Source organism: Pezoporus occidentalis, unplaced genomic scaffold (assembly GCF_034315485.1).
Source record: "Pezoporus occidentalis ecotype Australia unplaced genomic scaffold, CSIRO_AGI_Poc_V1 ctg172, whole genome shotgun sequence".
In the NCBI taxonomy this organism is placed as follows: domain Eukaryota; kingdom Metazoa; phylum Chordata; class Aves; order Psittaciformes; family Psittacidae; genus Pezoporus; species Pezoporus occidentalis.
Window position 1 is genome coordinate 726,996 of NW_026913554.1, and position 262,461 is coordinate 989,456.

Sequence of the window (262,461 nt, forward strand, 5' to 3'; positions counted from 1 at the left end):
TTTGTCCACTGCTTCCCCTCTCTGCAGTTATGAAACTGCAGAGGGAGAGACAGAAACATGTTCTTGGTCGATTCAATAATAACACACGATCAACTGTGTTCCTGACTCCAGAAGTTCCAGCCTCTTGACTCATTTGGTTGAAGTTGGCCTATAAAGCATGGAGTGCAGCTAGTTCCTTCCAACAGAGAAAAGTAATGACATGGGTGCATACTTTTGGTCCAATGCAGTACTAGCAGTTTATTTTCACTGATGGATTTACAGGAGTTGAAGTCTCATTTCTTCTCTCCTACTCATAGTACTGGAATGCAAAATGAGAGGCTGCCACTGGTAGAAGTCTGTTTATATGTTTTCAGCACTGGAAACCAGGCTTCATTTTCCCAGTCCTGCTAGCACCAGACAATGGAGATGCAGGGAATGGAAACGAAATCTGATGCTCAGGAATGGAGGAATGGCAAGCTCACCCTCAGAGATCTGAAGACCCAGCATCTTTTGTGACAAAAATTTTGTTTGCCCTTACAGGACACACAAGGCAAAGACTAGGCCAGGGAATATGTTCCAGGTCTCATGTGGTCATAAATAGCAGTAAGCCAACACATGTTGATTGAAAATGGATCTACTGCTGCTGATAACTCACCATTATGGGCAACAAACCCGTCCCTGCAAAACACCTTTGTGAGGTGTGAGAGGCAAATCCTTGGTCTTGTGTAGACCTTTGGTTTGCAGGACAATGATCCACTTGTACCACTGAGGAAATGATCATGAGATGAAAATGCACATGAGATTTATCTAAGAGACTTCTCACAGATCCATGGAGCAGCAAATTCACAGCTGGAGGCCTGGAAGTGATCTTTCATCAGGACAGCACAATGTTGCACAGGGCTGTTAGAGAGGATGCTGCAAGAGACATGGAACAAAAATGAGACTGAGAGAAAATGCTGAGGTATCTCCAGTAGGTGAGAAAGAAACAACATCTGATTTTGGAGGGTGGAGCCCAGAGGAAGTGAAAGAACCCAGCCTCCAAAGGACAGCTGTTAGAAAACAATATGAGCACCCAGAAAACCGTAAAACCCTGCAGATTACACATCTAAGTAAGTTTGCCACTGTGGAACCAAAATCATAACCAAACATGGACATGATGCCCTGACAGTGAAAGTGGTACCCACCATCATGAGAATGGCAGAGCTGAGAGTTTCATGGAAAGATGATCATCTCCAAGGAGTTTGTAAGAACAGAAAGCTGGATTTAAGAAGGGAATTAAACCAAGTTCTTAGATTACCGACCTATTGACAATGATCTTGAGAGAGGTTTCTCACTGGAGAAGTGTTAGACACTAACTAGTTTCCTTCACTGCCATAAAAGGGAAAGGGCCAGGCAGTCACTGGACCAAATCATAATGCTTTCCCTCATGCAGAATGCTGAGTTTTGCCCAAGACTGACCCAAAATTAAGGTTCTGACTTGGGCTGGCACCAGTAAAGCAGCAAAGGGCTGGGTACTCACACTCAGTGACACCATCACTTGGCAGAATGGGTGCAAAGTGACTAAATCCAGTTAAGCCAAGATGGACCATATGGTTTTCTGACTGAGCAACTTGAGTGAGCAGTACAGGTAAACGATCGCTGATCTGAGCAGCTGGAGGGAAGTAGAGAGTGAGATACTAACATTAGCCCTGCTTTTCACATGTACTGTAACAGCCTTTACAAGGTGCAGGGCAGTAAAAAGTAGACCCTCTTGAGTTCAGTGCCATACAGGTGACAACAAAATCTGCCCAGGAAGAAAGCTACTGAAATCTGACGCAGGAACTCCGGGGATTTTGGAACACCAGGCAATTAGCACTGTTGTTTTTAAAACACAATGAAACTCACTTGGTGCCATTGAATATAGAGCCATCTTCCCAAATCCATCCAGAGCCTGTGCTGTTCCTCAGTCCAATCCAGAAACATTCTGGTTGAATACTCTTGAACAGCTCCTAGAAATGGTGATGAATTACAAAGTGACTAAGGAAAGGCAGCCTGAAAATGGAGGTAAAGATACGTAAATAGAACAGAAAGCAAGATACATCCTCTTGCCTGACTGTTCCATAAATGGCTGACAATACCGCTTCTCCACACCTTCTAATCAGGAAGATCAGCCCTGCAAATCATGACTGGAATAAAAACTGTGTACACTCACAAGGAAGTAAAGGTGCTTTCAAGGGTCCTAGACAGATTCTTCAAAGGCCATTTCTCAGGGCAACATATGTGAGCCAACTGCACCCCAGTTTCCTGAAGTATCCTACACTTTATGTAGGAACATATGCTATTAGTATTGGTGCTTTACCATACAGCTAGCTAGCAAGCTAATACAGAGTATTAACAATTAAAGGTAAAATCAGGTCAGGGCAGGATGTGCAGGCACTGACAGATCTGTCTAAAAACCCCAGGACCAATGCCCTTTACATTTTACACAAACATTCCTCCTACGTGTTTTCAATATTCATTTCCTTTTGCCTAACCTTTAATTCCCGCTTACTGTTTAAAGGTGAAGCCTGCAACCGAAACTCAGCCCTGAAGTAAATCCCCTCCTTAAAAATAAAAAGGAATAAAGACAAAAGAGAGAACTTTGTCCACATTTGCAAAGGAACTAAACAACAGCAACCTTTCAGTGTATGACGGATCCATTCTTCCATCTTTATCTCCTGCTGCCATGAACAAAGCCTCACAGCAGACATCTTCACACAGAAGCATTAACAAAGTGGTAAACTTGGTAAAGTGGTGGGAATAGGAGTAGCTTGAGGAATGCTTGAGTGTTGCTGGTGGTTTGGAGGTGACTGCTTCACTGACGAAGGGAGGTTGAACTAGCTAGGAGAGTCTTGCTAACATAGGAAGTCTGAGAAGGGACAATGGGTAACACTCTAGTAGCAGAGACAGCAGTAAGAAAGCAGCTGGAGCAGGGGAGGCTTACTTCATGGAGAGAAATGGGTAATGTGGGGAAGACAGGTATTTCCCAAGGAATCAGGATTTGCCTAAGCAAGCGTGAGAGGTTGGTACATATTTCCAGTTGAGCAGAAACATGGCTTTGTAAGCTCCCACAGAACATCATACAATGCAACTTCTGTCCAGGGGCTGGAAACTGTCCACGTTCAGTGGACCTGAGCTAATAAGTCCTGGCTTGCACAAAAACAATCAGGTACTTCTGCTCTACTTAGGCAGATGTGCCTCACATCCCTAGTGATCAGATTTACCCATTTCGTCTGTGGTGATACATGCCACTGCCCTCTGTGAGCACCTACTAGAAAATGAGCAGTGTAACAGACGGTTTCTGATTTCACCAGCATAAGAATGCTTTTGGCAGAGAGGGGAAGTAAGCACTGAAAACAGACTGAGAAAGAAATATCTATGCATGAACACAGACAGTGGCAAAGGTCACTAAGCAGGAGGAGCTGGAGTGGCTGCAGGGAAGAAAGGCATCATTATTGCAGAGGGAGGATCTCTGGAGAGTGTGGCCGTACTGGTTTGTAGGCAACGAGTACAGTGATTGCACAGTCTTTTCCTGTAATCATTCATAACACCCATGTTGGGGGTAGAAGGGAGGTGGAGAGGGACAGTGGAGAAGGCTGTCTGCTAATATCCTTCATAGGATGATTTTGAGTAGCTGACAGTGACCATCACCTCTCCCTTCATTTTGCTGCTTTGTCTGCTGGGAACATCTAAGGTATACATTGAAACTGAAAGTACACTGTAACATCACAGTTGTAAATCCTTCCTCTCCTTTAAAGACAAAATATTGCCAGACTGACAGTACTGCTTGGATGTCAGTCGCTGAGGTATCTGCAAGGAAACTGAAGGTCCTCAGAGAATAAGAAAGCCATTACCATTTCCCAAGTATCACTGATCACTAGGAGATGAGCTCCCTGTGCCTCGCAGGACTGCCGGCTGGAATGCCAGTCCTTCTTCTGCTTGGAGAAGGAGTAGCAGCTCCCTCTGTAGGCGACCCACTGCTCAGGGCAGCGTGGCTGACAGTTACCTGTAAAGGAATCCAAGTACCAGCTTTTCTCTACCATTAACCAACAGAAAGACACTTTTCAGCAAGGATCTGCTGAAAAGCAGCTCTTCTGGATATCTGCAATGCAGAAAACACAAGTGAGGAAAAGAATCTAAAAATAACAGTGTGTGAACACTGAACTTCAGATCCTCTGTGCAATTTCCAGGTATTTGTACAAGAGTCACATGCACTCTGATGCTGGTGCAACACTGTCTGCTTCCCCCTGCCCCAGCCCCACTGGGTTTCCTCCGAACTGCTCAAGGTACCTAAGAACCAAAATTGGCTATCTGAAAGCAGGCAGCACTCTGGGTGTGGAAAAAGTAAGGGGAAAAAATTACATCATCCTGTGGGTAAAGTGTGATCATCACACTTAGGTTGAACAAATTTTAAGCAACAAACAGTAGGTTCTTCCACATAGTCTGCACCTTCTGCATGCATGCAGAATTGTTACAGACCTTGTATCATTAACCTGTAGTATACCACTGTAATTGCTGCAGACAAGTCTACAGAAACCTTTCAGTATCTTTCATTGTTCTTTGCAACAGGTTCTGAAATGGGTTGCCTGGGGTCTGCACAAGGAGTACATTCTTCACAATATTCTGGATAGGCAGTTGCTACTTAAGGCTGGTAGAAACCTAGAATAGCTTCTGGTTTAACCCCATATATGGAATTCAGGATCTGAGCTCCTGTGTTTAGATGAATCTGTGGTCTTTGCTGATGGTTGCTCATCCTCAGCACCCCTTTGTGCACTTACTCATCTTCCATATCAAAGCAGTCGCTAGGGAGATGCTCAGTATCCCAAAGCCTATAGCCAAGCTTGGCACAACTTCTGGCCACAGACAGGGAGCTGTAAAAGAGATAAGAAACCATAGTAAACAGGAGCAACATGAAAACTGACAGTGGCTTTACACAGTTTGCTTGTGTCCTGGGCATTTCCATAAGGAACTGAATTACTTAAGAGACTGCTGTCTACACTCTGCACATCGCTGCCATCACTATGCCATCGCTGCCATTGCTGCTCCCTCCTTGGGAGCTCCCCACACCCCTGCCCACCACACCAGGGCCCACTTTCAGCTGGGCTAGAAGCCATCATTCCTTGCCTAAGCTTCCCGGGAGGTTTATGTGCCTGCAGGTCAGCCACATCTCAGCCCCCGCCTGTTTTATTAATCTTAGTATGAGAGCTACAGACAACAGCACTTTCTAAAAAGCAGCAGATGTGCAACTAATGGTTACTGATGTTGAGGAACCCAGGATTTCTCTGTGCTTCTCCCTTAAGCTTATCTACCACATCCTGCTCTTGTTGTGCTCCAGAGTCTTCTACCCAAGTACAGCAACAAAGTCCCTGATGAAGCTTATGAAATCTGAGGTGCTTCTCTCTCAGTCATGTCACAAGACCCAAAGAAACGTATCTGCCCTCCTAAAAAAGGCCAGGAGTCTAAGGAATAAGATGGACAAAGAGGAAGGCTATCTTTAACCAAAGACACTACCACAGCAAGTACATCTAAAACTTGGTGGAAGAAGGGCTGTGAGCAGCATGCCATAGCAATAGGATATGAAATACACAGGGAAGACAGACGGGGGTGTTCTCTCCTCAAGCCAAATTACAGTCAAATTAAGTTAAATAACTAACTGCATCAAGAAATAACAGTAACAGCATCCCCACAGACCAGGCGAATACTACAGGGTTGGAATTATATTATGGGCTGCCAGATAAGGATGGTGACAGCACTCATGAACCAGAAAAAAAAAGCACAACCAAAAACCAACAGAGCAACTGTGAGGGAAGCCCAATGATAACAGATGTCAATTGATCTCACTAAATTATGCAAATTCCATGTCAGGGCATGATGCTGAGACTGAATGCTTAGACACTGTCAATAGGCAACTCACAGAGCGGCGAGCCAAGAACCACAGAAAGCAAAGCAGCTCGTGACTGCCCTGAGCTGTGCTCAGGCCACACTGCTCACCACGGCTCCATCCAGCAGCTTCTCTGCCACAATGAACACAAATGCACCGAGATTCAACAGAGCCAAAATCCAGAAACAATAACAAAAAGGCACTGTGGTATAATGATTTCAGAATGGAAAACTACAGGAAAACGAGGAAGTCTGTCAGAGATTAATCAAAAGGAATGGCTAAAAGAATAACACAGTTGTGAGCAGTAAAAGTGAAGACTTTTATTAGGACCTCTCGGTGGAGGCTAGAAACAAATGCACATCACGTATCAAGAATATTGTGGGAAGGACAAAGCCAGCGCTAAAACAGAAGGGGAAGGGACTTCACTTGAAAACAAGAATGAACCCTTTAAACACTGGAAGTTTGTCCAAATACAGAAACTAGACCAGGTCAATAAATTAATACTAATTCACCTAGTTTGACCTTAGAGTAGTTTGCAAGTTCACCACTTTTAAGACCAGTTTCTGCTTTACAGTAATATGATATTAGAACGGTTTGCAGGCTCACCTAGTTTTAACTGGTTTTAAGACCAGTTTCTGGATTATAGCAATACATTTAGACCTGCAGGTTTGGCTAAAAGAAGTTTCCAAGGTAACACAGGAGAGCATGAAGGAGCTTCACTGTGTCATTCTTCTGGTAGAAAGATCTTTTCTAAGGTAAAGGTTTTGGCACACTTCCTGAAGCTTGCAGGATCTTCCAGCTGTCCCACTTGTAATTAAAAAATAGCAACTTTACTTTTTTTTTACAGAACAAAACCCCATCTCTTTTCAGTTACAAAATACAACTTTTCAGCTACAACCTACTCCTCAGCTTCATGCAAGCAGACAATTGGAGAACTGAAGGACTTGAACTCTGTTCCTCTTGTAAAGTCACCTTTGTGTCTCTGATGACCTGGGTTTTGCCATCAGATTGAGCCTTCAGAGAATGCAGATAGGCAGAGGTTAAGAGGCAGGGTGGAGCTGTTTCTCTGCAGATTACAACTGAAAACAAAGCAAAAGAGGATAAATATCCTTTGAGACATAATTCTTTGTTCTGAGATCACATTTATGAGGATTTGCACTTCTGTTTTCCTTCCTCTCTTGCCTCTCAAAGAAGCTATTTCCTTCATCCTCCAGACAGCTGGTCCTGATTTTAGGGAAAACTACTTCCAGGGATGACGGTCAGTGAAAAGGTTAATATTTAAATGTTAGCACTGGGCACTGAAGCTAGTGCCTCCTGGCAATGAACAGAGCAGTTCACCCTCTATTGTTTCAAACCAATTGCAGAAAAAAAGGAAATGACTGGACTCAGCATCAAAACAAAATCCTCGGGCACCTCCACATCCAGAGCAATGGAAGAGTTCACTTCAGTTGTTAAAAGTGAAAAAAATATGCCACCAGAAAATTTAGGGAGGAAAAAAGTGAAGTGGGAAAATCATATTGAAGTATTTGAGGAGAACTTAAGCCTCACTTGAACTTTAGTGATCAACCCAGGAAAGTGGAATTAAAAAGTCCATAAATCGAGATTTTTACCCCTTATGGAAGGGAGACCCTGCACTTTCCCTTCTTTAAAACAGGTTCAGGGAATTGTGCTCATCCCCAGGACTACATGTGAAGCTCTTGTAGAAGAGGATCAGAGAAGTATCTGAGATAAATTCGAAACACAAGAGAGAAAACTGGATAGAGCGTCCAGAAATATTTCCATGTAGTTGTCTGAGGAACTGTAGAAAAGACTCCCCAATGGAAGGGAGAGGGAACCTTTTACCTAATGTAAATATCCAGTGTTACAACCTTCTAGGATACAGAGCACCATGCTAGGTCTCCCAGTGCTCTGGAGAAGTGACTGTGACAGGCTGCAAGCAACATGACCCAATATTTTTAGGTTTGGGAATCCAATTTCAGTTCAAAATCTAAAAACTGTTAGCATTTTGTAATTCAAGTCTTCTAGGACAGTCTGAAGAACATCTGTGAACTGCCCCAAATAGCTCGCTCCCTTCAGCTCCTGCCTACGTCAGTAGGGGAGTAGCATGACTACCTAGGGCGAGGGAGGAAAATTTGAGAAACAAGGATCCTGTCCTTGGCTAAGGCACAGACCTGGTTATTGCTGTCACTACAAGGGTGCCGCACAGGCCAACATTGTCTTAAGTGACTGCTAGACTGACATTTTGGTAGTGTGGCATATCTAAAGTTCTCTGTAAGCCAAACAGAAAAAAACAGAACAACTCTTCATTTTCGAGGAGTCCACAAATGCCAAAAAGAGTCGGTTTGACCAGAGGACTGATATATACACGTGGATATACTTGCGATACTGCATCACAGGAATGACTTGGTAGCAAACGTGTGCATTTGAAAACAGAGATGAAATACCTGAGAGCATATCTCTCAAAAATAATGGAGGCAGGGACAGAGTAGAAAAAAAGATCTTCTAAAGAAAGGTATTTAAACTGTGCTCCCTAGGGACTCCTCACATGAAGAAGAGAGCTGGGAAATAATCAGATACTATGTACAGAGAGTGTGTTAAAAAGATCAGCTTCCTTATTTTATGCCCTAAGACTTCAGCTCAGAAAGATGATGGTACATGAGGAAATTTGGAGAGGAGGAATATTAAGAAGAAAACTGTAAAACATCTCAAGATGGCATTGGGTAATCTCCACCTCCAACAGGGTGGGAGTGAACACAAATGTCAGGGAATGAAGGGATGCCCCTGTGTCTTCTGATGCAACAGAAAACACTATTTCTGATGCATGCAAAAACAAGACTGCCTTCTTAGCAAACGAAGTGTGATTACCAGATAGGAACCTTGGGGATTTCTGTGCTGGTTTTGTTTCCATAGTGCAGCAAGTGACCAGGCAGCACTAACAACTACAGATATATGTAGTCATTCTGATCAGGGCATAGAATCTAGTATCCCACAGTGACAGCCCCCTTGGTAATAACAGCTTGGAAAAAAAGCTGAGGTAAAACATTAGTGTTGCAGCTAATGCAACACAACTTGTCTAAAGCACACAGGTGTTTAGAGGAAAAGAAATCAGCTCATGGGAAGGAGACACAAGGAATGATTACCAATGCAAAATCTCACTCTTCTAAGGCAGTATTTCTCAACTAAGCAGGCAGAGAAATTTCTGAGTGTGACATTTGCAAGGCCTGAGCTAGGGGAATGGAGTGGAAATAAGAAAACAGAAAATTGAAGGAAAGCACTAAGAAAATCTTCCTGATAGTAAAACACCCTGCAGGACTGGCTCAAGACAAGCGCTGGAAATTTGCTCACTGGGAGGTATGTAAAACCGGAACAGAGAAAACAGAGGAAAAAATGTATCACAGAATAATCCTGCAGAGCCCCACGGGAGAGAGTCTGGATGATCTCATATGCCTCTTCTGTCTCTGATCTCTGATTAGCATATGCCTCTAATTTATCTGTACTCACATCTCGCCTGCCCTTCAAAGAACTATTGCTGACAATCAGACAACTTCAAAACTGCAAATGTTTTTTAGAGAAAAGGATGCCTAGGTTGAACGTCCTGGAGTAGCCACCGAAAGGGGACTGACAGAGAAAGGGAGGGAAAACAATGCAGGGGCTCTGATCCACTAGCTTTTGTTACATTAAAATACTCATGGCAGTTTTAGAACCAAAGAAACAGCACCATAAGCAGGCACTCAATATCGGTGGCCAGCTCAGAGTGTAGATCTTGCTTTTGATCAATATAAAGTCTTTTGTTGACCTTCCTTACCTCTTTTTTCCCGTGCAGCACTGGTCCTAGGCAGAGGAGTCTGAGAGAATCTGACAGACGTATAAATTATTTCCTCATTCTCTTCGGCTGCAGAAGTTTCTGATCTGCTTCCCTCCATGCCAAAGCAAAGACTGTGTATGACAAGATGTTTCGATTGACAAGATGTTGAGTGACAAGGCTCAACACCCGTAAAACAGGAAACCTGAGGCTACATTCAGAAGACACGAAACGTGAATATGCAACCTCTGTTTTTAGCTGCTCAAAGTAACCCAGTCTACAACAGAATGGAGAGCAGTGGAAGTGTAACAACTTCAATTTCCTAACCTGATCAGGGATGTCTTATGACCAGTCATTAGTGGGAAGAGGTGATTAACCACAAAGTTCATGGGTATTTTAATTGTCGACAGTCCAAGAAGCTGTGATGACACTGCTGCAGTGACTGTGAAAATGTGTTGTGCTCTGCAGAGCTCCTTCTCAGGACAGAAGCAGGCTGATAGCAAGATCACAAGATTAAAAAGGTAAATAGCAAGAGTACAAGGTGAAAAATTACATAAGCAATGGCTACAGCAAACTGGCAGCCCAACTGCTGTCCAAAAGGAAGTAAAGTTGGACAGCATGAGTTTTAGAAGGAAGCCTTGTGAGCTTTGGACACTTCTACTGGGAACTCTGTCTACACCCAGCACCCAGTGTGAATGTGCTCATGGCATAGGCAGGCACTGAGAGGTGGCATACCTCCAGATCCTCTGATTCAACATCTCAACAGCATCAGTACAAAAGAGACATGGACATACCGGAGTCTAGCAATGGGTGACAAAGATGGTAACAGGACTGGAACGTCAATCTTATGAGGAAAGGCTGAGAGAACTGGGACTGTCTAGTCTGGACATGTGTTGGGGAGGATCTTGTTAACGTATATAAATACCTGAAGGGAGAGTACACGAAGAGATAGACTCTTCCCAGTGGTACCCAGTGACAGGACAAAAGGCAATGGGCACAAACTGAAACACAGAAGGGTCCCTCTGAACATCAGGAAACACTTTTTTACTGCGAGGGTGACTGGACACTGGCACAGGCTGGCTAGAAAGACCATGGTGCCTCCCTTCATGGACAGTTGTCTGGACATGGCCCTGGGCAACTGGCTATAGATGGCCCAGCTTCAGCAGGGCATTGGACCAGGTGACCTTGAGAGGAACCTTCCAAACTCATTCATCCTATGACTCTGTGGCCAGCAATAACAGGAAGGGCTAGCCTTCTTCTGAAGGAGCTGTTGTGGTTCAAACCCAGCTGGCAACTAAGTACCATGAAGCTGCTCATTCACTTTCCCCCTCCCACAGTGGGGTGGGAGGAGAATTGGGGAAAAGGTAAAACCCAGGGGTTGAGATAAGAACAGTTTAATAATACAATATAATACTACTACTAATACTAAATACTAATAATGAAAAGGGAAGTAAGAGAGAGAGAAAACTAAAAAGAAAAATAACCAGGAGTGATGTACAATACAGTTCCTCACCACCAGCTGAACAATGCCCAACCAGACCCAAGCAGTGATTGGTCCCTTCCAATTTCTATACTGGGCATGAGGTGCTGTGGTATGGAATACCCCTTTGGCTAGTTTGGGTCAGGTGTCCTGTCTGCTTCCTCCTGGCTTCCTGTCCTCCTCCTCACTGACAGAGCATGAGACTGAAAAGTGCTTGATCAGAGTAAATGCTACTGAGCAACAGCTAAAACATGGGTATGTTATCAGCATTAATCTCAGACTAAAGCCAAACCACAGCACTGCACCAGCTACTGGGAGGAAAATCAACTCTATCCCAGACAAAACCAGGACAGTAGCAAAGACTGACCATTGGTGAGTACCATTCAAGGTGTGCCAGGGGAAGATTTAGATTGGATATTAGGAAAAGTTTCTCCCCTGAAAGGGCTGTCAAACACTGGAACAGGCTGCCCAGGGAAGTGGCTGAGTCGCCATCCCTGGAGGTATTTAAGTGATGTATCTATCCCCTCAAACAAGTGCCTTCTCTAGCATGTTGACAAGTCCACTGAACCCAGCGTTTCTTTCTTGATGAAAAGATGCAAAAGCCTCAGAGCTCTGGCGAAGAACATCTGTCACGTGGAGACGAAACAAGGAGGCCCGAGGCCACAGAGCAGTTTTACGAGCAGTGGTGTCCCTTGCTTGGCGGTGCCTAGCGGGGAACAGCCATGTTCTGCTGCTGCCTTCGACACGGAAAGAGCCGGCAGTGGCTGGCTGCCGCTGGGAAGCCCTTCGCCTTTTCACGGGTCTGCCCGAGGCAGCGCGGCAGCTCGGCGGGACGCTCCGCAGCGCTGCGGGCCCGGTGACGCCCAGGCTGTCGCTCCGCAGGCCGCAGCCACGCCTCCCGGCCAGGAGCGGGCCGCGCGGCGCTTCCCCGCCATTGGGCGAGCAGCTCCCGCCTCCAGCCGCGCTCTGCAGGGGCGGCCGGGCGGGGTGCGCCGAAGGCGTGGCTGAACATCCCTCTGCGGACCTTCATCGGTCATTGGAAGAGAAGCGAGGGGAGGCGGGATCTCCGCGCCTTTTCTCACCGCCCATTGGATGGAAAGAGGAGGTGGGCCCCAGCACCGCCCCGTCATAGGCTGGAGCGGGCTTTAGGGGTCGCCCCTTTCCACCTCCTCTCTTCACTCGCTGAAGAACAGCCAGTGAGCGCGGCGATCCCGCGGCACTCGGGCTCCTATTGGCGGAAAGCGGCAGTTCCGCCAAGCCCTTCCTGCTTCCGGTTGGTGGGGTGGGTGAGGGGAGCCGGCGGGGGCCACAGGGGAGGTCGGTGCAGCCCGGCGCGGTCCGCGCCTGCGTTGCTCTGGCGGTCCCGTCACCGCCGACGGCGCAGCATGGGATGCTCTTGAGCGGCGGATCGCTCTTCCCTAGGGCCGGCCTTGCCACTGCCCGTGCCCGTGACTGTGCGAGGCGGGGGGAGGCCGGGCGGCTCCGGGGCCGGGCCGGCAGCAGGTGGGTGCGGCGGCGCGGGGTTGGCGGGTTGGGCTCCGGCGGCAGACGGGAGGGGGAGGGCTGGGGGTGGCACCGAGGCTGTTGGAGCCGCCGCGGGCCTGAAAGCGCGCCCTGACCAGGATGAGCGGCTCCGTCCCAGCGGCGGGCACGGCTCAGGCAGCGGTAACCGGCCAGGGGGGCAGCGTCGCATCCATCCCTTTTTACTTCAGGCTGAGTGCGAGGGAAGAGTTTGTCAGCGCTGTGACCGGCGCAGCCGCGGCTAGCGCCAAGGGCAGGGTTCTGCTTTTAGGCTTACAGGACGAATCACGAGTTCCTGTATCACAGGCTTCCTCATTTCAGCGTAACTGACCTTGTCGTCTGTGACCTCCGTGGCGGTCGGAGAGCTGGCTGGGTAGCAGTAGGCTTGCAGGAGCTGGGGGCTCACTGTTAGGTGCTGCAGACAGGCGCTGCCTGTTCATTTGCAGGTCTTGTCAACCCTCAGCATCTGGAGCTTTATTGAAGTCTGCAGCGGGAGAAGCTGAGGGAAATCTGTTGCATCACCGTGGTTGCTGGTGCAATCACTGAACGTTTCATATGTGATTTTTAGTGTGAGCTGGAGACCAAATTTCTAGATTGCATTAGTGTCTTCATTACTGCCTCTTCAGTTGCATGTTCCGTGGGACGTCTCAGTGTCCTCCTTCCCTTCTTCAGCTGTATAAACAGAAGAAAACTGTACTGTGAAGGTGCAGCTTACAGTTATTAAACACTTTCAGATTCTCAGCTAAAGTAGTAGTAAAAAGATATCATAATTATTCCTAAGTGCTGATTAGTTTTCACTCTCCTGCATAACTTGCTGACAGAAAAGCACACACATACCCACATTAGAGAAATGGAGTTTACAGCGTGGTTAAGAAGTATTTGTAGCCACAGGTAGAAGCGATTTGAAGAGGAGTCTTGGGTGACATGGTCTAGTGTGAGGTGTCCCTGCCCATGGCAGGGGGGTTGGAACTGGATGATCTTACGGTCCTTTCCAACCCTAACTATTCTATGATTCTAATTATGATTATTAAGATTAAGGCACTTGAACAAACAGATCCTGACTAATTGCAGTGGCTTTTCCCTCCAAGCTCTTCACAAAGAGCTGCAAAGAGGCTTGATTAGAGGCCTGGTTAATCATTTTCTGCCGACTGGTTCCTCAGTGCAGTGCAGTAACCAACAATGCCTTGTGCCTGAAACTTACTCCACTGTTCAGCCTGCTGGGCTTAACAGCAAAACTTGTGGTCCTGAGGCAAAATTCAGCAGAGAATCCCAAAATCAGCCCAGTGAACGGCTTGGCTACACAAGTCATTGAGATTTAGTTTCTGGGACCTGTTTCTAGATTCACTCCTTTTTGCAGTGAGGACTGTGGGAGTGGCCAGTCACTGACTCTGTGACCCTGAAGTTAGTTTGCAGGGGCTAAACCAGTTAATCCTCTGTGTTCTCTGTGATGTGCATGTGCAGGATGTCATCACCTTGCCATACCTCTGCTGTGCTGGTAGTTTTTATGGCCCTTGCTGTTGTGGGGGCTGAACAGTCAAAAGAGAGGAGTTGTGATGTGATCGGTGATGAAAGCAGCGAGTCGCAAATGGAAAGAGCCCTGCTGAAGAAACTGGAGCCCCTAAGCCCAATGAGGTACAGTACAACACCCTGCAGGCCCTGGAGCTGTGCAGTGCCTCCCTGAGGCCAATGGGAGGGGAGGACTTGGGGCCAGACTGCAGAAGGGGCTTCCCTGTTTCTAAGGGTGGTGACTGGCTTCCAGGTCTCAAGTGTCTACTGCTCTGGGCCTTGTTCCTTGTAATCCTGTGAGCTGTCTGTTCTGTCCTCTCCCTGCTCAGGTTTAACGTGACTGTGGAGAAAGGCAAAACGGAAAACTACGTCTACCATTTCAGAGTGTGCAGGGAGGTCAACAGCAGCTTGCATGATTTTGGTGGCCTGGTGCAAACAGATAGGCAGAACGGGAAGACCACAGTGATAGGAAGAATCAATGAAACCCAGGTCTTCAATGGAAGTAAGAGTCCACTCAATACTTGTCTTACTCAGTATCTGCCTTTTGTCTCCTGACTGGATTTGCAGCCTGTATTGTTTCTCTTTTGGCAGGTGACTGGATCATGCTGATTTATAAAGGAGGTGATTCATATGGCAGGCACTGCAGTGGTGAGAAGAGAAGAGCTGTGATAATGATTTCTTGCAAGCGGGGAGTTACAGCAGTAAGTGACACATGAGGTGGGAGAGGAGCAGGAGGCTGCCAGACAGATGGTTGATAAGCAGAAGGGCTTTGAGGAGGCAGCAAGGTTTTCTTCTGTCCTCCAGTGTCTGTTGCATAGCTGCACTAACAGTGATGAAAGTGTCTTCTGGTGAAGTTCACATTTTCACATGACTTCACTTTTCCCAAATTGCAGAGCTCATTCAGCATTATTTCAGAAGAGCGGGAAAAGGAGCAGGAGTGTTTCTACCTCTTTGAGATGGACAGCAGTGTGGCTTGTCCAGCTCAAGATTCCCACCTCAGCGTTGGCTCCATTTTACTGATCACGTGAGTCATTGGAAGAGCTGCTTGTGTCTGGGCCATAATCCCCAGTGCCATTTAGAAACACAGCAAATACTGCACTAAACTGGGTAATTGTAGTGTACCTGTCCACAGCCAACACTGGATGTTACTGTTCTTCTGAACAAAAGATCTTGCTCAAGGCATGATAGTGTCCTCAACATAAGAAGGACATGGAGCTATTGGAATAAGCCCAGAGGAGGCCACCAGGATGATCAGGGGCTGGAGCACCTCCCATACAAAAGCAGGCTGAGAAAGCTGGGGCTGTTCAGCCTGGAGGAGAGAAGACTGTGTGGAGACCTCATAGCAGCCTTCCAGTATCTGAAGGCGGGTGGGGGGGGGGGGGCCCGTAAGGATGCTGGAGAGGGACTCTTCATCAGGGACTGTAGTGATAGGGATGATGGATTTAAACTGAAACAGTGGAAGTTCAGGTCAGATATAAGAAAGAAATTCTTTACTATGAGGGTGGTGAGGCACTGGCACAGGTTGCCCAGAGAAGTGATGAATGCTCCATCCCTGGCAGTGTTCAAGGCCAGGCTGGACAGAGCCTTGGGTGACATGGTCTAGTGTGAGGTGTCCCTGCCCATGGGGGGTTGAAACTCAATGCTCTTAAGGTCCTTTCCAACCCTAACCATTCTGTGATGCTGCAGAGCTGCTTTGTTCCCTATCAACATTCTCCTTCATATTCGACAGACGAGCACGGAAGACATGATTTCCTAAAATCGTACAACAGCTTTTTGCCAGAGTTGGGAATGCAGACCAGCTTGACTCATTTTCTCTGCTTATTAGAGGCACTACTTCATGTAATGCTGCTGAAAGATTTATACCAGCATATCAGTAATTTGGGGGCTTTTTCTGCTCTGCTCTGGTCTCTGTTTACAGCTCTGTTACTGAGTGGTGCTCAGCTACTTGCTTAAATACCAATTTGAAGGTGGCTCAGAAGAGGTTGTCTTACAGAATTTCCTCAGCTTTGACTTTTAATTATACCTTCCAGGTTTGCTTCACTGATTGCAGTCTACATCATTGGTGGGTTCCTGTACCAGCGCCTTGTAGTGGGAGCAAAGGGCATGGAGCAGTTTCCTCACTTTGCCTTCTGGCAAGATCTGGGCAATTTGGTAGCGGTGAGTGAAAATCCCCATATATTTCCAGCAGGGCTCATATATCAGGACAGGAGAAAATGGCATCTGCCTTGTCGTTTTGGCCTGTGTTCTCAGGTAGACATACCACCAGGGTAGTATACCTTCAAGCAGAAGAATATGTTTTATTTTTCTGAAGTACTTTATTTCTTAATTATTGCCAAGACTGATTCCCTGCCAGTATCCTGCAATTACCACATAACTGGAAAACATGCTCAGTTGAGGTTAACACTTTCCAGCTAGGGACTTTGAAATGTTACGTCCAACTACCTGAAACACTTCCTTGGGCACTGTAGGCAGTGCCATTCATCAGCCTGACATTGCTGCATGCTGTTCATCAGTATGCCTAGAGCTTTCAGGACCAAGTAGGATGCTTGTAATGTGTGCTTCTCTTGTCAAGACAGATTTTGAGGACCTGTCCCATACAGCATAAGGCAACAGAGAAATGGCAGCAGCTGCTTTGCTTTGGGTGCTGAGTCAATTGCCTGCAGTCTGATTCTGGTACAATATCCTGTGTTGCAGGATGGCTGTGACTTTGTCTGCAGATCCAAGCCTCGAAATGCACCAGCCACATACCGAGGGGTGGGTGACGACCAGCTGGGGGAGGAGTCGGAGGAGAGGGATGACCACTTGCTACCAATGTGATCAGCTTTCAACATTGAGTTCTTTTCTCCCCATCTCCCCAGTTTAGCTGGGCATCTCCCAGCCAGTTCTCCTTCTCTTGCCCTGATTTTCTTTACACTCTTTACTTTCGCTGTCTCTGGTGCGCCAAGTCCCATGGATGCCTCTGGGTGTGAACAGAACCGGTCCCTGGTGGCATGTCTTGTGAATATAACACTGGTTTAGGTTTTTAAAAATGCAGCAGAGCTGAGGGGAGAAAGTGCTGAGACGAGACTTGAGAGAAGATGGCAAGAAAGCAATATGAGTGTTCAGCATGGGAGAGAAATCACCAAGAGATAAAAAGAACCATGGATGGGTGCAGAAAGGGGAAGGAGGCCATGGGTTAAAACAGCTGAAACTGTAGGAGGGATCTTTTGTGTCTTCCCTCTCACCCCTAAGGTTTACAGGATCCGTAAGACACTGGAATTCCTTTTCTTTGAATGCATTTTCAGTTTTTCTAGCTTTGCACTGCTTCTGCCAGTGTAACCTGCAGCGTGCTCTATGCCAGACTCTGTGGGGGTGGAGGAGGCATTGGCACCTCTGCAGTATTTTCTTTTCTTAATGGCAGTATGTAGAAGAGTACACACCAGTTTCTTTCAACAGATATAAAGGGATGCATGCCATCCTCTCAGACAATTGAGAAGGGGCAATGCTAAAAAAAAAGAGTTAAATACAGTCTCATGAATTTCTAGTTCAGTCACAATATTGTCTTGGCTTTCTCAAATCACTGAGAAGCAAAAGGAAATAAATGTGCTGCTAAGTAAAGGGAACATTTGCTGAAACTCACATGAAGGCACAATGAAACAGGTAGCTGCCACTCAAGTTCTAAGCTTCCTGAGGTGACTGCCCACACAGTTCAGTCACCCTTCAGCATTATGATTACATGCTCTCCAGAAGTTCCTTGTTTGGCAGAGGGTTTTCCCAGGAAGCTACCAGAATATAAAAAAATGAACCATAGAAGCCAAGGATAAGAGTGCTTGTGTAATAAAAAACTGTGTAAGGGACTCCTGCACTGCCAGGGTCAGCTTTCATAAATCATTGTCCCTCAAGCATGGTACAGATAGTACTTGGATACTGCTGCTGGCTGGGAGTGAGAGAGACCTCTTCTTGGGGCCCTGCTAAAAAGCAGGTACAGCCAAGTTGCAAGACTTCAGGAACTTGGTACCTTGATTCTTAATTGCTTTTTTTTATTTCAGGGGCTATACTCTTAAGTGATCCCATTCTGCCCTATTCTAGACTGGCAAGAACTGCCCTCAGTCTTGAGGGCAGAGACTGTGAATAAGCAAGCCACTACTGTTAACAGCAGAATACAGACAAGATTTATATATTTGTAATACTGGCAAAGCAGTCTGAATGGTGACATGGAGGGGGGAAAGGGGGGCCTTGCTTTCTTACTGGGTTTGGAGTGGGCAAACAGCTCCTGCTTTCTTTGACTTTTGTTACAGTCTCAATCTTCCTTATAACATGGGAAAAATAGGAAGTCACTAAGTCTGTTATTACTGGTTTTCATGGTGGTGTTTAAGGTAATTTTTTTTTGTACAAAACACAACTTTCAAAAATAAAATTAAAAAAAAAAAACAAACAAAAGACCCCAAAACTGGTGAAGTGTTGTGCTGCTGTAACAAGAGCTTTCTGTGGTACCAGAGCATCTTTCTTACCCAAAGGTGAAGGGTCCTTAGTGGGTGGTGCCTTGTGCCTGAACTACTCTTTCCCAGAACAGGCCTCTTCTTGTTAGTACATGTTTTTTTGCTGCTACCTCGTAGGGCTTAAGAGGGAGTGGTATACACTGCTTTAGAAGCTCAGGTAGTAAGGGATGGGAAAAGGTTCCTATGCTCTGTATCTTTCTGCAACAATAAAAGAGAAATTAACTTTTAGCAGCCACACCTGCAAAGCCTGAACAAGCTTTTTTTTTTTTTGTTAAGAACATTGAATATGAAGTGAAACCTCATTTGACTGAAATAAGATCCAGTCCTCAGAAGCAGTAGTACTGCAGGCAGGTTAGCTGCCTGCCTACCCTGCCAAGGGTCAAACTGAACTGGATTTTTATCATAGCCAGCCTACTAAGGATAAAATACTTCAAGGACAGCCTTCCTCAGCTGATTCGTGTTGAGAGATTCTAACCTCCCTTTTCCCTACCACCAAATTGTATCAGACCAAATAGCATTACCAGTGTGCAGCTTCTTTTGGGCCCATTCTCATTCTAGAAGCCTCAGAAGTTTTCTTTCACAGGAACAAAGGCATTATTAGAGTGAAATTCAACAGTACACTTAAGACTAGAAAGCTGCTGCCACATTTTATCCATCTTCTAAGCCATTTCCCTCCTCTTTTCTAATATGGGTCAATAGCGAGCCAGTTCCAAACCATCTCTAGTGTTTTCCTACCTATGCTATTAGGCATCCATTGTAACTACAGCTTTCCTGCAGCCATGGGTGCTTTCCACACAGTGTCTGTTTCACTCAATTATTCATGTGAAACTCCTGAAATCAGAAAAGCTGAGACACATGGTTTATAAAATCATGTTGCTTGCAGGTATTTAGCTCTAAGGGGCACTTAGCTCTTTCATGCTTTGTGTAATTTCTTTTGAGTTTTTGCCTATTTTGTTTGAAGAAGAGGTGCTTTTGGAAGAGAACTCTGCCCAGATTCTCACCTTTGGCAATCTGGTTACAAAACTAAAGAATACCACATTTGGTCCTTAAAAATAAATCCCAAACCTGGAGGGGCTAAAAGAGAGAGACTCAGCCTATAACATAATTCTACCCCCTAGAAGGCAGAAGTAGCATTAAAGGATTAGCATTCAGTTGTTGGAGGGTTGGTTGTTGGTTTTAACTGAGAAAGAGAAGTATTTGTTTTATAACACCAGCAACAACAACAAAACAGCCTGAGGCAGGTGATACAATCCTGCCAGCTTAAACTTTGTCCCAGAAACTCTCCTGAGGGTAATGAAGACAGACATAAAAATAATACAAACTGGTAAAAGAACACAAAAAGCCCAAAACAAAACAAAAACCCAGCCCATTGTATGAAGAGCCTTGGCGCTTCTGGAGACTGCTTTGGACCTGCAAATTACGCCCTAGCACAACGGGAAGATGAACCTAGTGCCTAATTTAAGACAATCCCCCTTCCCTTCAGTTTTCTAATCACCTTGTTCGTAAATACTCAGGATAAATCCTCCTTTGGTTCAGAGAGGAGCATCTGGAGTGAATAGCTGCTACAACACTTCATCTTCATTCTGCATCACTACATGAGACAGTAAAGCTTTGGCAGCTCCTATTGCCACAGGCCTTCAGGTTTGGTATGCATGCTGGAATGGCTATTAAACCCGGTTCATGAGCAGCCTCATGATTTTTTTAACAGTGGAAGAGAAGCAGCCCCTTTTATTCAAATTCTTGTTTGTCCACCTCTTGTCACTTGGACTTTACTAATTCCCCTTCCTAAATGCCCCAAGCACAGCTGCTCCCAAAGCCCATGTGCGGCCAGCTCTTCCTATGCCTCAAGTTCTGGCACAGTGAGATTCAAAACTAAAATACAGCAGACCTGCTGTAACAGAAAGGGGTGAGCACAGTTCCCTTTGAGAAGTCTGCTAAGACAGAAGTCCCCTTCATGTCTTTATGTGTTATAGAAGAGAGGCATATTAAAAATCAGGAAGAACGAGTGATGTTTCAAGGCCCCAGGAGGGAGTATTCCTCCCCATTGTAGCACCATTAAAAAGACCAAGATATGGGCTTGTTAACTGTCCACAGCAGTTAGTCAGTTAAATTCCTTCTCATTCTTGAATGCAAGACCACAGGGGGCTGTCCCATTCTTCCCTGCCTCAGCAGGATGCTTCAAAGCTGGCAGCTGCCCTGGGGTCAGAGCAAGAGTGAGACCTAAGCTTCAGAGCTGTTAAGTCTCCTTGAGGACGTTGATCTTGGCACATATCTTGAGAGCTGGTCCCAGCTTTATGTTCATGGCACTCATGAGGTGTTCCTCCTTCAGAAGCAACAGGGCCTGGCCATCTATTTCCTGTGACCGAAACTCCTCAGCAATCTCCTGGCACCCTGTGAAACCAAAAGAAAACAGCACTGAGACAAAATGTTCCCTGGGCACTCCCCTCATCCCCACTCTTGGGCCTCAGGCAGGTACAGAAAGCAAACTAGGAATATAACCAATCCCCCTCCTCACTCTAGTCCACAGTTTGCCTGAAGACACAGGCTACTTGAGAAGTACATCTATATGACCCACTCCCATTCAGAAACCTGTAGAGAAGTACAATAACAGCACTAGGCACCACTGACACCACTTTCTTTCCAGAAAGAGACCCAACAAATATCCCCATGCTACTGAATCACAGGAGTGCAGGAGGGGATCTTAACTTCACCTTGCAGTGATGCAATGAACTCGTATACTTCTTCCACACTCCAACGACTGGGATTGCTGGACAGGAAGACCGGGTTGATGCCATGTAGATCTGGGGTAGGTGGGGCCATGCTAGAGTTTGGCAGGTCCCTCTCTCCATGACTGGCCCTTACTGACAGTGGCCCTGGAGATGTAGGGGACAAAGCTTCATCATAGCTGGAGTTATCAGAGCCTCGACTTGAGTCTTCCTGGCCCTACAAGCCCAAAGGAAAGAAAGAAAACAAAAGGTGTTTTGTAGGAAATTCAAAATTACTATGTGCAAAACAAGACATTGGGAACAGCAAAAGTTGTCCCAGCCGTCTGGGTCACTGTCTCAGGTTGCTGGTCAGGGCAGCTGACATACGAGCTCAGTGATGCCAGAAATGGGAGACTTGACTCGCCTCCCTTCTCCCCATCCTTCCCCAGTCGATTCCTCTTCCTCACATGAGCACTGAAGCTCATTCGATTTTCTCTAATCTGATTAAAATCATTCATGTGGAAGAATGGTTAATCGAACGGGAAAAAGAAGACTGTTTCCTACCAAAGCTGATCTCATTCACTGATACCTCCAAGACACACACGGGAGTGAACACAGAGTGAACAGAACAAGTACAAATGTGAATCCACTTTCTTTAGTTGGTGAGTGATTAGAACAGCTCACTATGCCCCATGTAATAACTGTATTAATGTGTACCTGGAACAACTTTTACGTCTACATAACTGTGAGAAAGCAGTGCATCCAGCAGTGACAGCTTTACACTGAGACCTGCACTGACTATGTGCTTACCCTGTGGCGCTTGCCCTGGATCTTTGTTCGCGCGATGTCAGAGCTGCTGCGCCGCGGGCCCCGTCGGCGCACACGGGCATAGTTGGCTTCCTGGAATTCCTTCATCTTCTTCCTTTGCAGCCGAAACTGATGGCTGCAGCTGACATTATACCTCGAGTAAGTAGAAGCAGAGCAGCAGTTAGGGAACAGCAACGATATAAACCTACTGCTTCTCCTTGCTCTAGATGGGGATAAATCTCCTCTTTACCATCAAGTTCTGTTCCTCCTCCTAAGACTTACCCTTGGAAGGAACCAGTCCAGACTTCTGACTCAAGCAATATTTGGACAGCAGAGTCTTGGTCTAACATCTGAAGGGTCAATTAAGTCATTCCCCTAAGGGAAAAAAGACCCATAAAAAGCACTCTGCTATCAATAGGAGGCAGCAATGACTACTCTAACTTCTCCCCAGCTTCTTCTTTCCCAATGCTCCCTTACGTTTTTGTCTAGTACTAATGCAGCAGACAGCTACCAATATGCATTTGTTTACTCAGTCAAATCTGTAATTTGACTGAAGAGTGTTTTTTCAGATTTCCAGAACTTCCCTCATTCCCACTTCATTTTCTGAGCAAGTCAGAAACCCTGCTTACACTCAACACCACATCCACCTCTCCAGACCTAGAAGCATTCACAAATCACTGAGTCCTAAAGGATCTCGGTGGCCAGTGCATCCCATGGAGGGAGGACAGGATGTACTGACATGTTGTACGCTACCTGGAGAAAGGACACACACCCAATTCCGAAGAATGGATAGTCAGAGAAAAGGAAGATAATGTCTTACCTTTTAGCACAGGTCATGGAACAAAACCTTTTGGAGCCACGGAACTGGGTTGCTGGGGCATACTTCCCACAGTATTCACACTTGAGCAAGTTTGCCTTCTTATCAAGCTCTGGTGAGACAGAGATACACACCAGTTGATGGTAATACAGTATCAGAGTGCAGAAACTTCCAGTAACAGTACCTAGGCCTCCTGATCCTGAGACTTACCTACAGAAGCACTGTCCCCTCCTGGAGAATTGCTGGACAGGTTTTCACTATGGCCAGAAGAAGCCTCTCCCTGCAGTGGTTTCTCAGATTCTTTCAGCAGCTGAGAACAACCCACCTGGACAAGAAGAGAAAGAGCTGGGCCCATCAGTAAAGGACTCTCTGTGCCCACCACCCTCCACAGGGTATATGCTGCTCACACATTATTACAGCTCAGAAGAATCCCTCTGTCCACTAGGGGAACAGAGATTCTAAACAAAGTGATTACTCCTTCCTGACTTACCAGGCTGGCTGTTCATTCAAAGATCACCAGGTACTATTTGTCTGGAACATCCTATAATCCCAGGTAACCGCATTTCCCCTTCACTTGCTGCTTGTTTAAAGTACAGTGCATCTTTCCCTTACTAAAAGTCCAAAGAACCACCTTCTTGCAATTCGTACATGATTGCTTTGGGGACTACTGGAGAAAGCAGTTCCCATCACACTTGTTTTACTTCTTCCAACCTGTCCCCTTTAATGCTACCACTTAATGCCTTGCTTTGACCATGACACCTCCCTCCTTTCCCTTCCTCTTCACTGTCTCTCAAGGCTAAAAATGCTTGAGTTGGAACGTGCGGAAAGAAGCTCCTGTCCAAAGACTGAAGCCCACCACTCTCCTTCCTCCACAGCAGAGAATCCTTACCGGAAAGGGCTCTGCTCCTTCTTGGATGACAAAGCCTTCAATGATGTGTGTAAGGATCTGGGGCTTCACAATGGCTTGTGGGGGTTTGGAGTCTCCCACCTGACGTGACACCGTTGCCAGGTTTGGGGTGGGAGCAGAGGTGGGGGTGGCTGATGCTCCTTCACTTGAAGTGGTATTTGGGGTTGCAGTGGCAGCAGAATCGGATTTATCTGTAAAATTAAGTCACAAGAGTCTGTTACTTTTGCACTACTTCAGGTGGAATACAGGATTAGATCATTAATACTCGCAAGCAGAGCTTTCATTTGTACCTCACCTCCAAGGCTGCCCTTCTCCTCCACATTTTTGGGGCTGTCCATCACAGGAGAGGACCTGGCAGGCAGGAGTGCAGTGACACTGGGCGACTCCTTCTCCTCCTCCGACTCTGCCTTGCGCTTTACAGCTAAGGTCTGAGATTTACCCTGCGTGAATAAAGAGGAACACATAAGCAGAGAGAGGAGATCTAAAGCAAAGAACAAGACAACCCAAAGGCAAAAGGAAGATCCATCCTGCTCCACTTTATTTCATTTTCAGCATGACTCCTTCTCATAGAGATGCCTCTAGCTCCCTCACAGTACACACCTCTAGTTAGGAGCATTTGCCTAGCAAGGAGTAAAACTTCAGAAGACTCACTACCAAAACACTGTGTGAACCTCAAAGGATTATTCCAGAAAGAAAGAAATGGGATGGCAGTCACCCAGCAGTTTCCCAACAGGCTTGTGGCTAAATCAGATCAGTTTCAAAGGAGAGTCAAAAGAGTAGGGGGCACATGTTGGATGAGAGTAGAATTTTTCAAAGAGAGACAAATTCTGTGACACCTTCCTTAAGAAACGGCCCGTTTAGAAACAGTCTCAGCAACTGGCTAAGGATGGCTGAGCTGTACAAGTACTGCTGTCCCAGGGAGTTAGACAGGCCCTAGCTGCACAATTCAAAGCAGCATGGATGAGGCCTGTGGTACATCAACAATCTTTGTTTTCCTCTGCACAGTTACTAGGGAATCCTCTGAGGTCTAGAGTTGGTGGCTGGTACCACACACCATGGGGTCTCTGACCTGGAGGTATCCACACACCTAGTGAGAAGGGAGTTCAGTCACAGACCACTCAGCTTTCATCTCTCTCCTGAGAGAGACAAAAGAAGCCAGTTATTGTTTGTAGTGGGTTTTACTTAGCAAGGTTTTGGCAGCAAGGGGCTCTTAGGGGTAGCTTCTGTGAGAAGAAACGAGAAGCTTCCCCCATGCCTGACACACCCAGTTCCAGCTGCCTCCAAGACGGACCCACTGCTGGCCAAAGCTGAGCCCATCAGTGATGGTGGTAGCACCTCTGAGATAACGTGTTTAAGAAAGGGTAAAAAACTGTGTTCAACAGCAGCTGGGATAGAGGAGTGAGAATACATGAGAGAAACAGCTGTGCAGACAGCAAGGTCAGCGCAGGAGGGAGAAGGTGCTCCACGCTCTAGAGCAGATTCCCCTACAGCCCATGATGCTGACCACGGTGAGACAGCCTGTGCCCCAGCAGCCCATGGAGTTCCATGGAGCAGCAGATCCACCTGCGACCCGCAGAGGACCTGACACTGGAGCAGAGGGATGCCCAAAAGAGGCTGTGACCCCATGGGAAGCCCACACTGGAGCAGGCTCCTGCAAGGACCTGTGGCCCTGTGGAGAGAGGAGCCCTCGCTGGAGCAGGTTTACTGCAGGACTTGTGGTCCCCTGTGGGATCCACACTGGAACAGTCTGTGCCTGAAGGGCTGCACCTCATGGAAAGAATCCATGCTGGAGCAGTCTGTTCCTGAAGGACTGCACTCATGAAAGGACACACGCTGCAACAGCCTGTTCCTGAAGGACTACACCCCACAGAAGGGACCCACGCTGAAGCAATTTGTGAAGACCAAACTGAAGCAACTGTATGAAGGACCAATGCTGGAGAAGTTCATAAAGGATTATCCCATGGGAGGGATCTCATGCTGCAGCAAGGGAAAAGCATGAGGAAGAGTGAGCAGCAGAGATAAAATGTTTTGTACTGACCACAAGCCCCATTCTCCATCCTGCACTGCTCAGGGGGAGGAAGTAAGAAGGGTTGGGAGCAAAGTTGAGCCTATGAAGAAGGGGGAGAGATGTTTAATTTACTCTTACTTCTCATTATTCTACTCTGATTCATTTGCAATAAATTAAATTGATTTGCCTAAATCAAGTTTGTTTTCCCCATGATGCTAATTGGCAAGTGAACTCCCCGCCCTTATCCCAATCTACAAGCTTTTCATCCTATTTTTCTCTGCCTGTCCTGTTGCAAAAGAGTGATGGAGCAGCTTGGCAGTCACCCAGCAGCCAGCCATGGTCAACCCATCACATTGAGAAGCATGATCTTTAGCATGCAATGTGGACACATACCACAGTTGGGTCAGGGGCTGAGTCTCATCTATTTACTTCATGCATGCCTTCGAATGATAACATGGAAGATAAATGGCTGTAGTCAGTAACCCCAACGGCTGGATTGGAATTAAGTGTTTTCGAGGGGAAAAGGTCTCCATGTCCCTTTACCCAAACATCTTAGCCATCCCACTGACCTGGGCTGCGATTGGTGTCCTAGGAATGAACAAAGAGAATCCATATGCTATTCTCCTTCTCAATGGTATCACTTACTGGCAACTGGACAGACTGCATGTAGAATGCTGCTGGCATCTGAGCCACAACTGGAGAGGAGGCTGGGCTCTTCACCATATGGGCTGTGCCTTGAACTTGTGCCAAATTCACCCCTGTGGTGAGAGGGGGAGCTTCCTGTGAGGATGGTGGAGCTGAAGATGACGAAGGGGAAGCAGCAAGGGCTTGGGAAACAGGCTGGACCACGGCTGGCATTCCCCGGGACGCTGGCACTGCTGCAGCAATCTGAGCCAAACCCAGTGCTTGGGCTTGGCCTGAGCCCTGCTGCCGAGTACCCACCACCTGCACTGGGATGTGTGGTGGAGGTTGCTGCACTGCTGACATTTTGGCAGGCCCAAGCTGAGGTGGCTTGATGGGGGTGACCAGAGATTTGGACTGAATTGGAACAGGTGACTTGGTGGCTGGCTGGCAAGGACTGTCCTGCTGGAGCTGCACAGACTGTGGCTGGGACTGCAACATAGGTTGCACCACAAGGGTCTGAGCCTGCTGCTGGTTTTGAGGAGGAGCCTGCTGCTGTGGAGGTTGAGCTTGCTGCTGCTGCTGGGCCAGAGATGGTGCTTGTTGCTGTTGCTGCTGTTGGGCCAGCTGAAGATGGGTGGCTGTGTGGAGGAGCTGGGACTGACGGTGCTGGAACTGCTGCTGGTGATGAATGGCAATCTGCTGCTGGATCACCACCTGCTTCTGCAGGTGGATTTGCTGCTGCTGTTGGATCAACGAGTGTGGCTGTATCTGTGTGTATGTGGCTGCACAAACAGAGTGGAGGAAGAAAAGGAGAGCACACAAGTTATCAGTAGTGCAGCTGGGAACTACAGCAACAGAAGTAAAAACAAACCCACAAAAGGCAGGCAGCCACTTCATGGCTTGTCATTAAACTCCAAAATGACTGACAGCTAATTGGCAAAGGACATGAAGGACAAAATCAACTTCTTTTGGTAATGCAGAGGGATAATCCCCAGAGACAAGCCTTCAGGAGTCCAGGGGCTAGGAGTCGTGTAGGACAAGGTGTCACTGCTGTGCTGTCAAATGGCACTCCTGAAAAAGCCCACAAGAAGGAAGAAGTCTGCACTTACCCGAGCTGATGAGTGTCTGGCTGGGTGCTGGTGTAGCGGTCCTGGTCAGGTTCATGCCCACTGTTTGCTGTCCACCACTGTCTGTTTCTCCCTTCTTTGTGGCTGCATTCTCTGCCTCTGTCTGGCTTCCCTGGCTAACTGTCACAGCCTGGGCAGCTGCCACTGGTAATGGCTGAACCACCCCTGTGCCTTTCCTTTGGCAACTGCCAGCAGTGCCTGCTGAGGAGGTCTGGCTCAAGCCCGTTGAGGTCTGGCTCCCACCACTTGCCACCACACCCCCAGAGATACCGTTGCTGCCTGCTGCCCCCTGGCTCAAGTTGAGGGACTGGCTTGAGCTGCCAGAGGAGGCCTGAGCCACTGCCAAGGTCTGGCCCGTGCTGGTGGCCTGTGGTAAGCCCGAAGCCTGGGAGCTTCCTGGCAGAGCTGCCTTCTGAGCAGAGCCTTGGAGCTGGGCATTGGTAGCTGAGGTCTGTTGGCTCCTCACAGCCAAGTTCTGCACCTAGAAACACATATACAAAACAGAATCTGTTTGCTTTACATATGTTACCTGCTGGAAGCTTGGTGGAGAATACGACACCCTCTACTGGGATGTGGGCTAAGCTGGTGTTTCAAATCTCATGCGGGGATCTGACTAACACTGCAGAGCAAAGCTCAGGCATGGGCCTCCCAGGAAGCACATTATACGCAACTTCCTCCTGCCCCATCTCTGATGGAAGTTAAAGATCTCGTGGCACTTTCTGAACAGCACATGAGGACACTGCCATTTTCCAAGGCATGAGACAGCCTTCAGACCTGCGTGTCATGCCTTTGCATAGGCAGGACCCAGTTTAGCCCAGCTCCAGAAGTGCTGAGATGATACCCTTTTAATGACTAGTCACTCCTTTTCAAATTTTGTGCCACCTGCCGTCTCCTCCTGTGCAGGGCTTTCCACTCAGCAGGCCCACAGATCTACTCATGCCCTGAAGCCCTTCTGATTTCACCGGTTCCTCTGCATTCTGGTGCTGCCATCATCTGTATTTACTCCTCCTGCAGCATTATCTTCAATTTTGATCATGGCTGACTTCCATTCCAAAAAAGTGCTCCAGGCAAGAAAAATATGAAGTAATGGTAATTCCTAAGAATGACTGGGACAGGACAAGAAAAATGGGAAGCCATGGCAGCTCCCTTACCTAGGGAATGACTTGCACATGAATGCAGGCGCTAAGACCTTGTGGCCTGTTTGGTCTTTCGCATCTTTACAACAACAAATAACTGTGAAAGAATACTACCACTGGCAAAGACTCTTCATTGCAGAATAACTGAAAGCTAGACATAGAACTCAACAATTCTTTTCACAGAAGGACAAATGAGAAACTGTGAAGCCTATAGCTCACCCTAGAAATTAATCCAATCTCTGGAGGCAAAAAGCAAACGTGGAAAAAGAAAAGGTGGTAAGAGAACAGAACCTCTTGTCTGGACAAGGAACACAGCCTGGGGATAAAGTAGAGCTAATCTGCCATACAGGGATGGCTGGAGACAAAGACCAGAGTGTGGAGTGATGGAGAGCAGGGGAAGGGAAGAACTCTGGGAGCGGGTGTCACTGACCTGGTCTGTGTCTGCATGGACCCCAGGAGACTGTGTGGGTGGTACCTCCTGCTGCACAGCGGCCACAGCCCCGTTGGGCATCAAGATGAGTTGGGAAGCAAGAGGCACATTGCGGCCCAAGGTTCGGTTTACCTGCAACAGGTTCCCCAGCTGTGGCTGTTGAGGGAAGGTCAGGTGATGTGGAATGAAAGGAACGGATGAGGAGAGAGAAAAAGACAGCGAACCACAAGCAAAGGATTACAAAACAACACTGGGCTGCAATGTCACACACTGCAAAACCCCCAACCCTTGCTGTGCTGTAACACTGAACATAACCCTCAGAAGCATGAAACTGGGAACTGCTTCCTTGGGAAAACAACCCCTTGTCTATCAAATGTGGGGTCAGTCCAACTCTCACAGACTGCCCAAGGCTGGCTAAAAGAATGGGGTGTAATTGAATTTTCAGGTATGTATCTGGGACTGGTTGAGAAACAGTGATTAAAAAAAAACATACATCCAAAACCAGAGTTGATTTAAAAGAAAGGGATTACAATCTGTAGCTAAAGTTAACTGAGACAAAGAAAAAATATTTAAAGTAAGTAACCAAACCCTAGACTGACTATATTGTCCAGCCTAGTGTTTTCTGTTTTATCAGCACTTCAAAATGATTAAAAGGATGACATATTTGGTCAGGTTGATTTATGTTTCTAGACTTACCTGAATTCTGATTTATGGCCCTGAGCTCAGCAGTACTAGAAGAGAGTAATTTACCATTTATCTTTTCCAGCATTGAACCAGAAGAGTAGTTTTGAACTCTATTCAAGGGACATGTATTTCACATTTACACTCTAGCGAGAAGTGCCATGGGATCTTTAACGTCTATGCAGAGCAGCGTCAAACATGGTTCTTAATCTCACCTGAGCCATAGAATACAAGTGTCATCTACCCTCAAAAACTGAGCCCAGAGTCAAACTCGTGGTTTCAGGGATAAGAGCTTCCCTATCTGAATTTAAAATATAGTGCATCATCCTTAAAGATAGTTAGTCCAAAGGTGTCTGTAATCCCCAGCAGTGAAAAACTGAAGTGGTTAGGAAGTTGGGTTCATGGTCAGGACATATTTTGGGTACATATCTCTTACCCGAAGATACATCTGGGCCTGTGACTGGTTGAGGGGTGGTGAGGTGGTGTTCCCAAGGAGCACAGATTGTGTCAGGGTTGTGGCGCTGGGGGAACTCACACTCTGTGACCGACTGATTAGCTGAGCAGCTGATGTGGTGGCTAGGTTGATCTTAAAAGAGAGAAAAGCCCCAAATTATATATGAAGAGGTGGAGGCAAAGAAGTACAAATTCACTTTTACAGCCAGAACAGACATTTTAAAGTTTTCTTCCTGTAATCCACAAGGAAGCAAGAAGGAAAAAGTTCTTGTCTTAGAGACTAAGCAATACAAACTAGCCAAAGCCCTGGATGCTAACCTCATTTGTATGCTGAGCCTGAGAATCATTGTTAGCATGCAAACGCAATAAGAGAACCAAAAGAAATATATCATTTTCTCCAGCCTCTCAAATAAAGGAAAAAAAACACAAAATAATCTCTACCCTACCAACTCATCTACTCTCTAAATAAATCCCAGTTTCTCAATACAACAGAACCAAACTTCCTCTCATTTCTCATTCAGCAAACTACTGCTTAGCCCAGAAAAAGAGGATTCACTTTCAAGATGCTCATGACTTCTTAGAAGTCCTGATCCTTTTCTAATATGTGATAATCCATTCCCAAAGTCTCAGCAGAGACAGTGTCCGCCTTTCCAGCTAAGAAGCTTCTCCCACTCACAAACTTTCTCCAGTTTCCTCAACCTTCACCAATGACAGCACCCCAACTCCTCAAAGTTGCCTGCATCTTGTGGATTCCCAGCATTCTTAGCTTAGCTGTGTTTCCCTGGCTGACTGCCTTCCTAAAAGGCAAAGAGGAAAAAGAACAAGGCAGGGGGTGGGACGGAACAATTACTTACAGAGGCTTGTGTGGTGGTGGTCTGTTGTGGGGTGCTGGTGTTGGGGGAGCTGGCCTGTCTACTGGCTGCAATTGTAGCCTGCAAGAGAGATTGACAAGAGACATGAGTACCTGGAACAAACTTTTCAACCCAGCCCAAATAACTGGCTTTGTCCAAACACCTAGTCACATCATCATCTTCTCCCATTCCTGAGGAGAACAATCTAACCACTACAACTCTCTGCCATGCCCTACAAATAAGGTGCAGCAACTCAGCAAGGTACCTCTTCCCCAACCAGTTCAGTCCTGTACACTACCCAAAGCAGTGGACAACTGATCCTTACAGTGCATGTCCTTCCACCCATGGAACACACTCTGCTGTGGCCCCAGCTTGCCATGCTACACACTGCAACACTCACCCTGATGCTACAATTAACTGTTAACACCCAGACATTCCCCTTAATATTAGCCATTTGCTGGGCTGGTTCTGCAGTTTATCACAGTGCTGCAACACACTCCAAGTAACAAATTTCAGCTTACAGCACATATTATTTGTGGAGAAATGTAACTATTGTTAATTTGGCAAGGGGGGGGGGTGCTGGTTACCCCTCTATGATCCCACAGGAATTCCACTGTACAGTTTAGTCAGGTTCATAACTAAGATTTGTGTCAAACTGGTGAGAGGATTTTATTCCCTCTATTCTAGAAAACTGTAGGTAGGGATTTTGAGAACAACTAAATCCTGGACTACCAGCTAAGGAGCACTTCTACTGAGATACTGTTACAGAGACAGAATTGTATTCACATCATATATAATCCATCTTCAACTGATGATAAAGTCTGTTAGGTGAGCAAAGTTGCTAAAGAAGAAATGAAAATCGGTCAACAATCATGCATCATATCTTGATTTGTATAAACATATCTTAAAGAAACATTGTCTTGGCTGGACAAGATCTACCCCAGATCACTCTTACAAGTAACTGGTAAAGAAAACATGGGCTAGTAAGTTTCAAGACAGAAAATTCAGAGGATACTGTCTGAAATTTCATGCACACAAGAGCATGTTTATTCTCAGAGAAGTAACAATCCACTGTTAACTTTAATATGATTTTTAAACACCACTACATCCATTTCTGATTTAACTACCCATCTTTTTATTTAAAGATGGTGCAGGGGCTAGTCACAGGCCTCTGGAGTACAAGTTTCCTGATGGGGATGCCAATTTTTACCTTCCCCTGCTCTAAATCTGTAATCCAAATGAATATTTACATCAGGCTTCCAGTTTACTAGCTGTTTGCATTAGCTTTTAAAAATGTGTTTAGGGACCCATTGTCTCATCGTGGATCAGGATGACTCCAGTGCACAAGTTACTGTATGAAGAGAGAATATCTAGATCTTCCCCAGAAAACAATCCAATTCCTCTCCTTTTGACCCCTGGCAACTCACCTGCTGGACAGCAGCCAGGCTGTGAAGCTGGGCACTGTTAAGCTGCTGCTGGAGCATAAACTGATGAAAGTACTGGGCTGCATTGGGCTGTCTCTGGAGTGCCTGCAGGGCCTGGGGAAAGAGGAAAACCCAATTGTCAAAAATAGCATGCCCTTGGAATGTGATTAGAAAGAGCAATGACGAAATAAATAACAAGCATGAGACCATCCCTAGACGCCATGAAAAAGCAAAGTCACTAGATTAGCACATGAAAATACATAGTATAGCTACAAATTTTGTAACAGACTGAATCACAGCTGTATTCCAGGACTGCGGGAAGCACACTTGCAAGACTTTAATAAACTCCAAGGAATTTGGAAGTGTGCATGCTCAAGCAGAGTGACAAGTGTTCCAGTATAGTACGTATATAAACTACATAGAGAAACTGTGGTGATAAATTGAATGACTTGCTCCAAACCAGCAGGGTAAAAATCACTATTGGATCTAGGTAGTGATTAAATCTAAGAGGCTGGACACTGGAATAATATCCTATAAAACATGACACTAGTATCAGGGCACAGGATCTAAACATTCAACCTAGCACAGGAATCTCTAAATCTGAAAACATGACAGTCCTTCAAGCATACTCCCACCTTGACTCATGACAACTCAAAGGAAAATGCAAGGGCTCACCACCACCCTCCACTGACGCACATGCCAGCCCAGAACATGACCACACCTCACCTGTACTGCCTGTCGCTCATAGAGAGACATCTGCGATATTTGAGGACGGGCGCTTCCTCCAGAACTGGAGCTCCCGCTGGTGGAGCTGGAGTTCTGCTCACTTTCAGTCTCCATAGTGACAGAATCCCAGGAGCTTGGGACGAGACAGACTCCAGATCTACATCGAAAGAATTAGAAACTAATTCAGGCTGGAGAAGGAACCAAACCATATTTCACTGAATTACACAGCTTTTTAACTGGAATATCCCAGTACCGGGCTCCTTGCATAGCTTTGCTACATCACAGGGCATGGGAGATGCCAGAGTTCTGAAATCACACAGAAATTATACTCAGTTTAAATCTTTTATTACTGCAGTCAGAAATGGAACACACATATTCTCATATTTTTATTGCCACACTACAGTTGGAAGCTGCAGCATTCTGAACTCTTAAAAAGGCATCAAAGTGAAGGAGCAGCTGCAGCTCATTTAGACAATCATTTGGCTGCAGACCTGATTGCCTCTCCTTCAAGAGGCCAGTTAACTGAGGCCAACTGCTTCCAGTCTCCCACTGCACTTCAGCAACTTCTGATCCTCTCTTCCTCCAGCCCCAAAGAGGCATAATTATCCCAGAACTCTACTGCCCTACTGCAGATATACTGACTCAGTCCCTCCTTCTTCCAGTTTAGCCCCCAGCCCTGGACCACTTCTTTATTTCTCTGATCACACAGACTTTCCAGCTACCTGTTGTTCTTGACAGATCATAACTTGCGTTATTAGACTGGAAGCTGGTATCTGTGATGGCAAGCTGCTTTCAGGAGAAATGGAGTCAGAAGCAGAGTGGATGAAGGGTTTACTGGCAACGCTTGTGAGGGGAAAGCTGCTAAAGATATCATGCAGAGCCAGAGACCTTCCAGTAGCAGCAAAATGCACTGCAGTGAACCGTAGGACTGAAAAGGGACTGGAGAAGGCTTTCATCAGCCAAGAGGAAGAAAAGCAAGACTGAAGAGAGCACTTAGTAAGTGACACCTTGGGATGATCAGGGAGTTTTTCTGCAACAAGAAACATAGACTCTACAGAGAGTAACAGTAGAAGGAGAGTCAGAAAAGTGCAACAGTGGCTATTCAACAGAATTCCACTGAAAAAAAAAGTGACTTTTTAGAAGGATATAATTCCATGTAAGATTATAAAAAAAAAAAGGAAAAAAAGGCTTCTGATAGTCTCAATATCACCGACAGCCTATTTGTTTCCAAAAACCAGCTGTCTCCCCGTGACATATCTGAGAGACCTCTAAATGACACCCTCTAAAGGAGCTTCAAGAACCCACATCACAAGCACAGGCTCTGTATCTAAGACCTTTTCAAGTCCAGAGATTCTGAAATTCACAGCCTTCCCCAGGCACAACTTTTTCCAGGTGCCTAAGCAAACAGATCAGTACAGCAGAAAAGGAGGAACAACAGTAGACTCGACCAGACAAGTTTTTAAATTCTGGAATGGTGTTAAGGGCAGCAGATGACTTTAAAGTAGGGCAGTTCTACAGTTCCCTGATTTTGCCAGCTTTCCTCTGCAGAGTAAATGCTTTCCAAACCTGCTCCTCAAAATCTGGAACATTCTATCGTTGACAAGCAGATACCTGCTGCTCCAGTCCTGTTTTCCCCATGCATCTTTACCTATGCCCTCAAGTCCAGCAGGCATCTCCCTGCTAATCCAACACTGGCTTCCTGCACTGCTTCAGCAGCAGCCATGGATAATTCTGCAGTCATCATCTCAACTGAGACACATGCCCTCCTAACTGACCACTGCTGTCTTCAGGCACAAGCTGTTACAGCTGGACACAAAGCTCTGGAGAAGACAATTGCCACAGAGATCTTCCTCAGGGGGCAGCACCACAAAAAGTAAATGAAGCCTGAAAATATAAAGGAGGGAAAGAATACAGACTTTCTGAAAGAAAGAAACTGTGATAGATAAATGAAGTACTTCAAATGGGGTTAAAATGCAAGTCACATAGAAGTTATACACACTGCAGCAAGTGATCTCGTAGCTCAGTTACCATTAGGAAACAATTTCTGTTCCCTTGGCCATGCTCAACCTCCCTGTGCAGGTCCCTCCCAGCATTTACCTCATTGCTGGCGCTCACTAGATCAACTTGTTAACTTCGCAAAAAACCTACTCTAAACATCACTTCCTGACAGATCAGTTGAATTAGTTTACTTGTGATGCTACAAGTGCCAGTGAGAGATAAGAGAAGGTATCTAAGAAGGTTCAGCTTAGCTGTAACACATACCCCCACCCTCAACAGTTGCATCTGACTGCGAAACCTAGGTTCTGACTCAGTGCTCTGCTCCAATCTGTATTTCCTCAGTAAACAGCACCATTGAGTGTTAAGATTAACAGCAAATTTGAGAGTTCCACGTTGATTTACATTTTAAAATCAGGTCCAAGCACAAAGAAAATCCTACTGAAACACCTTCTGGGATGAGAGGCATCAAAAAAATTTGGTTTCTGTGTAGGCAGAGCAGCTCCATGTAAGTGCAATTCGATCCAAACACAGGCTATTCCCACACAAAATAGCAAGGATTAAACCCTCCCCCCTCCTCCAAGTGCATCTTCCAGCACCCTCTCCTTACAAAATAATAGTGATCAGCGCTATCAGATCAGTTGACTGAGCTAGCTGCTCCTCGAGCTGGATAACCTACTAAAAATGATTAAACCGTGGGTTTTCCAAACTATCTGAGTTAAACAACTCACCTTGAAAACGTAATGAGCAGTTCCCAAGGGGAAAAAAAAAAAAAAAAAGGAAGAAAAAACCGAACAAACCCAACAATACAAAAACCCCACATAATAACAACGTGACCATTACTGGAAATTAACCTTTGAACAAACGCTAGAACTGCACCCCTATTAGGCAGACAAGGAAGGATACAAAAGCCTATTAAGACCATGGCAGGAATAACATGGGAATCGGCAGGGAAGACCACAGGAGAAAGAATGGGAAGGAGAAGGGAGAAAACTAGCTCCGGGAGCCATACAAGCATGAGAACATGGGCCAGTCCAGAGCCTAACCCTCAGTGCTGGCCCCAGCACACACCACACACACCACGGGCTGTCCATCTACAAGTTCTTCACCTCTCTCAAGTGCAAGAGCAGAAGAGCCAGGCCAAGCATCTACTCCAGTCACTGAACACTACTGTAGGAGGTAGAAAAGTTTTACTCGCTCACCCCATCTATTCCCCCGGCATAACTGCTGCCTGAAGAACATCTACTAACCTTATAACTGGTTTTGTTACTTTATCCTTAAGAATATAAGTTAGGGAACAGCAAGATTTGCACATGCTTGTCCCACAGATTTTGGGGGAATAAAATTAGCAACCAGGAGACCATAGTCCACTTCTCGCTCTCTTACTGTTTTCTACAACACAGTCTCCAAACTACCCAAGTAAAGGCGTGAAACTGCCGGGTCACGCCAACTCTGCTCTGGGATGCTCTGGAAGCAAGCGGCAGTCGCTGCGACTTCCGAGCACCGCAGGACCTGCTCCTCACCCGGTGTACGCGCCCTGCCACCGCCTTTCTAAGCCGAGCGCCCCAAGCACCCGGGAGCAGGGTGAGGAGGGACGGGACACAGACACGGGGGTCAGCGCGACGGCAGCATCCCAGGCCGCCGGCAACTCCGGCACCAAAGTTAAGCCGACAGCGAGTGTGCAGGCGTCCTGCCCGCCACACGTATGTGCCGTGCACGCAGCCCGGCGCGGCGGGAGGGGGGAAACCGCCGCAGGATGCCCGCCGCGGGGAGCCAAAGAAAGGCGCGTGTTTGACGCCCGGCCACCGTCAGGGGGAGCGGCGGCTGCCCAGGAGGCGAGAGCGGGGCTACGGAGGGGAGCTGCTCCCGGCCGCCGCTCCCGGGGCCGGCCCGCGTTAGACAATGGCTGCTCCACCGCCGCTGTCAACTTCCAGCCCGCCCCGGCCCCCAGGGGAACTCTCCCCGCCGCGCCCCGAGCCCGGCCTCACCTGCAGCAGCAGCAGCAGCAGCCACCACCGCCACGGCACTGCCCTGCCCCACTCCGCTCCGCAGCGCTCCCGCACCACGGGCACCGCCCCCCGCCCCAGGGACCCGCGCTACCGGAGCCGCGGGGCCGCCGCCGGACACGCCCCCCGCGCGCGGGCAGCAGGCCGGGCCCCGGCGGGGCGGGGCGGGGCGGTGCCCGGGGGGCCCCGTTGTTGGGGAGGGCGGGGCCGGGGGCGTTACCTCGCGGCGGTCCCGGGGAGGGGCTGTTGCTGAAGGACCTGGGTTCAAGTCCCGCCGGGGCCTGGGTAGGGGCCGGGGCCTTGCCTGGGACCGAGGCCCGTCCCGCTCCCCCGCCTGGCGCTGCCGGGGATCGGGGTCGGTAGCTCGGCTGCGGCCTCCTGCCGCGCGTGCAGGGCAACGGGAGCAAGGCATGAGGATGGAATTAGAGAACCAACTCGGTTGGAAAAGAGCTTTAAGATCATCAAGTCCAGCTATTCCCCAGCACTGCCAAGGCCACCACTAAACCATACCTCTGAGGGCCTCGTGTACACGATTTGTGAACACTTCCCAGCGATGGTGACTCCCCCACTGCCCTGGGCAGCCTGTCCCAATACCTGACCACCCCTCGATGAAGAAAAGTTTCCTGATAATCATGCTAATCCTGAGATGTGATAATCCTCACAGACTGGCTGTACAGCCGGTGCAGAGCAGCTGCCCTCTGTGCTGGGACATCCTCTGCCACGAGGACTTCTGGTTAGCCTCATTAAACGTTAGTAGTTTCATGTAGGCTGTAAAATGCTTTCTGGGTACCTGGGACAAGCTTTGCTGGACACAGTGGTAGTAACGGTGCCTGGGAGGTTTTCTGTCCATGTCACGTAGAGCACATGCAGAGGTGCACATTGGAAACCTGTGTAAACAGGGTGAAGAAACCGCAGTGCTGGAGCTTGTTGACTTTTGGAAGAGAAGCTGCACTGTGCAGGCACCTGGGTCTTGCTTCCCTTGATTACTCTCAAAAACAAGTTTCACCAAGCACTCTTACCCCAAGCCGGGCAACTGACAGAAAAACTGATTTTTTTTTTTTTGAGTTTTTATTGTTATTTTTTAACAACAGTGTTGTTAAAACACTATTGTCAGCACAACCGTTTCTAAGAAAACAATAAATACCCCACTGGGTCGGAACAGTGGCTCAGCTTGATGAGGGCTGGTGAGTTTCCTTTAAGGATGACAGCTCAAGTGCCAAGGATGAGTGGGAAGGAGCAAAAGGCAAGCAGAAACAAAATCATGCTCCATCTATGTGTACAAGGTGCAGAAGCTCAAGCATTGCTGAGGCTATGAGCATCATAACTGCTACTGCAAATGACATGTTTGAGCTTCATGTGGCAATAACATTGCATCTGGCTCAGTAATTAAAGTGCTGGACTATCCACTCACAGAAGATCCAGTCCCATTGACTTAGAATCACAGGATAACATTTGCTTGCTGCTGTCTGAACTACTGTAGAGGATTTGGACTGTTACTGGCTCTAAATGCTGGGGATTCTTTTTTAATTCAGGTGGAAAACTGGCTGATTTTCATGCCAAAAAAAAAAAAAAAAAAAGCTATAGAAGATATTTAAGGCTATTCAAAATAAAAGGCCAGATAGTGACTAAAGGAACAATTACAAAGCAGGGAGCCCAGCCAGTGTAATCCCTGTGAATCAACCACTTCTAAAACCCTCAACGACTGGACCAACGACTAAGCCATTTGTCCCTGTTGTAAAACCCAATGAAGGCAATTCAAGGGAGGAAACTCTGGAATCTATGCAAATGAGAGGAACTACTGCAGTAAAGAGGCTTTAAGACTTACTGGGGGGTGCTGGGGGGGGGGGGGGGCGGAGGGTGTGGAGAGATGTTGGAATCGATAGAGAGAATTTGAGGATTTACAAGACTACACTGGTGTGTTTGGGTGAGAATCACAGGCAGAAAGATGGAGGGATCAAGGTGGATCAGAGGCAAACAAGCGTGGAGAAATGGAGATGTGAAACAAAGTAAGAAGCTCCCACTCAACTCCGTGGGCCCAGGAAGGAAGGAAGGAAGCAAGGCTCTGGATTTTTCAGTCCACCAGATATGGATGCCTTTAATACTTTTCAGGCAGAGCAAGTGCATCTGGCCAGTACCTACAGTCCATTCCTCTTGTCCTACTCCCATATCCAAGCATGGCAGTAAGGATGGAGGTATGATCACAACCTATTTTCTTTGGTAGAGACTGTTTTTTCATTAGTTTGTCTATGAGCTTTCTGAACCTGCTGATATTATTGGCTCCCATAACTCCTGTAGCAGTAGGTTCTTATAGTGTAAAGTACCTTTTTTATGTGTTTTAAAACATGCCCCCAGTCTGCCATGGAAAGATTTCCATTCACTTTATGCATCACCTTCATTATTTTTGTAAATATCAATCCCTCACCAAATTCCATTCATTCTGCTCACCAAATGGTGGAATCCCGGCCTTTTAGTGTTTCCTGATGAAGCACTTTTTCATCCCATAATTGTTGTCACTTGAGGCTCCTGCTATAATTTGTGAGTCTGGCTTATAGGGTCTGGTTGGAATCCTGTCAAGGGCTATGCCTAAATATAAGCCAGGAATCATTGCATAGGTAGTACTGCTTACTCGCATTTTAGGTGCATATTTCAGCAAGAAGCAGCTCATTTTCATTCCAATTATATTTCTTCCTTTCCAACCCATTTCAACAAAGGGTTTTGCTGGAGAAACGGCATCTTGAGAGCAACCCACGGAGCGATGGTGACACTCAGTGGCCCTGCAGGAAAAGTGCACGTTCTGGATTTATGGTTTTTCTAATTCAGCTGGAAGACTCTGGTACCAATGAACCTCATACACGCGTGAGTAAACAGCACGGCTTAGCACAGCTGCATACTGTGCCATACAGATTCATATAGTACAAGCATATAAAAACATCTAGCCTAACGTGTCTGCATTTGCCTTTTTTCTACACCATGGAGGTGTAAGGGGAGCAGAAATCTGATTCAGACAGACTTGCAAGCCTGGGATGTCTTCCTGTTCAGAGAACAGCGTGACATTATTCCCAGTTTACTGGGACATGTAAGTGCAATTTATCCCACTTACTGCAATAACTGCAGTGTACTTCTTACTTCTTTGTTTTCCATCCCTCAAAAAAAGAAACAGGTCAATGCATGCCAAGCTACCTTTCTGCTCCCTGCAGGGAATGGGAAGTTGGACACAGAAAGGGAAGACCCAAATGCTTCGTCTGTGAGGAGCCTGCACCAGGAGTCAGTTACCTGAAGTACCCTGAAGGCACCCTTCTCCTCTACACCACCTTTAAGATGTGAACTGCATATGAAAGGAAAATCAAGTCAACAAGCAAAAGCTCATACATATCAGTCTACTTGTAAACGTTACTGGGCCTGGCCATCAAGACAGTATCAACTACATTGTTTATCAATGTAAGAGAGAGTGTGGGGATAAGCCCACTGTGTGGCAAACTGTACAACACAAGAAGTTACAAGTTTTAGACTTTTCTAAGGAAAGAAGCCTCTCTGAATGTCAAAGGTAAGCTGCATTCCGGGGCCTCTATTGAAACAAATTATGTTAACAAAAGAAATCCAAGAATGCTTTAAAAATTACTTACTCATCTATTGCATGTCTTGGATTTAAGTGTGGGCTGATAAAAAAATCTTAGTGAAGCTATTTGAGCTTGGTAGAAAACTAACCTGTCAGATAAGATTGAAACTTGGCAAGCCATCACATGTGAATCTACAGGTATGCTTAACTTGCACAGAGATCATCAGATTGTGCCATGGAGTCTCACATGGTTCTCAGTAGTAGCTATTTTAAAAGTCTGTTATTGTCCTGCAGCTACAAGAGACAAATATAGGTCATTGTTTACTGCAAAAATGAGAAAAAAAAAATATTTGGGATTAACCTTAGACTCTGTTTATGGTCAACAATCCTCAGTACCAAGTTTTACAATTCCAAAAAACAGCTCTGCAGTTTTGTATTTCTTTCCTGTTTGGGGGGCAAAATGTTAGAGAAGTAAGGAAGGCAGATTCATAAGCCATTGTTCTGTCGCCAAACTGGAGCATGTGAGTTGAGCATACAGGTAATATGCATGAGTCAGGATACAGCCATGTATCCAACTTCCTGGAGAGTAACAACTTAACTGTCCTATGTTCTAACTTCTATTTGGATGAGGGCTCCTTTCAGTTTTCTATTATGACCTTTGCAGAGGCTTGCACAGGTGCGAAAGAGGCATATAAGCCAGTTAGGCCAAGGAGGGAAAGACAGATTTGAAAACCATTAAAGTGAAGAGAGAAGAAATACAGGAGTGGACAGAATGCTTGGGCAGGCAGAGAATTTCGAAAGAGGCATGGACTGTTTTGAGAACAAGTGTTTGGGACAAGCAGCTCTGACAGCAGTTTAGGCAGGCCATATGAGCAATGGGGACTGGGACTTGGGGTCACAGTGTGAGCAGCAAAGGAGCAGGGCAGTGTGAAGGGGAAGTGGACAACCAGGAATAATTACCTGCATGCAGGCATTGCCTAGAAACACTACTGGGCAGAGAGTGTCCCAGGAGCAGGGGGTGGGCTGGAGCCTTTATGGAAGTGCTAGCAGGTCTCAGAGCAGGAGACACCCACCCATAGCAAGACAGGATCCTTGGTGCAGGTGATAGAGGGAAGGAGAAAAGGTGCTATGCGAAGACAGGAGTGAGGGGATTGAGGGAAGAAGGCGTGCAGGATGGTGGTGAAGGCACAGACACTAAGACCAGGCAGAGGTCTTAGGGCAGCTTGGCAACCAGGGCTCTGAGAGGAGGGGACTGGCCACACTGGCTGGAGGTGAGGGAGGGAGTGCTTTGCCCCTGAGTTCCCCAACACCTAGAGCTCTATCTCAATGTCTCTACTAACCCAAGAGGGTCCTGTCTCCCTTCCCCATTCTATGTCCCTACATTCCCCCTCTCCTCCCCACTTCTCATTGCCACCCCTTTGCTGCAGGATCCCCACTTCCAAGAGACAGGGAGAGAGAGGCTGGATAAGGTTTGTTCCTGTGTCAGGCCACAAGAGCCAGGTAAAGGGAATTTCCACTGCTGGGGCTTGAATGCTTGGGGGGGGGGGGGGGGGGTTGAGGTTTTGTTTTTAGTTGTTGATTGGTTTACATGGCTCTGTTCAGAGCTCTTAAAGTATTATCAAGGTATGTCCTATTCTTTTACTCAGCCTGTGACGCTGCCATCATCCTCTTTTGCAGCCAAGGTACATAGTGAGTTTTTTAGTTACTTTTTAGCTTTTTAGTAACTTTTTAGTTACTAAGTCCATTTTCGGATGTGCTGGAGTTGGAGGGTGCAGAGGGAATTCACCCACATTGTGATTTTTAGGCACCAGCAGTAAAGGTAGTGGGCAAGCCCCCTAAGAAGCAGAAAAGATGAATTTGCAGGTACAAACAACTGCATACAGGATCCCAATATCTTTTTTCTGCTGTCTCCATCTGAGTTCAGGTCCACAGCTACAGCAACCCTACAGTTGGGATGTGGATGAACAGATCTCTGCCTGCCTCTGCTACTAGTCCTAGCCAGACTATGTCAGCCCTAAGGGCTCTTCTGCAGCTCCTGTGATCTATTTTAAACATGTAGTGTCATTTTTTTCGTCTTCCAGGCTCGTATCTCCTGGGCACCATTTGTTGCTCAGCCTGTGTCTTGAGGGAAGAGCACCCTTTACCAGCCCTAGCTCCAGGAGCATGCCCGTAGTGCAGGACCTATGATGCCATCTAGGTACTGCCCCAGTCTTGGCACTACAAGTTGGTGACACACAGCAATCATTTATACAAATGTTAGTCTTACCCTATATCCATAGTATGTGCACATGACCTTAATCTGCTAGCTTTCTGAGGTTGTCTTAGCTAGCTGCTTGATCCCCTCCTGCAAGACAGGTATATAAAGAAAACTGTAAGGACAACAATACCCATTTTCCATGTCACCAGGAAGGCAGAACAGCCATAACCTGAGGAAGATCATGGATAGTTCACTGCATGTAACATCTATTAATATCTTCTCCTTTCATTATATTTCTACAGTAATGTTAGCTTTGCACATCCTGTATGCACACAGCATCCATCACTGCCTCCTATTGCTATTTCTCTTTATGACACATAACTGAATCACTAAAAGGAGATTACAAATGTTTGCTTCCAAAAAAAAAAAAGAAAAGAAGCACAGGACATAAAAAATCAGCCACACAAACACATCCAGACCTAACCCTTCATTTATATGGCTTGGCAGACTTGCTTTTAAAATAGTAGGCATTGAAAGAAAATCCTTGAGTTCTTGATCTAATGGAAATGGGATCTGAAAGTGATATCTGCAGGATTGTGCACTTTTAGAGTTTTTAAAATACTCCTGCTTGACATAAGAAATGGAAACAAACAAGAAACCACACAACACACTGTGAATGTGGAAGGGTTATTTCAGTCATATGGCCTCCCTTCAAAAGGCACTGTTATACAGTTCTTTTCTGCCTGTTCCTACTCTTCAGTTATGACATAAAGATGATTCAAAAGGCCATGTAGTGAACTAGATGAGGGTTAGAAATGTCTTTTTTTGCTTAGAGTTTGGTTGTAGACAAACTGTTCTGTTAACTCTATTGAGAAGATAGCCAGAGATTGGACTCAGGGAAGAGGCGAAGAATAAAGTCACTATGACGACCAAAAGCAAAGTATGCAACCATGACCTAAGTAATGTTTCTCTTTTTTCAGGCATTAAAATCTTCATCAACTGTCAAGTCACTGCCTTATCTCCATATTCCACATACTTTATTTCACTTGATCCCAAATTACTGTGTATGAAGCCAGGTTTCACATGGAAATTTAGCATCAAAAGAAACAGGGTGCATCCAACACAGCAGAGAGCCAAGTCAATGAAGTTTTCCTTGTGGAAGCAGAGAACTCAGATTATTGGTTGCAGAGTCAGGACATTCTAGTAGGAACCTTCTTTGAGATATCTATGGAAAGAAAGAGCAAGAAAAGACAAAGTGCCTGGTGAACTTTTAGGAAGCTGTCTAAGAGCTAAGAAAACTTAGAGGATGTCATCTTTCTGTCATTGAAATAGGCACTTCCAGTTGCATTCATATTTGAGATGCTGTAAGAACTGCACATGTGAAGAGTGTATGGAAATGGAATAAAAATAGATCTTTTTAACCTTCCATGGTATGGTAAGGCCTTGGTCTGCATTGAGATTATACCTGGGCTAGAAGCTATGCCCACAACTAGTACAGTAGATTCCAATTCAACCTGCAGACCAAGAAGGCTCTACTGGACCTGATGGAATTAAATACAGAGCAGAGGTGGGGTGTTTTGCTTGCTCACCACCAGTCCTCTACTTTGTGTCAGCTGTTTCCACCTTGGAATCTTGTTAAGACTAACCTGAACTGCAAGGGAAAACATACTCTCTTGCTGTGTGGTCATCTGTAGAAACAAAAGAGAAAGAGCAATGAGGTGCAGAACTGCATTGTAGGGTAGTGCCAGGCTTTTTACTCTTTAACACAACCATCCCACTACCTTAATTTTTTTTTTTACCCTTCACACTGTGAATGCAGAACAGAAAAATATCTACATTGGGTCAGACCAATGGTCTGTCTTTCCAGCATACCTCCCATACAGCTGTAAAAGACCCCTGTATGCGTTGTGATGCCTTCTAATACAAAGACATTTTTGTAAGCAGAGACCCTTTCATTAGTGTGTCCCAATAGCCTTGCTTTTTTATGAATAATTAGTATTCTTATGTGAGATATCAATTTTTAAAATGTATGTACTAAACACAAAAATTCTTGTACAGGATGGAATAGTAAAGAGAGCGGGTGACAATATTTATCTCTGTAAATGCCGGATTAAGAAGTCTAGTTGTCTTCTTGATATGGTGTGGAAAGGGGAACAAGAATAGAATTCACTATACAGCATGTAGGCCTTTGGTACTGCTTTCTGAAACTTCAGTGATAGTTCTTCTATTTTGTTCCCAAATTATTTAAATAAATAAATAAATAAATAATTCTTCATGTTTCATCTGCTGTTTTGGCTCATACTAAGAGACTCAAAATAACTCCAAGATCTCTTTTCTTTGCACTGGTAGTTCATTTAGAGCTTTAAAGGGTAAGAAATTATTTTCCTATTACCCTCTCAGTACACAATGGATAGTAGGATTTTCACGCATGAAAAGCACAGAACTAAATTCTGCCTTCTGGTGGATCAGGGTAGCAGCAGGTAACACTGATTTTAAATAAATTTCTAAGTATTTTCAAGAGTGCCAAGGAGCTAGAGGAAACATCCTAAATTGACAGAGAAGCTTTCTTTCCACAGAGACACATCTTGAAGCTAGAGGAAGTGAAAAAAACACAGTCATTTTGAACACATACACAGCACAACGTAATCATAGTGCCAGACAGTCTCATCTCAAGAACAGAAAAGCAATTGATTCTGTTTCTTGAATGTCAGAGTTTAATACAGAGTAAACCCAAGTTTGGAGTTGCAGGAAAAAGTGTACCAGAATAAGGGAGATGGGGAATAAGAGACATAGACAGAACTGTGTCTGAATGGGGGTATAATAGTTATTCTTTGCTTATGTCACTGAAATCTCACCTGGCTTATAGTAGTCGTAGACATACACTGTCGCCGCTTTCAGGTTCTGAACTTCAACATCTTGTTCCACTGAGATGTTAAACTTCAGAGGAGTCTTACCCAGCTGGAGAGAAGAATTGGAATTAGCAGAAATCCACTGGCCATCTCGAAGTCATCTATATACCAACTTTATTCCCTCTGCATCAGAGATTTGTTTTTCTGTCTTTCCAGGTTCTTCGTCTTCCTTTTCTGCCAAAATTTTAACATCCTTGACCAGCCTACAGATTTGCATTTCTCATCTCTGAGAGTCCTGTACAAAGTACTGCAGTTGCTATTACTTAAATAGGCAGTTCCCTGTGGTCTTTCTCTTACCTCTTCCAAGTAGATTGTGACTTTGTCTGGTTTTACCTCTGTCTTTTTTGCCAGAGGTATCTTCTCCAGCTGCATAGGAAGACAAGAGATGAGCTTGGTTAGCACCTGGTCATTGGCCTTCCCTGTTCTCTCACACGAAGTTTAGTGTTTGTCAGTGAACCACTGCTGACCAAAGCATTCAGCCGAGTCAGGGGAAGACCTGCATAACCCAGCTATAATGGTACTAAGGTTGCTGGGAGTGCACAAAGTCTCAGGAAGATTTTTTTCACATATGTGACAACTGTCTTTGAGCCATGTTCCTGCTTTCAGCACTTGCAGCGAAGGGAGGATAGGTAATAGGAGGATATGATATATCTTCCGTTATCTCCTGGAACACTGGAGCATGTAATTGAACAACTACAGGATTCAACACCACTTTATCGAGTATCCCTACAAATGGTACTGGCAATGGCAAAGGGTCTCAGTGCACCCCCAGACAATTCTAACTAGGTGCTTTCCAGCTCCTCTCTCACCTCTCACTGCATAGGTGATGCTCACTACTGAACATGGAAAGCTGCATTATCAGTTCCACAAGTGGAAAATTGCCTTGTGAAATAGCCCACTGTATCTGCACTTTCTTAGTGCAGATTTTAATTAATTTGTAGCAAGGTAAGTAGATACTATTCTCCAGCAGTTCTTAAATGTTTGGATATTTCTGGCTCAGCTACATCAGAAAGCCACATTTTCATATCTTCAGGGAAGGCCAGAGGCAAAAGTCTTACCGCTTTCACAGAGCTCTTCACAGGAATGAACCCTGACAGCATCTCCACCACCACCAGGGCCATGTTACTGGTCTCACGGTCCCCTACATAACTGAAAAACCAGGAGAGAAGCACATTAGATGTGGAAGGCATCACAGCATGTCTAGGAGATACTAATGAACATTTCCAACCTCTGGCCTGCTCTACGGTGATGTGAAAGCTCAGCAGAATGTCTAATTGATAAGAGAAAAGGACAAAAATTTGTCTCCATCTATTTGCTCGTTATTAAAACAGATTGTGCAGTGAATGTGTTATGATTAATGTGTTATGGCTTCATGCCCTCTGCAACGTGGAGATGTTACTTTCAAGACAGTAGGGTATGGAGAATATGGACCAAGACGCTCATCCTAAACAGATGTGTGATGTGATGGCTTGACTTCACAAACGAATATTTGGGAAGTGCTTTACCCACGCTTACTACAAGTGCTTTGATGACTAGAAAGGCCAATGTTGGTTAGGCAAATCCAGTTGCTTTTTGCAGGATTAGACAGATGCAGGCAAGTGAAATAAGGATGGGGACTGGAATTGTTGCTATCTGGTTCCAGCAGAGGTTCACACTACAGGAGAATGCACCTCAGGGCTGGTTCAACCCAGGCTGCCAAGTATCCCTCAGGGAGGGAACTCTGGCTCTTGGGAACAATGCCATCTCAGCTGCTAATGCTCCTGGACTGTTGATGTGCTCTATGCTGACTGAAATAGTTGTTGTGGCATTGAAAATGCATTCCCATGCTTCTCCAGGCCTCAGTTCATGATCTGTTTGGGATCTATGGAGAAGAAGAGAGTCTTCCCCTGTGTATTTGTCTCCAGAGACAGGAGGTTTTTGGTGGGTGGGGGTTGATCATATTACTGGGCTCCACTGAAGAAAGACCTTCAAGGAATCTCATACCTGACAGACACATGGATGTCAAGCTGTTCCCTGACACCATCATATTCTCTTGGTACTGTTTCCACATCTAGAATGAAGACTTCTTCTTTTTCTGGTGGTGGGATGTTATAGTACAAAGTGGTCTGGTGGGGAAGAAAATATCTCTGTGAAGTGCCCTGGAGCTTCCCTGTGTGAGCTAAAGGACTACCTGTACCTCCAGCTTTTAAGGAATTGGTAACCAGTGGCTAACACAGTTGGCCCCAGCTGTGCTTTCTGTTCAGATGTGCTGTTTAGCACACAGCATCAGGTACATCTGCCAAATCTAACCTTCAGCATGGAGGCTTAGCTATCTGTGATCCAAGACCAACACCAAGCACAAAAATGTCTCATTCTTACTGAAAACAAAAATCATTAAGATGTGAGAAAGTACATTAGTTAAAACATTGCCGCAAGGAGAAAGAAATATGACTGTTAACTGTTGACATGAGAATAGTTATCAGTTCCAGGTATCAAGAGGAAAAATACTAACAAAACAAGTATAAAACCTGAAAGAAAGGAAGAGTAAAGAATCAGAAGACAATTCAGCAAGAGGGTTGATCACCACTCCAAAGAACAGCATAGGCCAATCTTCCTCCATCTGCCTGGTGCCTGCCTGGTCAGCAGTATTCATCAGATGTCTTGTCAAGTCTAGCCAAGCAGTACGAGTTACTGCCTACGTGCATTAACAGTAAATTATTATGTCCTCTTGTCTATACACTGCTGGTAGATTCTCTGAACAGAAGAGATGGCTGAACGGAAGTGACACAGTGAGGGAAGTTTTCATAGGGAGTGACTTGAGTTCTTTGCTGCTTGAGAGGCTCGTAAGCAGACTACTATCAAAGCCGCCAGAAAAATAAGATGGACCAGTTGTGTTGTAGTACTGAGATAAGAAGACCTCGGTCCTACATCTCTCCTTATCACTGTGTGTGATAACAATCCAAAGAATATTGAGTCAGAAGATACACAGTGCTCAGCTCCTGAAGCAATGACATCAGCAACATATGTTCAATATAGAAGCAGGTACTGTTCTGCATCTCATCACTCCTTACTTCAGATCTACTGGTCTCTTTACAATGACATGGCTCTATAGCATGGGGCAGCAAAACTGAGACATTTCTGAGATGAAGGTACCACAGATGGTTACAATAAAACCATGTCAACAGAGTATACCTGAGCTCCTTCAAGCTCGACATGATTCTGCCTAGAAAACCAAATCCTACTCAGAATCTGAGGCTATAGTGTCTCCTTAGAGCCAAACCTCACTTGAATAGTCAGTGGCAAAACCTGACAGTTCTTTTCCTTGTATATACGCACCTGTACATAAACACAGCCACTGCCAGTTGCTTGTACTGTGTACATCCCTGGGACTGCAAGGAGGGAAGTCTGATGCAGGACCAACTTGTTGTTCCTGTGCACATGGAACTCCAATGGAGAAGTCTCCTTGCCTTTCACTGTCACCTTTACCTCTTTGATCTCCTGAGGAATCAGGGCTGCATACTGAGCGAGGGCCTGCAGGCTAACAACTGTGTCCTGAAGGTAGAGAGAGAGTCACTTTGCTGTGGAACCGTGCAGTACAAGATGCAGTACACTAGCTCAGGCACTGAGGGGAGAACAGCACTCCTCATGGCCCCGATTTACACTCTGACACAGGTGGGGTCTATGCCACCAAGTGCATAGGTAGGGTCTATGCCACAGGCAGCTGGCTTACTTTGTTACCTGGAAAGGATGGCTTCTGAGCCCTGGGGTTAGCAGTCCCAGGCTCTGGGTAATATTAATTACACCACACAGAAAAAGTGTTTCCCCCTGGCATTCCCCTTCCCAAGCAGGCTTATGTATGCCTGTCCGCAAAGGATGGATCTAGAGTGATGTGCACATGAGAGTTGTGCACACCACTCCGGGCACAGTATCTCTCTCCTTGCCCCATGACTTCCTCCAACTTGTTACCTGTGTGGAAGCAAATCCACCAAAGGCATTTCTTTTTCCACTGAGCCAGTGCACAATCTTGCTTACTGAGGCTTCATTGAATGCCAAGTCTGGTTTGGAGACATGAGCCAGGAGGATGTAGGCTACTGTCTCAATCATAGAAGAGGAAGATTCTTCACTACTGGAATGTGATGTCAGGAGTTCTGCTGATGGGGGTAGAAACATGTGGAAGAGTAGAACTTATGAACATCAACTTCTCCTGCCCTAGTATCCTTCAAGGACTGGCAGTTTCCTGTATACCATTGGAAATACCTGTGCCTTTCCAGGGCACCTCAGAGTGCAGAAGCCAGTCACTTGTGTTGCTTTTGTGCTCTGAAGGGCCAGCCTTCTATAACAGGCTACACTTTTTTCTTTTGAAAGCACAGAGAGATCCAGGCCTTAAATCCTCAAAGAGTTCCTCCAGAAAACAATTTTCCTAGAAACTATTGACTTTGAACAGAGGCTTTTTGCTTAAAGTACAGTCCTAGTCTTTACTAATCTCTGTGTACTGTGTATATTCAAAGCTACGTACTCAAGCGTTGACATTTTTGCTGCTTCTGCATTTCCCTAGGACTGTATAACAGGGCTCCCCGTACTGAAAAGCTGCAGGATCCATTTCCAGTCATTTGTATCTATTGTGCAAGAATTGTTCACTCTTTGAAGATGAATTGCTGATGGGCTACCAGAGGAGCAAAACTACCCAACTCACTTTGTTGGCATCCTTACTATGCAGTGCATAAGCTAGGACAATTTTAATCTAGAGCTGGCCTCCTATCTATGGTCTAAGCTTATAGGCATTGAATACATCTGAGTCCAGTCAAATGTTTTGCTATAGTGATGTTAGGGAGCTAACCAAAATTCAACTAAGTATCTAGAATTCAGTTGAATTGTAGGTCATCTTCTGCAAAGGTACAAATATGAAACCTTGAAACACTTTTAAATTCCAAATCAGTTTTCAGAACAAACCTTCACTTTTGAAATAGAATCACAAAATCACTTGTTTGCCCAAAACCAGCATAAAGACTTCAGAATTTAGCTCAGGGCTAAACAAGGACCCCCCATCTATGGACTGGTATAACTTCATTATGCTTATCAGAATGGAAGGTTTTTGCATGAGGGGTTTGTCATTTACTACTCCCAAGGTGGTGTAAGCAGAACAAGTTTTAAATGAAGTGGTAGAAGGTTTCCTGAAGATGCAGCTACAGCTGATCTACAGATTAACCTTGAGTCTTTAAAAAGCATTGAAGTCCTCTTGAAGATCCAACTGTAATCCTGCTAGTGAGGCTAATACAGAAAGGTGTCTAGCCAGCAGAAGATAAACCTCTGAGGCAAAGATTCTCCAGCAGGCAAACTGCAGTCACGTCCTCAGACTCAGCAGGCAGAACACAGACACATTTAAACATGTAGGACACCTTTCCCACTCTTACAACTCCATTGCTCTTGTCAAGACATTGCTAACTATTAACAGTGGAAAAAAAAAGCCAAAGTAACTATGACTTGACCCACATTAAAGAGATAAATGGAAGAACCAAGATCAGCGGCATAGCAATAAATATGTATCCACCCACGGGCCCTGAGCTGAGTAAAGCAGCAACGGGGAAGCAGTCAAAAAGCACTGCAAATTCTTCATGTAAATGCCCTGACCAGCAGATAAATAGACATGGTGAACCAAGTTTCCTCTGTAAGATCTCTTGCACTACAGATGAATTGCTGAAGAACGGTGGGAGCATCACAACCCTAGTGAGCCCTTTGACCACACAAATTGAGCATGGATCACATCTGCTGCTTTCAATTAGAAATTGTTCCTGGGTCCGAGAAAACTAGAGACTCTCACAGCTTCAAGAGGTTAACGTTTTCTGACACAAAAGCCAACCTCAGAATAGTTAAATTTTCCAAATCACTGCAATTAAATCCTACAGATACCAGGCTTTAAACACAGTCATTGTTTCCAGAACCCAAAATCTAAACAGCAACCTACCAGTTTCCTTCTCTAGCATATGCAGGAGCTGCTCTCTCATCTCCATATCCTGACTCAGCGTGAAGACATAAGCCATCAAAGACTTAACATAAAGGCTTGTTTTATCAAGTGTTACATTCCTGAGGCAACGTAAGGCATTATCCAGCATGGTAACCTGAGAAAGGAATTCCAACCCAGTGAATTTCCTCTGACAAAAAAAAAGTTGTTGTGAAAATATATCCCCAAACCCTAAAGCATCCCAGCTACATCTTTGATGAATTTTAGTGCTAGCATCTCTCTCAGGACTGTGGAACGTGAAGTAGAGTGGACAAAGCATCACTCACTGTGGGTGGAAACCAAAGATCTGACTGGACATACCACTGGGAGGGGGGATTGTCAATACACTTGAGAACCCAGCTGTAGGAAGTGTCTGGTAACACGCTGGCTCAGAACTGTCAGAGCTGCATTGTGTGTGCCTCAGTTCCTGAGGGGGTACAACATTGTTCTCAGAACTGTACCAGGAATGCTGGAATATCAGCCCATCATAGCTAGAAGAGTCTGCTCTTGGCCTGAAGATCATTGCTTTTATTTCAGTTCTGAAGGAGGAGGGTTGCATACCTAAAAGGTGGTCTTTTTATCCTTTGGCTAAATTGGTTGGTTTAATGAAAGCTACTGCATCTCCCTGCAAGCCCTGAGCCATTTTCAGAGGCAATTGTTTCCCCTGAGATCAGCTGGGAATGGCATATGCTCTGCTTTGCTGTAAGTCAGCCCTTTTATATTAAGAACTCCTTTCCAAGTTAACAATTTCCTGTTGAGCTTATTGTATACAAAGGTGGGACATGGCAGAACTTTTCACCAACTCAAGCTGGGTACTCCCTGAAACCATAGACCTGGGGAGGACGCTGCCAAGCCCTGCGAGAGTTTGGATTTGACTTACATTCTTCTCCATATGGAGCTCCAGCAGTGCAGCAGCAATATAGGCTGTTAATGAGATTGTATCATCCACACCACCCTGCAAGTCACACAGACTGACATCAGAAAAGGGCAAAACCAATCACTGATTGCTTGTCATTGTATAGCCACTGAAACTGCCTATGGATGGTGTACCTGAGAGAGGATAGTAGCATACCTCAGGGAATTCCTGGACATATGAGGACTGAAGGAAATCACTCCAGGTTCACTTACTGAATGTAATGAAAATCTGGTGTTGAGGGCAGCCTCACAGCCATATTATGCATCCAGCCAAGGCTTGCCTTCTCACAGAAAGGCATGAAACAGACTGTTAATCTATTTATTTTCTTAAATATGTTACAACTAGACTCTTGAACAAAGTGTTTATGGCACAGGATTTGCATACAAGAAGCAATGCAAGTTTACATACAGTTCAGCTGACTGTAAGAAGCTACAGGTTAATATGGGTAAACAGGAGCCTCTTTTCCCGTCAGAAGACATTTGTTCTTGGGGAAGTTCTGCTTGTATGCATAGACATGAGACACAACAACATCTAAAATGAGAAGGGGAATTTGGGCTGAGCTGCTGAAAAGCATTGCTCATACTGAACAGCAGAAACTTTGAAGTGTAAGGGGAGAGACAGAACCTATTCCAAAAAGTTCTATTCAAATAGAAAGCCCAAGTTGAGCAATTAATGAAAATCAGACAAGGATGGACAGTCTATACGTACACTCTGGGTTTGGGTTTTTTTTATATAGCATCCAAATTTTAAGGAAAAAAGTGTAACCCTTTGCTGAAATAACACTCTTCTTTCATAAACCTGCCTTGTATTTAATATGGGTGGCCTTGCAATCTTACCTTTACAACGACAATGAACCCAGTTCATGTTTACCAAAAGCTTGGTGCATTTGCAGCTACACTGCAGGGATCATTTTGGGGATGTCAGGTTCCAAAAGTCATACTTTTTGGGAGGTGGAGAACAGCTGTGTTTTCAGATAATCTCAGAGCACATAGTCAGGTCTATCTGGAGTGTATTGTGTGTCATAAGGCATGAGAAGAGGGAGAATGCAGCCAGGGTATTCTAGACAAGCACTAAAATATAGGAATATTTCTTCGTATGCCCTTGAAGTGCCCTGGCACGATTGGCCATGCTGCCTTTTGACTAAAGTAAAAATGAAGAAATCCTAGCAGCGATCCTATGAAGTATGCTGCAAGGATACCAGAGAGGGACTCTTCATCAGGGACTGTAGTGATAGGACAAGGGGTGATGGATTTAAACTTCAACAGTGGAAGTTCAGGTTAGATATAAGGAAGAAGTTATTTACTGTGAGGGCGGTGAGGCACTGGAGCAGGTTGCCCAAAGCAGTGGTAAATGTTCCATCCTTGGCAGTGTTCAAGGCTAGGTTGGACAGAGACTTGGGTGGCATGATCTAGTGTGAGGTGTCCCTGCCCATGGCAGGGGGGTTGGAACTGGATTATCTGAAGGTCCTTTCCAACCTAAACCATTCTATCATTCCATGATTAAAACCTCACCTGGAGGAAATGCCTGCGGTTTTAGACCATACTTTTTTGTTCTGCTCTGGGAAGCTGCCTTGGTTGTGCTAGGCCATGGGCACATTGCTTTGTGCTACTGTGCACAGAGAAAGAGCCTGGGGAAGCAGCCCTGTGCCTCACATTGGGCTTCTCCTGCTCTCACTCCCATGTCTGGCAGCCATACCTTCAAGTCATTGTTGAAGAGCTTTCCCACACTCTGGAAGCAGCCATTGGGCAGCTGTTGCTTCTGCAGCCAGAGCAGGGCACTGTGCACATGATCCTTATTGATGTAGATGTGAGAGCTGGCTTGTCCAAAGGACCTGGCTACAAAAGCTGTCAGCCTGTGAGCAGAGCACAAAGGAATCCCATGTCACAGCCAGGAGCTGAACCAACAAGGATAATAGGTTTGGGATGACAGTAACAACTCTGGTCACTCACCATGTGTTGCCCTGGTTGTCACCTTTCCCAAAGGCGCTGTATGAGCCATCGTCATGTTTGTAGAGCAGCTGACGCTGGTAACCTATGAAGATGGATGCCAGGACATGACTCTCAGTGTGAGGGCCTGTAGCATCTCAAACTCTATCTGGCTGTGGGAAGAAAGGTCCACAGCAAGAGACTTCACCAGGTCGTATAGTCAGAGACATTGAGGCAAACCTTCCACCTCCCAATTCCCCATGCACCCCACACCAGCATGACAAGAAGCAGTCACAGAGCACCACTGAAGTGTGGCATGCAGCTGCTCTATATGACTAGAGCTGTTACATGCAAGTACTGTGGGTATCTGCCCTGCTGGTCTGCAGAACGGTGACATGTTTTGCCATCTCATGTTTGCCCACGCCCCAGGGAACCTTCATGGGTACCATGCTGTGAACAAATTAGCTGTAGGAGTTAGGAGTAAGGACGAAGGCTTTTCCTAGAGGGGACCAATATAATATCGAGTTTGGTTTTCAGTACTTCTGCTATCCCTGTTGGGACTCAAGAAAGCACTGTTTTGTGAAAGCTCTGAGGGCAAAACGCTAGCTGCATCTGTTGGCTCTTCCTACACCCTCCACAGAGCGTCATCGGCTACCCTCCATCTTGCTCCTCTGCTGCTGCCACTCTCTTGGGTAGGTCCCTCTCTCCTAAATATCTGACCCACTTACAGTACAAGAGAGAAAGGGGGAAGGAGAGGAAATAAAACTCTATAACCCTACCCATGGAAGGCTGTTAAGCTTGCAGCATAGCAGGGTAAGGAGACTGGCAGGCTGAAATGGGAGGCACTTTGCAAAATGGGACACACACACTGGCACTGTATTAAGTTCAGATTAACAGAGCTGACATACCCCCACATTATGTGTCCTAAAACATGGAGAAACACTAATCTACTGAGCTCCTATCTATTCCCAAAGGCCATTTTTTATTCCAGTTAATAGCAGCTGATGCCATTTCCACAAGGGACTTCCATCTGCCTCAGACTGATAAGAGAACAAACCACAGGCATCACATAATGATGGAAATCATTAATTACCTACACCCGTCACTAAAAAGCAGGGTTAGTACCTCAATAACAGTGAGAGACAGAAGTCCTGCTTCTTCAGAAGCACACTTTTCCTTCCATGAGACATATCTTTTATTCTCTGTAATACCTTTCTTTGTCACAACTCTGGCAGTGCTCCCACTTCTCCCTGCACCTCTCTACCAGACCAGTGGCCCACACTCTTGATTTATAGCACCTTCGTTTTGGAGCAGAAGAACAAAGGTCAATATTTACCTGTTTTCAGGAATTTCAGTGCTTTATCTTCAATTTCTGGGACCAGTTGTTTAGTCTTATTCAAGTATTGAAGTATGAAGATGTTTGGTGCAAACTGAACCATGTTCTGTTCACCACAGCCAAAGGGCATCCTTAGCAGCTGGTCTAAATTTTGAAGTGCTGGGCCCATGATGTCCCCTTAGGTTTGAGGTGGAGTGGCAGGAGAAAGAAAAAGCAGAGACATTCAGCAGAATGAAATGAAAAGGTTGCTGCCTTCTCTAAACTCTACTGGGACTCTGGAAAAGAGCCAGCTGCGCACTCAAGAGAGATGATGATTTCTGCTGACCTCTCCTAGATTAGTCCAGCACAGGAAGGGAAGACATCATGGTTCTGGGAGGAGGGAGGGTATAGGAAACTTGAGGGGGTCTGAGGAAAGGTGATGAGAGCTTTCATTCTTGAGTGGGTATCAAGGAGGGAGAAGAATTACAGCAGCAAACCAGGTGGAAATCTGCCAGGATGGTTTTGGTTCACTTAGGTAGACGGCAGGGACATTATGTCAGAGAAGATACCCCATTTGTGCCTTCTCGAGCCACTTGGGGATAACCCAGGATAATTCCTTATGAGAGGTATAAATACTGAAAAAGATTGCTTGATCCACATTTCTGAGGCCAGCAGTATACCCCTTATAGCTTATCTCATGAGGAACTGGGTTGATGCATCATTAAGTGCAAGCTCTTCCCCCAAGAGCAGTGAAAGTCTCTCACCAATCACAGAGAAAGTGGCTCGTCCAGATCCCTCCAGCACTTCTGCAGGCAAAGTCAGGGAGAACTCTTCAGAGACAGTATTATCTGAGGAAGGCAGAACCCAGAAATTTATCCCATGGAAGAAATATCACACACAAGTGCAACATCTCAAGGAGACACAGGTGAGGCTCAGTGTACACTGTGACACAACAGCTGAGACTTGCAAACAAATGCCTCAATACAGGAAACTTTGCTAGACATGGACAAACTATAGTTGTTCTCTCAGACAGAGGCAGTACCACCAGTTGTTGCCCTCTGACAATTCCCCCTGCCTCTGAGTCTTTGCAGTAGCCCTCTCCTTTCAATCCTGCACTCATGATCAGTCAGGGATTTTTGTCCCATACCTGCAGCACAAAGAAAGGCGTTCTGGGTCTTCTCTTGTAGGATACCTCCTGGCTGCAGATGGAGAAAGAGTAGTTCAGATAGAGAAGGCAGGTAAGGAAACCACCATGGCTCAGCATACCTGTCTGCTTCCAAGGAAGGACTAAACTTCCTCTTAGCATTTTGCTAACTGCTTCATGGAATGACCCATTGTCCTCAGGTGTACTCCACCCTGAGATGTAACTCACCTTCACAAGCAGAGGTTTTATTACTGTGTCTCTCTCTCCTTGTAAAGGTGTCACAGTAACCCTGTTATCACACAGATTGTGTGAATCTTCTGCCACGCTGCTCACGGTGACATTCACTTTGCCTGCAGGGAGCACAGGGGCACATTGCTGAGCACTTGCAGCAGACAGCTGTAGGTACAAGCATTGGGATCAAACATGCAGAGGCAGGTGAATTCCACCCTTCCTCCCACTTAGATGCCATACATCCCTCTGCTCAACCTCACCCAGCCTGGTGGCTGTCACATTCCACGTGAAGGTTTTCACTTCATTGGAGCAGAGGCAGCTGGTGAACTGGCAGCCTGGACAGGCACCCACCTGCAGTTCTGGGGTCTCTGTGAGTGTGGTGCGCACCTGAGTGTAGTGGGGTGTACAAGCACACACTGGCATAGGGTTAGTGACAGGCAGTGCATGAAGGGACAAACAGGGCAGTGAGAGGTAGGGCTTTGTGGCCCAGATGCCAGCATCTAGGGCTTCTGAGAAGGTCATAGCTTACCTTTGGGCTCAAGTTTTTGTTTTGACAGAAGCTGTGTAACCTGGGGAACGCTCACCTGGATACAGTCCTTGAGGTAGTTGAAGACAGTGGCTTTTAGGCTGAAAGTCTCTCCTTGGATCACAGAGTATGGCAGTGACAGATCCACAAAGAAAGGCTGGAAGACCCTAAGAGTGGTCAGAGGTGACAACCCAAAGCCAGTATCAGCAACACAGAAGGTGTTGGCATTCCATTCTGTGATGGTGTCAGGTACAGCAACTTGGAGAGACACTTGCGCATCATCCCTAGAGCAGGAAGAGGGAGAGGAGAACTTGCTCAGAAGCAATCAGAAATCTCCAGGGATCTCTCTGGGGAGGGCAGGCAGAAGCTGTTACCAACCCAACGGAGACCAAATCCCAAATCCAGGTCTCTGGGAACAGTGTCCGTGGTTTTGGCTTCTTGTCTTGAGAACGAGGTGCAGAATCACCATGGACAACATGACTTTCTACTGGAAAGCAAGTGATAACCTCAGAAAAAAAGCATATGTAGCTACAGGTGAAATTAGTTCTTCATTCACAGGCAATCTAACACAAACTGTAAATGTTTTGTGACACACAAGAGTGGACGTTTCAACAAGAGGGTTGGTGTTTCAGTGAGAATCTGACACAGATTATTTATTTCTGGGGAATGCAGCTTTAGGAAGGCAGAATTGGATGGAGTTTAGCCTTAGACTCAGTCTGACAGATCTAGCAAAATTGGTCTGGATTCAGGGGAGACAGCATCATCAGATAAAGTGCCACTATCTTAGTCTGTGAAAGTGCTGGTGGAGAGCATAGTACATTTTCTGTGCTGTAGGACCAGCCAATAAAGCACAGGGATTTGAACTTTTGTCTGTGATTTATAAATCAGGTTCATTGAACTGGACACAGGCTTTATTCCTCCCATATACGAACAAGAAACGCAGCAGGGTCGAAGTCAACTACTTCATCTGCAGGCTGGCCAGAACTGAGAAAGGAGAGCCCCTTCAGTCAAGGAGATGGACATATCTGATTCCTTACCAGCAACATTGTCTTTTCGAGAATACATCTTTTTCTCAAAGCCTGGTTGCATGCAAGAAACTGGTTTCTTGATTCTAGTATTGGTTAATATTTTCATGCGCAACATCTGAGAAAGCAGTGAAAAGACTAAATCAGTGATGAATGAAAGGGAACAAGAAATATTTTCAGTATCTCATGATAGTAGGTATTGTAAGGGGTCTGGTGGTAGCTGAAACAATTTAAAACTATGCTTGTTTAAATACATATGCATAAAATTACAGGCTCAGACTTCGGGCAGTGCATGAGGAATGGAAACCAACATATGAGGAATACTGGAGCCAATCCTTACTTCTCATAAATTCCAACTAGATCTGTCCTTCATATGCCTGACCCTAACAATGAGAGAGGGTCAAACACTATATATCCCATGAAAAAAAGCCTAAGAGAAAAAAAAAAAGCAAGCTTTAAATTGCTGCAGAGTTTTATAATGGAAACATCTAACTGATCACAAGTAACCATTCTTACACAAGAAAGGAAAGAGTGAGCGAGCAGCTGCGTGGTTCTGAGTTACCAACTGGGCTTAAACCAGGACAAATCAATAACAGTTCTGGCTTAGAAAACTGATGGGCAACTTGGTCACAACTTAGTTTGGATCCTGATTTTGTCTGAATGAGACTCAGTCCCTTAGGGCCTATGCTTAACATGGTGGTAATACTGAATTGAATGCACACTCATGGGCATGGGCTGAGAAAAAGACATCATCACACCAAAGGAAGGTATTTCATCCTGTAAGCAATCTTTGCTTTGATTTAATGGCCTGCAGATCACTGAGAACTCTTCTACTTTCTTGAAGTACCAAACTGTTTCATGGATAGTAGGAGCCCTCACCCTTTCTGCAGAGGCTGTATATGCCTGTAGATTTAGTCAAATGTTACAAGACAGTCATCTGTTACAGGATCACTAATAATTGGAATGTGGGGGGGGGGTGTCTCCTTTAATTAGCATCTGACATAGTGTAGGACTAAGCATGTAAAGACAGTACACTACCATGCCTCTGGGGGGAATCAGGGTCTGTATTTGCAAGGTAGAGTTCTGTCTGCCTGAGAAGCCTATGCAACTCAGACTCCATTTTGGCTTGTTTTCAGTGTGGCTTCTCCTGTTTTGAGGTGCTTTTACTTGCATATATTTCTCTAAACAGCATTTTGGCAGAAGCAGCACTTCTTCTTTGGTTTTGTTTAGCAGACATGTTGCATATCTTTTTCTGGCTATTGTACTTGTTAGCTGATTAGCTTATTTTGTCATTTGTCTTGATAGCCAGCTAGAAAGCCAAATTGTGAAGGACTTGTTTTTATTAAAAATGCTTTGAGGAGAGGTAAAAAGAGATTTAATGAAACAGAGTAAACACTTTGCAAATAAAGTAATAGCCAAGCGGCAATCCGTCAAAATATGGTGAGGTGGTCAAGTCTTACTGGCATTTCTTGTGACTTGCCCTTTGTAGCTATGGTAGCCTAAAGTAGATTTGTTCATTTTTATACTTCTGTAATCAGGTGGAATTCACTATGATTACTCATAAGTTTCATCTTTCCCCATAGTCCCCAAATGAGTGCAGCTGCACTGAACAACAAGGTACAGATGACTTGTAGCAATCAAAGTTGGGGAAGCTGAAGTTTGCAAACAGTGAATTCCTTTAGGCATTCAGGATGGCATATTGGCAACCTCTGGCTCAGGAAAGTTTAAGGTTTAGTGGAAGTGTGGACACTCACCTTAAACAGATTAAAGACATCAGCGTCACTTTGGTACCACGGTGCTCCCATCCGAGTCTTTTTGTGGAGGCTGGACTCCTGGGGCAGACAAGGGTATGCCTCAAAGTCTTCCAAGTGATAAGGGAACCCTCGTCCTCCAAGTTTAAAGCTGTCATCAAAGACCTTCTCGTACAACTGCAATGGAAAAATAAAGGTCTTCATGAGGAACTGGCCAACCAGCATGTGTATGGGTCAACTATGTGGATTGTAGCCCTCTATTATACTTTGTGAAGCTCTGCAGTTGAGGAAGTTCACACTGGCCCAGCTTAAACTAAAGGACATTAAGCTCAAGGAGTGGATATTGGCAAGTGGCTTCCATCTGCAAGACTTTCACCTCTGACAGTTCAAGTCTTTTAACTCTCGGGTACAAGATTAGGATAAAAAGACATGATTCAGTTTGAACACAATGCATTGGCACACCTGACTTAAATATTTAATGATTACTACTTTATATGCCTGTTAGTAGAAGATGCAAGTGAAGACACACTGGAACAGCATTCCTGTAAAATAGAACACTAGATCACACTACAGGTCTTATTTACTGGTGTAGCAAGTCCCCCTGGATTTGGTGAGGCTCCTCTGTAGCAGTCTGGCTTGCCACTTTGCATGAGGTATACACATATGTGTTATCTCTGGTATATATACATTGTGTAATTATGTTGTGACTTTCAATTCTTGCAGTGCTTTTGTTCCAAGTTTTAAATGCATTCCTCTGGAATGCACAGCTGCTTTAAGGCAGGTTCATTCAACCCTTCTAGATTCTCATACCTGGGTGTGGACAAAATCCTGACCACTGTTCATCAGCCACTGTGTGCTCTGCATGCTGTCCCCTCGCTACTGTTTTCTAGAGAACTGCTCAGGTGCTCCGCCTGATCCATCATGCAGTTACCATTCAGCAATGTTTGGGGCAGAGGGATAGGAGAAGCCTACTAGGGAAAAACTCCATTTCAAAGGTTTAGCCTGGTGGAAGATGGAATAGCAGAGAGACAGCTGCTAAGTACCCTCCGTCCAAGTGGAAAGCATCAGCATCTCTCTGAAGCTGCTCTCCTTGCCTACCCCTGCAGTACCATGCAGCGTCCACCACTCTCCAGGCAGAGGCCCAAAGTTCAGGGCTGGTGCCCAAGGAACTTGATTGCTACATAACTGCTCAGAAGAGGCTGAGGACAGAGAATGCCAGGGCAGCCACTTAACACTGCAAGCATGTCCTGGGATGGACTATAGGCTTTTTTTTGTCAGTGCATGGGGAGAAAAGGCAGGCAGATACTAGGGGGTTGGAGACAGGAGGCTGAACTCACTGTGTTTGCTGTTAGGGTAGTATCGTTCTTCAGGAGGACACTCTTGTCAACAGCTTGGACAGAGCACAAGGACCCTGGAGCAGCCTTGAGGTTCAGAGTGACTTTTGATCCTGGGACTTCCTCCTTGTGTGAGAATTCCAGTGACACCTGGAAAAGAAGAGAGAGTCAGGGGGCTTAGCATTGGAGAGTGGGACCTTGTGACTATTAGATGTCTGGGGAGCAAAGGGAAAGACAGAGAATAAGGTAGGGAAGTGGTCTGAGATGCTGAAACAACCCCTCCTAGAAATCCATTGGGAAGGCTACAGGGGCTGCAGTGTGTACAGCTCAGCCAGAGTTCCCCTACTACCACACACCTGCCACCCTCTGATCCAGAGCTACCACAGGATCAGAATCAGGCAGACTTCTCTGTTAGGGAGAACACGGGACAGCGGGTTCCCACGTCAGTCATGGGGAATGGGGGAAGAAAACAGAGTTTAAGGGAGCCTGCTTAACTCTTTGGGAAAGGCTTTCCAGTTGGTGTTGGGAAGAAGGAGGTTACCTGTTGTATTTCCCAGCCAAAAATACTGGGCATCTGGTTTGGCATATACACAGCTTACACCACTTGGCTGAGGATAAAACAGGACCAGAAATCAAAACAGGCTACAGCACATCAATGGTGCTATCTCACTCTTTGTGTTTCTACTCACCTTGTGTCTAAAGCATGTTTCTACTTGAAACTCTTCCACATCAGCCACCACCTCTCCATCCAAGAAAACTGCATACAGTAGAAGCTGGATGTCAGGCAGGAAGTCATTGCCAACAGTCAGAGTCAATGAGAAGGAGCCCTGCAGATCTGCACAAGATAGCAGCAAGAAAGAGAGGCAAAGAATTCAATGAATCAGCTCATTGGGGTTGCACAGAAAATAAGAGTCAAAAGAAGCATTAATAATTTCTACCTGCAGATAAGGATATCCCACACAGACACTATCATAGATTAAAGCTAGTTTGGCTCAACTTTAGCAACAATATTCCTCTTCCCTAATGCATAAATAATAAATAAACAGGCAAGCTACACAAATTTTGTATTTTCTCCATAGCTGGCAGCAAAGTCATAAGGTTCAATAGTAGATGAATTAGACAAGGCAGGAGAAGGACAGCTGCCTAGAAGGACACTGAACTCATATGAGAGGAGATTGTGTTGGTCTAATGAAGTGGAATCACTAAGATCTCATTTCAGTAATTACCACCTGTGGACAAGAATAAAACCTGCAGAGACTGTCACTGGAGAGAGGTCACAGTTTTCTAGGGTATGTTATGAGGCACTTAACTTCATGTGTTTCTACTCACTCTCATGTCGATTGATTGGCACCTGCTTCTCTCCACTGAAAAGGATCTTGCCTTTAGCTATCACCTGAAGAGCAAAGAGAAGAGCCTTTCAAATGCTGAATTCTGACAGCATGAGGAGAGTGGGAAAAGAATAAGAGAAAAGGATGTCTGACAGATGTTGTGAGAAGCTCCTCTGGCAGGGCATCACCTGAAGAGCATTGCAGCAGAGATGGTGATAGTATAGGTGTGAAGAGGACTTGAGAGGTGTTGGCTATAAAATGAGAAGACATGACTTCTTGCAAAGCCAGAGGTATGTCTGAAGCTATGAGCAGCTGCAGTGAACTCCAATTTTCACATTACCAGGATACAGTACTTTTGACCATATGAATGAGCCGAGATACTAATGACATCTCAGCCAGGCTGTAGTCACACTTGCTTTGGACTCACTTTCTTGAAAGTGGACTTCAAGATAACAACATGATAACAAACTTCTGGAGTGCATCAAGGGCCTGTGCAGTTTCAGGCCTTCTCCTGTAAATATACAGAAGGAGGTCAGCTGCCTCAGAGATTGCCTCAGACACAGATGGAATTCTGTGGCATACCTACAGGGCAGAAACCAGGACAGCCCTCCACTGCCACCCATGTGAATGTAGGATTAATAGCAGGTATCCCCTCACTCAGGCTTATGTCAAGGCACTTCTAACAAAGCAAAGCAGCTGGGGGCCAGGAGCAGGTCTAGGAACTGGGAAACAGGAGGAGGATTGGGCAGAACAGAACTCACAAACAGACTTATACTGGCCTGGGAGTACCTTATTCTCTCCTGTCAGTATGTGTTGTGCAATGAAGGTAAAACGCTAATAAGCATGATCTTGCCCTGAGATTCAGCTGTCTTTTGTGCTCACCAAGTAGTAGAAATCAATGTGGTCTACTTCAGAGCCAAGTTTATTTGGGTCAAGGATATAATCCACTTGGACTTCCTGCTCTTGATCACAGGCCATCATGTCATTCCTGGCCTTGATCTCAAGGAAGCTGTTGCTTTCAGAGTAGAAAGGTTTCAACCAGTGGAAGCTATCTTCGACTTCTGTGTAGCTTTCAGAAGAATCTTGCTCGTCTTCATTTCCAAGACCGTAGGTACCCTTGAGCACACAAAACCATGAGTTGGCAATCAGTATCAAGTGATACAAGGAAGCTTGTACACCCTCTGAAAACATTAAGTTATTACCTGCCCTGATGGCAGACCACACATCTATAAGCTTATAGTATTCTTTTATTTATATGTCATTTTAAAGTCTGAGACTTTCTCTTATGAAGTTTTAGTAGATTTTCCCACAATCTCATTTTTCTTCCTTTATCTTTCCATGAAGACACACCCCACACCAGACTTTAACCTCAGTACAGCACCCCTGTTTTCAACTTATGTTTCTGGTCAGATGCCCTGAAGCACAACAGGCACCAAACCAGCTTTTGTATGATGAAGCTCCAGTTCTGCAGATACTCTAGGGCTCTCTGGACAATAGCCATGGGCCTAGAAAGAAGAACTAGAGCCTGTCTGCAGGCTCCCACAGCAGAGAAATCTACTTCTTAGATTACAGATCCTCAGATCACCAAATCCTGCCCAACCAAAATTAGGGAACCTCACCCTGAATAGAGGAGGGAATATGGGAAAAACATCTGGAACAATAGTTCCAGTCTCTGAGAAATGAATGGCAACAGGAGATTGTACTACTTGGGAATTAATCCCATATCAGCTGCAGGAATGCAGTTAGTGGGAAGATGGGTGTACTACCAGGTTGGTAACAATGAGCTCCAGGTGTAGGAGCAGAAGTTGTAAGAAGGAGCCAAGTGCTTCAAAGTCTGTTGAAGGGAGGTCAAAAGCAGCTACTTGCCAAGCTCAGGTGTGCACTGCTGCAGAGCAAGAGCAGCCACTAAAAATGGACTTCAACAGACAGAGTTGTGCTGAGCCACCTCCTGCATGTCCCAGGGCAGAGAAAGGGGAGGTTTCCTCGGAGGAATTATTCAAATTAGCAGATGTTTTTAGCAGAGCCAAGGGAAGGTGATGGGGGATACAAAGGTTTAGGATCATGATTCAGCTCAGGACAGCAGATCACCTTTGGTGACCATTTGTCTGAAATGTCACAGCACAGCCTCCAGTTTCCCTGGGGAGATAGCACTGGAGAGTAATTCAAGATGCTTCTACAGATACAGCCAAATGAGATTAGGAGCAAGAGGAGTGTGCTCCAAAACCCTCAGATTTATTCTATTTTCTACCCCTTTCCTCAGTCTGTCATCACTTTATCCTCCTTTTTCTATGGCAAATGCTCACCCTCAGAGAAACCATTGTGCTGTTCCAGCTGGTGGTATCCAGTGAGAAGTGGGCTTCCCCATTCTCATCTGTGATGAATGTCAGGTATGTCTCCTCATCATTGACATCAACTATTAGGTAGACTGTTTCATTTCTGAGGGGAGACTTGTCACTGTGACAGAGCATCTGCAAAGAAGGTGAGGAAGTTAATACGCCATGGTGCCACATTCTGAGCCACTGCCAGTGCTTAATATTGTTTCTATCACTGGGCTTTCTCAGGCCTTCTAGCTTCCAGAGAGGTTGGAAGGATCCAAATAAAAGTGCGATAAATACACAAAACCAACAACATGCAGCTGTTCAGGACTAGAAATAAGAGGTAGTGCAGCCAAATGAGGCTCCTAGATATTTTGGGGAAAAGGTGATTTCCTCATATCCTGAGCTTTTTCATGGACAATACTGCAGGACCTTTGACAATCAGAAAGAGTCTTGTCTTCAGCAACTTAACTGACTGTTCCTTACCCTTCTTCATGCTGAGGTTAGTACTGGCTCAGGTAAGAGTGTTTCTATCCCCAGTGGGACAGCAGTCCTAGCATTATCGAAGGGACCATGAGTCAGAAAGGAGTGTCTAAAGCGATACACAAGGCATTAGGGATTTCTGCCAAGGTACCATGAGCATTTGTCTGAAGGGAGTGTTGTTTCCCTACTGATGCCACCCCCATCCCATATGCCTTTTATTGCACAGACTAGTTTCAGGAGCTACTCTTGAGAAATCCTCCAGAGACTGCAGCTGGACTCAGAATTCCCGTCCAGGTTAGGATAGGGAGAAGAAATTGCTTCTCCAGGAGGCTTCACTCATGTTTGCAGGGTACCAGCAGAGCAGCACTTACTTTCCTGGAGATAGTTGCTTTCTGCCTACAGAAGATTAGATCTATGATGTATTCTCAAGAGAGAAGGGATCCATGGGTGTTACCTTCCCTGTGTATGGTAGTCCACGTTTGTAGAATAAATGAAGATTGATAAACTCTATAGACTTCATTCTTGTCGCAATAGGAATTCGAGTAATTTCCATAGTCTCTGCTCCTGGGTGGAGAGATGGGGAATCTGTTAAACCCTAGCAGTGCTCTTACAGAAGCAGAAGACAAGAAGATTCTTAAACATTACTTACAACATCTACAGCTTCTAAATTTAGGAGAGAAAATACATTCTTCCAGGATGTAATTCCCTCAACCTTTCTGGGCCCCCTGCTTCATGACATGACACACTGTACCCTTTTAAGTGCTTATTTCTCTTTATTGAAAATAAACTAGATGACTGTTTAGTTACATGCAGCTACATGGTAGATGCCTAAAAGTGGCCTGAAGGACCCCACTCAGTGGCTTGAAGGACCCCACTCACAGTGTGGCAGTTTGAACAGCGGACACCTCCAATGGCCAGAGCTAGGTGCACATAAACACTGATACTGAAAACCTACTTCCTTATAGTGAATACTATGTCAGACTAAAAGGGAGCAGAATGGCATTCCTTACAGCAGGAGTGTGCCTAATCAGCCCTGCCTCAGGCTTAGGAAAAGAGAGGGTAAGAGAGAGTGGGTAGGGACTACCTGTCAAGATGGTACACTGCAATTAGCAAGAACTACAAGGACTTATCGCAGGCTTTTCCGTGGCTGGTGGGTGCTTCTGAACTGACTGAAGAACACTTTGGCATCCAGTCAATCACTAAAAAGTTATATATGCAGTATTGGAGATGAAGGGTGGAGAGGATTAGGAAATCTCATAATAACAGATGGAAGAGGTACTGGAATAGAGACCATCATCATGCCACAGGACTTGGGAACCCTCAAGTTACTTTTTTAAAAATTAATTCAACTGCCACAGAAAGGCTAAAACCAAAGAAGTTGCTTTCAAGGAAGAGAAAACTTCACAGATCCTCCAGTACCTGTTCCGTCTTCCACCATTTTTCCTATGGCAATTATGTGGCTGTCAGTTTTATTTATTTCCAGAGTCTCTGTCTTCACTGTAAAAGTAGTGCAGCCATTCTTGTTTGTCTGCAGAAAGAGAGACATGAACAGAGAGAAAGAGCATGGTGTGGAAGAAGACAAGCTGTCCCATAGATGCTGGGCAATCCAAAAGAAGTGTTTCCAAATACTTGTGGAAGAGACAGAAGTTCAAAAACCCACTATGGATACCTTAGGCAGAGAAGAAAAGGAACATGCTTGGATTAAATAGTCACCCAAAAAAAAGTGGCAGAAAAAAATGCTTCAGGCAAATCACATAAGGGTTAATTGTGTCACAGACAAACTCAAGAGACTGGATTAAGCCTTGATCCTGCAGCTGAAAGAGTGTGGGTGTCTCTACCTGAGGTAAAGGTAACTTTCTCCCTGAAACTATACAGCCCTGACGAACTAAGCCTGTCAGCACGGCTTTCCTGTCAAGACCATGGCATGGCCATGTTAAACAGACTGCAAGAGCTTTGCCAGGCACTAAAGCAGAGGCTGGGTACAGCCAGTCTGCCAGAGAGGGGAGGCGAATAAACTATTTCTAGTTGTGCCTAGTGAAGTTTCCACAGAACCTTACAGGGCCTCTTACACGTAAGGTGAGAGGGAGCTGGCATTCAGTTGGTGTTTTGCACAGCTAAGACTGTACAGCATTCCAGATGGAGATATTTTACTGCTGGATGCATTTTAAAAGATGCCGAGATCCAGCTGGATTTTTCTATTCTGGCTTGTTGCTGGCTGATCTGACATTTAGAAATAATGTCTTGTGACTTTCAGGCTGAAAGAGCTGCATCTGAAAGCCATGGGTAAAACCAAGCATGGAGCTTAACTACAGGCATATAAGGAACACAAATGTTCAGATAGTGGAACCAACACAGGACATAATCTCAGCAAGGACACTAGCAAGTTTAAGATGATCCATTAACTCCATCGATACAACAAGAAACAGGGCATTAGCCACAGATCATTTGATGCTCTGATACTGGTGTTTACTGGTGGGAATGATCACAGAACTGAATAGACCGGTGATCTGATTGCATACAATATGATACTGTCCCATGGGGAAAAGCACTAGATGTCATTACTTACATAGATCTTACACCTTCTCCTGAAACACTGAGTCAGATATGGACAGCTAGAGCAGTAATTTGAGTCACAGGAAGAGGAATCAATGGTCTGATCAGGTTTAGCAAGTGGGAAGGCACCAGACTAAACATTGGTGCACATCAGGTACGTCTTGGGGCAGGTTAAGGGGACAGACATACATGCCTAGCAGGTAATACTTTCCACTCTCCTGTTTGTTCACCTACCCTGCTGGTTTGCTTCCTCTTCTCAGCAGAAGTTGATAAATCTTCTTCCAGGAACTGGGATAATACGATAAAATTAATTTCTATTTTCCCTTGAACGGGCTTCCCATAGGTATACCTGTGTCAAAGAGGAGAAACATTCACCTGAAGACCGGCCACTTCAGCAGAAATATTGATCCCACCGTTATCTGGGGAAAGTGGAGCCTGAGAGAGCTTTGTACCATGTTTGCTCAGGAAACTTCAGCTCATCCCTTAAAATCAGTTTGCATCCCTCTCCACCCACTATACCCAGCATCCTTGGTATCTTTCACAGTAAATGACCAGGTGCAAGAATAAGCCCATTTCAGAGAGTGATCTGTATCCCTCAACCACAGGGTAATACAAGGATATTATACTGGAAGGCCATTTGTCAGCTATGGGCAATCTGGAGGTGACTACGGAGTCAAAGACTAGAGATTACAACGGTACCATGTACTCACTTGCCACAGACCTTCAGCTGAAATTCCTCATTCACTGTAGTGATAAATGGAGGGTGCTCAATCTTTATCTGAAATTTTTTCAGCACTGCATAGAAGAGAGGAAGATAAGGATAGAGGAAAAAAAGCAATACTGAGTATGCACACTGCAAGTTTGGTCATAGCTGCAGTCCAGATAGGGGGAAAAACATTAATGTCCCCATCACCATGCTGCAATAGCTGTTACTGCCTTCAGCGACACCACCCTCTAATTGCTGCTATAATTGCACATGGGTCTGCTTTTCTACTCTAGCTCAGTCAAGCAAAAACATTTTAAATAGCACAGGGTTTCATCGATACCTACATTACTGTAACTAAACGGGACTAGTATGTGATACCTCTTCCTATTATAGCAGTTGACTGCAGTAGATAGTAAACCTAGATTAGAAGAGGGTGACAATGAGCAACAGAGAGTGCTCATCACAGGGCCCAGCCACAGCTAGTATAAAATGTCAGACCACAGCCTCTCCTTTGCAACCTATGCAATTGCAGAACCTCCAGACCATCACAGATGTGTGCACAGACCTCAGTCTGCTGTTCTCCCAGGGCAAAAGGTCTGATGAACATAGCCACATTGCCCTGCTCTCTTCTTCAGCTACCCACACAGCTTTCCCCTCACCTCTGTTGTCAAGTCTTACCGTATTCTTCGACACTGAAGGTTTTTTTAGCCATGTCTTGCTGCACTGAGATGGTATAATTCCCAAGGGGTATTTCAGAGGCCAGGGGAAAAGATAGATCCACAATGCCATGTCTTGATTTAACATTCAGCCATTCAGCAATACGGTTATGCTCAGGATCCTATTTGGGAAAGGATGTTCACAGCCATCAAGTCACACTGGGAGGAACCTGGCAGGTCCAGCCATACTCAGGCACAAGAAGGTACTACGAGGGCTTACCCTTGCTGCAGTAGAAAGGATGCCAGAGCACCAGGAGAGATTCCTCCTCCCCTCTCCAGTATCCTTTTACTGAGCTTTTGAATTGGAAAGGCTGCCAAGAACTGTAAAGCTGCTAGGAAACGGTAATGCCATAACACTGTGGTCTGTGCTGCATCTACTGACCACTTAGCCTTATGCTTTGTGTTCTGTGCAGACAAGGTGTTCGACAAAGGTTAATTACTGTCCTGCCTCTAGCCCAATTGTGTGCATCACAGAGGTGCTGGTTTCAATCAAGAAACCAGGCTGAGCAGGTAGAAAACACTTCAGCTGAACCCGAACCATAAACATAACCTTGTGAGGTTACAATTTTGGCACAACTCTGTCCAGGAGTGAAAAAGTAGGAGAGACAGTAGAAGAGACAGACATCTCCCTTTGGCCAATTCCTTGTCACTTACCTGCAGCCATATCTGGGAGTACTGTAAAATCAAGAGAAACACAAGTTAAGTTTTATACAGAGCAAAACACATCCATGTGAATCAGTATTAACAACACTGCCTGACATGGGGCCCCACCAGAAATTTCCACTCTATGCAGATCCCACGCTAGGCCTCCTTCTCCCTCTGTGCAGGCTTACACTGCAGTCTTTCTCCAAGGGACCAGTGGATGAGTGGCTTCCCTTCAAAGATAATTTGTTCCTATGGTTTAATAGTCATGAAGAGAGATGTCTCTTTCATGATCCTCTCAATGTGTCTCATGCTGAGGCTACTGCTTCTAGAAAAGCACAGGGTAATACTCACATCATTTTTAATGACCTTAAGGTCCTCATTGAAGTTCACAATTCGAAACCTCACTGTAGATACAAAGAAAAGGAAAGCAAAGCATTCTGGCTGCAATATGCACAAATCTGCTTCTCATTTTCTGTGCTCCAGTGTTCATGTCTCTCTGTTTACCTCAGAGGTATTCAGGTCTTTTCCCAGACAGCCCTCCCCAGCATCTCCCAACCAAGAGAACTCTGGGAGGTTTACATGCAGCTGTGGGCTATAGAAGCTCACTGCCTTTACCTGAAAAGACTACAGTGATGTGTTGAAGAGTTGGTTGGTTTGTTTGCAGGCTGTTCATGTTGTAAAGACTGTGAAGTAACTATTTGTATTTCTAGAGCTTGGCTTTACCTAAATATTATTAACAGTCTTCAAAAAACAGTAAAGTGTTGTCCAGTGTCCTGGACAGTTCTGGCTTTCCTTTTATGTCTCACTAGAGATACTTTACCAAAACAACACCTGGGAGCAGCAGGCTGGACATTTGGTGCAGCACTGCTTGGAGAGGAACATCCTGACTCATTTTTTTCCTGGAAACATCTGATAGTAGACATTGGCTTTCTTCCATCTCCAACAAGTTTAACTTGCTGCACTCAGTGAAATCTTCTCCCCAGATGTGGCTGTTACCTTGACCCTTCCCTCCCCATTTTCACATGCCACATTTTTGCCTTACCTGTTTCTCCAGGTTTGTATAAGTCCTTATCTGTCTCTACTAGAATTACATTCTTCTGGGGCTTGACCAGAACCTTCTTGCGACCCTCAAAGAGCACATTTTCCCCACTGCAGATCAGGACATGGAGAAAAACCACCGTCTCTGGCTGTCAGGTTAAAAAAACCAAACTGCCTGAGAATACAAGCAGCTTGAAGGAGAAACGAAGGCACCTGTCCTTCCTACCAAATTTTCCAACTTCCCTCTCCTTCCTTCCCCTCCTTTGATGTAGCTCTCCCTTTTCCCTACTCTCTGTGCTCCCTAGCTTCCTCATTCTCTTTTTTCTGTCTTTCTCCTTGTCATGTTTGCCTCTTCCCACATTTCTTTCTCCCCTTTACTATCTTTCCCACCCTCCTTCTCCAACATTAGTATGGCTGAAGCTTTCTGATCGGTAAGAGGAGAGGCAGCCAAGAGACATGTCTTACGTGTGACGCGGAGCCATCTCTTTTCCTGGGAATGAATTCTGGCACCTAGGTTGATTGATACAAGAAACGGAAAGCAAATTCATCAGACTTTGTATCTTATTGCAGATGTGACACATCACCTCAATGTTGAAAAATCTCTGAACTTCAAAGTCCAAATTCTGCTGTATGACTCTGTCTCTAACACACTTGACATTATAGGGAAAAGAAGAAGCTACTGCTTGTCTCTTGTTCATAAACCTAAGAATGAACCAACTGACATGTCATTCTCCCACTTCACATAAACATGAGATTTTTATGAAACCAAGAAAAACCATAGGGAACCTGGAGCTGACCAAGACAGTAACAAGACATGAGACACTGATCAGGCAAAAATGGGACAGTATCAGAAAGACCAAGCCCACCAGAAGAAAGGTTCTTTTTGCTAATGACAGACTTCCTTGGCTTTCTAGAGCCAGGACTTGCTTTTTCCTAAGGGCTGGCACCAAAAACTTAGTTAATCATTGTCTTGTTGATGCAAGAACCAGAAGTGACTACAGTGATTCCTCGAGTTCTGCTGAATCTGCAGGACAATCAGGGCACAGGCACAGTAACTTTGTGCAGTGCTGAGGCAGACAGGGGCAGTTCATAGAGTGCCAACACCAGCTACATCTCTCTCCATGGCTCTCCAGAAATATAACTGAAGATTCTGCAGTTGTGCCCCAGCCTTAGTGTGTCTAGTTAAGCAATATTGCAATGACAGGAACTCAAGCTCCCCCCAAAATACCCAGATTGCCTGGGTGAAATTTGGTTAATTCAGTGGGTTCAGTGCCATTAGCACCCATCACAGCTAACTTAAAGCAAGCTCAATGACGGTGCAGGCTGCAACTACACTTTACTATATAGATGCAGCTTTAGAGCAGAATGGTCCTCTTGGAGCTGGATGTGCACGCTTCTGAGGAAGTGAAGATGAAAAGAATGTGTTCCCAATGCATTGGCTTGCACTGTGATATGAGAGCATTTCTAGGGTCTAAACACTAAGTACATTGAAAGTCAGTGTTTTCCAACAGGCTTGAAGTAGGATGAAATGGGCTGATATAGGTCAAAAGAACAGGGTTTTATTTACACATGAAAGATTTCCCACTTTGCTAGGCTCCAGGACACTGCTGTATTTTGCATGGCAATACATTTAACCTGCTTGCAAGCCATGGCAAAGCAAAAGACAGTGTACCCAAAAAAGACAGAGATCCAGAGAAGTGCTGGGCTCATGTCTGAAGTGAAGGTGGGAGCACCCACTGCCAAATCAGCTGCCACAGCTACACTCACCTGGAAAGTGATGCACTGGAAAGTGCCTGGCTTCTCCACATCCCGTTCCACCAGTGTGTGGTTCTGGGTTGACGCCTGCAAGGTGATAGCCAGGTGGACAGCCTCACTCAGGGAGCTGAAGTGAATGCAGAGCTTCTCCTCTTGGGAATAGTGAATAACAGCAGGGAACACCACCATATAATGACTAGAAGAGAACAGGTGATGTGCAAAAGCAATTCAGAGGCTGAGGTGAACAGGACAGAATCCATCTCTGCTGCTTTCATGAAGAGGTAGACCAAGGGTCCGAAATATCTTGAGGCCTGCAGCCAAGGAACTACAGTGCAGCTCCCTTTCCAGAATGAAGCAGCATGCCAAATGTGGAACTAGAATGCTCCTGATATCTGCCTGCTACCACCTTGTCATCAGCCAGGACGCAACTGCCCAGTGTACAGTACTCCAATTGCGAGTACACAGAGCAAAGCCGTGTGAAGAATGAAGCCAAAGACTCAGTGTCTTGGGCATAAAGCTTCAGTCCTCCCACCAAATTTCACCCCCACCAGCACAGGATGAACAGAGGCAAAACTTGTGCCTCCTGTAGCTTTGCAGTGTGTGCAGTGCAGTGCCTGCCAAGCAAACTCCAGGGACTTCACCTTCAGTGGTTCTCAATGCCCAGCGCTCCAGTGGGACTCAGCAGGAGCTGCTTCTGCGCAGCCTCCCTGAGAACAGGGCCCCACTGTTCAGCCCTGTGATGCTAAACAGTGCAACACCTCAGCACCACCCTTCAATGACAGTCCCTTCCTCCAAGTCCCCCCAAAATCAAAAGGAGATAATCTCACGGTTCCAGGCTTGCTGCAGCTGCGACTGGGAACAGAGTCAGGGCTAAAAGGAGCACTGGTGCTCCCATAGCTTGGGCTGGGACAGACAGCTCACAAGATCCACACAGGAGAAGTGCCTGCACTGGTGGGTTGGAGCAATCCTAAATATCCCCTCACATGATCCTAAGTCCAAAAAGGTGGGGGGGACTGATACATGGAGCTCGTATGTCTTCCAGGCTAATGACATTAGCTAATATTTACTTGCCTCCCCCACCAGCAGAGTGAAGGCCAAACAGCACAATTCTCCACCCACATCTGCATTCAGATGGTATTCTAGGCCATGGGGTGCCAGAGCATGGAGACATGTGGGGTGGCTGACCTCTAATCCAGGCTGAAGGGGACGAAAAAACTCATGTCAGCCATGGCTAGTCTGGATCCTGGATGTAGCATCCATTGAGAGCCAAAACTGCACCTCAGCTACTGTCCTCAGCTTCTAAAAAGCATCATCAGTACTCTCTGCATCATTAGAGAGCTTCCTCACACCCAGTATTTACTCAGAACTTGGAGTAAAGACCTTTCAATTCACCTCTGTTCCCTGCATCAGTTCCTTTGTCCAGCCATCCATCCCAGCTATGCCTGATCCTCCTGGGTTCAGGACCTTTCCCAGGGCTGCTCCAGCCACCCACTGCCAGCTCCTCTCATATTTCCAGTATAAGGCGTTTCCAAATAAAGCAAGGTGTTTTAAGTCCCCACATATTTTAGCAAGTCTCCACTTTACATCCTTCAAGCCAGATGTCCAGTCTCCTGCCAGCTTCCTCCAGCCATAGCATAGTTCTACACTGACGCCACCACCCATGACTCTTCCCAGGTACTGCAGCCTTGTTTCTCATTTTCCTGGGTGGCAGCAGTGAAGTCAAGAGGTCTTGGATGTATTTGCCCTCTGGTTATAACCCCGTTTGAAGGTGGATGTCCTCATCCTGCCCTGTCCTTAGCTGAGTTTTGGTAGAGCATAATCAAAGGTACAATACAGGTTGAATTTACCATCCACTCACTCTTTGCTCCCAGCTGAAGCAAAACCCTGGATTTACTTTGCCACAGTCCCTGTATGTGTGCTTAGCATTCACCTTCCTAGTACACAGTCCGATGTAACTAGCCTTTAACCTGGCACAGACATTGCAGATAGTCTGCAAGATTAAAGCACTGTATGTCACTGATCTGGGAGTGCATTTCATTCTCCAAAATCAACAGGCTTTTGAGTCCAAGCCTAAATTAGCAGGACAAAAAACAACCTGGGTCCTGTCTGATTTCAGAAACACTCCCCATGGCTCTGCATTTCTGAGTGGTCAAGTCAGCTGTGTCTGAAATTAAATGGCAAGACAGACAACAAAAAGAGTGTAACATGCTACAGTGCTTCGCTTCTTCCAGGAAGGAATGAGGGCACTGGCAGAACAAACACCAACAAACCTTAGTAAGCCTTGAGGCCTTTGGTGTGCAGGCAGCAAACAGTATCTCCACCCCTCCCACCCGCCCACACCCCAGCCCCAGCCATGCGCAGCATGATTTCCACTTCCTTGGTTTCAAAGCCAAGAGTGAGACAAACACCCTGTCAGGGCAGGAGCTGCGTAGTCCTTCAGCTCTGGATGAAGGAAGACAGCAGAAGCAGGGGTGAAAGAGGGACAGAGGAGAGGCTAAGCTTCCCGTGGAGGGATTTGACCTGCAATCAGCTATGTGGAGCATCACTTTCCTGTGGGGCAGCATCCTCCTCCTGCCTAGCACAGCTGGAATGCCTGCAAGACTGTAAGAACTTCAGCTGCTTTGCATATGCACTCTGGTCTGTGGGGAATCCTGGGTGAGGTGGTGGTGTGACAGGAACAGGGCAAAAGTCCTAAAACCAGGAGTGTTTTTCCACAGAGGTATAATATCTTATACTGCCAGGGTTTCACTTGGTTCTCAGGCATCCTTCCCCCCACACTTCCTCTGCTCCTTGGCTCTCCCTTTAGCGCTGTTGATGTAGACCATATACTTCTGCAAGGACTCAGGCACAGCAACTCTGCCAGCTTTCTGCATGCGACCTGCCAACATCTCACATCTCCTACTGTGCTCCAGATTATATTTCCTTTTGGGTTATGCTTTTTTTTCCCAAAGCCATAGGCCACCATTTAAATCATTAGCAGACAAAGCTGGGTGACTTTACAAACAGGGCAAACATGAGCCCAAGGTATCTAGTACGAATGCTCTTCAAAAAGCAGTGTCTTTGTTCTGGCTTGGCTGGCTCCCTCCATGCCTTTTCTCAGATCTCTGGCAAGGACAAATCCCAGTACTGCTTCTCCTCATATACTTTATCAGGAATGCAGCTCCTGTTCCAGCAGGCACTGCTGTGATATACCGGCTTGTGAGCTTGCTCTTGCTTTTTGAAGGCCTTTGCTTTTGCAGCCATGGCATACACGCAAACAGAAAGATGGCTGTGCTCAAACAGCAGATGTTACGGTGGGAAATATGACACTGAGCTGTAGCTGGGTTCCCTCCTGCCATGTCTAGTTTTAAAATTCTTTTCCAGCAGGCGTACAGCCTCTTCCTCTAGGACATGCCCATAGGCTGACACGGCTCCCACTCAAACGATGCTTTACTGCTACCTGAACCCCACTGTTACCTTCAGCATGAATCTTTGCTTAATGGAAATACTGCTTGCTTGAAAAGGCTGTCTACTGCCCTTCCTTGTATACCAGTGTCTTTTGTAGCTTTGTGAGAAAGTAATCCAGCCTGCCTCTCAGGGTCCTTGAATGACAGCCTCTGAGATGCTGGCTCATACTCTTAATGCTCAAAAGTCAAGGGCAAGGTATGAATTGTCAAAGGGGTCTAAGGAAATGTTCCACAGTAAAGGGTCATTAGGAGTAAGGGAAGTATGGGAGGTTCAAGCTGTGAGTCTTTAGTGCTCATCCCATCCTTTGGCCCAGTGGCAGGGGGGAAATGCTGTGAATCAGCTTAAGTAGGAAAATCAAAAAGGCATCTGTTATCAGAACCCCTCGTACTAGCAGCAGACACGCTGCCCAAGGCAGCTTGACAGCACTCAAGTGTGAAAGCACTGAAGGCTCCTGGCCAGCAGGACCCTGCCTCCCTCTTGCCAGGGTGCTGAGCTCTAGCTAAGAGCTGCCAGCAGGTCACGTCCCTGCCTCCTCCTGTTCTGACCTTTCCAGGCCCTGTCCTCCTGCCCAAACAATATGAACAGCTCCTTGGTGTCATATCCATGGACACAGCTAGAGAGTAGCTGTAGGTGTGAGATTTGCCAGAAGAGAGCAAGGAGGACAGGAGTCTGAAGAAAAGGTGCTCAGGAGACCCTCCATCTGGGGGACAAAGCAGGGACACTGGCTCCCACGTGCATGGCAGTGGTTCTGACCCTGAAGGGTAGCTGATGGGAGGGAAAGCAAACTGATGGTGATACCTAGTGTCAGCTGAAGTCTCAGGAAGCCTGCAATGCCGACAAGCTCTGCTGATGATCCCTTGGGTGATGTGGTAGGGTCTCTTCCCCTGATTTTGATACTCACTTTGGGAAGCAGTGACTTTATCTTTTTATATGTGCAATGCAGCATATTATGCAGACTCAGTGTTAATGGCTGAAGTACCTACGGGGAGAAGAACGGTGTAGTCTTGTTTCACTGGTATCATGATAGTGGAACAAAGAGACCAAAAGTCTTATTAGGAGTACCCAGATCCTACTGTCAATCCTGTCCTCCTAGAAAACCAGTTTCATTTAACATTTTTTCTTTTTTTTTTAATAGAAATTATGCTGTGGCTGTACCATCTCAGCTCTACTACCCCTTCTCAGAGACAGTGTGCCTCCAGCTCAGCAGAAAGCAAGCAGTCCCCATCCATGTGACCGTAACCTTGCAAAGCAAAGCTGGGAATGAGACCCTGATCACTCAGTCCATCTCTCAGCTCACCTTCTTTCACTGCGCAAGCTTCCAGGTGAGGAATATATTTTCAAGGGTTGTCATTAGGGTGAATAGTGCATGAGTTCTTCTCTTGTTGGGCGGGAAGGCAAAGAATTATGTCTCCCCATGGGGACACCTTAACTGGGCACTGAATCTTCTGCTTCAGCCTGTATAGGTCTGCCAGTGTCCTTCTTGCTGTGTAGCCCCATTGAAGCATCACTCTTCTAGAAAACATTCTGAAAAGTACTGTGAGGTCCTTCAGGGCAAGAAGAGCTGGAGCAATATAGAAGCAGTATCATAATCATTATTGTAAGACTCTGGGGATTCATGAATGGGATCCACCCTGAACGATGTTTACAACTCCACCTGCAGGTCCCTCCTCCTGTTGGAAATCACGATGAAGTGGCTTTTATTGTTATCACAGTCCTGGAAGACAACTCAGAGTTTCAGAAGAAGCAGAAGGTCCTAATCAAGCACACATACAAGAGGACATTTATCCAGACAGACAAACCTGTGTACAGGCCTGGACAGATTGGTATGGACAGAATGCCGTGTCTTGTGAGAGAAAGGGCAGTCCCTAGGCCACAAAATATGGGGTAGCCTCTAGTGGTTGTAGCAGGGCCTGCTCTGCAAGGGAGATGGGTCACAGGCATCATCTTCCTTCTAGGCTTTGAGGGATTTGAAGGTACCTCTCTCCTACATCAGCATGGTGCATGTTTTCTCCAGTACTAGCCCTACTCACACAGCATGCCAGTATGACCCAGGCTTGTGTGTCTTGGCTAACATGTAAGAAAGGTTCAAGACAATAGTGTGTTATATTTGTGATTGTTCCAGTCAAAGCTACAACAGCCTGTCAGTGCCCTAAATCCCTCTCTTTCCCACAGACTTCCTCAGACAAGGATTGTGGTTGTACAGGCCCCATCACTGCCCTGTAGCACAGCTCAAATCACTGCAGGGCACGGCTGTTTGCCTCATGCTTCTCCAACCTTTCCACTGGCCTGACCTTCACTGCAGGCAAGACAGAGTGCCCGCTGCAGGTCCATTGTCCAGTAAAATGGTGTTTCTCACCAGCATAGGCAGCCCACACTGCCTTTCCTACCACTGTTCTTTTCTTAGTAGGCTGCCAGCTCAGAGCAAGCCTTTGAGCATAGGCCCAGGAGTGGAGGTCTCTAGCTGCTGCCCACACCCTCTCAGTGAAGCACATGGCACGTCTTTCTTAGCCATCCATTCTTATTAACAAACCTGATTTCATTTCAGCCAGTCCTGTTTTTCTTTTGCTCTATAGTCAAGTTGCGAATTGTAACCTTGGATCAGAACTTCATTGCCAGCAATGAAATGGTAAGTCAAGAAAGGAGAAACCTTAATAAGTCTGAAAATGCTATAGCTTGCCTCTATGACTTGTGGGTCAGTGCTTGTCCCAGACAGGTGGTCCATCTGTGGACAGCTAGTCTCAGTGTTGCTTTTGCTGCTTACAAATAGCATTGGGCACCACCTGCAATGCAGGATTTGCTCATGATGCTGGGTAACTAACAGTCCCTGGGAATTACTTAGGGAAGGCTCATGGATGGTCCGGGAATAAAAGATGCCAGCGGTGTGGGGTATAGCTCACTTACCTGAAAGCAACTCACCAGCAACTGTTATTTCCTCCCCACAGCACCGCCTGGTGGAACTGAAGGTAAAGCACCTACTTTATTGAAAGTGGTGAACTCTTGTCACCTTGGGGAAGGCGCAGGTCTGGAGACGATGGTGGGGAAATATGGATGCAGGAAAGCCAGTTACTTCAGAATGAATGGGAACAGTCCTCGATTTCTTGCCCTTCCTTCCTTTAGTATGCACACAGGTTTGGCACTGCAAGTGTCACGATACTGATCACACAGGGGTCCCTACAGTAAATGATGGGTGCCAATGAAAACCAGTCTTCTAGAGTGGTCACAGAACATTTATTCCCTTCAGCCCATGAACTGAAGATTTTTTAAAATCCTGAAGTTTATTTAAAGGAACTTTTATATTTAACATACAGAATATGAAAGTTTGGGCAGTTAGGGTTGTGGCTACACAGCTAGAGAAACTTCTTAAGCACCTTCCAGGATAATGTTATTAAAATCTTTTAGTTTAGTTTCAATATTACACATAAAATATGGGCCACAATCACCCAAGCTGAAGAAAGATACCTGAAAGTGGTGGGGAATTTGGAACCTCTCTGTAACCCCTGCAGGAAGTTCACTGTTCCAAATACTACACAGTTTCAATTGGCAGCAGCTAACACACATTTGCATGCTACACTCACCAAGCAATCAACACGCGTTTCCTGAGGCACCTATGCAATGCTTTATGCCAGTTTATACAAGTGTAGTGCTCTGGTAGAGCTTCACCTTTTCAAACATCAGTTCCCACTTGTTCCATATGTTTATAAAGCACCCATCCACTCACTGCTAAGTCCTTCCTGGCTGGCTGGTGTGACCACGGAAAGAGTTCTGCATCTTGCCCTCCCAAGAACCATCAATGGGAGGACACTGTCTATCATGGACTAATGGTGATAGTCAACAAAAACTCCAAATGCCCTTGCATCCCAGGTCTTTAGATCCTCCTTTCTATGATGGCCTCATGGTCCCCTGCTTGAAGTCCCAGACTCATTTCCCCAGACTCTCCTGGGGATTCAAGATGTCACACTCCCCAGTAATCATTCCCAAGTAGCTCACACCTTAGAAAACATGTGTGCTCAGGACTGACCCTCTCCACAGTAACCTGGAGGCTATACCAGCTCAGATCACCACCGGGGGCTCTAAGAGGGACCACCTCTATCTCTTAGTGAAACAGACAGGCAGTAAACCACAGTTTTGCAGCAGCCAGTGAGATGGTAGTGCCACCAGAGAGCAATAATATGATTGACTGTCAGTGAGACAAGGAAGAAAGCCCTATCCCCTGAGCTTGAGCTTGCCTGAGCACTGTGGCTGTGGCATAGACCTGGGCTGTCAGGACAAGAGGATATGTGCTCAGACCATGCTGTGACAATTCTTTTTGCACTGGGAAATAACCACTCTCTACTACTGCCTATGCAGGACCCCAAAGGGAACCGAATCGCACAGTGGCTGAATGTTACACCTGTGGGAGGCATTGTGGATCTGTCCTTCCCTCTGGCTGCAGAAGCACAGGTTGGAGAGTACACCATCAAAATGCCCGACCGTGCACATACCTTCAGAGTAGAAGAGTACGGTAAGGATCTGAGAGAGCAGCAGAGAAAGATGTATTGCTTCCAGCCCTCTTCTCTCACACTTCTTCTCTCACACAGCCTGCCAGTAGGTATAATCACTGACTTCCACTCATACCCACTGGCTTTCTCCCCTCCCACGTCCTGAGAATGAACTGAGGCACCATCCCGTAGCTGTGCTCTGGGAAGGAGACTAAGGCTGTCTATTCCCACCACACTCTCCTGGCTGGTCTGCTGGTGCTACCAGGCCCTATGCTGGTAATCAAGAAATGAAAGGAGAGAGTTATTTTCTGAGAACAATAGAACAGGATTAGAACAAATGAGCTCTCTCTATTCTCAATGAATTATATTTCTCTTGCTTTCACACAGTGCTGCCCAAGTTCAGTGTCTCCATCCAGATGCCTCAGGTGGTCACCATCTTGGAGGAGAACTTCCGTCTCCACGTCTGTGGCATGTGAGCTGACTTATTGTGGCAGAAGGTGCATTCCTACTGGTTTGGAAACTGCACAACTATCAATAACTGAGCTCAAAGTGATCTCTACCAACCCTAGCCCCACACCAAAGTCTGGTACCCTGACATCCTTTGCTAAAGAATTCTCCTGGACTCTCACCTTTCTCTATGCCTATATCTCTACTTTTTTTCTCTGTGAGTTTGAAAGTGTGGTAGTGGGTCCCTTCAGCGGAGCATGTTCTCTACAATACATTACCTCTACTGCGCTGATTAGTGCCAGTGTGGAAGGACCAATGATTCAACTTGTGGCCAGCACTATGTTTCCTAGCACTGCCTGATGGGACTAGTGTTGATTTGGAGAGAACTCACCTTCCACTGCCTTCTATGCCAATCTGATTATGTCTTTAATACTTTACTGTGAGGGTGGTGAGGCATGAGAACAGGCTGCCCAAGGAAGCTGTTAATGCTCCATCTCTGGCAGTGTTCAAGCCCAGGTTGAATGGGGTCAACCTGGTCTAGTGGAAGGTGTTCTTTCCCATGGCAGGGGGGTTGAAACTAGATGAGCTTGAAGGTCCCTTCCAATGCAAACCGTTCTATGATTTTGTGATTCTAAGTCATTTTAACTTCTTGGTATCTGCTGAGCTCATGAACCATGAAAATACTGGAGGCTGCTGGGTTGTGTAGCTGCAAACCACAGGCTAAAGCTGACATTATTCACCCATGAGCCAGTGTTTCTGTATGTGAGTGTAAGTCTTCTCTGCTATGTTTTCCAGGTACACATATGGGAAACCAGTCCAGGGCAGTGTGAAGGCTGTGGTGTGCCGTAAGCTTATCCGCTATAATCGGAAGTCTTCCAAAGCCAAGCGCAGTATTTGTAAGGATTACATTGGTGAGGTGAGCACATGGGACATCCACTCCTGTTGCAAAAGTGGGTAAAAAGAAGGAAGAATACTAAAGGAAGGATTGAGACAGACATCAGTTATTGAAACAGCACGCTCTTTGCTTGAGGATGAATGACTGGTATGTCCAGTGTAGCAATCTTAGTGATTTCTCTGACTGCCCTCAAAGGAGAAAGCATCTGTAGGCAAGCTAACTATTGTAGATTTGACTACAAAACAGGTATTGCAACAAGACAATAAAAAGTAAAAACACTGTCCACATCAATTCACTTCCACTGGATGCTTTTTAGCACCCTTTTTAATCTGTATAACTGCCTATGCGCTGTTTCCCAGAAACAGCAGTTTGGAGACACAGAAATCACTTCTTCCATCTAAGCAACCAACTGCAGTTCAGCACAGACTTTACTCATTCATCTCTAGGGTTGAATTAATGTATCTAGATTTGTTTATATATTTTTAAGTAACCCAGGCCACATCTTAAAGCTAAATCCTGCCTTAGCAGAAATCATGTCAGTGAGAAATCACAACTCATGTTTGCTACTGGCACATGAGTGAGCATGTGAAAGATGAGATGTATGAAACAGCAACCTCCTATTAGTGACTATTCCACAGAAAAGAAGTATATTTAATACCAGCATGGGCATTGTTCCTTTAACTCAAATGTCATGTACTTTTAGATTTCTGGGCCTTGGGTTTGATCTGCACTGCAGAAGGGGTTAGTGCATGATTGTTTAACAGATACAATTTCACTTCCCCAGACAAACGAGGATGGCTGCTTTGCCACTGATGTGAATATTAAGATTTACCACCAGAAGCGCGATGACAGTTATGATTTCAACCTAGAAGTTGTGGCTTTTCTGAAAGAAAGTGGAACAGGTAACAAAGCCAGATTCTACACATTATGGAAAATATTTTAGTTTACAGTCATACAACACGCTTGTCTTTGGGTTTTCATCCGTAAGACTTCTTATGGATCCTTGTTCTTCCCATCAAACCACTCGAGCTTTTTGCACTGGCTCTCGTGGGGGCAAGTGTTCAGAGGGTTGTGTCTTCCGAGGAGCACCATGGCAGCATGGATATTCTCATGTACAATACCACCCAAGTCTGACTCACACAGGACATGTGAGTTCTCCCAGTTGCAGGATGGGCTTTACTAGTATGCTTGCTCCTCCACAAGCTGTTGTGGCCAGGACAGCTCTGACAGTCACCTTGGTTTGGCAGAGATGGACAAGAGCTGCTTTTTCTCATCACATAGAAATGTGCACAGAAATGGGAAAGCCCAGGTTGTTTTGTTCTTAACCCATACTTTAGGGAGGCCCATTGGAATGAGGAGATACTCAGAGCAACCAGGGATAACCAAGAGGCCCTGATTTTGTACTGTTAATAGCTCCTCATCAGACTTACCTCCACATCCCAGATAGGGAGATGAAGCCACTTGTACAGAGCTCCTGTTAAATATCCCATCCTGTAAGGTTTTCTTTCTTACGGACTTCCACAAACCCTTCCTTACGAGAAAATGTTTTGCAGCCCTTTGCTGAAAGCAGTGACACACATTTACTTAGCAAGCAACTGTAGTGATTTCAGATGAGCATCACATAGCAAGACAGCAGATTATAAACTAACGTGGTAAAGGCAAGGAAAAATGTTGCCTTCTAGTGACACTGCTGTGAGAATGGGAGGAGAATGGGAGTTGACAATTATTAGTGGGACCATCTTAAATAAAGTCAGAAAGAGCATTTGAGAACCGTCTGGCAGAGACTTCCTGGTAGACTGCTGTCTTTCTGGCAGGCCAGAATATAGGGACACTATTGCTGAGTGTGTATGTGTGTGTGTGTGTGTGTGTGTGTATTAAATGACTCCCAAAGTTACATGGAGAAATTACAATCCCTTACCTCAGTCCATCAAATCTTGCTGCCTTTGCTCAGATGCATGATGCTCACCTGCCTGCACCTCTTGTCTTTCCTAGGGGTGGAGTTCAACACCACTGAAAACTGCAAGATCACTTTTGATGTCACAACTCTACAATTCTTGGGGACAAGTTACTACTATCAGCAGGGAGCTCCCTACTATGGAAATGTAAGTGAACAGGGCAGAAACATGGAAAGCCCAGTACCTGGGCCAAAGTGGATGGCAGGTACAGAAGTACTGAGGGGACCCCTTACTCTGAGCTGGCTAAAGTTGCTAGCACAGTCCTCTGTCCCAGTCTCTCCTTCGACACCTCTACTAAGAGGTAACCCAAAGGTGTGACCACATGATAGGTACATGCTTTTCCCATATGAGATGGCTGCTGCATTAAATGGGGAGGGTTTGAAGGGTTCACCCTGAGAGTCCCTTTGCAGAGAGGGGAACTGGGACTTCTACTGGGAGGTAGATTTTCAGTTCTGAGACCTCCAATTCTCTGATGGTTCTCTTCATTGTTATAGCTAGAACTCAAAAGTGCCAATGGGACACACCTGAAGAACAAGGAGGTGATTCTTACAGTGTCCTATGGTAGCAGGAAGCAGACCAAAACCTACTTCACAGATGACACTGGGATGGCCTCTTTCATCTTAGAGACATCAGCATGGGACAACAGCAGTAAAGTTCTGCTACAGGTTAAGCCAAATAATTACGTTGGATTTGGCTAGTGCTAAACAATGTATCCCTCAGATCTATGTCATTGTCTTGGTATAGCCAGGGAGATGGAGGCATGGAGTAGGGAAATAACAGACCTAGGGCAAGAGGAATAGCCCATAGCAGAGCCAGCATTCTGACTCCTAGTGCCACACTGAGCAGTGAGAAGACATCATGAGAGGTGGGGCAGGGGATAGAAGCTCCAAGAAGCTGTGACTGAGGTCCACCTATGTTGGACCTCTGTCTGAGGGTGGAAAGGGTTTTGTGGGGCTTCTAATGCCCATCCTATCTAAACTTCAAGTTCAAGGTACTTGAAGGGAAGCCCTGTCTGTATTAGAATGTATGGAGTATCTTAGATGGTGGTTCTTGACCTTGCTGGAGCCCCGGAGTGGCTACACTGGTAGCAGCAGCATTGCAGTTCAGGCTGCAAGCCCTAGTAGTTTGTAGCTCCCATCCCTCCTGTTTAGGCTCTAGTTATCCCAGGGCATGATGGGGGCAGTGTAAAACTCCTCAGGATGGTGCTGACTGAGTTTGGCTGAGATTGATATAAACACCTTACCCTGGGAGAGTTCAGAGCCCACTTTCCAGTCACTCTTGGTTTTGGCATAGGGAAAGCTATAAGAAATCTTCAGACATTGAGCCATCTTTTCTGTGCCACAGGCAAAGACCCAGATGGAGGACTTAAGCAGACGGAATGTGAAGGTGTCTTATGGCACTGCATCCCTCACCCTGAGGGCCTTCTACTCTTCCAGCCAAAGCTCTGTGAGGATCCAGCCAGTGCAGGCAATGCTGCCCTGCGGGGATGTGCAACAGGTCCCTGTGAGCTATCGCATCCTAGCCTCTGAGTTGGGGAATGGGGCTGACAGAGCAGACTTCTACCACCTGGTGAGTGCAGGGCAGCACCAGCAACCAGTAAGGGTCTCTGTCAGCACACAGCTCTTTGCTGTCCAAGGAGCAGAGGCACTATTAACCCTTTGCTCTGTTCATTGCCCTTTAGGTTTTGGCCAGAGGATCCCTTGTGCATCATGGCCAAACAACAGTACTTCTTGATCCACCACTAGGTAAGAGCATATAAATACCAGGAATGGATTAAGGAAACAGGATAGAAATAGACTAAACACAACAGGAAAGCCCTTCCAGCCTAAATGGGGAAGGAGAGAAAAGAGACCAACAGGAAACAACAGATCTGGCACAAAAAACCAAGAGGATCAGATTTGATCAGATTATGACATTTTTAGAGTTTATCTGCCAAACAGGAATTGCCAGACACCTCCAAGAAAACTTACAGAATCTTTTTGTTGGACTCAGGTGGAAAGTAATTTCTCTTCCAAGTGCACAATGTTGCCAAGATCCCTCATGTCTTAAGGTCACTGCTACAGAATGGGACTAATCTACATCCTCGTCTAGCTGTGACCTCCACAGAAACAAGGCAGAATAATTTTTGTCCAAGTAACTGTATAGAAGTATTCTAGAAGATAAGCATGTTGCTGCTGTAATCTGTGGAGACAGACTTCCTTGCCTCTTCCTATACTTTTTCTATTTCTTCTCTTCCTTCAGGTCAGTACAGTGGGGCTTTCAATGTCACTCTGCCCATTGACCTCATTTCGCCCATGGCTACCCTCTTTGTTTACACTGCCTTTGCTGAGGGACAAGTGGCAGCTGACACCTTCAATCTGAAGGTCTCCAAGTGCTTCAGGAACCATGTAAGTGGTGCACAAAACATAAGACTGGAGGGTAGCTAACGAATGCCAAAAGATATCCAGCAGAATCCAGTAGCCACGGTCTTCTCAATGAATTCAGTCCCTCTTCTGTTTCAGGTGAAGCTTGGCTTCTCAGACTCTGTGGCTCTCCCAGGATCGGCTGTCCGTCTCCATTTGCAGGCTGCACCAGGCTCCCTTTGCAGCATCCGTGCTGTAGACCAGAGCATCCTTCTCCTGAGGCCAGAGGCTGAGCTATCCAGGGATAGCGTGAGTCACTTCAGTGCTGATCCTCCTTGCTAATACTGGAGAGATGCTAATGGTTGCAGTCACTGGTTAATAAAGCACATGGCTTAATAAAAACAATGAAGGCCAACATCAAAAAACAGTCAAAATTTCCAGCCTCTACAAAGGGACATAATAGAACAACACCCTGTCACACCCAAGTACAGCCCAAAGCCATATCCTTGTTAAACTTAGAGCGCCTTGCCACAGTGGTAACCAGATGGCAAGAATCTTCCATTTCCTGCACCCATTCATTTCAGGATCCTTGAACTGCATGTTGACATTGTCTTCATGGATCCAGGATGTGCCTTCAGTCATACAAGAGGCTATCTAATGATAGCTTGCAAAGAATCTATACTCACTGTGCGCATGGAGCTCATAGGTACAACCTACGAGCTAGAAGCAGCTACAGCCATGCAGCCATACCCCAGAGGTGCTCATGGTCATCTCTGGTGCTGTGCATCTGAAACTTGCAGAGGCTGTCCATGAAGCTCAGAAACCTCTGGGGCTGGGCTTTTGTGGCAGGCTGGATCCAGGCTCTGCCTCTGCAGTAACGGGAAGTCTCTGGACAGAAATTAAAACCTTCCCACCCCGCACACTGACCTGTACTGTTTTCATCCTCTTTTACAGGTGTACTATATTTTCAGCTATTCTCAGGACCACCCCACCACCCTCACAGACTCTTACAGTGACTACTGTACTATCCACAAGAGCCCAGGAGCAATCGGGTCCCCTCAGACCACCCTTCCACCAGGAACAATATCACCATTCATGTACAACAGATACTCTTATGCAGTGTCCCAGCCAGATATTTACGAACTTCTGAAGGTAAATCTAATTTCTATAACACCTGATGTATCAGAGCTCAGCCCTTTTGGATCCCAGGTGAGTGCTGGGTAGCTTCTCAGATTGTCTTTCCTGTAAACGCTGGCAAGTTCAGGTTCTGAATTTGCCAAGCTTCTGAACTAAGAGATTTCCATGCTCCCAGCTTGATTAATTCCTATTGTTCAGACAGATCCTTAGAACTCCTTTATCCCAAGCTCAAGACCCTCAGACTGTCTAGGGGTTGGAAGGAGAGGGGAATATCATCCTGAGTCAGAGGAAATTGGAGGTTGTAAAAGAAAAGCACCTGAGAGAAAAGGGGGGTATGGGAGTTCTGCATTCTCTCCCTGTATAAATTTGCATGTCAGGCTCAGGTGCAACAACACAGGGAGGCTGATAGGCTGGGAGGTGGGGGCAGAGACAAGCCCTCAGATACACCACCCTCTCCATTGAAATCTATCTTCTCTTCTTCCCCTTCTTTCCTCCAGAATTCAGGTCTAACATTTTTAACCAGCCTTAAAATCAAGTCTCCAATCGAGTGCCGCACTCAGACCACTTCCTACTACGACTACATGTGTACATCTCGATTTATCCTGTTTCTTTGGAAATCACGGGTAACATACAGGCTGCACAAGGGCAGCTGAACATGCAGTGTACTGAGGAACTGGGGATGGCTTCCAGAGATGAGTGGGAGGTTGCACAGGAGATGTAAGGGGAAAGGTCCTGACATGTGTGTGTCCAGTCCACTGGAGGGGCAGAGGGGTGGCTGCATAAGAAGAATCTGCTTGGAAGCTTCTGCTGGCAGGCAGGAAGATAATATGTTTAAGGGGGGAAATGAGGCAGCTGCCTAAGGAAGGAACATCTGTTTGTAAGACTAGGAAAGGTCTTGCTAGAAACCAGAGAATGAGCCAAGATTGGCACTGGGCCTTTCTTCAGGGGCTGACAGCAGAAGTGTGAGTAGGTAGAGTTCCTCATGGGGGAGCATACATACTGGAACCCACATGGTTTCATGGGTTATCTCGTGGAAGACAGTAGTGAAGAAGGTTGAGGGCACCTTGGAGAGGACAAGGGGGATCGGAGTGGGAGTGGGAGGGATGGAGATCTGAGCTTTTCCCAGCTGAGTTTTACCCTGATTTCACAGTTGCTCTCCCTTTGAATGAATGCTTGTGTTCCCAATAGCTTATGGCGAGCTGCCAGACTTGGACAACTTCGACCCAGATGCTGATGCTGCAGTTGAACGTGCAGAGTCAGAGCACATTGAGCTGGGTAGTGAGGCAGGGCCAGTACGTACCTGGTTTCCAGAGACATTCATCTGGACTTTGGTTCCCATCAAGTGAGTAATTACGGGCTACATCACATGGATCCAGACCTACCAGCCACAGCAGAGAGGGAATGGGCAGGAGCAGAGCCAGGACATGGTTGCCTTCTGTGCCCACAAAGAAAAGTGAGGTGTGGAGAAGTGAATAAGGACAATGGTTCAGTTTCTGGCTCTGCTTGAGATTTTTCATATGATCCTGGAGTTAAAATCACAGATGTAAGAGGTCTCCAAAGATCTGTAGTGTATCATCCTGCACAAGGCAGGTCCAGTTAGATCAGGTGGTAGACAAGTTCTCTGTATCTCCAAGGGTGGAGGTTCCATAAACTATCTGGACGCCTGTTCTGGTGTTTGACCATCTTCATGGTAACTTTTTTTCCTTATCTCAAGTCAGAATCTTCCATGTGTCTGTTAATCTTATATGTGTCTGTTACCTTTCATCCTATCAATACGCACCTCAGAAGAGATTGATTCCTTTGTCTCTACACCTTCCCAATAGGCAGTTTTAGAAAGCTGAAAGATCACTCTCTCCCTAGCCTTTCCCTCCTGAATTTGAAAACCCCAGTTCTTTTACCCATTCCTTGTACATCACATGTCCCAGCCCTCTGACCATCTTGATAGTCCTCTACTGGATGCATTGAAGTATGTCAGTTCCTTTTTTTATACTGGAAGGCAAAAATGGAACACAGTTCTCCAGATGTGGTCCCATTCGTGGCAGTGGACAAATATGGGGGAAAAGTAACTTTTCTCAATCCAGTGGTTGCAGCCTTCTTAACACAGTCCAGAAGTATAGGGCCTTCATTGCTGTAAGGGCTCATGAGATGTCTCATGTTCATCTTGTTATCCACCAGAACCCCCACCTCTTTTTCTGCAAGGTTGTTTGCCTTGGAGAAGTCACTTCCTAGCCTGTACTGTTGCATGGTATTATTCCATTCCAGATACAGAATTTATCAATTTTCAAGACCATTTTTCCAGCTTGTCAAGGTTCCTCTTACTTACAACCTTTTCCTGCAGCATATAGAATCATAGAATCACAGAACAGTTAGGGCTGGAAAGGACCTTAAGATCATCTAGTTCCAACCCCCTTGCCATGGGCGTGGACACCTCACACTAAACCATGTCACCCAAGGCTCTGTCCAACCTGGCCTTGAACACCACCAGGGATGAAGCATTCACAGCTTCCTTGGGCAACCCATTCCAGTGCCTCACCATCCTTACAGTAAAGAACTTCTTCCTTATATCCAACCTAAACTTCTCCTTTTTAAGTTTCAACCCATTACCCCTTGTGTTATCGCTACAGTCCTTAATGAAGAATCCCTCCCCGGCATCCTTATAGGCCCCCTATAGGAAGATACCAGATATCAGGAACCCCTCCCCAGCAAGGTATAGTCTGCTAAAACATAGAAAGCTTACTTTGCTAATCTTGCTGAGGATGACATCTGTCCTATTATCTAGGTCATTAATAAAATCATTAAGCAGTATTGTCCCAAGTATCAGTCCCTAAAGGATGCCACAGGTAAACAGCCACCAGCTGGACTTTGTGTCACCAATAACCACACTTTGTCCACAGTGATTGAGTGAATTTTCTGCTTACCTTATCATCCACTTGACCAGTCCACACTAATGTGGCTACAAGGTTGCTAAGGGAGACTGTGCCAAAGACTTTGCAAAAGTCAAGTTACACAGCATCCATTGCTCTCCCCTCATTCACGTATCTCAACTTTCTTAATTCTCCCATGTGCCAATGTTCTGCATCTGTAAAATAGGATCTCTAGCTTTGCATCTCATTTGGCAGGATTTTTGCCATTTCAGGGCAGGGACTGTCTTCTGTTTTGTGTATGCAGATCTGTAAGTGACACCTGTAATGGTGACTGCTGCGTTGTGGTTGGGAGCTTGGGTGGTAGTGTGGTAGGAGTGTCATATGGTAGTCCCTAGCAAAGGCTGGATGTATAACATGGATCCCTGGAAGGCCTGTTTGCCCACACTAAACAAGAGCTGGAGATGCAATGCTGCGATTTTGGTTTGCGTTTGTCTCTCAGTCCTTCCTTGCCCACCTAATTGCTATCCTTCTCACACCTCTGTCCTACTTCCTAGGAGTCCCTACACCTTCACAAGCGCTCCCAGTTCATACTCATAGTCCTTCTGCATTTGTCTTCCCAAAAGAAATTTTACAGGGATGGGACAGCCCCTTCCACTCTGTTTTCTCCGCAGTGATTCAGGGGCTGCTGAGCTAGCTGTCACAGTACCTGACAGTATCACAGACTGGAGAGCCATGACCTTCTGCACCTCAGGGAGCCATGGGTTTGGAATCTCAGAAACCACCAGCCTGCGGAGCTTCAAGCCCTTCTTCGTGGAACCCACCTTGCCCTACTCTGTCTTTCGGGGAGAGTCATTTCCGCTGAAAGTCAAAGTCTTCAGCTACCTGAAGCAGTGCATGGTGGTGAGTGGATGGTTTTGGGCTGGGGGATGTGTGGTAACAGTTCTTCACTGATAGAGACAAGGGGCTGCCTCCTCAGGCATTCGGCAAAGTGACCAAGGAAGCCCTTCACAAAGCTCCACGCGGAGCCACCTCTGTCCAGCTTATCCCTTTCCACAAGCTCAAACCTACAGGACTGTGATGTCCATGGGCTGTTGGTGTCACACAGGTACTGCAACAGGGCAGACATCGCACTCCCTCTGGGTTTATAGGCTTGACTGATACTTGGATCAGGAGCTGAAAGGAAAAGCTTTGTAACCTGAATTCCCTTTTGCTTCACCTCTAGCTTCAGCTTAGCCTAAAGGAGTCCATGGATTTTGAATTTGTGCATGCAAACGTCAAGTTCACTATTTGTCTGTGTCCTGACTCAGCAAAAACCTTTTTCTGGGATGTAAAGGCTACAAACTTAGGTAAGGGGACAAGGGGGTGGGAGGTCCTGGCAGAGCTGCTTGAGGAAACCAGAGCTGAGCTGGGAATGAGAGTGACCTTTACGCAAAGCATGAGTGATCAGCCTCAGGCTGAACAAACTGAATGTAGGCATGGATGTGCCAACTGGCCTTTTGATGTGTTGTTCTGCAGGGAAGGTGAATTTCACTGTCACTGCTGAGGTGATGGAGCAGGAAGGTGTTTGCACTGAGAGTGTAGCTGTTGTGCCAGAGTCCGGAGGGAAGGACACAGTGGTTAAACACCTGCTGGTGAAGGTCAGAGCATGATTCCTGGTGAGGTCAGAAATGGGTCAGGCTCAAAATGGCCCAGTGGGAAGGCTGTGGGAAGGAAGGGTCAGCTCGGCAGGTAGTCACGTTTCTCAGAGAGGCAGGTCAAGGAGCGATTCTAAGGGTAGTTTGGGGTGGTTCATGGGCTGAGCACCTCACTCGATGGGACAGAGACATCAGAACTGCTTGCTAGCAGGGCAATGGGGGCAAAGGCCATGTAGCAGCTTAGAACTGCTTCCCAATGAAACGCCACTGCCAGAATGCATATACCTGCTATCTGTGTGAAGCCCTTTGCATGGAAAAGGTGCTTGCAAGAAGCTGGGGTGCTGTGCAGTTGCTGTCTCGTTTTACTGCTCTCCCTTCTGACCTGACCAGCCTGTTCCCCACCAGGCAGAGGGGCTGCTGGAAGAAAAGACCCACACCTCACTCCTGTGCCCTAAAGGTAGGTGCAGGTACCCCAGAGACCCGGACTGCCTTACCACTGGGGCTGTACATGTGCACAGAGAGAGGAGACTTATCACAAACAGTGTGGTGTCTGAACAACTCGAGGGCTATCTCGAGGTGCATGGGGAGGTGAAAGTCACGGGGTTTGGAGCTTTTATGGGGAGGCAAAGCCATTCAGCTCTAGCCAGTACTACAAGCTTCTGGCAGCACCAAGCCACTGCATAACCACATCACAGTCATCCATCAGTGGGTGGCCTGATCTCTGTGTCATCCTCTCTTTTGAATTTCACCAGCTAACTAGGTGATCCCAGCCTTGTCTCCACCATCTCCTGGGAATGCCTCTGGGTCTGCCGTCTCCTTCCTGCCTGTTGTTCTGATACCTTTGCCATTTTCAGGAACTTCAGCTTCAGAGACAATCAGTTTCACTATACCAGAGAACATGGTCCTTGGGTCAGAGAGAGCCCACATCACTTTCTTAGGTGAGATTTAGGGGGATCATGGAAAGTAAGATTTTTCCGTGCAGTAGTCTTTTCTTTTGCTGCCACCATGCTTGCTTTAGCAAACAGTAACAAGAGCAACTGTGTACGGTAAGGTGTGATACTGGGCCCCTATGACATCCATAGAAGTATCCCATCTCTCTCATACAAGTGACACTGGGCCAGATAGTTCTATATGTAACATAAATTATATTATAACATCTAGATGTTAACATCTATAACATATATTACAATATATAGGTTATATTATAATATAGAATATCACCCAGCCAAGGGAAAGATACCATATCACTGTTCCTACAGGGCTCTTTAGGCATTTAAAAGTCGCCTTAGTGTGAGCAGAGGTGAACTGAGACCGGTCTTAAGTTATCTGGAGAATCAGGGAGACCAGAAAATTTTTACATACAAGAATATGTAACATTTCCAAAGCTGTGGTTCTGCCCTACAGGTGATATTCTGGGGACAGCACTGGACAACATAGATGGGCTCCTCCAGATGTCCAGTGGCTGTGGTGAGCAGAATATGGTTCATTTTGCCCCCAATGTTTTTATCACACGATACCTTGAAGAAACAGGACAACTGACTCCAGAAATCAAACAGAAGGCAATTGGCTATCTGGAAAGTGGTGAGTGGATTTCTGCTCCTGTTGCATAAATAAGCTGGTGATATCCACTACAGTAGGCTGTGCAGGGGCATCTCAGCAGAGGCTTGGTGCTGAACAGGATTTGTGCAAACCTGTCACTTGCCTGACACAATGGGAATTAGAACAGTGTAAATGAGGCTACTGTGTCTCAGCTGAGCAAGGGGTACAGAGCACTCATAGAATCATAAAACGATTAGGGTTGGAAAGGACCTTAACATCATCTAGTTCCAACCGCTTACCATAAGCAGGGACACCACACACTAGACCATGTCACCCAAAGCTCTGTCCAGCCCCGCCTTGAATGCTGCCAGGGATGGGGCGTTCACCACTTCTTTGGACAGCCTCTTCCAGTGCCTCAGCACCCTCACAGTAAAGAACTTCTTCCTTATATCTAACCTGAACTTCCCCTGTTTAAATTTGAACCCATCACTACAGTCCCTTGACAGCATCCTGGTAGCCCCTTTCAGATACTGGAAGGCTGCTATGAGGTCTCCACGCAGCCTTCTCTTCTCCAGGCTGAACAGCCCCAACTTTCTCAGCCTGTCTTCATACAGGAGGTGCTCCAGTCCCCTGATCATCCTCGTGGCCCTTCTCTGGACTTGTTCCAACAGTTCCATGTCCTTTTTATGTTGAGGACACCAGAACTGCACACAATACTCCAGGTGAGATCTCACGAGAGCAGAGTAGAGGGGCAGGATCACCTCCTTCCACCTGCTGGTCATGCTCCTTTTGATGCAGCCCAGGATACGGTTGGCTTTCTGGGCTGAGAGCACACACTGAAGCCAGCTCATGTTCAGTTTCTCATCAACCAAGTCCTTCTCGGCAGGGCTGCTCTGGATCACTCCTCTTAAAGCCCTTTGCTGAATTTCTCAGAGACAATGTTCTTTATAAGGACCAGCAGGATTGGTAGGGCAGGTTGTCACCTTGAGAACAGGATAGACACAGAGCATCTTCACTACCCCCGGCCTTTTCCCACAGGATATCAGCGGCAACTCCTGTACAAGCATGCAGATGGCTCATACAGTGCCTTTGGGGAAGGAAGTGAGCCAGGGAACACATGGTAAGCAGAAATATCCAGACACAGCTGAGGAACAACATCGTGACCTGGTCAGGCTCCGGCTGGTTTGGATTTTGGTCTGGGGAAACTGAAGGAGTCTGGAGTTGTGGAGTCTAGAACAAAAACTGCTCCTGAGACTTTTTGGAAGATAACCATGACGATGAACTGCCTGGAGGTATTCCAATTTGACTGTGTGTGCTTAGACACTCCAACTGAGACTGATTCTGAAAACTTGGCTGCAAAGACACCTTCTTTCCATGTTTTCAGGGTGCTTTGTGCCCAAGCAGGGTTGGGAAAGGGGCTGACTGAGCTCACTATGTATCAGCCTTCCAGGCTTTAAATCACACAAGTTCACCCTGTTTGAATTGGCAGTGTTCTGGGGGGAGCACTGAGCTGCCAGTGATTTTTTGGTCTCTTGCTTCAAATGGATCTAAGCCCAAGCTTCAACAGCATCTACCTCATGTGCACTGCTTCCAGTTCTCCATCTGCACAGAGGCTCTAGCCTGCTGGTATTTCTCCAAGAATGACATAGGGAAAGACACAGAAGACTCCTATCTCCTAGTGGAGATGGGCATCAGTGACTGGTTCAATTTGATTTTCTTCTCTCTCCCTTGGCTCTAGGCTTACGGCCCTCGTCCTCAAGACCTTCAGCCAAGCCCAGGACTTCATCCACATAGATGAGCAGAATATAAAAGATGCTGCCAATTCCCTGATTAAAAGTCAGACTCCATCTGGCTGCTTCAAGAGTGTGGGGAAGCTCTTCAACAATGGTCTGATGGTATGACATGTTCTGGTTGTTCATTAGATACCTCAGAGTTCCTTCACTTTCTGGCCCAACTTGAGTACCAAGAACAAATGAATGCTACTACAACAAGGAGGCTCTGATGTGCCCAAGGTCACCCTTAAGTGACACTCAGAGATGTGCTTACTCATGGTGGCACCTTTTCAGGCTATGAAGGATGGAGGTTTGCATTTGATGATACATGTGTGGGACCTGATTCAGTGCCCTGTCCTAGCCCCATCTCAAAAGCTAACACATGCCTCAGAGTTTTCAAGCTCTATATTGTTCCCTTGGTAAACTGGTTTAGCTTCCATTCCCATTATTGAGCTGCCATTTCTTCCTTCAGTCTGAATTCCTTCTTGTACAGAGAGAGTCAGAAATGGAATGAATGGAAGACTGATGGTAGCTACTCATGTGAGACTCATCTTGCCAGAGGTGTGCCCTATGCACTCAGAAATACAGCGTGGTCCATACACAGACACACTCAGAGAACCACTACAGTTGTGCAGCCACCAGCAGTTCAGGGAACATAACCTCAGATAATTAATCCTCTGAGTGAAGAGAAAGGGACATTTCACTTTCCCTTTCAAAAGATACCTTTCCTTTTGCTCCTCCATATACCTGCCACTGTCCTGGCCCCCATGTGAGATGCCACCTTGCACAGGGTCATGGGAACATCACTTTCCCTTTGCACTGAAATCTGCTATTAAATATCTTTTGCAAGAGAGAGGAAAGGGGGATGTGTTCAACAGAGGGTGGGGATCATCTGCCCAGAGGAGCTTGGGTACTGTGGCTGAGAAGGTCTCTGGTAAGCAGGACCTACAAGAGTAGAAACTAGCCCTGGCACTTCCTTAGCAGGAGGAACAGGACTAACACCACTGCCTGCACTGGCTCTTGCTTGGGGGGCAGAAGGCACGGTAAAACTACTCCCTTCTCACAGCAGCCCTCCTCTTTTCTGTTTTGTCATGGCTGCAGGGTGCAGTGGAGGAAGGACTGGGGCTGAGCTCTGCAATCATCACAGCTCTCATACACTCAGGGATGCCACGCTCTGTGAGTATCAGCAGCAGGGATGGGCTGCTCTGCCTCTGACACATGGGTACGCTACCAGTTTTCTCCCCATGTGTCCTGTTCTTGTTTCCATGCTCCTCTGCACATGCCAATACTGCATTCCCTCCTCATACACACTGCCAGCAACCGGTGTGCTTTCAATTGTATTCTAGGACCCAGTTGTGTGGAAAGCTCTGAAATGTATAAAGGACCTGGTCAATGCAGACACTGACAGTTCCAACCTCTATAGTCTGGCACTAGCTGCAAATGCCTTTGCAGTAGCAGGTGATAAAGCCCTCAGGCAGAAAATCCTCAAAAGACTGGATAAGGCCGCTATAACATCAGGTATCAAAGACTGTGGGGCAGGTGGGAGGGCCATTGGCATAATTGTGTGGAGATCCCAGGGCTGAACAACCAAGGGAACAGAGGGCAGGAGTGGGGAGCCCAAGGCTTGGATAGCCTCTGTTTGCCAACCTGTCACAGGCTATACCCACACTGTGAGACAGACTTTCTTTATAGATGATCTCACAGTCCAGGTCTCCCAGTCATCTAAACAGCGGAGCTTCATGGATGTTATAGAGCTTCTTCCCAGACTGCAGACCTATGTTTTTACTGGGAAAAGCAGGGTGTGGGGGTCAAATGGGGCGATATGCAGCCATATCTTGTGCCAGTGTTCACTCAGTACATAGGCACAAAGGCTGAGTAAGACTCCAAGACCACTAGATACAGCTACACGCTCCATAAGTGTTCCCACTCCATCTTTAGATGACCATATATTCTGGAGTCAACAGTCCAAACGGGAAGAAGGCTCTCTCTATTGGTACCAGGCTCCATCTGTTGATGTGGAATTGACATCTAGTATCCTCATGGCTCACCTTTCGAAGTCAAGTTTGTCTTCAGAGGAAATCAGAAAGGCATCCCAGATTGTGTCTTGGCTCACCAAGCAGCAAAACCCTTATGGAGGCTTTGCTTCAACCCAGGTAATCCCCTTAAGCCATCATCGTTAGTGAACCTGCAACAGCAGGCTACGGTTTGAGAGCTATGGGTTCTAGCACAGCCCATAGAAAAAAATAAAAAAAAGAAAGAAAGAAAGAAAAAAGATACATGGATTTACAGCTCTTGAGAGTTGGGAAAATGTGAATATTTGTATTCCTTTGAGCTAATCCCATACTAAAAGCCCAAGGGGAAAGCTCAATCCTTATTGTGCTGTAGCTGCAGTATAAGGGAGGGAAAGGCATGAAAAGGAAGCAGGGATCCTATTTTGCTCAATGTGTGTCTCTTTCCTCAGGACACAGTGGTTGCTCTGGAAGCCCTAGCCCTGTATGCAACCAAGACCTTCAGCAAGGATGGCCCTGATCTTCAGGTTTCTCTCTCCTCTGAGGGTTTCAACCAGAACATCCGAGTAGACAACACCAATCGCCTGCTTCTGCAAACAGTGGAGCTGCCAGCCATTCCCCAAGACTACACTGTGCATGTGCAGGGCCACGGGTGCCTCTTCCTGCAGGTAAGCCCAGCCAAGGAGAAAAGGTCTGTCTGAGGAAAAGCTTTGAAAGCCAGGGGCTTGTTGCCATCTTGCCACTTGGCCAACACTGAAAACAGACTGCTGCGACTTGCAGAAATCTGGGCTTCAAGGCTCATAAGAGTAGCTGGGATCCAAGGGAAAGGAATAGCAATTTCCCAAATGAAATCTGGATCAGATTTCAGTCAGAGCTGCAGCTTTCCTCCAAGAAGTCGAGAGAACACCACCAGGGCCAGTGCACACACAGAACCTCCATTTCCACCACATCACATCACTCTCTTACACCAAAGAAAGACAGCAAACAGCAGCCAAACACTAGACAAAGATACTCTCCAGAAAAAAAAAAAACCACCCTGTTGCTCTCTGCCAAGTAGCTTCTTTCTGTCCTTGCAGGCCATTCTGCGGTACCACATCCCTCCAGTGAGGCAAGATGTCACCTTTGCTGTGTCTGTGCAGACAGAGTGCACTGCACCCAACATCACCCAGTTCCCTGTCACCATTCATGCTCGGTAGGAGACACTCAGTTGACCCTTGCCTTCCCTGTGCTAAGAGGCTTCTGGCACCACACAAGTCTCTTAGTGACCAGGAATCCCCTTCACTCATGAGGTCCAAGTGCTAAGATGTCCCTGTTCATTTAACCATGCTCTCCTCAGCTGGGTGAAAGGTACAAGGCCCCAGAGGGATGGCTCAGGCTACAGTCCTATCTCATGATCATGCCAGTCACCACAAGTTCTCCCAAGGTCTGTGGGTCTCACCCCTTTCCAGGATTAGGTCTCAAAACACTAGTGATGTGAATGCCATGTGGGACTGGCTGCTTAATTAATTAAGTCTTCCCTCCTCTGCTCCTGGTTCACTGTCACATCACTCTCCTCTGCTGCACCTTTGCTTTGTCCTGACTTGGGACAAAATTGCCAAGAAAGCAGGTGGAGGATGTGATATTCCCTGACATGCCTAGAGAAGGTAACTCCAGAAGCCTTCCAAGGGATTTATTGTCCTTGGCTCAGCGTAACTAAAAGAGAAGAGAACTCAGAGGAAGCACAAAGATTTATTACAGTACAGACACAGGTATGCTTAACAAGAGAAACACTGGAAGGAAAGACAGGTTTTTTCACCTGAGTACTGAAACTGGGCAGAGTATCTGGAGATCATGGCTCAGAAAGTAACTTTAGTGCTGTCCCCTGGGTTCCTGCTGCAGCTACACAGGGAACCGTGTGTCCACCAACATGGTCTTGATCCAAGTGGAGCTGCTGTCAGGATACAGCCCCGTGGCAGGTTCGCTGGAAGAGGTGAGATCATGAGTTTCTGCCCAGCTGGGATGGGAATAGCGGTGGGTGTCCATCATGAAGGACTGCATGCAGAACTGTGATCATTCCTGTGGGTGGGAAAACACAGTTGTCTTCTTCCCAAGAAATCTTTACACCCAAAGTCTCTTCCAGGCTGCACCTTGCCTTCCTCTACCCCAAGGCTCCTTTGGCCATGTGAACATTTTGCCCATGCTCTCACAAATATGCCTGAATGTTTCTGCTTTCTGTTAGAGTCTTTCTGACATTTCCCCTCTCCCCCCTATTTTCAGCTAAAGAAAATGCCTTTAGTGAAGAAAGTTGAAAGCAAAGCTGACCAAGTCATTCTCTACCTGGAGGAAGTAAGTGGAATTCAGGCTAACATCATCATTAAAAGGACTAAAGGCTGGTAGACAGCTTTTAGCTTACTCTTGTATCTGGGTTCCATTAGTATTTTAAGATTCCAGAGCTGTTCTCCTACATGCCAGCCACATTTGCTGACATGGAGAAGTGTGTTTTGTCAGCCTGCAGTAGTTCAGCTATAGAGCCTGTATACATGACCTTGCTTGAATGAAATGAGACTATCTCTGATGTTAAGACTATAGCTGTTGGCACTGATCAGACACTGTTTAAAGTCCATATACAGTGTCTGATCAGGACTGGGGGAGTAGTAGTAGGATCCATATAGCAAATTCAAGCAAGCCTGAATTTTTAGAAAGCCCTTAAGGAGCCTGAATGTAGTAGGGAGCACCCAAGATTGCTCATGGAGTTTGCCAAGATCATTCAAAATTAAACCAGATGGTTGCGTGAACAGCAGTGCTCGCGCCAGAGTCCCATTAATCCACAGATTAACAACCATTCCAGCCTTTCTCTAGGTACAGCACCAGAAACAAGACCTGGCACGAATTTTGAAACTTCAGAATTTCCAAGAACACTTCTACATTTCTGTGATTCTTCATCCCCAGTTGTCAACAAGCTGAGCTAAGCTAGCCTCATAGTAAGCAGGTTATTGTCGTGTGGATGCATTACGCTTACAGAGATGCTGCTTTGACTTTATCTACAGCACAGAGCAGAATGGCAGCACAGAGGAAGATTTCAGTTCAGGCTGCCAGGTAGCACAAAGTGAAACTGGATCAACAGCAGGTCATGTAACTACTATCATCCAGCAGCTGTTCATCCACGCCTTGCATTTTTCGGGTTAATGATGAAGGCTGTGGGAGACTGGAGAATGAGAGCTGATGTAATGGGACTGTGTATAAGAAAGTAGCCAGTCAGGCAAGATGCATGAAGGATCTCAGAGCAGAGCTCAGTGTGGGGAATGTGGGATTGGTTGGGAACACATTTAGATACCCAATGCACACTGAGTCTGTGGGTTTGATGTCTCTCATGAGCTGAGTGATCAAAAATGTAAGTAAACGATGTTTCTAACATGGACTGGAAAGCAGAAGGAGCAGGTAGAAGGGATTGTCTTACACGACTTTGGTTCTGGCAGTAATCCTTGCATCTCTTGGTCTTAGCTGACTAGGCAGCCTCACACCTACACTTTGATGGTGCAGCAGGACATGCAAGTGAAAGATCGTAAGCCAGCTAGTATCAAGGTCTATGATTACTACATGCCAGGTAAGCTCTGATGCTGTACTGCAGAAACCACCCAAATGTACCACTGGAAAGAGACTTTCTGAAGTTGTCAGGGATGGAATTGTCTGAGACTTGACATCTATTTTATCTAACTGCCTCTTAGAAGCTCTCTAGTGATGGACTTGAAACCTCTTTGGTTTCAAAATGGTAAATCCTTCTTTCTCTGGTCCCAGAACCTGCAAGGTTGAAGTTAGCATGCAGATCCACTTAAGGTCTAACTTTCCCACAAGAGGAGAGCAAGAAGCTCAGACACATGTTTTTGTATGCTCATTCTGTGGGAGGCAGCAAAGGCAGAGGGACCATAGTGAGACGATGGCTTAGAAGAGTGAGGGCCCCCTTAGAAAAATGACACTGAAAATAATTTGTCCTCTGTTTTCTGGGGCCCTAGTGGGAGGAATACTAGGGATTCCTATTGCTTCAGAAAGTGAGGAATCCATTAGTATAATGGAGCTGTTTGGGACTTAAAAAAGTTCACAAGCACCGTGACTTGGGTGAATCCAGAATAACTGCACACAGAGTCTTTGACACAAACCAGTGGTTTCATGTGTCACAGTAGAAGGCAGTCATGGCCTGTTAGCTTAGGGAACATCTTCCCTAGAAAACAGAGGCACAATGCTGAGTTGCTTTAGTGGGTTTTCGGCAAGTGTATCTCACCAGCACTTTTTTCTCCTCTTCCAGAAGAAACTACAGTGATGAGCTACAGTGCCCCATGCGAGTGAGGTGAGGAACCAACACCTCTTTTGTCATCACAGGCATGGCCCTGAAGAGTATGGAGGGGGGGGAGATGCAGTCAATGACCCTTGGTCAAGAAACTCACCAGACTGCATGTTCAGGGTAGAAAGTGATTAGCAATGCTAAGTTAGGTTGAGTTCCTCTATCCCAGTGGTTAAACTGAGGGAAAAGGAGAACTGAAGTGGAAGGTTTGACGTTGGAGGTGTATTACAGAAAACAAGGGCTGCCTGTCCTGAGTCCTACACCAGTCCTGACCTTTTGCATCAAATATACATTCCTCAAGTCAACAGAGTTCCTTTTCCTGGCACTTTCTGTGCAGCTCCAGAGCTCTCCAGCCCTATCCATGCACACACCACATTCACCTTTACTGCAGGAACTGAGTTCTTTTCAGTGTCAAGCCCTTCACAGCCTCAGCCTGGCCTACAATCCATGCTAGGGAATGGATACCTCTCCCTTCTCTTTCTAGGCTGGGCAAAGGCAAAGCTTGAACTTGACCAGTGCCTGCTCCTGTTCTAAACTTTACTTACACCTGCATCCTTCTTTGCCCACAGCCCATGAGATGGAGAAATACACTTACTTCACAAATCACCTATGGAGGTACACAGCCCTGCCCTGGGATGCCTGCCACAAGCCCCACACTCTTAGTGGAGATTCTGTCATAGGCTTTGTGTGGGTAGAGCCAGAGCAAGCCCTGTCCTCAACAGCCTGGCAGTTCCATTTGGTCAGGAAATGCAAAAAAAAACCATGAGTTCCAGCCGTTAATACTTCAGGAACACGCTTTTTTTTTTTGTCCTTTGTCATCTTCACAGGAACAGGAACCCACCTATCCTCTTGCAGTCTCCGTTCATCAGTCATTTATCAGCCCTGGCAACAGCCACCACATACAGATGAGAAGCAAAGAGAAAATGCTTGCAATTTCCTGCTTAACAGTTTCTGAAAGGCTAAGACTGTACCTGGCATCTTATTAAAAGTCAGGAGACTAGAACTGCCTGATTGAGTGATTATTCAGGTTTACTCTTGTTCTCCTGAAGCAGTCAAATTGCATTTAAAAGCATTTGGGAAAAAAAGACGTCTTCACCTCTGCTGTGTGTGCACGTACACCTGCAAAACTCTGCCCTCCACTAGTGGGCTTGCACAGGGGAGGTAGAGCGTGCACCAAAGCAGAGTTAGCACCTGGGGAAGGAGGTGACCATCACACACGTTGGAGCTGAAGGCAAGGGAGGGCTCGCTCCCATGTTCAACAGTTCCTTTGGCCAGAAGTTGCATTAGAGACCTTTACCAAGAGCAATTGGCAAGGCTGTACTGTTGAAGAGAGGTGAGGAGCTAGTCTCAGTGTACTGCATTACTGTCTGGAGACTGCTTCAAAGAGCTGATAGCCTAGGAGCTTGCAGGAAGGGCACAGGAGATACAGCTGTCACAGCATGTTCACTTGCATCTTGTGCTCCAAAGCTGCCTGAGTCCTACTGCAGGAAGTATTAGGAGAAACCATAGGAAGCATGAGGAGAGAGCAATAGAGGAGGTAGGTAGATAAGTAGAAGGTTCATACATTGACAATGGCAGAAGTGGTATCTTCATGGGCTAAGCCTGCGGTCCATCAACAACTGGTGTAATCATGGCAAGGTTAGGGGACATGCTTACTTTCATTCTTCCTCCAGCTGTGTACCAGATAAGTGACACACACAAACCCTCACCCCAGCCCAGGTCCTCACAGTGCAGGCACAACTGCTGGACTGCTGTGAACCCTCAGTCCATTCACTAGAGAGCAGGACCCACACAGGCCCATCTTTAATGGAGGCTGTGTCTCAGCTGGGACACTCCTCCCATTCAGTGACCAAACTGGAATATTGGGCAAGGGCAGTAGTCATGGCATGGCAGTTTCTCTCCTTTCCTTTATCATAAGTATGGGAGCTTCTCCACCCTTTTCTGAGGCACCATGTGCAATTGTGGTGACAGAAATGAAGACAAATAAGGAAGTCATAATCCAGTCCTTCCATGGCTGTTGCCAGGCTGTGGAAGGTGCCTTGTCTTGGCTAGTAATGGGGGTGGCTCTCTAGGCAGGTCCCTAGCCAGCACTCTCTGTGGGATGGTGTCAGGATGCAGCATTGTACTTTATCAAGATTCTGTCTTATCCTTACCGAAGGGACTTCTCCAGACCTGTCCTGGCTTCAGGGTACTACTAGCAAGCCATCCCACTTCTAGCAGCAGGGTATGTCACCTCACAAGACAGTCACATCTTCCCAGTTTCAGCTTGGTCCTTGGCCAGTGAATATAGTGGGAGGTGGAGGGAATGGAGCCATGCTTGGGTCTGAGGGCCTTTGTTAGCACAGGTTGCTATGGCTTTGCATTCTTGCTGCATGTGATGCTTCCTTCCTCACTCTCATTTTCATAGAATTATAGAATGGTTTGGGTTGGAAAGGACCGTAAAATCATCCAGTTCCAAACCCCCTGACACAGGGAGGGACACCTCACACTAGACCATGTCACCCAAGGCTCTGTCCAATCTGGCCTTGAAAAGAGATGATGTCCCTCTCTCCGCATTCCACCAGAGCCTTCCAGCTGCCTCTGGCTGCAAAACAGCCCCAGTACTAGCTCACACCTAGCCACAGGTATCTGCCAGCCTTTCTTTCTGGCTGGATGCATGCTCACCACTGATTACCATCCCCCTTCCCTTCTTAGATTGCTTACATTCCCCATGTTCCACCCTTCTGATGCCCTGTCTGTGTCACACAGGAACTTGCTGCGTACCTCAACTACAGACAGCACCGTAGTCAGCCAAGGCTTGCTCCTCTGCAAATGGAAATAAGGAAGTTGATTACACACGCATGCATGCACACAGAAAAGAGTGCACAACATCTTTTTCCAGACAGAAAACTAAGAACTCAGCTCCCAAACACCAAAGTAGGAGGGAATCTGCAACCCACCTGGCTGGTAGTAATCGTAGACTTTGATGATGGCTTTTTTCAGGTTCTTCATCTGAATTACTTGTTCCAGTTGCAGAATGAAAGTCTGAGATTCATCGTTGAGCTTGTGGAGGTGGAAAGATATTAGCAAGGAAGGGGAAAAAGAAGTCATTGCATCTTCATCTTTCCTAGCTTGAATGCTTTCCTGCACTAAATATTTCTAATCCATTGCAGATTCTGAATTTCAGAAATGAGGGTGCATAAGGAATAGCAAATGCTTACCCAATGACAATGAAATTGGGCAAGCTTCCTCCATCCACAGTTCTACCAGTGCTCTTTTTCCATGCCTAGCCCAGCCTTGGGCTTCTCACACAGCTCTTTGTCCTCCTGCCTCTTGCACTTGCTCTGCCAAACCACATGATTTTGTTCCCACTTACCTTGTCCAGATAAATGTAGACCACATCAGCTTTCACTTCTATTTTCTTAACAATGGTTCTGCGCTCCAGCTGGGATGGGAAACAATAACACAAGGAAATCTGTGAGCACTTCCCTTATGGCTTCCTGACCTGGGGGACCTACTGCTGTATTGAAAGGATGGTGTGGAGTCTGTGTGGAACTGTGTCTTTCTCACAGGTTGACCTCTGCTGTCACCACTCAGTTAGAGGAACCTCCCACTCTGGGGACAAAAGGCTGTGTGGATAGTACATAGGACTGATGCATTGGTCAGCAAAGACGTGCAGATCCCAGAAAAGATTCTTGTTAGCTCATCTCACTGACTGCTCTTGAAAGACCTGCCTGGGGACTGTGCACATAATTTATCTTTCAATTTTATGGCTTAATTAGGGGGGCATGAAAATCTTTTGGGCTATAATTAGAAATCTTTTGGGCTATAATTAGAGTCTCTGTAAGAAATCTTGTCTTAGCATTTCTGGCAAAAAAATCCTGGTGTTCAGCACACCCAGCAGTACATTGTTCCTGGCTGAAGTCAGAATAATGTCAGAGAAGCTGAACCACCTCTGATCTCCTGTAGCCAATGTCTGTGAGGCCTGTATAGAAACCAGAAGTTTTGGTTCAGTTACAACAACAAAGGGTCTCTGCTAATTTAGTTACCTTATGGCCTGAAATGAATAGTTCCCAACAACAGAAGCAAGCAGATGGGACCCTCCAAAGTCCTTACCAGCATTCTGGATCTAGGAGCCAGGACGAATCCAGACAGAAGGGAGACCTCCAGGATCACCATGTTGGACGTGACCCTGCTCCCAATGTAGCTGGAGAAGAAGAAAGAGTCAGAGGGTCTGGCTCTGTGAAAATAGTGCCCTCTGAGTCCCCCTTCCAGGAGGTAGCCAGCACCTTCCTTCCCCACCCCTTCCACCTACAAAATTCACACCCTGCCCCAACTACCAGGTCCCTCCATTGCAGCCCTGAGGCTTTCCCCAGGCACAGGGGGTTTTGCTGGAGGAGGAAACCCTTGGGGTCACCTGGTAAGGATGCGGATGGTGAGGACATGCGCATTGGCCTGGCTGCAGTTGGTCAGCTCCGTGTTGACACGCAGAGTGAAGGTCACAGCAGCCCGTGGGGGAGGCTCGTGGTACCTCAGCACTGTCTGTAGGGTGAGGATCAGGATGAGAGAAGACAGGCCAGGCATGATCTCTTGAAGGAAGAGAAGGCAGAATCCTTCACCTCTCCTCTTTCTCACACTCATTCCACCTCCTCACCTGAGCAAAGACACAGCTACTGCCATGGACCTGCACCAAGAACTGCCCCGGGACCTCTGCCAGTGCTGCCTGCTGCACCAGCAGCCTCTTCTCGCGGTTGACTTGGAAAGTCTTCCCAAAGCCCCTCTGAGACTTCACCCTCACAAGTGCCTGTCCTGATGTGCTGAATGTTCTTGCTGCATATTTTGCTAAGGCTTGCAAGGCAACAACTGTGTCCTAGAAAGGGAGAGACAGCCAACCTTCTGGAAGCATCAGCTCTAGCGAAGCTGACTTGGGAGCAGGAAGACTCAAGAAGATTCTCCCTGACAACCTCAGGTGCAAAAGTATATCAACCCACAGGGAGCTACTTGTTACCTGGGTGGAGGCAAAGCCCCCGTAGGCATTCTGCTGACTGGTCAGCCATGCCACAGCACCAGCTGCAATTGTCATGTCCCCTGCATGCACCCTTGGCTTAGAGAGGTACGCCAGGAGCACATAGGCTGTCAACTCTGTGTCCACTGACTGAGTACCAGGCCAGAATTCTGTGGAAGCTGGAGAGCTTGGCTTGGGACTCCAGTGGATTTGTCCTCCTGCAGAATGAAGAGAAGCATGCAGGCTATCTGGAGAGGAATATAATTGATTGGATTCACAGGAAACAAAACCCAGAGTCCTTTCAGGGCTCCTTCAGCTCATTGCCTGTACTGAGCCCAGCATCGTTTTATTCAGTTTATTCTCCTGGGCTTCATCTGGTCTTAGCTCACAGATTCTTACCTCCTGCTTCAAGAGGGCCCTGGAATCTTCCCACTGAGGAAACTCTTCCTGATAAATCACCCTTCTCAGTCACAGTGCAGTTACTACTCAAATATGTACAAATACATACGTAATTTTTAACCACTCTAGCTTAACCACACATTACTCCAGATCCCAGGAGTGAACAAGAAGCATTACCCCAAAGAGCAGTCAGCACCTGATTTGATGGCCTGCTCCTCCAGTTTGTACAGCAGCTCCTGCGTTGTCTCATAGTCCCCAGCCAGGGCAAAGGCATAAGCCAGCAGGGCTTCCGTGTAGATGTCGGTGATGTTATGAACTGCCTGCTGCAGGCAGCGGAGGGTAGCCTGCATCAGCTTGCCCTGCATTGGGAGAAGAGACACATGCCAAACTCTGACAGGGGCAAAAAAGGGGCAGGGGTGCTCATTCCAGGGAGCCAGGTTATGTCTTCCTGATGTAGTTCCAGAGAAACATCATATTCGATTGCACAGTCACTTGAGGAAACAATCAGTTCAGGCCCAGTGTGTGCTGGGAGCCCTAGCCACCAAACACTATTGCACCATACCAGTTTTACAGTGTTATATCTCTCTTGAGGAAGGACTTGACAGTTTGCCCAAATATTGGCTCCCTCACAGCAGTTCGCTACCTGTTCCTGGCCTGGAGATTGACTGAATTATGGGCTGAGCAGTGCCTAGGCATGGGAGTGTACAGGAGAGCAGGAGCAGCAGGAGCGTGCTCACCTTCAGTGGCTGACCCAGCTCCAGCAGTGCTGCAGCGACATATGCCCCGAGGGAAATCTCATCATCCACGCTGCCCTGTGAAGGGAATGTACCTTTCACCCTAAGTACTGATTGGCAGTGACTCCACAGGAGGGTATCACATTCCCAGCCCCATAACCTCCTCTCTTTAAGGCTGGCTGCACAGGTTGCAGGAGCGACTTTTCAGGATCCTTTGGGATCACACTATCTTTTGCTGTCACAACATCCACCCAGCCATTTCCCAGCTGTGCTGCCTGGCTTGGCCCTCATTTACCTTTAGGGAGGAGTGAAAGAGGCTCCCTTTGATGGCAAAGCAGCCACTGGGAAGCTGTTTTTTCTCTAGCCAGCGTATGGCATCCTGGACATTCCTGTCATCTACATAGATGTACTTTCTGGCTTGGCTGAAACTCTTGACCACAAAAGCTGTCAGCCTAGGAAGAGGACGAGTTGCAAAAGAAAGAGAAACACAAAAAAAGGCAAAGATAAAGCCAAAGGCCTCCTGGTGCATGTCCCTGAAGTTAACACTGACATAGCGGTGTGCAAAACGAGTCATTTTTGTACAGAAAGGCGAGCTTAAAGTGGAAATGGGCCGCAGGACCTGCAGTCTGACTCCACAAATGTACTATGCATGTACTTTACCCAGTCATTTCACAGGTGAAGAACCTCTTGCCCCTTCTACTTTTATCTGTTGCACTTCATCTCCCTCAAATACTTTGAGACAATCTTGAATTTCCCACTTTCTTCCTCCCTTCCTTTCTCTATTTCTCCCAGCCCAGACACCACAGGGTCAAGCTGGGCCAATGCAGATCTTTCAAACTCTCCCAAGCAATTCCCTCCCCGGGGAGATAGTTTCTTATTGCTCTTCCCTGATCTACCACTGGACAGGATGTACCTTGGCTGCCAGAACACCAACAGCAGTAGGTGGTGGTGTCTGTGGGGCAACAGCATGGCCACAGAGATGAAAAGGGACCTCCTACTCCCTGGGACCACATCTCTGCTGTTCCATTTACCCAGAAACTCCGCAGGCCTGCTTGGCTGCTTTTTCAAGTGGCTCCAGTCCCCCAGTCTGTCTCCCTGCCAGAGAGTTCCTGGGGTCTCCATCCAAAAGAAGAAGCACACATTCTAACAGCATTCCAGTCACATTAGCTGCTCTGGCCCACACAGCTAAAATCAGAAGTGAGGGATATTTGTAGTGCTTACCAAGTGTTCCCTTCCCCATCCTGCTGTCCAAAGATACTGTAGGACCCATCTCTGTGCCTATAAAGAAGCTGCATCTGGTACCCTAAGGAATGGGAACAGTGATTAGTCCAACACAGTAACACAGAGGGGCCAGCATTGACGAAGTGAGTGCAAGGGCAAGCGCTGTGGGTAGACTGGACACTGGGGAAGGCAGAGGAGCAAGGTGGGTCTGTTGTACTTGCCATTGCGCAGGAATCCTGTCGCCCTCTCCTTGATCTCAAGGGTCAGCTGCCTCGTCTTCTCCAGGTACTGCAGCACATAGACAATGGGGGCAAACAGCACCATGTTCTGCTCCCCACAGCCGTGGGGCAACTGCACCAGGTGGTCCATGTTCTGCAGTGCCATCCCCATGAGGTCACCTATGCAAGGGTATGAGAAACAAAGCAAGTGTAAGCATGATTTGAGGTGTTTCTCAGCCAGGTAGTGGATAATTCTCTCAGCACATGAGGAAAACACTGGAGGGAGGAGGAAAGAGGAGTGAACAAGAGAGTGCAGGATGGAGAGTAGTGACTGTTTTGCCATTTCCTAGTCTTGCATCATGGTGCAGGATGACCACACCATGGAGTTCCTGAGGAGCTTTCCCTTTGCAGTCTGAAGGGCTCCAACCATAACGAGTACTATTTGTAAAAGGCTGTGAACAGACCTGCAGTTGCTCAGTGTGTGTCACACAGACAGACATATTAAAGCACTTAGGGAAAGGTTGACATGTTTCTGGTCCTTAGCCAGCCCTGTTCTACCTGGCCATATCTCAAGAGTCAAAATGTCAGTAAGTTAGCAAGGGTGGTAGTCAGATGGTGTGAAGATGTCTATATGTCCTCCAGCCATCCAGAAAATGTTAGTATTCAGTTTATCCCTTTGGGGTTCTGTTGCATAATATCCATGGCTACTTATGCCAGGCCTAGCTTCATATCAATTCTGGTATGGAGCCCAGTGCAATGAGTGTTTTGAACTGTAGGTATGTCTGGCCCCATAGCCTCTCCAAAGTGTTATTTTGCAACTTAGTAATGCTGAAAATGATTTCTTCTCTCCAGAAGCTTTTGTTGTAGCAGCAGATCTTAACAGAAAGACAAGATGGTTACGAGCTTTGCTGAATGTATTTACAGAGCATTAGGCAAGTTCTCAAAGTCCCATCAAAAACAAAGACCTAGGATCTCTGCTCCAAAGTTCTATCTAGCCAAATAAGGATTATTCTCTTCTGCAGTTTACTGTTGTCATGAAATCCTAAGTGCTAATCCAAAAATCTGAAAGCCTGGTGTTGGCAAACCTTGCAGAGAAGAAACACAGCATCCTGTCTTTGGAGCAGTTTCATGTCAGATGTATCCCTTGACACCATCACCAAGCTAAGCCTTGCTCATCTGTAACAGCAGCCAGTGAGCCCACAGCAGGAATCACCTACCTGAGATGGAAATCAAAGCCCTGGTAGATCCCTTTACTACATTTTCAGGGAGGTGAAGGGACACAGGTTCTTCAGCCATGTTTCCTGAAAGAAACGTGTGTAGCATGAAAAAAATCAAGCCAAATCCATCTAACTAAAGAACAATACTGGCACAGATAAATGGGACACTGCCTACATCCTCCTCATACTGACTGCTCCTTACAGTCTGTTCCAGTCATTACAAAAAACTCTACTGCCTGGAAACTTCTCAGATGAGAAGAGACATGAGAGCTGCTGGGTGGCCTGAGGGCTGATTGAGCTTCACAACTCAATTCACTGCACTCCAAAAGAATCACAGCTGGTCGTCACTCAGCAGCTAAGCTGAGTCTCATCCTGGGGAGACCTTCAGTGCTGCAGGGACAGGGTGGGAGGGTTGGAGCAGCTCTCACTGGTGACTGTCAAGCCCAGGAATGCCCAGGGGCTGCAGTATGGGAAGGAGATGACAGAGCAGGATTTTAGGACCTATACTCAGTGGCAAATTCAGTAGGACAGCCATGTAGAAGTAACATTTCTTGTTCTTTCTTGTCTAAAAGGAAGCAAAATTTGCTATGTGGAAAATCATTTGAGAATTCTTCCATCAGACCTCCCACAGTTTAGTTCTATTCTCAGTTCTGGTTATTTCAGGCTGCAGAACCCGTTCAGGCTGTCCACATACCTCCTCTTGGGCACAGAAGGGAGCTGAAAGATTTCTCCACTAACACACCTTCTGGCTGCCAGGGCAGGAGCATGAACATCAGGAGAAACAAGAATACACATGAAATTCCCAAAATTTCAGAGCAATTTCAAGTCTCAATTCAGTGGTTAGTCCCCAGGCTGTCAGGGACTCCATCCTCCTCGCCTTTGGCAGGCCTGCACTGCCGAAGCCTCACTGCTCAAGAGAGCAAGAGCAAGCCTGAGGGATGGGGCTCTCATGTTCAATGGTTGATTGAGCAGTGAAACACACAGAGAAACACAGACATGATGTACGAATGTAGCTCAAGAAGGAGTACCACAAGAAGGGAATAGGCTTGGCTACTGGGGGGAACAAGGCAAACTGAGCCCCATCCTTGGTATGCTAACACTGGCCAAAAAATGAGAAGCCAAAACCATTTAGGTGAGTTCAGCCTCCCTTCCCCCAGGGGCAGAGCTACCCAGAGAGAGAAGCAAGCCCACTCTTATACTGACCCGGACCAGCAAGTGTTTGACCAGTGTATGCCTCCGCTTCAGGGTAGATGGCAAGGGCTTCTTGCCCCCACAGCGTGGCGTGGTGTCCAGTACCTCTATCCTCACTGTGATATTCAAAGTCCCTAGCAAATAAATTGAACAGAGCCTGTTTCTTATATCTGTGGCCAATTACAGTCTACTTGAGTTAACTGAGAGCGGTCTGAGATGCTTGGGGTAGCTGGTCTTCATGGCCTCAGCGATTTGGCTGGTAAAAAGGTGAGCCAGCCAGTACCAATGGCTTTTTCAGACACCACAAGCATGAAGGAGCTAGGTCACCTAATTAACAGGTGACTTCATCACACTACAATATGACTGTAACAGCAAAAGGCCCAAAAGGCCATTGGATCTCATTGTACCCTTCCTATTGCATCTGAAGCACAGCACCAGCAATACAATGTTCCCACACACACATTCATGCAGTCCCTTCCTCCCCAGCTGGTCCTACAGCCCTCTCCTTGAGAGTTTTCCATGCCACCTATTTAGTTCCTGTCCTCTCTGGTGAGCCTGTCTAAGGAGAGAGAAAGAAAGAAGACATAATGGATCACATGCTTGAGCCACTAAGAACAAACTTTGGGATCCAAGTGATGCAAGGCTCTGTCAGTTTCTCTGCACCTCCCACTCCTCCTCACTTCAGTTTTAGGGTTCTACACCACCAGCCCCATTTTCTCAGCCATACCCAGCTGCACTGCTGTCACATTCCACAAGAAGGTCTTGGACTCCTCTGCGCACAGACACTCCTTATCCCTGCAGGTCCGGCACGTCTCTACCTGGAAGTCTGAGGATTTAGCCAGGGCCACACTGATCTAAGGGAATGACAGATGCAAGTGAGTAACTGGCAAGTCAGGAGAGACAGCTTGGTACAATGCGCTCTACAACTAGATGGCATGGGAGATCTGCCCCACACGGGCACACACCTGCATGCACTGCTGTAGGTAGTGGAAGACGGTAGCTTTCAGCACAAAGGTCTCTCCTCGGATGACGGAATATGGCAGTGGCACATCCACAAAGAAGGACTGGACTGTTCTGAGGCTCGTGGTCGGGGCAAGGCCAAATCCCCTCCCAGACAAGCAGAATGTTTTGACTTTCCATGCTGCAGCAGCAGCAGGTGCTGTGACCAGGACACTCCTGCTGCCATTGGAGCTGAGAGGAAAAGAGCACTTGCATGAAGAAATTCATCCCATTCCACTGGAATGAGGAGGGCCTATGGCCCTGGGTGAGGAGGGTGTTGCTGATCCTCATGCTGGGATCAACCTCTGCTAAATCACCAATGACTTATGTCCCAGTGGCTCACAGCAAGGCAGCTCTAAGCAGTTTGTTCACTAGAGTCATTTAAACCCTGCCTAAATGACATCAGCAATGCCTTCATACTCTTCTTCTGAGCAAGACACTATCCAAGCATTCCAGTTGCATGCACTCAGCAGCATGGTGTCAGTCAACAGCATGACATCTGGAAAGCAGCAGCACCATATTCTCCTGAGTGCTTACTCATCAGTCTTAGTCTAAGTACTGTGAACAAGGGCTACAAATTTAGCTGGTGCACCCACCAAATTGAGAGGTTAGTAGAGTGCACCCAGTGGCACTTGGTGGTTTGGTCTGAAAGAGTATTGCTCTTCCCTAAACTTGTGTAGGCTTCAGTGCTGCACCTCAGAGTCTACTAGTCCTTCAGTTTGACGCACTACAAGTGCAGGAAGGAGCCATGAAACTCACGTGTAGACCTCTTTTTACACCTATGGCTGGGCTTTTGCACAAGGCAAGTCAGCCAAGACTCAATATCAAAGGGATCACCCTTCTGACCATTTGTAAAGTTGTATATCGTTTACCCAACAGAGAACAGATTCCAGATCCAAGTTTCAGGGAAATAGTGGTGAAGTCTTCCATGGGCTGTAAATTGGGGTTGTTCCTTAGTGATTCTTTGGTATTCTGTAGGAAGTCCCCCTGAAAGAAAGAATAAGGAGTCCCACCAAAGTGGGAGAAGTGATCCCTGCCAATGGTAGACATCCTAGCACAATGGCAAGAGGCGAAGCAAGCAGTAAAAGAGACATGGGAAGAGTCTGGCAGAGGAAAACACAAGGGAGTGGGATTATGTGGTAAAGGGGGTAAAATAGGAAGGGAAAATAGGAAGGGAAAAGAGAGTGAAAACAGGAGAACCATCTTGCAGTGAGCTGGTTGCAAGTTTTCCAAGACTTGGTTAGACAAAGCCCCTTGCTGACCTGACCCAGAATTGGTGCTAAAGAGACCAGGGATCATCAGAGAGCCATTTTAACCAACACTTCAGTAATTCTGTGAATAACAATACTGTTTGCTGGTCTGCAGAATACTCACAACCCTCTGCAGGCAATGATTTCAGTATCAGCAGGTGTGTAAGCCATCTTAGTATGATTACCTAGTGCAAACTCAGACACAGAGGAAGGAAGTGACTGTCCCTGAGGATGCAGGTGGGGAAGGACACACAGCCTGTGGGGTAGTCACTTAGAAATAGATACTGGCCCATATTTGGGTTTGTCTGTGCCAGGAAAGGAATGCCATCTTTCAGTGTCAGGTACTGATGTTCTTCAGAACCCTTTTTATATGGACTGGGTCATTCCTGCTGAGGCTGGTGGACTGGGCAGCAGGAATGCTGCTCCAACAGGAGCTGTGGTATCACTCCTGCTGCTCTTCAGAGAGCCAAACTTCACCAGCAAACCCCAGAGTGCTCTTCCATCTGGGTGATCACATGTCCCAGGTAGGCTGAAAGTACAGCTCACCCATGGCTGGCTTCTTATCTGCCTGGTGAAAGCACTGAGGCGGCTTCTTGACTACAAGGTTTGAAAAGATCTTCAGCCCCATGTTCTGTTAGGAAAAGAAGGAGGACAAGGGAGGCAGTAACGCATCTGTGAGGAGGAGGTCACTAAACCACCAACTCTCTTCTGGGGAACACTCAGATGTCTTGTTCATCTCAACTCATTTCCAGTGGCAATGGCACAGAAAAGAGGTGCCAATGTCCTACCCCATCCTTTAATGCATGCTGGAGGGAATAGCTGGATGAAATCCCCATTCAGCTCCCAAGGCTGTGACATGGGCCTGTACACAAACACAAGAGATGTCTCTATGATGTGCAAGAGCCTCCTAGGGTGCATCTCTATCACTAAATAAAAGAGGACAGGGTCTGATCCCCAGGTCCAAGGCCAAATGGCACTGCCTGTGTTGCGTCCATGCTGCTTAAGGCTAGTCCTTTCTAGAGATGATATGCCTTAAAGACACCAAGAAATCTGCCTGAGAACATCCCAAAAAAATAGTGCCAGAGAGCAGGCTAACAACTAAGCCATGTCAGCTATCTGTGATCTAATGCTTGGGTCACTCCCTGTCTCTCTTTTCTCTAATACTTAAAACAAACAGTACACAGCCCAGGACCTCACTCCCAAGCCAGAAAGCTGGAGTTTACTGGTCCAAGATCTTGTTTTCTTCATCTGTGGAGGCGAATACTCATAATGGGATTGTACATCCCTTGAGACAGCATAGCTGTCAGTACAGACAGCTGGGGCTGTCTGAAGAAGGCAAGGCCTACTCAGACTGATGGGGGAGAGAGATAAATGCCCATAATTTCAATAGCTGTGGGGAAAAATCACAAGATGATTACCCGGAAGAGGTTAAAGATGTCAGGCTGAAAGGAATGCTGTGTCTTCCCCCCTAGCAGAGATGTTGCGGACTGGGGCTGAACACAGCGATCTGAATACTCTTCTACTTGGGCAGGGTATCCATGTCGGTAGGCAGTAGGGAACAAACCATAGACCTAGGGAAAATCACAGTCAGGCAGGAATTAGGCAAGGAGCAGATACCTCCAGATGCTGCACTATACCTTCCTGTAGAATACATATCTGTTCCTGGCCATCTCCCAGGCAAACCCCACTTTCTCCTCCATACAAAGACCTCTTCATCCATTAGCCTCTGGTTCTCCCTGCCACAGCCCCTTCCTGCCTCCCCCAGCTTGTCCATCACTCCTGGCTTTTGTCTGGTTGCACAGACACTCACCATTTGGCTTGTCAGCTCGCTCTCTGGTCTCACAAGGAACATGTTTTCATCCACTGCCTGTACTGCACACAGGGAGCCGGGGGCTGCCTGCAGCTGGAGCTGCACTGTTGACCCTGGGTAGGCTTCTTTAGCTGTGAAACCCACCTGGACCTTGAGCAACACACCAAGAAAGGAAATGTGAACAAGAGAGAAAGGGGAGTGAGGAGACTGGCAGAGAGGTGGCACAGACACAAAAAGGGCGATTGGCTGGAGTCTGCCCTGCTCAGCCACTGCTAGGAACAGAAGCCACTGCTGAACCTTTCCTGGTCCGTGGTCACTGTGCTGCATTCATCACCTTTCTCTCTTCTCCCCAGTTCTCTCTTTGAAGGATCTGAGGGTCTTGTTCCCTCAGGCCTGCTGATCCCTGCTTGTCAGCTTTCCCCCAGCTGCAGGAGTGAGTCTCACCTTGTTTTCAAAGCACAAGGCAACATCAAAACGGATGCTGTCAGCTGTTACCCCTCCATTGGGGAAGATAGCATACACCACTAAGGAAGGTGATGGGGTGAAGTCTTCAGTGAAGGTCAAAGGGATGGAGAAGGAGCCCTTCAACACTAAGGAAGGAAAAGCAAAGTGCTTTCACCACAGCCCCACCAAGATCTCCTTCTGCCCTCCTCCTTTTTCCCGCTTCATAATCCCACAATGTCAAACCAATTCCTCCTGCTGCTCTGTCAGCCCTCTCCCTTTATTTCTGATCCCATGTGCCCCATCTTCCCACAGTTCCTCCCAGTCCCTCTTCCCATCATTTGACCCCTCATTCTGCCTTTTCAGCCTCTTTCAGCTGACACAATTGCTTCCACAGCACCTCAGCACCCGCACCCCCCACCCCCCCACCCCCCCCCGGACCCTAGATTCAGGGAATTTGGGAGACACCCTGGCAACTCTCACTGTACAGCCTAGAACTGTCCAGCTGCCGCAGACTTACTATTCAGCTTCCCAACCTGGACAGTCCTCTGGCCCCTGACAACAATTCCAGCCTTCCCAGTGACCTGTAGGAGGAGGGACTTGCAGTGAGCCCGTTGCTGTTTGCCGCTGGAGCACAGTCACACTCACCATGTGCATTTTGCTCTCCTAAGCAACCTCAGAAACAAACTGTGGATTCAACTCAACCCCCACCTCGGGACCAGCAGATTTACAGATATCACAGTGTGGGAGGAGAAGCTTTAACATGTGATATTCCGGTCTGGTCTGTCCAGTTAGGACAATGGATGGGTAGTGGGCTCACTGGAGATAAGCGAGAGACAGTTCAGGTGTTACCCTTCTAGTAGGCAGGTCTCCAGACTGGACCAAAAGCCATTTCCGCTGAGCATCTGTTTGATACCCAGAGCGAAAAAGTGATGCCCCATCCAGTTTTAAAGGGAGAAGAGTTTGACAGCAGAATATGCAGCCTTGGTGGAGGCTAAGTGTGTGATGGGCTGCAAAAGCAGAAGCCTCCTCCCACCCATGGAGGTGACTGGGGCCCTGATACCAGGACCTCCAGGCTGAGTTATATAGGGTGTAATGCTCACCCCATTCTCCAAGAGCAGGTTTTTCCTGTCATTCCTCCAGTGATGACCTAAGTTACACTCTCATTTCATTAGGGTCTGGTTGCATTAGCGCAGCCTTTCCCCCCGGGTTCTCTATTACTCACATAGTATACAAAACCTATGCGGCTGGTGTTTTCACCCAGGTCATCCCGGCTAAGCGTGAAGGTCACCTGGACATTCTGCTTCAGCTCGCAGGGCAGTGTTTCTGTGAGTGGGTGTATGTCCAGGAAGCTCTTGGTTGTGACATGGAAGGGCTGCAGGTGATGGAAAGCGTTTGTGTAACTGACGTCTGTTTTTCGAGGCATGTGTGAGAGATCCTCTAGTGTGAACCTTCCCTGAAAGGGGACCAGAGACACACAGAAATCAAGAGCTTAATGACAGCTTCAGTGCTTTGATGTCATCAGCTTGGTTTGGGAAAGGCTGCTGCTTGGTGCCTTCCTGCTGGCTCTGCCCAGGCCTGAGCTGGCAAGGGGCTGCAGGGCAGGAGTGGGGATCACCGGCAGAGATCAAGAATTCTCACTTTCCCATACGCAGAGGTGGGATTTACCTCCAAAGAGACTGATGAGCTGTTCCAAGCAGTTGTGTCTAGGTTGAATGATGCTGTTCCACTTCCATCTGTGATGTACGTTTTGATAAACCGACGCCTCATGAACTTTATCACAAGATAAACTTTTCTGTTTTTCATACTATTTCCATAGTGATCCTGAAGCTTTATCTGGTGACAACACAATGAGGCAGAAAACCCAAAGTCAGATATTTCTTCCAGTGTCATACCCAAAACCTTCCTCCCTCTGGCAAACATAGAGCCTCCTGAGCAGGTGGCCTTAACTTCAGTCTGGCCCCAAGAAGACTACAGAGAACACAGGAAACCTATAAAACTCCCTTATTTCTAAAGTTAAGGTGAGAGTGATTAAAACCTGTCCACTCCAAAAGGTGTCTGTGGCTAGAGCATGAGCAGCTCATGCTGAGGCATCCTTGTATCCCAGCATCCCTGTTGAGACATCACTTATCCCTCTCAGCAGAAGCTGGAGAGGTAAACACATCAGGGAATCTGAAATGCAGAAACCGGAGCTGTGCTGTCAAGTAACGTGACACACTGCAGGGTAAAACACTCTGTCTGGGGAATAGGAAATGTTTTGGGTCAGCAAAATTTCCTAGACACTAAATTCCTTGGCAAATGATGGTAGGGAAGAAGATGGGGAAAAAAAAATCACCTTCCCTTTATAGGGTACTCCAGGGATGTAATATGCATTTGGTGTCTCAAACACTGCCCTTGCAGCTGTCCTGGAGATGAGGATTTGGCTGGAGGTGTTGATCTGCACCCCTGTTGGAACGCAGAGTGCAACAGAAGCAGGATCAGTACTGGAGGTGACTACTGCACTCTAGTTTAATCTCACTTTGTTATTCCCAGCCCCTCTAAGCAGAGTGTCTCAAACTTCCTTCCCCAACAGCATCACCCTTCAAGGTTTGAGGGCTGTTCCTGTGGTAACTCCTTTAGTGGCCTCACGGACCACGCTCCCAACCACACCTCACCCACCTGCTGCTGACAGAGCAGCTCTGTAGGCACAGCAAGTTCCTCGGGCAGGACTGCTCTTGTGTCCTGCGATGGTCCCAGCACCAGTGGAGGAGAGGCAGAGGTGCACCCACCCTGACCATCACACCCCTAGAATGGTCTCTCACACCCTTGCACCTCCTCTGCTGAGCTCCTGGGTACCTGTGCCTGTCTCCGTGAGAGAGGCTTCTGCATAGAGCTTGCCGTCTTCCTCACCAGGAGCCAGATTGAAGACTGACATGCTTACAGAAGGCATGAAGCACCCCTTGCTCGCAGTCTGCAATAGGAAGTGGTAGATATTATTTGGGACTGGGGAGAAGGGAAGGAGTCATAGGTAAAAGGTACTTCCATCATAACTGTGGACTGTAACAATAATGCGGACACGTATATAGATAGATACGGTTCACATTTTAAATTCTGTATTTCCTATTTTATATGCATGAATATGTGCAATTCATATTGGAGTAATATAAAGCAAAACACACATCACAGTTTTATCACTGTTACAATGCTGGCAACCTTCCAGCTTTAGTAGAAAACTGAAGACCGGACTAACTGGCTCACAGAGCAAAGTTATGAGAATTTTAATAAATATAGCTAGAAGAACTGCAGAATCAAATAAAAATTCAAAGTAAAGAATCATTACCAAAGCTGGGAGATTACAACTACAGTAATGAGTCATAATGACAAAGCATGAAAAAATGACAAAGCATGAAAAGTTTTCAACTATATATGTAGGGATAAGCCCAGCTATGAACTACTTTGTTAGGAATGGAAAGATGTAATAGGATAAGTATAAAAATACACAATGTGTAAATATATAACAAGAGAAAACAAAGTATTAAAAGCTACTGTGTGATTTGGCTATGGAGTTACCCATGTCTCCACCATACATTAGTGTCCTTGTGCAGCTGCAAGATAGGTTCCCCTTAATGCAGTGATTTTGCAACTAAAAAAGCTCTATTTATTTCTGGCAAGTTACCCTTCTTTCCAGAAAAAAAAAACATATCTCTCTGTGAGATTCCTCTTTTCCAAGCCTTATCATTAACAAAGTTGCAGAGAAGAATTTCTGGGGAGTAAAGGCTTCTCTGTTGGTCTGGGCAGCAACAACTGCATTCATTGAGTGAAAACATTTACTTACTAGTGTACCTATACATTACAGAGGTTGGCAAATGTTCCCTACATAGCAGTTCATCCTGTTTACCAATTGACACTTAGCTCTGTGTGGAGCTCCTTCACTACCCATGTATCTTCCAGGATTTTACTCACCGGACCACTGTATTCCCTACAGATGTCCTTGCTGGAATTTTGAAGACGCCTCCTTGCCTTCTGGCACAAACTGACCCTCATGGTCCCTTGCACTGCTTTCCCGTAGCTGTACCTGCAAGGAGAACACCAGAGGAGCTGCTGAGCAGATGAGCTGTGTTTTTTGCTCCACATAGGTGGCCTTCCTGATGAAGGTCTTAATGCAGGTGGCATGCAGGCAGGCATAAATGAAAATACAGTACACTGCCTGGTCAGGGAGTGCAATAGCACAACGCTGTGTCCAACAGAGGCAGAAACAAAACACAGATAGGAAAGGACCCATCCTCTCCAAAGGTCTCCCACTTCTGGTTGCTTGCTTCCTGGAGCTGCAGGTGCACACAGACAGCTGACCTGAACTGATGTGCCCACACAGTGCAGAGCACAGTGAAGATGCTAGCTCAGGTGTGAAAGCAGCAGAAACCCATATACCTGCAGAGAGCAACAGCAAATGCATGGTATGGCAGTAATTGAGCCCAGAGTGATCTCAGACTTGTCCCACTATGGGTTTATCTCATGGTCTGGACTTTGTTTCCACCATCAGACGTGCTCTGCTGTTGTTTGCAAGGTACAGCAGAAGTGCGTCCTTGTCAGTGCACACATCTCCCCCTCCTGCCTTGCTGCTTTTCCTTGCTTTGACTTCTCTCTGGCTTTCCCTTTGGAGCAATACTCCTGACAGTATCAGTAACAAGAAGGCATTTATGACCCACCATGGGGATGCAGAGTGCTGTACTGTTTCCTAGCAGAGTTTCATATGGTCTGATTTTAAATGTCCCCATTAATGAGAAATTATGTCACATCAGCAGCTAAGGGATACCAAAAGTCTCTGGACTACCACCAGCTTCAGTTGAGCTCACCTCCTTTATCTGCCTCCGAAGTGCTTTCCAGATCATTCTCCTTCCTCCTTCATGCTTATGCCATCTGAGATCATGCCTTCCTTCAGACCCTCATCTGCTCACTTTTTGCTAACGGCTGTATAACTAGAGAAACCCACCTGCTGCTTCTAAGAAGGTGATTCAGTAGCATGTGAGAGGGAACAGCATAACCTTCTAAAGAAACACCAGTTCATGCTCCTTTACCTCAGCAGATCAGTCCCATATCAGATACATGTTTTTCCCCATATAAGGTCTCTTGAGGCTGGACAGACAGCTTCCAGAGCTTGCCTAGGACAAGTCTCCCTATAGCTGGATGGTCTTTCCCGTGTAGCTCACGTACCACTTCCCTAAGGAAGAGCCCATCAGTTTGACTTTTACAGTACTTGGGATTCCTCAAAAGGAATGACTCTGTTTGGCCCTTCTTGACGGATTTAAGAGAAAGAAGACACACGGAAAGAGAGACACAGTTTTGTTGAGCTCTTTCTTTTCCCCTGAACATCCTCCTTACCTGCCACACACACGCAGTGGGAAAGTTCTATCTGTAGCATAAATCTGAGCTGGTCCCTCGAAGAAAACATCAAACTTTTGCAACACTGGAACAAAAATACAGAGTTACTCCATCAAAGGCTACAGGCTACGTAGACATGGAATGACAAAAGGGAAGATTGGGTTTCTGTAAGGCTGGGTTCCCATGAAAGAACATGTTCATGAGGTAAAAGAAGGATTAACAAACAACAGGGAAACCAAAGAAAGAATCCCCTTTCCATCTCTCTCTCCCCCCCCCCCCCCCCCCCCCAACATATGAACTTGTCTTGCAGAGGTCTTTAGTGTATTCTCACTTTGTGCCAGCCTAGTTGTTAGCAGGTACCTTCTCCAGGAACCTCCAGAACAGTCTCCCCTGTGTACATTTCTGGTGTTGCCCACTCTATAGATTGTGTTTAATCCTAGCTTTCAGGCAGTAAATAACAGTTTACGAAGTTTGGCTATATATTGTTATACAGACAGAAACATGCAAATTTTCCCACCCTATTTTTTGTTCTCCACACTCCACCTTACCCCTTTTCTCCACATTAAAGGTACTGGACACTTTCGAGTTCACCACACTGATGGTGTAGGTCCCCAGAGAGACTTCATCAGCTAACTGGAAAGAGAGATCTGCAATGCCCTGTTTTGGTCTCACATCCAGCCACTGGCCAATCCGATTGTGGTTTGGGTCCTGCAGTTCAAGGGAAGGAAAGAAGAGGCAACCATCAGGGTTCAGAGGCTTTCACTGATTCCTGCTGTTTTTTTCCCAGATGGTGCTGAAGTGACCCAAGTGCTGAAGCACAAACAGAACAGGTGAACCCAACCCACCCAGGATTACTCTACGCTATACTGCCACTGATAAAGTAGTTATGAAAGGTCCTGATATTTAGACTCTCTAGCCTTACACAAAGATGAAGTGTAAGAGTTAGCTGAAGCCTGGGCATTTCTGTGTGTAGAAATGGATGGAAGTTGATCCATTTGGATTGTCAAGGCTTGTTAACAGGAAGAATGTGGCAGAGTATGCATGTGCATGTGTATACACAGACCCTAAGAAAAGGACCTTGAATCAGTAAGACAGTGGCCTAGGTATTATCCATACTGAAGTACCTCTCCTCGTAATACCTGAGGAGTCTGAAGCACCCACCTGGACTTCCACCACGGAGTACTGCAAAGCAAACAGACAGCAATGTCAGACACTGGCATAACAAAGCAACCTTCATATCAACTTATCTTACCCACCCAACCCATATGCTATGACAACATCACCAGTCCCAAACATTGTAATAGAAGGAGCTTGATCCTACTGAAACCAAGAGAATGACTTTGAAGCAGTAAGGAAAATATGTAATATTTATGTTGCTATTCTTTGGATTTGCTTTTGAATGTTTAAGACGCACTTTGATAGGAACTCTACAGCTGTGAAAGCTAGAATTTGTTATTTAAAAAAGAAGAAAAATAGAGAGACTCACAAATACTATCATCCCAAGTTCATAAATATTAAAAGGCACACATTTTGTAACATTAATCACAAAAATTAGCAAAATCTGCATCACCTATAGGAAGAATACACCCCACATTTTCCTGTAAAATCCCTGGCCTAGTAGGTAAGACTTGGAGATGTGAATTACTGACAACTGCAGCTGACAGTAACAGGGAGGGACAAAGAAAGACATACTTCAGCCCCTTGAGGCCTATTAATTCTATGATTTTTCTTATATCACTGCAGCTATCAGGAAGCAGCAGTGGTGAAGGACATGATTTGGGAGCACATGGCATAAGGAGGCAGGAACAGGAGCTTGGGAGAGTAATTTGTCTGTAAACAGAAGGCCACATATTATCCACAACATTCATCATCTTAAGCTTCCATGCAAGTTATTACAGGCAGCTCTTTTTTCATTGAAACAAAAGTGCAGGTTAACTATTTTCATAACGTGAATCTAATGCTGATGCTAGAAAAACCCATCCAATTTACAATGTATTATAGCTTTAATGCTGCAGTGCACATAAGCCTCATAATAACTTTGGTTAAACATGAACTCTCAAATTTTCATCACAGCATTTTTCTAATGCTAATTTACTTATACATAGATATTGAACATTTATGGTCAAATGTCATCATGAACCAATTTTGGGCATGGAAACAAATGCATTGCTTGCTCTGTTTTCTAACTAATATATGAGATAAACCTTATATCTTATATTAGAAAGGAGAATGTGATCCTAGGCCCTCATCTATAGCCCAAAAAAAGATGAAATGAAGACAGCAATAAAGAAGCTGGGAAAACCTCTCCCTTTATTTCAGCCTTGAAGGATCTGATCAAACTTCCTGCTCACGTGTACCCTTCAGTATTTATTTGTCATGGCATGAATTCCTTAAACTGCTTGAGGACAGAGGAGTGTGAAATAGCCACAGCTTCTGGCTGCAGGTATAATTGCTTCCCATAGGAAGATGTTAGTCTTGTGATTTCCTGGCTAACACATATGCAAGCCTCTGGCAACTTCTCACTCCCTTGACGCAGGGAGCATGAGCTGCTAACAGCAACAAGCCAGTATGATTTAATCATACTGTTTTCTCTCTTTTCTTTTTTTTATGATCACTTCGTCTATATCCTTCCCTGTATCCGTTTTCTTCAGACTGTGCAGATGCATCACAGCTTGCTTCTGACCCTCCTGCCACCCTTAGGTGCAACACATTCCACACAGCGCTGAGCTTCCCAGTGCTGTGGGAGGGGAGCTTTATGTCTGGCCAAGTCTGTGCACAACCCATCTGGTAACTGCACCCAGGGCCAGCAGCCCACAGATGTCCCCAGGAGCCCTGGAGGGAGGAAGGAGGGTCAGGTTTGTGCAGCTCCAGGGCTGCCCTGTACTAACTCAGCTAGCAGGGGGTGCTGGCACACTCCCCACCAGCAGCACCAACCCTCCCACCAGGCAGCAGCTGTCCCATGAGAGTGACAGCAAAGCCGATGGCAAACGGGTGCTGCTGTCCCCACTTTAGTAGAGGGTTGGTGTTGCCTGCCCTGGGTGCGGGGATTGGGGTTATCTCAGTCTCCAGTGTGGGGCTGGCAGAGGAGGCAGAACTGGCATAGGGAGCCCAGAAACTTCTCATCTCCACTTAGACAGGCTTTACCTTCTTGTTAACAGGAGAAAAGTCTTGGGTCAGTGTCACGATCCGGAATTTCACTGAAGGGAGAAAATGGAACACATTATAGAGACTGAGTGCTTCCAGGAACGGACTTGCCCTGCAATTGCCTTTCCCCAGAATCACATCTCCTCACGCAGCTCTACCAGCAGCCCCATGCCTGCCCTGCAGTCCCCCTTACTCCTTTCTCAGCCCTGCACACCAGCTCTTCCCCCAGATGTGTAGCAGCAGCCCAGCAGCCAGCCTCGCATCTTTCCCACAGCCTACATCTGGGTTCCCTTCATCTGCAGTGTGAGCACACCAGTCCTGGTGAGAAGACTATGTTCGGGTTTGCTCCCTCTTAACTCATCTCTGCTCCTAGAGCATGTGAAACCAACCTTTCCAGTCCCCTCCTACCCCTAAATCATGGTGCACAGGTACATCTCTCCAGACAGCAGTAGATGCCTTCCCCCTCTGTACCCAAGGAGGCCACATGACACAATGCACTCTGCTCATGGGAAACTGGGAACAAAGTCCAGGCAGGTCAAGGCAGGGAAACTGTTGAGGTGCTCCATGTCAGCTCACAGCTCACCTGTCTGTCCTGGGTTATAGACAGCTTTATCCATCTGGATGAAGGTGCCTGTGCCAGCTCTATGGATCAGGACTTGCTTCTCTTCATTTACACTGAAGTAGTGGCCATTGGAGATGCGCAGATGGACAGTGCCCACTTCCTGGTTGCCTGCAGGCTGGGGGACCTAAGGACACAAAACAGGAGCCACTAGGTTAGCAGGCAGTAGGAGAGGACGAGATGGTATCAGAGCAGTGCTCTTCTCCCTGCTCCTGCTGCACAGTGAGGCCAGCCTCTTCCCAGTCATGCTCTGAAGGCCAGCACAGGATGTCCCCTCAGCGGCTGAGGGCTGTGCCTATGGAAGCATGTGGGACAGACATTGGAAATGAGGGAAGGAGAACCTGTTCTGGCACAGAAATTGTGTCTGCCTCTTCACAGGGCTGCTACTAGAACCTGCATGGAGTGAGATGGAGAAGACAACCGCTGGGAAGAGAAGGTCTATGTTGATAAGAAATCCATTTCCTAGAGTGTGTGGGTCACAGAGGCTGAAATTCACTCTTATGCATTAAGAATAATGAAGAAGAAATAATAGAAAATAAGGTTTGTGAGTTTGACATATCAGAAAGGCTGGTACTGAGCTTGTGTGTGCACCCTCCCATGTACTTCCCAGTCTTCCAGCACGTTTCCCAGCCCTAAAGAGAACCTTGGAGCAAAGTAGACATGATGGGAGGCTGTCTGAGATGAAAGTTCTGGCTTTCCCTGCATCCCAATTCACAAATGACACCCTGTGACAGTGCATCCTTTTCACAGGAGAGCCAAAAGAGCACAGTGGAAGCTGCCAGCTAGAGGTCACTGCCAGCAATGATCCTGACCTGAAATCTGGAGCACTCAAAGATCCAGTTGTTCCGGACAACCTTGCGGTAGAGGCTGAGGTTGCCAGATGGGTGCACAAGAGTTAAGGCCACACGAATAGGCTTCTCCACTCCACGGAGGTCCAAGCACACCCTCTGGGAAGAGGGGTAGGGCAGTGCAGCTGGAACAATGATCAGGTACCTCCTGCAGTGAGGAAATAAAGCATCACATCCTGGGAGTAATCTCACCCACTCTTGGCACTAATACTCTGTGGTCTGAGGAAGCAGGAGGGCTTTCCACCTCCTTGGGGGAAGTGGTGATGCTCTGCTGGAGTGAGAGGGACAGATTAACAATGAGAGTGTGAACCTCTCACAGTCAGTTTCAGGTGACCTGAAAACCCAAAATGGGATGCAGCTCCATCAGTGTCACCTCTAGCATCGTGAAACAGGACATGGGGTGTCCCCCCACCCTCCCAGGGAAACCTCAGCCTTTGGGGGGGATGCCTCTCAAGGACCTTGGGGTGTCACCTTGGTGATGTCCACCATGGCAGGTGATCCCCCTGTGTTTTGGGGTGCCCCTCCACCACCATCACTCCAGGGCAGGCAAAAGCTACTGCCCCAGTTGTGCAGCCAAGTCATATTTAGGTGCTCCCAGTACACATGGAAAACAGAAAAGGATTTTCCCTTCTTGCTTTGAGGTGGCTCCTCAACTACCTTGGCAGCAGACTGCTGCCTGCTTGACCATCCCCAGCCCTGCAGCTCTTTCCCTTTGCCCTTCACTTTATCTTACACCTTTCCCTTCAGCCTGCCTCAGACCACAGTCCCTCACTCCTCTTGTTCCCAACACCAGTCCTCACCTAGCTCTTGTACATGGTGATATCCATGAGAGAGGTTCTCACTTTCAGGAGGATCCTGAAAGGCTTGTGACATGCCGCATATACCACCCTATGCCTATCCCCTCCAGGAGATGTCTCCTGGGGTCCCACACTCTCCCCTGCTACTCTAGCCCCCTCCTCAGCATCACAACTACCAGTGACCAGGTTTTTAAATGGCACTTACGGTTGTGCCACTATCCTCAGGGTGTAGAGCAGGCAGCTCAGGAGGAAGGGAGTCCACATCTTCATGGGAGACCCGCAGAGAGGTGGTTCCTCTGGAAGGACAGTCAGGAGGGAAGGCAGGGTGCAGCTTCTCTCCTTCCAAGGTCTCCAGGCCACCTGCTGCTGTTGCTGTTTCTCCCAGGAAGCAGACAAGAAGTCACAAAGTTTCCTTCCTTCTCCTCATTCCTGTGTTTATAGTGCTGCAGGCATAGGGTTGTACCACTCAGGATGTTCCCCAGCCAATCCAAGCCTTCTTGGACTCCAGCCTCTCTGCTCTCCTACTCCCCTGTGGATGAGCAAGCATCATCCAGCCAAATGCTGCTTTTTATTTTACCAAGCAACAACCTGTTTCCTCTTCACTGCACTGACCCCGCTCCCTGTGCCAGTTGCAGCCCCAGTCCCATTGTTCTGCCTCCAGCTGGATTGTCCCACAACCTCTTGGCGTGTGCACTCAGCTGGAGCCCACAGTGAATTCTTGTGGTCACTCTGTCCCCAAGCTTTTGGCATCTGTAGCTCCCAAGGCACGCCTCAGTCTTGAACTGGAGACGAGGCTTTGTACCATATATATATATATATGTATATAAGTATATCATGAATAGTGCCCTGGTCCTTTGCAAAGTGCTGCCTTTACTCAGGAGGAGAGCACAGAGAGCAGCCTGAGCTGGAGATCTCAACTTACCTCTGCCTTACAGGTATTTCACCTTGAATAGGAAACCCAAAGGCTGCATTTCACTCCAGCTACATCATGCCGTCCCCTATGGTCCAGTTCAGGGCTAACCTATGCATGCACTCACCAGTGGAAATGAGGACTGAACATCAGACAGGAAGGTCAAAAACTGCATGACTTGAGACCTAGGGGATTTCCTCTAAGCTACTAAAAGGCTGTGGCTCTAGCCCTAGGTGATGGGAGCACACTCCATAGACTCATAGAATCAGCTTGCTTGGAAAAGACTTCTAAGAGCATCAAGTCCAAGCATTACCCCAGGACTGCCACATCCACCACTAAATCATGTCACCATAAAGAACACTGTCCTTTATTGTCTTGGGTGTTTCTAAGGCATCTTGTTTGGGAGCTTCTTTCTGCATGCTAGTTTTATACTTGTTAGTCCACTGATTATACTGCACTTTGCCCTGTGTATCTTTCCATAATTGAAAAGAAAAGCTGGTTCTTGAAACTGCTAATTCTTAAAATAAGAAAGTTCTATTTTATTGTAATGGCCATTTCATCTCAAAATGAGCCACTAATTTATCCTTCAGTACCAGACTGAGCTCTTTAATATGTAGGGCCTGGTAATATTTCCCTTTTCTTTAGGAAAGACTGATGCGTAACAAGGAAACTAGTTAGAGGCTTTATTTTACATCACCAAACACATAGTGGGGTGATACAACTCCTCTCTCTTCTTTTTCTCCTGTCCCTGAGCATTTTCCAGCTCAGAGCTGCTGGTGCCAATGGCTGAGAAAAACATGTAAGTGCACCTGAATAAACAAGTGGACAGGAACCGGAGCAAGAAAATGAATCAATGCCCGATGCTAAGCTGCCCTTCGTTTCTTTCCATGGGTTTCAGAAAGTACAGGCAGTGCCTGCTGAACGATCCCATCTGACATTTGTTTGTTCATGATAGATCCACAGAAGTCCTAGGGAACAGCCAGATACCTCACAACAGCACAAGAGGCTCACAATAGCAAAGGCATTGAGAGTCCTGCCTCCTACTGACTCCAGCAGCTGTTTTGTGAGAGTGGGCACAGAAACACCTTTGAAGGTCCAGACTTAGCAGTGGTTGGAAACCTACATCTTGAGCAATCAACCCAAGCAGAAAGAAATACATGTTTGAGCAGCAAAAAACAAAGTCACAGGTTTGGCATGCATGATTCGTCTAACTCAGCCCCATCTCCATCACTGTCACAGTGACCAGCACTCAGGCTCCTGCACCCACTGGAACTTATGGTAGGGCACCCCTGTGGTGAGATCTTTCCCCAGCCCACAGACCCATTAATCACCTGGCCCAGAGACAGGCAAGAGGCATGTGAGGAGTTGAGGCTGGATTTGTGTCCCTGAAGGCAGGCTGTTTTTGGTGCTCAAGCAGCGGAGCCAATCCCAAACTAGATGCACACCACCAGGACTGCAGGGTGAATGACCCCAGCCTCTCAATTTTGAGAAGGGTAAACAAATGAGTGTGATGTTTGACACCTCCCACTCTAAGCAGAGAGGGACAAGTTTAGGCCAGAGAAAAACAATGTTTTGCACAAAAGTGTTTTCCCCCCAGTCTTTAAATTCTCCTGGAAGACAGCCCCCTCCCTCCAAACGCTCTCTAGCAGTCAGACAGCACGGGTTCTGCAGTTTAAATCCAAGAAAGAACATCTCTTCTAGGTCCTTCAAAATGTTAAGAAAGCAGGCATAGAAATTGCAATCGCTATAGATCAAACATGTCACAATATAGAACAAATATGTGCAGTTTTTACACATACACATATAAGTGGGGCAGGGTTTGTGTGTGAACAAGCTCCTCCTCAATGGTCAGTAGGAGCAGGCAGAGTACATGTGTGTGCATGACCACTGCAGCAGTTGTTTTCTCAATAAACCTCTGTTCCAGGGACTTCTATCATACCTATTGTCTGTGCTTTGCTAAGATAGAAACACTGTGGCATTGGCTGTGATAGGTGGGGTTCCTCCCTCTCTGCAAGAGCTCAAGCTCTAGCCAATGGTCCAATAAGTACCAATACCAGGTGCAGGCCTGACCAGCTCCAGTTCTGCTTTTTGATATCAGCGAGGGCAGACATTGCCAGAGGTAAAGGCAAGGAGGGAGGAGACGAGCAAAAAAAGCTGCAGTATCTGCAAAGGGCTTTTTACACAAAAATGAAGCATTCTGGCACAAACCCTGCTCTGCAGAGTTGGGCTCTGCATTGGCTCATGGACCACTGCTGAGGAAACTGAATAAAGAGAAGGAAAACAAAGGTGCAGAAGGAGGGAGAAAGTGACTCCTGAGATGAAGCCAACCTCAGCACAGCCACTTCTGTCACTGCAGATGGCACAGGTAACACTTAACAGCTGTGCTGAATTCCTGCATTCATCCTGGTCCTGCTACCTGCACATGAAACATAGAGCAGGCTTTTGAGCAGCCTGCCTAGCTGGCAGAGATTACGGATTATGGGGGGTGGTCACTCTTAACCAGAAGAACTTGCAGCGTTTGTGTCTGTGCCTCACAGGGGGCTACCCTGGAACTCCAAAACTGAAATTAAAGCACACTTTACAAATCCCTGCCTTAAACCCACCACAAATCCGAGCCTTGCTGCAGGGTCTGGTCTCGAGAACTTTCAAGGCTGTGGACAAATACAGACCCCCCGCACCCCATGCCTCCCTCCCAGACCTCTCACTCCTAAACCTGACTTTGTGTTTAGCCATTGCACTCTCACAGCACCCCTACCGAGGGTCTGTGGAGAACTACTGCTCTGCCAAGTGCTGCCAAGTTTGAAGATCCCAGATCATGAGCTGGAGTTCCTTAAATCATGGAGTTTGAAGGAATGATAAATGCTGCACTTTCACATATGCTTTGTTGTCGAATTGCTTTTGCATCTCTTTGCCATGTAACAAAGACCCCATTCACTCTACAATAGCTCGCTGAGGGGGAGGGTTCAACTCCCCGGCACTTGCCTAACAACTGATGCTTGAATTGTCCTGTGCAATATCCAGCTTCACAGGAGGAGCAAAAATTAAAATTACTCCCCTTCCTCTTCTAGGCCAGAAGCTAATCTGTGAGATATACAGCAGGGTAGATTTACTTTACATCCATGTAAAGTGCAGAATCAGTCAAGACCTTATTGCTCAGATGCATTTGTGTGCAATAGAGGATTCTCAGTGGGATCAGTCTCCATGCAAGGCTAGGAGTCCTTATCCCATACTGATGGCTACAACAATGCTCTGGAGGGAAACCCAGCGCTGGAAGAAATAAATGCCAGGTACATGGTTTGGATACACTCTCTCTGTAAGAGTTCACTTCTGCCCTCTCCTACAAGGTAATCCTCTGTCACAAGAATCCAGATACACAGCAGCCAGATTTGTGCTTTATATTTTATTTTATATCTTTACAAGCAAGAAAATCCCTCAATTAAAGCAATCAGAATTAATCAGACACCCCAAAGAATTCTCCAGAAAATGGCTGTCAGGATGAGCAGCATGGCTTGGCTGAAGTTAGTCCTGAAATCCAGTTTGAGATCTGTCCCAGCACCAATATCCCAAGCCCACTGAAATGTGACTTCCCATCTCGTATCTTGCACTAGTAGGATCCCTGTGGGCTGAAAGTGGACAGTAAGGGAGCAGAACAAGCCCTTGGAGAAATGAAAGCAGAAGAGAGCAAATAATACGACCCAAATCATTAACTCTGGGATGCTAATAGCTAGGAAGCCCAGGCAGTCTCTAAGGACTCTAAGGGAAAAGGTTTCTCTGGTTTGATCTAGTGTCCTTGTTTTACCTACCCAGAAAGAGGGACTCTGCATACCCAGACAGAGTAAGCTGAAACTGGTACCATGAATCCTGCTTGACAGTTGTTCTGGAATGGTGCAAACCATCTATGAGAGTCCCAGAAAACGCACACTACTGATCCTTCACAGCACGGACACATGTTAATCACATCATGTCCTGCCCACAGGGCAACCCAGCAAAAAATACATTACAAAGTCCACAAAAGCAAGGGCAGAGACTAAAGTCCCTGGAGGCCCTAGATATAGTCCTAGATGAAGGGAACATGCTGAATCAGAGACACGCAGGGCCCCTGCGGGACAGAGAGAGGTGGCTGGGTTGCAGAAGAAACATCGCAAGACTGCTAGCTCTGTGTGGGGGCTGAGGAAGGGACTCACACCTACCTCAGATGCAGGAGATATTATAATCAGCCAGGGCCTGATCCTCTGTAACAAGACAGATCTAAGTTATCCTTACACAGTCAAGTGCAAACACCCAGACAGTCCTGGAAGCCCATCATTCCACACTGACCTGGATGGTAGTAGTCATAGACCCTGACATAGCCTGGCTTCAAGTTGATCACTCCAATCTCCCGCTCCAGATGCAGGACATAGGTCTCAGACTTGTGGCTCAGCTGGAGAAGAAGAGCAAAGGAAAGTTCACTTATGAGCTGTTCTTTTTATTCCTCACCCAAATTTGATCCTGCTGATAGGCATCAGTTTGATCCTACTCTGTAGAGTCAAAATGACTCTTGAAAGTCCTGCTCTGCTAGTCCAGTCCTGGATTCCCCACACAACTCCACAACTGCCCCCCACTCCTGCAGCTTCTCTAGTAGTAGACACATACCTTGTCCAAGTAGATGGCAACACCTCCTTGTGTTTGCTCAGTTCTTCTTACAGAGTGCCAGTGCTGCAGCTAGGACAGGAGAGCAGAGGAAGCAATTTAGTTGAGTCTTTTGAAAAGTAAGTGTGAGACATCATAACAAGGTTTAGGTAAGCTTGAGTGGGCAGATTCTCATTCACTCACTTCCAAATTTAGTTTGGACTCTTGCCCCTTCAGGCTGATCTCCCTGCAGGGCCAATCAGCCCCCACAAAACCCAAGGAAGGGAACCTAGGCTACTTAGCTGTCAAGGATATGCTGAGCAAATTTGGCCAGAAGGATCACTATCCTCAAAGCACAGAGAGCTGACACTATGTTCATGTTTGTTGTGAGGCAGAGGGCAAGGGATGACAAGATTGCTCAAGAGAGAGACAGGCTACACCTTCCTATGCAACCTCCCCCTCTCCCTGGGCATATGGTCCTGTTGACACCCCTTCACCATCCCGATTCCAGGCTTCTTACAGACATCCCAGATCCTGGAGCCAGGATGAATCCAGACAGTAGGGACACCTCTACAATCACCATGTTGGAAATGGATCTCTTCCCAGTGTACCTGGGGGAGAAGATCAAAAAAGAGAGTCACTCCCAGCTTCCCCTTCCCTTCCCCACCATACCATGCGTGCAGGACCCTGAGCCAGGAGCCCAGCCAGCACCAGGGCCAAGGCAGTCACTTCTCCCTCTCACAGCAGGCAGATGGTGTCTGCACTGCTCTGAGCATCCCCGATTTGAGGTGACAACTTGCACTCTTCTCCCTGGGAAGAACCAAAGCCCTCAGAAACAGTTCCCTATCCCCAGAGACACTTGTATTTTTCCTTCCCTATGTTCCACCTGGACCTTCTGCTGAAACTGCCTGGTGCCCCCATTGCAGTCAAGAAGCACCCCTCAGCTCTCCAGCCATGCATGGCTTTTCTTCCCAATTGAAGTGACGTCTTTAGAAGTCACCTGACATTGACATAGACAGTAACAGAGTGCATATCATCCTCAGTGCAATTGTCTGGTTCAGTTTTCACTCGCAAGGCAAAGGATGTGGAGACCTGTGGGGACAGCGTGTTGTACCTCAGCACCATCTGCAGGGAGACACAAAAAGACAGAATAAGACGTGGATAGTTAGTTCAATATCATCTATCATACTTTTTTTTTTTACTGACTACTTTAATCCTCAAGATACGGGCCCCAGGCAGTGACTGGATAAACCATTCAGTGAACACACTCATCCCAGTACCCAAAATAAAGGCCACTCAGATTGGAAACTTTCCATGACCCATCCATCTAGGGGCTCCCTTCTCCTCACACTTCCCCTTGAGACTGTGCACGTCAGGCACACATTAGCAGGACCACTAACAGAGCATTTCCACTCTCCAATACTTGAGAGCCATGGAAGCATCACTGTCCTCACATTTGGACACAGTCCTCCAGCAGACACGTTTGTTGCACTGGCAACAGGCTGGGATTAAAGCACAGTTAATGCACGTTTCCTTGCATAGAGCTGCAACGGAGAGTTTTGGTTTTGATAAGGTGATGAGCAGAGGTTTGTCCCAGCAGGGTCTGTGGGAACCTACCTGGGTAAAGACACAACAGCTGCCTTGGGCCTGCACTGAGAACTTGTCCGGGACTTCTGTCAGTGCTGCCTCCTGCACCAACAGCCGGTTCTCGTAGGAGACCTGGAACTTCCTCCCAAAGCCTCTCTGGGACCTCACCCTCACTTCTGCAACCCCTTTCGTGCTGTACGTCAGCGCTGCATACTTAGCCAAGGCCTGCAGGGCAACTATTGTGTCCTGAAAATGAAGGAACAATTACATTTGCAGCTCTGAGACCCAAAGAAACTTGATCTCACTGTCCTGAGGACCTCCATATACAAGAGCTCCTCTCCTCAAAGCATTTGCACTTGCAAATATTGTGCATACACTGTACAGAAATTCTTTCTCAAGCAACATCCCCTTCCCAGGCCACAAATTACCTGTGTTGAGGCAAACCCTCCATAGGCATTCTGCTGCCTGGTGAGCCAGGCCACTATGCCAGAGGCTGTGGTGAGATCTGACCCTGTGACATTTGGCTTGGAGAGCAGGGCCAGGAGGACATAGGCTGTCAACTCCACATCCACGGACAGTGGCTGTGACCAAGGGCTGGTGCTGGGTCCAGGCTTGGACAAGGTCTGACTCCAGTGAATCTGCCCGCCTGGGAAAGGAAAACAACAGATGACATTGAGGGATGTCAGGAAAGAAATCCTGAGGCTTCTGAGGCACAGTGGCTTGTGTCTGCAAAGACAATCAAGTAAATCCCTCTTGGCTGGGTCATCATGTCACTGGGTCAGTTTGCAATCCCATGCATTTTGCAATATCCAATACTCCATATTACATACCAAGGTGATATGCAAAAACTAATATGCCGATAATCTGCATACACTTTACCTCCCACACATCTGAGCTCTCCATTGCCCCGTTTGCCAGTCCACTAGCTACGTGATACTAGCTAGCTACCCACTCGCTAGTCCTGAAGCACATAGAGGACAAGGCTATGGTCCTTCCAGGTTGCATGTAACCAAGGGCTCAGAAAGGTCACTTGTCCTTTCTCTGATGTCCACCTGACACTGAGGTTCCCATACCTGCTCTGATTGCCTTTCGATCAAGCGTATCAAGTAGCTCTTGCGTGCGTTGAGAGTCCTTAGCCAGGGCAAAGGTGTAGGCCAGCAGGGCCTGAGTGTAAGTGCTGGCAGCTTTGGGTAGGAAAGGAGTAATGCAGCCAAGAGCCTTGCGCACCACTGTACTCTACAGGAAAGAGTTACACGGGCATTGGTCACATCAAACATATGTGAGGCAGGCAAACACTAAGGCACAAGCAGGAGGATGCATTAGCATATGCAGACACAGAAAGTACCCCAATCATTCACCCAGGTATCCATCCCTGTGCTTGAGCCTGCCTTCTTCTCTTTGTATCAGCGCAGCACCAGTAAGGACCGTTCTCCAGTCCCTGGTGCGACACGCTTGACAGACCCCCTCCCTGAGCTGGTGATGGGCTTCAGCAGTGCTCTCTCAATGAAATGAAAGCCATTTCTGCTGGAATAACACCACCACATCTTACTTTCCAAGTCCAAACACAACAGCAAAAGCTCACCATTGCACATGCTTACACACAACACACTGACCAAGATTACTGTGCTCAGTTCACCTCCACAGGGCCTTACAGCATCACTGGGATTTCCAGTTTCCCCCAGAACACCAGCACTGCTCTTGATAAGAAGCAGCAAATCCACTGGTTTCAGTAGCATTGTATTCCAGCATTTAGCTATGTTATTCCAAACATGAGCCAAAGGCTTGCAGTGGTTGCCGTCCCAAAAGGCCCCAGGCTCCAACTGCTTCTTTTTGGTTGCTGTCTCTTGATAAAGCCCAGCAGAAGCACTATAAGCTAAACTTCCATCATTTCAATAAGTAAGTCCTACTTTTCTATTATCACTTTGTTCACAAGCCTCTCCAAGAAGGCCTGCCTCAGCGACACCACTAAGCTCTTCAGGATTCAAACCTTAAGGCAAAAGCATAGCAAAGAATCCCAATATTTACCTCCAGTGTCTCTCCTGCCTCCAAGTATGCAGCCGTGATGTAGGCAGCCAAGGAGACTTCCCCATCCACACCTCCCTACAAAAAGCATAAACATCCAAAAAGCTGGAAAAGTTAATACCCAAAGACCTGAAGCTTTTCAGCAAAGGTCCCACCTATCCCTGTCTTGCTCCCACACAAGAAAGCAGAACAACACAGTTGTGAACTAAACAATTATCAGTACACTTGGCAAGAACTGTTTTGAGTTGTCCTTCGAGGTGCTGGGGCTCCTACCTTCATGGCTGTGTGGAAAAGCTGGCCCACATTTCTGAAGCAACCATTGGGAAGCTGGTGAAACTCCAGCCAGGTAAGAGCAGCTTGGATGGTCCTGTTGTCCAGGAAAATGTATGGCTTGGCTTGGACAAAGCATTTAACCACAAATGCGGTGAGCCTGGTTGGGGAGAGAACACAAAAAAAGGCATAAGGGAAGAGAGAAGCAGAAAGAGATAGAGTGAATGAAAGAGAGGGAAGAATGAGTGGGGAAGAAAGAATCTAAGCAGAAGTTGAGGAAAAAGAAAAAAAGTGGGAGCTTAAATCTGGTGGGTCTCTCCTCACCTATTCTGCTATTCCTAATTTGATGCTCCAAGGACAGTTCATCCTCAGGAGAGTTGCATACCCCTGGGGAGCTCCTAGCCCACAAAATGTCTGGAACACTTTGGCTTCAACAAGATGGAATGGATTCAACGCTGGAAGCGGACAACTGCCCGCCTCCAGGCTGTCAGACAGCAGATGATAGACAGCAGGGAAAGAGACCTGGGCTTACCAAGTATTACCGTACTCATCCTTGGTGCCAAATTCACTGTAGGAACCATCAGGGTGCTGATACTGCAGCTGTATCTGGTACCCTGGGAAGCAGGATAGGACATGAGTGCTCAGAATGGCATTTGCAATGAAATCACTGTGATGGGAATGGGGTGGTTGAGTACTCTGAGTGGAAGGGGAGTAGACACCCAGGACTACTGATGGATTGGACACTGGGGAAGGCAGAGCAGTAAGGTGGGTCTGTTGTACTTGCCATTGCGCAGGAATCCTGTCGCCCTCTCCTTGATCTCAAGGGTCAGCTGCCTCGTCTTCTCCAGGTACTGCAGCACATAGACAATGGGGGCAAACAGCACCATGTTCTGCTCCCCACAGCCGTGGGGCAACTGCACCAGGTGGTCCATGTTCTGCAGTGCCATCCCCATGAGGTCACCTGGAACAGAGCATAGGCACCCTGACCACCTGCTGCGCAGGAAGCTTGAGGATTCACCTCCTCATACCTGAGGCCCATTCCCAGCAGTGCACCCAGCATAACAGCCCCAGCACAGCAGTGTGGGGTCACCGCTGTCCACCCAGTTTATCAGTTACACTGTGACCTCCATATGGACTCTGCACATTGCCATCCCATAAACAGAACACTCTCGCCCTTGCTGAATGTTTTAGGCTATCAGGAATTAGGAAACACAGCTGCACACATGGGGAGAATAAGGCACTGAAGCCTTGGAAACCTTAGAAAGGGTACAGGGGTTTTCTGGGTTTGGGCTTTCCTACAGCTAAACTTGGAGATTTGGGATTTTAGCAGAAATCCTTACCGGTAACCAAGATGGTGGCTCTGACTGAACCTTCAATCACATCTAGAGGCACCATCAAGGACACAGACTCCTGTGCTGGATTCCCTGACACCAATGGAGTAAGGTGTGTGAGGAAGACAAAAAAAAAAAATGCATTCTGATGAAAACAGCCTTCAAAATCCCCAGAAACTGTTCAAGACTGTGCTGTGCTAACACTCCATTTCCCATCACAGGGGTTGCAGATCACCTCAAAAACCCTGTCCCATTCCACCTCCAGCTTCATCCACCTTGTGATGCCTGCACTGTCCTAATAGCCTTCCCACTACAGAGGCTGAGAGGATTTTCTCTTGGAAACCGCCTGTGGTCAAAGCCACCTGCTTTTCTCTATAAAAGTTACTCCACCTCACTTCAGATTTCAGTTGCAGGCATGTCTTCTCCATGTGCCTTGTGTTCTCAAAATCTGCTAATGGCCCCATTATACACCATAAAATTCAAGACAGGAACAGCAATCCTAAGTCATCTCCTCCATCCGTGCCATCTTCAGTAGTCTCGTTTTATTACTACAGGTGAAAAAGGCCTCAAGCCTGTCACATTACAGTCAGGGATGTTGATGCTGAAAGATGGGACCTCTCCACATCCTTATCCAGGGGAAGCTCTAGATGGCAATTAGAGTATGCTTCTGTAGCTTAGTCATGATGACAAGAGAAAACATTCCAACAAGTAGAGAGACCCAGGAAATGGTTAGGCAGGAAGCAGGGGATGAGCAGGGTGAAAGAAGAGAAAAATCTCTCTACCTTTTTCAGGACACAGGATGGAGCTGTGAGCCTTTTCTACCAACACTCCCTCTGGCTGTTGGAGCACATAGATGTTGCATTATAATGAGCATACAGGAGAGAAACAGGATTACAAGTGGATTAGAAAGAGATATGGACAGAATCCTGTTTCAGGCTGGAGAGTCAGAGGGAGTAACATCACTATCATATAAAAATGTAAATTATCGTCAATAGTTTTCTTTTCAGGTAAAAAACCAGCATGTGTTTTCAGAACATTATAACTTCTGAACGTCTGTGAAACTGATGTTGTAAGAATCAGCAGAGAACTCAGGAGGGAGGACATAAAAGAGTACACATATTTGAAGTTTTCCATGGTATGAAGTGGAGGATACATCTTTACTTCCCACATTCATCAGCTCTCATCTTTGGTCCCAGCTCAGGCCCCGAGATTCTAATTACACACCTTGAATAGCAAGGAGTGACTCCCAAAATTAACCCACACAAAATGTGGGAATTGCACAAAGCCCACTTTTAGGTCTAGGTAACAGAACAGCTTGTCTGACCCGGACTAGAAGGAGTTTGGTGATTTTGTCTTTCTGTCCTTGGTCTGGGACAAATGGTATCTCTTCACCACAGAGTTCTTTGGTGGCCACAGCCTCTGTGCTGAGAGTGATGTTCATGAGCCCTGAAAATAATAATTAGGTGTTATTTTTTGAGAAAGCACTTCCCATTACCAAAACAGAAATCACCTGTTTACAATGAAAAACTAATCAGAGCCCTGTATGGTTCTGTACCTCCTAGCACAGACTTGTGAGTAATGATGACTTTAGGATGACTGCAAATGAGTACTCTGGTTAATGGGGCAAATAACTCCTCACTCAGTCTCGGCTCTTACAAAACATCCCTACTTTGGTCCCATCTCTTCCCAGTTCCACCACCCCACCTTGCTGTTCTTCTCACCTAATTGCTCAGCTGTGACACTCCACTGAAAGCTCTTAGCTTCACCAGCACATAAGCAGCTGCTGTAGACACAGCCTTTACATGACTCTACCTGGAGGTGTGCAAACTCCTTCAGGGTCACTTGAATCTGAAGGGGCAGAAGGGATGGCAGTAGTACCAAGATAAACATCACAGGCCATAGATTTCAGCCATCTCCTACCCACCCATACCCTGCTTTTCTCGCAGAGGCTATCAGGGCTCACCTACCTTCATGCATTGCTGCAGGTAGTTGAAGACTGTGGCCTTCAAGATGAAGGTCTCACCCTGGATCACCGAAGATGGCAGTGCAAGATCCACAAGGAAAGGCTTGAAAACAAGCAGACTGGTGGCTGGAGCAAGTCCAAAGCCATTAGGTCCTGTGCAGAACATCCCCACTTTCCATTCTGTGATGGCATCAGGCACAGTGACAGTGACACTCTTGTTCTCATTGGGACTGAAATGCAACAGAAATGCAACAGAAGCATTTAACTGAATCTTGCTGTACACAGTACCAGGTGGCCTGGTCTGCACCCTTCTGCCAGTGCACCCCATCCCCTAACCTCAGTCTAACCCCCAAACTGAACTTGTAACCCTTGTAGGTCCTCAGAGAAGAATGGAACCACTGTCTCAGATGTTTATATCAACAGAACGTTTTTGACAATAGGTTATGTGGCTGCAAGATGCCATCGATCACACTCAGTGCTTTTCTTGGACAGCACTTGACCTTTGCACATCTAAAAGTGGTTTACAGATGTCAGCAGTTTTATTCTTCTTGGCCTAGGGATGGAGAACCACACACAAGAAAAGCAACAGGACTGGCTCAACATCAATAGAACTCAGCAGAAGAGACAGACCCAGTCATTCACCTTCCTGTGAAAGACTGACAGCTTTAAGTCCAACATGAAGACAGGGCAGAGACTTGCCTTGTGCCCACATCACAGCTTCTGTGAGCCACAGACTGCTCTGCGGCTGCTATCACAGCAGACATCTAAACAGCCCTAGCTAAAGCAAATGACATTATTTGACTCCAGTAACTGAAGACATTCACTTTTGCCAGGCACATACAAGAAGGTAACACATACAGTATAACCTTTGGTGACTCAGATTAGGCTAGTGGACAAACCACACAGCAGATATCTGCTGCTAGGGAGAGAAGAGATGGATGTAGCTGGAAGGACAGTGGAGATGGGAGAGGGCAGATGTGGGGGCATCTGGCCTGAGTAGACTCCAGTCACCAGACAAGGATTTCCCCAAGTTGGAGATGAAAAGTCTCCAAAAGCTCCCTCAGCAGACCTTGTGCTCTCACTGAGCCTCACAGGACACAATTCCCTGTCCTGTGAAGAACTTCCTTGGAAATCAGCTTCCCCTGCATCCCAGGATACATCCTGTGAGAACAGGTTGGGAAATGCAGCCCAGAGAGATACAAGTAGAACGTAGGAGGTAGTAAATAAAGCTGTTCTGCTGCACCACAACTGCTTTCCTATCTTCCTATGTCAGCCACCTCCCATGGATGGGCAATACTTCTGTATGATCATCTCGTAAAAGAAAACGTATAAGATGTAGACTCCTATGAAAAATGGCCTGATAGGTATGAACCCCATGATATGTCCTTAGGAATCTTCCTCAGCAGCTTTTGACCCAAACTGCTGCCATTCCCAGCCACACTAAGCTACCCAGACTAGACCCCCACAGCTCAGCTTACTCACCCCAGAAAATACGAATCCCATATCCAGGTTTTGAGAAGATGCTTGTCTACTTTCTCTTCAGCTGAAGAAACAGGTGAAAACATATTGGGCTGATAGGTAGATGTTGTCAGATACTCTGCTGGAAATAACCAAGACCCAGTCACCACAGGGTCTTCAGGCCCTGGTTCAGAGCAGAGCAGCTCAGGCTGCAGTTAATACAAGCAGCTCAAGAAGCACAGTACTGGAACAGAAGGTTCTACCCCAGATTTTAAAATCTCTTGCTCCATTTCACATGACAGATGTTCTTGGGCCCTACTTGTACTTGCAGGCACCATGGGAAAGGCAACCATTCCTTCACCTCAGCAATAAGACCTAGGATCCAAACAGCCCACTAATGTTTCAAAGCCAGAAGCTGTGAGCCCCTGGCAGCCTCACACTAGCACAACAGGTTCAGGGCCAGGGAATGCTCTTTCTCGTCCACTTGCAATTACAGCAAGTTCTGACTCATAGCTCAAACGCAGGACTGCTTTCACCTGAAAGATGCTGCATCCCCTGTAAGAAGGAACAGTTGGCAAATGCTTACTGTTATGTGCTTTATGGGTCTGACCAAACATCAACATGGGCCTGGAAGTAAACATTCTTTTTTCCTGCAGCATAGTTGTTGATGGAGTGGTTGGACACACTCTGGGTTTCCTGATATTGGTGTTGGATATAATCTTCAACCCCATTTCCTGTAGGAAAAAAGAACTGATGTACCAGAAGCTTGTACTTTCCTCTCTGCCCTCCACCCTGTGCCTTTTTTTGCCTTCGTGCATAGGGGTCTTGGCTGTGTTCTGGCTTGGGAAAGTATTCTCTTGCTTCATTTTAAGAAGGAATTACTGAAATCCTCAGCAATGGGCAAATGAGGTCTTCAGAGATAATTCATCTGGCCTGAGTCAGCCAAAGTTACTCTTATTCAAACATGTTTATTTAACTACTATGCCTTCTTAGCCTGCAGAGCGCAACTGCTCATGCTATGGAGATCAGACAAACTGTGTGAAATCCAGTTAAAGTAACCAATACCTTGGCATCCTGAATCACACAACAAAAGCGCAGTAACCACACAATTTCTTCTCGGTCAACATTTCAAGTCGCTTATTCAAATAACAAGTGAGTTACAAGGGCCTAAACTGGACATGCTCCCTGTGCTGTCCGTAACAGCATCCCTAGAATATTGGTAAAGTCAGGGGGGCACATTTCCCTCAGTTCATGAATTATCCCAGCCCACCAAATCAACCATTTTTACCCTGAATGCTGTAAACACATCATGCTCATCAGAATTCGGGAACCTGCATGACTGATCATCTTCAGACACTTGGCGAGGATACCTGGCATTATAATCAGATGGGAACAGCCTATAGATCTGAGAAAGCAAGGAAAAGGGGGAAAAAAATCAGCACAGATAAAATCTGGCGTTCCCTTCCTGTCATACTTCCAAGGCCTGTTTGAATTGCTCCTAGCTACTGTGCATGAGCACATGCCAGAAAGCTCAGGCTCACTGTCACTCTTCTGACAGAGCCAAGACAACCTGCTGAACTGAACATGAGGCAGAACAACAGACGCTGATTTACCACTGCTGCACCAAGTGATGGTCAACTTTTCTTAACACTTGCCCACTAACCCTTATCCGTGCCACACTGAGAGAGCTGATGATCCCAAATGCTCAAAGCACTGCCCAGAGTGCGAGGTAAGCACTGCTCAGATGCAACGACCTGTCAGTCTCCTTTCCTCCCTCTTTCCCTCCTTCATGTCAGTACAAGGGAAGGGAAGAATTAGGAGCAGGCTCACTCACCAAAGAGCGACTGAGCTCTTTTCCTGTCTTCAGCCCAAGTACACTCCGATCCACAGCCCAGATGGCACATGTGGACCCAGGAGATGCCTGCAGGTGGAGACCAACCTCTGAATCAGGAAGAGTCTCTGGTGTTGAGAAGGCCAGCTCCACCTGGATGGGAAGAATGCAGGCAAAACCTGAGCGACATTTCTGCTGCTGGCCACGCTACCAATTCCTGAGCAGGGAAGGCACCTACATGATGAGAGTTTCCAAGGACTTTCCTTGGATGGATACCCAAGGCACCTCCCAGGGACCCCCAGAAGGTATTTAAAATGTCATCATGTTGCGGTTCTAATAGGATGGATGGCAGAGGGGGACCCATCAATGTACTGGGGATATTCCTGTGTCAGCACTCTCACATTCTCACACAGCATTCTCTCTACCCAGAAAACCAGCCAGCCATGATCATGCACCTTACACAGCTGTCTTTCTCCTCCTTTTGAAGCCCAGATCTAAAATAAGCTTAGTCCTTACCTCCGGGTTCTTTATGAGGCTAGTCTCAGTTTCCCAAGTGCTCTTCACATACTTATGCACAGCACATACTTGCTCCATAGGTTACAGTACACTTCACCACTCATGCACTGCAATTCATGTGACAGCAGCATGTGTAGTATCAGCCACACACAGCTACACAAACTATGGATCCCTCAGTCTTCTCTTTCTTTGCAGCAGACACATTCACTCTCACACATTTAGCCATGGGCACAAATCCTACCTTATTTCTGAAACACATGGAGACACTGAACATGGCAGAATCAGCGATGATTCTTCCATTAGGGAAGATAACATAAACAACAAGTCTTGGAGCCGGTGCAAAGATCCAGCTGAAGGTAAGAGGGATGGAGAAGAAGCCTTTCAGCACTAGATGGAGGAGAGGGAAGAAGAGAAAGTAGATTTATAAGTAAAAATGGACTCTGATCAGATTTTGCTATTTTGCATGTATCTGTTTAATTCCTTTCTCCAAGGCTTGCAGGGCGAAGGAGATTTCTGGAGACCATTGAAATATTCAGCACATCTCTGGATCTGTTATTCAAGACCAGCAAAAGACTCTTCCTGGTTCTGTTTATTGCCTCAAGGAAACTAAACAACAGTTTTGGAGTTCAAGCTTAGCTCCACAAAGAGTGAGAGGCTCAGATATCTTTTAAAGTCTCCCATCACCAAACATATGTCACCCCATCACCAATAAAGTGGTGACTTATACCCCAAGGCACCTATAATTTAGGCTTTAAAAAAAAAGAACTAGAGAAGCAGACAACAGTGAGTCAAAATGTGGCATCCTAACGACTCAGATTACTTGCAGACAACTGCAAATTAAAGCAGGAGAGGTTTGAAACAGGGTAAGGCTATAGTTTCATGCTGTTTGTAGGGGCAGCAAAAGGAGATTTTGAGAATTAAGGCAAAGGAGGATGAGCCTATGGGCTGGGAAATGCTGAGTATTGTTCACTTGGTACCAAGCAGAAGGATAAAGGAGAGCTGAAAGCTAGGAAGGCACAGTACTCTGATGCAACAGAAAAGCGGTGAGCCAACTCTAAACTGTCAAGGGGCTTATGCCACATATCCAGATAAGATGGTGTCCTGGGTTCAGCAGTAGCAGTCATGTTTCTGGGCTGACACAGACAAGGGTGCTTGCAGACATGAAACACAAGGGTGCTTATAGACATGAAACAGGGGAGTGCACTTACTTCTTGGCAGTCCAACCCAAACAGTCTTCTGACCTGCATGGACTATCCTTCTTCTCCCTGTGACCTAGGGAAGATAGAGCAAGGGAAGAAAATGTCAGTCACATAGTTATTGTGATTACTATGAAGATTAAGGTAGCCCTGAAAATAGAGATTAAACAGGGACAAAGGAAGGGATATGAGCTTTACTCACTCTCAGGTAGCAGGGAGAGCTCAGGGGATCAAGAGACTTGAGGGAGGACAGGTAAGGCAAATACCTGCCCTGCACCAGTGCAGAGCCTGAAAGAAAGGTGCTTTCTTGCTGTTACTACAGCCATGGACTGAAACCAGGATCCAGCCCCATGATGGCTAGATGAGCTGCCTGTCCTAGGCTGAGCCAAATCTATCAAATACCAGGCCTGAATCCGTAGAAGAAGCTGATCTTGTACCTTGAACCATCACCCACTAGCAGCTCCCCAGAAACTCACAAAGTAGGAGAAGATGACACGCTTGGGCCCATGTTCCAGGTCCTCCTGGTAAATTCTAAAGTCCACCTGGATAGCCTGCATTTTATCACAAGGCACGGTTTTTGGCACACGGACAATAGAGAGGAAACTCCTGCTGGTGCTGTAGAACGGACGTATGAAGTAAGAGGCTCGCTGGTAACTCAAATCAATTGTCCCAGGCTCTCGATCCAAATCTTGATGCAGGACACTTGCCTGGTGAGAAAAAATACCAATAACCAAACAGTTAATCTCTCTAGTTAAGCGAGTCCGCTGCAAATCACCCTCACTGGAACCTGGTAAGAGGCTCAGATCAAGTCTGAGCAACACCATAGCACAGGTCTCTATGTTGAGTCCATGAGGAAAGCAAGTGGGATCAACAGAATAAGCTCTCAGGGGGAGACAAAATCCAGAACGCACTGAGGTGCTTCAGATTTGAATTACTGAAACCTTCAAGAAGGAACAAGTGAAATGCCTGTGGGGCAACAAACAGCTCTGAGATACATTTGTACCCCTGCCAACAGACCCTTCCTCACTTACCTCCAGTGCAGCTGAGGTGCTGTTCCAAACAGTTGTATTCAGGCTAAATGAAGCTGTCCCACAGTCCCCAGTGATGTACTTCTGCTTAAATTGCTGCTCTCCATAGCTTACTATGAGGAGGACATTTTTATTCTTCAGTGCCTTGCCTTGGTAGTTGATGACTTTAATCTGAGCACCATGGTGAGCAAGGGAAGTGCAGAAGAGTCTAATCAGTGGACAGAATGTCTTGCTACTCAAACCGCAGCAAAGTCACCCTTTCAGACACTAACAATATTATAAACACTGAAACTGGTCACCTCCTATTATCATTTGCAGTACCACGTCCATTCACTCCAATGCTCTCTACCCTTTCACAGCAGAAGCCCTCCCAGCTGCTGAAATTCCAGGTGCTTGGGTTTTCACCTCAAATTTTGATCCCCATAGTTGCTGCTCCTCCAGGCTTATTTGGCAAATGATAGTCTTGGGTGCTATTCTCACTGCTGACAATTCAAGAGTTTTATCTCTGCACACCATTTATGTCCTCCCAAGCTCCCAGCTGCAGGTGAGGTCAGAAAAGACACTAGATAACAGTCCGTGTGAAGGCATTGCTCATGCTCGCACCTCCAAAAGACTGTAACTAGGAATTACCTTGCCCCTGTATATCTCTCCAGCGTGGTAGTAAGAATTCACATCATCAAACAAGGCCATCCCACCAACCTTGGAGATAAGTAACTTGTGGGAAGCATTGACGTGTATCTCTGAATGAAAACAGTGAGACAGAAACTGTAAGGGAGGGCGCAAGGAAGCCAAGCACCCTCAGCAACTTCCCTCCAGAGTGACCCACTGATTATACTGATGCACATGTTCAACTGCACACACATTCCATACCAGAAATCTGGGTATTTAGTCTTCCTCCTATTTCTAGCCCTTAGAGAGGTCCCCAGGCTTCACCACCTGAGACCAGATGCACTCAGAGTGTGTTATGCCATTAGGAACTGCTGGCTCTGTATTTGTAAGGTCAGACAGCAGGCCCCAATGGGCTCAGAAAGCTCGAAGCCCTTGCTAGCCTGAAAGTCCTCAGTGTTCTTGGCAAGATTACTGCATCTTCACGTGCCTCTTCCCAGCCACCAGAGAAGTTTCCAGTTACCTGTGCCATCCTCTATCAGCAAGGCATCTGCAACTATGCTGTCCTGATAATACCTGAAGTCTCGACTGAAGGAGAACAGGCTCACTTGTGTGAAGAAGCAACCAGTCTCATCTGTCTAGAAGTACAGAGAGAGGAAAAGGCACAGGGTAGCATCACGATTGAAGCCTCCAGCAGCCTCGCCTTACCCTGAGCACAGACATGTCTGAATGCTGCTGAGCTCCTGCTACACATCTCACCTGGTTGTGGAATGCCTGACAGAGATCTGGTTTCGAAGCACTGGGCAGGAACGGGGCTATCTTCTGACAAAGGTTCACATGAACCATCCCATGCACAGCTTTCCCATAAGCGTATCTGTTTGGAGGAGAGGAAGGAAGAGTCAGTCACATGTAGTGAGAGAACACAAGGCTTGCTTTGCAGAGCACTCACTCGGAGACACAGGGGCCCAGAGACCACTTATTCACAGATGTATTCACAATATAGCACAAGAGTGGCAGCCATACAGCAGGCACAGGAGCCCTGCCCCAGTAAGCAGGGTCAGGCTAGGGCACTGCAGTGATGAAAGATCAAGGGCTATGTGATACAACTGGTGCCAAACTAACCTGTTCTGGGAAAACAGAGTGTTTTAGTTGCTAACTCAGCACAGAGCTCTGCACTTTACATCAGCATCACCCCAGGATATGCTGAAAACATGCATCATCTTATGAGCAGAAACACAGGTGACTAATAAAACATCTTTCATTAAGAAAGCGCCTTTACATGAGGCACCTAGTGCTGTCCTTGGACTGTACCTGGGGCAATTCCTTTATGCCTCTCTCTAGTTTCTGTTAAAGCATAATCTGGAAAAGCTTCCTCCATTTCCATTTTCTTCTGCAGGGAGATGAACACCAAACATCTGACACATTCTGTCCCACAGATGGCTGCTTGTCAAAGGGTAGGTTGCTCCACCATGTTTTTGGTATAGAGACTTGTGGAGTGCCTTTAGATAAGGGATGTCAGAGTACCAGAAGTTATATGAATATTTTGTGTGCACCAGAGTGCAAAGAGCTGCCATGGAAAATTCTGGCCTCCTGCAACTGCAGTGTAGTAAATTTACCCACAGCTCCCCATGGTGACTTAACCATTTTGTGCCCATCAGGCCAGAAAATAACACAGGGGCATCCCTCCAAGCAGAGTCCTCACCTGCCACATACCCGGAGTGGGAAGGTTTTATCTAGTGCATAAATCTGATTTGGTGCCTCAAAGATCACTTCAAATTTTGGTAGCACTGGAAAGAAAAAACAGAACTGTAGGAAACACTGGCCAGGCACAGCCTTTGCAGAGAATCAACACAAAGATAAGACCATGGTGGAATAAGAGCCAAGAAATGGAGGAAAGTCACAAGAAGGGGAAAGGAAGATATCCCGTTTCTTTAACAGATTTGTGTGTACCTTTGTGTGACCTCTATTTGTCTGACATACAGATCCAGAATCAGCTGTGTCAAAGGCCTGTGGCCATACACAACACTCCTCTCAATCACTGACCCAAGGTCCCAGAGTGATCCCTTTCCTGAGCCTCTGCTTAGACTCTTTTCCATGACAGATACCATTACTTTTCTCATTTGCTCTCAGGATGGTTATCACGGAATAAGCACCCAGCTTCCTGGATCAAGAGTACAGGGTCCTCTCTGCAGCTCAGGCATATCCCCCAAATGTCCATACCATATTCTTGGACGGAGAAGCTGCCGTAAGCTTTTGCACTGGTGACATTGATGACATACGTCCCCAGCAAAGGCTCATCACTTAGCTGGAAAGACAGATCTGCAATGCCATCTTGGGGGACCACATCCAGCCATTGCTCTATCCGGTTGTCCTTAGGGTCCTACACCCACAAGAAAGGAAGAAACAATTAACTGTTCCAGCATCTCACTGATCCACACCCCATAGAAATTGAGCTGCAGGATTTCAGTGCTGCACACTACCAGTTTCTATAGGTAAGGAATGAGGTTTGGTATAGGCTAGTCAAAACATTTTGAAGACAATATAATGCTCCCAGCATCTGAGTCTCCCTACACTTATCTAAATCCTGATCCCAAGGAAAGATTCTTCACAGTTCCAACTTTTTCCATAAAGGTCTAAGTTGATCTTTCTAAGAACAACTCAGATTTCTACTGAAGTAAGTGGAGCATAACTTCAAGTAAGTGCATAAGAAGAAGAGTAGGGAGAGCGTCAGTTTAAGAAATCTTGAAGTTCTACTATTCTACTCAGAGGCCTGAAAAATCTACCAGGAACTGAACATGAATAGCTCAGTAAAATGGCTGCCATTACTGTAACACCAGATTTCAGCATCACTCACCTGGAGAAACAGCGAAATCTGGAGGGGGGAAAGGCAAAAACCATTAGAAAACAGAAACACATGCCAGCAACACACACAAGGTACTCTGGGTGCAAATCCCTCTCTGAAGGACGTGCAACTAGTGATTTGGAAATTTAGAGCACTGACAACAATATAAAGTAAAATAACCATCACCAGAAAGGAGAAATATCAGGTGAATCCATTACAGTAAGGTCTGGAGAAAGGGGAAAGCCAATCTGGAGGTCACCTAGCACTTGCTAATGACTTCCTAGCAGAACCTTCCATGGGGAAAACTCACTGCCCAAACAGACCTACTTTGGCTCAGCTGCAGTCTGCAGGGGTTACAGAGGCTTACGATCACTTAGTTTGGTCAGCTAGTCCAACAGCCTGCAGAAGCATGTCTTCTTCGAGCAGACTGCTCATAGCCTCCTGCAGCTGAGTTCTGAACATCTCCACAGATGAAAATGCTTTTTCTGGACACCTTTTTCAAAATCTGATCATTGTCACAATGAAAATGTGTTTCCTAATTTCTAATCTAATTTTCCATGTTCCAATTCCTAGGAGCCACTTCCCCACCACGTCCAGTAAAACTTGACTTGAAAATCATTCCCTCCCCATGACCCCCTCACATCAGGAATCGTTATATCTTATGCTTGTGCGTAAGATGAGCAAGAGACATGTATAGCTCTGTCATCTTTCTGAGTTACCAGCTTTTACTTGAGTTACTATTCTCCTCTGGACACTCATCAAGCCTAGACCAGGGACAAATGTAGAAGAGCTGGAAATATGGCAGATGAGCAGGGTAGAAAGGAAGTAGGATCCACACATGGAAAAAGGCAGCCTTTCCCACAGCAGCCCAGGGCTGGCTTACCGAATCATTGAGCACCATGAATTCCTCATCCAGAGTCACTATGCGGAATCTCACTGAAGGCAAAGAAATCGAGGAATATATTTATCAAACTTCAGTCCTCCCATGCAGACCCCTGCTCTGTCTGTTTCCCCAGGTCCTGTCTCCGTGCTATACATGTTTGTGGTAACATCTGACATGGATATACCCACATGTAAGATACCAGGGAAATTACCTACTGCCTCCTGCAACTTCACAGTCACCACAAGCTGGACGTTATAGCCACTGAAAACATCACTCAATGAGAGACTGATGAGCAATGTTTTCAACTGTCTCAAAGCCTTCTGCTAGGGCTGTCCATGAATTTCAGGCAATCACAGGCTTCCCATATAGTGTTACCAGTAAAAAGCCTAGGGCCCACAGCTGCTCCCTTTTGCAGCTCTCACCTGTCTGCCCTGGTTGATAGATGGGCTTGTCTGTTTGGATGAAGGTGCCACTTCCAGCCTTAGAGATCAGAACCTTTTCCTTCTCCTCAATATTGACCCCTTTGCCCATGATGATCAGTTTGACAGTGGCAATCTCCTCTGTGCCATCAGCTGGAGGTGTAACCTATACAGAGAGAGGAGAGCACACAGCTCCCAGGTAATCTGGGAGCCCTGAGCAGAAACTCAGAGTAAAGTGGAATAAACCAACCAGATCCTCTCCACCTGTCCCAGGACATTCCCACCAGTATCTGGATCCAAATCACATCTAGATCTCACTTAGACCTACAAGACAGCAGGAGGCCCAGCATGCCATGGAACCTGACTCTTTTTTGCCACTGGTTAAGGAATTTTGCCTCCGGTGACCAGCAGGTGCCTTACACCTCTGAGTCTCCAAACCCAGTCAGGAGGATGGGCAGATGCCAGAAAGGTGGGAGATGGTAGCAGAGAATCAAAGGAGAGCAATAAAGCTGTAGCAGAGCCTCAGATGCTGGGCCTTCAGAACTAGCATGTACTAGCAAGTAAGAAAGCCAGGTTAGAAAAGATAACCAGAAAGTGTTCCTGTCTCCAGCAGCCAAAGACCCCAGCAGCCTCAGCACAGAATATGCTGTATAACAGAAGACATGATGTTTAGGCATATCTGCCTTATCCTAAATCTTTGCTAAATTCTCACCAACAATGAATAAGCTCTAAGCTGCTGCTTGAAAATAACAAGCACATCAATTTCCATCCAACTGCTCTTCAGGAGCTCCTAAGAGCTGCGCTGCTGCCTGACTCCAGGTCCTACAGAAACTGCAGGATGTCATGCATTTCCCCAGGCTTTAGCTGTGGAGCTGCACAGGTCCTTCAGAGATGAGCTAAAGCTCCTTCATCTAGTCTGGGACGGAAGAGAAGGGAACAGGTCAGTTCTCTTCATATATCCAGAAGTGCGGTAGATTCTAACACATGTAACTGCAATTTAACAATTGATTCAGAAGGGAAATTCAGTCCTGACCAGCAGATACTCTGTTTGGCTTTGCATCCCTAGGCACCATCCACTCTCCCTCCTAGCAGACTCACTCCAAGGCAAAGTAGACCCTGTCCACGTCATCCCTTGTCAGGCAGTAACATGAGGGGTTTACCACTCCAGAAGGGAAAATCAGTGATGGGATTTGCTCACCCAGAACTTAGTGCACATAAAAGCCTTCTTCTTCTGGATGGTTTCTTGCATTAAGAGCTCATGTCCTGCAGAGCGCTCCAGGACCAGATTCACTTGAATCTTTTCTTCATAACAGGTGATATGGAGGCAGGCAACTTGGGTGGATGGGTAGCGGAGATCTGCAGGGATCACCACCAGGTAATGTCTGGGGCAGGGAAAGAAGGCATCAAAGGTGGCACCAGGTTGAAGGCTCAGAAACATGAAGAGTTTCTCTGCAGTGTTCCACTACTGCAGAACTCAGCAATGTGCCATGGCTTCAGTCAATATTGAAAAGAACAGTGAACCCAGCAAAATGACGGCTTCACTCATAACCTGGGAAAGAGTTACTGCTTGATTACCTTAAATACAACCCTATATATTCCAGTTATCTCCTGAACTCCCCAAAATCATTCCTTGCAGTCTTCGAAAGAAGTGGCCTCATAACCTTGCAGTCTAGACACCAGGGATTTGTTCTGCCATGGCAACTGGAGAAGCAAATAACCCTGGGTCTAAGGTCTTACATGGAAGTCCCCCAGAAAGGTGGCTTGCATTTAACTCACAGTAGCCAATCCTAATGCTTTGGAGGTTAGGTAAAAGAGTCGGCTACCCTTTGAGGTGCTCTGTGATAGAGCAGGAAGCACGAAAGTTGATGGCATGGAATGTGGTCCATCCACCTAGACTGATGCTTTCATGAAAGAGACCAAAACATAAGTTCAGTATCACTCACAGTTCGTGAAAAGCAGCTGCAACGTGGAACAGAAGGCTCAGGAGGACGCCTGTCCTCATCCTGGGGGCTCTTGCTCCAGTGGCCCTCTTCCTCTGAAATCACTGAGGCTGTTTTTAGGGGGGCAATTGCTTTCTAGCACAGCCTAAAGAAGAGATGGTATGGGGGAGGAGCCAGCCTCTCCCCACCTCTTCCCTTCTCCTGAGATTATAGCAGGCAGCAGTAGGGATGGGCGTACTGTGCCAAGTCCCCCTTAGCCAATAGCAGCCACTTTGGCTGCCACCCACCGGTTTAGAACATCCCCTCCTGCAGGGCTGCCATGGAGACATCTGACCAAATAGATTTTTCATGGTAAAAAAAACAGCAAGAACTTTGCAGATCAGTGACCCAGGCCAGGTCCTGATCACTTGTCAGTTGTGTCCCTTTGTTTCAGCTGGAGATGGATTGTTGCTGTGCAGGCAGCAGCAAGAGCTCACCCCAGCACCCAGCAGGCAGTGCTGTCACTCAGGATAGAGGCTCAGTAGCTCTGGATCAGATTATGGGGATGTGGATCTCCTTAGGCTGTTTGGCTTGAGAATGGGAGCAAAACCTTGCCTGTGCCTAAGGAAGCACTGCAGCAACACTAACACCAGCCAGCAACCACTACTGAGCCAAAGACTTTGTCTTTTCCTTCCCTGAATACAGGGAGGGAAACGGAAATACATACTGGTCAATGGATGCCTGCAACATACCAGCTCCCTGCAACACCCATCAGCAATGGTACCATCCGCAAGGCAGGGGCCTCAGGAAGTGGTTCCAGCTCCTCATTGTTCATGTCTGGGTGTGAAAGGTCTAAGACACAGTCTTCTGGTTCTGTTTTTGAATCTGAGGGTTGGGTTAAAACCCACAAATTAGAACATGAGGGACATTTTCTAGCACTGATGACAATGCGCACACAAGGGTGGACAACTGTGCTGTTTAACCAGCATGGCTTCCTGAAAAGCATGGTCACCGTGTAAACTGCCTGTTGTGGGTGGAACTCAGATTGCATGAATTCTCAAAGTACATCCAAGACTTGTGTGAGACAGCATTGGTCGGCCCAGGGTGCAATATACCAGGGACTGTCCTAATAATACAGATAGCTACAGTTCTGTGCCTGGATATACTTCCCTTCGCTGTTTAATAGTGATAATGCAGCCTAAGCTTTCCATATCTGGGTCCCAACAGGATGCTACTAAAGCAGGCAGTTGGGATCTCTTTGGCAAAACCAGGTTCCAGGATGTCCAGAAATTTCCAGTTAACTTGGAATCTCTGTTCCCAAGGTTCTCCATACTTTTTTTTCAGATGGGGCTAAGAAGACTGAGCCCCCTCTTACCTCTATCACTGGGCCACTCTAGAACAAGCATGCATCATAGGGGCTATACATTATGCACAGGAGTTGTTGATGCCCTGCCTTTTGTCTCAAGTGCCAGCAGTTTCATGGCTTATCTGATGGAGATAACTGGCCAGAGGCCAGATATCCCAAATGATTTCAGAAACCAGCACTAAGTTGATCTAAATCATTGTTGGGCAAGGAAGACTGGACATCTCTTCTTGCGATAGATGCTTTCTTGTGTCTTCATGAAGGAAGGTCACATTACTGAGAACGGCAGGGAAACATGCCTTTTTGTCTGAAACCTAAGACTGTCCCACAGCAAGCTCGAGCCACCTCATAAATGGCCATAAATGGATAAACTGCAGCCAGAGAGGTGCAGCTGCTGGCACTACTGACAGGAGTTGCACCCACCGGTGCCAGAACTGTGGAAATCTCTCTGACCCTGTCCCACCGTGCTCCTCCTGTGCTGTTTGCCCAGGTGCGTTCTCGATTCCTTGCTTGGCTTTGGCAAACCTCGCTCTTGCTCACAGGAACATACACCTGAAGGATCTGCATTGAAGGCAACGACTGACAGCTGCACAGGTGTCATAGACCTGAACACAGCCTCTGAACCACAGAAAGAGTTTCTAGTTCTGCACTTTCTTTCTCTACACGGACTCAGAGGAGGCCTTTGTGCTGAGCCAAGAGACCCACAGCTGGTTAAGGGATGTACGCCCTCCGGAAAACACACCGTTCAGGTGGAGGAAAGGACATAATACATACTAACAACACAAAACCAGGCAGATACCTGCTCTCCACAGATAACTTGACTCAAAATGAAAAGGAAGAAGAGGAGACTTAATAAAGGTCACACCTGTGGACATGGAACACAGTTTCAGTGGTTCAGAGTGAGGACCAGGAGCGATGGCACCTTGGAAATCACTCCAATGTTTTAATATTGTTGATGGAAACAAGAAGTCAATACTATCAGTGTTCTGTATGAGGAGAGCAGTAATGTATGCAGATCACTTTGACAGGAGACTGTGCATAGAGGAGGAAGTCACCGGTTTCTTGAAAGAATCGCATGCGTTAGAGACCCTGTAGCACAGAATAACTCAGCAAAGCAACCGAACCATTCTTCATTCTCCTCTAGACATTCATCACCAGCTTCATACAGGCTTAGGGCCTCCTCCATTGTTGCCTCTTCCCTTTCCTATTACAGACTCTGTGCTCCTAACCACTGACATTTCCAGCTTGCCTCTTACACACACGCACTGTAACTACTGTGTAGCATCTCTGAAGGCAATGAGATTTGATATCCTTGTGTTTTCATAGTGAAGTAGTTTTGCATTAAGGGTGTTTCACAGTCCACACAGGGTTCATAAAGATGTGTGAGGCCATGTTTCTGCAACCTGACCAACATCCATAACATGGTGGAATCCCCCCGAAGAATCTCTCCACAATACCAAGCTAGATTGATTAGACTGCTGCACCCACTTTCTGATGCCTTAACAGCAGAATTTGTCCACTGCACCAAAGCCAAGCAAGAAATTGAGAACACACCTGGACAAACACAGTAGAAGGAGCAGGAACTGACTGGGTCAGAAAGCTTGAAGGCAACATAGTGTAAACTGTTCTATGCCTCTCTCAGTGCTTGGCTCCTACACTGCGATCATTCACAGAACTGCAAATCTGCTGCAGTTTTTGCCCAGAAATCTAGTGCAAGCCTTTAGGTTGTAGGCTTCAAATTTGTTACTTGGAATTGACCTTTAGAGAACTACAGAACTATTGCTCAGGGGAGTTTGGAAATCTTTACATGGATCTCTCTGCAAAGAACAGGCGTGAACCATGAAACCTGCAGCTTTGCATGCTTCTCACAACTAGTGCAGCTTTCTACCTAACACTCCAACAATCCACACAACCCACTGAAAGAGCCTATTGTCTTCTGAACCTTCTTGGCCAACACCCAAACTCTTAGCTCTTGCTTCATCTTTCCTGTTCGTCCCACTGAGCTGAGAAAGTCTTACCAGCACTCCAGGCACAGTGATTTATCTGAATCACAGCATCCCAAGCTGTAAACTCAAATCTAGTCATTAAGTAGATAAGCAGTCTTGAAAGTTGAAAACTGTTTATAAGTTGGTAAACTGGCTCAGTCAAAACCACAAAGACATCCAGATCTGAATGCTGTGGCTTAGGAATCATCTCTAGTGTTAACAAGTCAAATCCCAAACAAGAACCTAGCAGTAAAGCTTGGGTCCTACATAACGCAAGTTCCACCAAAATAATTGTGGTGAAGCTTCAACCACATGTAATACATTTGTGGACCTATTTGTCAGGTCTTAAAGTGAGATTCTTCATTTTGGTGAAGCCACTTTCTCAATGAAGTTGCAACTTTAATTACACCCAGGAACCCCTTCTTGGTGGAAGGACCAAAAAAACTCATTTTGTATGGATGTAGTTCTAGTAAAGTGACCTAAGACATCACAGTAGCTTTTAGAAGAGGTGATCTTTGTGGAACAGCCTTAACATTGCCAGAGGTGGGCAGGAGGCTACACTCAAAGTGAGGATATTCCCTAAAAATCTTTTAACTGTGCCTTTTCTATTTAATGTAGCACTGAGCATACAACTGGAGATGAAGCATGCACCAAGCAACAGAGGTCTGCCCACAATTACTGAAGGCAGGCTCAGAAGTTTCAAATTCAAAGGAGTGTGGAAGAAGCATTAATGTGAAACAGATACTGGGCTGCATCAAAAGGAGTGTGACCAGCAGGTTGAAGGAGGTGATCCTGCTCCTTTACTCTGCTCTCGTGAGACCTCACCTGGAGTATTGTGCGCAGTTCTGGTGTCCTCAACACAAAAAGGACATGGAACTGTTGGAACAAGTCCAGAGGAGGGCCATGAGGATGATCAGGGGCTGGAGCACCTCCTGCATGAAGACAGGCTTAAGAAGCTGGGGCTGTTCAGCCTGGAGAAGAGAAGGCTGCATGGAGACCTCATAGCAGCCTTCCTGTGTCTGAAGGGGGCCTATAGGGATGCTGGGGAGGGACTCTTCATTAGGGACTGTAGTGACAGGACAAGGGGTAACGGGTTAAAACTGAAACAGGGGAAGTTTAGATTGGATATAAGGAAAATGCTCTTTACTGTAAGGGTGGTGAGGCACTGGAATGTGTTGCCCAGGGAGGTTGTGAATGCTCCATCCCTGGCAGTGTTCAAGGCCAGGCTGGACAAAGCCTTGGGTGAGATGGTTTAGTGTGAGGTGTCCCTGCCCATGGCAGGGGCGCTGGAACTAGATGATCTCAAGGTCCTTTCCAACCCCAATTATTCTGTGATTCTATGAAACAGTCACTTCTCATACCCTGCTTGTCACATAGAACAGCAGGATTAGAGTGTTCAAAGAAATACATATTAAGAGGTATCCCATATTGCTACTTATTACTCCATCTCTTAGTATCTAAACACAAACACAGCCCCTTGCCAAAATTTACACTTGACCTGGAGAGACACTACTGACCAAGGGCAGGCCTCCTGGCTGTGCATCCTTGGCCATGGAGAAGAGCTGCCCCACATTTGCACAGCTGCCATTTTCCCACTGCTTCCCAGCCATTTGGATGACTTTGTCACCTATGAAGGTGTACTGTCTGGCTGACAGGAAGCATTTGGTCACAGAGGCTGCTAGCCTGGAAGGGAGAGTCTCAGACAACAGAACAGGCTACCGACTGTTGGATCTACATAAGTAGTGAGAGACTTTAGGAAGACTTGTTCTTTACTGTACTGTTTACCAGAGGCTGTCTTGCACATGACCTTCTCAAAATCCAGTGGAGGACCCATTGCTAAGTTTGAACAGGAGTTCCCTCTGGAAGCCTTGGTAGGAGAGAAAGGTGAATGAAAAATGTTCCACAAGCAACAACTACTTTCCCTCAAATTGTATTTCTGAAAAAGAAAACCACGTAACCATGGAACAAGGTCACTCTGTACTGCGGTTAACGGTGTAACGGGTCTGATGAACCTCTCTGCAACCATCCCACAGCTTTAATCTTCAGGTCTTCTGTCAGCTGTCCTATCTTCCCCTGGTACTGCAGCACACGTGATGGGGGCACACAACATCATGTGCTTCCCACAGCCACCAGGACCCGTCTGGGGTACACAACCAGGCAGTCGAGGTTTTCCAGTGATGTCACCTGGGCATCAAAGATGAAGGACAAGTCAAGGGCAAAGCCCTGATATGCAGGCACATGGGGTTTGCTTCCTTAACATCACTACTTATCTCTGCCCACTTTCCACCACAAATCCTCTCAATATTTCTTCAGTCACATAAATTACCCCATTTACCACCATCTGAAAGCCTCCACTGGGCTTCGTCCATTTCTACGCACGTCGTTCATCTCCTTCAGCATTTTCTCATGCATGCAAATGCAGCCATGTCAGTAACGCCTTAGTTCAACAAAGAGCTCGTATAGGAGGAAATTATTGTTCAGCCCACTCTTCAAATAATTTCTACTTGATTGATTTCAAAACATTGATCTTTAAAGGCCTCTTCCAAACCAAACTGTTCAGTGATTCTATGAAGAATTTGTAGGAACCTACCTTTAGAAAGCTGGAGAAGTCTGCTGGCTGATTAAACCACAACAAAAGATATCTTCTATGGTCCAGGGGCAGAGGATCAACAACATGTATCGGAGATGACTTGACTCTTGGGACAGAGCAGTCAATGTCCTCATTGACTTCATAGGGATAACCTCCATTTTGGGAGGAAAACATAAAATTCACCAGCATAATCACACAAAAGGCCAAGAAAACTGAACAAAAAGCTCACAATGCAAACAAGACATGATAGATTGCTACCCAACCATCACCCACACACATCTCTCTCCCCATTCTTAAACTTTTTAAATACCAGCAACCCACCACATACTGTAACCCTCTAAAATACCAACAGGTCAGCTTTTAATCACAATCATCTATTGTTAAAATGTAGAATTTGTCATCTAATCATGGTTAAGCAGACTTACTGAATGTTTCAAAGTCTGTCAAAGATAGAGTGTTTGCATCTTTTCCCTGAGAACAATTCTTTTAGCTATAAGCTAAAGAAAAGGGAGACCAAATTTCATATCTCCCACTGAAGAGAAGCATGCTGTTTAAGATCAGCAGTGGTCTGTGCTGTAGAGCAGCTACATCACCAGCCAGTCAGTGGATGGGTACTGGTTAGTCAGAGAGCAAACAAATAGTTCTCAACCAACCAAAACTTGCATTGCCTTCTTGCCAGAAGTGCAGAAACACAGGAAAAGGGGGTTATAAGGGTTAGAAAGCTAGGAATACATAAACAGGGAAGGGTACAATGAAGGAGAAAAGTGTAGACAAACAGGACACAAACCCCTAAGAAGTCATGCTTTCTTAAATGTCACTGTTTATTTAACACCATGGCTTAAAAATGGGCCTTTTTAAAGTCACAACAGACATCCTGAGTTCTGAATATCCTTCGAGAATACAGTCAAGTAATGAAAGAAAAAAAATTAATAAAGCCCTGTGTGTTTCCTACAATGTTTTAAAGGTAGACTACTGAGCAAGTATGTCATTAGTGAATGTCCAGAAAACTGTTTACAAAGGTGTTCAGCCAGTTTTTGACAAGAGCAGTCTGTTCATGTCTCCACAGAATATTTCCTTTTATTTCTGTTTATTCACCTGGTTCAAAGTAATGACTGGCTTATTCAAACTGAAAGAGCCTTCGGGGACTGCAAAAGCATGGAAATTGCTTTTGCCCGCCATATCTGCAAATAGGAACTAGTTGTAAGGAGCTAAGCTCTGTGATTTCTGAAACACTGAGGAACACAGTGACCAGAAAAAGAAAAAAAAATGAAAAAAATCAATCAGTTAATTATTTTTTGAGAAATAAATCTTGCTTTGTTTAAATTGAATCCATGCAAATGTCAAATATATTTAGCCAAGCTCACTTTCCTTGAATCAGAACCAGCTAAGGTAGCTTTATTTAACAACAAATTTTAAATGCTGGGGGATTTGTGCATTAATTGAATTCCAGCTTCCATTAAGCTATAAACATTAAGCTTAAGCTATACTGGAATGAATTGAGAAACAAAACCTGATCCTTATCTTGTTATATTCTGATCATGAAAAACTGATAAAAGCAAAGACTCTAAAGCATTAACCTGGCAGAGTTGATTAAACATGCACAGCCATAGCACTTTTGGATAGCAAAAGTAGGTTTAAAAGGCAACATAGGCAATATTTGCTCAGTGCATACTGGCAAGCCCCCCAAAAGAAGATGAAATAGTTTAAATACAGACTTCTTATTTGGTCGTTTAAATGTATTTAAGTAAATAACTTACAGCACTTCAGTTTGTACCAGTTGACCTCAGAAACACCACAGTTCTGACCCCAGCTCTTTTCCCAGCACAGGGGCCTGCTGTCCAGTCATCAGCTCAGCTCCTTCTACAACTCAGTAAGTTTTGGTGTCTTTCCTCCCTCCCCATCCTTGCTGCCTCATTGCCTCTGGATGAGCCCCAGTAGATTACTACTGCCCAGCAGACAGCTTGCCAACCTAGATAAGTCAACCATTGCCAACTGCAGACACAGAGTGTAGCTGTACTGCATCCTCTACTTCATCTAGCTTGGAGCAGGAATAATGGCAAACAAGAGGTTACTCACCTTCAGCTCCACCAGTGAGTGCTAGAAGAAAAACAGAACAAATTCCTCATTAGCTCCTTGAAACCTTTTCTTGTAGTACAGTGGTGGCATAAGGGCTCAGGACCAGTCACTGCAGCCATCAAACCCTCACAGTCATGAGGATTCAGCTCACCATTCACAAACCTCAGGATTAAAAAAACCCAGTTAAGGACCATTTCCCCCAGATTTGCAGCCTGCAGAAGGTACCTGACACCCACAAAGGGGAGGTCAGCTCAAACTTCTTGCTTTCATTTTGCTGGCAGAGACTCCGTGGACTTCTGTGCACATCTCAAGCTATTTTCTAGGGGCTAACTTGAAAAAATTTCCTGGAGTGGTTCTTTGGGTTGAAAGGAGCTTGGCTGGAGTGCAGTAGTGCAAGTTCAGGGGCTATCAGTCCTTCTAAGTCACCCAGTTCCAGGTTAAAACATGGTCCCAGCTGGGTTATCTTCAGGGATAGGTCTATAGAATTGATCTGAGGCTTCACAAAGGTTTGATTATGAATTCCTGTTGCTGCTTAGGAATGATGGATTTGCTTCTAAAGAATAAAATGCTAAAGGGCAAGACTGAAAGCAGAGCTGCACCCGTATGTAAACCCAATCTAAGCATCCACTTTACATTTCCTCATACTATATATCCCCCCGTACCTTCTCCTTTACATTCCTCACCTCATCATTCAAAGGGATGAAAATGCTGCAAAGAGTGACAATTTGAAACTGTACCGCAATGGAAAAAAGCAAAAGAAATGCTTGTGAGCATAATCTTCAGGCACAGAGTCAGCCCATTCAAACCCCTACCCAGCTCATACTCCAAAATCAGAGGTGTCCTTTCAGGGCAATCCTGTAGGCATCATGCTTTAGATCTCAGAAGATCTGAGGGTGTAACAGGGCCCTGATGATATAAACTAAGAAATACACAAAAAAGGGTATGAAAATATGAGCCTAAGAGAAATGCTGAAGGAGGAAAGAAGGTGCACATAGTCCCTAAGACATGAACTTAGTCTGAAAGAGATGAGACTGGACTGTGCAGGAAGCAGCTGAAGTGTCCTTTACTTCACATTATCTTTCAAAGCATAGTAATGATTCAAGAAATACTAACAGCTTTGTCTTCCAAAATGCACAGAAGACATATGGCCTTGCAAAAAGATGGCAATCAAACATTGATTTCAGTAATTACATTTTTTCACCTTCATGAGAAAGAATGTAGGGGTGCCATTTTCCAGTAATTAAAGTTAAGCCATGCTTTCAGTGTACTTGGAGTGTTTGTTACTGCAGAAACTATTCTGAATAGGCCAGGCATTGTAAAAAAAAAAAAGAAAAAACAACTACCCCAAAAAAAACACCAAACCCCCCAAAATCCCAGTTTCTCCACCCCTCCTCCCAGTTATATACTAACTACGTATTTGTAGCTAGTAGTATAGTTTTCTGGATTTGAAGAAACAAGGAAGATGTGGTGCTGGTCAAGCTGATCTAGTTGACATCCCTGCTCACTGCAGGGGGGCTGGACTAGATAACCTTTGAAGGTCCCTTCCAACCCAAACCATTCCATGATTCTATGATCTTCAGGCAAAGATTGTGTGAACATCTTGGATACAGGAAACAAGTATAACATGATGGTTTCTGATAGATGACAGACAGTTGCCAGGTGAAATTTCAGCACAAATGTACTGCTCACAGTGTTCTGGATGAAGACCTCAGTTACTGTACCAGTGCCCCAAGAGAGGCAGTTAACTCAATTAACTCTGGAGATCTGCAAGGAAAGGTTCATAAATGCCCTCTGTAAGAGATGTCCTCTTCCCCCCCACACCCCTGCCACATCCTCACAGTGCTGCACATTGCCAGGCTACCACCACACACTGTCCCTCAACCTGCTTCCCATGTGAACAGGTCAGCTGGGGAAGTTTTAGCTTTGGCTACAGGTTTCAAAAGCCAAGTTCTCCCAACCCAAAGGTGATGACCTGAAGACGAGTATTTTCCAAACATCTGCTTTACAGGAAGCTGTGAGGAAATACAAGACACAGCCTGCTGCTTGACATGGTTTGAATTTTTGGTGTATCATCACTCTCAAGCCAGGACACAAACTTGACAGGCAAAAGTCAGAACGAAGTTTCTGACAAATGGGAAATCCATGAACCTCCCGGGAAGATTTACCTCATTCTTAAAAGCAAGAGTTCCAGAACTACTGCAGATAAAGTCTGTGATGTTGCTTCCAATTTCCCAGGGCTTTCCCAGTACATGCAGGGCTATGTGGCCCAGTGACAGACCTCTTGCCTTGCATGCTCAGTCCCCTGCATCTCCAGGTGGTCTTTGCTCTGAAACTGCTCCGACCTACTGTAATGACCATAGGAGAGAGTGGAAAAAAGGCTCCTTGTGCTTAACACCTAGTCTCCACAAACTAAAACACCTGAAAAAGGGGGGTGAAAAAGGACACACATTTCTCAGAGAGCATTAGTATATGCATACCTTCCATCGGCTATCGATGAAAGGCACAGAATATCACTACTGTCATGGCATTCTTAACCAGTATCATTGTCATCCCTTGTTGTCTAAAATCTGAATATTCCTAAAGACAGGTAATTTTTTGACTAGCCTTCCGTAATTCAGAGAATCCAAATTCACTGCTTTTCATTAAATGAAATTTGCCTGAAAGTAAATATTGGTAATTTTACAGTTCCATTGTTATTAGGACTTAGTAATTACAAAGGATAACTTGGAAACTTGGATATTGCAGACGATTGGATCTGGAAGACAGACAAATCTGAAGGCAAAGCATTTATTTGCCTCAAAGCAGAACGAGATCAGCTGCAGACAAGAAACATCTCCAAGAAACTCCTTCCACACTTTCTGGAGTGAAGGAATGTGATGAACATAGTTGTGCCCTACAGGCAAATGTCCCCTTTACACAAGGGCTGAGCAGTTTCTGTTTCAGAAAGGATTACCTAGTAAGATCCAATAATCGTGGCTGTATTTTCTGCTTCTCAGCAAACCTGGGGTTCAGTCTGCACATGTAATAACCACAGGGTGTATTTGCACACATGCAGACCATACAAAACCTGCCCCTTAGATAGGATACTGCTGGCCAGAAGTGACTTGAGAACCCAGTTAACTAAAACACCAAAAGCCACCACCTTAAAAGCAAATAAATTCCTAAGTCTTGATCATCATGAAACTCTAGCACCACTTTTTTAATATATATAAATGTGGGATGATGTTTCATGGCTCTGAATGAAGTACTTTGATGGGAAAGCCTGGCATATACCTTGCCTTTGTAAGCTGGAATAACAGCCACAAAAAGTCACCTTTGTTAATATATAATAGACTGCAAAATAAAATAGTGGTTCAAACAATGATTTTGTCAAATGTTGAAACACCTGATGTCCTACAGTGATGAAATCTTCCTGGCTAGACAATAAAGGTTTGGTGTGAGAAACTGGATTCATATTGTACTTCTAAGTGGCAAGCTGATATTGCTGTCAAATGTACCTCTCTCATGCTGTAAAATAGGTTCTAACAATGACAAACACTCCAAACAAGGTGAAAGGGAAGATTGTCTAAGAAAATGATTTCTTTTCAGCTTTGAAAAATATTTCCACTTAAAGTGTAAGTTCTGGCACAGAAATGCTTTGCAGCAGCGTTCTCTAGGTACCTGTAAAACAATCTGTTTCCATCCATGTCATTCAGATATGGTTCATCCACATCATGAGCTGAGGAATACCCATCCTGACAGAAATGTAATTCTAAATTCTACAACGTACCATAGTTTGGGATAGTAGTACCGACTCCTGGTGATTCTGTGGACAGAGAGGACAAAAACCAGAGCTGCCAGGGTTAAGCTGAAATCAATACCATTATCTGAGCACTGTCTTGTCTACTACTTCTCTGGACTCCATGAATTCTGAGAGATGGTATGTATCAGCTGAAAAAACCTCTGAAGTATTTGCCATCAATATCTAGCTACTGTACTCCTGAGAACAAGAGGAAGATAATCTGCATTGTCTTTGGGCATAAGGAGATCCGTCTCAGGGATAAATGTCTATGGAATACTTAGGGTACTATAAGCAGCTTTAGAATCCACTTTGAAAACTGAGGCTGTACTGTTACTGAATTTAATAGAATCAAACCTTTTCAACAGGGGTATGGTCTCAGATAACCTCAAGCTGATGATCAAAATATACCTGCAGAGAACACTTGTGGCAAACAGACTCTTGCTCAGATGGTCTGCTACCTACTGGCCCTCCCTGCAGTGAATTTACTTGATTTATGATGTTCCGTTCTCAAGACACGTTAGTTTCCTAACAAATATGGTTTCATTCCCCCTGTTTGCTTAAGGTTGTCAGATAGCCCAGGCTCCGACACAAAATGTCACTTTTCCAAATCCAATGAAGATTCACACAACAGCCATAGCGGCTTTCAGTCCTCAAACACCTATGTGAAGTCTGAAATTCAGTTTTGATCATACTCTGTGCATCAGAAAATTACATGACTGGGGGATTAGTAGGCTCTAGTGCCCTTTATAGGTAAACATTTTCTGTTATTTCCATTACAGAAAGGATAAGGAAGATTTCCAGACTCTTATCAGCAGACTGGCACTGTTAATATTCTGACTTCACTGACATCTAAAACTGTATGAAGTTTTACTAAGCAAACTGTCACAAATATGCAAGCTGCTAGATATCCCAAAGGACTGCTGTTTTCATTTCTGATGAACCTGGATCAGCCTGTAACTCCTCTTCTCTGAAATCTTGCAGACAGCTGAGAAAGAAGAAAGGGTCTTTGTGATTCTGAAATCCAAGACCCCAAGGTCTTAGACTGTCTCTACAGTCTCTTCTCCCTAGAGAAGAGTGATAAAGGCATACAGAGATTGCTCATCCAAGGATATGTACCGTTTCTGATTACCATATCCTTGTTCTTAATTCATAATACCTTCTATGGCTGTTTCAGCTGTTATCTCAACTAGCAATAGACCACTCAGAAAACACATTCTGTTGAGAAAGGCACAAGGAATCTACTATGAGCAATCAACCTAAACAGCCAATGCAATATGTGTTATACCAAAGAGAGTGTGCCTCTAACCTATTGAGGATATTCTAAGAGGACTTCACTCACATGAAGTATCCTCATCCTAGTATATAGACTCAGAACTCCTCTTATTTCCTCTTTCTTGGGTACCAAGTCTTAAATTTCTTCTCTCTATGCAGTTGTAGACTCAACAGACAGACTTTCACAAGTTTTTTCCCCACCCCATTTGCCCGTATCTTGATGGCACAAGTACTGTAAGAGTAAGAAATGGAGATGAAGGCTCTCAGCACCCTGAAAGAGAGTAACGCTTCCACCATCAGGCAATTTTGGAATGAGAAGCTATGGATACCACACTTGGTGCTGAGTTTAGTGCTGCTGGGCCACACAATAGGACTCTAGTCCCATTAAGGCAGATACCAAGAAGCTCGACATAGCACATTCTGTTTGTAACAGAACTTTAGGTGACAAGCATTGGCTTTCATCCCCTTAACTTTACCCCCTTGAACATCTCGGACATTAGGTATGACTCTTGCTAGATCCAGACTCTACGATTTCATCTAAGTCATACACACACATTCAATACGTCTTCTAGCATGGAAGCTGGAAGGGCTCAAACATGGACTGTACTTAAAACCACCACAGTATTCCAAAAAGCTTTGAAAGAGCTTTGTACAGAATTTTGTAGCTACAATTTCCTCTTTTGAGTACAGTACAATCATGTGAAGAAAAGCAACAGCTTTTAAATTTGCATATACAAAGCAGCTCTAAAAAATGTCACTATTATATGCATGACAATCTAAATAATAAAAACAAGGTAGGGAAAAATACATTTCAAAACTCCTTATAACCAACCTGAAAAAAGATTTTATGTGACGTATAATGTAATATTTTTATACAGGGGCATCTTGATTATTAACTATTGCTACTTGTAAGAAAGATGTGAAGTGCAGTTTTAGCTCCTACTTAGGTAAACATACATATATGTGCATAAACTGCACCTGAGTTTCAGGAAATCAGTTCTATTACTCTCTTGCAAATCTCTACACCTCAGTTTCTAAATGACCCAAAGCCTTAGTTTCAATTTTTAGTATTTTTTTTTAATCTATAGCAGTTTTACAAATGGAAACTGGAATTAAAAATGGTAAAATGCACTTAAAACCAGTGCTACTTGTCTTTTTTCAACTTAGCATGCAGTGCAACAAATGTTCAGTTTTATACATTTCCATGTAACTTGGATTAATCATGCCAAAGAGCAACGTGCATTTTCAAAAACACTGTTAGTTTGGCGGTTACCAAAGTATTACTAATTCCCTCAGATTAATAAAATTAGAAACCACTGAGAATTGTCACTTCACCTCTTCAGTCTAACACCCCACCCCAACAAAGATACCACACTGGAAAACTGGCAAGTTACTTTAGTCCAACGTTCTGCTCAAAGCAGAGACTTTACATCTAGAACAGGCCACTTGTCAGCACCACTGCTGTTTCTTTCTTAATTTTTATTAATACGCTATATTTGATCACTGAGAAAGGCAATTTAAATGTTTCTTGGGATTACAAGGAAGCAGATGCTTTGGAAGCTTGGCTTCGAGAAAAAACAAGTCAGCAATATTAACCACATGCCAGCAGAGGGAAACACAGCCTCAAGAAAACTAACTCACCCTCTTGAAGATGGTTTTTATCCATCACATCCATTGAAATGGACTGATTTATCCAGGGATACATTAGAGCCATTGTTGTCTTGTATTTACTCTGTACACTGACAGAAATAAATACAGTGATCTCTGCTTTGATTTCTGTTACTATATGACTTTGACATCTTGGGCTTGATTTTTTCAAGGTTGTGCTTCCTATTCCATGAAGTTAATGGGTGCAAGGTGCACTTGGCAAAATACGATTCAAATCCAGTTAGAAGTGACTTCTGGATGTTGGAATTTACATCTTTCACCTTGGAAACTTCAAACACCAGTCACTGCGGCACCAGATGCTTGCAGAAAAACCACTTCTGGAAAAAGAAACAGGATGCACAGGCATGACCAGCATCCTCTAAGAGCACTTCTCACACGCTACTTCAATGTGTCTCTTTCCCAAATACTGATGACCCACATCTTTTCTATACAAAAGAAGCGCAGTATTAGGCTAGGCTTTGTCAGAAGCTCGAAGACAGAACTGGAAAGCATACAGTCAAAGCAGATGACAAGGTTGGAAGGACACAGGAAAACAGCATGTCAATAATTGGTTAACACACTGCTGCCTTAAAGAGGTGTGTTCAGACAGCATGTATCCAAAACACTGGGAGGGCTTCCAAACATAACAGGGAATGTAGGAATTGTAGAAAGAGCTTCCAAGAGTGGGACTGCACACAAGCATGAATTTCATCTCTTTGAAAGCCCTTCACTACTATGGCCTTGCAACATCTGCTTTCAAACCCCTCCAAACCAGCCAGCATCTCATATGTACTGTTCTAGCTCCTAAGGGTTACATCTGTTAAAGGACACTTATGAAAACATATAATTAAAAGATGCTGAACTCCTCTAGGCAACCAAAGCAAACACACACACTCTGACCTGCCTGCCAACTCTATACGAACAAAACAATGCACCACAGTGTGCTCCGCTCCAAGGGACACTGATGCAGCGATATTAAACACTAGTCGTTTGGGCTTAAGGGAAATTTAATTAAAATGCAATGGCCATGATGAGTAATCTTGCATGATTTGGCTGCCTTAAGAACACACCCTTTTCTTTCCACCCGCCACATTCACAGTCATCTACAGCCTCATCCTAGAAGTACTGAGCATCTTTTTTCTCTGAAGTCAGGAGGCACTGATAAAATTAAGCATTTCAAGTCATTTCAACAGAGCATCACAATCGCATTGCCCTTACTCTTACTGTACTCCAGTCCCCACCATGTGGAAGAGCCCAATGCTGCTGCATACAGAGACCTGACGTGACTTTGGTCATCAAAAGTGGGTCTGCACAGTGTCCTTAATGTTAAATTCCTGTGACTGCACCCTCACTTTTGTTGCTATCATCTTCAGCTGTACGCAGCTCACTGGGAGCACCCTATGTGACAAAGAAAACTGTGGCAACTGAGCCTGGTTAGGCAAGACTCACTACCCTTCCTGTCTGTATGCTGGCTACATCAGCTGCTCAAGAACAGACACTGATAGTTTCTACCTGAAAATGCAGTTATGACTCTGGCAGTAATTCCATACATGAGGGTGAAAAGCAGGCTGAATGCAAAGCGTAAGAGTCAGACAACATAAAGAACCTCAGTAGCCTTTAGTAACTTTCCATCCAATGGACCCTACAGCAGAATGGGGAGCTACGGCTGCACCACAGGGATGATACAACTATTCATTACTGACATGCTGTTTCCTTACATCCTTCCACCTTGTCATCATTTTGGCTCCTTCCAGAGCAGGCTCACCTTTGTGTACAGTCTAGAATAACACACATTCAATGCCACTTTCATCTCAGTAAGTCCCTAAACTTCCAAGGAAACACAGCTAACTCAGCTGCTACAAAAAGAACAGCAAGAGCTCCATATGAGTACTGATGCAAAACAGCCTTGCACAAAGGGACATTAACCACAACCCATTGAAACTGAGGAGAAAAATATAATTCGGTGCTCCCCCCACCTTTTAGGCAAGGTGACAGCCACAGAGATTTCTGAAATGAATGGCCAGTCTTGTAAGAAGTGCCACAAGACTTTAGCTCAGTTGCAAAAAAGAACCTGCAACAGTTAAGAACTGCTGACCTTTGAAATTAAAGCAAAAAAGCCACCTAACATCATCTGGTAAAACCGTATCTCACCACAGCAATGGGAGGAAAAGAGTTTAGAGAAGAAATCAACTTTAGGAACCCCTCTTATCCTTCTGCTACTACATCATCCCAACGTGAAGCAGTCAGCTGCATCTAACGAAGGCCGTACTGCTTTAATGTCTCCCATCCAGGCAAACTGATTTGATGTGACAGCTGATGAAATCAGAACCAGGAATGTTGCAACAGGAGGTTATGCACGCTCACTTAAAAAATCTGGAAACTTAGGTACTGAAAATACTCTTTCTTTCCTTCCCTTCCCTCTAGTGGGCCTCTTCTCCCATTTCAGGGTTTTCCTGTTCCAGAATGAAGCCTCATAACTGAGCTACAATTTTGCATTTCCATTCCCTGCTCACAACTTCAGCTGCTTTCAAAGTATGTGAGCTATTAAACTAAGATTCGGTGAAGAAGAAAGCTCACCAAGTCCAAGCCATGAAAGCATTCAGGCTGCAGCAAATGCTTTGAATGATTTTGTGGAGTTCTTCCCTTGGGGTCTTGCAAACAGGACCACAGAATGCTGTACAGTGTGCTGTTACAGAGAGGACCAAGGAGATACTCTTCTTGCCTACAACTCTTCTTGCCAGGAGGCTGGAAAAAAAGGACTTAGAAGAAAATTGGACTGCAAAACAGCTAGCAAACCACTGAGGTTGCTCCTTTCTTTCCCAAAAACCCCAAGCTCTTCATCTTGCCTCTCCATCACCACAGATGGGACCTGTAGTCCATTAGTGACCTATCACAGCTGGAAGAGATTCTGCCCCCTCCTTCCCCATTTCCTCCTGTCTTAATTTCATGTTCTTACAGAGACAAGCATTGTCACCACTAAGCAGATGAACATGGATGGATACCAGGGATGCTAGAAAGCAGCATCCTACTCCTTTCTCTTGGAAACTCATCTCTGTATTCTTCTGTATCTCTTCATCCCAGATCTTAAGGGCTGTAGGGAGTAAGCAAGCAGCAATTATCACCAAGCATACAGCTCTGACAGCAGCTGTATGCTTTCTCTAGGAAGCTAAAGACAGGTAGAACTAGGAGGAGGATTTTCTCCTTCATTAGAAATCTTCAGAAGCGCTGTCAAAAAAAATTTATTTTTTTAATTTTAAAAATAAAAAAGAATTTTATTTTTCAGGCTGAAGTAAAATATGGAACAATTGGAACTCCATCTCTGACAGAAACTCTTTCTAGTGCGTTTCACATGATTTTGGATCCCAGTATTATTTACTCATCTCTCTTTCATAAACTGGGATAGTAGATCCACAGTGGATCAGAGCAAACATGCAGGAGACCAAGGAACTTGTCTAAATCTCTGTACCAGGCATTTGCAAAGAAAGAAAGAAAGAACTCAGCAACTCAGCAGTACTTACACAGCAACCACTGATTTCACCAGCTGGCAAGGACAAGTGCTGTTTATCCCAACCACTGAAGCATGCCAATGTCCAAGATAAAGTGCATTAGTCAATAAACAATGTAGGGCTTAGATTAGTGCAGTTAAACTAATGCTTTGCTTATTAGCCTGTGCAGCAGCAGCAAAACTGGGGGGGGGGGGGGGGGAGAGAAGCACAGCCTTTCTCCCATGGATTCCATTCTTAAGGCTTTTGAGGTGACTTTGTCATTGCACTGCATGCTCTCCCCTCTCAACGTTACCATCTCAGCAGAGGAAGCTCTCCAAAGTAATATGCTGGAAAAATGCTGAAGTGATGACAACATAGGAGTCACAGAGAAGATGATGTGATGTCTACTTCCAATCTGATGCCTAGATTTTGCAGACCATCTAGAGGTAAATGTACAGTGATAAACCATGTTTTCAGGCAGAGAAAGAGCAGGTTGGAGAAGCAGCCAAGATGGTAATGTAAAGAATAAGGAAAGTGACCCAGAAAAATACAAAGATAGTGGTCAAAACCCAGCTGTCTGCTTACTTCATGCACAACTGGGAATGCAGGCCAGCCAAGTTGCAGAGGTTTTCCAGATCTTATACTAAGCAAAATTATCACCTCTTTCTCTTTCAGTTTGGCCTCAGTACAAATAAACTCCACCCCAAGATCTCATTATACTAAGCAAAGCAGAGTGTGTTAAGTAATCTAGTTCTGTAGCCAGCGCAAAAGCACAATTCTAATTGAGAGAAAAATGCAGAAATGCAAAAAGAACTATTTATCTCAGGCTTCCCCAACCATCACAGCACAGGTCGGATTTATCACTACAGACCTTTAGTTCTGTCTCCCTGGTACTGTACAAACAAGAAGATCAAAATATTTCATGATGAATATCCAATTACTATTTAATTATTTATACTTGGTAATCATATTCAAATGACAAAACTTAAAGTAGCAAAGAAAAAGGAATGTTACTAATACCTTCTTGACCATGGCTCTTGAATTGGAGCTTTTAAGTGAGGTACATGAGAAATAAATTTCAAGGAGACCAATCCCTTCATCAAAGATAGCTATATGAATGCAACAGCCAGGGACCTACTGATCTTCTCAGAACTGCAGTTTGCTGAGTCTCACGCACTGAGACAGTACAGTAAAACCAGACACCTCTATTTTCATTAACTTCTTTTAATTTCTGTTTAACTTCTACATGTTTGGGGCTGTGAAATACAAAAAGAAACTGCATAGTAACAAAACCTTTCTCCCCCTAAAAAAGCAAGTCACACTTTTAGAGAAATACACACAAACATCAAAGAACAATTATCTATAACAGACACTGAAAAAGAAATACTGTTAAGCTACTATATGTGTGCCTGGGATAAGGATAAGAACAAGCACGAGCAGTGGTTAAGAGCAGAAATAACAGCAGGTTTTTTGCTATGACAAGCAGGCAGGAGCATTTGAAAGGGATAAAAAAAAGGGAGGGTGGGAAGGCATTCTGGACTATGAAGGCAGGAGGAGAAAAATCTGTGAACTTCAGGCAGTAGAACAGGGACCGCATTGCTGAATATCCATAAAAGAGAACATATAAAGGGGGACAAGAACTAGCTTAGCAAGATGGGATATATGAAACTAAGAAGCCTTTTAGATGGTTCTCAGCCACTCTATCAAATATTAAGGAAATATATTAACATTAAATATTAAGGAAATATTAAGGATAGTAATTAAATTTAAACATTAAATATTAAGGAAAGTGACAGAAAAGCACTTGTGCAAGCATGAGCATATGCATTAAGTATACTCGTAAGTACTGAGCCACAAGAGACAAAATGGCCACAAGACTGCAGAGGCAATGTTTTACCTGCTTACACAGACACCACAGTGCTACCAGAGACATGGTCTGGCACACATATTTGCAAAACGAACTGCTCCTACCGGAGCCAGTTTCCACTGACATGTAAAAGAACTACACAAGCACACAGAAAACAGGACCAAAAATATCCGTACCGCCATATGGAATCTTCACCAGTTGCAGCCCTCACTTTTCAACAGGCTTCAGAGAACAAGTTCCTGTACTGTTCATCGTGATTATTAGAGAATGGAGAACCTACTGCTCTAGAAGACAAGCCTCTGTGCGAAGAATTCCATTTCATATCTGAGCTATCAGAACTGCTTACAGCTTGATAGGAGATGTCTTAGCTCCACCTTCCACAATCTCTCTCTCCCTTTTTGACACCTCTCTAGAAATATTAGACTATTAAATTGTTTGTCTTTCCCATTGATACAATACACTGGTGGTTCGGGCATCATGTCAACAATAGTCACGTAAGTGCTTATAAAAATAAAACAATTGCCTCACTCTTGCTAAAATCTTGGTCTAAAGAGCACCTTGAAACCAATTCCTACATTTGTCTTCTATCCAAGGGCACTTCCTGCACAAAGTGTGTTATACTACTTTTACGCAAACTGTGCTTTCACCCTGGTATCATAAAATTTAAAATACGTCAAGATTGAAAGTCCAAGGGCGTAATACCCTTCTATCTCCTTATGCTCCCTCTTGCAATTACCAAGTAGCTTAAGGTTTTACAATTGACTCTCCATTCTCCACTTCAATTTCACCAATTCTTTGGCTTTATAACACACATTATCACAGCCCTCTGAAAGATTTAGCCAGGATTTCAAGGACAGAAGGAAAAAACTACAAAGAAACTGAACATTCTACTGTGTTAAGAATAAGAGGGGTTTACTGATAACATACTAACTCAGTATCTTGCTTCCCTTTTTGCTTTTTGTAATGCAAATTTCAAGTAAGCACATCAGTGTATGTCTAACTCTTTATGGTGTTTCAACTAACAACAAAAAAGAGATACGCAAAAGATCCATAACCTATGGTTTTAAACATGAGCTTTCTTCATAAACAACATATAGTAAGAATTTACATGACCATGTCTGTAACAAAACCCTGCCACTGTGGCCTCGAAATCCAAAAGCACATCACAGAATCATTGAACAGTTAGGTCTGGAAAGGACCTTAAGATCATCTAGTTCCAACCCCCCTGCCATGGGCAGGGACCCCTAACATTAAACCATGTTGCCCAAGACTCTGTCCAGCCTGGCCTTGAACACCACTTCTTTGGGCAACCTGTGCCAGTGCCTCACCATTATCTGATAGTTTAATGAATCTCTGATATGTTGAGAACTGCAGTTCTGTTTCTCTCTAGCAATTTCCAAAGCTATCAGTATGGCATGATCAGTATAGTATGATTTTCCTTTTTTTTTTTTTTTTTTTTTTACAACTCAGGAGACTTGCTTTCAGTGAGTTAGGTGAACTCAGAACTGGTAAAAACCAAAGACCTGATGTTGAGGCTCCAAGGCACCTGGGAAAATTATTCATGTCAATAGAAAGCATTTTAGAACTCCTAGGAATGGGGGGGGGGGGGGGAAGCCTAGTATGATAAAGAATATTTAACAGGTTTTACTTTTCTGGCTTAGCTGCAGCTTTGATACAAGATCAACAGATTTCTGAAGTTAACCAGCACTTCAAGAAAGGGGAATTGGCACAGAAGATACCAAAATGAACCTCACACTCTCAAGAATTAAGAATTAAATTGTTTTATTCATTTCTCCATGTTAGGAGGACAGTGTTTATTACGACTATTAACCCCAAGTGTGGACATCACCCCATTCGACACTGCCGCTGGTCTATCCTTTCTTCACTTCATTGTGAAGGGGGTGTTATATCAAGAGGCAAGTGTCCCCGTACAAGAGAAGAGAAGATCTCCTGTGGTGTAGAAAAACCTAGAGAAACAAATCATTGAAGAAGTTAAGTCTTTTTTCACAAAACAGTAATATCAGAAATTCGAGCAGACATCATTAGAAAAAGATCTCTAACTAGCACCTATTTTCCTGGATAACATTACACATGCACCAAGGACTGAGCCATGGGTATCAAACTCCTGACTTTGGAAAAGGCCTTTCCAGGTCAAAGAGAGAAATGCAGTGAAGACTGTTCTAAAGATAAATTCTAGTTCCTGTTACCTTTCCTGTGGGTAGAGGAGTTCAATCTCTGCAACTGTTGGTCCAGCATCTTTCTCAAGCATTAAATTCCTGTGGAAATATTTCATGTGGAGGAAAAATTGTGTAAAAGTTTAGCAAAGTCAAACTGCAGTCTCTTTCTGCCTAATTCTCCCACTGGTAAAGCTTCAGTATTTGCCATTCGGTAAACAAACATTTCCATTTGGGCATGGACAAGCCCAATCACATTACATTTGCACTACTCCTCCCATATGCTGTTGTAAAGATGGAAGGGGAGAATAACCGTAACATTTGTGTTGTTTCAGTTGGCCTTGTGTTTGTTAGGTGGATGAGAAAACATATAAATATGAGAAGCATAACAAGTTTCCTTCTGACACTCACAAAACACTATACAATTTTTAGTCTTAATACACAATACCACTGAACAGACAGAATCCAGAGAATAAACACTAGCAGATGGTGCTTTGCAGAGTAGTAGTGAGGAAAAGAAACTACACACATGCCCTTGGGATAACCATACTTCTTGTAAACACAAGACATGAATTATTTGCAGTTGCACAAACAGTCAATGTGGCATCCCCATTTCTCATCATGGTATAACTGTAACAGCCACTCTGACTACTGGCCTCCCATTAGACTGGTAAGACAGAACTGTAAGATACCTGTGTATACAGCTACTGCTTTGTCTTCTCTCTCTGCTTCGCAGCACCTTCCTGTTTAGTCCACGTAGCACTGTATACAGTTTTCCTCCATATCTCTCCAGTTCCTTTCCCCCCAAAACTAAAGTATTTTATGACACAGATAAACTAAGCATCAAGAGGTCAGTAGTATTGCTGCTTCCACAATAAACAGGAAATCTGCTTAGAAAAAATGTGTAACTGGCCAAAGAGATAGCAACAACTGAGTTACTGGCTAATATAATACAGATTTTTTTTTCCTCCCTCTCTATTTTGTACAGGAGGTATCATCCCACTAAATCCTAGATATTAACGTATGTCCTTGAAAAATTATGAATGTGACAAGTTATTTTTTTCTGATTTTTTTTTTCCAATAAGGTATTGTAATCAAATGACCTCTAATAAAACTTCGTTTCCTCTCCACACCTCAATTACAGTGCAATTTCTCTACGATAGAAATTCAGTCCTGATATGGTAAACTGTAAATATACTACAATAAACCACAGATTAACATAACGGAAAACCTGTAGTCAGGAAAATGAAAAGCATTACATGATAAGGGAAATTTAAAGATTCATCATTGATCAAAAGCAACTGCACTTTCGAGTGGCAGCCATACAGGTTACTACTGACAAAGACTTCTGTTACTACTGCATATATTGCAAAAAATGCAGTCCAGCAAAACCTGTGCTTGACTACAACCCTCTGTCCTCATCTGATCAAGGCCGAGATCAGCACAGCTGATTATTCTTGGTTAAAGAGCATCCCACACCCCTGTTTGACCCACCTCAGCCCTATGCACCAGAGACATTTCAGCAGCCTACACTTTTTTAATAAGATACATCTACAGAAGCACATCAAAGAGTTCTGAAAGCAAAGAAAAGGCAACAAAAGACACAATTCACTGTCTGAAACACTTTCAAAGTCCTTTCTCGGCTGTCTCAGCGTCTCCTTTAACTTCAAGACAGACCAAAAAGCCTTCTCCCCAGCAACATCAATGAGTATTCAACTGACACCAGACTACAACTAGCTGTGTAGTTCTTACTCATTTTGACTGCTTTCCCTTAACCATTCTGCTTCCTATAGAAATGGACAACAGAACGACATATTTAACTCCCCAAACACGTTTTCCTCCTCCCAAACAAAAGAACCCCTCTATTACACTAAGACAGAGTACTATCTGCAGTTGCACATGGCAAATCGCCTCCAAATAAAAAAAAGCATACAGAAATTCACATAAATCTTTTATGAGCCCTTCCCCCACGCACACTTGGCAGAGCTTTAATACACTGACATACCACTATGCAGACTCTGTATATTCTAGTAACACTTGCAGTGTTTCTCCATGGAACAAAAAAGGGATGCAGAAATACCGTGAAGATGCCTTGCCTACGTACAGTGTGATTGTTAACTTTTCTATCAGCCTAATCCGTAACTCCCTTTTCAGATGGCATGAGGAACCTATCCACTATCCATTCCTCCTTTCACATACATAATACCCTTTGCCTGCCTGTAAAAGTCTGTGGCAAGAATGGAAAATATTCTGCTTTCTTCAAATCTCTGCCACAGAAGAAAACAGGATGCTTTGCTATGTCACATCTATTAGGAAATAGAATACCCTTTTGCATTGACAGCCATGTGAAAACATGAAGGATCTGGAACAGTACTATAAATTCCTGCTTGTTGTACACCCAAAATATCTTTTCTTAACAGATGACTAAGTCACTAAAATGGTCCCCTTGCTCATTAAAAAGGCTTACACATATTTGTATAGCTCTATTCTTTACTACGCTGAGAAGCAAAAGCTACAGGTATATCTGGACAAATAAACCCATGTTCAGGGCCAGATGACCACCCTTCTTCCCAAGTTTTGCTGTCATCTAAATTCAGTGCAGTAACATTTTTAATCCGCATGAATAACCACTCTATTCAGCAAGTGCTATGGTTAGTTTCCAGATCAACAGTTCTGTATCAGCTTTTAGATCTCCTTCTTGATAACCAGTCCCCAAAGCCTAGCATATATTATGTACAGAAAGTCTGGTGAGATTCCTCCTTGCAACAAAAAGCTGCGAACACTCAAGATCAGCAAAAGCTAGTTTATTGCCTCATCTTCATCTCTCCTGACAGACCAACATATGCTTCAGACTCCCCTGCCTCTACCACCAGAATTCACTTTCTCACACATCTCCAGTCTGACTGGATTTAAAAACCTTTCTCTATGAGCTTCATCTCACACACAGACTTTGCTCATCATTATATTTAACAAGACTCCTTTCAAATCTCCATCCAAAATACTTTTTTTCATTTTGCACATTTGATTCCATTCACTTTGCAGGAACTCAGCTCTGGGACTTCCAGCCTCTGTTCCACATACTTTTGGAGGCTGTATGAGAAGTGAGAAGCTATTGAGAAAAGTACACCAGCTGTTCATAGTCTTGTATTCATCTGATGTGCACTGGAGACTAGCTGCCTGGATATCAGTAACTCAGACCCAGCTTAGTTCCCATACCTAGGAGTCGTTCCTGATTTCAATGTGACTACTAATTCTTTGATGAGGTCTAGCTCAGTGGTCTCAAAAGTAGAGGGCACTTTCCCTGGGGCAGGATGCAAGGCAATACATGAGGCTGCAAGAAGAAAGTATTTTTTGCATCAAATACAACAAAATAAATGTTTAAATAGTGTTCATATCATCTTTACCTCATCCTGCTTTGATTTCTGGGCTTGTGTATATTTTATAATGTACACAGCAGTACATGTGTATAGCTTATAAATAGACATGTATCAGGGTGCATGCTTCAAATGCTTTTTACTGATATGGATCTTTTACAGACAACTGGTCTAGATAATTGAAGAGGTGGTTAAAACTACTAACTCAGAAACATAGAATTTACATTTCCCACTTTCAAAAGAGAATTGTAACTGTTGGTGCTTTGAGCATTTTTTCTATCTTGAGATACATAAATCATAGAATCAGCTCACTTGGAAAAGACCTCTAAGATCATCAAGTCCAAGCATTAACCGAGCACTGCTAAATCCACCACTAAATCATGTCACTATAGAGAACACTGTCCTTTACCATCACGGTGTTTCTAAGCCATCTATGATTTAATCTATATGGTGCTCTATAAATACCATTATACAGTAATTAATATCCACATAAGATTCACAGAAGAGAATAACTAATCTGCTGTTTGGCTTTTCCTGGTTTAGAGCTTTCACTTAACATTTTCAGGTTGGAAGTGACAGCATTTTGTTGTCTGAGAAAATTCTGCACTTTGTTTCTATATCAGTATCTGATTTTCTCATTACAGAAAAATCTCTAGACATTATGTGGAAACAACTTTTTCTTAAGTTTTCTGCAAAGATATTTGAGCATCTCAATGACTAAGTCCTTAAATCATTTTCATTATATTGTAATGAGCTAATGACTGGTGCAAACCTGAGAATAAATTTATCTCCTGTACTTACCAGTTCAGATTTACTGGTATGACTAGTTAAACTAACCAGTTAAAAAAATAGGGGGGAAAGTCTCCTCAAAGAGGCTTTTTATATATAGGAAACTTTGTAACAGAATTTTGAAAAACTGATTTGGACGTACTTGAGTAGGTTACTTGCTCCCTACCCAACAAAGTTAACAATGATTTAAGGATACAAGTTAGACATGATGTAAAACCTATTTATGTGTTACAGGTGAATCCCCTGTGGTTGTCTCTAAATATAAAGTAACCACCATGTATCACATGAAAATACTCAGTTCTTAAACTGTCATTACACCATGCAGCTGCTTGCTTATTATGCTTACAAATGCTTATTACATGCATTTGTAAACTATGCTCCTTGCACAAAAATAATGCATACTGACAATACCAGGACAGAAGTTCTTCACAGCCAATGGGGTACGAGGCTTTAGACCTGAAGGAACCAAATTTTGATGTGAAACGTAAATTTATATATACAGACATGTAATTTCAGTTATAACTAAGTAGCACTGTGGTGAAACACTCAATATGAGAAGTATATAAGAGAACCACCCAAAAAGTAGCATTACACAGCAGAGAGGCAAAAAAGAAAGCAGCAAAAAAAGCAGATGGGCTCTCAGCCTATGAGGCTGACCACTGGCTGACAGCAAGGATGCTTTTTAGCTGCATAAAACGAAATTGCACAGGTAAAGACTTCATGATCTTCCTCATTTATCCCCTGGTTTTTAAATCATGTTAAAACAAACATGTGACCGACGGCGTAACTATGACTGATCTTTCTGTGAGACAGAGAAATGGATGGATTAGATAAATTCCTTCCAGCCTTATTTTCCAGTACTCCTTTAAATGTGGCCATTTTTGTGAATCTTATTTTTTCAAGGCATATACTATGCCTTATAGAGGCAGTGGGGAAACCGGAATTGAATCTTTGAATCAAAGATCAGAATTAGGACATCAGGTAACCAAACACCAACTCAGACAGATTAACATGTATATTGTATTACAGCTAGTCTTTTGATCATGAGAATTCTTGAAATTAGACTCACCATTCAAAGGGGCAGTTCAGGGACTCTGCCTTTCTCTTCCGTCCCCCTTAGTTGAGTTAGCATTTTGCAATCCATTTCTCCCAGTACTGGAGGTTTCTCAGGTCAGTCACATGAGTTTCTTCTGCTGCTGCTGCCACCTACCAGTTTTATTACTCTGTTGCAGCAGAAGGGCATATAGAAGAAGTTCTTGTTCAGCATGCACATAATCATCATCTACACCATCTAAGATGTCACGGCTTATTCAAGTTCTGCAACATTTCCCCCATACACTAGGCAAAGCACTGGGCACAACCAAGATCAACACAAGGCTTTGAAAGCCACTACATAAAGAGGAAAGAGTACCATCTGTAAAACTACCTTTCAACCAACATTAAATATTAAGTTAGTAACTTCTGCAGAATGAAATTTTTATCAACTCTCCCCACCAAAGATCGTGTGAAGACACTGCAAAGAACTAGCACTGTCTGTCTTTCAAGAACAAACCTTCGCGTAACATATATGAAATCAGGTTAAGAGATGCAAAACTGTGAGCTAACATCAATTTGTTCACAAATCTGAGGAAAAGAAATTCTGGTTTTTTAGACATTGTTACAAACCCACAAATCTCTTCCCCAAAGACACCCAACACATGCCTGAAAGTGTTACACCCGTGTCCTATAGCAGCTGTTGCACAAAAATATACACAAATAAAGGAATAGGCCTGCCCAGTGCTGAGACGCAAGAAGTGGGTGTGTCTGAAAGGAAAAAGCATTGGAAACATAAGTAAAACAGGTCTGTAAAATCATCTCGCAAGTAAAATTAAAGACACAAATTATGCACCCAATTATACCAGTGCAATTGGACAGCACTCCTGGGAATTGATTTCCCAGAGCAATTCAATTCCAGGACTATCTAGTGTAACCGAGAGCAAAATTTGGCTCTAAAATTATTTCCTTCCACTTCAATTTGAAGCTGCAATTTATGGTATTGCTGATAAACCTTTCTGTGTTTCAGGATAATATAAATTGAGAATATGAAAAGCAGACTATTATGATACAGAAGAGTTCTTAATGTACACAGACAAAAAAATCTGAAACAAGTGCTAATTCTTTACAGATGTCATGGGAAATAAAATACTGCATCAGGAAACTTGGAAGCCTGAGTATCGGCTCATATTCTTCCACTTGGTATTCCAACTGTCTGATATTTACCGCCAAGTAAAATACAGATTCTCCTCCTTAAACAAAGTAAAAAAGTATTAAGTTCCCAGCACTTTTAAGTAATTTGAGATTAAGGGAGCGAGTTGCCAGAATAGGATAAAATGTACAAGTACTTGGATAGAGCAGTAAGGGCAACACAGAATGTGTCACTCCATCCTACACAAAGAGAAATAATCAGCCCTACCATCTTTCTTTGGCACACGTGTTCTCCCATCTGTCCTCCTCATAGGTTCCTGCTCTGTTGAATTTTAATAGAGTAAATGTTCTTAGTACTATTTCTTCACACCTATCAACTCCTAATTGATGCACTTGTATTTTACATTCACTTGCCAAATGGAAATCATCCCATCTTTCAAAAACCTAAGCTAAAATAGTACACTTGGAGGCAAACTACCCTGGAATTGATAAAGAAGAGGCGGAATGAACATATTACAAAACCATCCTGCACATATACTTACTTATATGAGGGGACTCACTTTTGTTTCACCTGAGTAAAGCAAAGGACAATGGCAGTTTTCTTAAAGATCAACATGTTTAAGGACAGGAAATAAAGCAGAAATGTAGAATTCTCTCTAAATATCACTGTTAAAGAAATCATTCAAGAAGTTTCACCAAAATGAACTGATGGGATGAAAGGAAGGTAGACAAGTTAAACTTACGAAGGTTACGTAAGAGCAGAAAAGAGCCAATTTACCTGACAACAGGTGGGGTTTGGATGTCACCAAACTGCTGCATTTACCATTTTACCCGCTTGCATTACTGGGGGGAAAAGTTTAGGAAGGAACATTCTCAAGGACTTTTCATGAGTTCTCACTCTCGCCATCAGAAAGGGGAGAAGGGAAGGTTTTCTCTGGATTGTTTGACTTTTTTTGGCTCCTGAAAAGTTTTGCAAAGAACAGTAACAAAGTGTGAACTGTTAGAACACATTTCTGTAAAAAAAAAGGAGAATAAGTCACACAAAGCAGAGCAACAGCGAATCTCACCCAAAGTCCGTGCATCTAGTTTGTGTCATCAGTTTAAGCAAACAAACAAAACAAAAACTTTTCAACTCAGACTGGATATATGAGAAGCCTGGAGGCTTCCAACAGCAGACCAAGATCCACCATCAGAATGCTCCAGAAGTTACTCTCAAAGGTTAAGAAAGACTTAAAGAAATAAAACAAAGGAAAAGGCAGCAAACATCAGGTTATAAATCCTGCAGTGTTCAGTTAAAGCAATTCCTAGATCAGTGAAAAAAAAACAAAAATGGGAAAAAAAATTAAAAAAAATAAAGACAGTAGCAACAGAAGTTACCTGGCCGAGCACCTACTATTCCATAGAGAGAACAGGAGTGGGTCGTGTGTCTCACACCAGCCATAAAGCCCATAAACCTTCTCAAAAAGAGTGAGCCATGAGAAAGATCCTGTACATACAATTTGTTTTCAAAGTCTCTCTAAGCCCTTAAGGTCCCTTATATATTTAACTGACAGATATTTGCAACAATGGGGAGAAAAGATTTAGCAAACGTCACTGGTTTCATTTGTTGTGTTTTGAAGTCCAGCATAACATCTGAAGAAGTATCTCCTTTGCGTCTGGCATACACAGATGTTCCAGAGGTTATTTCCTGAGTAAGTACCACACACAAAAGATAGCACACCAAGTGGGAGAAAATGCTCCAAGAGCAATCATCAGGTCAAACCAAAAACATTAACAGTCTACATATGCATCAAGCATTGACACTGTGTCATGGACAAGGTGTTGACATTTCAAGAGAAGATTTTACAGAACACATTAAAGCATTAAATACAAGGTTTAAGATACAATCCGTACATTGACAGAGCAAGACAGCAATTATAAACACTGTAACTTCAACAGAAGAAAGTCTCCAGTGTTACAAAGAACAAAAATTCATCAGATGTATTTTAAGAAACTTAATTCTTGCAAACAAAGAGTTTCTAACTGGCTCTTTCCAACATTAAAACACACAAAACCAGTAGGATCGCCATCAGCTGCATTAGCACTACTGCAATCCAGCACTACGTTGACCACTTCTCCAACACGTGCTTTCTAAACCCACATATGGAGGTAGTGTTACTGCAACTGTATGAAAACTTAGCAGGTGTTTTTCAGCATATGGAACTGAAGGAAATACAGGGTATAAAACTCACATCCATAAACTTCACCTTCACTGGGAAACACTGTGCAATTACCACAAGCTAGATTTGCTGGCGGGTTTTTTCTTCCTTTAAGTAAAAACGAGGCACCCCACTCTCACCCTCAGCCCACTCGATACATTTCACTGTTACAGGAGCAATGGGTAAGTAGGGAGTGAACACATGAGACGAGTGTGTTCCTTTGTACCAATGAACCCTCAAGCAAGGTTTTGATGTATTATCAATACCCAATGTCCAAACAAATATACATGTTTCAAATCCTGTCTCCCTCCCTGACCACTGTATATGGACTTATATCCAAACTAGCAATGGAAGCACCAAACACAGAGGAGCACCTTATCCCAAGGGAGCCAAACTGGAAATCTCCCAGTCCATGTTTGTCTTTCAAAAAAAACTAGTGTTTACTTCACAAATTTTACTAGTGGGAGGTGTAACCTGGACATTCTGAAAGGCTGACAGAAATGTAAAGTTCCTGTGAGCCACAAAATACTATGGAGAGTCAAAAAATAGTCCAGAATGTTCAGTTACGAGGTCTTTCCTCTAAAAGAAGTTTCCTGTGACAGAAATAGAGGTTCCACTATACCAACTAGTATGTGTTTACTCACTGCTGTTACTACACACATGCTCAATGCATGCCACAGCTGAAAAGGACTGACCCTATCAGCCTTGCGAGGAGTGCAGTCACCTATACATAAACCGAAAAAAAACACAAAACAAATGGAAAAAAAAAAAAAAAACAAACATAACCAAAAACTCCCAACACCACACCACCACCCAAATTCTCCTTAGATAAACAAGCAAAGGTAGAAGAGCCTCTGGAAGAGACACTTTAGTGCTCAGTGACTAGAAAATTCTATTTCTCTCATGTTTTGTGGTTCTGCAACTCTTCATGGAAGTCAAGAGACCTTTACACTCTGCAGGTATAACTTGTGTGCTTGAAGGCTCGGGAAGATTTTATAATACCTTTACTGCTGAAGCTCCTTTTGGTGCTGGACCACCTGGTCCATTCTCCTGCTTAACACCAACAGTCAACCTTTCACTTGATTTTAATAATAATATTTAATTCTACAAAAAAAAAAGCCATTTTATTACATTCCTTTTAAAATAAAATTAAAAAAATAACAAACCAAACTGTACAAAGAAGCATGATCAAACCTCCATAAAGCAGGTTAATACTGTTCTGTTTATTGCCTCTTGAAGACTCTCTGCATAGTGTCCGTGAATAGTGTTTAAGGTCCAAGTGAAGATAAAACAGCAGAGCAGCAGAGAGGTGAGGAAGGGCCACAGAGGTGGTCAGTGCAGAGCCTCAGAGGGTACATGGGACATGCTCCATTAAAGTATCCAGAAAATAGCAGCATTGCACACACACAACCCCCCTCCAAACCAACCCTATTTTCACAAGATTATTCTTCAATTGTAAACATTTTACCTTTTTTTTTCTTTCTTTTTGTTTTTTGTTTTTCTTAAAAAGAGGCTTATTTTTTATATATATATATCTATAGTTCCAGGCCTTTATGAACCCAGAGAATGAGAAAGGAATGAAAAGGGAGGAGGAAAAAGAGGAAAAGGAGGAAGATAGGGATTGAAAATGGACTCAGTATCTGTTTTGGTTATCTGTTTTCCAAAACAGCTCAAGGCTAAGGAGAAAATGCACAGCCAGAAGGACTAAGGAAAATCAGGCAGCCTGGAAAAAAACTAGGAGCTAAACAGCCAAAACCCGAAAGAAAAGAGAAGCCAAAAAAGAAAAAGCAAAGCAAATGCACACACACAAACACACAGAAGTGTGTGTACTCACACCACACATGGAAGGGCTCAGGATCAATTTGTGGACCTAGGTTATATTTTTATTTTTTTTTTTAAATTCTGGCTGAGCAATTTTTTTTATAATTTTTTTATATACTTTTTTTCACTTTTTAGTTTTTAAACCTGCTGCACATTTCCCAAAGCTAAAGAATTGGGTATTTCTCCCCAGTTATACTCTTTGGATTTCTGCCAACATCAGCTTTTATGTTCAGTGGGGAAAAAGCAAGCCTGGTTAAGTACTGTATGAACTGCAGCTTTATTCTAAAGTACCTCAAGATGTCTATCACTTTTAACCACCTTTTACCTCCTCCACACCTTACCATGTTCCCCCCTCTCAGTGTTTTCTTAACAAATAGTCTGCAGTGTTTTTACTTTGGCCACTGTTAAAGATGCAGGCATAGAGAAGGGAGTGTTGGACTAGCATGTATTAAAGAAAACGGAACAGTAACATTGCAGATCTCTCTCCAAAAGACTAAAACACTAACAAATACAAGTCGATGCACGTTTGCTTTAAACTAGCGTAATTCTTTTTCACATTGGATTAGACATCATTTTGTATACCAAACATTACAGTGCTGTTTATCTCCTCCAATCATGCAAAGATAGTTAAAACGTGCCACTTGCGCCGCAACTAGAGTATGACCAATTCTCCTACATACCCTCCAAAATCAGGATTTGAAATGACAAAAAAAAAAAAAATAGAATCTGTCTTGGAAAACTTTATAAAGAAATATAGACACAAAGCTGCCAATTAATACCAAGAAAGGTACAAATTACAAATTTCTACAGAAAGCTCACATTAAAGTCAGCTGACGCTTCTCTCAGCCTCATCATCTGAAAGGCCAAATCCTGCAAGGTCACAAAGTGACAATTTTCAAAGGATCCTGAACTTACAGCTCCCATCTACTAAAGTAGGAACAGGAGGTGTCCAGGGACTTTGAAATACCTGGTATTTGACACCTTCAACTCAAATAGAGAATCTGAGGCACTTGGCCACTTACAGGATCAAGCCTTGCAAAGGCAGAAGAGACTTGACTGGTGCAAGAATTCACAGAAGTTTCTAGAGAGCTGCCAGACAGCTTTCTGAAAATCTTTAAGTGTGAATCATGCTTCCAATGTTTGCCTGTGAATACGTCTGGGACCAAAGCAGCATCCAAATAAAATTCCCACTTAAGTTGTGAACTGAGCATCTTCACTAGAAAACTAATACTGAACAATGAACAAAATTTTATGTTCTGCAAAACAGTGGAGGCAGCAAGCACAACACACGTGCCTTTTACTCTTGCTCTCTTGCTTGACACCCCCCTCTCCTTTCCTCACTCCTCTGAGCTTCTCTGATAAACAGCATTGCAAGTTGGTTTAAAAATAAAATGTACAAGAGAGAGTTCTGTTGGTCAGCTATTTACATGTGGCATCACTCCACAAGAAGTTTGATCTCATTGGCTAATAGCTGGTTCATGTTGAACAGAGCCCCCGGGAGCTTGGTGAGCAACTCTCTCTCCGTGGTCTCAGGGTCACTGTCGACAGAGCTGGAGCTAGCACTCATATTGTCGACAGCGGCACTAGCTGGAGGGCCCAGCTCTGGCTCGCTAGTCTCGCTTGCCGTGGACACCACAGAGAGCAAGGACATACGCCGCGTCAAGCGGCCGGGGGTAAGGAGAGAAGCGGCATAGTCCGCTATGATACCAGCTACATCTAGATTACAAGCCTTGTCAAAGGCAATGAAACCTACATTTGCATTGGCCTCGCAGACGTAGAATGAACCGTCGTCCTTCATCAGCAGGTCAATGCCACATACGTCCATCCCCAGGATGTTCGACACTTGGACCGCCAACTGTTTGCCTTGTTCGCTCAGTGAGCACATCATCCCTACGCCACCTGCAAGAAGCGAAAAGCATTTGCTGTCTGTAGTCTGGTCACAGGTGACTGACATCCTTCTCAACCGGGTAGTGCTTTTTGGCTGTAAGCATACTGCTCATGACTCAGAAAGCAACCTCCTATGCACAGTGACTACTAATGAATTTGAAAACACTGCACGATTTCAAAAGACAAGGGCAGGTCAAAATGACAACTCGTTGAAGAGTTAAGTGCAGACTTTTTAGTCAAGAAAGATATCATACCTTTTTATAATCCTGGGATATTAAAAAGATGACCTAACAAACCACCTTTGTTCCTTCTACATACGTATTTTTAAATTATCACAAGACATCTTTCAGGTAAATTAAACAACTGTTCCTGATAAGACTACACCTCTAACAGATATAACTGAGGGGACAGGGTAAAGACATTACCATCTGCTCATGTCCCTCTTAGCTTGCTATCATACGTCTGTGTCTCTAAAGCAAGAATTGGGGAACATTTGTATCTGAAGCTCAGCTGGCCCACTCCACAGTCCATCATCTAAGTATTAACCAACTCAGACTTTACCTATCACAACACTTACATTTAAAAAACAAAAACGAAGGGGAAAAAAAAATTACAAAACACCAAACTAAAAAAAAAACACTTAGCAGAAAAATTGTTAGGCTTTATTTCCTCAGCATCAGGTATTAACTATATGTCTCAGGCATTTCGGGCATTCTCACCAAAACTGTACTACACATGAACACATTTCATGCCATCCCTGATCAGGTTCAGTACAATTTCAGCCAGGCAACCTTCCTTCCTCCTTCCACCCTCAGAAAACCCCCTGCACTGCACCCAAAACTATGCAGAAACTCAGTTCTGTATATGCTACGATCAATGTAGTAACCCTCCTCTTCCTCCCAGGGCACGGTCTTTACTAAAAAAGATTGCAGGGGGAAGCCTGAAAGACTTAAGGATGCATAGCAGCTGCAAAATGCAATCCAACTGTTTACTGTGCTCAGCACTTTCTTCCCTTAACACTCTCCTCTACCTTCTTACCAACTGGCTGTCTCCTCCACCTCCCTCAGTCTCAACTTCTACCTTCCTTGTTTTTCTGTTCCTCTTAAAAGGATGAAATGAATGATAACATGGCATTAGCATGACACTGCCACTACTACAGCAGTTGCTCTGCTTGTGTCCCTAGAACTTTCTCCTCCTTTTCATCCATTCTATCCAATACTTTGGGCAGAGATTGCCTCTCCTTCTGTGTTTGCTCAACACGTGTCTCACTTATTCCTCACTCCATTGTTTCCTCTGTAAACCCTCAACAGCAAGCACGATTAATACAAAAGAAAATGTGCAGCTTATTTCAGCTGGATTGAAAAATTGTGATCAAAACTATGAACGATGCTTTTCCTACCAAGTGAGCAGTTACTCTGCATCCTCCCATCTGTTGAGCAGCGGAGCATGGTGCCCACCACACGGCCTCCTACTACGATGACACGCACATCCTTGCCATGGGACTCTTTCACGTATTTTTGAAATAAGTAAGGGGCATCGTGACGGATCAAGTGGCTTAAGTCCGCCAAATGGTGCTTGTCTCGCGCCAGGAATACAGCTTTACCTGTATGAAGAAAAGAACATTGGAAGATTGGAAGAAGCTACTGGTTTGAGCTGCACCAAAGACCAATATGCTGCCCATTCTCACATGCCCCATCTGTAGCTTATACACATTTACAAATTCTTCTGTGGACACCAGGGTTCCACTGCTTCACTGCTTCTAAGAGTTCAGGGACTGACAGAACTGAGGAGCCACACAGGAGAGGGAGAAGAGAGGAGAAGAGAGAAAAAGCAGAGGAAAGCACTTTAGACACAAAAAGTGGTCTTGCAATTTCTTACTCGTTTTGGTACAGGTCCTTAATGAGAGAAAAAAAGGAAGAAATACTTAAAGAGCAGCAGACATGTAATTAATAAGACAGTTTCATTCATCCAAAAGGACTATATCTGCAGCTTACAGCTTCAACACACAGCAACCAATGACATGAAACTTAACCACCAGGCAGCTAAGAACTCTGAAGCTGCTAGCATGACACTGCAGAACCAGCTGCTTGTTAGAAGCTGCTGCTTGTTAGAATGAGGCTTTTCAGTGGAACAACTGCATTCAGAGGAAAACAAGACTGCAGAGTACCCAAAATAATTTAGCAAAAGATTACACAAGATATAAAATTAATGGAATATATTACGGTAAAAACAAAAAAAAACCAACAAAAACAACAAAAAACGCAACAAAACAAAAAAAACCTCTGCAGAATTCACCAGCTTTTCTGCAAGCAAGCATCTCAAGGACCTGGTTTTTTTTTAACCTAAACCATAATTTCATTCCTCTTCATTTCTACAGCACACTGAAGATTTCTTTGTTCTTTCTCAATTTTACTAATACTGATGGAAAGTCACCCCTGAAACAGGCTCTACAGCTTCCCATCTCATTTCTAGTCTCACAGCATGGCATGCCTTTCTCTCTGAAGTTACATTTCCCAGCTCCTCTTCCCCTTTTTTAAGGACACTTCCATGTGTCATATTACATGTTTTCCAAAAGGCTGCCCATCTTTTTTTTGTGGCAGAATTGTAACTCAGCTATGCCACAACATTAGCAGAGTACAAAAATCAATTGAGAAACTGCCTATCTTAAGATACCAGAAATGCAGCAAGAGCAGAACTAGGAGAAATAACATGTAAAGAAGAATTCCACCAAGCGCTCCAAAACCCAAGTGCAACAGCCACTGCTTTGTCTGGATTTAAGGACTGCCTAACACAGAACACCGCTTGATGAACATGGAATTTCTTAACCCAAACGCTGTATCAGAATGTAGGCTTCAAAATCATTACAAGAAAGCTTCTCCCATTCCCAACTTAGCTCTCCTGCATTTAATGATCCTACTGTATTCCTAAAATGGGATAGGATGAATAATGCCTTATAGGGGAACTATTCACTTCTTAGGAATTATGCAGCATTACGACATCTCGGTAAAACCAAGACTGGTACATTTGCTGTAGCAGCCAACTGGACCAACTATAAGAAAATGGACCTAGAATACAATGACTTTTATTCACTGGCCAGTACCTAGGACCATGTTTGCCCATTTTGTTTGGTTTTTTTTTTTTTAATACAATTTGCAAACGGCTGCTCTTCAGTTAATCTTAAAATGCTTCCCCGGCTCTCTTCATGTGAAAGGATATGTGATGTGCATAAATTTACATTAAGATGCCTGGAATTTAAAGTGCTCTAAAGTAAAACTCGTAAACAGAGATTTATATGAATTCTACAAAAAAAAAAAAAAAAGCAGAAGAAATTCAATAGCTGCAAACTCTGTAATTATTTAATAGATCTTGGAGAAGAGGCAGTGTCAAGTCAAATCTGTCTTAGATACTCCACAATTGTAAAACTGAGCTTGCTGCAAAGTCAAACTCCAACGTGGCTTCATGGCTCTACAAGCACTTTAAAACTATATAATCAAGTATTACTGCCAATAGAAGCAGGTCTATCTTCCTGTCCCAGACTTTTGCTCTCACTCTTCCATTACATCAGCACAAGCATTTGTCCGAGTAAATGACAACTCACGTAAGGAATTAATCCCTGTAAATATAACCCATCTAGATTCATCCAATAACAGCTCCTGAATTCTAGTTACTACATGACAACAAAAGCACTCACGAGAGCAGAAGAGATGCACCAGAGCAAGAACGGAGTCTTACTGACAGACAGTAAGAAGGAACTGCCACCTTTTTCTTGCTTTTGTTTAAGGTAACTGCTGATTTAAACTTTGGTTTCTGTGTTTTTACTTTTAGTATTTATTAAATTGTTTTTAAAGTAAATTAAAAACAGTGCAACCTACTGTGCAAATAGCCTCTCAAATTGATTTTAAACACATTTTCCTTTAGTAGATCACTAACATTAAACAAAATTTATGTATTGTTTCATATTCACTACTTAAAATAAAAGACTAAGAACAGAAGAATTTAATCTGAACCTGCTGTTATTATCACCAGCACTGTTACACAAGATATTTTTTGGAATAAAAAGATCCATTTGGAACAAACAAACAATACATGGGATTTTATTTATATCAGAATCCTAATTATAGGCAACATAAAAAAACAGGTCAAATTAAGACTGACTGAACCAAGATTTCATTTCATTTCTTATGCCTATTTAGAAACATTCCTAAAATCCATGTAGGCTTTTATTTCCCTAAGGCCAGACCTCCCATTATTCTAGTTCAAAGCTTTCCTCACAGAAGTCACCAATGCACCATAATTTTGAAATCCCATCCCCCCACCTATTGCAAGACTCAGTTCTACTAAAACCGCTTCCCAGTGTTGCAGCCTACTGAGCATTCAGAGGCCAAAGTGTAGTAGAATTTAAATGTACCACAAAGAAGTCCAACGTCCAATAGAAGACTTAACTATCTTCACTTGACAAGACAAGATCTTAGAGTCCTCCTCAGAACACCATTTTCCCCCCAGCCCTGGCCTCACACCCACCTCGGTGACCCCGCGTGTTCTTCACCACCATAGGGAACTCCAGCACTTCCGCCTCATCAATCATTTTGGCAAAATTCTCATGACCACCTGGCAAAAAGAAAACCAACAACATTATGTGCCACCAATCTAGTATGGTCAAATAAGGGATATAATTGCCACACATTCCTCCCACCCTTACAGCTTAGAGAATGCAGAAAAAACCTATCAGTTAAGAGAAACTCAGTCATGAAGTATGATCAGACTTTGAAGGTGTTTGTGATCCACGGGATACGAACTCCTACGTCCTCTGAAAGGAAAGACAAGTTGACAAAGGCCTCCTGATCACAACCCCAAAAGGCTCACTCCAACATTTGAAATCTGAAGGTCCCAATTCTACCATCCTGATCCAGTTAATCCCTTTTACTTTATCAACTCACACCTTTTCAAATATCTACCAGGAAAACAGCACAGACATAACAACAGTAACAGCTCCATCCAAACTACTAACCAAGAAAGCAACAAGGAATATGAAGTCAAAGCATAATCCAGAAAACAGCAACAACCTAAATCTTGTCACTCCTCCATCTCCCTTTCCAAGGCTTAAGACTCTTGCATCTCATTCTCCCTACTTCCTGAAGTAGTACTTCCACCTTTTTATCTCACTGCATGTATAAGGACCTTTTAATGACCATTCTGATGATTATGGTTGATACTTGAAGGTTGAGTTCAGTTCAATTCACAAAAGGCTGAGCACAGTACAAGAAATACAAAAGAGAAAGTCAGCAAACAAAGGGATGAGAGTCCTCTAACAGAATGTGCAGTAAGTAAAGAACAGATGCCAAGCCAAGACACTGGTCACAAAGCCAGCAGCAGCCATCACTACCCGGTGCCATGGAATAACATGTCATTCAGCACATCCTGTTTTTCTTGGCAAAGCCAGCTCTCCCTGGGAATTTAATACCTGTGTTTAAAAAAAAGTAGTTGCCTTCCTGTCAAATTCCAGAGGCAGGCATTAAAAGAAGTGGTGGGAAGTTATGAACAGAGATGTTCTGCAACTACCCCATTGTTCATGGTCTCCCTGAAAAAACACTGAACACTTACTCCTTTCTCAAGGAGCCAGAGCAACTATATCCATAAAGAAAGGGTATGTTTCTTCTCAGATTTTTTTCACAGTAATTGATGGAAATTGTAATTCAGACTAACTGATAGAAACCCATGGTTTTGGTTTTGTCAAGTTTCTGTTTTTTGTCAAATTCCTATTACAAGTCTACTGGTGAAACCAGACAGAAGAAAATGAAGGCTGAGAGGTATCTTCAGTTCTTTAACATACTGTAAATAAAATCAGAAATAGCATAAGGGTAGCTCAGACTCATGGTTCCTCTAATATAGCACTCTGTCAGAAACCATACACTCCAGAAGCAGACACAAGAAACAAATAATTAACTGTTCTGGTGGCAAACAAGTCCCAAACAATTGTTGCAAGGTGAACATGAGGGCCTGTACTCTTTCTGTCCTTTCACGATAACCAAAATATTTGCAGATCTTTTTATTCGTACAGAAATTTAATCCCCTTTCAGATTTTACTGAAGTCTAGATCCTTACAGTATCCTATGACATGTAGCTCCCGAAGTTCTTATCTGTTATTTCAGACAACTGGAAAACAGTGCAAAGTGCTTTAGTAGTAACACCAAAGTTAGTTGCTTGGCAGGCTGAGGTACAGCTAAAGTACCCTTCCCAAAGCATCACATCTAATCAACAAAGCCAAAACCAGAATCTAAGTGTTACAACTTTAATTTGCTTTTCTGGTTATGGAATACTTGTTTGTGGAACTGTCCTGGGTTCAGCAGTAGCAGTCATTTTTCTCCTTCTTGGTAGCTGGTGCAGTGCAGTGTTTTGACTTTCGGCCTGGGAACAGAGCTGATAACAATGATGCTTTGGTTTGGCCAAGGACTTTGTGAGCCTCATGCTCTGCCAGGGAGGAGGGGAAGCCGGGAGGAAGCAGAGACAGGACACCTGACCCAAACTGACCAAAGAGGTATTCCATACCACAGCACGTCATGCCCAGGAGGTAACTGGGAGTTAGCCGGAAGGGCTGGGAGACTGCAGGGTTGGAGGAGGTATCGGTCGGTGCTTGGTCGGGCTGAGGGGGGACAAGTTATCGGTCGGCTGGTGCTGAGGTATTGTATTCTCTTCCCTTGTTATTTCCTTTATCATTGTTATTATTGGTGGTAGCAATAGTGATCTCTGTTATACCTTAGTTACTAAACTGTTCTTATCTCAACCTGTGGGAGTTGCAGTCTTTTCGATTCTCCTCTCTGTCCCTCTGGGAGTAGGGGGAGGGAAAGAAGGGGGGGGGGTGAGTGAACAAGTTGCCTGACTGGGTTTAAACCACGACAGGAACAAACCTCATGCAACTTAATTCTATGGATTTCCAAAACTTGACTCATACGTTCTGCACTTCAAAAGCATAAATTATGGTAGGCAACTATGTTACCCATTTGGTCCAAAAGCCTTACCGTATGAAAAAGTGTCTGGAAGAGGCACACCATGACCAGCAAGTTCTTGAAATGTCCAGAACTTGTTGACACAGTTGAGGATGGCCTGGGGACGATTCATCAATCGACAGCCCATCTTCTCTAGGTGGCGAAGGACTGTGATATCACTGTCACTCTGGACCCAAGGTGTTGGTACACGCACAACCACCACCTGTGGGTAAGCAGTAATGAGCTCGCCATTCACTCGGAGACCTAGAGAAGGAGGAGAAAAACATCCCGATCAACTACAAGGTCTTCGGGAGAAGGTAAACAGCCAAAAAAGTACTGCACTGTATGCGACCACAACAGATACCAGACATCAACAGTAAGCACTATAACAGCACAACTATCCCTAAAATGCATCTCATCAGTTGTGCTGTTTCACAAATGCCACTCTTAACCTAGGACTAGGCAAAGAACAGACTGTATTAGGGCACACAGTCTTAGGCTCCTTCCCAGGGTGAAAGACTTTTTTTATAGGTTGACACACCATCCTTTCTATAAATGTTAGCTACACACTAAGTTCATATCATCAGTATCCATAGCTCAGGAGGCTCTTGCCTCCATCATTTCATACCGTTCCCAGTCCCATCTTTATTGATCCCTTTATTTGTGGCATCACATTACACAACACACTGCCAAAGTAACAAAGGTTAGCGATGACCCTTAGGAAAAAAATAAAGCAAAGCAGTATATTTAACATTGATAATTTAAACAATCTGACTTATACTAAATAAGCACTTAGAAATAACCTTATCAGCTAACAGGATAACACCCTGTGACATCAATGTAGGAACTAGAAGGAAAGCAAGCTTTGCCACCAAGACCAATGCATTACTTAATCATGACCTATAGCTTTACAGACCATGTCTCTGAGAAAGGACCACTGAAAGACAGGCTGCAGGAATGAGAATACAATAGGATTGGATGGAAGGCATCAAGCTCAATGAAGAGAGTCTGGCACCTGAGGATGGGAAAAGACAAATAGGATTTGATATTCACTTTATCTACCTTACACTGAAAGTAAAACTTTCTGATTTCAAGTATAAAGTAAGACAGCTCACACTTCAGCACCTTAAGGGTTAAAAAAAAAGACAGGTGAGCTGAGAAATCACAGCACATCTGCCTTTCTGTGCCTATGAAAGCTGTAACTAGTCAGATCTAGCCAAAATTAATTACCCGATTAGCTCTATATTCCAAAGATGTTACTTTTCTAATACAGACTTAAATCTATTTAACCTGAAGGCACATATTGGCAGGCAATACATTTCGTTTCAAGGTGCATTAGAATTAATGAGGGGGCACGAAAGAAGGGAGGGTGTCCCTCTCTCTGTACTTCCCATTTTCTTTTCTTCTCCCCAGTCAGGACATACTTTAGAACCTTCCTTAAATATAATGAAGCAACCACGTAATTCCCAAAATGGAAGTGGAAATTGCTGTCCAGTACTCAAGACACGGAACCACACTCTGGGAGGGCCAAACCAGAGCCACATCCAAGACAAATCCCTTTTTCCAATCCCACTGCCATAACTGCACAGATAGGAGCAAACACAAGCAGCCGGGTGCTCTGGCTGCTCACCTCATTAGCACCAAGCACTGCCGCATTGCAGCTGACATGACTTGCGTGTTTAAGCAAGCTGGCTTCAGACACACACACCCCATTACATAGAGGCATTTCAAGCAAGATAGAAAGCAACACTGCTAAAAACCTAAACAGAATGTGAACATCAAGAAATGGACAACCATTTCCTTTCTCCAGAAAAGGGTACAGATTCAGAAAGAAATGGCTTTTAACTTAGTAGCCAGATTCTAGCTTATGCATGTATTTTCTCATTTAGATGCACACCCAGTTACTCCCACTTTTGCCACTGTAATTGCATGCATGTCCTGATCCACATGCAAGCTGTGTAGCAATCATTTTAAGGAGGACTAAATTTTCTATGGAAACCCAGAACTGCCATTGCGTCTGTGTTGTGAACCAAAACTACAGAGTTTTCCAATTTATAATCTCTCAGAGTCTATTCTGCTGTTTCACTTTAAAGTCACATCACATGCTGAAGTTTTATGCACAGAGCCTGAAAAAGAAAAACAGCATTTTGAGGATACGTGGAATTCACTCACCTGGAATTCTCCTGCATACCTGCATTAGACTTGACTACCAGACCAGTGTAAATTCTGCCAGGCCACAACTCCCCCTAGAGTGACTCTGGAAGTACGATGATGTTATCAACAGAACAATCTGAGCTTTTGTTCCAGATTCCATCATTTTCTCTGGTGTGAATTCTGTTCTTCCCAGAACAAAACAAAACATTCTCTCCCTTTACAGAAGACAGTTTACAAACAAAGACAAGAGCTACTCAATTAAATGTATAATTTGAATCGCTACTACTGCCATACACCATAAAAATTAGCTGCAGTCTCCCAGCAACACAGTGCTGCAAACAGAAGCAGCTTTATTACAGTAAAAAGGAGAGAGAGATTCTGCCATTTTACAACAAGCTTGCATTCAGCATTCCATTCAAGACCCAGCAGTTAACAACCAGGTTAATGGTCATTCTTTCATTTATTCACCCTGACATACAGAAAGCAGTTAACACAGAAGATCTTAATTCTTACAATTAATTTCTTTTCTGAAGAACCAACTTATGAATGCAAAGACGGAGAAGGGAATGTAACAGAGATATTACTAAAAGATTGGTTAAGGGGTAACCAAACTTCTTTTTAATCACAGAATCAACTTGGTTGCAAAAGACCTTTAAGATCAAGTACAACCATTACCCCAGCACTGCCAAAGCCACCAATAACCATGTCACTGAGGGCCTCATCTACACTGTTTGTGAACACTTCCAGGGACAACAACTCCACCACTATCCTGAGCAGCCTGTTCCAATGCCTGAGCACCTTCTCTGTGAAATTTCTCCTAATATCCAATCTAAACCTCCCTCTGGTGCAGCTTGAGGCTGTTTTCTCTTGTCCTGTTGCTTGTTATCTGGGAGAAGAGATCGACCCCCACCTCACTACATCCTCCCTTCAGGCAGTTGTAGAGAGCAGTAAGGTCCCTCTCGAGCCTTCTCTCCTCCGGACCAAACACCCCCAGTTCCCTCAGCCATTCCTCATCACACTTGTGCTCCACGCCCTTCACCAGCTTTGCTGCCCTTCTCTGAACCTGCTCCAGCACCTCAATGTCTCTCTTGTAGGGAAGGGCCAGAACTGAACACAGAATTTGAGGTGCAGCCTCACCAGTGCCCAGTACAGGGGGGTGATCACTGTCCTGGCCCTGCTGTCACACCACTGCTGATATAGGCCAGGATGCCACTGGCCTTCTCGGCTGCCTGGGCACAAGCTGGGTTATGTTCAGCTCTGTCAATCAGCACCCCCAGGTCCTTTTCCAGAAGCAGATTTCCAGGAGGTTGCTGTGGCCCAAATGCAGGACCCAGCACTTTTCCTTGTTGAACCTCTTAACACTGGCCCCAGCCCATCCAGCCAGCCTGTAATGGAAATGAACTGCTCCTTTTTCAGTGATAGTACCAACCTGGTCCCAGAACAGCAGTAGTGAGTTACAATCACAGTTAACTGTATACAATGAGCTGACCTTACACACATACAGAAGATCACACAGAAGATCTTCAGATCATACAAAAGAACCTCGGCAAGTAACAAGTTGGACCATTTGCTGGCTTTCTCAGTGGATGCCCATGGCATTGCAGATATGGCAAACACAGCTGTACAGTCTTTTGAAGTACCAACACCGAGAGCCAGGAAATTCCATGTTTATCTCAGACAGCTATGAAGTCCTTTGAAGTACCAATGCCGAGAGCCAGGAAATCTCATGCTTATCTAATACCATGAACTTTACCAACACAGAACAACCATTTCACCAGTGTTTGGGGAACAATTTCTTAGGTTATCATAAAATGTCTGGGTATTCTTTGGCCCTAAGACTCCCAAGTTGGAATATCACACTATAAAAACAGATGTAAATCCTGCACTTGAACAAGACCTGTTATTTTCCTCAGTACCAGCTTTCTTCGTCCTTCGTCTGAAAGATAAAACCCTCCAAAATGGAATGTGCTAGACCTTTAACATTATACACCAAACACCACGGTATTCAGATGAAAGCACAAAAGGAATTACAGCAATGTGAACAGTAATTACCTTGAATAAACTTAACTAGTTACACCAAATCTCCCAAATAAAGCCAAAAAGGCCCAAGTATCTCTTGAAGACAGCTCGAAGCAGCACATGACAGAAATGAGTGGGTAAACGCATGATTCCTTGTAAGTTGGCCTAACCAGTCCTCCTGCTTTCCATTCCCCAAAAACAGCAGGTGAACTTGAAATGCAAAGCAGCTGGTCTCTGCTAAAAAGGCTTATTTTGGCCCAAACAGATGAGAACCCATGAAGTCCACAGAAAACGGACACAGCATTAAACCCTAGTGAAGACAGAAGAAAGAAGCAGAAACATCTATCACCAGTGAGAAGACATGTATCTATACCGTAAGAAAGTTCTTGAGACAGTTAACAACTAACACGGTAGAGTCTACTTGCATAGCAAGATATTCAAGATGACAGCTGCCTCTCAACAACCTGAGTTAGTGCCATTTCAAGGTGGATGCACATACTTTGGAAAAGAAAATGACGAAATTCTGGAACTTCTCAGTCCTTATTCATGCACGCAGTGGGTTTTTTTAGTACCTTCTGTCTTCTTCCCTATGATAAGTTTCTCGCGATCACAGTTTCTCAGTTAAATAGCATCACTCTTAAGAGAGTGGTACACATTCCAAACAAAATGCCTCAAAAAAACAGACATACAAACAAAACTGAGTTATCCTGAGTTCACAAGTCGCTGCCCATCAGCTAAGACTCCTAAGATAACTATGTACTTACTCCCACCCCACAGCACAACATAAGGGAAGATGCGTGAGCTTAAGCCTCAGTGAAGGGATTCTCTGACAATCTCACTGCTCAACTGGGACAATTTAAGTGCCCAAATATGTACTGCTCAATGCGTACAGCTTGCAAGCCAACAACACTTCTGTAAGTCAATTACAACCACAGCCAGATAATGCAAGTTCTTAAACTGCAGTCTCACTCTTCTTATGATTCATAAGCATTGGTGCTTCATCTGCCCAGTTATCCTACTTGCTTGTGCTTTAGAAACTCTAAGAAGCACTTCTGCATTGCTGGCATTATGGACGGCTAAAAAGCATGACGATTTCAAGATAGTGTGTGGAGTTTCTGTACATCTTAATTAAACCCAAGCAGCATTTTAAATTGCTAGGCATTTCTGAAACTCATTCTATTCAGTTTGTACTCTACACAAAACCCTTCCACCCTCTACAAAACTCAGTTCATCAGAAGATTAATAGCTACTGCAAAGCAGTATCTCATGTCCAATTTGCATGTTATAAACAACTGTACTTTCAGCTGAAACAATGGAAATGCTTTTGCAGAAGGAATATAGTTCCATGAGACAGGTCCAAAATCTGAAAGAGTTGCATCAGGCATTTTTAACGAACGCTAAATCTCAGTTAATATCAAATAACATTATAAAAGTATTTTCACTCCAAATTGTAATTTTGGAAAACTGTCAGAAAAAGCAAACTGAGTCACCAAGACCACAAAGTTTCTAAGACTCAAATTCCAGTCTTCAAAGTACAGCATGTGACCACAAGAACCACAGCCAGCTTTTTCAATGAAATGGTATTATACAATGCTAAAGGCTTCCAGTACTTAATACACAAGCAGAAGGAAATTGGGAACTCTTACATGTAAGTCAAATTACTGACATGAAGCTTCTATTTTTATACAGTTTGAATCATTAGTATTAACTGATAGACTGATCGATGAAAAGGCTGAAGTAGCTGGAAATGTAATAGCTACGGCCTGGGGAAGAAACCCAAAGGACAGTGACACAAGAGTAATAAATAAGAAACTTTCTTAGAGACAAACACTATATTTATCTTTACTTCTATGTGTATATTAGAAAAACAAAGCAGTAAACAGATTTCCATGATGAAAAACACCAAGCCTTTCAATCTGTGGCTGAAGACAACTGGTAACTGCCTTGCAACCCATGAAAGTTCATGACCTATCATACTACTTTTCTGACCAAATAGATCAAAAGAGCAGGGATGATGCAGAGAAGGTGGGACTGCAGAAGTTCCCCTTTCAGTACTGCCATAAATCCAGCCACATATAATATTCAAGGCATTTAAGTCACCTTCTTTCAAACTGAATTCCAAATTTCACAGAACTGTGCGACTAAGGTAAGTAAGTGCCCAAAGTGAAATAATTCGTTGTAGAGCACGGACAGCTAAGAAAGGTATCCTCACCTTTATGGCCACAGGTGACACAAGCAGGCACCTCTCAGAAGAATTTAACTTCAGTGACTGCCTGTGTCTTTGGTGAAATTCCTAGTAAATGCCAACTGCTCTGAAACAGGTAAAATGAAGCAGGAAAAAAAACTGTTTCAGTATCGGGGCAGATCCAGTATGTGGAATACATTTCTAGCAGGCACAGCATGCAAGTGGAATGACGCACAGCCATTTGTGCATACTACATCCCAGAAAATGAAATCAGAATCAAATTTTCAAAAGCACTAAACATATACCAGCTCTCATCACATTCCCAACAGGAGCTTAGAGGGACTGAGAACTTCCCAAAATATTACCCAGATTTTCCCTCAGAGATCTGTATGCTATCCTGAAAGTCTCCAGCTCTCTCAACTTCATTGTACCAATTTATTCATCTATCCATCGAGTTACTAACATTTCCCAGCTGAACAGTCAACTGAACACTCGGCAAACAGGCTATAATGAATTCAACTGATTTCACTGGGGAACGCAGGACAGCCTTCCATCACACAAACCTTTCCTTGGATCACATCCTGCTACCTGCTTTTACCAATTAACCAGTTGTTCTAACAAAAATCACTGAATTTTTCTATAAACTTAAAACTCACTCCTCTTCTCAAAATACCACATTAATACTTGGCATTCATTCATCCTCCCATTATCTGTCAGCCACAAGATTCTACATAATACTTGTGTTCAAAGTTCTAAAGTGTTTAATAATGAAAGTTTACCTGCAGAATTAAATGTGTTCATCCTAATTACCATACAAAAACAAGCTTAAAGCTCAAAAGGGAAATACCCTAAACTTCAGCAGATTACTGGCAACAGCAAGATACACATTCCCTCTGCAAACTCGAACACAACTACATCTCTAAAATTTTCAAAACTCAGAACACTTTGAATACACATTCTGATGCAAAAGTAGCAGAATTTAGAATTAGCAGAAGTAACATTAACAAAATATTCTATACCTCAAAAAAATCACTGCAATATTGATTTAACTTTACATATCTATCTTCTAGAACAACTGTAAGCAACACAAATTCCTCGATACATAGCAAAAAAATGGCATTTAAATGCAATTTTATTTGAACTATAACTTTGAACAGCAGCTAAGAACTGAATTTTCAGAAGTCCAGGGATTTATTAACAAGCCTTTGGTGCCAGGCATTTTCTCCTCTGCATAATTTACTACCAGGCAGCCACAGTTTATCAGGAGGGCCACAAGGATGATCAGGGGACTGGAGCACCTCCCATACAAAGACAGGCTGAGAAAGTTGGGACTGTTCAGCCTGGAGAAGAGAAGGCTGCGTGGAGACCTCATAGCAGTCTTCCAGTATCTGAAGGGGGCCTACAAGGATGCTGGGGAGGGACTCTTCATTAGGGACTGTAGTGACAGGACAAGGGGTAACAGGTTCAAACTTAAACAGGGGAAGTTTAGATTGGATATAAGAAGGAAATTCTTTCCTGTTAGGGTGGTGAGGCACTGGAATGGGTTGCCCAGGGAGGCTGTGAATGCTCCATCCCTGGCAGTGTTCAAGGCCGGGTTGGACGAAGCCTTGGATGAGATGGTTTAGTGTAAGGTGTCCCTGCCCATGGCAGGGGGGTTGGAACTAGATGATCTTAAGGTCCTTTCCAACCCTAACGATTCTATGATTTGTTTGAACACTAAGTTGTCACAACTTCTCCAAAATTTCACTGCCATGCAAAAGCTCCTTTGATATCTAGTATCACCAAGGCATTTTTTCACTCTAGTGTAGACAGAAACAGATTTCTGTAGTTCTGTGCTGGGTATTTCAAGTTCATCTTCTCTCCCTTCCTATCCTACTTACTAGCTTTTCAAACCAAGTTAACAAGCGCTGGAATTTACCCCTTGGGTTCAGTATGACCACAATCTCATCCTCCACACAATCTAAACCAAAAGTCTTTCTCACCAAATATATTTCCATAGCTCAGTAGTTCAAATGAAATCACACATAGCAGAGATAAAACTATCTCTCAAGAACAGTACCTGTACCCTTCTATGCCTGAACAGAGAACAGAAATAAAGAGGAGAAGGTTCAGCTTCAATTGGTAAATTCCTAATGCAAGTATTGTGAAAAGTTTCACGAAAGACCACTGCTGCAGCAACAAACAGAAAGCAAGAAGGTAACTGACTTACACCAGCTCTACTTCATGTCCCTTCCTGGACTCGGGGACCTCTTCCCTTCCCCAGGAAGAACATGGAATCCTTCTTAGACATGCACAGGCTATCAAAAAACGGTGAAAAACTTAGGAAGGGTAACAACACTCAAAGTGACTATGGTCGTTCTGCCTTAGGGGTTCTCTTCAGGCAAAAAGGGGGGAACAGAAGAGTTGCCCATATATGTATCTCACTAAATCAATGCTAGCTGATTGACCTGATTATGCCTAAATCTGTGTTTCTGAGCTACATTTCTAGTCACAATACATTGTTTGCTTAAAATCCCAAATCACAAGCACTTCTTCAGTCATGCATAAATGTGAAATGAATGAACCCACATATAAACACATATGTGAAAGCTGTATTATAAGCACTAATTCTAAACCATCTTGCTCTGAGAGTTGATTTTATGGCAGGTATGTAAGCAGGGAAACTAGACTGGAATAATGTTACAGCCTTAGCTATCATTAGTATACGTATATAAACACACAATTAAGAAACTGCATCACTAATAAAAAAAATACGTTTCATGAGACCACTTCAAAAATGTTCAAACAGGAACAGAAAGAAACATTCAGTATTTTAGCCCTACTCCCAAACACGGCTACTTAAGTGATAAAGCTGCTAAGATGCATTTTAAATGGAGTGTTGTAAAAACAAGTGTAAATAAAAATGCCACAAAAGGGAAATCAAAAGATTCATTAAACAAAACAAGCCAGTGTTGGAAAAGATGAAATCTCAAACACCTTGAAAAAAGTGAAATTCACCCAAAAAAGTGGACTTCTGCTTTTTCCAGTTTATGTAAAAGTTCTCATCACACATCTGCTTCTCTAATTTTCTCCTGGGCAAAGTTAGAAGAATTTTAAATATCTTCCAATGCATAAACTCAAAGAAAAAACATTCAGGATGAGATCCATTTAAATATACTGAAATTAAAAGTGTAGCTGTTGATCTAAGTTTTAAATTATTCGAATTATAACAACACAGACTCTCACAGCTCAGACTGAGTGAAGGGAGATGATTTTGACTCCAATATTTCAAAAGGGTCCCCCAATTTTTGTACAACTATATGCATGCATACATGCTGTACAGCCACTGCATAAGCATGATTGGATTGTCTTTTGTCTATTAGATTTCCCTTCAAAGCTCTCAATGAATATAATGATTCTTCATATTAAGAAAGTTTAGGCTCACAAAAAGAATTTACTGTTTTTCACCACACTTTTTTGCTGGAACTCCTGGAACAGCTTTCCCCACTTTTTGGACAGTTTTTCTACAGCCGAGTTGCAAGTCACTAGGGAGGAAGTTTTTCTTCATACTGCGGGTGTTGGCAAGCCACTTTATCCACCATCAGTACTTCATCTCTCCAGGTCTGCACTGGACTTCATCTGGATCTGTGGGCAACTGCACGTCACCTGGGTCATAATGAATCATCCCTAGCACAACTAATTCCCTCAGGTACTGGATACCTCTCTCCATTGCACTCCATTTGCATGAGTGATGTATAAATTTCTTTTAAGGAATACCTTTCCTTCACACTTAAGATTCCAGCAGACAATGACTTGTGTCCCATCCAGTCACCTCGTCAATGCCCATTCCCTCGGAAGCTTCCCTACTCTCTAATTCCAGCCTACTAGCCCAGTTTACTCTAGCACCAGAGCAGCCAGGTGATAATGTGTTCACCTGGATGATGGCTGAAATATTTCTGTACATCCCCACAGATCATTCACGAATAGCGACTGAGTGGTTACCTCTTACTCTGTCTCTTCATCCTGCTCTTGTAATGGCACCTTGCTTCATCTTCCTTCACTTACACAAGCTGACTTTCGTGTCCATTTCTTCTTCTGTACAGGGCTGACTGACAGCAGCACGGACTGGTTCTTTGGTTCAGCTGCAGTGCCTGTCACTGGGGCTGGTGTAGCCACAGAGCCTGTCACCTTATTGTCATATCCAGAGACCTCCTTTTCCCCTTGAGGGTACTGAATAGTGTCAGCCAGGGTTCAATGGGCACAGGCATACAGCACACTGCAGCGATGTATCCCTCTCTGAAATTGCCAAGGTGACAGCATACTTTTTCCAAATATTTTACTAGTTTTTCCAGATACTGCACTTGTTCAGGGGTAAAGTTACAAAACACTGGAGGTGCCACTGGCCTAGGTACTTGCCCATACTATTCTATACACCCTGCCACTCAAAACTATCCAGCCTTGGGACAGATCTCTCCGTGTGGTATTCTTAAACAGTTGTTTAACCTTAAAAACCTGGAACATGCTCAGCAACATGCTGTTTCCTAGTTATAGGACCATGCTAGTTTTGACATCTCAAAGATATTCAAAATCTTCAAAATCCTCAGATGCTACTGTAATTAGCATAGTGGGGAAGATGTGGGAAGATGTCTCCTCCATAGACTGGCTCTTCAGGGAGAAAATTTAAAGGTGTAAGTATTAATAGTTTCTGACAGATGGCTCCCAAAGAACAGAGGTGACTGCAGTGCTGAGTACAAATACTAGATTAGTTTCACAACCAGAAATTCTATGGTACCATTAGCCACTGTTACAAAATAGAACATGATAACCTTAGACCAGCTCCCACGCGTGATAAACAGCACAACAGGCAACATATATTGCAACTAAGGTACTACATACTGCAACTTTTAAGAACAAACCAACTTTGACAGCAAATAAATCACTGTGACCAGAGACTATTAAGCTATATAACTAACAGTTATAACAGACTTGTTCTAACACATTCTATTCACATTTGTTGTTATCTCAACCCACTGAGGCCCACGTTGGGTGCCAAAAAGGACTGTTGTGATTTAACCTCAACTAAGCATCAGGGGGCTGATTGCTCACTCCCTGCCACTGGTGGGATGTGGGGGAGAATGAGAATCTATGGGTTGAGATAAAACCCAGTTACTATACTGAGCATGATGTTCTTTGGTATGAAATATCCCATTGGCTAGCTCAGGTCAACTATCCCGGCTACGCTCTTTCTCAACCTTATCACTGGCAGAGGATGAGAGACTGAAAAGTCCTTGGATCAGAGTAAGCACCACTGAGCAACAACTGACCCTTGGTGTGTTATCAGCACTGCTCTGACTAAAGCCAAAACAGCACTGCACAGCTACTGGGAAGAAAATGAACTTCATCCCAGCCAAACCAGCATACTCTTCCATGGTTTGAATGTCCAACCTCTGTTCATTTTAAATAGCAGGTGAAGAAAAAAAAAATAATAATAATTCAAGACACACCTGAAAAAAAGATAATTGGGAAGGTCTTTCCAAAAGCAGAAAGAAATCCAGAGGAAAATCCAGAGAGAGAATTTGAGCAACCCAGGAAGGCAGATGTCTCCTCCCATATAAGATGAATCTATAATTCTCCCTCAATGCCAAAAATCTACTAAATACCTTTAAAATGTATAACTTAAGCACCTCCTCTCTCTGCCACTAACCAATTCCATCTCAGGAATTCAACCTTCTATTAACTTAGGCAGACTGCTGAATTCATCCCATGTGAGTTTTCAACAAAGCTGTAACGAAGACATGTAGCTTTCTTATCCGTCTCCCATAACAGAAAAGATACCTAGAAGCACACTGTCTGAAACTTTTAATAAATAATACAGAACTACCTGTACCTCCCAAGTGTTTCCAAACGTGTTTAACTGAGCCTGAATTCTGGGGAATGAAAAGATCCCCTCAACTTACTGTTTCAACCTGTCATTACAGCCTAAGGACTTTCTAGGCAAAACTGCATTAAGTTAACTGCATTAACTGGAGGCACTTATTTTGGAGACAATGTATCCTTCTTAAAGGAAGGGATTTAACGACACTATTTCAGGGGAAGTTTGAGCTAAAACAGATTCCAAAGCTTGCACAGATAACATTAACTCTCATCGCCAGGGAGTTTCTGTATGTCCTTTTTTTTACAATAGCTCCAGGTCTCTTCATGAGTACAGCCTTTTCCTACACAAAAAATACCCAAAACAAAACCCAAAATAAAAAAATTGTTCGAGACCAGAAGATACAACCCAAAACGTCTTTAACAGACATTAATATAAAACCATACACAAAGCAAAAGCTAGAGAAGGAAGAATTCCACCTTCTCCATATTTCTGTAAGCTTGCTCACTGGGCTTGTTTCTGCTTCCCAGCTTTAGCAGGTTAAAACTACACTGCAGTAGCTGCACACGTGCTCCATGCCCATGCTGTAATGAAAATACAAGTGTAACACCACAGTATTATTTCTCACCTGTTCTGAATGCAGAAGCTCCCACCTAGTGCCAAAAAGATGTTAAGATATTAACTGATTGAGACATTTGCTTTGTATGTTCCCTAATCAAGACATTCCACACAATCTGGAACTATCTTCTTAAAAGAAAATGCTCCTCAGAATTACAGCCTTTCCAACCAGACCAGGCAAAGAAAGAAATCATGCAGCAGTACTGTTGTATTCACAGACAGCAGGCTAAAGCAAGCAGAAGGGACATTCCCCACTGTCACCTTGGTTTGACCTTTGAAGGCAGCACATTTAAGAGATTAGCTATTTTATCACTGATCTCTAGATTGTAAATGTAGTCCCGAGTTTAACAATCCCTAGAAGCTGTTAAATATCTTTATACGCATTTATTCTGCACTACAACCTTTAAAGCTCTTTTTGTCTTGTCTTTCCTGAAATGCACATCTGCCCAATTTACAAAGAAACAAAAAGTACTGAGGGGCTACTGAGCTCATCAGAAACAAACCAACAGTAGAGATGGAAACAGAAGCTTTTTTTTTTTTTACCAGCATCAGGTATGACAAATCTCCTTAGTTCATTTATCTCATTCCTCCATAGATTCCTCTAAGAATCTCCTTTTAAATATTTGCAGGTTATATTTTTCTTCAAGTTCTTCCACTTTACAGGAACAGAATCATGAAAATCTCATTACCAAATCCCACTCTTGATCTGTTATCAGTAACAGAACAATAATTTACACTCACTCCTAGACTATGCCTTGATCAATTTAAAAATATTAAAAATTCTTAGAGGAAAAGGTTTAAGTGCATGCCACGCACCTTGGAAAACCCAAGTGAGAAAGGGGAAGAAATAAGCACCTCTTTAGAAATCTGTGTTGGACAAAACACATAATACTGTTTCTAAAACAATTTAAGTCACTGAGTTGCAGCAACAGTTTTACTTTCCAGCCCCATGCAATCCTACATTGGCATGAAGTACCACCCCAGTCCCTAATGCTCATCAGCCCCACTGGTAAGCAGGTAACACCAGCAGAAAACTGTTCTGTTGTGGAATTAATTTCTGTGGGTATCGCAAGCTGAACCAGCTCACTGTAGGGTCTGATCAGACCTAACACTTAAATTGTCAAGATAGCACCATTTTCAGTCTGTAGAATTCCTTGTAATTTGATTTTTTTTCCTCTTTCTTACATTTACAACTCTGTGGTCACTGTGCTAACCCAGCTTTGTAAACCTTGGTTAAAAAAAGAAGCCTGTCAGACCAGTTTCTCTTTCTCCAGCTCTTGCTCTCCTGTCCTATGCAGATAATACATTCTTCAGTGGCTCCCACTCTACCACAAAAGAAAAATTTGCAGCAAAATTGATATAAAGGCCAGCTACCAGCCTTGTTTGAGCACGACAAACAATTACAAGCGTTAAGACATGCAGTTTACACGTATGGATGGCATCCCTTTCACCTGCAGCCACAGACCTTTTCACCTCAAAGCATCCACAAAGGGCATGCACTTTCAGCATCCTGCCTCACCTTTAGTCCCAAGCATGTAAGGAGGAGTGCACAAAGAACCATTTCAGTCTTAGGCCAGAATGATCCTGGGAAAATTGACAGAAAAACAAAAGGAAGCAGGATATGAACATGCACATCTCAAAAACTTCCAGTTGTTAAGTAACTTCTCACTACCTTTCTACCTATGCTTACAGCATGCCTCTAACCCACCATCTCTCCTCATTGGCAGACAGACACTTTGCATGCCTAGAGTACTGTGGTGAATGGCTAAAGGCTCTTTCAGAAGGACACACTGTGGAACTGAGGAAGAGGGTTTGTGCTCCACACAAAGGAGCACACCACAGACACGCAGTTTTGGAGTATGCAGAGCTAGTCAAGAGACTACCAACAGACAAATACAACTTGCAAACAGAGTTGTGACAATATATTTGGATTCCCTTCTACCTCTATTAAGAGCGGTCAGACTTTGTGAGAGATGGCCTTGAGAGGCTGTGGAGGCTTTGACTTTGGAGATATTCAAAACCCAACTGGATATGACCCAAGCAACCTAATCTAACTTCAGAGCTGCCTCTAGCTTTCAAGTTGGGCACTTTGAGCACCCCTTCCAATCTCAGTGACTATGATTCTCTTACGTGGCTGCAGCAGCAGGATGCATGCTCCACAGTGCACTACTTCATAGCTCAAAATAGATTTGTGGGCTCACTGGGAAATGTCCTTCCTTTCTTTTGCACAATCAATATCATCTGACGAGTTCTTCATGCTGAAAGTGGAAAGTGCCGCTATAGGTTTGACAGCTGGGAGGGGAGGTGGAACCACAGCTTGATTCCCTGACCACAATGAAACTTGGAAAGAGAGTTGAAAAGAAATTCAGTATATGATAAAGGCAAACACTGTCTGGAAAGCAAAGTAAGGAACATGAGGTGGAAAAAGCTGTGAAACTTTTATTGTTAAGCTATAAATAAACAACTGAAAACAGGCCTTGCTCACCAACATTCCATCCTCCTGGCAGAAGCACTCATCCAACAATGTTGTCCTCCACAGAAAGATGCAGAAAGTTGTCAGAGGCACAAAAGGTAGTTCACTTTAGGTCTTGAGCTGAGTCTGAATCTAGTTTTGTGGAACAAGTTAAGAGCTACTCCAAACCTTTAAAGAATTTTCAAGGTACAATTACAAAACCACTTGTCTCACTGGGAACAAGCAGACAAGAACTGGAACCCAGGCAAAGGAGAGCTTTTAATCTTAGTCTACAGGATATTCACAAAGATCATCTAAGTCAGAGAATCAGGGACACACAGAACACCAGCAGAACTTGATATAGGCGCTTCTGTTATTAATAAAAATCCTCACTGAGACAGGAAAGGCACGATATAGGAATGAAAGCCACCTCTCAACAACATTAAAAGGTTGGATTTGGATGTGTGTTTTCTAGAAGAGTAACCTAAAAGATACATGTGGTTGGTGCAAGAAACCCTGGAACTCCTAAAAAATAATTTCAAGATGGTAACAACTGACTGCCTCTATCACGGCAGGCTCAGGTTCACTACTGCTCCTTTCCTTACCTCCTAGTAAGAAATGGCTCAACATAAACCACATCATCCTGCCTTGTCACCCACCCTGGGGTCTGTTCCTCATCGAGGAACAAAAGGTCCAATACTTTGTATTTTTACATTTTGTATTGTATTTGTATGTTTATAGACAAAAGTAATACATTACTTCTTTATATACATGAAGATGTTCTTAAACATCAAAAAGAGCCTGCAAGGCACCTCAAAAAAATATGGAACAAACACTGAAAGCAATGGCTTCAAACAAACTCAAACAGAAAGAATTCCAGGAATGGTGTAAGCCATTTTCCAAAGCAGTTGAGAAGTTTAATGACAATGGGGACATGCCAATTTACATATTCATTAAACAAGTACAAGGGAGAACAAGGCACAAGCACAACCTCTCCAGGTATTTGGAGAGATAATTCCTCAGTCTCAATGACAGGATATATACATATCTTGAATGTAAATATATTCATGGACTTCTATTCAAGGACAGAGTACTGGGTTACCCAAGTAACCCTATATATATATATAAATATATGTTTGTGTGTGTATATATATATATCTAAAACCAATGGTTATCACTACATCACTCCTGTTTTTCCCTTTTCCCTACACCCAAGTTTTCCAAAGCCTAGCTAGTAAACAGATAGATCCAGCACAGTCCCTACATGCCTGCACATACATTATTTACAGAGAATGTGTATACACGGTATTTACATTAAAAAGCTACATTAAGAGAGAACTCTTGAAGCCAGAAAGTCAAGCACACAAAGGTTAGCAAAAGCCACAACTAAGGATATGTCTGCAGCAATGATCTGCTGTTTTCAGTTATACAAACAAACATTCTTCCCCCCCATTTATCTAACCTTCGCAGGAGGTACAGCAATCACACAAGCAGCTACTGAGGACTGTATCTTCTTTTACATTGTTCAGTGTGTAGTCCATGGATTGGTGTACTGAAATCCTTCCTTGAAACACACAATTAATCATTTCTTCTTGAGATTAATTTATTGTGCTCATCACAGTAATATCTAAATGCTTCACAGACTTATTTTGTCAGCACCACAGGAAACCAGTGAGCATTTTACTGATTTTCAGCATGGGAAAGGGAAACAAAGAGATAAAGGGTAAATGAATTCTAGATGCGACATTTGGGAGACCACGATTCCTCAGTTGCTGAGGCTGCTTCAACTGATTTTATTTGTGAATGCAAGCGTTCAGCACTTTTCCAAAGCTTATCCTAGCATCCAAAGATTGGGCACTCAGAAAATGCAAAAACATTTAATTAAAGGCAATTTCTGAGCAGTCCCAATTTAAATCACCAGACTAACACTTTTCTTCCAGCAATATTCTGCTTCAATGTCATAAATGCCTGTGACCACACAGAAGGAATCCTACAAATCCTACCGCTCCCTCACTATGCTGCAAGTTATGTTTCCAGAGCAGAATACCCTGGTACTCTAAGGAGATCAATGAAAAAGTAGCGTCCAATAAAAAGTAGCGTGCGATCAAGTAATTTAAAATGTAATATCTGGAAACAGATACACAACAAAGGAGCCAAAACTGCAAATTTGTTTTTGCCAATTTCTGATTTGGGGTATTTGCTCTTGCTACTCAGAATAGTATTTTATCTTTACATTTAGCAGATAATCAAAAGCAAACTTAATCAAGTAACACAAACATGACACTGGTGGAATTGCACATGAATCTTAGAACAGTTTTGTCTACCATACAGTCCTTTGACACTGCAGCACTGGGCCAGCAGCCTCTATGTGGATCAGCACTTCAGGTGAATTGGGCTCTCCTGTCAGCAAATATTTGTGTAAACAGCTGGCAGAGAAATGTTTTTCTTTGCAAGAAAGAAAAGCTCTGAAGGTCTGATTTCACCCCAGGCACTGGAAGCAAGCAAGTACTGCAAGCAGCTTGCTTTGCCCCAGTCACCCCCATAGGATTCATCCCCCCAGATGTAACACTTATACTTTCACTTCCTTCCTGTCCCTCCTTATTCTTCCAGTTCATGTCCAAACTACAGATTTCTCCTACCATCAAGTAGCTTCTTTGCTTGCAATTCTGAATACCACTCTAGCCACCCAGTTTCCTGCCTTGCCTCCTAGTTTATTTTCCATTTGAAGCTCCTTCTTTGGTTGGCATCTCTTCCCAAGGGAGTTTCAACACACAACCCATGTTCCCACTGGTTTCCACTTCCAATTTCCTTCTTGAAGGAAGCAATTTCTTAACCAGCAAGAGTTTCACTGCAGTCTCTTCCTGTCACCATTGCCTGTTTGTCACCATTGCCTGTTTCAGCACATTTACAGAACATGCTTTTCCCTATTGACACCAAGTCCCCTGTCCCAAACCAATTTAACTCTTATCCCTGCTATATCCGAATAGAGTACTTTACTCCACTCAGGTCCTTCTGTCAGTGAAAGGAGGGATAACCAACAGGAAATACCCATTATAAATTGTGTGCTCAGACCAAACTGCAGTCCATCCCACAACAGACAAGGCTACAACACCAGAGGTCCTTTTTTGTTTTCCTTTTGCATAATAGAGGGGCACATTTACAGTATTTTCACTGAGAGGCTTAAACAAGCCATTAAGATGCTTAACAGACTATTTTGTTACAGGATAATAACTTGGGACAAATTTATGTCTACTTTCATGGGTATAACAAGCCACTTCAGCCAAACTGAGCTCCTGTTCCAAGCTAGTTCTTTCAAAAACATACTTGCAAATTTAGAGAAAAATAGAAAAACATTCTTTTCTCTTGAAGTGCCCTCCTTCCACTGAATCGTTCTGCTGAAAATTTCCAGAGCTCCCTCAGACATTTAAGATTTCAGGGCTGACAGTGTATTAATAGAGGACAAATTATAAGGAATAAAAAACTGGTTTATAATGGACAGGTTTGGCCCATTGTAATGTTAAGATGGGTGACATAAGACCCATACACAATATCAAAGAATACCTCATATAACTTTTCAGCAGATACAGTATGTCGCTGTAGACACCCTAAACTTAAGTACTAAACCCCAAGATTGCAGATTGTTCCTGCACGCACTGGTAAACCACTTTGCTCATACAACAATATTAGTGAGGACTTAATCTGTGTTTTCAAAGAGACATAAAAGGTTCAGATGCTTATTATGTGGGGATTACAAAGTAAAACGGTTGCAAAACTAAAAAAAAAAAAAAAAAACACACCACAAAAACCTGTGATCTCAATCTCCAAAACCATCTACCACTGATAAGTTACACTCTTCTGTACTGAAGCAACATTTCTGTTCTATCATGATACATGGTCCTGTCAGTTTTCAAAATACTGTTTGAACAAATGGTCCCAAGGTAGCAAAACCAAACAAAACCACTAAAGACCACAATTCCCTTGAGTGCCAAATTTAATTTCTTCTCAGCTATTTAAGTAATGTTTCTACCAAAAATTAACCCCTCAGATGATTCTCTATCAGGTCTAAACAGCTTCAAGAGCTAATTAAAATATGAAGTCAGTCAACTTCTATTGAGGGTGGGGGAAAGCAAGAGAATCAATTCAGAACTGAAGACTTTCACAGTACTATCTGGAGAATAAAACTTGGAAGCAGAAGCTTGACTTTTCACATCAGGTTCACAATGGAATTTTGGCATTTTTCACAGTAAGTATTTGGCGGTAGAGATACTCTTTTACCTCATCATTCAAGGATAGTTACTTGGATATGGAATCCAAATACTGATACAGCCATTAGGCTACACAGTCTTCCTAAGTCAGTCTCTCTCTGTTCATATTAATCTGTTTTGTGTTATATAAAGCAAGTGCCTACCAGGTCAAAAATGAAAATACTATAACTCTAAGGCAGGGCACGAACCTGGGAAGAAATACACTTGCATTCCATTACTTACCACACCTCATACAGAAGTCTTAAGAGAAGTCTGAGGCAAATGCCCCAGACTTCAGCTTCTATATGCTGCCAACTCTTCCCTCCATGTGATGGCTCAGTAAAGGCTTGAGCAGGCTCAGTGGAGATGGGCAAAGATTACGTGCTTGCAAAGCACTAGAAGTGCCTGACCACACCTGGCAGAGAAAACTGACCTCATACTATGACAGAAGAGACTGGAAAGTGGTAGTTAAGATAAAGGGTTACAACAGTTAGGGGGGCTGGCTGACACTCAGTTGCCTGTATCAGCTGGTTGTGAAAATGTTTGTCCAGGACAGCAACAAAAGCATGACTGTCTTCCTGAGGGAACTAGACCAGTATGGGGGAAGCATTTACAGGGCTCAGCCCAACCTAGAGTGTAAAATCTGAACAACTACCAAAAAGAGTTTCGAATGGACCAACGGGCTTTAGCTGGGTTAAAATCCCTTTTGCCTTCCCAGTGGCTGGGGATGCCCAGGGTTGTCACAGTGAGCATATCAGATGCATGTAATGAGAATCACATTTGTAGTGTGATCCAACAGCTCTGCCAATGCTACTTATTCCTAATCCTAAAACACTTCTCAAACAATAAATAGTTTTATATTCTGAACAACTAAAGGGAATACACAACTTTTTACAAACAACTTCCTCTTCTGTTCTTGAAAAAAAGCTTAAATTAAAAGGAAATCCCTACCCCCAGAAGCTCCACAGCATTGCACCAGCACAAGACGACAACAGGCTAGATACCTAGAGGGCACTTTCAAATCAAGTTCTTAGAACTCAAGGGAGATACTTATCTATCTTCTGATTGCCATGTTTCCCTACCATGTTTCAATGACAGAAACTGCCAAGAAATAGGATCTGACAGCATGAATTTTGAGCATATCATTTCAGTGACGTTACAACTACTACTGCAAATGGAATCACCTACCCTATTTACTGTGCCAGTGCACCCCATCCCCCTTCTCAACTAAAAAATCCAGGAGAGAACATTGGTGTATTCAGTCTTTTTATATCAACCCTCAACAAAGTGGATCAAATCACTAGTCTGCCACTTCCAGTATCTGTTCTTCCACTATGCTAGTACTGGACATGTTTAATTCTCTAACATTTCTAACTATATCATGCAATATCATGTGCCTGAAAGAGAGAGAACTCCCCTTGTCTTAAGCACATAGCACAAGTATTCCATTGGATTACCTTTTTTGCTTTGTCTTTAGAAAGGAACACATTCCTCTCCCCTCTCTTTTCATGAAAATATATTCCTAAGAAGGAAGCCAAATTCTTCCCGCATACAATTCCACTGAAAGACAAACACACACACCCTCAAAAAAAAAAAAAACCAACCAACCAACCCCAAGCAAACAAGAGAAAGATGCTCTCTAGGGGGAACGAACAAATAAACCCCTTGCAGATGTGTGGAAGCAAGTAACAAGCACAGCAAGTCAGTCCCCAGTTCAATACTTGCACTATACCGAAGTACAGAGCAAGAAAACATTTCTGTGTAACAGAAAAAGCCTTGCATTAGGTAAAGCACTTCATTAGTGTAATGCTTGCAGAGTTTCTCTGAGAACATGATCAGAATACCTTTGTTCTCAGGTGTTCTAAGCGTTGTCAAGCACTTAAGACGTTCTGCTTACCAAAGCTTGCTTCAACTTTTGACAAGTACAAAGGCATCTTAAAGCTCTTTATCACACTTTTAATCCTAAAAAACGGACTGGACCTTTAAACAGATTATGAGAATCATGTAAACTTTTCCTTTCAAAGAACAATCATTAAAAGGACACCATCACAGATTTTTCTGACACTGTAATGTTAATTATTTACAATATCAGCAAATAAAAACTGTCTGATAGTTTCATTAGTGACTCTTTTTTTGTTCTCTTTTTCATTCTACTATTTCAATGTAGCAAAGGGCAGATATAAAAAGAAAGTGTAAATTCTTAAACTTAAGCGTAAGTTCTTAAAACTTTATTTTATCACATTTTATAGACAGTTTTAAGAAAGTAAAGGGACTTGTTCATGTCCACTGGCACTCCTAGAAGTCTGTATCAGTTAAAACACAGGTTTACACACTGGAAAACCCCTCTCATCACTGAGCAAAGTTGCCGTACCAGTCTCTCTCATATTCACAATCACTGCCTGTTATTCACAAGCGGACAACAACCAGACTTGAGAGAAAAGGTGGAAAAAAATGAAGGAACTATCATTCCTTAAAGAACAAGTACTGTTGACTTTTCTGATTAGAAAGCCAGTAAAGTTGTCAGTTGTCAGTTTCACAAGTTTTTGTGGTATTGGTACTTGTGGTATCTTCTAATATCTCTACGCTCAAACACAAAATACTTTGCCCTCCTGATTTAAGTGCTGCAGCACTTTACATGTTGTTACCTGCCTCGGAGGATTAATGAAGCGTTAAAAAATACCCTCCACCTAGGAGAGGCTGGTTTAAAACGACACCAGCATGCAGACCTGGGTCACAGTGCAACTGCTGACAAATGTGCCAGCACAACTTGCGTAGGTGACACAGCACTGGAAGAGGGATTGTTTGAAAAATGACACAGAACCCCCCAGCTAGTTAAAGACTGTCCTGAGAAACATCAGACCCATTTTAATTTCTTGACTGTGATGTATGGAACATGCCTTCCATCTTACTTTTGTCTTTTTTGACATTGTTTTTCCCCCAGATAGCCATTCCTGATAATTTGTACAACAATTAAAAATCTGGCAATGCTTTCTGGCATTTTCAGCTACAGTAACACACACATCTGTTCAACATGGTATGTCTAAGTTTTCCTGGCTGACTGCATTGGAACACATGCAAATGAAAAACTTCAGTCCTTAACATAGCCCTCTGAAATTACCACAGTAAAATACTTCCATGCAGAAACATTCCTACCTCTCCATCTTTCAAAGGTGGCTTTGGACTACGCCCAGATCTACTACTGATGACATACTGACATCTACTGAAGAAACACAATGAATCTGAGAAGCTCAAATTTACTGTTAGCCTTTCTTATTTAGCATCAGCTTGAGATAACAGGAAAGACTTCTAGCCTTGATCTTAATCACTGATAGCAAGGACAAAAACTGCAAGGACACCCAGGGTCACGAAGTATAAATCCTTTCTTCCTAAATGAATCCTAAAAAAGTTGCGCTTGGTGTCCCAGTTCTGGAAGAAAACAATTCTTCCTAAAACATGTGGTAGCTGTTGAAATGCACTGTTATTAAAATATGTTTCTATGATAATAAAGCAAATGTACAAATTGCTGCATTTTCTACTACATTTCTAGATGTGCTTCTCTGAGGTATCTAATACTGGGGTGGTCACAGTCACCCACCCCTAAACACAGCTGCAAGTCCAGAAACCCCTCTATACACTGCTTACTAGTAACGCATACAGCTTAGTCAGATTTAACATCAATCAGACTGTCAAGCAATCGGTTTCCACAGCCAAAGAACATCAGAAAGTTTCGAGTGGTTCTGAGCCCAACATTTTCAACAACACAAAATTCACTTCACGTTTAACCACCTTCCACTCCTTTGCACACAATGCAGTTTCTTCTCCAGCTCTCACTACTAAGTTGCAAACTAGTAGTACTCGTAGTAGGACTAGTAGTACTACAATTGCTTCCCAGCTCTGCAGAGGAAGCAACAGCTGCTTCGGCTGTTGTTAGTAGCAGGAAACAGGCCAATTCTGCAGTGCTCAACAGGGCACCTTGCCAAGGCCACTTGCCTCTGCTCCATCACTCCTAGAGCCATTGCTGAATACTGCAGGAGAGCTCCTGCAGTAAGGTGCAGCAGGGAACTGCTGAAACAGTCGGAGAAAGAGGAGGTGATTACATTCCCTATTGTGCCATGTAAGACAGGTTTTAGATGACTTAAAGATGATTCAAAATTATTAAGAGTTCTAACATTTTGATATAACAACCATTTCACAGATGAAAAATCCCTCTCTTATCATGGATCTAGCTGACAAGAGTACTTTTCTTTCCATTATACTGAAAACATGAGAATTTGCATCTAACCTTTTTTTTCCCTGAGCTTTCTATACTTTATCGAAATTTGACAGAACTCTTTCAACTATCCTGATTCCTCCAATGCTATCTCACCCAGTGTGAAACAAAGAATCAAAGATCACAAATGTTTTTTACTAGTTCAGACCAAAGCAGAAATGAAGGCCAGATCATATGAAACAAAATCTTTTTTTTGCAAAATTAAAGACTTTAAACGAAATAGTGACTAATATTGCAAATTTCAGGCCCACACAGGAAACCCAAACGCCTAAGCCAGCACACCAGCCACCTTTACCAAGTAAACAGAATCTTACCTTCTAAATAAATGCTCCATCTCTGGCTGTGTTCAAGGCCAGGTTGGACAGAGCCTTGGGCAACATGGTCTACTGTGAGGTGTCCATGCCCATGGCCGAGGGTTGGAACTGGATGATCTTAAGGTCCTTTCCAACCCAAACCATTCTATGATTCTATGAAATACTTCCTCTGCAGGAAATATGAAGACAAGACATCAGCTCCTAGGTGACATCCTTCTGACTTAAGACAGCTGATCATACACAAAGTATTACTGTTTAAGAACAGATCAGTACCATGTCCTTTGTATACCTCAGCTAGACTGATCACTTGCCTTTACATTCCCAAAGGAAAAGACAAGAAAGTCTTAGAAAAGTTAACACTTTGTTTTATGCTTTAGGACACGCCAATTCCTTTCACTCCAGCATCTTTAACAGTTGAAAGCTCATGAAAGCAACCTTCCTTAAAACTGTTTTCCTTCAGAGGACAGTATAAGAAAACATGGAGATTCCATGGAGATTCCAAACACCTCAAATAAAGGAAACATAAGTTGCTGACTCAGTGATCTCCAACCTCTGCTATTCTGGTAGCTACAAATTTTAATGAAGATATTCTTGTACATAATTGTAACAAAGGAAAGAAAGATCCAGATTACCCTAGCACGTTCTTCTCCAACAAACAGTTCTTGAACTGTGTTCCCCTACAGGTAGGTTGTGTAGTCTGTGGAGAACGTTACTGCTAGGTCCTACACACAAGTGGAGAAAAACAGTGCGCTCTCAGAAAGAGAAGACAACCAACGGATTGCCTTTCATCTCTTGCCCACTAAGTCTCAAGGTATGCTCATTCCCTACAGGCTTTTTCCACCTCCAGGCCCACCCACCCTGCACACTACTGCTCACTAGTTTCAAATTCCCCAAATCACTGCACTAGCAAACTTAACACATGTAATTTTAAACTATTTGTCTAACAGGACTCACTGTTAAAGACTTCAGATGTGTGTCGGAAAACACCATGTACAGTTTTGTTAGATTATGTATTTCAAATGAATATAGGAATTGCCAAACTACATTAGGCAACTAGCCATTTAATTTCGTAACCCAGTGCATTCCTTGCAGCAGTAAATACCAGATGCTTCAAAGAAACACAAAAAAATCCTAAAGCTGACACTATGAAGCATCCCAACCATAAGAAAATTCCTGTTTTAAAGAATGCCTTGAAGCTACAATTAAATCAACATAAATATGAGCCATTCCCTAGAAGAGCAACACCAATCTCCCCTGCCCTCGTGTACTACAGCTAGCAATTGTGTGACCACAAAATGGGTTGATGCAGCAAGCTATTCCAACAGAAAACAGTTTATTTGGGTGGTGTTAGTGTTCCACTGGATTAGCCAACTCAACTCACATGAATGCCAGATCCTGCAAACAAGCAGAGAATTTGGTCAATCTTCTTTTGAATTAGATTAGTTTAGCTACAACATGAAAGCAAGCCAAGAGAGACATTAAGTCCTTACACAAGGCAAGCAGCTACAGAAAGGCTGGAAAGGGACAAGAAAACGGCTGCTCCATTCCACAGTAGATGATACCAGACCATCTTAGCTTCAACAATTTAGATCTTAAGAAACAGACTACACTCACACGATATTTTGAGCCAGTTTAAATCAGAACAGCTGCAATATCACCCTCCACTTTTTTCCATACATGCATTCCTGTGCACCAATGTTGTACATGTCTGGTTCAATACCCGTTCTAACAGGTTAAGCCCACCAAAGCAGCAGAAAAATATTCACTGATTTATGCAGCTGGACTTCTCCACTTATTTTAACTTCACTTTTGCTTTGGACATCTCGAGTACTACTGCCAGTGTGCAAAGAAACAGGAAAGCATGGCTCGAGTAAGCAGTCACTTACCTAATTAAGGTAGAAACCATAGTTATTTTCAAAAACTATTTGTTCAACTTAACTATTTCCAAGCCCATTTAAGCATAAATCAGTTTAACAGTTCCCTGCTGAACTCAGAGGGAAAACTTCAGTTCCACATCTTTTCACTTGCATTTACAATCATTTCTGGACTCATGCTGTGTTGAGTTATGTAACATAAATCTTGATGATCTAGCAGGTACATCATGTGGCCAGCAATACTGGGGCTGGGGGTGGCACCTGGGATGCTGGGTCACGCCAAGTTGTGGAAGGAATCAGCAGGGACTGCTGCGGCTACAGTGTTGCCCAGGAATCCAGCTGTGCATCCCATCCAGCTCTGTAGTACAGCAGAGTAACACCCCAAGGAGTCACAACTGCTGTGTCCACTGCCTGAAACAACCCTACCTCTCCCTTTCCCTTTGGCCAAGTCAGGTACGTGGCAAATATTCATTCTGTGACATACACAGATCTTTTAAGAGTCTGAGCATTGCAAAGTTTTTCATGTCTGCCATTAGCTCTGGGCTTGCATGATATTCACACCAATGTACCCTACTGTCAAGACATGTTACATACAAGGTACACAGCATGTAACTGGTGGAAGGGCCACACATCCCACTGTTCTGCTTCATTTTCCTAAGTCTGCAAGTGTCTTTTGCATTCTGCCTCTGTGAGCCAAGTCATTTCAAGCTTTTTTATGTCCTGAATTTTCAGACTCCAAAAACCAGTCATGTTCCTGACAGTCAGCAAGTCCATGAAGAAGTATCCCCGGTTATGCCATCTACAGAAATACCACATTTGTAAAGTTTTAAACAGCATCAACTTGACTTTGTGAAGTTAATGTTCTTTGTACGATTTATTTGAGAAACTGCCTAGGTTTTGAAGGACAAAAAAATGCTCTAATCTCAAGTGTATGTGAAAACCTCCAATACCACCTATTACTGGCAGAGCCCTGTATTGCTAAGCTTTCAACACAAATTATGATTGAACTGGAAGCAAAAGCAGGTTATTATCCACTGAAGATATGTTCTCTTCTTCAACTTCACTCAATCTGGATCCCTCACACAACAGCAGATAACAGGAAGGGTAGAGAATGCACTACCTCCTGGATTTTGTTCCAGGACATCCTTTCCTAGGCCAACTGAGGACTTTTAACGAGGAAAATAAAACACAACACTTTTGCTTGTGTACTCCACCAGAACTCTGTATCAAAAAATGCAGGCAAGCGCTAAAAAAAAAAAAAAAAAAAGAAAACTAGAAAAATAAGAGAGAAGAATCAAGAATCTTCTCTCTAAGAGAAAGAACTGTTTCATATATGACAACTCCTACATCCCACCCCAAAAAGATCACAATTAGGTCAGATAACTTCTAAGGAAATTTCTACCCACAACCTTTCAGCATTTTTATCTTTCTTCTTTTCAAAAGGTCAGTTATTCAAACATAGTCTGAATGAACAGTTTGTAGGAAAATAATTTTCTTTTTTTATATTCTCTTCCTAGTCATTTCCCTTATTTTTGTCATTCTTGTAACTACACATTCCTCAGGATTGGTTTTCCAACTTGCATACTTTATTTCTTCTTGCAACAGATGCAGCATTAGGAGACATTAAATAGAAGAGAGAATAAAGGCCCATAATTCATGCTTGCTGCATTTAATTTCAAAAAAAAAGGCAGAAAACACACCACCAAGAAATAAACACACTACTGAAATGCTGAAGGACCAATTCTGCATCTTAGAGGCTGAAGCTATAGTTCTGGAGGGCTGCCTTCACAGAACATGCTGTCCTAAGGCCAGCACACTCTGAACAGTAAGATACTCAGACTTTCTGACAGTAAGCTGCCTTGATTTGAACACATCCTACAGAATCTCAAGAACAAAGTTTTTTCTCTGAGTCAGTTTTAAGATTTCCCTCCAATGTCGATTCCCCAGTAAGGAATAAGGTATAAGAACACACAGCAACCTCTTCTTCAGGGCTGAGGGTACTTTTATGTTTTCTCCCCACAGAGAATTACTCTAATACTCTATTCAGAAATTTAATCTTTCCCTGGAGTTCCACTGGTTTCTTTTGGGGTTTTTTTTACAGATATATGAGGACGATAAATGGAAGAAGTAAAGGTACAAAACAACACTGAAGTCTCCTTCCTTTAGGAAATCCAAATTAAAGACTTGGAAAAATATGATAGTGTTACACAGCTTGGCATTCTTCCCACAACATAAGCTTACTATCTACAGAATCATCTTATTTAACTTTCCTAACACATTTTAATATCTTTTTCCTTCTAATCACCATAGAAAAAAAAAAGCTAATAGTAAAACAGAACAGAAACCTTACAATTTATTTTAAAACACTCTAAGTTGTTGTTAACGGGACAATGTTTCTGATGTACATACTTTGTTTTCCAGACCCATTCTTTTTTGGCATATACGTTACTGTATATACGTCTGTACAGCAGCATAGAATCAGAGAGTGGTTCGAGTTGGAAAGAACCTTAAGATCATTCAGTTCCAACGACCCTGCAATGGGCAGGAACACCTCACAGTAGACCATGTTGCCCAAGGCTCTGTCCAACCCGGCCTTGAACACTGCCAGGGATGGAGCATTCACCAGCTCTTTGGGCAGCCTGTTCCAGTGCTTCACCACCCTCACAGTGAAGAGCTTCTTCCTTATATCTAACCTGAACTTTCCCTGTTTCAGTTTGAACCCATCACCCCTTGTCCTACTGCTACAGTCCCTGATAAACAGTACTGCTTTAGTTATGTCACCTTATTATCTCCAGCTCCATGACAACTGGCACTGTTCATTGAAAATTCCTTTTCATTTCAAATATGTTTGCTACCTTGAATTCAGAAAACAAACAGAAGAAAAAAGTCCTCCTGAAACTCTTAAATGTGACCTACAAACTTCAAGTACCTATGCAAAAAGATGAAACACCATAATTTCTTCTTAATTCAGAGGTTCTTATCCTGGAATCAATACACTAAAACAACCCTCCTCTATGTTCTACAAAGGAAAGGCAAAAATAGTTCTAATGTGAATTAGCAAAGTTAATTATATTTGATTATCACAATAAATGTTAAAGAATATGATGTCATCTAGATCTACATGAATTAGGACATGTATGGTATTCTGGCACACAAGAAATTCATTACTGAAGAGTACAGATGCTCCATTTCACAATCTTTTTTCCAAGTAGCCTTTCAGCACATTCCCAGCCTTATCTCATTCTCACCGAGATTTCCATCCTCAATGGTCAGCACCACTTCATCCATCACCAAGGCCCGGAAATCTAGCTCCTCTTCACAGCACTTGGCCTTCAGTGCTCTCAGGATCTCCTGCTGAGGGTAATCTTCTCTGATGCGACGGTCTGTCAAGAACCACAGCCTGGGAGCAACTGAACTGCACATCTTGGAGTTGTCTTGCAACCTTCAAGGTCTCCTTTCAATGGAACTTCTAAATGGTGGAGAAGATGAGACTCTGTTAGAGTACACAGGCTCCTATCTTCATATTCCCCATTGTACCAGGTCCTACTCCCTCTGCACAAGTCAGTCCTTTTCCATGGAGTGCAACTTCCAACCTCCAAGTGGGAAAATAATGTCTACGCCTAACCTGCAGCAGAAGCAGCAACAGGAACAAATCCACTTACATTCAATGGAATGTAAACGCTAGAAATCAGGTCTTGAACGTCATGCTAGTTTCATCCACAAGAAGTACACACTTGACATAAATAGTAGCACCCCGCTTTCTCGACAGCACTAAGGGGCATGCCAAGAACTGAAAACGTATGGATGGCCATCTCTGAAGGCCAGAATTTCAACTTCATGATTAGGGTAATTCCTTACAAATGGAAATAACTCAGCCCCTCCTACCAAGGCACCGCTAAAACACCAGTGACAGACTTAATGTATCCCTGTCCACCATATACAGAAGACAACAGAGTGTGCCAAATTCTGTATTTTAAAAGAGAAGTCTTGAACAAGAAGAAACCCATCAAAACAGGATTTTCCACGTCAGTATTTCAAGACTGATTTGATCTTACAATTACTTCATACCCACTGTACTATCCATAATATATTACTGGGAAGAAAAAAAAAAAAAAAAAAAATAAAACCCCTCAATGGAACAAGGAGCATCAACAAAGTATTAATACCCAACATGGAACCTAAAGCAAAATCAAGGTTTGAGTATCAGTGCTAGCCCTTTCTTGCTCCTTTTTTTCTTTTAAATCAGTTTTATATACATAAATAGCAGCAGGAAAAATTCAGCACCAAAACTAGAAAAAAAACCCAAACAGTTCAAACTGAGGAATTTCAATTACAATGGCACCAGAAGTGATAACAGCAAGGTACTGCTCCTTTTGCTTTGAATACAGGGCACCTCGACTATTTTTGACTGTATACTAAAATACTTTAAAAGCTGCTAAACAATTACAATTATTGTTAATGGAATACTCATCTACACTCAAGAGAAACAAGCAGCATGGTGTGGGTAAAATGAACTGTGGAGAAAAACAGCTGTTTTCTGCAACACATTTTAAACTTTCATATTAAAACAGAGATAGAAATCATTGTTTTCACCAACAGAGCTTACATGAGTTTCAAACAAAACTGAAGGCTAGGACAGAAACGGGAGCTCTGCCCAGTAGTCCTAGTGACAGGACCTGTTGTCAACAGAAAATGCAAATGCAGAAAGACCAGAAGTATACAACTTCTTTCATCTCATACCACAAAGAATTTCATTTTTCGTAGCAGGTCTTAGAACAAAAGTATTACTTTGCTACAACTTATAAGAATGAGCTGATTCTATTATTATTGCTAGCATTTTTATTTTTAAAACAAGTTTCTTCTACTAGCACAGCTTATTCTGAAGGAGATACATTTTTAAATGGACATTTTTATTCCTAGTACTGAGAACCATGACAATAAGCAAACTTTTTTTCCCATTGCTTTGGTAAATGAACAGCAACAATATAAAGCCAAGGACTGAAGTTCTTCATTGTAAGAGCCTGAAAGAAAGCAGAAGCTATGGAAAGGCAATCCCAGATGCAGACCAGCCCTTGACAGCGGTCAAGATGCTCAAGGTAAAGCAGGAAAAACTGTTTGCTCCCTGCAGGAAAATGGGTAAGGGAGGCTGTAAAAAGTACTTTTGAGATCTCAAAGAACCCCCTTTTTCTTCAAAGCAGCTAAAAGTGAAAAGGGCAAGCTGAGGCTTGGGCTTGCAATGGCTGACAACTGTAAGATCCCGCCCCACTTCCAGCTCTCTCAACCATGGCTTTCTCTCCATGGTAGGTTACAGAAAGCTTCCTGGGACAACATCTTCAGCCAAGAATCAGGACAAAATATCTTTTCCAGAAATGGCACTGCTATGGCACAGTTCAGAAAGCTTCTTGTCCATTTATTTCTGCTATCTGCATGAATGACCGGGGAGACCAAACAGCCCCACCTACCGCCTCTCTTCTGAAAAGCAGCTCCACTTAATAGGCTGGCCCACCTTGGTTTGAGTAACAGCTATAGAACATGGAGTACACGAAAAAAAATACATCTGACAGACAGACATAATTAAAAAATAATAATAATCACAAAACATTACATATTTTCAGCCTGTTTGGGGTTTTGATTTGTTGTTTGGTGATGGGGGAAGGTTTCTTCGCTCACTACTGTTTCTAACACGGGCGCAAAGAAACAAGTATTTTCTCTCCAGCAGCCTTCTCCCCCTATTTTTGCTTGCTTCCAAACCTTAATTTCTTTGCCAACAGCGATCTGTTCACATTTTTCTCAAATATCTTTTCTACATAGCTCCACCTCCACTCCCTTGAATCTGCAGAGACTGTTCCATCATCTGCCCTGACTGCCACTATCAGCAGTGATTTCCTAAAAATCAGCAAAGGATTGAGGAAGAAAGAAAGTACACCCTTTTCTATCCTCCATCTTTCTGCTATTTTTAAAGGAGCTATAGCATCATCAAGAACCATGCAAATATCTCAATCAGCACATTAAACCAAGCAGGCACATAAAGACACCTTGGGTATGGGCATACATCTCCCTCCTAATGCTATGTCTCATCTCCTCTAAATCTAAGTTTTATAAGTGTGTATAAAAAGGCTCACACCTCATCATGAGGCAGGAAGGTAGCAACCTCAAGTATGAAGGTAAAGATTAAAAAACTCACCTTAGATGAAGCTACAAGCAGAGGCAGAAACCAGTAATTCTAACTATCAGTTCCCTGACCTCCAGCCCAATACATTTTTTTTCCACCTGGAGAAATACCCTTTCACACCAACGTTCTGCTCCTAAAACCAGAATCTACTTAACAGTTTCAACCTCTCCTTATAATCTCTGTTTTGATTGTGTAAGAAGTCTCACAGAACACAAAACCTGCAATTTACCCTATTAACCCAAATATCTTAATCCCTCCCACATTCTCAAGCACACTGTCTGTAGGAGGACAGCTTGCCTTGCCATCAGATGCACAAGAACATTAAGCTCTCAAGTTGGATACGATTTCCAGAATTTTTCCCTGAAAGCCAACTCCACCAATTTCAATCCAAAAGACATAGCCGCAGACAATGCTGGGTGTGCATGGAATACTTCCTAACCCATGAATGCATCTATTGCAAAGTAAGTATAGTAGATATAAGGGGAAGAGCAGATGTCTAAATGTCTTCAAGATGACCAGCTGAAATGCAGTTTCACGTAAAGGTAGTATGATCAATGTAAGTACCATCTTTCAATAACTATTTAATAGACATATGAAACTAAAATGAAAAAAAATCATGTTAGACTGGGACAGGTAAAGTGGCAGCAAAGTAAAAGCTCTATGGTCAAAATTAAACTGTCAGCCAAGCCAAGCAGACACAACTACATCTTCTTCACAAAGACTGTGTGGAACAATTTATTCCCTCTATAAATTGCTAAAGCTTTAGCAATTTATACAGGGAATGCAACTCACCCCAGCTTTCAGCTGTGGCATCCCTGTACTACTTAAGCTAAGCTTTAGACTGGTATTCACACAGCAGCTTCCTCTGCTCCCCATCACATGCAAATATATTTTCTTCCACACTCCTTGAATGTGCAACACACCTTTTGCACCTGTCCTAACAAAAACACTCACTCTGCTACTTTTCTACTTGACATCATATACAAATACATTTGGTTGACATAACAAGGAATTCATCCAAGCAGATCAGCTGTCTAGAGAACTGGAAATCTCTGAACATAACTCTTTTTCCTTTGAAGGGGTCTCTTCTTCACAGAGAGCCTTTCAGACCTGCCTGCAGGAATGGGATACTGGTCTCTTTTGCACATTTACTCCTTGCCCTCTCCTCAACACCCAAAAGCAGGAGAAAAATTGACTAGTCTCTTTTTCTTTTTCATCATGATGTATTTTCCCCTAAACTGAAACAAGAAACCAGTTATTAGGAGATAATAATTAATGTATGTATTAATGATAAATGTGTACCATAAAAGATAACTAGTACACAAAAATATTATACCCTTTCTATTCAGAATTCAACTACTCAATGCCTCTCTAAATTAAAAAGTCTAGGTTGTCTCTGTCCTATGGGAACCATGAATGGAATCCCAGATGTTTTTTCAGCATTAGGAATCGATGTGACCTGGCTATCTCAAATGCTCAACTTGTGATCGGATGTTATAGTACACTCCCATTGACTATCCCAGATTGCACTGATCCCAGTGCAATCTGGGAATCAAGTTAATGGAATAATTATTACTATCAGCCCCTCCCAGAATCATTTCTTTTTTCAGATGTCGGCTTAAACTCTCAGCCTCAGTTATAGCACTATGTAGCTAACACAACTCTATGGATTTCAGCAATTAATAGAGAAATAAAACCTAATCTTAGCTTTCGCACACCTCTAGGCATATTTAATCCCTACAGCTCAGGTGATGATAATAAAAATCTCACAGAAGTGAGAAGGAAAGAGCAAAGAGCCTGACAGTCACGATTGCCATGGGAAATTGAGAACTAGGAAAAATAAGCTCTAAGCACTCACCTCACTACAAATAACACTGCACCTTCTTACATATCATTAATGCATATCCCTTAATACTTCTTTCCAGAACACTTAAGCTGGAAAAGGTATTTTGTTTTCCTTTTAATCATAAATTTGCTAAGGCTTGAAACGGAGTACACACCTTCAGTAAACCAATTGTCTCTACCATTGCAGCAGTTTCTAGAATCCTACTTTGGAGGCCACACCTCATGATGCTGAAGACCTAAGGACAGTTGGCAGATGCTCATAAGTTACCTCTTTCAGGAGATATCTCAAGGCAAATCTGAATTACAAAGCCAATTCTAGGTAGCAGACCGGTCAAACAGCTAACGAAGGCTCTGGCATATGACCCTGCGTATGATCCATTATACGCTGTCATGGAAGTCTCTGTCTCATCTTAATGAAAGCAGCGCTTGAAACAACCCAGAAAATCTGACTATGTCATAGGGAGACCAGGCCTGAAAACAGTTCACAGCTGTTTCAAGTATAAAGCACAATTAATATTTATCACACAAAGATACCAGAATGATGATCACTTAAAGAAAACCTAAAGGAAATATGCATATAACTCATTGAGGAATATAACCCATGGCAATATACACAGATATAAAAACTAACATCTTGAACCACTTGTTCAATTTGCTTTAGAAAAATAAATCCAAGGTAAGCCAACTCCTTCCTGACACTGCTGCTTCATGGCAATGCTTAAGTACAACCTCAAGAAAAATCTCTCTCTTACCTACCAGAGATCAGTTTTCCCAAGCCTGTCATATAACCATTTGAGAATCTTTGGAAATAATACATTTTTAAAAGCTGAAGAATATGAAAAATTAAAGTATCTCTTTGAATGCGTTTTATGTAATAAATTGAGCAGCTGCAGCGCAATCTGTCCAGCACTGCTGCATTATCATCCGCCCTCTACACATGCTTCATAGAATTTAAAGTCACTGCAGGCAGGTGAACCCCAAGCACACCTCTTTGAAAGCGTGTCACAGTATCTACCTCCTTTTCAGTATGAGATTTTAGACTGCAACAATCACGGGATGTGGGAATATGTTAATCGTTCCCATTCATTCCCAGTACAACCCTCCACATCCGCAGACAGGCAACTGCACTCCCTGATGGCTTTCATCTGCTTGTCCCCACCTCTGCACTGAGTGATGCTAAAGATGTTAGCTGGAAACCTTCCAGGCACAACTGCCTCAAAAGGCAGAGATCCACACCCCCAGTCTTTCCTCCTCTAGGTTCATGCTTGCAAGTAGGTGATAACATGCCCCATTCACACACCCCAGCTCCTGATCTCCAGTGAATCATCCATTCCCTCTAGCCCCATACTGGTCAGCATCACCTCTCCTGCTTCTGCCTTGGTGGCTTTCTCCCCCTACAACAAGCTCTCAGCTTTTTCACCTTGCTCCACTCTGCCTGTGCATGCAAATAAAACATACATTTCCTCCCACACCAGCTCCTTCTCTGAAGGTAGGCTCTTCTACCTCTGCCCAGGTTCCCCTGCAATGTGGCACAATACCCCCCCGCTTCTCTGCCTCCCCCCAACCCGATCTGTGTGTATACAGGCAGTTCTCCCTCCCCCCTTTCCCCACCCCCCTCTCTGTCTCTGTGCCTCTCCCAGCGCCTGGCGTGGGGGAAGGGAAACATGCACTGTATGAATGAATGGGCCGAAGAGACTTACCAGAAATTGCGTGAGGAGAAGTGTGGAAGATGAGAAGGACACCAAAGATGGGTGCTTCCTCCTTTCAGCGTGCCAAGTGCTGCTTCAGTTGTGGCTCCCTTCACAAGGTCACGTGTCCTCCTAGGTACCCCTTTCCCTGGATCCTCTACTAACCACAAAGGGTTGCAGGGCAGTCTTCTGGATGCCTCTCTGCACTCTGGAGGGAAGGGTACTACTGAAGCTCCCAAAGCAAGCAAAGTCCTATAACGTGCAACGTATAGCGGACGCCTCAGGTAACAAGGGAGACTTCTGAGGGGAGAAAGGGCGAGTAATGACTGTTAAATTAACTCCCAAATTGTCTTCCCCTATGGGAGAAGAGGGACGGGAAGGAGGGAAGAGTGTACTGGTGAAGCGCTGTAGCTTTCTATGTAAAATAAACTGAATCCTCGTGTCTCTTACTTGCTCAGAACTGAGCCCCTAAATGTCTCTGAAGTCACAAACACCTAGGAAGGAAAAAGGGGAGAAAAATCTCTATTAAGACATAAACTAACATACAAAGGTATCTAATAAACTAAATCCCACCGGAAAAAAAAAGGTGCCGTACAACACAGTAAGCAAGGCCAAAAGAACGCAATTTTGCGAAACGTACAACTTCAAATGATTTACAGAAATGTACTACCACAGAAGCCCGTTTTAAGAGGAAAAAAAGGTTAAGCAGTTTATTCCTTAACTGAAGGATGTGGGCTCGAAGGAAAGTTAAATCTGCGCCTACACGTGAACGTAAGAAGAAATTAAGTTTTAAAACCTTCAAAAACTATTTCTATTTATTTGCACGAGTCTTTAAACCCCTCATCCAGAATAACATTCAGAATTCAGATGAGGAGACTAGAGAAAAGTACGTTTCAGGTCAGAAGCATACACCCCTAGGCATGAGACCCCACTCCGCCATAGAAAATAAACTGTCGCCTATAAAGGGCGACCAAAACGAAAAGCCAAATAACACGTCTAGAGGATGCTTAATCAAAGATCAACAGTCGCACACTTGGAGGCCCCGGTAGATCAGTTAAGTCACCGATGTGCCATGAGCTCTTTAAACATCAGAAAACAAAAGAGAAGAAACACAGCTGAAAGATTTCGTTCCAAGACTCGGCAGCGCACACACACACACACCCTGCGTCACGGGCAGAAATTGCCCCCAACAACCGCAGACCCCCACGTTCACGGGAGCCGTTTTCCACCCCGTTTCCGCGGCGGCTTTGCACACAGACCGAACGCGTGTGAGCGCGCAAGCGGCGCGCAAGGCGGGAGCTGACCCCCGCGGCGCACTCGCAGCGCTCCGCCCGAGCGCGACCCGCCCGCGGAACGCCATGGGCGAGGCGGCAGCACTACGAGGAGCCGCCGCCCGCCCTTCTGCCCGTGCCCCCGTCGCGCACGCCGAGCGGCCGCCGCCTGCATACACACACACACCCCCCCACCACCACCACCACCATCAGCCCCGAAGCGGCCGCGGCTGCCACCCACCTGGGCGCCCCGGCTGTCCGGCCCGCACGGGGCGGCGGGAAGGCGCCGAGATGCACAATCACCATGGGCGCAGCGCGGCGGCGGGGCGGGACGGCTGAGAGGACAGTCCCAACCCCCCCAACACACACACTCCTTCCCGCCTGCCCCCTCCCCGGGCACGGCGAACCCCACCCCCGGGCTCGCACCCGCTCAGCCCGACATCTCACCCGCCCCGGGCACCGCCGAGCCCGAAACCGAGGGGACCCGCGCGCCCCGCCGGCGCCCCCCTCCCCTTCCCGCCGGCACCGGGCCTAGGAAGGGAAGCCGCGGGGCGAAGAAGGCTCCGAAGAGACTCGCCCCTTCCTCCCCGCCGGCAGCGGTCGCTCGGCGGCGCGCTCCTAAAGGGGAGCGGGCGACGCCACACGACGCTCCGCTCAGCCCCCACCCCCCCTCCCGCTCTCCGCGTCCCTCCTCCCGGCGGCTGGGGTGAGGCAGGCGGCTGTTCCCTGCACCGAGACCCCCGCCCCCCGCCACCGCCGCCTCCTCCCGCGCTCCCTCCCGCCGCCTGACTGGAACGGCGCCGCTAACGGCCGAGAGCGGCTGGCACGCGCTGGCGAGGGGAGCGGAGGGGAGGGGAGGGGAAGCGAGGCGGGCGCCCGGCTCCGCGGTGGGTGGGGCGGCCGCGGGGAAGCGCGCGAGGGCGGCGGCGGGGGCGCGCTCCCGCTTGGTACCCGCCGCCGCGCGGGGTGGGGCGGGGCGACCCAACCGGACCGAAGCGGTGGCCGTGCGGCACCACACGCACGCCGAGGGTGCCTCTACGGCACGGGCGGGCTCTCCTGAGCGCGCGCTGCGGCGGGACGCGCGAAGCCGGAACCTTTGTCCTTCGTGTGACAGGTACCGGCGTGACGCGCCCCACGCGCCACCTGCCACGCACCGTCACGTGCCCCGCGCGCCGCCGGGGCCGTGCCGCCCCTCGCTGCTGTCGTTCCGCTAACATGATGGCTGCTGGAGACGGAGCGGTGCTCCCCTCCCGTGTGTTATTAACCAGCGCGTTTCCTTCCGTGCGCCGGTGGCACACCGGCCACTCTTCTCCACGCTTCACCGTTTCTGTTCACCGTATCGTGTTTCCTGCGTATCCCACGGGGATGCCTGTGGGAATTTCTCCTTCTCCAGCCTTCCTAACGTCGAGATTCTGTGCCCCAGGCGAACAGCCTCTGTCCCTGCCCATGGCAGAGGGCTTGAACTGTATGATTGCTAAAGTTCCTTCCAACCCAACCCATTCAGTAATTCTGTCTTCCTCGACAACCAGTGTTACAGCTTTGCAAATACGGAACATACCCACTCGGTCATGTCTGATACCCCCAGACCTCATGTCTTCTGTCTCTCCAGCATGTGGTGGTTCTCTCCTAGCATTCTTAGTTCCTTCACCTTAACGACACTCTACATACCCTTGCCTTCCAGTGTAGTTCATCTATACATGACACATACATACATGACAGGCTCCAGAGCCTGTGGTTGCAAGGTAAAGATCATCCAAACCTTCCATGTGGTACCCCTGATACTTGACTGGCATGATGGGACTGATTCCCACAGTAGTAACCCTACACATTACAATACAGAATGCCCTAAAATCTGCCTCAATGTTTATCCATTCATACTGCAGAGCGATGTACCGTGGTATCCTACGCTCCACCTTCGGTACACCTTCTGTAAAGCCATAGCTGATAGTTAAAATGAAACGCAAACATCACTAAGCGTTTCTAAGGCTGACTTTACTGTGTTTGTTCATTTGGTCCTGCAAACATCTGGGTCCTACTCCCCAACCACAGGTGCGATTCATAAAGCTCTTTCAGAAAAGCATGAGGCAAGGCTGCCTCAGAGATGCTGTCAACCTTGTGTAACGTGAGATGTCCCTACCCATGGCAGGGGGATTGCAACTGGATGTCTCTTCCAACCCAAACCATTCCATAATGCTATGATTCTGTGATGTCAGTGGCCAAAATCCCTGTTTACCCAGGCATCATCTGATGCTCTCCCACCTGCTGGGGCTGTTCGCCAAGCCTTCTGGCTTCTCATGGCTGCAAGCCAGAGACAACTGCTGGATTCCAGGTTCTCGTCCACCCCACCCTATACAACAGCATAGGGAAAAATACACCATCACTCGCTTAAATGCCAACTCAAAGTACAACTTAAGAGCAGGAGGCAGGTCATTGGCAAGTCTCAGCAGGCTAAATAAAAACTAAATAAATTACTCCAAAATGCTGGACAGTATTTTTGCTACTTTGATTGTTACAAAACAATACCACCTTTGACAGAATTACTGCATCCCAGGGCTTCTGGAGTAGAGTTCCCATGTGCAGAGTTCACACTTCTGAAAGTTGTAATTTCAGATTGTGAGGTGCACAGGTTTGTTTACACAGGGAATTTACTAACAGGAAGCTACTGTGGCACCACTGCTCAGCTGAACTGTGCAACCACTGCACAGCGTCTAGCACACACCCACGTTTCAGAGCAAGAATTCTTCTGGAACCATGTATGCTGTTTTAAGGTAGTATAAAGCAAAGAAGAAAGAAAATGCCCACATGTAGTATGTATATAGTTGTAACTATATATAATAGTGATATAATAATAGCAAATGTTTATTATTATTTTTACAAGGGCCTGTAGGGACAGGAGAAGGGGGAATGGCTTTAACCTGAACAGAGGGGAGATTGAGATGAGGGTTTAGGAAGTTCTTCCCTGGCAGGGCAGTGAGACTCTGGCACAGGTTGCCCAGAGAAGCTGTGGCTGCCCCATCCCTGGCAGTGTTCAAGGCCAGGTTGGATGGGGCTTGGAGCAACCTGGTCTAGTGGAAGGTGTCCCTGCCTGTGGCAGGGGGTTTGGAACTGTATGAGCTTTAAGGTCCCTTCCAACCCAAAACTTCCTGTGATTCTATCGTTATCAGTGAGCATTGATTCCACCAACTACCATTTGCCTTCCTTACTCTCTCACATGCAAAATGGAGCCTTGCATCTTTTTTTTTTTTTTTTTTTTTTTTTTTTTGCTGTTTGTGGAGCTGCTAGAGCTGTAGCACATTGGACCTCAGTACAAACTCTGAGTATTGAAGTGAGCAATGATCTGAGTCTGCTGAAAGAGCAGGTTAGATGACCCCTACCTCTAGAACATCTTTCCACCGTCCAAAAGCACCACTCAGTTTGGAGAGAGCCCTCAAAGCCTTTTGCTATTTCTTAGAAAGGCAGAGCAGGGCAAAATGATGATTTTTTGCTCAGGACATCCCCACCCAGGACATATCCACAACTGCAGCAGCTTTTGAGTTATAAAGAGTTGCCACTGCAGTCAAGTTGGATGTAGATGTTACGCTTCCCTAGGCAAGACTTCGTTCTTTTAATCTCTAATTTTTTCTACTCTGTATGCCAGTGAATGTGAGGTCTCTCCTGTCACCTACAGATCTATTCTCATCAGGCCAGAATTCTCACAAAGAGAGTATTGGCTACTGCCCCGGGCATCAATGGTCCAGAGTACCACGTTTCACCCTTTGGGAAAATGATGTAATTGTAGTATCAGCAAAGAATGGGCTCCTCTGAAGACTGAACATTCCTGGCACCTTCTTTTGAGATTTTTCCCATGCACTCTGAAATGCATAATGTAAGGACTGGTCCAAACCCTTAATGTATGCAAAATCTGATTTCACGGTTGATTCCATGAAGCATCTTTTGTCACTGCGTTCACTAAAAATGCAAACCAGCCATTCGGTCATTACTCTGTTATTATGCACATCAGAAAGTTTGCTATGCTTTCTCTGGTTGGGTGTGTGTGCTTGTGGAGCAAAAATGCTGCAAAGTCCAGTCTTCAAATGTTGCTAAGCCTAATTATTTGTACGAATTTGCCTGCGTGCTGCTGCTGCTGCAGTAGCTACTCATGCAGTCAGTTAAGTCTCACAGCAATGTTTCTGCTCCCCACTTGGGTGACTGAGTGATAAAAAATGTAAGGCAAGGTAAGTGCCTGTGCTCACACATGAATGCTTGGGTTCACATATGAACACAGATGGTCCCATGGAAGGAAACAAATTCTGGATTGTGTTTCAATGAGAAAATGGCCGTATCATTCTTGTTCCACACTATGTAAAATGAGAACTATGAGAAATCATCTTTAATTTCACCCAGCCTCCGTTTACTTACTGGTTCTGACTGCTATACCAATTCCTGTTCTAGATAAACAGACATAAGGTAGTGGACAATGACTGCCAACACAAAGGACTCACAGCTAAAGAGGTCAGCGGGAAATTCCACGTTTCACTTACTCAACCCCAAAAGCATTTTGACCCAGCACCATGAGCGACTCCAGTCTCATCAGACAGCTGCTCGGGGCTCATCTCTTGGAGGCTGTAACACCCACCACATGTTCCCCATCCCCAACATGGCACCGGAGCTTGCCAACGTTTTTTGGGGGGGGGGGGGGGGAGCGGTCACGGCGGGAAGGCCGAAGGGTCCGCCGCACGTGCGGTGCGACCCCCAGCACCCTCACACCCCACATGCGTACCGCTGCCCCGGGCAGGCGGGGCGGTGGCGGGTCCAGGTCCGGGTCGCTCAGCCCCGCCTGCTGCGGCCCGCGCCCAGCGGCAGCCGGCTGGAACCGGCGGCAGCAGCGAGGTGCGTGCAGCCAGCGCGGCTGCCAGCGCCGCCATCATCCCGCCCGGCCGCGGTCCCTTCTCCCCCGGCGGGAGACACGGGGTGCGGGAATGGGGCTCCGGGCGGCTGCAGCCCCCCGCGGGACGGAGCGATGCTGCTGCGGGGTCACGCACTGGCAGGCGCAATGCGCGACCGTCCGTTTCCTGTGCCTGGCGGTGGGAAGGGCGGGAACAGGCGGCTGGGGCGAGGAATAATCCTTATGGTGGGAATGCTGTGACAACATAAAGGAAGAGAGGTCTGTGCAGGTGGTGGCGTGCAGGGGTGAGAATCCCCTTGTTCACTTGAAAGGAGGACTGCAAAGGCTCGGGACACAATCCCGCCAGAAGAAAAGGGCTCGCAGGGGCATTGCAGGACTTTTCCTGCCAGACAGCAAGCGTTCGGGGACACGTGGAGGAGAGCACGCATCTCATTGAATAGGTAACTTTGAAGAAGGTCAGAGGCTTCTGCTGTCCTTATTCCGGGCACAGTTTGAGAACCGAGAGACACAAAGAAGCTCAGGCAGGCAGAGTTACAAACAGAAACAAAGGGATGGATGAATAGCAGCTGGGAGGCTTCAAAGGCCAGTGTATAACAGCAGCTCCCACTTCCAGAAGACAGGAGTGCATTTCTCCCTGCTAAGTTGCAGTTATGCTGCAGCGAAATAGGGAACAGTACTGAGGAGCTGGACAAAGGAAAAATGCGGTTCTGGTGGAAACAGTCATTTGCAAGAAAAAAGCTTCCTTCTGTCCCCCTTCTGCCTCTCTTACGGGTGCCTGCCCCCTTCTCCAACTGTTCCTCCTCACCCTGCATTTTTCCTTTACTGTCTTGAGAAAGTTCCTTTCTCCTTTCTGTCTGCCTGCTTTTGTTTCTTGTTCCTTTCCCTCTTCTTGGCTGTCCTTTTCTGTCTCCTCCATTGTCTTTTGATGAATGCTATTGCAGTGATGACTTAGGCTTTCAGTGTCTGTTGGGAAGGATCTGATGCAACCACCGGGTGGCTATACCTTGCAGGCGCTTAGCTGCGGTAAGATTGATAAACATCTGCCCTGCGAGCTAAAGAGCTTCAGATGACAGGTTAAATGTCCCTGAGTTTTTCCCAGCCACGTCGGTGTTTTCCTCCTGTGCAGCACTTCTGCGCCCAGAACTGGTGAGACAACGTTGCAGGGAATCGAAGACTTCTCATCCGTGGGGGGCGGTTTCTTCATCTAACCGATGCTCCCCCTCGCCGCTGCCAAGCGTGATTATACACCCAGCGCCTGCCCGCCTTAGACCGAGGGAGGATGTGGAGGGGCTGGCGACTCAGGTCTCCCCTTGCGGGGTCCGGCGCCATTATGGGAGAGATACTCAGGGGGACCCTTCCTCTTCCCCTTCCCTCCTCCTGCGGCCAGGTGCTAAGGGAGGAGGGAATGGAGATCCCTATGAAGGGAGGCCAGAACTAGGTCAGTGTAGCTGGAAACTGCAGCTGGTGCAGTACGGGGGTGGGGGCGCAGAGCCAGGGATAGCCGGAGCGGGGTGAGTGGGAAGAGCCGTGCTGGATGCGGGAGGCGGCGGGGGACGGACACGACACAACACTGACAAGTTGCAGAGGAAGGACAGCCTCCTGCAGGCTGATTGCGTGGCTGCCAGCACGCACAGCCCCGCTCCCCATCCTCCCCTAGACCCTCACCCCCTGCACCCGCCGGGAGAGCCCCTTCCCCGCCGCGCTGCCCCGGGCTTGCGGGGCGCTGCGCTGGCACAGCGTTTAGCCATCGGGGAGTGGCCTCGGGGTGGGCAGGAGGAGGTCCGCAAAGGGGAGAGGGAGAGGAAGGGAGAGTGGAAGATGGTGCTGGAAGGTGGACTGAGAGAAAGATGTTAGTAACAGAGAAAGGAGGCTGGATGGAAATGGAGACGTGGAGAAAAATCTGGGCAAATACATAAGGGACAGATGGAGAAATATATATTAAAAAGAGGAATAAGAGAAGCATGAAAGGCAACAAACAATGACAACTGATGTTTCAGCACTTGAAATTGGTGCAGTGGGGAGGAGGTCGTTTGCATTCCTCACAGCGCCCAGGCAGAAGGACACATCCCCCTTGCCAAAACCCACAAGGCAATAAAGCTGCTGCAGCCAGACGCTGCCAACACGTTTACCATCACCAGTGGCTTCACTACAGATGTACCTCGCTACTGCCCAAGGGCCGTATTGTTACCACCCTTCAGAGTGCAGTGAAAGCACGTTTCAATACAGTTTGCAGTATGCCTCGTTTGACCTTCTGAGTGATTCTGCATCTCTGACATTGGCTCCTCTATTGCAGCTCCAAAGAAATTCAGGTTGCAAGAGCTATGTTCTTTTGTCATTGCTGCATAACCTAGGCCGTACTTTCTCAAGCTCTGCTTTTCTTTCCCTCCTCCCCTTCCCTAGTGCTTTTCCATTTCCCTGCGTCTCTGCCCCTCTGCCCAGTGACAGCCTTGACCACGCTGCCTCGTGTCTCCCTTAGACCTCTGGGCTCCCCGGTCTGCTCGGAACAGTGCAGCCTGCAGAAACTCATGCCCTCCCCTTCCCCATTTTCCACTCCCCTCTCCTCAGCCCCACTACATCCTTCCTGTCCTGACGCTGGCAGCGTGTCTCCTCCCTTCCCCAGCCCTCCCCCTCTTTTCCCTGCAGTGCTCCCAGGCTCACTGCAGTGCAATCCATCACTCCCAGCCAAGGTCCTCACGCCAGGGGAGGGAGAAGCCTGGCTCCCTGTGAGGCTGGGGGTGTGCAGGCAGTGCAACTATCTCCTCTTGTGTTAAGAAGTGAGAAAAATCTCACAGCATACAGACCCTTCTGGAACTGAAACCTCCCATCCTCTTCCAGCTATTTCATTTATTCATTTGCTTAGTTAGTCTCTTTGTTTTCAAAGAAAAACATGTTTCTGCCAACATTCCAGTGAAGGTGACTGAAAGGAAACCAGGGAGACAGAGAGAAAGCCAGAGTCGGAAAAGCTTGTGCAGAGAGAGAAGCCGGGAGAAAGAGCCCAGGGGGGGGATGTAGGGGGAATGGGACACGACAGTATGACATATGGAGAAGAGGAGAGAAATTAAAAAGAAATACAGAAATAAAGAGGGTGAGGAAAAAATATTAGATCTTAGATGCAGGAAAAGGAAAGCACAGGAAATAGTAGTAAAATAAATAAATGGGAGAAAGACCCGAGATGGCAGGCACAGCAATAACACTCAAGGAGGATACAATAAATAGCCAAAGGAGTCTTGCTAAAGAGGCTAGGTTGACACAATGAAATAACATTTAGCTATCGTAAGAAGCAAATCCAGCATGCTTTTATTTGAATGCAAATATTCTATACAGCTGCATGCAAATGAAATTCCTGTGTGTTTTTATTCTAAGAACAATTACAAGTGAGGAAATAATGGGTGAATAGTTGAAGTCTTTTTTCATAAAAAGGTACTTATTGGGGCAGCTGCACTTGATGGACAGAGGCAAGAAATTATTAGAATAATATCAAATTAGCTTTTTCTACTTTTCACATGCATCTCGTAAAGGTGTGCATGTTGATGGAGAATGGCCTACATTTGATACTCGTTTCATCTCTTTTAAACTGAGGTGAGCTAAATCAGTGCAGGCCCTTCACCTGTACACATATCACATCAGGACAGATTTTCATTAACATAACTTGCCTTGGTTTTAGTCTGCCATAAAGTCAGAAATAGTGACTTCAGAGGTGGAGGTCAGAAGAAAATTCAAATGATCAGATTGAAGTCAGCTGTACCTACAGGAGAGACAGTGATTTATAGCAATGCAGTTGTAGTAATGCCCAAAATCTCTGGTCAAATTCCTCTAACATCAACTGTAGAATAAAACTTAAATGAGCATTGAAAATACGTTCAGCCTTTACAGTCCCTGTGAAAGCATTGGAAATGGAGGGATAAAAACTGAAAAGTGGTGCTTCCTAATTTTCCCCACAGTCTAAACTCTTAGCAATTTGTCTGCTAACATAGAATCAGAGAATAGTTAGGGTTGGAAAGGACCTTAAGATCATCTAGTTCCAACCCCCCTGCCATGGGCAGGGACACCTCACACTAAACCATCTCATCCAAGGCTTCGTCCAACCGGGCCTTGAACACTGCCAGGGATGGAGCATTCACAGCCTCCCTGGGCAACCCATTCCAGTGCCTCACCACCCTAATAGGAAAGAATTTCCTCCTTATATCCAGTCGTAGCATCATTTACATTTCTTCTACTCAGTGCAGTCAGTGTTCTCCTTTCTTACCTTCTTTCCGAAGCAGGGTAAGTGCTGTCAGTGCTGACACTGAGAAGTGCAACAGTGTACGTATTTTGGATATGGCCTTGACCACAGATCTTTTTCTAAATGTTACATAATTTAAAGTAAATTGTTTTTTAAAGTTGCCACTTTTATCCCTTTCCCTCATTATGTTTGAAAGCTGATGGGGTATCCTATTTTATAATAATAAATACTATGCGATACAATACTATACAATATGATACAATATTATACTATGCTATTATTTTATTTTTAGTTACTACTCCTGCTCCTATTTTCTCCATGCACCCATGAAGCATCCTCTTGATGTATGCACCTATACACGTCCCTTTCTCCGATGCCACTTTTAACTGAAAGCCCATGCCCCACTCAGGTGCTGTGAACTGATCCTGTAATATCCAGTGCTCTCTGTAGCCCCACTAGTGGACTCATGAGGCTGTGTAAGGATTTCAGAGCAATGTACACCTCAGCACTGCAAAATTGAATGTCAGAATAGACCCTTCCCAGCAGTGACTTGTTTAGCCAGCTATGGTTACTGCTCCAGTGCCACCCTGCGATGCGATGATTAATCCTGCTGACTTTATTCCAAGGTTTGTGATGCCCAGAAGAGGGGGGAGAAGGGAAGGAGTAATCCCTTGTGTCTTTACTGGTGTTTAACTTGTGGTCACAGCCTCATCTGTATGGAAAACTTGCACTAGTTGAATTAAAGTGGTGTTTCTATGTGGTCCAAAGTCTATATGGACATACATAACTGGGCTTAGCAGTGGGGTTTATATATTTGTTAAACCTCAAGTGTTATCTGTCTCCCTGAGAGAATGGTCTAGGAAAATGTACCCTGAGAGAAGCTGCTTGAAAAGGGGGCATGCTGAGAGGGACATGTGAAGCAGCCAGGAAGAATTGGCCCTGAGACAGTACAAAGGACAAGAAAGGAAGAATGTTTGTAATAGTAAGAACTATAGGGAGAGAAGGGAAGAAACCCCAAAGCACAGCAGGGGAAGAAGAAGGGTCTTGACAACTTCTCACCATAGCCTTCTTGGCCATGAGAAGCTTAAGCATGTGGCCAAATCACCAACTAAGCAGCAAGGAGCTCACAGACTGTCTCTTCTCATGTCAACGCTTAGCAAATGTTGAACTGATTTGAAGGAGCGGGGCAGGTATTAATTAGAGTTTCACGGACTCCCTTAGGGTGTTTTGTGACTGCAAAACTGCCTGCTGCCTAAACACTAGCTTATTGATTTAGAAATAAAGGAGTGAAGAATTCCTTACGCTTGTAGTTGCAACAATAGAAAGTATGACTATCAGTCAAAGAGATGTGAATCGCACCCAGGCTCCTGTACTTTGCAGTCTTTGCATTTATACAATGGGTTAGATACAAGGTCAGATGTAAACCTCCCAAAACTGGGGACAGATGGATCAGGCCTTCATCTCGTGCCTTCCTACTGATGAGCTTAGAAACACCAGTGAAACAACTGCAGGATAGTGTCAGACTTCAGGTATTATGGAGCCCATCAGCAGTGTGGGTGTCAAGAAAATTCACTTCAACCCCCATTGACATAACCAGAGATGCTGCATTATTGACATGATACATTCAAACATCTTACAGCAGTTCATTAATTTCTCATCACTCAGATGTAACTTAATGCCCTGTTACTGTGAGGGTACGTGAAGGCCAGGGTAACAGAGAGAGGGAGAGAAATCAGCAGGCATTTAAATGCCTCTCTAAGACCTTTACAAATAGTCTGCCCCAAATAGTATACCTGCAGTAATCTCCAGGGTGAAATGCACCAGGAGGTTTTAATTTCCAGGAAGACTGATTTTGTGTCTTCTCCAAAATGCCATTCTACCATCACGATAGCATCCCTGGTAACATAATGGGATCAGTACCAGCTTGGAAGGAGGAGAACTTTTTGCTGAATCACAGTAAAGCACCTGCAAGCACTGTGGTCAGTGCAGCGTAAGCAAATACATGCTTATGCATATAAAATATATGCATATATAAGTGTACACAATAAAACACGATAAAAGTGTTTTCTTTATGCTATTTACTGTGGCATAGTTCTGCTTCACACCATACTGTGGCACCAGTACCTGACTTTAAGAGGGAAGAGTACTTCACCTTGAGTCATATGCTGTAAATGTCCCCAAGATACCCCCTGCTGGAGAAGGACGGCTGCACACAAAGCAGAAGATTGCATCATGAATGAGAAGGCTAGGTACAGAAGGATGTTCATTATTCATACCTCCAGTCATGAGGGCTGTCCAGCTATCTTTGTCAATGTCATGGGAAAAGCGGGGAGGGGGAATAACAAGGTTCTTTTCTGTCCCAAAAAGCAAACCGGTTAAACAGTTGTGAATCCAGCAGACTGACAAACAGGAGAGCTAAGCCTAGAGAGCCTTAATACTAGATCGGGGCCTGCATTTACAGAGCCACATCTCTTGAAGAATGAATGTGCTTGGGCTGCAAGAGTCAAAATGGGGCTTCGCATGCCGGTGTGCTGCAGCTCCCTCCGGTGTCCACAACGAGCAAAACCAGCAAGAGGCCAGTTCACTGCGGTTTATCTGGTATACAAAATACTGAACTGCTTCCCAGCCAGCGATTCCATCAGCAGGAGCATCCCCTGCACCTGCCCCAAGCTTTCCAAATGGACGAGTGGTGCTGAGCAAAAGGGGCCTACGGAGCAGCTGGGGGAGGACTTGGGGGGGTGGGGTGGAGAAGGGGGAGATGCAGTGAAAGAAACAGAAGTAAAGCTCAAAAGCAATCAGAAGAAACCTTGTCCAGGACTAGAGGTGAATCCTGCACTCTGTGGGAGATGATGGTACATCAGCACATCGCTAGACCAGCGCATTTGGCATCACTGAAAGTTTCCAAATAAATGTGTTCTGGACTCATGAGATATTCTAGTTACCAGTTAGGCAGTAACAGAAGATTGAATGACAACACAAAGGCACAGAGAAAAACAAAAACCAAAGCGAGCAGTGTGGAGAGGTGTAGTCCAAGCATACTGCCATGTGAACTTCCAGAAAATAGGGGAGGATTCCTCAAACCAAGGCATGGTTACAACTTCTGTCACTTTCTTTTGGTTGTTTAATTGCCTTTGCACCATCTCTGGTGGACTGAGTTTTACCCAGTCCCTGAAAATGGGAATGGTGGTGTCTCACTCCAGTGAGAGAGTGATGGTGCTTGGGTCCAGAGAGCAGGGAAATGCCTAGCTTTCCCCATCCCCTCTACCCCTCTTGTGTCCAACCAGTGCTTCCCCCACAAGTCTAAGGAGGATCAGAAATAAGGAGCACTGTTTCTGTCTTTTCTCTTGAGCACTGCCACAACTGATGCTCAGCCACTGTTAGGTAAGAAGTGGTAGCTTCGGTTATGTCACATGCAGGTAACAATTTTCTGGGTCTTTTGAGGCAGCGAGGGCATACTGAGGATTTCCTTAGTAACTGTGTACAAGGCATTATAGGATTTTATTCTTAGTCCTCAACTTATTGAAAACAAACGAGGGTTACCTAGCTACCAGGATAAGCCTATGGGGACGTGGCTTTCCCCTGCAAGGTTTCCATCTTTCATTGCTGTAAGGAGTTCAAGTTATTTCCTAGCTTTCTCCTTGGCTTCAGGACTGAGATTGTGCCCTGGAGCTCATAGAGGGGGCACCGTCCAGCCAGTGCCTCCTCAGACCCACAGGAACAATTCCAGAAACAGCAAAGGGAAAAGACGGCTCTCAGAAAGCATCAGGACATGGGCTGATGTTGGAAGAAGGGTTAAGGGAGAGTGGCTATTACAGTGGGGCTCATGGGCTTCCCTCCACCGTAAAATGCAGCATGCTTGGAGGCAGGCACAAGGCAGCCCGTAGCATGACAGTGAAGGGTCCGATCTCATTCTCCCTCCTCCTTTCTCCGTTTACGTCTCTCCCATTTTTCTTTTCCCCCACTCGTTTTCCCTATTCCCCACCTTCCTCAGTCTGGCCAGAACGGCAACGCCGTTGCAGAAAAGACCCTGTGCCCGGTGCCTGTTCCGTGTCCCCCCCGCTCACGAGCCGGGTCCTGGGGGACCCCTATCCACATCCACATCCACAACCACGTTCCCAGCCCTCATCCCGTCGGGCGGCGGTGGCGCGACAAGCGGGGTGATGTCACCACCGTTGCTGCCAGCCGATTGGCTGCGGGCCAGCCCGCCATATGCCCGCGCCACGGGGCGCCGCTGTCCCCGTCCCGCCCGTCCCCGCCGGCCGGCCCGGGCCCGTGTCAGCGCCGCGGCACACGGAGTCCGGCGCTTGGGGCAAGCAGGGATGCGGGGTCCGCGGAGTGCGGGAGGCAGGCGGGGAGAGAGGAGGAGAAGAGGACCGGAGGGCTGGGGTGGAAAGAGGCAGGAGCTGAGTGGGGAAACAAGGCTGGACGTAGCGCCTGAGGAGGAGAGGAGGCACTTCTGAGGAGGGCGAAATGGAACGGGACGCAACACAAACACAAGAATCCATCCCTGGTGCTGGGCCGTCCTGGGGGAATGGGAGGAGCGGGCTCCCTTCGGAGAACCATAAACTCTGGAATGAGGGTGTGAGCTGCTTCTCCTCGCTCCCCCATCATTCCAGATGCATGATGACACCACATCCCACCATCTCGCTGGCTTTTTTTTTAACTTCCCCAAATTGTATTTTGAAGACAACCAAAAGCAGAACGTGTTCTGGGTGTGGCTGCATGTGATTTACCCAATAGCCAGAGTCTGGGGGACTGCCGAAGGGGAAAGACAGAGCAGCTGCTGCAGGGAGTGGACACCGAGGGCTGCAGTAAGTGATGGGGACCCTATCTATTCTCTCAGTGCTCCTCAAGATAACCTAAAAGTAGAAGAGAGCAGAGGGAGATAACAAGGGTAAACTTTTCTTCGCATGCTGGGTGTGTGTGGAGGGGGGCTTAGCCGCATGGATGAGAAAAGAGGTGGAGAATGAAGAAAGATGGATAGAGAAGGAAAGCAGATGCGAGTTATGTGTTCAGTCTAAAACGTTTTGGAAACACCTGGAAAACTGGCCAGATGAGGAGGGAGGTGGGTAGGAGGGAGGCCAGGAAGGCCAACTTGTGAGGGGAATGGAGGCAGCAAGCAAAAATTTTCTGTGCTGTAGTGGAGGTTATCCCAGTTCCAGCCTTTGCTGTCCCCTGACTCCTCTTTCCTCCACTCCACAGTGATGAAGACCTCTGGAGCCTGTATACTGTTGTGTTTCTTAGCACTCTCCTTGTTCTCAGCTGGTGAGTCCTTGTGCTGGGGGAGGATTTCTCTTCCACCCTGGCCCCACGGAGTTTCTTACACAGGCTGATGTGCAGTGATCTAAGGAGAAAGACATGTAGATGGACAGTGAAAGGGGAAGGACCAAAACAGGAAAGGCAAAGTAGATACAGGGATTGTGAAGAAAAGTTTAGGAACTGGGAAGTGGTTCCCATATGTGTCCACTCTCCATTAAGTACTGGGTGTTGAAAGAAATAGCGGTCCACAGCTTCCCCTGCATGGATGTTTGGGTTAGCAAAACAGCCAGGTTGGTTTGAGAAAGAGGGGTAGCTGTGCTTTGTGCTGACTGTAGTCTGCTATTCTACCTGGCTTGGCATGATCTGCAGAACATCTCCCAGTTCTCCACAAAATCTGTTCCATCATTGTTGTGAAGCATTTGCTGTCACAAGTGGTTCTTGCAAGAATGGCCCCATTCCAGGCCACTCAGCAAACCTGACCTCCATAGTTGAAACCATCTCTCTGCTTTCATTGCTGTGGTTCTGGTCTGATGCTCCACATCTTTATTTACTTGGAGTTACTTAGACATTATAGTCTGAAGACTCAGGACAGACAGTAGAAGATTAATTGCAGTGAATGGAAAAAACCTAGCACAGGAAAGGCTTCATGTGGGAGACGGGACTGCACCTATCACAATCAAATCAGGATGTTCCAATCTACTCTCCTTGGTCCTTACCTCTTGCTGAAGCCTGTTCTGCTGCCAATAGCAGCACTTTTCCCTGTAAAGGTGCACAGTTGAGGATGTCATGTTTGTGACTGAAGCAGGGAGGTGAGGCATCCAAGAAATGAGCTTGTAGGTGACCTACAAAGTTAGAGGAAGAAAAAAAAGGCTTTTATGATGCATTGCTGAGAGGAATATTTCTTACTTTTGTGTGTTTGTTGCATCAGTTTGGGGTTTATTTGGTTTTGGTTAGTTGTTGTTTTTTCCTTTGGTTGTTTTTCAGTTGTTGGATTATTTTATTTTTTTTTAACTTGGAAAATAACAGGAATCACCAGCCGGTCTCCCATTGTCTCTTTTGGTTTTGGGTAAGCTACTGAGTAGTGAATCAGGATAGCAGTTTTAGACCCCAAGGATGAATTTACTGCAACTTGGACAGTAAAGTCCAGTTGTTTATAAAGCATGTGAATTGTGTACCAAAGCAAATGTAAGGTCAAGTGATTGAAAATTGGATAAGAGAGTCACTTCTTTTGTCTCCTCTCATATGCAGAGGTTTCACTTCACTTCTGTCCTGTTTTAGAATTGGACCAGTTTTCTGGTTCTGTTAGGGAGCGGAAAAAAAAGAAAAGCTAGTAACAGCTGAATTTTCAATGTCAGAAAGGCTGGGGAGCCTCCCTGCTTCTTCTGTGTGACTCCTATTTCAAATCTGGCACCGCTGGCCTCTGCAGTGGTTTCAGAATCTGTGTCCTTCATTTTGTACCAGAAACAAGTGAGGAAGTGTTCAATATAATTTTTTTTCTCCTCTACTTGTTACTGTTAAGAGATTAGCCAGAACAGGGAACATTTTGAACTGCACTGCATTGTGCACTCAAGTCATTATGCATGTCTGGCTCTCTCTGGGTCCATTGCCAGCAGCTGAGCCCTCTCTGGCAGCTGGGTGGGGAAGGGAATAGCAGGGTTCAGCAACTCCTCTAATGCTGCAGAGCAGGATTATATAGGGTCCCAAGAGTCCTTCTTCAGCCTGCAAGTAACTGCTCTTGGAATGAGAAAGAACTAAGACTAAAGCTTCAGACCCAATAGTTTTTACCCATGCGTGCTTCCATTAAGAACAGAAAGCTAAAGGCCGAGTTCATAAGACAGGGTGTACTGTTTTGGGGCTGCTCCTGCACACATCCCTGCAGTGCCCTGCTTCACTGGGTTTTTCCTGCCAACTCCTTCCTTCATTCCACCCCAGTTATGCAGACATTTCCCTCCTCTGTGGCTAGCAGGAAATATTTTCCTATTCCTGGCTGCTGTAGGAAGCAGCTCTCTCACCCTTTATATTTGGACAAACGAACAGTTTAGCTCAATTTCTTCTCTTCCCACACAGCATGCTCAGACAGGCCTTCATCATTCGCACTCTCCAGCACACCCAAGTGCTGAGAGGAGAAAGGTTATCTGCTCTGTGCAGCATGATGGACGGGTAATTATTTGCCTAAGGAGCTACAAGACCTGCAGTCTGTTTCTTACATTGCCAATGACTCAATCTGTGACCCCAAGAAAATAAATTCCATGACTCTTTTATAAAATGGAGATAGGGATTTTGAGTGACCTCCAGAGCAGAGGGACAATGTGCAATTTGTTTTGCAAGTGCATCAAATGGAGTTTCAGAAATACAAAGTCCGGTAGCAGATCTGGAGGTATTTACTGTCCTGTCCCTGTGCTTAGCATTTGACCCTGGTGGAAGCAACAGGGATAGGATGAGGGTTCGCTGTATCCGCAGTCTCTTAATGGCAAACCCAGCCAGCAGTGGAGGCTGCAGCAGAGAGATCATTTCTCCCTTCAGCAGAGGGCAGTGGTGTCTCCTGGACAGATAAGCATCTCATAAACATTTCACAAGGGCTGCAGACTGTAGAAATCTCTCTCTGTGTCCTTTCTTCACTCCCCTCTTTTCTGCTCTTGCAGACTGGTTTCCATGGGTGGTCAATGGGCAAGAACTGGAAAGTGCAACTGGTAAGTATTACAGGCATGTTATGTGCTAAAGACTGCTTGTGTGACCCAGATGTTCTGTGGCGTTACAGTCTGTTTAATTGCAAGTGCTGTTATTTTTTTCCTTGCCTCTGACATTTGTAAGCTTGCCTTTCAATGGAGATTAAACAAGCCCTCCACGACAACCTACTAAGTGGTGTGTGTTCTTTACAAGTAATTCACTAGTGTTGGAGTCCTGAACACTTAGCACATGAAGTTATGTTCACAGTCAAGGGTTGTGGCTGATCCACAAGAGCTGATTACTCTTCAGCAAAATCCCAAGGGTGGAAAAGTGGCATGGTGCTTTAGCAGTGAGGCCACTGAGAAAAGGATATTGGCTGGTCTTCAAACTGGTTGTGTTAGTGGGGGTAAATTGCTTTATCCCTCTGGACCTGTTTCCATTTCTGTGACATGATAAAGTGATAAAAAGATACAAATGTATGTTTGCATCATGCTTCAGCACCCAGAAAAACCACAAGAGCTTGCGTTTTCTACAAACTGAAGCCCCTGGCAAAGTCACCAGAAATCTCTCAGCTATGATCCTGCCATGTGTAATACCCAGGGCTTTCCAGGCCAGTCCAAAACATGTCCACCAAGCTTTCCTTTCCTTCACACCTCATCACACCATCAGACCTACCCCAGCTTTGCCATCAGTTGCCTTTCAAGGAAACTCATCTGCTGATGAATTTCTGCAGTCGAGGCTGGGTTCTGGAGTTGTCTCCCTCCTTTTCTGTAGCAGGTGCCTCAGCTGTCTGTCCTACTGCTGCAGGAGCCGTCAGAGCATCCATTTCAGATGGCTGTCTTTCCCATCGAGATGCTCTGAATATGAACTGAGAGTTCAGTAATGGTTGGTGCAACGTTTGCACTAAGAAATAGAGTCCCAGGCATCTCATGGAAAAGGGGGGTGGGTATGGGTGGGATGGAGGTACTTTATTTAAGTATTTACAGGGTTGAATCCTACTGTCTCATTAGCCTACCATGGAGGCTAAGGTAATTCATGCTAGCTATGTAAGGGACCACAAAGTAAAGACAAGCTCTCTCAAGGATATTCTCTTTTCCAGGTGAAGTTAGCACCGACTCTCTTATCAGCACCCCTGGTAAGATCCTATCTCTCGGCAGCTTCAGCCTTCTTTTTCCTTTTTCATCTTTACTTCTGTTTGCACAGACCCAGCAATTGCTCATTATGCCTCTTCCCCTCTTCTGACATCTGGCAATGTTCTTTCAGCATTTATGGCTGCCTGGAAGTCCTCTCTGTGCTCCATCCAGGGAGATGAATTCAGGGGCTTAATGGCCTGTTCTACAAGGAAATGCCAGTCTCACCTGGTGTACTAGGGCTCTTTGAAGCCGTTTGCCCTACAGGAAACCATGAAATCTAAAGGTGACACAGTCTGAGCTTCCAGAGAAGGTTGCAGGAAGGAAGAGACTAAATGATGAGAGAGGGAAATTGATCAGGTTCACCAGTTAACTGGGCAGTGCTGGGACACAGCTTATGTCTGTTGACAACTAGCAGCCATGCTTGAGTGCTCAGGAGGCAGAGGTGGCGAAATAACCCAAAAGACAGTAATAAAGCAAACTCTGAGCAGCGGTGGGATGGAGAGATTGCAATACTGTTATTTTAGTACTGTTTTCCCTGCTGTGCCTGTGGCTGTGTCCCTGAGGGCAACACAATGTATGGGAAAGGTAGGGTAGATAGAGGACACCTGGACAATGAGCACTTACATCGTGTGATGTCCCTCCTTAAAGAGCCAAGACTTGCTATGGGGACGGACCCAGAGGAAGGACATGGGAGTGTGGGCATTTATAAGCTGGACTGATCCTGCCAGACTCGATGGAGGAGAGAGCGAGAGGCTTAAGGAGCCTCCCCACTTCTTTCAGATGAGTCCTGTTTCAAATCCAGCACTGCTGACCTCAGCAAGGGTTTGTCTCTCTTCTGGGACAGTCTCTCAAACAGCCCCCGCCTCAAAGGGTGGGGGGACCAGGCAAGGGCAAGGAGAGGGAGAACACATCTGGTTAGTGAAAAAGACTAAATGTGCAGACTTTACAGCAGAGTTTGGCTTCAAAACACTTAACTGTAGCGGGATCAAGAAGAAAATCTTTACAAAGGATGTGCCATGAGACCCATCTGTGCTCTAAAGTGTCCCATCAGCTCTAAGACACACCTCTTATTCACAAGGAAAGACCACACTTACTCTGACAAACGAAATGGTAACAACATCACGATTAGCGTTGTCTGTGAACCAGGTGTGGGATCCTGCAGGTCAGGAGCCGTGAGCCACCAGCAGAACTGTGGGAGTGGGAAAGAGGCTGAAATTAGGATCTTTCAGAACATCTTCTCTTTTTCCAGCTGCAGCTGCCACACCACCTGTGCTTCTTAGTCCTGGTGAGTTTATTCCCAGTTCAGACCCAAATGTTGTGGACCCTTCTTGCCCAGTCCCTTGCACATCCTGACTGCCCTAAGCATAGCCCTAACACCCAAAAACCTCATTCTCTCTATGCACATGTGTTTTGTCTATGCTTCTGGCTGACACTATGGCTCATGAACATGAGTAGAATAAGTTCTCTGTAACTGTCAATGAAAGCTTGCACTGGCAGTCAGTTCTCCGGGTTCCTTTCCAGTTTGTCACTGGGTAAATAATAAAATGTACTGTTTTACTGTTGTACAGGTGGGTTGTTTTATCATAGCAGAGCAACTTCCTTTTGACCCTTTGTCACGGACATTAAAGAACCAGTGGTCTGGGGATGCGGTTTCCTAAAGGAGTCACTGTTCCTTAGGAAGGGGCAAATAAAGGCTCCTTTGCTTCTTGTCTAGATCAATGGCAATCACAGCAACTAAATGAATTTACCTGATCTTTTGAAATATAAGTCAAGATGCCCTTACAGTGTAATTTTGAATAGTAGTGGTAATGCTTTATGGTGAAGCTTGGGCAGATTTTTAGCATTGTTGGCTGGGTCACTGGCACTAAATTCGTGTTGGCTTTGTACCTTCTCTTATGATTTCATGTTGGTAACAATGAAATCCTTTTCCATGTTAGAAATCACTCTTGAAAGAACTTTCCAGTTATATGTTTTGAGTGAGCTAATGTCTAGGAAGGAATTATGGTAAATTGCACTAATGTTGCCACCTTCTGTCTTCCAGTTCAGTCTGACAGTGAAACTACAACAGCTTCGTCAGGTACGTTGAAGTTTGGTGCCTGCACCCCCTCCAAGACCTACTTTCACCCACCCTGTTACCTCTCGAGGCAGGTGCTGGCTGAACACTGACCTGTATCTCCTGGAGAATTCCCTTCACCCTGTTCCTTGAGTTAGAAGTGCTGGAAAATGACAGTAGTGGAAGCTGAAATCTTCCTTCCGGGAGGGGTGGAACTGGCAGATCACCAGGCCACATGTGCTAGCTCAATTTTCTGCCATTGTCAGTGGGCGAGACCTGGCATTTCAGAAGGAAATGCAAGAAAACCCATCACAGTTTGATACAGGGCTGATTGTCTGGGAAAGAAGGGAACTAGATTTGTGTTCTGAAGTGTGAGATTGCAGACATGTATAAATGCGTGCCTTAAACACGAGACTGCAATCTGTGCTTCATTTATTTGTATCTCTCCCATTTACAGCATGTGCCTTCTAAATTGAGGATTCCCAGTGGGCTTGTTTTGCATTTCACTCAACTTTCCCTTTCTTCTGTCTTACAAGGCAAGGCTATCAGAAATGTCTGCCTTATTTTCCTTTTCTCTAAACCATTTCCATCTCACAAGAGAGTGGAAAACAGAGGTTAAGGGCCTTCCCCAGAATCCTGGTGGATGGTACCTAGTGATGAAGCTGTACGTGTGCCAGCATGAGCGCCCCTGTCAGTGATCCTGAATTGTGCCTCTGTGTGTGTTCGCAGATTGTCGTGAGGAGAAGTTCCCTTGCACACGCCTGTACTCTGTCCACAAGCCAGTAAAGCAGTGTATCAGTTACCTCTGTGTTACAAGGTAAGAAACCAGCAGTCCCAAAGAAAAGCCCTAAAAATGTCTCCAGAAATGGCATGTCCAGTTCACCACTTGTTTCCATTGACATTTAGAGCTTCCCTCAGGAACCAGTTGGTGAAATGAATCCTATCCTCAGAGTGTCCTTTTAGGGTGATTAATTAAAACAGCACAATAACTATTATTTCTGCAGCACTATGGAGCTGTAATGTGCCCTATATTGTAAGCTGTGTTTAAGGTATTTGGCCATTATGTGAACTCTTGGCAAAGATTACTTTCCTATTGGCAGCAGCCTTAGTCTAGGCTAACTAATCCTAAAGATTTTGGATTTGCCTCCTCATCAGTGAATATTTTTATTTAGTTTATTAGCTGCATCCCTGAGTATGTTTATTGCCTGTATCCCATGTTTGTTTCTTTGGGTCCCTGTGCCTTTTGCTTCTGTCCTTGGCGTGTTCCTGGTGGTCCCCCAGTGTGCGTCGCATGTACATAATAAACAAGGAGGTGTGCTCTCGCATTGTCTGCAAGGAGAACGAGGTCATGCAAGGTGAGTGATGCACAAGCTAGCCTAGCTGAGTAGCTGCAGCCATCTGATGATAGAATCTCCAAGCTAACTAATTACCCAACTGCAATCCATGTGTAGTAGTTTCTCTGGACTTGGTTTGGGGCAGCTCTAATGCAGTGCAGCCTTGCATCCAGTGCACATGCCATGAAAAACTCTGGGAAGCAGATATTGTACTATCAAAAAGTATGAGAGCTCTGCCTTCGTCAATCTTGAACATGCTCTATTAGCCCCAGACACACTTTTACTCAAACTTGCCTTTGAGGTTAAAGAGTAACTCTCAGTATTTCTGTTCATGACTAGAAAGAGGATCCAGGCTAGATTTCTTATGCAGTGTCTTTTTTTTCAGCAAAATATGAGTGATTTTAATGTATATTGTACATTAATAAAGCCAGAAGGAAATGAATAAAAGCCTAAGGACTTGTTCACTTGCCTCGTGAATATGAAGATTCACCAGTTGCAACAGTTTCTGTAGATGCAGAGACAGATGTACCTCTAACTGTTCTGGTGGTGAAGAGTTTGGGGGAAGCTTTGATTATCTGTCAACCTGTGTGTGTCTGCTGTGTCTTCAGATGAGATCTGTCGCCAGCTGGCTGGCCTTCCTTCTCGACGTCTCCGCCGATCTGGGCAACCCCTGCACCTCCCTTGCAGACAGCTTCTGGAGCAGCAGCGCAGAAGGCCTGATGCTCTGTGAGCTACCAACAGTAGGAGAGAAGAGAAATCATCATCCACTACCTACAACCCAAGACAAGTCCTTGTTTGTGATTTCTCCACCGTTTCCTTGCTTCCCTGCCTTCCTCCACATCCTCTTCTTCAGGTGCTGTAGTATACAAAGTCCCCTCTCTGCTAGTCTGTCTCAGTGGCTGCTGCCATCTTCTGAATCTGTTGCCAAAGAGGTGGGATGCTCCCCTCTTTTCTCTCAAACTGGTCGGCTTGCCATGAACTGCTCATTTCCCAGAGGTCCTTATAAATGTGCTGCATCTTCTCTTGCTCTGCCCCTGCAGAGAGACAGCCATGGGGACAAGATATTGTCCTCTCCAATAGTACAGATGCCCTAAGCTGCATTTCATGTGGAGGAGTGCAGACCTTTATGCCTTACGACTCCTGGTCTAGGTTTCCTGTATGACATCAGTATGAGTTTGGTTATGGCTAGTCAGCCTGAGCCTCTCTGCCATATGATGGCACAGCCTCCTCCTGTGTCTGCTGGCCTCAGAGAAGTGACATCACTGGGATATGAACTGCCCTCAACCCAAGGCCAACCTTGTCCCTGTATGGCATTTATAACTACCTCTGGGAAGGTCTTTGTCTCAAGCCCATTGCCTCCCTCACACACAATTGCTACCAAAAGGAAAAATCCTGGATTTCGTATGGCATTGTGTTTTTCTCAAGAAGATTGTTGGAACAGAGTGCTGTCTCTTACTCTCCTCTCCCCTGTTCTGTCCCTTCCTTCCCATTGAAGAAATCTCTTGATGCCCATTGCAGGCAAGTTCCAGGGAGCAGTAAGTATAGCTGCCACTGCTCCTAAGCCCAAGACCCTGTCTGTCTTTGCAGTACTGAGAACTTGCAGTGAATTAACTTATTCTGGTGACTTGTCTTGGTCTGGCTACCTCCACACTCTCCAGTTGCTGAGCCTGCTTCCAGTATCTCCACTTGAGTTCCTACCTCTTGACCTGGGAGCTCCTGCACAAAGCAGAAGGGAGTCACACATTGGAATGGGATTTGGGAGAAGAATCGTTATCTGGGATCCTAAGTTTTCCTGTGGGCTCTCTGGCTGTGCTGACCTGCACAGCACCAGGTGCTGGTGGGGAGGTAAATGTATCTGCAGGCCAAGCTGGGGAAAAGAATTCACTCTGGTAGCACTGGATGTCTGTTTGAGAACTTTGTTTTTCAGATATATGGAGAACATTTCCAGGTATATGGGTAGGTTTCAGTATAAGACTGGGTAGGGTAAGTGGGGAAGAGCTGTCTGAAGTGTATTATTCTACGTGACTCTTAGTGACATGATTCTGTGGGACACCGGGGCTAAGCAGCTTAGCTCACTTCAGCAGAAGATCAGCAAGACCGTACCTCTAGGATGTCTAAGCATTGTTACCAAATAACAGAAAATTAGTTATCTAGAGCAGGCATTCACCCCCATCATATAATATGTATATTCTGCTGCTGAACTGAGTACCATTCAGCCTTGCAGAAGTACCGGTTGCTGCATAGAGCCAAGGACACATGATATAGGGGACAGTTTGCTGCACAGAGGCAGACTTCTCTGAAAAAAAGAACAAAACAATTAAAGTAAGAGCCTTTCCTTCTGCTGTATGCAGCAAGAAGCTGGTTCCATCCTCTGTGTAGGGGAACACACCCTGTGCAGACACAGATTTGTTCCATAAATGGCTAAATCTCTGTGTATTAATCCAGTATACATCAGGTAGAATTCCAAGTTAGGCAGTAACTGGAATTTCATCCTATACCTAGGGGCATTGTAACCCTGCACAGAAGATGGTGCTCCTCTTGAGTGCTTGAGGCTCCTGAGACTGGGGATGGAGGAGGAATTTCTGTGTACTAAGAGTGTACACATTTCTGTAGAGAGGAGGGCACTGAGAGCTTGATCTCAAAGACATTTAAGTCACTGGTACCCACTGACTTCAATGCTGGAATGCCTGTGGAATTTGCAGGAATGAGATGAGATGTTAGAAGAAGTACTTGGAAATTGGACCAGGCATAGTCTCCACTCTGTATTTAGAGCTGAATGTAAGCTGATATAGAAATAGATATATAACTGTATACCATAGCTACTGTAAAGTATATAGAAAATTAACATTCATACAGTTTGGGGAACGGTTAGAAGCCGTTCTGTTGCTTGCTTTCAGCAGGGACAGGAAGAGGTGCTCCTCTCCAGGAGAACACTGTTTTAATGTTAGAGACCATATAATGCACACAAAAATATTAAAAGAAAATTTATTTCCTGTTATTCTTGGCAGTTCTCATGTGTTTGGGTTTATTTGTCTCTAGCTACGTTTCCTTCATATTTGACGGGAAACTTGACTTCAGCCCAAATCTGTCATTTGGACCTTTTTACTCCATGCTATCCCTCCCTTCATTTGTGAATCACGGGTCTTCCTGGGAGGTTATTCTTTTTTTCTAGAGATACAGAAAGTTATCTTCAGTATTTTTTTTTCCATGGATAGCTGTGCTGGATTTTCCTGACAGTTGGTACCTGCTGAGCACAGGGATAACTCTTTCCAGCCCATGAGATTTGTGCTGAGACTGCATCTTTTCACTGTGCATGTGCCATGACTTGCTGATGGCAAATTATCATCTCCAGGTAAAATGGTAAGATAGCTGAACTAAGAGAAGAGCTGTGATAAATCATCTTACAAGCAAAGAAGAATTTGTTCACTGGAGCTATGTAACTCAGTAATGGGAATAATTGAAAGACTACATTAAAAATTACACGTGTAGGTCAAAAGGATTAGGAAAATTTATCCTTCATTGGATTTCTGACTTCTGCATAGATTCATCACACGCTGATTGTATATCATATTTTGGTTAAAAAGATGGAGCACTCAGAGCATGGGGGACTCTAGGCACTGTCTTTATGTGCAAACAGTCAAATCAGAATTTATATGATATTTGTAGAACAAAATTGGCTGTGGCCCAAATTACCCATTAAACTGCCTCTGACAGTGTCCGATAGTTCTTCAGGACTAAACAGTACAACGCAGGTTATTGCACAGCACAATTCCCTAGGATCAGTGCTCTTTCCTGGCTAATGCTGTGGTGTCCGTATCTCAGATGGTTACCATAAAAACAGCCTCAACCCAAGTTACTGTAGATATTGGTCCCATCCACACAGGCCTGTCCCTGCTCTGACTCATGAGCTTTTCTTGGTCTTTGTAGTGTCCCTCTATTGACACATTCCATTGGCTGTGTGACCAGAGCACAACATGCCATCAGTTGTAATTCAGTTTATTCCTCCCTTTCCTTACAGTACTGGAGTCTGCAGACAGAGTACCACTTCTCCCATACACAGATTTATCTCCCCTAGCATTCCAACCTGAATTGTCATGCTGTGTTGCTGATCTTTGGGTGTTGCTTTCTCTTATGAGCTGGGGTTTAAATGGTTTTAGATGCAGCTCCAGCTAGGTTTGTTTCTTATGAAACTGGTCTGGCCGCAGAGAAAGCTGCCAGTGTCCCATTTTAGAAGCATGATCTAGAGTTTGTGGCTGATTTTCATAAATCCTTCTGACCTGGAGCAGGGGTCAGATGGCCTGCAGTCACTTCACACACAATGGTTCTTGCTCATTTTGCTGTCATGGCTCCTGAATATCAGTAAACGTTGCCAATCTGAAGACTGCTGTTTCAAGACCAGTGCTCTGATGTCTGGTCCCCAGTTTCAAGTGATACCTCACATTGCTGGACATATGGAGCTGGAGATCCCCGCAAGGGAAGCTGGCCACACCAAGAGGTTTCTGCTGGACAAGGAAAGCTTGTTCCACCTTCCCATCTCTCATTCTACTCTTTGTTCTCTGCCTCTATCTTCCTCATCCCTTCTCATTTTTCTCTGTTCGTATATTCATCTGGGAGCAAGAAATGTGGAGAGGAGGACAGTGGGGCTGAGTGGGGCAGCAGGAATGGTGCTCAATGAGGTGACACATGGCATTGCCAAGTGGGGCTGGGGGTAGTGCTTGGACCATGCCAACACTCCTTTCCTGTTGCCCTCAGGTTCTCATGCACCCTGACTCCCTCTGCTGCCAAGCTACGGATTTCCTGAAGGGAAAGGTGGGAAAGAGCAGGGAGGGGAGAATGGCACCTCAGGTCAACTTGTGCACTGTGTGAATAGCAACCACATGCGTTGAGATGGCAGAAACAAGGCAAGGAGGAAGGGTAGTGCTGCAGGAAAGCACAGGGGGCTGTTAGAAGCAGCTGCCATGTCACCTAGAAGCTCCATGTTGCCTGGATCTTGTCCACAAGAACCCACAGCATGAACAAAGCATGTTGTCATCAGGCCTCTCAGCTTGGAGGGGTCCCTCAGGGGCATACTGAGGGATGTGGGCTTGACTTCATAGTGGGGAGCAGTGCTTGCTACCCATCCAAAAACAGCACTTCTGCTGCAGAAAGAATAGCTGGGTTTAAGCCAAGAAGGTTTTTAATTTAGAGTTTTGGTTTCTTTTAAAGTGAGTGTTTCAGGTTTTTTTGTTTGGGGTTTGTTTTTCTTTTGTGTGTGTGTGTGTGATTTGGGTTTGTTTTGTTTTGGTTTTAATGTTTTCAATACATATGATCCCTTAACATTTATTGCTGGCACCACGTGATCCGACGTTACTTGACAATTGTGAACAGCCCTTTGACCAGGGCACAGGAAATCTGAATTCCATTTCTGGATCTCCTCTTCACCTCCTGCTCTCTGATCTTCAGCATATTGCTTTGTTTCTGTCTGTTCCCTGCCATCCTCAGCCCTTGTAATGTAGCAAACTGGAATAAACTCCCACAAATTAGAGAGGTGGCTTTTCAGTCCATTTAAAAAATAACTATTAAAAAAGCATGTGTAACCTCCTGAATTAATTTGTCTGCTTTTGCTATCAATGTAAATTATTCTTTTCAAATAAAAATGTTTTGAATAATACTAATTATCCATTAAAATGCAAGCTGCATGTACTTGTTGCTGCTATGTTGAAAACATATAAACCCCATGAATTGGTGAAAGTCATCAGCAGAGACAATGCTCAGAATGCTGGTTTGGGCGTTTTAGTAAGATTATGATTTCCATACAAATACAGCTTGTCACAAAACAGACACCGACAAAAGATGCAGTAAATAATAAAGATGTAATTCAGTGTGTCTAAATAATGTGATGTGAGAATTCACCTGATTAAATATAAGAACAAATGTACATGAAGCTATGCATGTTTTTAGATAAATGTTTTATCGAGATAGTATACCTCCCCAGTTTATAGCAGAGATAAAATGACAAGATGAAAGTCAGCAAGCAGAGCTAACTTCAAAGCTGAACAGATTGCTCAGGCCCTTCTCCAGCTGAATTTTGAAACAATCAGCAAGGATGGAGAATCCACAGCCTGTTTCAGATGGAGAGTATTGTTCTGGTGTCAGATCAGAAATCCTTTGTTGCAGCTTTCATCAGTTGCCTGAATTATTCTTGCTGTGCACCTCGGGGCACACTGTGTCTCCATTTCCCCTGCAACGCTCCTGCAGACTAGTGCATAAAATAGCAAGAAAAAACGTTTAATTCATAGAACCAGCCAGGTTGGAAAAGACTTGTAACATCACCAAGTGCAACCTTAATGCCAGCACTGCCAAAGCCACCACTAAACCATATCGCTAGGGGCCTTGTCTACAGTTTGTGAGCGCTTCCAGGGACGGTGACTCCACCACTGCCCTGAGCAGCCTGTTCCAACTCCTGAGCACCCTTTCAGTTAAGAAATTGTTCCTAATATCCAGTCTGAACCTCCCCTGGTGCAGCTTTAGGCTGTTTCCTCTTGTCCTTGTTGCTTGTTCCTCTGTCACTTGTTGCTTGGGAGCGGAGACCCTCCATCTCCTGCCTCCATCTTCCTTTCAGGCAGTTGTAGAGAGTGATAAGGTCCCCCCAGAGCCTTCTCTTCTCCAGACTAAACACACACACACACACACACACCCTGTTCCTCAGCCGTTCCCCACCACACTTGTGCTCCAGGCCCTTCACCAGCTCCGTTGCCCTTCTCTGGACCCACTCCAGCACCTCAATGTCTCTCTTGTAGTGAGGGGCCCAGAACTGAACACAGGATTCGAGGTGTGGCCTTACCAGTGAGACGTACAGGGGATACATCAGTGCCCTGATCTTGCTGGCTATGCTATTGCCAAAGTCAGCTCTCTGGAAGTCGAAGGTGAAGGTTTTGATGACCTTCTTCCTGACTTCTCCAAGGATTGAAAGTTCAGTCATTTCATGATCACTTTGCCCAAGACAGGCTCCAACCATCACATCACCCACCAGTCCTTCTGTGTTTGTGAACAGCAAATCCAGGCAGGCATCTCCCCTAGCTGGCTCACTCACCAGCTGCATTAGGGAGGTATCTATCTTCCACACCCTCCAAGAACCTCCCGGATTGTTTTGTCTCTGCTGTGTTGTACTTCCAGCAGACAAGTGGGGGGTTGAATTCCCCACGAGAACAAGGGCAAGTGATAGTGAAACTTCTCCCAGTTGTTTGAAGAACGCTTCATCTGTAGCGTCATCCTGGCTGGGTGCTCTGTAACAGACCCCTAGAAGGATATCTGCTGCATTGGCCTTCCTCCTGACTTTCACAGACAGACATTCAGCCTTCTCATTCACAACATCTAGTTCAAGGCAGTCAATGCACTCCCTGACATACAGTGCAACCCCTCCACCACCTCTTTTTCCTTACCTCCCCCTTCTCAAGAGTCTGTAGCCATCCATTGCAGCTACACTACCCCGATGGCTCATGTCTAGTGAGCCTGGTGTTATCCCTCTCCCCCTTCAAACCTAGCTTAAAGCTCTCTCTATAAGCCCTGCTAACTCCTAGGCTAGGATCCTTTTCCCCTTATGGGACAGGCATACCCCACCTGCTGCCAGCAGGTCTGGTGCTGTATAAACTGACGTATGGTCAAAAAAACCCCAAAATTCTTGCACTGACACCAAATACACTTAATGCAAAATGTGAGTTTTATTGCAAAACAGGTAATTTTAAATACTACTATTAATTATCTTCCTTTGGGGAACTGTGTTCAAAAATTGGGAAACATGACAAAAATCAATGGTTCAATTAAAGGATTTACAGTGTGCACCCTTGAAGCAGGACACTGTCTATGCTCATACAGCATCTACTTCTTGCATCTACCTTCTCAGCCCAAGGCCATTTTCAATTTCTTTGCCTTGGGTTTGGTAGCCTTGGGTGTCACTGTTTTGTCTTTAGCTGTATCTTCGCCTTTTTTGGTCTGTCATCTTTCACATTCTCTAAGCTCTTCATTGCTTTCTTGGCCATTGTGGCTGCCAGTTTCTTGGCTTTCCTTGGGTTTTTCTTCGCAGCCACATCTAATCTGGGCTTCTTGGGAATGCCAGTTAAGGATCAGGTGGTTCTTAACCTTTGCTGCCTTTTTGACCCCTTTCTCTTGGCTTGTTGAGTTCAAAGGAACTAGAAGTACCAAGTCCTCTAGTGCTGCCTTTGTTCAGGTGCCTGAGCCTCAGCCTGGTCCTTCTGTGCTGTGTAGACTTCAGTTCCCTTTTTCAGAGTGGTGAGGTAAAATTCTTCTGTGCTTCCTGGAGACAGTCATCACTCTCATAATCAGCCTCCCTGGAGACTGGGGGCTTGCAGGGTTTGGATCCTTCTGCCACCTTCTCTGGCTTCTTAGGCAATGACTTGGGCTGGAACAGCCCTGACACATGCAGCAGCAGCATTTCCTTCAAACATGATATCACAGCCTATCAATGTGACATCTTGACCAAGGTTTTGGTTTCACACTGATGCAGATGTCAGCATGCCACCTCTTGTATTGGGTGCCTTGTACATACAAAGCCTTTCCATGTTGAAGGTATTCCTGTGGGGGTTACTGCTTTGTCTGTTCCCTTGTAGCACCAAACTGGCGGTATGGGAAAACACCCACTAGAAAATGCCTACACCTCATTATGTCTGTTGTCTGGCACCCAAACAACATGGATCAGCTGGAGAGAGCTGTGTTGGCCATTATTATGGAATCAAACCTGTTTTCTTCCACAGCCTAGACCTAACCTCCAGCCTGATCCTTGCTGTGTAGGAAGGGTTCAAAAGAACTTATTTTCTGCCTGGTGCAGTGTGAATGTAGTCATTCCTGAGACTCTCTGCATAAACAGTGTCCGCAGGTCATTTTCTCATCAGCTCTGCTTGAGCCCAGCACCATCATCATACCATTTCCCTTGGTCCTGTTCTCCATCAGCTGGTATCTTTGTGATTTCCCTTTGTTTTGGTTTAGGAAAGGCATCTGAACTCTTCACAGCCTCTGCAAGCCCTTTTGCCATTCCTGTTCCTTGAAAGGGAGTCCCAAAGGGCACTGCTCCAGGGTACAGTTTTGCCTCTCCAAAAGCTCTGTCAGTTTCTTTGGTCTTGTCTCCAGTTTTACAAATCAGGATGGGATCACAATAGCCACCTTGATGTAAATGTGCCTGTGCCGTACCACACCTGTACATGCACAGAAATGATGGAAGATGAGTGGACATGGTTTCCCCTTGTTGAATACAGACAGGACAAAGGGAAATAAGAGTGTTGCCTATGTGAATGCGAGAGCTATAAGTCTTACTGAGATACA

The 262,461-nt window shown here is 45.0% G+C and overlaps 9 protein-coding genes and 1 long non-coding RNA gene across 30 annotated transcripts; 3 read left to right on the top strand and 7 right to left on the bottom strand.

The window, feature by feature from the left end:
- Positions 1 to 208: 208 nt before the first annotated feature.
- On the bottom strand, positions 209 to 10,702 carry LOC134161346 (killer cell lectin-like receptor subfamily G member 1). Of its 3 annotated transcripts, XM_062614064.1 has the most exons (6): positions 10,008 to 10,702; positions 9,684 to 9,814; positions 4,776 to 4,868; positions 3,852 to 4,003; positions 1,864 to 1,967; positions 209 to 894 (listed from the first exon to the last, which is right to left on the bottom strand). In XM_062614064.1, the coding sequence occupies exons 1-6, from the start codon at positions 10,298 to 10,300 to the stop codon at positions 783 to 785; spliced, it is 885 nt and encodes a 294-aa protein (XP_062470048.1). In that variant the 5' UTR covers positions 10,301 to 10,702; the 3' UTR covers positions 209 to 782. The 3 variants fall into 3 exon arrangements, with proteins under 3 accessions (XP_062470048.1, XP_062470051.1, XP_062470049.1); XM_062614067.1 differs by lacking the exon at positions 10,008 to 10,702 and having other exon boundaries at positions 9,684 to 9,858; XM_062614065.1 differs by lacking the exon at positions 209 to 894 and having other exon boundaries at positions 1,876 to 2,010.
- Positions 10,703 to 12,347: 1,645 nt separating this feature from the next.
- M6PR (mannose-6-phosphate receptor, cation dependent) lies at positions 12,348 to 18,606 on the top strand. The gene is made up of 7 exons (XM_062614068.1): positions 12,348 to 12,663; positions 14,143 to 14,313; positions 14,517 to 14,689; positions 14,779 to 14,888; positions 15,081 to 15,211; positions 16,218 to 16,344; positions 16,882 to 18,606. Exons 1-7 carry the CDS (start codon positions 12,551 to 12,553, stop codon positions 17,002 to 17,004), a joined length of 948 nt encoding a protein of 315 aa, XP_062470052.1. The 5' UTR covers positions 12,348 to 12,550; the 3' UTR covers positions 17,005 to 18,606.
- On the bottom strand, positions 17,100 to 33,550 carry PHC1 (polyhomeotic homolog 1). 2 transcript variants are annotated; one of them, XM_062614062.1, is made up of 14 exons: positions 33,362 to 33,550; positions 32,639 to 32,749; positions 31,215 to 31,292; positions 30,344 to 30,493; positions 29,227 to 29,382; positions 27,643 to 28,141; positions 26,555 to 27,315; positions 24,197 to 24,341; positions 23,884 to 24,092; positions 23,205 to 23,319; positions 22,998 to 23,106; positions 22,181 to 22,331; positions 21,377 to 21,608; positions 17,100 to 21,056 (listed from the first exon to the last, which is right to left on the bottom strand). In XM_062614062.1, the coding sequence occupies exons 1-14, from the start codon at positions 33,473 to 33,475 to the stop codon at positions 20,902 to 20,904; spliced, it is 2,985 nt and encodes a 994-aa protein (XP_062470046.1). In that variant the 5' UTR covers positions 33,476 to 33,550; the 3' UTR covers positions 17,100 to 20,901. The 2 variants fall into 2 exon arrangements, with proteins under 2 accessions (XP_062470046.1, XP_062470047.1); XM_062614063.1 differs by lacking the exon at positions 29,227 to 29,382.
- Positions 33,551 to 43,788: 10,238 nt separating this feature from the next.
- LOC134161342 (alpha-2-macroglobulin-like protein 1) lies at positions 43,789 to 74,706 on the bottom strand. 6 transcript variants are annotated; one of them, XR_009963942.1, is made up of 37 exons: positions 74,535 to 74,706; positions 73,720 to 73,903; positions 72,418 to 72,462; positions 71,957 to 72,101; positions 71,266 to 71,318; positions 70,924 to 70,944; positions 70,232 to 70,391; positions 69,558 to 69,642; positions 69,082 to 69,196; positions 67,714 to 67,822; positions 66,749 to 66,858; positions 65,800 to 65,964; positions 64,379 to 64,612; positions 63,498 to 63,561; positions 62,858 to 63,003; positions 62,172 to 62,318; positions 60,838 to 61,011; positions 59,096 to 59,201; positions 58,437 to 58,545; positions 58,117 to 58,342; positions 57,793 to 57,919; positions 57,530 to 57,651; positions 57,305 to 57,356; positions 56,922 to 57,005; positions 56,179 to 56,355; positions 54,867 to 54,948; positions 54,613 to 54,769; positions 52,882 to 52,956; positions 51,966 to 52,152; positions 49,970 to 50,154; positions 49,340 to 49,555; positions 48,008 to 48,129; positions 47,083 to 47,173; positions 46,322 to 46,390; positions 45,971 to 46,073; positions 44,705 to 44,803; positions 43,789 to 44,340 (listed from the first exon to the last, which is right to left on the bottom strand). XR_009963942.1 is itself a non-coding variant. In XM_062614055.1 (37 exons), exons 1-37 carry the CDS (start codon positions 74,600 to 74,602, stop codon positions 44,306 to 44,308), a joined length of 4,356 nt encoding a protein of 1,451 aa, XP_062470039.1. In that variant the 5' UTR covers positions 74,603 to 74,705; the 3' UTR covers positions 43,789 to 44,305. The 6 variants fall into 6 exon arrangements, 5 of the variants coding, with proteins under 5 accessions (XP_062470039.1, XP_062470036.1, XP_062470038.1 ...); XM_062614055.1 differs by having other exon boundaries at positions 44,762 to 44,803; positions 51,966 to 52,119; positions 58,437 to 58,542; positions 74,535 to 74,705; XM_062614052.1 differs by having other exon boundaries at positions 44,762 to 44,803; positions 58,437 to 58,542; positions 74,535 to 74,705.
- Positions 74,707 to 76,126: 1,420 nt separating this feature from the next.
- On the top strand, positions 76,127 to 103,613 carry LOC134161341 (alpha-2-macroglobulin-like protein 1). 5 transcript variants are annotated; one of them, XM_062614047.1, is made up of 37 exons: positions 76,127 to 76,310; positions 78,290 to 78,476; positions 78,815 to 78,977; positions 79,728 to 79,780; positions 80,097 to 80,117; positions 81,502 to 81,655; positions 82,020 to 82,104; positions 82,875 to 82,995; positions 83,759 to 83,876; positions 84,967 to 85,076; positions 85,424 to 85,594; positions 86,274 to 86,498; positions 86,611 to 86,674; positions 87,171 to 87,316; positions 87,431 to 87,580; positions 88,226 to 88,423; positions 88,906 to 88,993; positions 89,597 to 89,750; positions 91,944 to 92,172; positions 92,495 to 92,618; positions 92,788 to 92,909; positions 93,297 to 93,363; positions 93,761 to 93,844; positions 94,311 to 94,487; positions 95,484 to 95,565; positions 96,184 to 96,340; positions 97,319 to 97,393; positions 97,564 to 97,735; positions 98,156 to 98,370; positions 98,679 to 98,894; positions 99,303 to 99,418; positions 100,105 to 100,195; positions 100,483 to 100,551; positions 101,707 to 101,809; positions 102,506 to 102,547; positions 103,111 to 103,156; positions 103,369 to 103,613. In XM_062614047.1, the coding sequence occupies exons 1-35, from the start codon at positions 76,240 to 76,242 to the stop codon at positions 102,544 to 102,546; spliced, it is 4,419 nt and encodes a 1,472-aa protein (XP_062470031.1). In that variant the 5' UTR covers positions 76,127 to 76,239; the 3' UTR covers position 102,547; positions 103,111 to 103,156; positions 103,369 to 103,613. The 5 variants fall into 5 exon arrangements, with proteins under 5 accessions (XP_062470031.1, XP_062470029.1, XP_062470032.1 ...); XM_062614045.1 differs by lacking the exon at positions 103,111 to 103,156; XM_062614048.1 differs by lacking the exons at positions 103,111 to 103,156; positions 103,369 to 103,613 and having other exon boundaries at positions 93,312 to 93,363; positions 102,506 to 102,851.
- LOC134161348 (alpha-2-macroglobulin-like protein 1) lies at positions 100,149 to 128,177 on the bottom strand. The gene is made up of 36 exons (XM_062614069.1): positions 127,977 to 128,177; positions 126,939 to 127,122; positions 126,091 to 126,253; positions 125,508 to 125,560; positions 123,525 to 123,545; positions 122,912 to 123,071; positions 122,364 to 122,448; positions 120,948 to 121,059; positions 119,841 to 119,955; positions 119,341 to 119,450; positions 118,674 to 118,841; positions 118,231 to 118,461; positions 117,526 to 117,589; positions 117,009 to 117,154; positions 116,565 to 116,714; positions 116,173 to 116,325; positions 115,301 to 115,385; positions 114,377 to 114,491; positions 113,471 to 113,696; positions 113,233 to 113,359; positions 112,518 to 112,639; positions 112,009 to 112,063; positions 111,315 to 111,398; positions 110,101 to 110,277; positions 109,880 to 109,961; positions 108,954 to 109,110; positions 108,662 to 108,736; positions 108,121 to 108,283; positions 107,529 to 107,743; positions 107,175 to 107,390; positions 106,938 to 107,062; positions 106,637 to 106,727; positions 105,897 to 105,965; positions 105,481 to 105,583; positions 105,305 to 105,346; positions 100,149 to 100,281 (listed from the first exon to the last, which is right to left on the bottom strand). The coding sequence occupies exons 1-35, from the start codon at positions 128,039 to 128,041 to the stop codon at positions 105,306 to 105,308; spliced, it is 4,308 nt and encodes a 1,435-aa protein (XP_062470053.1). The 5' UTR covers positions 128,042 to 128,177; the 3' UTR covers positions 100,149 to 100,281; position 105,305.
- A 3,882-nt stretch (positions 128,178 to 132,059) lies between these two features.
- LOC134161344 (alpha-2-macroglobulin-like protein 1) lies at positions 132,060 to 152,658 on the bottom strand. 3 transcript variants are annotated; one of them, XM_062614060.1, is made up of 34 exons: positions 152,440 to 152,658; positions 151,245 to 151,407; positions 150,823 to 150,875; positions 149,952 to 149,969; positions 149,318 to 149,477; positions 148,800 to 148,884; positions 147,857 to 147,971; positions 147,621 to 147,735; positions 147,122 to 147,231; positions 146,495 to 146,662; positions 145,940 to 146,170; positions 145,476 to 145,539; positions 144,509 to 144,654; positions 143,755 to 143,904; positions 143,209 to 143,325; positions 142,507 to 142,654; positions 141,945 to 142,062; positions 140,467 to 140,692; positions 140,221 to 140,347; positions 139,824 to 139,945; positions 139,282 to 139,336; positions 138,509 to 138,592; positions 137,953 to 138,129; positions 137,701 to 137,782; positions 137,172 to 137,328; positions 136,902 to 136,976; positions 135,950 to 136,112; positions 135,305 to 135,522; positions 134,907 to 135,122; positions 134,290 to 134,414; positions 133,810 to 133,900; positions 133,314 to 133,382; positions 132,999 to 133,101; positions 132,364 to 132,913 (listed from the first exon to the last, which is right to left on the bottom strand). In XM_062614060.1, the coding sequence occupies exons 1-34, from the start codon at positions 152,488 to 152,490 to the stop codon at positions 132,873 to 132,875; spliced, it is 4,143 nt and encodes a 1,380-aa protein (XP_062470044.1). In that variant the 5' UTR covers positions 152,491 to 152,658; the 3' UTR covers positions 132,364 to 132,872. The 3 variants fall into 3 exon arrangements, with proteins under 3 accessions (XP_062470042.1, XP_062470043.1, XP_062470044.1); XM_062614058.1 differs by lacking the exons at positions 148,800 to 148,884; positions 149,318 to 149,477; positions 149,952 to 149,969; ... (1 more) ...; positions 151,245 to 151,407; positions 152,440 to 152,658 and adding an exon at positions 132,060 to 132,304 and having other exon boundaries at positions 132,872 to 132,913; positions 147,857 to 147,968; XM_062614059.1 differs by lacking the exons at positions 148,800 to 148,884; positions 149,318 to 149,477; positions 149,952 to 149,969; ... (1 more) ...; positions 151,245 to 151,407; positions 152,440 to 152,658 and adding an exon at positions 132,060 to 132,337 and having other exon boundaries at positions 132,872 to 132,913; positions 147,857 to 147,968.
- Positions 152,659 to 174,991: 22,333 nt separating this feature from the next.
- On the bottom strand, positions 174,992 to 183,086 carry LOC134161365 (uncharacterized). 2 transcript variants are annotated; one of them, XR_009963952.1, is made up of 4 exons: positions 182,526 to 183,086; positions 180,633 to 181,366; positions 175,434 to 175,502; positions 174,992 to 175,193 (listed from the first exon to the last, which is right to left on the bottom strand). It is a non-coding gene; the product is annotated as an uncharacterized LOC134161365 (long non-coding RNA). The 2 variants fall into 2 exon arrangements; XR_009963951.1 differs by lacking the exon at positions 182,526 to 183,086 and having other exon boundaries at positions 180,633 to 181,477.
- A 2,062-nt stretch (positions 183,087 to 185,148) lies between these two features.
- RIMKLB (ribosomal modification protein rimK like family member B) lies at positions 185,149 to 232,284 on the bottom strand. Of its 6 annotated transcripts, none has more exons than XM_062614085.1 (7): positions 232,041 to 232,284; positions 230,335 to 230,816; positions 223,866 to 224,086; positions 194,670 to 194,900; positions 192,175 to 192,261; positions 189,053 to 189,256; positions 185,149 to 187,665 (listed from the first exon to the last, which is right to left on the bottom strand). In XM_062614085.1, the coding sequence occupies exons 3-7, from the start codon at positions 224,038 to 224,040 to the stop codon at positions 187,202 to 187,204; spliced, it is 1,161 nt and encodes a 386-aa protein (XP_062470069.1). In that variant the 5' UTR covers positions 224,041 to 224,086; positions 230,335 to 230,816; positions 232,041 to 232,284; the 3' UTR covers positions 185,149 to 187,201. The 6 variants fall into 6 exon arrangements, with proteins under 6 accessions (XP_062470069.1, XP_062470068.1, XP_062470070.1 ...); XM_062614084.1 differs by having other exon boundaries at positions 231,835 to 232,284; XM_062614086.1 differs by lacking the exon at positions 232,041 to 232,284 and adding an exon at positions 231,484 to 231,723.
- A 12,696-nt stretch (positions 232,285 to 244,980) lies between these two features.
- MFAP5 (microfibril associated protein 5) lies at positions 244,981 to 254,757 on the top strand. The gene is given in 10 exon segments (XM_062614070.1): positions 244,981 to 245,457; positions 245,460 to 245,511; positions 245,903 to 245,965; positions 248,602 to 248,649; positions 249,726 to 249,761; positions 251,009 to 251,044; positions 251,801 to 251,836; positions 252,542 to 252,629; positions 253,094 to 253,167; positions 253,755 to 254,757. Coding segments are annotated over 10 exon segments (696 nt in total). The 5' UTR covers positions 244,981 to 245,316; the 3' UTR covers positions 253,877 to 254,757.
- The last annotated feature ends 7,704 nt before the right edge of the window (positions 254,758 to 262,461 follow it).

Excerpts from the sequence above, each read along its gene's own strand:
- LOC134161348 (XM_062614069.1), bottom strand. The coding sequence starts at position 128,041 with ATGAAGATGTGGACTCCCTTCCTCCTGAGCTGCCTGCTCTACACCCTG. Across the intron at positions 127,123-127,976 it reads CTGAGGATAGTGGCACAACC|GAGGTACCTGATCATTGTTC; the intron begins GTAAGTGCCATT and ends TCCTCACTGCAG. Across the intron at positions 123,546-125,507 it reads TTTCTCCTGTTAACAAGAAG|TACTCCGTGGTGGAAGTCCA; the intron begins GTAAAGCCTGTC and ends TTTGCTTTGCAG.
- M6PR (XM_062614068.1), top strand. The coding sequence starts at position 12,551 with ATGCTCTTGAGCGGCGGATCGCTCTTCCCTAGGGCCGGCCTTGCCACT. Across the intron at positions 12,664-14,142 it reads CGGGGCCGGGCCGGCAGCAG|GATGTCATCACCTTGCCATA; the intron begins GTGGGTGCGGCG and ends GTGCATGTGCAG. Across the intron at positions 14,889-15,080 it reads GCAAGCGGGGAGTTACAGCA|AGCTCATTCAGCATTATTTC; the intron begins GTAAGTGACACA and ends CCCAAATTGCAG.
- LOC134161341 (XM_062614047.1), top strand. The coding sequence starts at position 76,240 with ATGTGGAGCATCACTTTCCTGTGGGGCAGCATCCTCCTCCTGCCTAGC. Across the intron at positions 92,619-92,787 it reads TGTAAAGGCTACAAACTTAG|GGAAGGTGAATTTCACTGTC; the intron begins GTAAGGGGACAA and ends GTTGTTCTGCAG. Across the intron at positions 100,552-101,706 it reads TCATTCTCTACCTGGAGGAA|CTGACTAGGCAGCCTCACAC; the intron begins GTAAGTGGAATT and ends TCTTGGTCTTAG.
- LOC134161342 (XM_062614051.1), bottom strand. The coding sequence starts at position 74,602 with ATGGGAGCACCAGTGCTCCTTTTAGCCCTGACTCTGTTCCCAGTCGCA. Across the intron at positions 54,770-54,866 it reads GACAACCAGGGCAACACATG|GCTGACAGCTTTTGTAGCCA; the intron begins GTGAGTGACCAG and ends CTCTGCTCACAG. Across the intron at positions 49,556-49,969 it reads GTGGATTTGCTTCCACACAG|GACACAGTTGTTAGCCTGCA; the intron begins GTAACAAGTTGG and ends CTCTACCTTCAG.
- PHC1 (XM_062614062.1), bottom strand. The coding sequence starts at position 33,475 with ATGGAGACTGAAAGTGAGCAGAACTCCAGCTCCACCAGCGGGAGCTCC. Across the intron at positions 31,293-32,638 it reads GCCTGGCTGCTGTCCAGCAG|GCTACAATTGCAGCCAGTAG; the intron begins GTGAGTTGCCAG and ends TCTCTCTTGCAG. Across the intron at positions 24,342-26,554 it reads TGCAGTCTGTCCAGTTGCCA|GGTAAATCTCAGACCTTAGC; the intron begins GTAAGTGATACC and ends TTATTCACGCAG.
- RIMKLB (XM_062614088.1), bottom strand. The coding sequence starts at position 224,040 with ATGTGCAGTTCAGTTGCTCCCAGGCTGTGGTTCTTGACAGACCGTCGC. Across the intron at positions 192,262-194,669 it reads TCCAGACACTTTTTCATACG|GTGGTCATGAGAATTTTGCC; the intron begins GTAAGGCTTTTG and ends TCTTTTTGCCAG. Across the intron at positions 189,257-192,174 it reads GAACACGCGGGGTCACCGAG|GTAAAGCTGTATTCCTGGCG; the intron begins GTGGGTGTGAGG and ends TTCTTCATACAG.
- LOC134161346 (XM_062614064.1), bottom strand. The coding sequence starts at position 10,300 with ATGCTGTCCAACTTTACTTCCTTTTGGACAGCAGTTGGGCTGCCAGTT. Across the intron at positions 4,869-9,683 it reads TGCTGCACGGGAAAAAAGAG|CTCCCTGTCTGTGGCCAGAA; the intron begins GTAAGGAAGGTC and ends TCTCTTTTACAG. Across the intron at positions 1,968-3,851 it reads TCAGTGATACTTGGGAAATG|GAGCTGTTCAAGAGTATTCA; the intron begins GTAATGGCTTTC and ends CACCATTTCTAG.
- LOC134161344 (XM_062614060.1), bottom strand. The coding sequence starts at position 152,490 with ATGCAAGAAACCATCCAGAAGAAGAAGGCTTTTATGTGCACTAAGTTC. Across the intron at positions 146,663-147,121 it reads GAGAGATATACAGGGGCAAG|ATTAAAGTCATCAACTACCA; the intron begins GTAATTCCTAGT and ends CATGGTGCTCAG. Across the intron at positions 138,130-138,508 it reads AGCCACCATCTTGGTTACCG|GTGACCTCATGGGGATGGCA; the intron begins GTAAGGATTTCT and ends GCTCTGTTCCAG.